Consider the following 265,510-nt stretch of genomic DNA (forward strand, 5'->3'; position numbering starts at 1 on the left):
AGCATAATATATCACAACCAAGTGAAGTTTATACCAGTGTAATGGATCGAATTGTGTCCCCCCAAAATATGTGTCAATTTAGCTAGGCCATGATTCCCAGTATTGTGCGATTGTCTACCATTTTGTCATCTGATGTGATTTTCCTATGTGTTGTAAATCCTACCTCTATGATGTTAATGAGGCAGGGTTAGAGGCAGTGATGTTAATGAGGCAGGATTCAGTCTACAAGATAAGGTTCTGTCTGAAATCAATCTCTTTTGAAATACAGAAGAGAGAAGCAAGCAGAGAGACAGGGGGACCTCATGCCACCAAGAATGCAGAACCAGGATGGGCATGCATCCTTTCGACCCAAGTTCCCTGCCCTGAGAAGCTCCTAGGACAGGGGAAGATTGATGACAAGCAGTTTCCCCTGGAGCCAACAGAGAGAGAAAGCCTTCCCCTGGAGGTGGTGCCCTGAATTTGGACTTCTAGCCTATTAGACTGTGAGAGAATAAATTTCCAGTTATTAAAGCCATCCACTTGTGGTACTTCTGTTATAGCAGCACTGGATAACTAAGACAACCAGGAATACAAGATTGATATAATATTTGAAAAATCAATGTATTTCACCATATTAATGAACTAAAAAAGAGAAACCGTGTGATCATCTTGATACAGAAGAAGCATTTGACAAAATCCAAGATTCACTCCTGATAGAAACTCTTGAAAAACTATGAATAGAAGGGAACTTCCTCAACTTGATAGAGGACTTTCATGAAAAACTACAGCTTACTTAATGATAAAAGATCGAATCCTTTTCCATTAGGATTAAAGACAAAGCAAGGATGACTGCTCTCATCACTTTTGTTCAGTATTGTACTGGAGGTTCTAGCCAGTGCAATAAGGAAAGAAAAAGAAATAAAAATTGTCAAAATTGGAAAGGAAGAAGTTAAACTGTTTTTATTCACAGACCATATGATCGTCTATGTAGAAAATTCAATGAAATACACAGGAAGATACTAGAACTAACAGGCAAGTTTTCAGGATATAAGATTAACATGCAGAAAAGCTGAAAAAAATAACAGTATTAGATTATAACCCAAAGTATAAAATAAATAATAAAGCTGATAAAAATTGTTCCTATTCTGTCATGATTTTAAAAAAATCTTACTGCAACTACAACACTTCTCTAGTTTGCTTGTTCTGGCTAGAGGTTTGTGTATTTTATTTGTGTTCTCAAATAACCAGATTTGATTTTATTACTTTTTGTTAGTATTATATTAGTTCTGTATTCATCTCTATTAATTCTATCCTTCATTTTTTTAGCTTTATAGTGTTTTTCTTTATGACCTCTGTTCATACACAAAGCTTGTATAGGTTGGCGATCTTTCCTAAAAGCTAGACTGCATACCTGCCCCAAGGAAAGGTAAGTAACATCTGTACATTCTTTGCTTGAGGTCTCTTTATGTGAAAATCCTGCAAGCTTGTCTGTTCTTTTTGATATTTATGTCTCAACAGACAAATTATGGAAATATTTGTCCTTCTATATCACAAGTACAGCAAAAGGAAATGGCAACTGGATTGCACCTTCAGCCTTTAGTTTCTGCCTTAGGAAAATCGTAAAAGGGACCATAACCACTTCACCTTGCCAAAAATGTAGCCCAGTAGTTCCCATAGCAGCTTGGCTGTAGTCAAGACCATTTTGTGGTATAACTCTAGGCAATAAGTGAACACCACCACTAAGTCTCATGACCAACCAGACAACAAAAAAGACTACTGTCAGGCAGAGAGCGGAGATAGGATGGGTAATTAATATTGGATACACTGCTTGACATTGCATTTGACAGAGAATAAATGGCATGGCAAACACTCTGACTGGTCTCCGACTCTTGGCGTCTCACTGTGGTAAGAAGAACCAAAGTACGGTCTAGCCTCACAAGGGGAGATATGAAGACTCTACAACTACTGAATCAGGGGCAGATTATCCCATAGGCAAGGTGAGCACAGTACTTACCTTGCTTACCAGATCACCTGTAGTGAACAATTTCACATTTTTTTCCACCACATCTAAGATTCTGCTTCTAGGTAAGGCTAGCATCTCTCTTTCCCAGCCCCACAGCACCTTCTTAGAGAATCAAAGCCTCTTTTCAAATGTACAATCCCCGACGGGGCAGAAGATCCAGAGAGAAAGTTAAGCACATCTTTAATGAAGGATGTGTGAAACCCATGTGAAAGTGTGCATTACAGACGATCTGGTAAGCAAGGAAAGCACCGTGATTATCTTCCCTATTGGATTATCTGCCTCTACGTTGAATATTCAGTGCTTGTATCTATCCTCTCTAATCAATTTTGTGTGTTCCTGTACCTCCCTCCCCTTAATTTGGGTGGTTTTATTTTTGCCACTCTCTTCAGGTTTTTCTGCTACATTTTTTCAGCTACTGATGCTTCTAATGTGACTTAAAGGAGGCCTGGTGTTACAGTGGTTAAGCGCTCAGCTGCTAACTGAAAGGTTGGCCGTTCAAACGTAATGGGAGAAAGATGCGGCAGTCTGCTTCTGTAAAGATTACAGCCTTCGAAGCTGTGTGAGGAAGTTCTACTCTATCCAGATTTGTTCGTTTGAGGTAATATTAGTGCAGGGTATGTCTTAAATCAATCTCTCTTGAGATACAAAAAAGCAGCTTAAACAAGCAAGCAAGCACCAGTGGAGTTCACATGATCACCAAGGAGCCTTGGAATAGAAGCTGAAAAGAGACAAGGACCTTCCCCCAGGGACAGAGCCTTTTCTTAGAGCCAGCACCCTGAATTCAGACTTTCAGCCTCCTAAACTGTGAGAAAATGAGTTTGGGTTTGTTAAAGCCACCCCCTTGTGCTTTTTCTGTTATAGCAGCACTGGATAAAGACGACACTCCCTCCCAATTTCTTTCTTTTGCTCTGCTAGCTGACTATTCACCTTTTCTTGCCTTACCTATTCTTTGATCACAGAACCTCTCTTTTTTACTATCTTGGAGTGTATACAGACATCTGCTTATTAAAAAAAAAAAAAAAAGAAGTATTTCCCTCCCATCACCCCCACCCAAAAATGTTCGTGTGATGTCTTTATCTACCATTGGTTTCTATTATTTTTCTTTGTGGGCAGGGGGTAATATCTAGGCACTAGTACTGCGTTGTCTGTTCTATTTCTCTTTGAGAGAGAACCATTCCATCTGTGCCTGTTAATTGTCCAAGAAATGTGTGCATGAGTCTCTTTGATAATCTGCTCTACTTAAAATGAAAACTACACCCTTATAACCTGAAATGGGGGGCTGGTACTGATGTTTGTCATCTGTGTTCAACCCTTTAGCTGCTTGGTGGGAGGGAGGATGTGTACTAATCTGGAGCAACATGTAGCTTCAATTTAAATATATCGTCTTTGGGCACTCTCTCATCAATCTTATGACTCCTAACCCAGTGCCATCGAGTCCTACTGACAGTGAAATGGGGCTTCATCCGTTGGATTTCAAATAATTGTCCTTTTATTTGGGTGAAGCAGCTGCACCTGTTGAATTCTAACCCCCACCGTTCCCAATTTAGAAGCAGCCTCAGAGAAATAAAATGGCTTTGCCTTTGGTGACCTCTTCAATCCCAGTCGATACCTGATATGGAAATAGGGCTCAACTGGGGTGCTTCTCGCTTCTCTCATGTCCATGTCTCTCCCATTTTAAAGTTGTTAAGGCTCTTGAAAGCCTTTCCCTTTAAAAAATTCACTTTGTTCAAATCAGAGGGTGTAGTCTCTGGGTCCTTCCTCCATGTGACATAAATTTTCTTCTCAGACAGATGATTTTTGAAGTCTGTGCTAAAGGTTGTGGCTGCTATAGAAGTTCATTTTGGGTTGTGTTTTCCATGTCTATTTTGGCTCTTTTTGTTCATTTAAGAGAGATTTAGGGGAGTTTTGTAAGCATGCATTCATACCATCTGCATTCCTAGATGTAATTCTATTTTGATCTGTATCTAGCAAAAACATCTACAGTATGAATGCTTAAGTACAGCTGTGATGAAAACACAAATTCATTGAAAAGTATCATAGAATATTAGTTCCTTTTTGTCAGTACCTACTCTCAATCACCACACAAAAGCGTGGGGCAGGCTTGTATCTTTTTGCCTTACTTATTCAATATTTGCTGAACAAATAATCCAAGAAGCTGGACTATATATAAAGAACATGGCATCAGGATTGCAGAAAGACTCATTAATCTGCACTATGCTGATGACATAATCTTACTTGCCAAAAATGAAGATGACTTGAAGCACTTACTCATGAAGGTCAAAGACTACAGCCTTCAGTACGGATTACACCTGAGAATGAAAATTCTCACAACTGGACTGATAAAAAACATGATAAATGAAGAAACAGAAGTTGTTAACGATTTCACCCTACTTGGATCAACAATCAATTGTCCACTGAAGTAGCAGTCAAGAAATCAAATGACATATTAGGCAAGTCTGTTGCAAAAGACCTAAAATTTAAAAAAGCAGAAGTGTCACTTTGATGATTAGGGTGCACCTGAATTTTTTTTTTTTTTTGACCAAGCCATGGTCTTTCCAGTCACCTCAAATGCATGTGAAAGCTGGACTATGAACAAGGAAGACAGAGGAATTGATGCATACAAAGTGTGGTGCTGGTGAAGAATATTGACTGTACCACGGACTGCCAGAAGAATGAACAAATCAGTCTTAGAGAGCTCTTTAGACTTTGGTTTGCTTACTTTGGATACATCATTAGGAAAGACTGAGTGCTTGAAAAGGGCATCATGTTTAGTAGAGGGTCAGGGGAAACACCCAATGAGATGGATTGACCCAGTAGCTGCAACAATGGATTCAAACATACCGACGATCGTGAAGAGGGTGCAAGACTGGATGTTTTGTTCCATTATACATAAGGTCACCATGAGTCAGAGCCAACCTGATGGCAACTACCAACAACAGGTTGTTTTGTAGCTGGTCTTTCCCTCCAGGATGTAAAGAAGCACTTGGCAACTAACAACTCTTAATCCATGACTACTGGAAGTTAAACTTCTATTACATGTTACCCCATTGCCGTCGAGTTGATTCCGACTCATAATGACCCTATAGGACAGAGTAGAACTGCCCCACAGAGTTTCCAAGGAGCGCCTGATGGATTTGAACTGCTGACCTTTTGGTTAGCAGGCATAGCGCTTAACCGCTATGCCACCAGGATTTCCATTATATGGTAGATGGTGACATTTTTGGCAGCAAGTAGGAAGTCTCATTAGGTGGCTAACTAGTTGGGGAAAAAAATGAGGTGGATCTTTATCTCATTCGTTACACACCCAGAAAAATTTTCAAGTTTTATAAAAGAATTAGATACAAAAATTAAGCCATTGAACTGGAAAAACAAAACCAACCAACCAAAAACAGGGCTTAAATGTTTTTTATAATCAGTGTGTGGCTAAAGGGCTTTTTAAATATATCATGAAAATAAAAATCTTAAATAAAAATGATGAGCTACAGAAAAACTAAGTTTCTGTATAGCAAAACAAACAAGAATTGGGTACCTGACAAACTAGGGAAAATATATACGACATATACTCCAATAGAAAAATGGGCAAAAGTCCTGACCAGGTAATTAAAAAAAAAAACCAAATAGTTAATATAGAAAAATGTTCAACTTCTCTATTTCTTAAATGCAAGAAAAACAAGGTATCTTTTTACCTCTCTGATCAGCAAAGATGCCCACTACAAGAACTCACCTTATGGAATCTCTCCTCTTCAAGGGAATCATTTCATCTTTGATGATAGTTAATACTTTCGCTTATTTTTAAAAGGTGCTTGCTTTTTGTTGCCATCAATTCCTACAATATCCTGGTAATCTTCAGCACGGATCCTACATTCCAGGTTTCTGGCTGCACTAGGATGCTGAATAGATTCCATTCTCAGCTGTCCCTTCTCAGATCCAATGACACTTTTCCTAGTCATTGCAGAGTGGTCTCAGAACTGTTTCCTTCAAAGATACATGGTTTCTTCTAACATCGCTACTAGTTTTTCTAGCTACAGGGTTGTTCTTAAACTCTACTGGTGGACCCTGGGTTTTTTATTTCCTTAAAAAACTTGCTTTTTATCTTCTCAGGTTGCTCAGAGAAGAAAACGCACATAAGTTCTATTCTCTATATACTTGGGGTTTCCTTTTTTCTTTTGATACACAACCTCCTTCTGGCTCATGCTGAGTTCGTAAACCCCCTTGAGTGTTGTCTGGAAAGATTAACACACTCTGGAGTACCTAACTTTAACCAGGGTCCAAGCACAGCTGTGCAACTAAGCACAAAGGAAGGGGCGACAAGTAGGCCTAAGTCATCCAGTATGGTGTTTGGTTTCACTGGAAAAGAAAAGGCACAGTCGCTAGAGTAAAACTGTATGCCTTTATTCAACATAAAGTGTGTCATTAAGATAAAATACAGTTTATCCATGTGCAGAAACATTATTATACATTCAATTCTGAAGAAGGTAGTTTTACAAGAACAATAAAAGGGACAGTCTAAAAGTGAGAACAGAGGATAGTGAGAAGGAGCTAAAAGGCAGAGTCTTATCTTTCAAAGTGCTAAGGCCCACGTGCACAAAGATTTTAAAGTAAGCCAGACCAACACGTGGTCATTTCTCCATTCTGATTTCTCCTGGTGCTGGTGGAAGTCTTAAGGTGCGACGCAGAGTCACAGAATTAAGAGGGGTTTTTAAAAAACAGGTCAAAGCACTTATGGCTAACTACTTTTTGTTCCGAAGGTTTCATTTGTCATATATTCTAGATCTTTCATGAATTCTAGACATTTTTTGATCCTTGAAAGACAAATCTGCTCTTCAATCAGTACCTTAATCAGAGACCCAATTGTCAGGTCCTTCCCCGTACAGAATTTATCTCTTTATCTAATAAAAAGGAACCAAATCTGAGACTCTGGAACAGTGTGTTTAAAGCTTGTGCAAAATGATTACATATATATGTTCAGCTGTGGTCATACTGAAGTAGCGGCTCTTGCCTGAAGACTTAAATGAAAAGAATTGCAGACTAAGGGTCAAAGTCCAACTTCATCATTTACAAGCACTGGGTAGTTGAAAACATTAAACTCTGCTTTTTTAAAGGATTCAAGATATGTAAAAGTTTATGTACTACAATTTCAAGAGGAAAATAGGCTGTAAAGTAGTTCTAAAATATTTTCAGACATTTTGATAATATTTAATAAGTTGCTATCTTATTTTACTGGTTATTAGATAGGCTAATCTGAATCTTAAGTACTTAAAAAGAGGGTCCCTGATTAAACCTAGGAAAAATTAAGTGTTGACTCATGTTGGCTTAATACAGTGTTTATGGAGCCAAGTTCCATTTCATTGCACAGACGCAAGATAAAACCCAAAAAACCAAACCTATTGTTGTCGAGTCGATTCCAACTCACGGCGGCCCTATAGGACAGAATAGAACTGCCCCATAGGGTTCCCAAGGAGTGGCTGGTGGATTAGAACTGCTGACCTTTTGGTTAGCAGCCATAGCTCCCAACCACTGCACCACCAGGGATCCTAGATGCAGGGTACACAACCCTAAATCCTGGGCAGCTGCAAAGCTGCCACTAGATGCTTTAATAGAAAACCGCTTATTTGCCCACAAAATGTCTCAAATCATATCCCACGTTCCACTAATAGCATTTTAGCATTATCTTGGTATGCGAACCCAAAGTGTTTAAAAAAATATTCTGAAAAAAGAATATACTATCTAAACTCAAAATTTACTTACATCTATTTTAAATCCACAAATCTTCCGTTTATCTTCTTTCCTCCCAGACATCCTCTACATTTTATAGTTTAGATGAAAATCAAGATATACTTTTTTTTCCTTTTAGCGTCAAAAAATGAACAAAACCAACTTTGAAGTTGTTCTTCAGGAGAACCCATTATCTAATGACAGCCTATCTCCACAACTGATCATCTCTGGCTCTCTCCCAGGTTCCATTTGTCCTTCAAGGGATTCTCTTCCTGTACCTTCAAGGGTTCCTTTTTTTTAGGTTAAGGCTGAAAGCTACACAGAGGTACGGAAGTATTCCTCAGTCTATATAGTAGTCTCTTTGAAAGAGACTCAATCATATGTTTAAGGTCACCAAGTATTAAGAAAATATAAAATCACCCATCCTCCTTGTTCCTGGACAGAGTTGAGACTATATTACAGTGGAATACCTAATACATCTTTGACTGAAAGGTGAATATTGATATTTTGGCATACAGAATTGAATTGCGAATCCAATAATGCAGGTTAAAGACAAGTGGTAAGGAAAACTCAAGAATAAGCACCAACAAAACACAATGATTCATCCTTTTAAAGCCTTTCTATTACAGTCCTTAAAGCAAGAATTAGGATTTTGGCCACTAAAATGAAAAAGGGTAGGGACCTGCTGAAGCCCTTTTAATTCAAATTCTATGATTTAGAGAGAAAAGCGACCAATTCCATAATGCTGGAATACAAAAGAACACTAAAGTAACTATTGTGGAGAAAAAAAAAACAGGGACACATCTCTTTAATAATTTGAAATGAACGAACACATTCCTTCTCACCAGTCTTTTAACTGTGACAAAAAAGCTGTTGTTGGGTGCTGTAGAGTTGATTTCCACTCATAGCGGCCCCATGTGACGGAGCAGAATTGCCCCACGGGGTTTTCTAGACTGTGATCTTTACAGGAGCAGATCATCAGGTCTTTCTCCTGTAGATCCACTGGATGGGTTCAAACTGCCAACCTTTCAGTTAGCAGCCGAGTGCCCGGGTTAGCCGAACATGAGATTAAGCATCTCGTGTTAATTCAGGCACACTGACCTGAATTAACCAAAAGGGATTTGCTTTTAGCCAGATTCTCTCTCTTCAGTTTACATGTTACTCAGAAGATTTCTTGAAATTTCTATTAATTCTAAAAAAAAAACCAAAAAACCAAACCCAGTGCTGTTGAGTGGATTCCAACTCACAGCGACCCTATAGGATAGAGTAGAACTGCCCTATAGAGTTTCCAAGGAGCACCTGGTGGATTCTAACTGCCGACCCTTTGGTTAGCAGCTGTAGCAGCTAACCACTACGCCACCAGGGTTTCCTGTTAACGCTACAGCTCTCCACAACTCTACAACGCTCTACAATTCTCAGAACAGGTACATTTTATTAACATGGCTACTCATGGTTAGTCACCTTCATATTGCCTGTTGTTTCATCTGGAGGCAAAGCCTTCTTCGCTGACTTCACGTTTTGCTAGTGTTTCACCCAGTACTTCAAATATTTCTATTTCTTTATCTGTAATAACTCATTTATATTAATAACTTTCAACATGCCCTGGGAGGTATGTAGCATTCTACATTACTCCTTGAGCCCTGAACTAGACACCTGCTGTATGGATACTACCTAACGAAGATCTTTTAACAGTTTGACTGTTTTGCTTATTCATATATACCCAGCACTTCAGCGTAGTGCTTAGCACACAGTTGGTGCTCAGTAACTATCTGAATCAGTAACATGATTTGTATCTAAAAAGAGCCAGAAACATTACGCTAAACGTGTTTTCTGAAGATCAGTTGTGGTCAAGTAGTATCAAGAGCAATGAACACAGATTTCTGAGACCCTGTGATGGAAATAAAGGGAAGTTGGGGGACCAAGTCCTGTGTTCTATCACTGTAACTCAACTGTAGACCAACTATATCTCTAGGCTTCCATGTCATTACCTGAATATGAATTATACTTCCTGTGAGGTAGCAGGCCCACTTAAATATGTTCTAGAGATGGGGGTTCTTAATCTTTGTAAATGGGTATTGTGAATTGGCTCTCACACATTTAAATATTTCTCCTTTATTCCTATTTAAGAATTGAGGATGCAGATGTTCCCTGAGACTTAATTCCTTTACAAATATGAGAAAGAGTGTTATTCTCTTGGATGGCTAAACAATCTTCAGTGTCTCTGGGCAACCCTGATATCTGAAGTTTCACTTTTTGAAAAGCAGTAAGTTTGTTAAAAAAAAAAAAAAAAAAAGCATACAATGAGTCCTTATTAATTTCCAAAATGTTATTTTTATCAGTAAAAATAACTACAGCTGAACAATTATGGGGAGAACTAGGAAACTACAATACAAACTCAGTTTCATGGGTCACTCGGATACATTCCTGAGAATGTGACCTTCTCAGCTTTTCTTTCAGGTCATGAATAAATCTATACATTATTTATTTTTAAAGAATGGGTTATATGCTTTAATTTCCGAAGACTATCTAGGTATCATCTCTTCTCCCTCAATCATACTCCAAAATCAAGTGTTTACAACCACAAAATGAGTTCTCTTGGACAGCTGGATTCCAGGTTATCTCTAGGTATGGACTGAGACTACTGTCCCTTCCTAACATTTGACTCAGCTGCCATTTTTATAAATGACACTAGGAAGTTCAAAATTTAAGTGTAATGCTGAAAGAGAATTTAAGCAAGCCACAGATGTTACTTGTACATGGTTTTCCCGGCTCTTTTACCTCTCCAGATCAGTCAGAAAGAAGAGGAAACTGGCCATAATACCACTTCTCAGAGAAGCATTGGCAACAGAAAAAAGTCTTCTAATATTCTCTGTGGTTATTTCTTTACACACTCCTAGGGGCTTGGAAGGTGGTGGCAGTGAATGTTTGCTGATGAATTACTGACCACTGTGGAGAAAGGAAAACCTATTCCCCCCCACCCGATACTTCCTTACCATTCTTTGTTTTGGAAGGAAACAATAGCCACATTAAAAAAGAGGCTGCACCTGGTTTTTTCACTTTTCCAGGAACCCAAGGATTAAGCAGTTAAGAGACAGAATAGATGAAACAAGGAGACAAACAGACTAAGAGACTTAATATTTTTACTAGGGCTCTGAAAGAAATACACTACCTTGATTTGTTTATCACCAAATGCCTCATTTTACTTTCTTCCCCCCATACAATCTGCGGTAACCTTCTGAAAGTAGTATAAGGCAACAACTGAGGGCCCTTACCCATACCACTCTCAGATATATGTTAGATCTCAAAAGTCACCAAAAACTCCAAGGTTTTTATTGTCACTTTTAATTATCTTTTACTTAATAATAAAATGAAAAATAAGAATATATGAATACATACAATCTATATACATATATTTATTGCAAATACTTAAAATTCTTATGTAAAATGATTTTTTCTATATTATTTGTGAAAAAATATGACTTTTTAAATGGTGTTGACACCAACTTCTCTGTACATACCCTCAATTCCAATGTTAACAATTCCTTTTAAAAGGCAAAAGACACAAAAGCTTAGCATTTACCAAACCAGTCTGTACAAACCTTGTAGCCAGAAGGGAAAAAAATAGCTTGTGGTAAACACGTCAATTTCCTTTAAAATAAAAAATAAACCCCAAAACTATCCCTCTTATTGCATTTTCCGGAAATAATCTGAGTGACTTTAGAGTAACCTCCTTGGAAAGAATTTGTGCCTTAACAGTGAGGTTCTACAGTTAACATACCATATAAGAGAAATTCAGAGTCTTCCACTGTCACTTTTTACATAGATATTAAAATATATATTACTCAAAATATATTACTGGAAAGCTATTTTTAAAATTGATCTTTAATAGTTGTATCAAATGTAAAGCATTAAAAAAAATAAAATAACCAAGAATCTCTGAAGCTATTACTTCAACTTTAGGAAATATCTTACCTATTGTTCTCTATCAACAGGCATATAGGTACTGAAACATGGTAGGAAAGGCCCCTGCCTACCATCATGTTTCCCAAAGTCTCTTTGGACTATTCTATATGTTGAGCTGAAAACTACCCTCGGACCAAGTGTTTTCCTTAGTACTTTGTGGTTACACAGTGGGGAGACTCTTCCCTCCTTGCTGCAACATGAAACCTCTAGGTCACAGAGAAAACAACCCTGGCACTACTCACTGACGGTGGGTACTAGCAATAAATACCCCTGTAATAATGAGAGAAGACCCTCTTCATTATAACAAATAATTTCACCAAAGAGTTCTTTAAGGGTCTCTGAGATGGAAAAGGCAATAAAAAGCAACTGAGATGGTTACTGTCAGGTGACTAGTATGTATGAATTTACACCTTCACCTGGAAGGCAATGGGGTCTTCCTTTGGCTATTTATTCAAATCTGATGTTTAAGTCTTAGAAATCTATCTCTGTGTGCCAGCCCAGCCCATGTAACTATGCTTCCCACCACCCCTCAAGATAAATTTCCTGTTGGCCAGCTCTTATACTTAAAAAATGTCACATGGATGCCACAGACAGCTTCAGTAATTTGAGTAAAAGAGTTAAGCAATACAAGTAGGGCTAACAGCTCCTGGTTATCTGTTTATTTGGCTTTATTTTCTCATTAAATAGGATGGAGAATTTTAATTAATCAAAAATGCGTTAAGATTCAGGGAGCCTTCTCTACTAGACAACTTAGACCATTGCTAAATAAGACTGAGATGATATATTGTTAATGCTATCTCCCCCAGGTGACCTGCAATGGAGGGTCTCTGAAGGCTAGAGAAGGGTACGCTGGAGGCGTCTGCATCAGGCATGCTGCCCGACTGGTCACTGAAGTAGTGCAACTTAACTCAATACCGTAAGAATAAGCTTAGCACTTACTATAAAACATTTCAGATTGAACTCTGAAAACCTAAGATAAACACTGCTTTAAAGGTATTAGAGTACCATACTCTAATAAGTTACTTAAAGATTTTTTTGTTCCTACTTCATTTTTCAAAAGGGCCAGACTACGATTTTTCTGTTTAACTCATGAGTGACTTTCTACTTGAAACCACTGTAATCCAATTTACAACAATCTATGGGAATCTAACTGTTCTCTCATTTGGTTAAGATTGAGGCAGTGTACCTATGGAAATTTCTGTCTCGGGGGTGTTCCTAGATGAAAATATTTTATTAGCTGAGTATTATTTACAAAGAGAATCTGGCGAATACTAACACTTAGGACCTATCTATGTTAGCCTGGGTCAAGACGAAGAGGCACAATATGGTTTGCTCTTCAAATGGTCTCAGAAATCCCTGACACCTTTTCTCCTTTCCTAGCTACAATCTGTCCATCCTCAGATTAAGGGAGCCATGGAAGAAAGCCTTTCTATGACAGGAAAGGAGCAAAGCAGAAAGGTCACTTTCATCAATCCAAATTGGTAATTTGCTATTTAGCCTGGGCTTAGTTCTGAAACACTCAACCGCCTCCACGTGCACACCAGCCCTCAGCCCTGCCACTGAAGTGATAAGTGAAGAGGCCGGCCATGGGGAGGAGTTTCACCCATCAAAAGGTCTTTTTAAACTCCCCTTGGACTATCCAGTGCACTCAAAGTTTGGCAGCAGAGCCATGGTGTTTGTTTCCTAATGGTTCTTGGCTCAAGAACTTACTCCTTTATCCCTGGATCATTGCAGCCTTCATATCTCTTTAGCTATGTGAGTGCTGAAGAAAAGCAAAAGATGGAAAGGCATCATATTATCTTGGCTGAAACTGGAACACAGATATTAATCCTATATTTGCCTTGAGTCATTAAAAAAAAAAAAAATGCCAGAAAAGAAAAATGAAAAGTAGAGTTTCTTATGAGGTTTCGAGCAGGGGCTGTGGGAAAGCATTAAGAGTGTGCAAAGCGGGCAGTGGTGGTGGCAGAAAGCTCCAGGCCCATTGCAGGCTCCAAAAGGGGAGCAAAACAAGAATTACTGCCTACTCTCTCGTATCGGGAATGTGACTTAATTTACAAGTTTAAACTGTTCTGTATTTTATAAATATCACATCTTGGATATTAAGTACAAATGCAACTGCACTAGGTTGCACTAATAATTTTACTTTATACGCTTGAAATTAGGAGACTTGAAATCAATACGCAAATGATGCAAACTGCCGATCCCCATTTAAAATCCAATTCTGGTAACTGCAGATTTATTATTTTAATGTTCTTTAACTGTGACCTAAATATTATGTACTCAAAAAATTTTCCATCACTAGAAACAAGATTAAAAAAAACAAAAAGCACAACAACAAAAACGGAAGCAAAAGATGAAAAAACAAACAATGAAACTTTGGGCCTAATTTCTTCTTCTTCTCTAGATATGTCCTTAGCCATTCACTGAAGCCCCTTTAGATTAAAAATTTCCAGTGCAGACAGCAGAAATCTAAAACAAGGGACACGTTTTCTAAAACAGGAAAAATTCCTGACTTTCACCGTGTGTGTGTTTTAAAGCAATATCTAATAAGATTACTCTGTCCTCCACGGGTGCCTGGGAGGTCAAAACAGGTTTAACAGAACGGGCAAATGTGGCATTAGCGAGATTTTCCATCTGCAACAGCAGTGACTATAGAACATTAGGTAACTGGTTGGGAGAGAAGAAGACAGACGGGCTACCTTGCTTCTAGTGTTAAAATTGCTTCCAAAGTTCTTTACGTTCACCTTAACAGTCTCTGCGCCTTCACTCCCTTTGCCCAAAAAAGCCCACAGCTCAAATCATGCCATCGCTAACACTTTTCCGTAAGCTTCAGACTAGGATTTATGAATGACTAAGTGCTTGGGCAGTACTGCTGAAGTGTTGTCCTGCACAGGCTACAGAAGCACAATGGGCCAGAGAGGCACAGCCTGCAAAGACCACACTTGCTGTCTCAGGGTGTGGGAGCGGGATTAGGAAACAGCAGGGATTCACAGATTGCAAGCGGAGTGCTTGGCGATAGCACTGGTTTATGGAAGCCAAGAACCAGGTCAGAGCTTTCAAAGTCTGAAACACTACCTGTGAAACCGATGCCTTATATAATTTGAACTTAAGGAGGTTCCACCTAAAGTAAAGGGACTGAGTAAACCCTGAATCCACACCTTGCCAAGTCTGAATCATCTATTTATAACCTGCAGCCAGACTGTCAAGACATACCTAATCAGCGTGGATGCTCATTTCCTTAGACCATTCCTTCACTCCTTCCTTTTCCTAGCCTCTTAGAAAAGGTCAGAAGGGAGACGGCTCTCCGTCACCATATATTGCATGAAACCTTTCTGAGAGTCGCATCAAGCAGAACATAAATCTGAATTCAAAGTAACACATTATTACCTAAACACTTGGAAAAACAATGTTAAAACAAAATGTGACATATTTACATGATTTTGTAAGTGCAAACTTGTCACAAATTTCACAAAGTCTTGCTTGACTTAGACTTACTAGACAAGGTGCTCTTCCTCTAAAATGTGAAAGATCTGTACTCTGTATTCCTGATTCAGCAACATTTGTCTCTGAAGACAACTGAAACCTATTTATTTCTGTGATTCCAAAAGGATGCAAAAAAACACATTTCATCAACTCTTCCCTTCCCCCTCCTTTACAGCGTGTTATTTCTAGTGTCATTACCGAACGACAAGGCAGGAGACACACAGTTTAGAGGGGCCAATGCAATCATCATGGCAAAAAGCGCCACACCCTTTGCACATGATCATGGCTTTCAATCGGCAGTAACATTTCGAAGGCGTGTCCTCTATGCTGTTCTCTTCGGGAAAGGCCTGAACAGGAATGGTTTGGCCATGGCTGCTGGGATTCATAGCTTGGCTAGCAGGGATGGTAGTGACGGTCACTGAAAAGGACATGACATCACCTACGTTGCTAGATACCTGGCTACAGTCAGGCATACCCGGCACAGCAGAGCTATGGTCCATGTCAGATGAGGTGGAGACGTTGATCATGCCTCTGTAGCTTGGCCCTATCTGTGTGGGGCTTCCGTACAGCTTTGGGGTTTGCAGTGGTGGAAGGAGTAGAGGCTTTCGGGTGGGGCTGTCTGCAGGTACAGGAAGAGCAGCAGAACTGAAAAGCTCAGGGCTGCTACACATCATCTTACCTCTCACTGCATGAGCCATTTGCTTCTGTGCTGCCTGAATAAAATCTCTGGCTAGGATCTTTTCATCGAATGTCTGGCCTCTAGTGAATAGGTAATTCTCCTTGCTTAAAGTGGTTTGCTCATTCACTACTGTCTCTGCCTTCACATTCCTGTTAGCTAAGCAGTCACTGCTGGATAGGGCGTCCCTACTGTGGAGTCCTGAACTTGTTTCACACTTGTCAGAACTCTGGGAAGCCTGAGGCTCCTTTTTCACGGCGAGAGATTCCTGCTCATCACCAGTACTCTCCTCGTCAGTATCGTCTTCTTTGCCGCTGCTACTATCTCCTGTTGCTTTTTTACAGTCTGCATATCCCATTTTCAAGGCCTCACTGGGGCTACTTAGGCAAAAACGGTCTTCAGGGTTTACTGAATGGGTCCTCCTAAAGCTCTCAGAAACCCTGCCATAGGTGGAAATATTAAGTAAGTAGTGGCCTGACATTGCAGGCTTGGATGTCCTTCTGCCAGCAAAACCCAGCATGAACCTCTGGCTTGTGGAGATGTCTTCTAATTGGAAACCTGAGTGAGCAAAGTTGAACTGGTTGGGCTGCAGGGCTGGGAGAACATTCTGCCTCTGAACCCTTTTGATGAGAGTCTGAAGGATCTGATCTTGGGTAGCCTTACTCAGTCCTTCTTGGTATGAGCGTGTGTCAATGCTAGAGTCCCTCAGATCCTTAGCTGAAAAGAGCTGAAGGGTCCTTGGAACCTGGGGTAGCTGCTTACTTTGCAACATTTTACCCAGCTGCTGTATAGCTGGGTGGGACTGCCGTTCATTGATTTCTTCTCTTGTGCTACCTTCTGTTATGTTGGTACCTGTGGGTGCGCCTATCTCCTTTTCTTCTTGACTCAGGGGAACAGTTTTCATTTCAACTTTGGTGAAAGGTTTAGGAAGGATTTGCTCCATGGGAACATCTTTGCCCTGGAGCAGCTGGGTGACCAAAGGATTATTAGCAGGGATACTAGAGCTTGGTCTTGAAATGGGTCCATTCATATTTGAAGAAGTTCCTGGGGTTTTAAGGCTAGAAACTGCTGGCAAAGTGCTCAAGGACGGAGCTGATCCAGTAGGCGCTATAGTTACACTGACCTGGGGTAAAGGAAACTTTTCTACAGTGGCTGCTGTCAGTAAAGATGGCAAAGGAGGAGTCATATCCACTGGAGCACTAGCATTTGTCTCTGCTGAGGCTGAAGGGTTTGGTGTATTCTTACTAGAACCTGCTTTGGGCTCAACTGTGCCATCAATTGCAAAATGAACAGGTGAGGCACCTGAGATTAGAGCAGGGCCTTTTGGAGTAGAAGGTGCTTTCTCCTGCCTGCAATTAGTGGACCCCTGCAGGTGGCTGAGGGAGGTCACTGTGGCTGTTGTCCTGGTGGGGTTCAGTTTTTCATTATTCAACTTCTCTAAAGCTGGTGGGGGTGGGTTAATACGGGCTGGTGACGGGACACTTGTGCATGCTCCACTGACGGCAGATGTGGGAGACACTGAGGAGGTTTGCTGTAGTTGTGCTCCAGAGACACTATGAGGCTGTGCCTGGCCTGGGTTCTTGGTCTCAGATTGGGGCTGAGTCTCTGGACCACAGGGTAAAAGCTCTCTCGTACCTCCCCTGCTTCCAGTTCCTGCCAGTTCCAGTGTGGGGCCCTTTCTAGTTTCACTGACTCTGTCTGAGCCTGGACTCCCTCCCCTAGCAGTTTTCCTTTCACCGCCCTCTCCTGGTCCTTGTCCACCCCCTGGGCCAGGTCCTGGAATGGTCCCTCCAACTGAGGCGGCTGCAGCGGCTGCAGCTGCGGCTGCAGCAGCTGCCCTCTGTGCTTTGACCAGTTGGGCTTTTGCTTTGATGTCTGCAAGGGTTCTGGCTCCTGTTCTGTTAGGACTAGTGACGGAGACTGGAAAACGAGCCCTGGGAGAGACCTGCGATGTAGGAAACGGCATGAGGGAGATTCTGGAGACCGGGATCTGAAAGAAGTAGGAAAAAAAACAGATCAGAGCTTAGTTTTCATTTATGAGAATAACAAAACTTCATTAACACTTAAATTTCTAGAGTAGGGTGAAGACTACAGTACCTGTGACAAAGAAGGGAGGTCTATAGCTGGCCTGGGATGAAACCATGGAGACAGAAACACAAATTTGTTTCAACTTTGGTACCTCCTCTATCGGTGCCAGAGACTTTCCTCCCTCCCCAGGAACCCCTCAACTTCCACTCCTGCTCCAAATTTCCACTCCTCTCCTAAACACAACTCCCTTCTAATACCAGCACTATTCTGAACTGGTAATTATTTAAGATATAAACCTTTCTATGGTATCTGCATTTTCAAATGTGTGTTTGTGTGTGTGACGTGAGTGGGAGAAGAGTAGCCTATCATCACTGTTTTCACTTCTTTGCTTCACTAGCAAGGCTGTGCCCTGTTCTACACACAGACACACTGTTAAGCATATAGGCTGGATCACTTAAAATTATATCAACTAGACAGCACTTGAATGCAGACCCAAAGGTGCACATACTATGCCCACCTACGTGAGGGAGTGTGTAGATATGTAGACATAACATTTCCTCTGGTGATTCTCATCCCTGGCTGGTATCACACTTGCCTGTGGAGCTTTTTAAGCTTCTTTCAGATGCCCTGAGTCCTACCTCAAAATTTATATATTAGAACCCCTAGAAAAAGCTTCTCATGAAGTTCTGATGCACCATCAGGTTTGAAACCACTGATTTTCACGTCATATCATATCCTATCGGAAAGGAATGTGACTCTTGCTCTAAACAATACTTTGAAAATTACTGGAGTTAACTAGGATCAGGATCTGCACACTTCTAGCAGCTGGCTGAATTGAAAGGAGTAGATAACTGTTGGATGCAACGCTGGAAGCGCTCACTCATCTATGCCAAGAAACTTGGAAGACAGCTACCTGGCAAACCCACTGTAAGAGATCCATGTTTTTGCCCTTTCCAAATAAAGGTGATCTAAGAGAACGCGGAAATTATCAAACAATATCTTTAATATCACATATAAGTAAAGATCAAAGACTACAGCCTTCAGTACAGATTACACCTCAACATCAAGAAAGCAAAAATCCTCACAACTGGACCAATAAGGAACATCATGATAAATGGAGAAAAGATGGAAGTTGTCAAGGATTTCATTTTATTTGGATTCACAATCAACATCCATGGAAGCAGCAGTCAAGAAATCAAATGATGTATTATTGCATTGTGCAAAATCTGCTGCAAGAGATCTTTTTAAAGTGTTGAAAAGCAATGATGTCACCTGAAGACTAAGGTGTGGCTGATGCAAGCCATGGTATTTTCAATCGCCTCATATGCATGCAAAAGCTGGAAGACAGCTACCTGGCAAACCCACTGTAATGAATGAGGAAGATCGAAGAAGGACTGACTGATGCCTTTGAATTATGGTGTCAGCAAAGAATACTGAATACATGGGCTGCCAGAGGAGCAAACAAATCTGTCTTGGGAGAAGTACAGCCAGAATGCTCCTGCGAAGTGAGGATGGCAAGACTTTGTCTTATGTACTTTGACATGTTATCAGGAGGGACCAGTCCCTAGAGAAGGAAATCACGCTTGGTAAAGTAGAGGGTCAGCAAAAGACAGGATGACCCTCTCAGTTAGATAGGTACCTAACAGCAACAACATACAGCTGTTACTGACAATCTAGAAAATTTGATTTAAAAAAATTAAACAATGGAACTCTAAATAAGAAAATACAGTCCATCTTTCTGGAAATCCTTAAATTAAGAATCATAAAATAACAATTTGTCATTATTTCCGCAACACCCATTTATCAAAAGGTCATCAGTCTTGAAAAATTGATTCTCTGTAATTCAGAAGTTAGGACTCTCTGGTTGTGTAACGGTTATCACTAAGTCCATGTATTTTACAACATGAGACGTAATTAATTCCTCTTTTAGAGTTGAATCTATTTTACCTCCAATTCTACGAGCCTAGGTAGCATATTTAGAAGCTGCTCACAGTAAGAAAGAAAAAATTGTTGCTCCTTGGTGACATCATCTAGAAGAGACCACTGATAAGGGAAAAACAGACAAATCTAGACAAGTTAAATGTAAGAAAAGCACCGTTGTTTATGAGAATTTTATACAGGGACAAACAACCTTACATAAGAATAATCTTGAGAGTAACACTTTACCTATCACAAAAAGTGATATCGTAATGACATGTTGAAATTAAATAATGGCGATCACGAAAAGTGGCTAAAATAAAATTTTATTACTTAGTAACCTTTAGTTATTTTTGTAAATAACCCTATTATCTAAGAATGCACAATAAATAAGATTTTATATCTTTTTAAGCACGAAACCACTAAACGTTTTCTAGGTATTGATAACGATTTACTTTACTGAGAAAACCAACCATGGTATGGCAAATAGATTAGATCCTGTTCTTTTTAACTATATACAGAATGGTAAAAACAAACAAACAAAATATATTCGTGTGTGTGTGTGTATGCTTCATTTTTGTATACATATACACATAGCTAAGTTAGGGCATTTGTAATAAAAATTCCATTTTTGTTTTGTATTTAAATTTTGTTTAAAAAGTTATATTGTTATAAATTACATCAAGCTTTGCCTAAGGAAGTGAGATTTGAGATAGGGGTTTAAGCTAAAGAGTTACTAATACAACTTCTGGTGAAAAGTCCTTTAGCAGGGAACGAGGAGAACAGAGGAAAAAAGTAAAATTATACTTAGTCATAGTAGATTTACATTGTCAGTGTTGAGTCTCTTGGGATTAGCAAAAAGTATACAGAACATGATGTTATCCATCTCTTTACAGATAAGGAAACAGATTTACGTGTTCTACCCAGTGCCATTCATTTATAGTAAAACCTAAACTACAACTCAGCTCTAGCATCTGGAGATAAGAACTGATTGGCATTCATTAAGGAAAGCTTTCTAATATTTTAATAAGAAGAATAGTAAAATTGATTATCATAAAAACCAGAATCTTTGGCAAAGCAAGGCAGTGTTTATTAATGGTAGAAAGTATTTAAAGAGTAAGAAAAAAAGATAGATTCCTAAAAGCTGAAGCCATAAATCTTAACACTGAGTAATGAAGAATGTCATACCATCAGTAGTAAGTACGATGAGAGAGAGGAGTCACATAGTATATGAAATGGATGAAGTAACAGCAATAAAATGTTTCCAAGGGATATTTCCTGATATACCTAACTTTGGTTCATCCAAGTTAAATGAAAAGGGGAAAAACGTATTTTTATTTGGTTTATTTTTCTATTTTTATTCTAATGTGAGTAGACACATTATACACAGTAGACACACAATACTATACATTACATGAATGCAACTACGAACTGATATTAAACAGAAGCTAAAGTATTAATAAAACTTTCAGGTCAGGGGTAAAAAACGTATTTGGGTTTTCAAGGGCTTAACCCTGTTAGATACAGACTTTATATACCAAGACAGTCAGAGACATTGCCTATAGGAATTAGAAAGATCTGATATGCAACAATATAGGTATAGACAGAAGTTAATGACATATGCTATACAGCAGAGCTTAGCAAGGCTATTCCATCTTACTAATATCCTTCAAGTAGCCAGTGGTGAGTCCTTTGATACAAAGGAGCCAAGAGTGTTATAAACCACAGAACATGAAATCATTTATGGCAGTAAGTAAAGGCCAAGGTGCACTTAAACATCACGGCTCTTGGAACAAATATCTTATTTTTTAATCAAACCAATGGCCTCCTCATCCTTGTTCTCATACTTATTTTATAAGATGGAATAATTTCCACAATTGTCTTAAGATAGCCAGCATGGGGAGTAGGAGAGGCAATAGACACCCAGTTTCCTTCCTTATTTAAATATCGGTAATGATCTGTAGGAATGCAGTTCTAACTATCTATCTCTTAAAAACCAATCTTTTTTTCCTTATAAGATCACAGCTACGTGCATATGCAGTGTATACAACTGCTTCTATATTAAGAGATACTACAGATTTTCTGAAATTTAGTAGGTATGACCAAAAACTTAAGAGTTCAGTCCATCTCTCCTTTTCAATCCTCCCTACTCTTACCTTGAGGGGTGGTACTCTTCGCACCTGGACCCTGTCCCCTCTGCTGAGAAAGGGCTGTGGCGAGCCTTGAAATGGCTGCTGGTGCTGGCGACTGTCAGCAACACGTGGCCTCTTCTCCCAGCTCACAGGGGGCTCCTCTTGGGTGAGAGAAGATTTCCTCTTGAGGCCTTCTGGGCTCTGATCAACAAGAGTTGACAGAGGCTCTTTCATAGTGGTCTCCTGTGGACCTGCTTCTACTATGGGCTTCATTATTGGTTTTTCCACCCCAGGACTATTGGTTTTGCTTAGGGATGTAACTAAAGCATCTTGGCTTTCACTTTTGTTACAATTAGAAGTTGTGTTGAGATGATTCTCTCTCTCAGATTCAGCAGAGGCAACTGGCTTCTGTTCCAAGATATCCTCATCCTTTCGGCATTTGATGGGAAGAATGCTGCTAAGTTCATTTGTATTGGTAGCTGAGGAAAGTAGGGGCTCTGCGGATTTGGAGAAGCTTGGCTGCACCTTATCTTGGCTCCCACGCTCTTCTTTTGTCACTGGTGATGGCATTTGTACTGCTTCTTCTTTAGACTCTGACTGGGGAACTACTGGGGCTATTCTGAGAGGAGAGGCCTCTGAAGGAAGCATGGATTTTGGTTGCTCAGCTGGGATTTTCTTTACTTTGGGATCACTGGTTGAAGCTATCAATTTCTTTGAATCCTCAAGGCTCAGACCAGAACTAAAAAGTGGAAGAAAGAAATATTCTAATTGAGAAATAGTCCATGTTACTGAAGGCATTATGAAATAATGGAATACGATAATACCTACAAGAATGCCCGACACATAATAGGTGTTCTTCATGTCATTATCTTCAGATTGAGTAATATTTTTATCGGTACAAGTTCTGGAGCCAGAGTACCTGGATTTGAATCCTGGCTCTGATATAAACTGTCCATGTGCTCTTAAGTTACTAGCCTTCTGTACCTCAGTTTCCTTAATTTTAAACTGAGGTACAGACTAATTGTAAAGATTAATTCATAGTGTTATGATGAAAAGCACTTAGAACAGTACCGAGCCACATAATAAAATCTCAATAATAGTTACTACTACGTCTCCTTATAAAGGGGCCACATGGTCTACAGGCATGCATCATAGATTATTCACAAGGGAACTGAAAGAAGACCCATTCACCCTGGGGTTCTGGGTTTGAATTACAACCAATATGATGCTCTATGGTACCTACAGGAAGGCTGGCCCAGGAAATCCAAAGGGATAGTAGGAGAGTTGGTTGTTAATGTTTTCCAGGGGTTGAGAATTACAACTCTAAAAGTTTTTAGAAAATCTGTTTAAACCCCACTTGGTATAGTTTTAAAATTCTGAGTTCCAGCGATTGTGAACTATCCTGGGTCTATAGGCCAATTGGGATTTCCATGATATGTCCTGACAAAGAGCTTGACTACTTCTTAAGGGTCACTAGATGCTCCTCCTAATGTTCTCCTAATGCTTTAGGATATTGTACAATACGTAAAAAAAAAAAAAAAAACAGTATAGCCTTCTTAGGTGACTTCAAATTATTAGGTCTGCATCTCTGAGATGGAATGGCTAAGGACAAAACCAGGCAGTATGCAAAAGGCAGGGAGGGAGACTTAACAAACAAATAGGACTTTGGGTATTTGATCTGATTTCAAATAAAACAGGCTGTTTATGTGTTCTCATTACTATTTCATTTGCATTTTTTGTTAGGAAAAAAAGATTTAGACTATAGCTCCTTGAGGACAGGGTTTGTATTTTGACTCAGCTATGTGTATCTCCCAGATTATCTTCCAGAGTACCTTTCGCAGAGATGAGCCTGTTTAATTACACTTTGGGTCTAATGGGTCCATATTACAGAATTCCAAAGATCCCTTAGTGATTCTGAATAAGCTGTCATATTTTGGTATTCTTAAACATTATAAAAATGTACAGAATCTTAGCATTCTTATATCTTATAAAGTTACTGGGGGGGGGGGCAGCCCTTTCAAAGAAAGAGATGCTTATTAATTCAAGATAATAAAATCTTTTTTTCTTTTTAATGAAACCATCCTGCTCATGATGATGGTGTGTTATGGGTTAAGAATTATGAGCAATACAATTCTGGGCACCTGAGATTCAGAAACAAAAAACAAAAAAAACCACAGTAAAAAAGAAAAGGTGAAATAAAAAATAGAAGGCAAAAAAAAAAAATGGGGACTTTTCTGGCAAGGTAATGAGATGAAGTACGACATGACAACTATGTAGGAATTAACATCTCATTTACAGAACTTGTCTTGGTATTACCTCTGACCATAGTAGCTTTCAAAGAATTGTTCTTTCCATAGCTCCACTTTTTTCTCCTTTTCAATCTCTTGTCGAATTCTCACCTGCATCTCAGGTGTAAACTCACCTGTAATGTAAAAAAAGAAGAAAAAGATATTCAACAGAAAAATGTTGTCTGCAACTTTTAGCTATCTGTAAGTCATGAAAGGTTCATGCAGAAATCAGAATACCATCACATGAACGTAACAGAAGCTTCCAAATCTCCTCACTGTAAGGTAGTGCCTATGTGCCATTAGTGGAATAAAAATACATGTGCACATCACCCCACAGTTTTCAGTACTTGGCTGAGGTCAACAGATCTCTTGGCTTCCCTGCAGCACCTCCCTCCTGCTCCAAACATCGTATGTTTCCAGATCTCCTATCTCTCTAACCTTTATTTCTAACTTCTTTTCCACTGTGGCACAACAGTGCTGTGCTTTCAGTAAATAATGCCACTGTGGTAAGTTTTAAAGTTCTGTTTCTCCAAGGCAACTTGTTTTGTAGCCCTTTTATCTCTAATCGCAGAATAAAAAGCTATGCCCCATTTACAAGCATTTAAGCTTCTAGTAACAAGATAGGGAATTAACCATATCACACAAGAAAATCAACTAAAAATGGAACGACCACCTAAATCTAAGAACTAAAACCATAAAACTCTTAGAACAAAACACATTGGTACCTAGTTTCTGACGATCCTTAGATCTGATCCAAAAGCACAAGCAACAAATGACATTTTAAAGTGTACAATTTAGTGGCATTTGTGCACTCCCAGTGTTGTGCAGCTACCACCTCTGTCTAGTTCCAGAACATTTCCATTGGTCCCCACTAAGCAGTCACTTCGTAATCTCTTCCCCAAGTCCCAGACCACCACCAGTCTGCTTTCTGACTCTACGGATTCACCTACTCAGGATATTTCATATAAATGGATTTTTTTCTTTTTTAAATTTCTATTGAGGTGAAATTCATAGAACATGAATTTCACCTCAACAGAAATTAAAAAAAGAAAAAGACAGCCAGTGGTTTTACTTACAGCTGCATATTAGCATCACTTGAGGAGGGAAAAAAACAAGCCAAAGTTCAGGCCCTGTTACGGGTTGAACTGTGTCCCCCACAAAAAGATACGCTGAATCCTAACCCCAGGTACCTGTGAATGTGACCTTACTGCAAATAGGATCTTTGCAGATGTAATTAGTTAACAGAGGTCACACTGGAGTACAGTGGGCTCTAATCCAATATGACTGGTGTCCTCATAAAAGAGAGGAGAGACACAGACACAGGAGCTGCACAGAGAAGGTGGCTGTTATGAACAGCAATTGTGTCGCCAAAAATACATGTTGTAAATCCTGACCCCTGTAGCTATGGATGCAACCCCATTTGGGAATAGGGTTTTCTTTGTTATGTTAATGAGAACATATCACATAGAGTGTGTCTCACGCCAATCACTTTTGAGATATAAAAGAGCAAATTAGGCATAAAAAAACCCCCAAACCAAACCCAGTGCTATCGAGTCCATTCTGACTCATGGTGAAACCCTGGTGGCATAGTGGTTAAGTGCTACAGCTGCTAACCAAAGGGTCAGCAGTTCGAATCCGCCAGGTGCTCCTTGGAAACTCTATGGGGCAGTTCTACTTTGTCCTATAGGGTCGCTATGAGTAAATTAGGCACAGAAACACTCAAACACAGATGGGAGAAGACAGATGCCATACCACATGAAGATCACCTAGGCACCAAAGAACAGAAGCTGAAAAGACACAAGGACCTTCCCCCAGAGCTGAGAGAGACAGAAAGCTTTCTCCAGGAGCTGGTGCCCTGAATTTGGACTTTTAGCCTCCTAAACTGTGAGAAAATAAATTTGTTTGTTAAAGCCCCTCACTTGTGGTATTCCTGTTATAGCGGCACAAAGAAACTAAGACAATTTGGTATTGAGAAGTGATGCTGCTAACAAACACCTAAAATGTGGAAGTGGTTGTGGAAGGCAGAGGCAGAGATTGGAATTATGCTGCCACAAACCAAGGAATGCTGGGGGCTACCAGCAGCTGGAAGAGAAGGAGGGGTCTTCTTCTAGAGCCTTCAGAGAGAACACGGCTTTGCCAACCATGAATTCATACTTCTAGCCTCCAGAACTGTAAGAGAATTAATTCCTGTTGTTTTAAGTCACCCACGTTTGTGGTACTTAGTTACGGCAGCCCCAAGAAACTAACAGAGCATCCTAGACCAGATAAACCACAATCATTGAGAGTGGGGCCTAGGCACCAGTATTTTTAAAAACATCACAGGTGATTATACAACGGGCAGCCAGGATTTGGACATCTGGGCTGTTTCCACTTTTGGCTATGAACATTCTTGTACAACTGCTAATACGGACAGATACTACATGCTGTGCTCACACACAAAAAATTACCTATTATCTTATAATTTACTCTTAGCAAATGAGTTAAATCAGAGTTATGAGCATGGCGTACACGGCAAACCAGTGACTATGGTCAGTAATTCTCATTCATTATCTGTAGTTATTAAAATGTTCTGATTGCCACTGAACTGTATACTTGAAGTGGGTGAATTTTAACAGCATGTGGAATATATCTCAATATTTTATATGATATTTATATTTTACATCTCAATGTATCTCAGTGTTTTAAAAAAACACTCTTTCACTGCTTCTTTTAACTCTTAGTTTCATGAAGGTTGGGCAAAAGTAAGGAAGTTATCTCCCTGTTTACCAAACAGTGACTAATAGCTCCATAAAATAACCCTAATTCTACACTCAGCTTGTTAGGGAGCTTATTAAAATTTCAATTTCTAGGCACTACCTAGACGTGCTAAATCAGAATTTCTAGGAATAGAGCTAAAACTCTGCCTTTATTTTAGCTTCTGAAGTGACTCTAAATCATTCAAGAAACACATTGCTGGACTCCACCTGGAGCCAACCCTGGTTACACTGGCTACAGATGAGACTCTAGCAATATATTTCACAGAGGATCACTGGTTCTACCTTATGGAAACATCCTGTCCTCTGCCTTCCTTAATTACGCAACTACCTATTGGCGCAGAGAGGTGCCAATATGCACTCAGAGTGGCTCCAGGTGCATATAAATATACTGGTTTCAAGTGCCATCTTGGGAGACACATGGGGTAGAACACTTACCTTCTGAGAGTCTTTCCTTCCAGCCTTGGGCTGCTGAAGTGAAGAATTCATTGTTAAGGGCTGAACCGTTTAACTTCATCAAACCATCTGGACCAACCTGGGTCAAAGAATAAGGAACTGTTACAAAGAAAGTTAAGGTATCACATGGTACTTTACTTTCCTTTCTTTACAGAAAATAATGTTAAGTACATTTAATTTATTGAAAGATGACCCTACCATGCAAATAATACCCTTAATACCATTATTATGGACACCTTTATTTTTTAATATATCACTTTTTCTAAAATATTTCCTCTCCTATTTATCTCTCCTCCCTTTCAACCCCATTCTCCAATGATTAAAATCCTGTTCGCAGAACCACCTGCATACAAACAGATAGGAAATATGCTTCTTGGGGGGAACAGTTCATTATTTGTTCTATAAAAATGGGACCAAGTTACACACACTGCTTTGCATCTTACTTTTCTCACTTAATACAGTGTAGAAATCTCTCCAGGTGAACAGGCATAGTTTTAGCTTCTCTGTAACAGCTACACATTGTTTCACTGTTTGAATGTACCCAATTCATTTACCCACTCCCTAGTGATAGTTATACACTTTGTTCCCAGTGTTTTCCCAAAACCAACAAAGCTGCAATAAGCATTCTGGTATAGATGAATAAATTCATGCCTTTATTTCTCTAGGATAGATTCCCAGATCAACGAATGTGTGTGTTTAACTAGATACTGACAGATTATTTTCCAAAAAGGCTAAAACAGTTCACGTATCAGCAATATGTGAGCATATACTTTCCCTGATAAAAGTAGATATTATTGTTCACTTTTGTCAATCTAATGGGTTTGAGATGGTAAAAGTTCCCATTTTCTTGACTACTAGAGTGTCTACGAAACTTTCTGCAGGTTTACTGAATATTTAGATTTGTTATCATGTGAATTGCCAATTCGTATCATTTGTCCATTTTTCTATGGGGTTGCTTATTTTCATGTATTATTAATTTGTAAGACCCAGTGCCGCTGAAGAGTCCTATGCATATTATACACAGTAAAACTTATTTTCACATATGTTGAAAATGTTTTTCCCAATTAATCTGTTTACTGACTTGATTTGTGACATCTTCTCAGAGGTTTTTAAATATTCTTTTTAATATCAGAGATTTTGAATTTCCTGTCTTGGTTAAAAACATAAAATCTTATTTAAGTAACACATAAGACCCAAGATATGAAAAGATGCTGATGGAAGGACTTAATAAATTAAAATATCACACAAAGCCACTGCAATCAAAACCCTAGTATTACATAAAAAACAAACAAAAAAAAAAACCCTATTATTACCGGCATTAAAGTGAAAAAAGAAACCAATGGAAGAGGAGAAAGCATCTAATAAATAGATACTGCATATATATGAATAGGATCTATGACAACGGTGGTATTTCAAACATAAAAATATAGTGCTGGATAAACTGACTATCCATCCAATAGAAAAGTAAGTTGAATCCCACTTTCACAGCATATACAAAAAAAAAAAAAAAAAAAAAATCCAGATGGATAAAAAAAATCTAAATGTAAATTTTAAGTCAATAATTTTAAAGGAAAATTTAGGTAACTATTTGGAAGACCTAAGAATTAGGTTTAACTTAACCCACTTTACCTACTAAACCTAATTGCGTAAACATTATTTTACCCTGATCTAGGGCAGGAGTTGGTAAACTTTTTGTATAAAGGGCTTCATTGCAAATATTTTGGGCTTTGCAGGCTATGTGGCCTCTGCTGCAACCACTCAGTTCTGATGCTGTAGTACAAAAGCAGTCACAGACAATATGTACACTAATAGAAGTTGCTGTGTGCCAAAAAACTATTGAAGAAAATAAGCAGTGGGCTGGAATTGGCCCACGGGCCGTAGTTTCTGAACCTTGCACTAGAATGTCAGTAGATGGGTAACAGGTTTCCCTGTGAGAACAGCTCATTTAACCCCTGCCTGAATACTCCACTGATGAGCAAGTACTCCATAATAAGGCAATCCATTCTACAGTTTTAACAGCTCTGTTATGTTGGCACAGTGGTTAAAGTGCTCAACTGCTAACCTAAAGCTCAGTGGTTTGTAAAGATTTACAGCCTTGGCAACTCTATGGGGTTGCTATGAGTTGGAATCGACTGGACAGCAGCGGTTTTTTTTTTTTTAACTGTTAAAAGGTTGTTACTTTTACCCTAAACCTCTTCCATATGATAGAGTCTCAAATATATCTGAAGATAGATGTGTTAATCCCCCTCATTCTTTGTCTGGTCTAAATATTTTTCTGTTTATTGTATGCACTGCAGTATGATTTCCAACATTTCATCTTAGTGCTAGCTAGCATTCTTTGTTGCTGTCATTCTCCCTTGCTGTCAGGTTGACTCGGATTCACGGTAACCTCACGTGTGCAGAGAACTGCTCCGCAGGGTGTTCAAGGCGGGGACCTTCCAGAGCGGATCGCCAGGACTTCCTTCCCAGGGGCCTCTGGCTGGGTGTGAACCGCCAACCTTTTGATTGCTAGTCCAGCACTTAACCATTTGTGCCACCCAGGTACTCTTAGAATTCTTTATAAACACTCCAAACTTCACGGAACAGTGGAGCTGCTATTTCACTCAGTTTGAACGTTATATACAGTCTCTGTATATACGGACAATTTTTTCTCAGATTATTTCTATGTGTACTCCTTCCATATTAGTAAGTGAGAAACACTGGCAAGGCAACCTCCTAATTAAAATATCTCATAGGCTTACTCTTTATGAAAAGCTGAACTAGATAACTTCTAAGAACCCTTTTAATTTTAAAATTGTATGTGGTAATCTTCTTTCTGAAAGGATAAAAGCCATCAGTCAAAAGACAGTTCTGAGGAATCTGCACTAGAGTTCCATAAACTGGTCCTCAGTTTGGTCCTGCAGTATTATACACACCCCAACAACCCTGAGTCTAAAAAAGAGATGAGAGAAATTGCTAATGAGGAGAAGTCCTCTAAAAGCTCTGTTGAAACTTCACTCTCCCAACCTGTTCTAACCAAGACCTGAGCATCCGAGAGCTGTAACTTCTCTAAGAAGTGTTAAAGCAGAGAAAGCAGTCACTGGGAAGGACCAGTTTCACCTCTTTATTCCTGCTGGCGGTAGTACACCTGGACTCCTAGACAATGAAATCTGACCTGACCTGTGCTGATTCATAGCTCTACAGAACAGATTGATATAGTTTAGTAGAATCATTTTCAGAATTAGATTTAGTTTTGAATCTCAACTAATTATACAGATTTGTATCATTAACTTACTCTCCGTTAATTTTTTTTTTAATAACTTTTATTACAGTATAACAAACAGAAATGCTGGAATCGTAAGTGTACACATTGATGAGTTATCACAAAATGAAAACATTACATGCATTATCAGCACTCAAATTAAAGAACAGAACATTAGTTGCACCCCAGAAGACCCTCTTGTGCCCTTTCCCTGTCATTACCCCCTTCAAGAAGTTGTCCTAACTTCTAACACCATAGTTTTTTCCTGTTCCTTTGTGCCTGACTGCTTTCTGATCTTGATTTTTTTTAATTAATTTTCATTGTGCTTTAAGTTAAAAAAAAATTTTTTTTAAGTCAAAGTTTATAAATCAAGTCAGTCTCTTCTACAAAAATTTATATACACCTTACTATATATTCCTAATTGTACTCCCTGCAATGAGACAGCACACTCCTTCCCTCCACTATCCATTTTCGAGTCCACCGGGTCAGCTTCTGGCCCCCTCTGCCCTCTCATCTCCCCTCCAGACAAGAGATGCCAACACAGTCTTATGTGTCTACTTGATCCAAGAAGCTCATTCTTCACCAGTATCATTTTCTGTCCCATAGTCCAGTCCAATACCTGTCTGAAGAGTTGGCTTTGGGCATGGTTCCTGTCTTGGGCTTACAGAAGATCTGGGGACTGTTACTTCCGGGATCCTTCTAGCCTCAGTCAGACCATTAAGTCTGGTCCTTTTAGGAGAATTTGGGGTCTGCATTCCACTGCTCCCCTGCTCCCTCAGGGGTTCTCTGTTGTGTTCCCTGTCAGGGCAGACATCGGTTGTAGCCGAGCACCATCTAGTTCTTCTGGTCCAAGACTTTTACAGTCTCTGGTTTATGTGGTCCTTTCTGTCTCTTGGGCTCATAATTAGCTTGGATGGACTTCTTTCTCCTTTGCTCCAGATGAGTTGAGACCAATTGATGCATCTTAGATGGCCGCTTACTAGCCTTTAAGACCCCAGAAGCCAATCTCCAAAGTGGGATGCAGAGTGTCTTCTTAATAGATTTTATTATGCCAGTTGACTTAGATAGTGCCCAAACCCCCACCCCTGTTATGCTGGCCTTTGAAGAGCTCTGTTTATTCAGGAAACTTCTTTGCCTTTGGTTCACTCCAGTTGTGCTTACCTCTCCTGTATTGTGTGTTGTCCTTCGCTTCACCTAAAATAATAATTATCTACTACCTAATTAGTGAAAACACCTCTCCCTCCCCTCCCCTCCCCCCCGTAACCATCAAAGGATATTTCCTTCTCTGTTTAAACTACTTCTCCAGTTCTTGAAACAGTGGTCTTAAACAGTATTTGTCCTTTTACAATTAATTTCACTCAGCATAATGCCTTCCAGATTCCTCCATATTATGAAATGCTTCATGGATTCGCCATAGTTCTTTGTTGATGCCTAGTATTCCATTGTGTGAATATACCATAATTTATCCATTCGTCCGTTGATGGGCACACTGGTTACTTCCATGTTTCTGCTATTGTAAACAGTGCTACAATAAACATGGGTGTGCATATATCTGTTCATGTAGAGGCTCTTATTTCTCTAGGATATATTCCAAGGAGCGGGCCTGCTGGATCGTATGGTAGTTCTATTTCCAATTTTTTAAGGAAACGCCAAGTCAATTTCCAAAATGGCCGTACCAATTTACATTTCCACCAGCAGTGTGTAAGTGTTCCAGTCTCTCTACAACTTCTCCAACATTTATTATTTTGTGTTTTTTGGATTAATGCCAGCCTTGTTGGAGTGAGATGGAATCTCATTGTAGTTTTGATTTGCATTTCTCTAATGGCTACTGATTGTGAGCGTTTCCTCATGTATCTGTTAGCTACCCGAATGTCTTTTTTAGTGAAGTGCTTGTTCATATCTTTTGCCCACTTTTTAATTGGGTTCTCTTTTATTATTTTTATTGTGCTTTAAGTGAAAGTTTACAAATCAAATCAGTCTCTCACACAAACACTTATATACACCTTGCTACATATTCCCAATTGCTCTCTCCCTAATGAGACATCCTCCTCTCTCCCTCCAATCTCTTTTCACGTCCATTTCACCAGCTTCTAACTCACTCTACCCTCTCATCTCCCCTCCAGGCAGGAGATGCCAACATAGTCTCAAGTGTCCACCTGATCCAAGAAGCTCACTCCTCACCAGCATCCCTCTCCAACCCATTGTCCAGTCCAATCCATGTCTGAAGAGTTGGCTTGGGGAATGGTTCCTGTCCTGGGGCAACAGAAGGTCTAGGGGCCATGACCACTGGGGTCCTTCTAGTCTCAGTTTAAGTCTGGTCTTTTTACAAGAATTTGGGGTCTGCATCCCACTGCTCTCCTGCTCCCTCAGGGGTTCTCTCTTGTGTTCCCTGTCAGGGTAGTCATTGGTTGTAGCCAGGCACCATCGACTTCTTCTGGTCTCAGGATGATGTACTCTCTGGTTTATGTGACCCTTTCTGTCTGTTGGGCTCGTAATTACCTAGGGTCCTCAGTGTTCTTCATTCTCCTTTGGTCCAGGTGGGTTGAGACAAATTGATGCATCTTAGATGGCCGCTTGCTAGCGTTTAAGACCCCAGACGCCACTCTCCAAGGTGGGATGCAGAATGTTTTCTTAATAGATTTTATTATGCCAATTGACTTAGATGTCCCCTGAAACCATGGTCCCCAAATCCCTGACCCTGCTACTCTGGCCTTCAAAGCATTCAGTTTATTCAGAAAACTTCTTTGCTTTTGGTTTAGTTCAGTTATGCTGACCTCTCCTGTACTGTGTGTTGTCTTTCCCATCACCTAAAGTAGTTTTTACCTACTATCTAATTAGTGAATACCCCTCTCCCACACTCCCTCCCTCCCCACTCTCGTAACCATCAAAGAATATTTTCTTCTCTGTTTTAACTATTTCTCGAGTTCTTGTAATAGTGGTCTCATACAATATTTGTCCTTTTGCAACTGACTGATTTCACTCAGCATAATGCCTTCCAGATTTCTTCATGTGATAAAATGTCTCACAGATTCATCACTGTTCTTTATCGATGTGTACTATTCCATTATGTAAATATGCAAAACCAAAAAACTCACTGCCATCGAATCGATTCCAGCTCATAGCGACCCTACAGGACAGAGTAGAACTGGCCCGTAGAGTTTCCAAGAGTGCCTGGCGGTTTCAAACTGTCAGCCTTTTGGTTAGCAGCCATAGCACTTAACCGCTATGCCACCAGGGTTTCCTATGTGAATATACCATAATTTATTTATCCATTCATCCATTGATGGGCACCTTGGCTGCTTCCGTGTTTTTGCTATTGTAAACAGTGCTGCAATTAACATGGGTGTATATATATCCATTCGTGTAAAGGCTCTTATTTCTCTAGGATATATTCCAAGGAGTGGGATTGCTGGTTCCTATGGTAGTTCCATTTCTAGCTTTTTAAGGAAGTGCCAAATCAATTTCCAAAGTGGTTGTACCATTTTACATTCCCACCAGCAGTGTATAAGTGTTCCAGTCTCTCCACAGCCTCTCCAACATTTATTATTTTGTGTTTTTTGGATTAATGCCAGCCTTGTTGGAGTGAGATGGAATCTCATTGTAGTTTTGATTTGCATTTCTCTAATGGCTAATGATCGTGAGCATTTCCTCATGTATCTGTTAAGTACCTGAATGTCTTCTTTAGTGAAGCGTCTGTTCATATCTTTTTCCCATTTTTTAACTGGGTTATTTGTATTTTTGTAGTTGAGTCTTTGCAGTATCATGTAGATTTGGGATCAGGTGCTGATCAGAAATGTCACAGGCCACTTTTTCCCTGTCAGTAGGTAATGTTTTTACTCTTTTGTTGACATTTCTGGCTGAGCATAGGTGTTGGATTTTTAGGATCTCCCAGTTACATAGTTTCTCTTCTGTATTGTTAGTAATATTTTGTATACTTTTTATGCCATGTATTAGGGATCCTAGCATTGTCCCTATTTTTTCTTCCACGATCTTTATCACTTTAGATTTTATATTTAGGTCTTGGATTCAGTTTCAGTTAGTTTTTGTGCACAGTGTGAGGTATGGGTCTTGTAACTTTTTGCAGATGGATATACAGTTATGCCAGAGCCATTTACCTGACTTTGGGCCTTTGTCAAATATCAGGTGCTGATAATGTGGATGGATTTATGTCTGGATTCTCAATTCTGTTCCATTGGTCTATGTGTCAGTTGTTGTACCAGTACTAGGCTGTTTTGAGTACTGTGGTGGCATAACAGGTTCTAAAATTAGGTAGAGTGAGGCTTCCTACTTCGTTCTTTATTGAATGTCTTTATGGGGTGTCTTTATTGAGCTTTTTTCTGGATGTCCTGTCCTTCACTGATAGTGGTGTGTTGTAGTCTCCTACTATAATTGTGGAGCTGTTTATTTCACTTTTTAATGGTGTTAGAGTTTGCTTTTTTTTTATCTTGAAGCCTTGTCACTGGGTGCATAAATATTTAATATGGTTATATCCTCCTGGTATATAGTCCCTTTAACCATTATATAGTGTCCTCCCTTATCCTTTGTGGTAGATTTAACTCTAAAGTCTATTTTGTCAGAAATTAATATTGCCATTTCTTCTCTTTTTCAATTGTTGTTTGCTTGATGTATTTTTTTCCCAGCCTTTGAGTTTTAGTTTGTGTCTCTAAGTCTAAGGTGTGTCTCTTGTAGGCAGCATATAGTCAGATCAAGTTTTTTTAATCTATTCTGCAACTCTATGTCTCTTTATTGGTATATGTAGTCCATTTATGTTCAGCATGATTATAAATAGGTATGAGTTTAGTGCCGTCATTTTGATGCCTATTTTTGTGTGTTGTTGACAGTTTCATTTTTCTACTTACTTTTTTGTGCTGAGTTTTTCTTTGTAAATTGTGTGTTCTTCTTTTTCATTACAGTTGAATTTGTTTTTGCTGAGTCTTTGTTTATCTTGTTTTTTATTTTGAAGTGAGGGATTGTTAGTCTTCTTTGTGGTTACCTTAATATTTACTCCTATTTTTGTATGTTTAAACCTAACTTGTATCTCCATATATCCACTTGATTTCCTCTCCATATGGAAGATCTATGCCTACTTTATTTAGTCCCTCTTTATTGATTACTGTCATGTTTTATATAATGACATCATTGATTCCGTTTTGAGCATTTTTCATTTTTTTTTTCATTTCCGTATCTGAGTTGATGTCTGGTTTTTCTGTTCTGTGTTCTAGTATTGTGTTGATATCTGATATTGTTGATTTTCTAACCAGAGAATTCCCTTTAGTATTTCTTGTAGTTTTGGCTTGGTTTTTGCAAATTCCCTAAGCTTGTGTTTACCTGTAAATGTCTTAATTTCGACTTCATATTTGAGAGACAGTTTTGCTGGATATATGATTCTTGGTTGGCAGTTTTTCTCCTTCAATGCTTTATATATGTCATCCAATTGTCTTCTTGCCTGAATGGTTTCTGCAGAGTAGTCCGAACTTACTCTTACTGATTCTCCTTTTTAGGTGACTTTTTACTTATCCCTGGCTACTCTTAAAATTTTCTCTTTATCTTTTGGCATCTACCTTGTATGGGGTTCGATGAGCATCCTCGATAGATATCCTTTCATATTTCACGATGTCAAGGAAGTTTTCTGCCAACAAATCTTCAACAATTCTCTCTGTATCTTCTGTTATCCCTCCCTGTTCCAGTATTCCAATCACTCGCAAGTTATTCTTTTTGATAGAGTCCCACATGATTCTTTAGGTTTTCTTCATTTTTTAAAATTCTTTTATCTGATTTTTCTTCAAATATATTGGTGCCAAGTGCCTTATCCTCCATCTCCCCAATTCTGTATTCCAGTTCCTCAATTCTGCTCCTCTGGCTCTCTATTGAGTTGTCTAACTCTGTCATTTTGTTAATCTTCTGAATTTATGAATGCTGTCCCTCTATGGATTCTTGCAGCTTATTAAATTTTTCATTATGTTCTTGAATAATCTTTTTAATTTCAACTGCTTTATCTGTGTATTTCTTGGCTTTTTCTGTGTATTGCCTGATCTTGTTCCTGATGTCTTGAAGAGTTTTTATATTAGTCTTTTGTATTCTACATCTGGAAATCCCAGGAATAGATCTTCATCCAGGAGAGTCTTTGATTCTCTCTTTTGAGAATTTGTTGAAGCAATCTTTATGTGATTTGATATTGACTGCTGTCTCTGAACCATGTATAAGTTATTGTAATAATTTTTTTTTTATGTTTGCTCACTGCGTCCTAGCGTTTTGCTTTGTTTTCTTTCAGGTTTTAGGCTACTAGAGTGAGCCAACTTAATTATTGGAGCCTTTGAAGCACTAATGTCCTGTTACCAGATGGCTAGGCCTGTTACCCAGTATATGAGCCTAGGGGTCCATTTAATATTGTACAGATTCAGTTCAGTACAGTGTCCTGATAGTCAGTCACCTAGTGTGTGGTGTAGGCTCTCACCTAGTATCTTAGAGGAGCAGTGGTGGTGGCTGTAAGCACTGGTTTCTGGTAGTGGCAGGGGGTCACACTCTGAGGAAGGCAGGGTGCTGACAGCCTTCCCCCATGTGTCAGGGAGGAAGGAGTGCCTCTGTTCTCTAGAGTGCTCTGGTGGGTGGGCTCTGCAGCTGTGCCATAGGCACCCAATGCTTATACCTGTAAAGACTGGTAGGCACCACAATCTTCGGACCCCTCTCGTGGGTGGCTAGGTGGCATGGATGGAGCCTTGAGCCCTCAGGTCCCTGCTGTGGGTAGGTAAGGGCCCTGTTTAATAGGCAAAGTGGTATCAGACTTCCAAAACTTGCCTCTCCACCACACAGATGGAACAATTAGAGTCAGACCTCTAACAGATTTGCCCTTGCAAAATAAAAGCCACCTGGATCCATGTAAGGGTGAAAGCCAAAGTCTGTGTATCGCTTATGCCTGGACTGGTGCCACTTTTGCTCTGAGCTTCCAGATTAGGGGAGTCAGGGAAGTATTCTTCCCCTGTTTGTTCATTTGTTCCTTCTGCCAGGCCAGGAGAATAGCTCAGAGAGAGCGCAGCAGTTTCTGTCTCAGGTCCAGGGAAATCAACTGTCAATGAAGCCTTCTGGGGCAGAGCGGGGAGGGATCAGATAGATAGGACAGAGGACTTTCAAAAGAAGGAGCTATTAGATGCCTGTGGTAAATTAGACAAAATCACTTATCCTGTGTCGAGAGCGGTGTTTTATCTCAGATTCCAGAGGCATGTGTAGTCTGTGTGCGCTGGCTGGGTCCCCACCGAGATTGCCCCGGGGGCCTAGGGTTGTGTCCTCTGCTTCTTTCTTTCACTGAAGCAGCTTTGTCCTAAACTCCACATCCCGTTCTGCAGCCATCATACCAGGGGATCGGGATGCTGGCACTTCGTTTGCCTTCTTTCGGTGAATCAGCCGCTTCCTAAATGCTGCGGTCAGCCCCACTGTTGACACGCCACAGGGTCAGGAGTGCGCCACTTTGCTTGCCTTCTTTCACTGAAGCTGCCATGTCTCAGGAAACTACAATCAGCCCTGCCGCCGTTGCACCAAGGAACGGTGCCAAGCAATCGGAGCTGAGGCGGTATGCGGGCCTGGCAACTCATCGCTGCTTCTGTACTGTCTCATCCTCCCCCATCGCTCAGACCGATTCCTTAACTCTGCATTTGATGCTCAGGGTTTGTAGGTCGTCATATATGTAATCGATTCACTTGTTTTTTTGGGTCTTTGTTGCAAGAGGGTTCAGAGGAAGCTTGTGACTAGCTCGCCATCTTGGCCCTGCCCTCCTACTCTCCATTAATCTTAATTATCTTGCTATAAATTAGGGAAAATATCTCCCTTTCATGGATTAGAAAACGCTACCATATTACTCAGAAGATAGTAAACTAAACTCATTGCCATCAAGTCAATTGTGACTCACAGCAACCCTACAGGGCAGAGCAGAACTGTCCCCAGAGTTTCCAAGGAGCAGCTGGTGGATTCAAACTGCTGATCTGTTGGTTAGCAGCCGAGCTCTTAACCACTAAGCCACCAGAACTCCAGAACATAAATAATACTTAAAAAAAAAAAGACAAATAACCCAATTAAAAAAATGGGCAAAGGATATGAACAAGGCACTTCACCAAAGAAGACATTCAGGTGGCTAACAGACACGTGAGGAAACGCTCACAGTCATTAGTCATTAGAGAAATGCAAATCAAAACTACAGTGAGAGACCATCTCACCCCAACAAGGCTGGCATTAATTAAAAAAACACAAAATAATAAATGTTGGCAAGGTTTGTGGAGAGACTGTAACACTTACTTATACACTACTGGTAGGAATGTAAAATGACACATCCACTCTGGAAATTGATTTAGCACTTCCTTAAAAAGCTAGAAATATAACTACCATATGATCCAGCAATCCCACTCCTTGGAATATATCCTAGAGAAATAAGAGCCCTCACACAAATAGATATATGCACATCCATGTTCACTGCAGCACTTTTCACAATGGCAAAAAAATGGAAACAACCTAGGTGCCCATCAACAAACGGATAAACAAATTATGCTATATTCATACAATGGAATACTATGCAATGATAAAGAACAACAATGAATTCATGAAACACCTCATAACATGGATGAATCTGGAAGGAATTATGCTGAGTGAAAGTAGTCAGTCACAAAAGGATAAATATTGTATAAGACTGCTATCATAAGAACTCAAGAAAACGTTTAAACACAGAAGAAAACATTCTTTGATGGTTACGTGGGGAGGGAGAGAGAGGGGTATTCACTAGCTAGATAGTAGACAAGAATTATCTTACATAAAGGGAAGGACAACACACAATACAGGGGAAGTCAACACAACTGGACTAAACAAAAGCTAAGAAGTTTCCTAAATACAACCAAACACTTCAAAGGACAGAGTAGCAGGGGCGGGGAGTCTGGGGACTATGGTTTCAGGGGACATCTAGGTTAACGGGCATAACAAAGTTTATTAAGAAAATGTTCTGCATCCCACTTTGGTGAGTGGCATCTGGGGTCTTAAAAGCTAGCTAGCGGCCATCTAAGATGTATCAATTGGTCCCAACCCACCTGGAGCGAAAGAGAATAAAGAACACCAAAGACCCAAGGAAAATATGAGCCCAAGAGACAGCAAGGGCCACATAAATCAGGGACTCCATTGGCCTAAGACCAGAAGACCTAGACGGTGCCTGGCTATCACCAATGGCCACCCTGACAGGGAATATAACAGACAGTCTGGTGGAGCAGAAAAGTGGGGTGCGGAACTGAAATTTTAGTAAAAAGACCAGACTTAATGGTCTGACTGAGTCTGGAGGAACCTCCAGAAGGCATGGCCCCCAGACTCTCTGTTAGCCTGAAAGTAAAACCATTCCTGAAGCCAGCTCTTCAGACAAGAGTAGACTGGACTATAAGACATAAAATGATACTGGTGAGAAGTATGCATCTTAGCTCAAGTAGATTAAAAAATGAGACTAAATAGGCAGCTCCTGTCTGGAGGCAAGATGAGAAGGCAGAAAGGAATAGGAGCTGGTTGAATGGACACGGGAAATACAGGGCAAAAGGGAGGACTGTGCTATCACATTATAGGGAGAGCAACTAGGGTCACATAACAATGTGTGTATAAATTTTTGTATGAAAAACTAACTGGAACTGTAAACTTTCACTTAAAACACAATAAAAAAACTTTTGGAAAAAAAACCCCAAATCTTAGAACTGAATAAACCTTAGAAGATAATATGGTCTTCTCTCTCCTTTTGCAGAGGAGGAAACAGAAGCTCAGAACGGCAGGGACTTGCTATTCACTCTTTCTTGATGAAAGCCTCAGTCTTAGATGTCTTATTCCTGACCAAGTTAGATCTCTGTGGTTTCTGCCTAGACTCTTCCCAAACCTTCAGTATTGCTTCTTGCTACTTTTGTTTAAAAGTATAATGTATATTATCTTAAGATGTACAGTATGAAAGCAACAAATGTTTTAGAGAAAAGTAACAAAAGAATAAAAATAATTCCATCAACTGTTAATTCCTTGTTCCAGATATATGTAATTGTCTGAATCCAGGTCTTTGGGCTTGAGGAGCTGGCCCACATGCTGCAGATGCTAGACCAAGACAATTCTCCAGCCCTCCCTAAACTGTATTCTATTGATGCTGACCTACATCTATAGATGACAACTAGACAAATTTATTCTTTAATCATGACATTCTGGTAACAGACTTCTGTTTTATAAGCCTTACAGGGCCCACTTATTAAGAATATTTACATAAAAATAGCCTTATTTCTTCTTTAATACCATTAATATCACTTTTCTACAGGTATACAGAAAGCAAAACAAACAAAAAAACCTAAAAATTCTTAAGGAATTCTAAAGGGAATTAGGGAAGCCTCAGAAGGGTTATAAAATTGTTTAGGCTTTAACTAACATACCTGTCGATCTACTTCTGGAAGCAGCAGAAGCAGTCGCTGCTGGCAATCTCCAGGTAGAACTGAAAAGGTGTGTTTGTTGATCAATGCTCGCAGATTTGTGTTAACCAGAATGGAGTCTGGTGTCTCAACGTCGATTTCAGCACATTTAGTCCTTTTCATTTGTCCTACAAAAAATGGAAAAGAGTAATTCTGGCCTCCTCACATTTTCGTTTTAAACTCTAGCCTGCTCAGCTATGCAGAAACCACAGCTGTAAATACTTAATCAAATATCATACTGCAAAGAAGTTAACACTTAAGGACTTAAAAAGTTTCTTCCTGGTACCAAGACTAAAAAGTCACATCCTTTTTCATTCATACAGGATAAAGAATATCATTTGTCTTCTCTGAATCAACAGAATAAGGTCTATAAAGTGGACCTTATGCCATACTAAAAGTGCATTTTATGTGTAAGACTTGATTATTTTCCAAAAGGAACTCAAGAAGATTATGATAGATGACACACACACAGAATGACTAATAGAATAGAAAAAACTCAATTTAAGAATCATTCTGAGGCCCTTTTTTCTTTTCCCTGAGAATTTTTCCCCCATTGACTTTAACTTGTATTAGTTAAAAATGTTATGAGAAGGTCGAACATATGCCTGATTAGACACCCTGAAGCAGAAAATAAATAAAATAGGGAAAAGGCAATATTTAAAGAGTTGATAGTTGTACATTTACCAGTCTGATGAAGACCTAGAGATCTAGAAGCACAGCATATCCAGCACAGGGTAAAAAGAAATTCATGTTTAGACCCAACTTGGTAAAATTTATAATAGTTCTTTAGAGAAAAGGAGAATAGCTTGAAAGCATTCAAAAGGCAGAGAAAAATCACATAAAAAAGGATTACATAGAAAACAATGACAGAGTAGCAAATTTCTTAACAGCAAAGGAATCCGTAACAAAGTGGGTAATATCTACAAATGCTGAGAGAAAATAACTGTCAAACTAGAATGGTATGTCCACCAAACTATCCTTCAAGAATGAACATGAAACAAAGATACCTATAAAGATAAACAAAAACTGAGAGCATTTACCACCAAAAGAACTGCTCTAAATAAACTTCTTTAAAAATTGTACTTCAAGAAGGCAAATCCTTGCAGAAGGATGGTCTGGGAGTACAGCAGAGAAAAGTAAACATGTAGATAACTTCCCATCAACATTGTTTGTATAAAATGATGGTATTCTAGTATCTGATTTGTGACACTAAAAATGAAGAACAGAGATGTTAGACGACAATATTATTTAAGTCCAGATAGAAAAGGTCAGTGCTAAACTGTAAAATACGTCCACTGTTCTGGAGAAAAATCAAGATGATTAACTTTAAGACTTAGTTAATTATGCATGGTAGCATTTCAAGGATTGGCACTAAAAGAATAAAAATAGTGTATATAAATGTCAAGCTTAGTAGAGAAAAGAATGACTATAAAGGGAATTAAAATGAGCAACATGCAAAAACAGCTTAGTCAAACCAAAACAACAACAACAAACAGGCAAGAAAGGGGAAAAAGAAAAATAGAAGTGAAACGAAGAACAATAAAAAGAGTGAAAACCAATTTCAAATACATTGTCAATAACAGTAAGTCTAAATGGATAACACTCACCAGGCAAAACAGATTGTCAGATTAAATTAAAAAAAATTCAGCTACCTCTATGTCATTTAAAAAAAGACATATCTAAAGTATAAGGATACAGAAATGTAGAAAGATACACCAGGTAAATACTAACCATAGGAAAGCTGGGATACCTCTATAAATTAAAAAAAAAAAAAAAGCAAAAGCACTTTAAAAAGCCTAATCAGTGATTAATAAAGTAACTAGATAATTATCAAGGGTTCAATCCATGAGGAAAACATCTAATAAAATAGCATCAAAAATAAACGAAGCAAAAACCGATACAATGACAAGGAGATTGTACAAATCTACCGTTATGGTAGATTTCTACACACCTCTCAATTAAGAAATAAGTGAAACAAGCTAAGAGCACCAGCCAAAAAAAAAAAAAAATTTTTAAATTAACAAGCTTGATCCAATGAACAAATAAAAAATTCTGTACTGAATAATTAGAAAGTATACATAAGAATTCAGTATTATTAGCCTAAAAAAGGTCTCGATAAATTTCAAATAATATTAATAGTAACAATAACAGAATTAATGATACCAGCAGCAAACACTTGCTGTGTTTCAGGCACTATTCTAAGCATTTACATGTATTAAGCCATTTAACTTCTGCACAACTTAATGGAGTTGTTAACTATTATTATTACCTCATCTCACAGATAAAGAAAGTGAGGCCACGGATAAAGAAAGTGAGTGGTAACTTGCCCAAGGTGACACTACTTAGTAATAGAGCAGGAATTTGAACTCAGATATGCAGGCTTTAGAGTCTGTTGTTTAAGCTATACTACATAGGTACAGATATCACACAGCTTAGTATTTAAAAATATATCTATATATTTGGAAATGTAAAAAACAAAAACTTCTAAAGTCCTGGGACAAAGGAGAAGTCACAATAAAATTAAAACTAAATAATAATAAAAACATGACTTGGCAGCTTAACACTAAATCACTATTTTGCCCAGCTCCTGATCAAACCAGAGGAGGGGGTAGTGCTTTCTTTATCACACTGGTAAAACGACTGATAGCCAGGAGTCAGGACACCTCTCCTGGGGTCTCATGTCCCTTGCTGGCAGCATGCTGTATGTGATGATCAATGGGAGAGCCTTTTATGGCCCTGTGAGTTTTTCCTGATAAATGATCCTGGCATGTCTGGTTTATGTACTACTTGGTCATTTGCCCTTGTTGGGATGACCTTACTAAAACTTGTGGGAGGCAGTGAGTGGGGAAACTGAGTAAAGCCATAAATGCTTATATTAGAAAATTACTGAAAAAAACTGAACAACTTAAGAAGTTAGAATCAAACAAAAAAGAACAAACCCTAATAAATATACAGAAGCATGATGATACCAAAAAAAAAAAAAATCCACACATTAATAAAACAACATACAATGTACTTGAGGATATCAATCCAGAATGACCAAGACCGTCTAGGAAAATTATTAGATTTCAACAACCTAGGAAGAATAGAAAATTCTATTATTGATTTTAACAAAAGAAAATGGAGTAATATATTTTAAGACACTCAAAGGAGACAAAATGTAGGCCAAACATTTAGTACCCAGGTAAACTGACTTTCATATATAAAGACCACAAACTGAATTTGCACGTAAGAACTGAGCGAGCGTCATTTCCATGAGCCTTTTCTGAGGAAATGAGTTTCAGACAATCAAAATGACTACAAAGCGAAATAAAGGCTGGCGGTATCCATTAGATAAGTAGCTTTCTAGGTCTAAGACTAAAAAGTACAGCATGTAACACCTATGGTATACTTTGAAAGTATAGACAGTGAGCAACTGCTTTCAAAAAATGGAGGGGAAAATAAGGAAAGCATAAGCACAAAATATTTAAAACTGTTTTAAAGTGATCATATTGGTAAACAGTATTGCTATTGTTCCTCTGCAACTGTTGTGTGTGTAATGAAGGTCAAAGCAAATGACTAAGTATGGGATCTTCTAATTTTATCATTCACTGTGTCCTTAAGAAACCCTACTGGGCAGTTCTGCTCTGTCCTATAGGGTCGCTTGTGTCGGAATTAACTTGGTGGTGACGGGTTTTTTTTTTTTTTTGTGTCCTCGAGAGCCACAATTCTTCCTGTCAAAGACAGCAGATAGAGATGTAATACCAAACCCAGTCTTAACTAATTGAAACTATAAATACAAATTTAGAAGATATTTTATCTTTAAATAAATGATGGTGTGCTAACTTAGACTACTTCCTACTAAAAGGAGCCAGGGCATATTGGAGAAATGGATGATTCCAAATCTGGAGCAAAAAATGTGTAAGACAAATCTGAATAGCACACCAGATAGCAAGGAATCTAACATTCTACTAGAAAAACCTCACTGCTATCAAGTAGATTCCGACTCATAGCGACCCCATAGAGTTTCCATGGCTGCAAATCTCTAAGGAAGCAGACTGCCATGACCTTCTTCCACTAAGCCACTGGTGGTTCCAAACTGCTGACCTGTTGGCTAGCAGTCGATCGCTTTAACCACTGCACCACCTGACTTCAGAAGCCAACACGAAGAGGCTCTCACTGACCAAAGATGAGGTAATGTACAATAAGTACAATAACTAAAATATATGGAAATACATAAAAAATAGTTAAACCCATGAATTCTTGAGTCTCAAAAAAAAACAAACTGTCACCTTTGGAGGGTGACAAAATAAAAACTTATTATGTTGAAAACTAGCATAGAAAGAGAAAGAAGCTAGCATTTCTGTCTTGCCTTTCCTATATAAGCTCTAATGCTTTTGTAATCACAAGTGTACCTTTAGAGAAGTGTTCTAGCTAATAAGAAGAAATGATAGAATTAGATCAACATTTGGAACTCTTAATAGTTCTACACATTAAGAATCAATGGCATATATTTGATATTTAATAACATAAAGACTAATAACCTAATCAAAAAACAGACTAAGGACATGAGTAGACATTTCATCAGTGAAGATATTCAAATGGCTAACAAACACATAAAGAGATGCTCAACATTTTTAGCCATCAAAGAGATGAAAACCAAAACCACAATGAAATACCACTTCACTCCCAGTAATATGGCTAAAAGGGGGGGAAAAACCAGAAAGTAACAAATGCTGGCAATGATGTGGGGATATTGGGGCCCTTATCTATTGCTAATGAGAATGCAAAATGGTACATCTGTTGTGGAAAACAGGATAGTGGTTCCTCGAGAAATTAAAAAACAGAACTACCATATGACCCAGAAATCCCACTCCTAGGTATATACCCAAGGGGCTTAATAGCAACACAAACGGACATATGTACACCAATGTTCACTGCAGCACTTACTCACAGAGCAAAAAGGTGGAAAAAATCTAAATGCTGTCAATAGACGAATCAATAAAATGTTGTTGTTGTTTTTAAGCGCTTTTGAGCCGATTCCAATTCATAGCGACCCTATGTACAACAGAACGAAACACTGCCTGGTCCTTAGCCGTTCTCACAATGTTTGCTATGTTTGATCCGAATGCTGTAGCCACCACATCCATCCATCTCGTTGCGGGTCTTCCACTTTTCTGCTGACCCTGTACTTTAGCAAGAATGATGTCCTTCTCCAGGGAACAGTCCCCCCTGATAATGTATCCAAAGTATGAAAGACAAAGTCTCACTATTCTCGCTTCTAAGGAGCATTCTGGCTGTACTTCTTCTAAGACACATTTGTTTGTTCTTCTGGCAGTCCATGGTATATTCAATATTCTTCACCAGTACAATTCAAAGGCATCAATTCTTCTTTGGTCTTCCCTATTCATTGTCCAGCTTTCACATGAATATGAAGTGATTGAAAATACCATGGCTTGGGTTAAGTGCACCTTAGTCCTCAAAGTCACAGCTTTGCTTTTTAACACTTTAAAGAGGTCTTTTGCAGCAGATTTGTCCAATGCAGTACGTTGTTTGATTTCTTGACTGCTGCTTCAAGGAGTGTTGATTTTGGATCCAAGTAAAATGAAATCCTGGACAACTTCGATCTTTTCTGTTTATCATAATGTTGCTTATTGGTACAGTTGCAAGGACTTTTGTTTTCTTTATGTTTAGGTGTAATTCATACTGAAGGCTGCAAGTCTTTGATCTTTATCAATAAGTGCGTCAAGTCCTCTTCATTTTCAGCAAGCAAGGTTGTGTCATCTGTGTATCGCAGGTTGTTAATGAGCCTTCCTCCAATCCTGATGCCACATTCTTCTTCATACAGTCCAGCTTCTCAGATTACGCACTCAGCATACAGACTGAATACGTATGGTGGAAGGATAGAACCCTGATGCACATCTTTCCTGATTTTAAACCACACAGTATCCCCTCCTTCTGTGTACAAGGGGATAACTACTTCTTGTTGTATGTACAGGTTCCTCATGAGCACAATTAAGTGTTCTGGAATTCCCATTCTTCAAACGTTACCCATAATTTGCTATGACCCACACCGTCGAATCCCTTTGCACAGTCAAATAAAACACAGGTAAACATCTTTCTGTTATTCTCTACTTCCAGCAGGATCCATCCTACATCAGCAATGATATCCCTCATTGCACATCCTCTTCTGAATCCAGTTTGAACTTCTGGCAGATCCCTGCTCGATATACTGCTGCAACTGTTTTTGAATTATCTTTAGCAAAATTTTGCTTGTGTGTGATATTATTAACGATATTTTTGACAATTTCTGCATTTTATTGGATCACTTTTCTTTGGAATAGGCACAAAGTTGGATCTCTTCCAGTTGGTTGGCCTGGTAGCTGTCTTCCAAATTTCTTGGCACAGATGAGTGAGTGCGTCCAGTATTGCATCCATGTGTTGAAACACCTCAATTAGTATGCTGTCAACTCCTGGAGCCTTGTTTTTCGCCAATGTCTTCAATGCAGCTTGGACTTCTTCCTTCAATATCATAGGTTCTTGACCATATGCTAACTCCTGAAATACCTGAAAGCTGACCAATTCTTTTTGGTACAGTGACTCTATATATCCCTTCCATCTTCTTTTGATGCTTCCTGCATCATTCAAATTTTTGCCACCAGAACACTTCAATATTGCAACTCAAGGCTTGAATTTTTTCTTCAGTTCTTTCAGCTTGAGAAATGCTAAACGTGTTCTTTCCTTTTGGTTTTCTAATTCCAGTGTCTGCACATATCACTACAATACCTTATTGTGTCTTCTCAAGCTGCCCTTTGCAATCTTCTCTTCAGCTCTTTTACTTTAGTACTTCTTCCATTTGCTTTAGCTACTCTATGTTCAGAAACCCTGGTGGCATACTGGTTAAGTACTACAGCTGCTAACCAAAAGGTCAGCAGTTCGAATCCAGCAGGTGCTGCTTGGAAACTCTATGGGGTAGTTCTACTCTGTCCTATTGGGTCACTATGAGTTGGAAATCAACTCGATGGCAACAGATTTTTTTTTTTTTTTTACTCTACATTCAAGAGCAAGTTTCAGAGTCTTTTCTGATATCCATTTTGGTCTTTTCTTTCCTGTCTTTTAAATGACCTTTTGTTTTCTTCATGTATGATGCCCTTGATGTCATCCCATAACTTGTCTGATCACTGAATTGTACATGTAGAAATTGTTGAACTGATGTATGTTTTGTTGTGTATAGTTCAACAACAAAACAAATTATTTTTTAAAAATCACAAAAATTAAACCAAAACTTAAAAAAAAAAAACAGTAACACACACAGCATTCCATGGTTGTAGAGAAACTCTTATTTCCTGTTGGTTGAGGAATAAACTAGCATAACATGCAAATTCCCTCTGAATAAATGATTACACTTCTAAGGGAAAAAAAAAATCAATGGCTGTTATCAATAGAAAAAAAGAGACAGACATGATGTGTATCTACCAGTGCTCTCCTGCCACCCCCCATGGCATCAGCAAAAATCAGACCTGAGTCTAATCAAGACCCTAGTCCCAATTAACACTTTAGAGGAAATACATTTGAAGAGAGGATACCGAATAGAGGAACACCATGATGCAATTTGCAAATTCCAGTCTGTGGGAAACACTACAGGTCAAACGACTTGTTCTTTAATATACATGTTGCAATAAAAAATAAAAGAGATGGAAGAGAATCTTAAGATTAAAGGAGACCTAAGAAAAAAATTAAAACTACATCAAAAGAAAAAAAAAAAGAGGACAAAACTAAATTATCTTGTGTGCTGTTGAATCAGTTCCAACTCACAGCAACCCTATGCACAACAGAATGAAACACTGCCTGGTCCTGCACCATAAATTAATAGGATTTAGGTAATAACATTTTTTGTGACTAAACTATAAAGAAATGCAAGGAAATTACAATAAAAGTGAGGTTATTGGTTACTTTAAGGATGGAGGAAAAGGGTTGCGACAGTAATGCAATCATGTAAAGGGGCTTCTGTGGTAACTGGCAATTTGTTAGTTTGGTTTATAACATGGTTTATAACAGTATCTACCTCATAATAATCCATTATGTTCTTGTTATAGGCAGTTTTCTCTGTGTGTTTTATTTCAAAATAAAATGTTTTAAATTTTTTTATCTTCTTATTGATAACTTTGTCAATAAATTTGAGAATTTAGATGAAATGGGAAAACTCCATAAAACTTTAATTTACCAAAATTGGCACAGTAAAATATAGAAAATAGTCTGTTATCTTTCAAAATTTTTGAATCTTTATTCCCCAAAATTTTTCTATACAGAGGAACGATTGTCAGAAATAGGAAGAGGAAATGGAATGTGTGGCTAATTGCCTCCATGAAAAACTACCTCTGTGGCCATGAGATCAGAACTGGATGGTGCCTGGCTGCCATTGCTGAACATTTTGATCAAAGATTCCCTAAAAGAATCCTGATCAAAAGGGGGAGAAGGCAGAACAGAGTTTCAAATTCTCATGAACTCCATTTCTGGAGTTATGGAGGGTGGACGAACCCCTGAAACTACTGCCCTGAGATAATCTGTGAACTTTAAACCAAAAATATTCCCTGAAGTATTCTGAAAACCAAACAATAGTTTAGCTTAACTAGTAAGAAATGTCTGCCTTGAACACTGGGCTCTTTTAAGATTTATCTATATGGGATCAAATTGACAATAGCAACTCAAAAGATCAGATAGGAAACTTAGGGAGTAGCAAGTTTACGTTAATGAGAAAGGTACAAACCAGAAAAGGAGGGTGACAATGGTTGTATAACTGAAAGAATGTAATCAATTTCACTGAGCTGTACATGTGGAAACTGTTGGCATCTGTTCTGCCATGTATATCCTCAACAACAACAACAAAAAACTTCCTGCATAGAAAAGTCCAGGCTGTGATGACATCACATTCCTCTAAATATTTAAGGAAGAAACAACATCACGGTTATACTAACTCTCCAAAAACATTGAAAATTTCCCAACTCATTGTATGAGGCTAACATATTCATAAATGTAAAGTATTTCATTTAATGATGCTACAACAACTCATTAATCTATTCTGCTATTGACAGACATGTGCCCCCACCCCATGGTTGTATTAGCCATTACAAGCAACGGTGCTATGAGCATTGTCACACGAGTATCCTAATGTATATATGCAAGAGTTTTTCTAGGTGAGAACTGCCTGTCGGTCAAGTGCACAGATATCTTCATTTTACTTGACGATGGCAAAATTTTCTCAGAGTGGTTGTACCAATTCACATTCCTGTGGACCGTAAATGAAATTTCCTGGTGCTCCACATGTCTCCAATATTGTGGGTTTGTTTTAATTTGCATTGCCGTGTTTACTAACAAGGTTTAGTTTTAGCATCTTTCCCCATTTACTGGCTAATGGGAGTTTCTGTTTTGTGAAGTGAAAAAGCATGCTAAAGACTACAAACTATATGTAACATTTTTATAAAGTTCACAGGCAGGAAAAATTAAATAATATATTTTTAAGTATACATTAAAAATGGTGATAAAAATGCACACACAGCCATACAAAGCAAGGGAATAATAAACACAAAATTTAGGACAAGAGTAACCTCTGGCAGGGAGGCTGGCGGGTAGGACAGGATAGCAACACAGAGGTAGACATAAATTATTGGTATTGTTCTGGTTCCTGGGTTGGCTAATATGTTCAAAGGTGTTCATTACAGTATTAAAATAAATGAATAAATAATATATTTTATTATTCATATGAAACAGATCAATGACATCAGAGGGCTATACACCAAGGATGGACTGAGGCCTATCCAATCCTGCACATCTTAGGTACATTAAAAAAAAGAAATTAGTAAAATAATTTATTCCATCAACATTCTATTGACATTAAAGTTCATGTGTACAGAAGCTGAAAACACATCCAGTATAATTAAGTAGCCAATCTTAAAAACTCAGGATTAAGAAAAAAAATTTATATGTAAAAAATTATCAAAATTCTACCACAAACATGATTCTAAACATTCTAACGAAAAAGCCAATTCTCTTAAAAGTAGAATAAGATCATGGTGCTCTGTGTTGCCACTATTAATCAACAGAGTTTTAGTAAATAATGGGGGAAAAGACATAAAATTATCATTTTTTGCTGATATGACTAAACCAAGAGAATCATGAAATCAAACTAGAATTAAAAGGAAAATTTAGTAAGACTAAATTGCCTATTTCATTGAACTCTTAGCAATATTAGGTTTTAGCAAATAAAATGTATTTTCTTATTTAATAGGAAAAAAGTAGAATCTTATTTTGCAATTCTTTGAACATTTTCCCATTTGTGTGGTTATGTTATTTCCTCTGCTGTATAATGACTACATATGTCCTTTTAGATGCTTACCTAATGGTAGTTTTCTTTTAATTTGTACGAACCCTTTGGATAATGTCAAAGTACCTGTTAAGTTTATATTTTCTGCAAATATTTTTGTTTACCCTTTTAATTTTCATATTTTTTCTGGGATATGCATCAAAACTATTTTTTCATTTATTTTAAAAGGAAACAAGTTTTAACCAAAAAAAATCCAAACAGTACCAAAAGATTAAAACATAAACGTTTCTACAGTCAAGCCCCATCCCTGCACAAATACACATTTTTGAATTTGAAGAAACGAAATCACACTATACATACTAATTCTATTTTGTTTTACTTCCACTGAATATGTTGGACACTTTCTAATGTATCATCTACAAAATTCACCATTTTGCTTCTTTTGTAAAAGCTGCATAGTATTCCAACATATGGATGCATCGCAAATAAATGAACTGGATCCTTAGTGATGGTCACTTAGGTGGTTACCAGTTTTTTGTTTGTATAATCAGTATTGCAATGGTTCTATGGATCAGAAAGCAACATACTAATTCTCTTTCCCCATAATTGATGGAATCAGCGTGTAAGCCTTCCTGTAATAATTTTTGTTATTTTTGTATTCATTGTGTGCCTTCATAGCTCAATCATACTTTAGGCAAAACTTTAACTTTTTACCCTAATCTATTATTGACCAAAGTGTACCCTGAAGATATTTTTATGTGTCTTAGACAAAGCAGTTCATTTTGAGAATTTCAAGTTCTCTAATTTGGTAAGTTTGACCTCACTGTTTTTCATTTTACATTGCCTTATTCTATGACATTGTACTTGAAATCTGGGCTCTTCTGACTGAACCTGAGATGTAAAAATATATGACATAATGTTGATTTTATTCAAGTTAATATAAATTATACCAATGTTAACTAAAAAATATTTCAAGTAAATAATCCAATTTATTTATGATTTACATAAAATAGACAGTTTCTTCCATGTGTTTTGAAAATTCTCATTGAAATCTATGTTCTCAATATTCTCATAGTATTTCCTTTAATTTAAGCTTATTTATTTGCATGAAAGAAGACAGACTTTCATTTACTTCTTGGTCATTAGGTCAAACTCAAAGATACCACACCTTCTTTATTATGATTAATTTTTCCTAGTCTTGCAGGAAAGTTAGAAATTTTTTTTCCATAATTTCTCCATTTTGTATAACTGCATTTCTATTGCAACTGAGTGAAGAAACTAAAACTGTGAGTTTAAGTAGAATATAGGCTTTCTAAGGAAGGAACTTTGTTCTATTCATCACCATAACCCTGGGGTCCTAAGCCTGTTCTTGGCATACTAGCATACCTTCTATGTGTTTAGTAAGTATTTTTAATTCGCAGAGGCAGAATCACTGATCAAAGGGCATCGTGTTTAAATATGAGAGATACTTTCAAATTGCCTCCCAGAAAAATACACAAATTTACAAATACACTTAGAATCAAACAGGTTTTCAAAAAGAATATGTCTGAAAATATATTAATTTTATTCTCATGCTTAATGGGTTTGGAAGGATCTTGGATACACAGGTAAGTATAGGATAAATATCTCGCAGAACTTTGTCAGCATTGCTGCACTGCCTTCCAAGCTAAAAGAACTGAATTGTCTGCCATCCCAATTCTCAACTCTTTGTATATGAAGTATTTTTCTCTCTGCAGGCTTCCTGGAATCTTCTCTTCATTTATCCTGGGTGTTTTGAAATTTCAAAAAGACTATGCCTTGGTGTAGGTTTGTTTTTGTTCATGTCTCTTGACACCTGCCATTATACTTCCAATCTCGAATTCTGTGGCTTTCAATTCTAAGAAATGTTCTTGTATTATTTCTCTCATAACTACTTCCCTTCCAATTTTTGTTCTTCCTGATAGTCCTATTTTTAAGGTATTGGACAGCCTGCATTGGTGCTCCAATCTTCTTACCTTTTCTCTGCTATTAAACATCTGTTAATTGCTTTGAACTATTTTCTGGGAAATTATTTCAACTTTACTTTTCAGTATTTCTATTACAATTTTTTAATTCCAGCTACCATATTATCTTGTATCCTGGAACCCTCTGTTTATGATTTTTAAAATAGTATTCTGTTTTTTCATGGATGCAACATTGTCTCATTTCTTATTAAACCAAAAAACACAAAACCCACTGTTGTTGAGTCAATTCTGACTAACAGCAACCCTACAGGACAGAGTAGAACTGCCCCTTGGGGTTTCCAAGGAGCAGCTGGTAGATTCGAACTGCCAGCCTTTTGGTTAGCAGTCAAGCTCTTTAGCCACTGCACTACCATGGCTCCCATTTCTTACCATGGTTTTAAAATTTTCTCCAGCTTCTTGAATTGTCTCACTTTCTTCTGAGTTCCTATATTTCAGATTCTCTCTCTCATGATGGAGGTTTTTCTCAAATGTCTGGTGATCTTTAGTAATCATAATTAAGAGGGAGGCACAAAAAGCAGACGGGAAACTTTGGGAGCATAGATGGGTCTTGTAGACTGGCGAGCTTCACAGAAGTGTGATCAAAATAATCTCTGTTTAGTTGCGAACCTACAAACTTGCCTGCAGGTATTTTTCTTAGGCTACTCAATTTCTCTAGGAACTAATCCACCAATCTCTTGCTTCAAGAACACGGTGAAGAGGAGAAAGGAAGCAGTTATGGTAGAAATATACCTCACTACTAGCATTCAGGGGAGCTGTAGTGGCTTAGTAGTTGATATCTTGCCTTCCATGTGGGAGATACAGGTTAGATTCCTGGCCAGTGCATCTCAAGTTCAGCTATCACCCATCTGTTAGTGAACGCTTGCATACTGCTATGGTGCTGAACAGGCTGCAGTGGAATTTCCACCCTAAGGCAGACTAAGAAAGGCCTGGTGATCTACTTCCAAATATCAGCCAATGAAAACCCCTTTAGTCACAACAGTCTGATCTACAACCTATCATGGGAAAGGCAAAGAACCAAGCAGCGTTTCATTCAGTTGTGCATGGGGTCGCCACGAGTCAGGGATCAACTCCATGGCAGATAGCAACAGCTAGCATTCTGGAAGTAAGCAGAAAGATCACTATCCAGTATTTATATTTTCACTTGCTTACCCTGACTTTAGTACAGTGTCTTATCTTCTACCCTCAGCCATGTGTGGTGTTCCTGAATTTGGAATCGCTTGCTTCCTGCTGGGGTGAGGTATTAAACTACTTCTTATTAATTTTCAACAAACATCCTTCTTTTCAACCCTATGTCTCACCCTTCTCTTCTGTGATGTATGATATCTCCCATTCTTGACCCTTTATGGTTTGCTTCTTACTGGCATTTGCTCCTCAGGTAGTCTCAGCTCTGTGAAAACCTCTATCGAGGTCCATCTTTCAAAATTTGTTCACATCACCTGCCCATCTGTTTTCTTGACCCTTACGGATTTAATCTTTTCTATTTCCATATTCTAGTTTTAGTGGAATTTCAGAGGAAGCAGAAAAAAGAAGATTTAGTTGGTTTGTCATGTTTAACTCTAAGCCCTTCTACCTTTCTGTACATAGAAATAAGGCTTAAAATGTAAATGATGATGGATAAGGTACTGGAGAAAAAGAAATAAACCACAAAAATGGCTGATTCAGATATTTCTCTGAAATAACGTTTGATAAAGGAAGGAGAAGGATAACATGAAGATAGCCAAGAGCTCCAAGGTGAAAAGGAAAGAACAAGAAGGGGAAAAAGACATGGTAGCTGAATTCCTTCCATGTTGCTTTTTGCTTCTTAGAAGTAACAATGTTAAAACCACAGAAATAATGTCTAATCTGCTATATACGCAAATCATGCCCTAAACCTAAGCAAAATAGCCAATGAATTTCAAACATATACAGTAGACAAATTAAGGCAGCTGAAGTCTTTGTACATTCACTTACTTGTGTGGAGCCTGTCAGACCTCTGGAATGACTTCTTCCCCAAGGCTAGCAAAGGATTTTCCACTTTAACTGAGGAACAAAAGCTGGAGTTTGAGTTCTGGGGGCTGCTTGACTGTCCATCAGACTGCTTTCCTTCCCATACTGCTAGGGGAAAAATATGTAATGACTACTGGCACTAAGGTTATAAGAGAGAAATCAACCAATAAATAATCATTCAATGTTAACTAAATGGAGTTATACAAGAGGCAATGTAACCCTTCTAATGTCTTTTGAATCTGAGAATAGGGGTCAAAATTAAAATATAAACCAAACAATAACACATGTGAAGGAACGTGCTCCTTAGATCCGTGAGATGAAATGGGCAACACCTGCCCGAAAACAAAGACAAGAAGGCGGGAGGGGACAGGAAAATTGGAAGAATGGAACCAGCGAACCTGGAGTGGAAACGGAAAGGGGGAGAGCGCTGACCAATGCCACAAAACAATGTGTGTGTAAATTTTTGAATGAGAAACTCATCTGCTCTGTAAACTTCCACCTAAAGCAATAAATAAATAAATATATAAAGCTCCTTCCTTCCTTCCAGTATACCATTTGGTTTTGAGTGTAAATTTCCTTCCTAAACATAGTCAAAGTTCTACTAGACACAGACTAAGTCTGGCAGACCCAAATAATCAGTCTATGGCATCAAACAGAATTTATTTTTACACAATTATATAATAAAATGCAAAATCTGCATCTAGAGTAGCTTAGATTAAAAAGACAACTAATACAACAACAACAACAAAAATCCAAAGGCTTTACGGACATGCCCAAAGGACATTCGAAGGTAGCATGTATTCTTAAGAAAGCTTCTTATTTTTAAAGGAGACAGGTGATAAAGAATTCAGTTTGAGCCCCTTGGAAACTTCAGCTTTATAAGGTTACTGAGTAGAGGCTTCCAAGTATTATTTGTTTAGATATCTTGGAATTTAGTCATTGATCTCATTCCTACATGCAAACTCCATTGATGCTTTTTATTAATAACTGCATGATTATTCTACATAAGCATTTCTCCTGGAAGGATTTATATTGATGATTGAGCAGTACAAAGATTATGTAAATAAATGATAATTTACAGATAAATAATGTGGTCTACAAATTTGGAAAACCAACACAAAAACACTGAGGAAAAGAAACTTTCATTGCAACAAACGCTCTATATGCCTACCCGGCTTGGCAGGCACCGAGTCACTCGTTGCTTTGACAGCTTTTAGAGAAAGATGCTGGTTGGAGGAGATGGACATGCTTGGCCTGCACTGCTGCTGGTGCTTCTTCTGCTGTTGCTGCTTTAGCGCCTATAATGAAAAAACTGACTATGAGAGACAGAACAATTCAGTTTTTAGTGATAATAAAAAGTGACTTCTTTTTAAGTGGTGACCAACCAATTCCTTTGAATTCCATCAAAGGAAACAAAAAATTAAATTAAACCATTAAATGCAATAATGCCTAAACAACTCTTAAAGGTTGGTGGGTTTTTTTTTGCCTTTATATTACATACATATGAGAGATAGTTATTAACATTTTTTAGAACTTAAAAATCACCAGTAACCAAGTACTTCTCCAGCTTAGAGAAATAGAAGTGGAATCTTAACAAAGACTTGTATGTTTTCAATCATTTCTGGATACAGAATTCTAAGCCCTGCACCAAGATGAGTCCCATTTCCATCACCTCTATGTAGAAATGCAAATACTTAGTTTATGTTATGTTTCAGATTATACATGCTATGAACAAAAGGTTAAAGTGGTTGTAAATGACTACTTGAATTAGATATTGGGTAAGAACAACAAGATTTGGCCCAATGACCTATGGCAATGCAGTAAACAGCAGAGAAGGAGGATTAGAAAATACTGGTTCTAATAATAGTGTGATCCCTCCCATCTAGTTCAGAATATTTTTATTTCTATTATGTTATTACATTATAGAATATAGTAGATAATACTACTGAACTGAAAAACTAGAACTTTCCATAATTTTAACCCTGAAGATAGATAAAGGCAACTTTCTAAACTCAAGGTTTAAAAAAAACAAGTAAAACTACATTTCAGAAAAAGTCTGGAAATTTTTTTATTTTGCTAATTGTCAGTTCAAGCTTTAACCTTTAAGACCATCATGCAGAAAAGGCAGATATATGGTTTAGACACCATTTATAACAGGTGAGGCTGAGGCTCTATCTGTTAGAAGTGGCGGTGTTATCTGACCATTAACTATGCTTTTTCATTCTTTGCAACCAGACCAGAAAATACCTAGGTTGTCTGATGCAAAATCCATCTATTTCTGCTGTGATCATGTAAATTCAGACACATGCTGGAAGCAGAATAACTTTCGATAATCAAGAACTGTACACAGTAGTTTACAAACCCTGTGCCTAATTATCCTGTTTCAAAATTTGAAAACAATAGAAAACCCTCATTTGTGGTGAAAGATAACTACCACTGAAGCAATTTTTCTCAGTTAATACTATTACATTGCCAGCAAGGACTTACTTTGCATACCAACAATCTAATTTATTTAATTTTCCATACTGATATTCCTAAATACAATATTTAACTCCTGGGATCACAGGAGCATAGTATAGGAATACAGGAGTACTACACATGTCATAGATCAGCTAATAAAGTTTAAGAAAATACTTGCCTTTTCTCTGTGGAAAGGAAGCAGCTTATACGTCTTACTTTTTTTTTTTTTTTTACAAAGAACTTACAAAAATACAAGTGCTGTAGAATATTGAGGCAGGCAGTAATTAATTTTATCAGATTTGGGGGTGTGTTTTAATAAAAGAACTTTTGGCTTAAACACTTTCAGACATACTTAATTTTAAAAAACTTTTATTAACTTTTAATAATACAGGTAATACATGAAAATATTTTTACCATTTAATTCAAACGTAAAGCTACATTCTCCAATGTCTGCCACTTCTAGTCTTGGCTCTCAATTCTCAGAGACAACCACAGCCATAAATTTAACTTTCCGTACTGAACCTGTTTTTATTTACGTATGTGTATATATCTATATTCACACATTTCTATAAAATATATATAGTATTGTTTTGCGGATATGTGTGCATTTTCACAAATGGTGTCATGTCTTACATGCTGCATCATAGCTTTATGATTCAACATTTTATCTTGGTAATTTTTCCATGTTTCTACATATAGATCAATCTCATTACAAAATAAAATCAACTTTTACTCATGTATAATTATTCAGCATATGGCTATGCCACCGTTTATTAAGGAATTTCCTAATTAATATAAAAAAATTAATATACATTAGGCTATTTCCAAGTTTTTGTGGATAAAGACTTAAATGCAATAAACCCTAACACGATAAAGATCATGGAAGAAAAAATAGGGATAAGGCTAGGGGCCCTAAGGCATGGCGTAAATACAACACAAACCATAACTAACAATGCACAAAGACCAGAAGATAAACTAGATGACTGGGTGCTCTTAAAAATTAAACACTTATGCTCATCAAAAAGCTTCACCAAAAGAGTAAAAAGAGAACTTACAAACTGGGAAAAACTTTTTGACTACAACATAGCCAACAAGGGTCTAATCCCTAAAATCTACAGAATACTTCAACACCTCAACAGCAAAAAGATGAACAATTCAATTTAAAAATGGGCAAAGGATATGAACAGACACTTCACCAAAGGAGACATTAAGGCAGCTAACAGACATATGAAGAAATGCTCGCAATCACTAGCTATTAGAGAAATGCAAATAGAAACACCAGGAGATATTATATCACCCTGGCATTACTGGCACTAATCAAAAAAACAGAAAAGAAAAAACACTGGAGAGCTGTAGGGAGATTGCAACTCTTATAAATTGCTGGTGGGAATGCAAAATGGTACAACCATTTTGGAAAACGACATGGCGCTTCCTTAAAAAGCTAGGAATAAAAATACCATCCAATCTAGCAATCCCACTCCTAGGAATATATCTTAGAGAAGTAAGAGCAGTCACAGGGATAGACATATCCATACCCATGTTCATTGCAGCATTATTCACGATAGCAAAAAGATGGAAAAAACCTAGGTGCCCATCAATAGATGAACAGATAAATTACGGTACACACACACAACGAATACAACATAATGATAAAGAACAACGATGAATCCATGAAACATCTCACAACATGGATTAATCTGGAGGGCATTATACTGAGTGAAATAAGTCATTCACAAAAGGACATATATTGTATGAGCCTACTATTATTAAAAACTCAAGAAAAGGTTTACACACAGAAAAAAAAAACTTTGATGGTTAACAAGGGACGGGAAGGATGGGAAGGGGAAATCACTAACTAGATAGTAGACAAGCGTCTACTTTGATGAAGGAAAAGGCAACACACCATGTAGTGGAAGTCAGCAAAATATGACCAAGACAAAGTCACAGAAGCCTCCTAGACACATCTAAACACCTCGAGAGATCAAGTTACTGGGCCTCAGGGTTGGGGACCATAGTCTTGAGAGACATATAGGTCAACTGGCATAACACAGTTCATAAAGAAAATGTACTACATCCTACTTTGGTGAGTAGGTCTGGGATCTTAAAAGCTTGCAAGCAGCTGTCTAAGATAATCTACTGGTCCCATCCCATGTGGAGCAAAGGAAATGAAGAAAATCAAAGACACAAGGAAAATATCAGCCCAAAGGACTAAAGGATCACATGAACCAAGTCGCCACTAGCTTGAGCCCAGAAGAACTATACAGTATTCAGCTACCACCACCAACCACTCTGACAGGGATCACAATAGAGAGTCCCAGACAGAGAGGGAGAAAATGTACAACAAAATTCAAATTCACAAAAAAACGACCAGGCTTACTGGTCTGACAGAAACTGCAGACTATGGCCCCTGGTCACCCTTCTAATTCAGAACTGAAGTCACTTCTGAAGCTCACTTATCAAAGATTAGACAAGTCTATAAAACAAACAATAACACAGGTGAGGAATGTGCTTCTTAATCAAATATACAAGACCAAACAAGCAACTTCTGCCCAAAAGCAAGATGAGAAGGCAGAAAGGAGCAGGAAAACTGGACGAACGGACATACAGAACCTGGTGTGGAAAGTGGGAGAGTGCTATCACACTGCAGGAATTGCAAACAATGTCACAAAACAATCTGCGTATAAATTTTTGAAAGAGAAACTAATTTGCGCTGTAAACTTTCACCTTAAAGCACAATTAAAAAAACATAAACGCAAATATCTTACTTTGTGTTTGTGTATTTATATATATGTATGTGTATATTTTTCTAACATAGATTCCAAAAGGTTCTTTCGGTTGTTTATGGGGTATGTGCATTTTAAACTTTAATAGGTATTACAAAATTTCTCTCCAAAGTGGCTGTAACAAATTACATTCCACCAGCAAATTACAAATAGCTGTTTCCCCACAAACTTGCCAATGCTTGATGTAATTAAGCTGTTTAACTTATACCAATCTGAGAATAAAAAAAAATCTGTTATTTTAATGAGTTTATATTTATTAGTCATTTGCATTTTCAGAAACATTCAGAGCTAGTTCTTTGGAAAGCTCCCCTAAATAGACAAACCGTTGTTTGACTTAAAAAAAAAAAAAGGCAAAACACCACTTAGGAAATTTTACAATGTGATAAAAACAGTAACTACCAAAAACCTACAACAGGTAACATACGAAGGTACAGAAATTATTCAGTGACCAAATCAGAGTACTGCATGAGATTTCCTCTTAGAAAAGCCTAACTGTGACGCTTTCAAGAAATTCTGAAGAACTGAGCAGACTGTGTTTCCGATAAACACAGACTAGCGTGATTACCTGCTTTAGGGCCTTCTTGCTGTGCTTCTGTGACGGAGAAATGACTTTACCTGCTGGAATGGAGGGCGATGGACAGCCTGACTGGGGGGAGGACGGCTGTGACAGTCTAGACGATACTAGGGGGAAAAATGACAATAAAAAATTATGTCATCAGAGTTGGCATCAAGCACCATTTCTTCCCCAATCACCTGCTGCTACCTGTGTTAAGAGCTATGATCAAACATTTTTGGGAAGGATCTTCTTTTTGGAGTTTTACTGCAAACAGCCCCCCCCCTTTTCAGTTTATTTCCTCAGAAAGCTCTATTGAAGGACGATAGGATGGGGAAGGGATGTTAGTATTCATTACTTTTCATTCTTTAATTTTTCAGTAGAATTGACTGAAGAAGCAGGCAGTAGAAAACAAACTGTGATTGAACAAATTAGATAAAATGCAGAAAAGATTGACAGCACCAACGTTCTAAAGGTAAATCCAATGTCAGCACAATACAGTGGAAGAGCCCTGAGTTAACAGAATGGGTCTCAGTTTTCCCATCTTTAAAATGAAAGCAATAAGGCCATTTCATTTCCAACACTCTACTATAGCTTTAATCCTTATATTCCTTCACCTCTTAAATCAATGGTTTTAGATTTAGTGTGAGAGGGTGTTTGAGGATTTCTCTATGGAAGCAATGTAGTTGTACAGGATGTAGCCACTATTTCCTTCATCATCAGTTGTTTCAGAATCTGCCAGAGTCTAGACAAACCTTACGTGAATGAGGGTTTGCCCTTCAAGAGCCTATCACTCTTATAATAAATTCCAAGTACATCTTCATTATGTTCTATTAAATTTCAACACTGTGTATTATACATAAGGAAGAACACAAAAATTACTGATTCAGACCCCTTAGTAATAAAAATACTGAAATTATAATCACTACTGCTAGTGATGAATCTCAAAGAGTGCATATTTACTATTGCCTTCCTCCTTTCACAGTTGTTGGACTGAAAAGGTCTGGGTGGCAAAACGACACTCAGTGGTAAGACCTATGAGGTTTAAGATACCACATAAAAGTATGCACCTGTCAGTAGCTACCTGACATGACAATGAGGAACCACAGTTCAATGAAGTACACAAGTTTTAGAATACAGCATTTCACTTTACTCTTAGATGTCTAGAGAAAAGAATGCACAGTATACAGATTTAAAGCCAACAATAGCAAGCAATGTTAAGAAGACTTACTAGCATACTTAGCTTTCACTTTGTGTCCCAACTGTATCATAAAGATTATATGTAAGGGAAAGAACTGACACAGTTTGACATAAAACTAAGGAAATAAAAGAACAAATCGTTCAAGGTATTGTATCACACAACAACGGAGTTCGATAATTGAGATGGTCAAGCAGCAAAAAGAAACCATATCCTTAGTGCACTTACACGTTGACCTTTTTTTTTGAACACCACATTTACTAGAATAATTTGCATACTATAAAATTCACCTATTTCAAGTGTAAAATTCAATAGCTTTTTTTTAATAATTTTTATTATGCTTTCAGTGAAAGTTTACAAATCAAGTCAGTCTCTCACACAAAAACCCATATACACCTTGCTACACACTCCCAAATACTCTCCCCCTAATGAGACAGCCTGCTCTCTCCCTCCACGCTCTCTTTTCGTGTCCTTTTCGCCAGCTTCTAACCCCCTCCACCCTCTCATCTCCCCTCCAGGCAGGAGATGCCAACATAGTCTCAAGTGTCCACCTGATCCAAGAAGCTCACTCCTCACCAGCATCCCTCTCCAACCCATTGTCCAGTCCAATCCATGTCTGAAGAGTTGGCTTCGAGAACGGTTCCTGTCCTGGGCCAACAGAAGGTCTGGGGGCCATGACCACCAGGGTCCTTCCAGTCTCAGTCAGACCATTGAGTCTGGTCTTATGAGAATTCAGGGTCTGCATCCCACTGCTCTCCTGCTCCCTCAGGGGTTCTCTCTTGTGTTCCCTGTCAGGGCAGTCATCGGTTGTAGCCAGGCATCATCTAGTTCTTCTGGTCTCAAGATGATGTAGTCTCTGGTTCATGTGGCCCTTTCTGTCTCTTGGGCTCGTAATCACCTTGTGTCCTTGGTGTTCTTCATTCTCCTTTGATCCAGGTGGGTAGAGACCAACTGGTGCATCTTAGATGGCTGCTTGCTAGCATTTAAGACCCCAGACGCCACTCTTCAAAGTGGGATGCAGAATGTTTTCTTAATAGATTTTATTATGCCAATTGACTTAGAAGTCCCCTGAAACCATGGTCCCCAGACCCCTGCCCCTGCTATGCTGGCCTTTGAAGCATTCAGTTTATTCAGGAAACTTCTTTGTTTTTGGTTTAGTCCAATTGTGCTGACCTCCCCTGTATTGTGTGCTGTCTTTCCCTTCACCTAAAGTAGTTCTTATCTACTGTCTAATTGGTGAATACCCTTCTCCCACCCTCCCTCCCTGCCCCTCCTCTTGGAACCACAAAAGAGTGTTTTCTTCTAATTTTAAACTATTTCTCAAGTTCTTATAATAGTGGTCTTATACAATATTTGTCCTTTTGCAACTGACTCATTTCACTCAGCATAATGCCTTCCAGGTTCCTCCATGTTATGAAATGTTTCACAGACTCCTCACTGTTCTTCATCGATGCGTAGTATTCCATTGTGTGAATGTACCATAATTTATTTATCCATTCATCCGTTGATGGGCACCTTGGTTGCTTCTATGTTTTTGCTATTGAATACATTGCTGCAATGAACATGGGTGTGCATATATCTGTTCGTGTAGAGGCTCTTATTTCTCTAGGATATATTCCAAGGAGTAGGATTGCTGGATCCTATGGTAGTTCTATTTCTAACTTTTCAAGGAAGTGCCAAATCGATTTCCAAAGTGGTTGTACCATTTTACATTCCCACCAGCAGTGTAGAAGTGTTCCAATCTCTCCACAGCCTCTCCAACATTTATTATTTTGTGTTTTTTGGATTAATGCCAGCCTTGTTGGAGTGAGACGAAATCTCATTGTAGTTTTGATCTGCATTTCTCTAATGGCTAATGATCGTGAGCACTTCCTCATATATCTGTTAGCTACCTGAATGTCTTCTTTAGTGAAGTGTCTATTCATATCTTCTGCCCATTTTTTAATTGGGTTATTTGTCTTTTTGCAGTTGAGTTTTTGCATCATCACGTAGATTTTAGAGATCAGGCGCTAATCAGAAATGTCATAGCTAAAAACTCTTTCCCAGTCTGTAGGTAGTCTTTTTACTCTTTTGGTGAAGTCTTTGGATGAACATAAGTGTTTCATTTTTAGGAGCTCCCAGTTACCTAGTTTTTCTTCTACATTCTTTATAATGTTTTGTATGCTGTTTAAGCCATGTATTAGGGCTCCTAATGTTGTCCCTATTTTTTCTTCCATGATCTTTATTGCTTTAGATTTTATATTTAGGTCTTTGATCCATTTTGAGTTAGTTTTTGTGCATGGAGTGAGGTATGGGTCTTGTTTCATTTTTTTGCAGATGGAAATCCAGTTATGCCAGCACCGTTTGTTAAAAAGACTGTCTTTTCCCCGTTTAACTGTTTTGAGGCCTTTGTCAAATATCAGCTGCTCATATGTGGATGGACTTATGTCTGGATTCTCCACTCTGTTCCATTGGTCCATCTATCTGTTGTTATACCAGTACAAGGCTGTTCTGACTACTGTGGCGGTAAAATACATTCTAAAATCAGGTAAAGTAAGGCCTCCCACTTTGTTCTTCTTTTTCAATAATGCCTTGTTTATCTGGGGCCTCCTTCCCTTCCATATGAAATTGGTGATTGGTTTCTCCATCTCATTAAAGAATGTCATTGGGATTTGGATCAGAATTGCATTAAATGTATAGATCGCTTTTGTTAGAAGAGACATTTGTATAATATTAAGTCTTCCTATCTACGAGCAAGGTATGTTTTTCCACTTATGTAAGTCTCTTTTGCTTTCTTGCAGCAGTGTATTGTAGTTTTCTTTGTTTCAGTCTTTTACATCTCTGGTAAGATTTATTCCTATTTTATCTTCTTGGGGGCTACCGTAAATGGCATTGATTTGGTGATTTCCTCTTCGATGTTCTTTTTGTTGGTGTAGGGGAATCCAACTGATTTTTGAATGTTTACCTTGTATCCCGATACTCTGCTGAACTCTTCTATTAGTTTCAGTAGTTTTCTAGAGGATTCCTTAGGGTTTTCTGTGTATAAGGTCATGTCATCTGCAAATAGAGATACTTTTACTTCTTCTTTGCCAATCTGGATGCCCTTTATTTCTTTATCTAGCCTAATTGCTCTGGCTAGGACTTCCAGCACAATGTTGAATAAGAGTGGTGATAAAGGGCATCCTTGTCTGGTTCCCAATCTCAATGGGAATGCTTTCAGGCTCTCTCCATTTAGGGTGATGTTGGCTGTTGGCTTTGTATAAATGCCCTTTATTATATTGAGTCTTCCTTCTATTCCTATTTTGCTGTGAGTTTTTATCATGAATGAGTGTTGAACTTTCTCAAATGCCTTTTCTGCACCAATTGATAAAAATCATGTGATTCTTGTCTTTTGTTTTATTTATGTTGTAGATTACATTAATTGTTTTTTTAATGTTGAACCATCCCTACATGCCTGGTATGAATCCCACTTGGTCATGGTAAATTATTTTTTTGATATGCTGTTGAATTCTATTGGCAAGAATTTTGTTGAGGATTTTTGCATCTACATTCATGAGGGATATAGGTCTATAATTTTCTTTTCTTGTGGTGTCTTTACCTGGTTTTGGTATCAGGGATATGGTGGCTTCATAGAATGAGTCTGGTAGTATTCCATCCTTTTCTATGCTCTGAAATACCTTTAGTAGTAGTGGTGTTAACTCTTCTCTGCAAGCTTGGTAGAACTCTGCAGTGAAGCCCTCTGGACCAGGGTTTTTTTTTTTTTTTGGGGAGTTTTCTGATTATCTTTTCAACCTCTTCTTTTGTTATGGGTCTATTTAGTTGTTTTACCTCTGTTTGTGTTAGTTTAGGTAGGTAGTGTGTTTCTAGGAATTCATCCATTTCTCAAAGGTTTTCAAATTTGTTTGAGTAAAGCTTTTCATAGTAATCGGATATGATTCTTTTAATTTCAGTTGGGTCTGTTGTGATATAGCCATCTCATTTCTTATTCGGGTTGTTTCCTTTCCTATATTTCTTTAGTCAGTCTGGCCAGTGGCTTATCAATTTTGTTGAGTTTTTCAAAAAAACTTTTGGGCTTGTAAATTCTCTCATTTTTTTTCTGTTTTCTATTTCATTTAGTTCAGCTCTAATTTTTATTATTTGTTTTCTTCTGGTGCCTGTGGGTTTCTTTTGTTGCTCTCTTTCTATTTGTTCAAGTTGTAGGGATAGTTCTTTGATTTTGGCCCTTTCTTCTTTTTGGATGTGTGCATTTATTGATATAAATTGGCCTCTGAGCACTGCTTTTGCTGTATCCCAAAGGTTCTGATAGGAAGTGTTTTCATTCTCATTGGATTCTATGAATTTCTTTATTCCATCCTTAACGTCTTCTATAATCCAGTCTTTCTTGAGCAGGGTATTTATTGTTCAGTTTCCAAGTGTTTGGTTTCTTTTCCCTGCTTTTCCTGTTATTGATTTCCACTTTTATGGCCTTATGGGCAGAGAAGATGCTTTGTAATATTTCGATGTTTTGGATTCTGCTAAGGCTTGCTTTATGACCTAATATGTGGTCTATTCTAGAGAATGTTCCATGTGCATTAGAAAAGAAAGTATACTTGGTTGTCGTTGGGTGGAGTGTTCTGTATATGTCTATGAGGTCAAGTTGGTTGATTGTGGCATTTAGGTATTCCATGTCTTTACTCAGCTTCTTTCTGGATGTCCTGTTCTCTACTGCAAGTGGTGTGTTGACGTCTCCTACTATTATTGTGGAGCTGTCTATCTCACTTTTCAATGCTGATAAAGAGTTTTTTTTATGTATCTTGCAGCCCTGTCATTGGGTGCATAAATATTGAATATGGTTATATCTTTTTAGTGTATTGTCCCTTTAATCATTATATAGTGTCCTTCCTTATCCTTTCTGATGGATTTAACTTTAAAGTCTATTTTGTCAGAAATTAATATTGCCACTCCTGCTCTTTTTTGATTGTTGCTTGCTTGATATATTTTTTTCCATCCTTTGAGTTTCAGGTTTTTTTTGTGTCTCTAAGTCTAAGATGTGATTCTTGTAGGCAGCATATAGACGAATGTTGTTTTTTAATCCATTCTGCCACTCTCTGTCTCTTTATTGACGCATTTAGTCCATTTACATTCAGGGTAATTATGGATAGGTACGAATTTAGTGCTAACATTTTGATGTCTTTTTTTTGTGTGTTGACAGTTTCTTTTTCCCACTTGATTTTATGTGGTGAGTAGATTATCTGTATATATTGTCCTTTCCTCATGTTTGTCGTTGTTGATTTTGTTTCTGCTGAGTCTGTATTTTTCCCTTGTATTTTATTTTGATGAGTAGGATAGTTTGTGTCCTTTATGGTTACATTATTTACCCCGATTTTTCTAAATTTAAAACTAACTTTTATTTCCTTGTATCGCCGTTATCTTCCTTTCCACATGGAAGGTGTATGATGACATTTCTTAGTCCTTTATTATTTTAATTTTGTCTTCTTTAATATAATAACATCGCCGTTACCCTGTGTTGGGCTTTTTTTTTTTTTTTAATCTTGCGTTGTGTTTTTGGATTTCCTTGTCTTGGTTGACTTCTGGTTGCTCTGCCCAGTGTTCTAGTCTTGGGTTGATACCTGATATTATTGATTTTCTAACCAAAGAACTCCCTTCAGTATTTCTTGTAGGTTTGGTTTGGTTTTTATGAATTCCCTCAACTTCTGTTTATCTGGAAATGTCTTAATTTCACCTTCATATTTAAGAGACAGTTTTGATGGCTATATGATTCTTGGCAGACAATTTTTTTCCTTCAATTTCTTAAATATGTCATCCCATTGCCTTCTTGCCTGCTTGGTTTCTGCCGAGTAATCCGAGCTTATTCTTATTGGCTCTCCTTTGTAGGTGACTTTTCGTTTATCCCTTGCTGCTCTTATAATTCTTTCTTTAACTTTGGTTTTGACAAGCTTGATTATAATATGTCTTGGTGATTTTCTTTTCACATCTACCTTATGTGGAGTTTGATGAGCATCTTGGATAGATATCTTCACATCTTTCACTATATTAGTGAAGTTTTCTGCCAACAAATCATCAACAATTCTCTCTGCATTTTCTGTTATCCCTCCCTGTTCTGGTACTCCAATCACTCGTAGGTTATTTCTCTTGATAAGAGTCCCACATGATTAAGGTTTCTTCATTTAAAAAAAAATTTCTTTTATCTGATTTTTCTTCAAAAATATTAATGCCAAGTGATTTATATTTGAGTTCAGAAATTGTAGCTTCTACTTGCTCAATTCTGCTCCTCTGACTTTCTATTAAGTCATCTAATTCTGTAATTTTATTGTTAATCTTCTGAATTTCTGACTGCTGTCTATGGATTTTTCCAGCTTATTAAACTTTTCATTATGTTCCTGAATAATCTAATTTCTTCAGTTGCTTTATCTGTGTGTTCCTTGGCTTGTTCTGCATATTGCCTCACTTCCTTCCTGATGTCTTGAAGGGTTCTGTATATTAAACTTTTGTATTCTGCATCTGGTAATTCCAGGAATGCACTTTCATGTAAAAGATCCCTGGATTCTTTGTTTTGAGAGCCTGTTGAGGTGATCATGGCCTGTTTCTTTATGTGACTTGATATTGACTGTTGTCTCCGAGCCATCTAGAAGTTATTGTATTAGTTTATACTTCCTTACTGTGTGGTAGTTTCTTGCTTTGTTTTGTTTTGGTATACTCCTATGGGTTGCTTGAGTGAGCTAGCTTGATTATTTTCACCTTTGGAGCTCTGGTGTCCTGTCTCCAGCTGGCTAGAGCTGTTATCAGGTATATCAGTCCAGGAGTCCATTCAATTTTCTTGTATGAATTCAGCTCAGGTTTCCAGGTAGCTGATATCAAGTGTGTGGTACCGGCTCTGTCCTACAGTCTTAGAGGGGCAGGGGTGATTGGCGTATATACCGGTATCTGATTGCATCAGGGGGTCACGCTCCGAACAAGGCAGGGGACTGAGAACTGACCCCCAAGTGTCTCTGAGGAAAATGCGTCTCTGTTCCCTAGAGCGTGCTGGTGGGTGGGTTCTGCAGAAGGACCATGGGCACCCAAAGTTTTTGTTGTAAGGACTGGGAGGCACCAGTTATCTATGGACCCCTGCTGCAGGTGGCTGGGTGACCGGAGTGGAGCTACCAGTCCTTAGGTCCCTGTTGTGGGTAGGTGAGGACTTTGTTTAATAGGCAAGGCAATGTCAAATGTCAAACACCCACCTCTCCACCACACAGCTAAAATGGCTGGAGTTTGCCAACAAGGGCCTATTCTCCCGAAATAGGTCCATACAAATCCATGCAGAAAAGAAAGGTGCGCAGGGTCCACGGACGGTTTGTGCCTGGACAGGAGCTGCTTCTGTCCTGAGCTCCCCCGGTTAATGGAGCTAGCAAATTATATTTTCCCCCCAGTTGCAAATTTTTTCCTTCCCCAAGGCCGGGAGGACGGCTCTAGGTGCTCACCAGGGTCTATCTCAGGCCTAGGGATTCAGCCGCTGAAGCCGGCTTGGGGGCGGGGTGGGGGGGGGCGGTAAAATATAGGCAAGTACTTAGCTTTTGCCGAGAACGCCATTCTCCTCAGGTTCCGGAGCTGTGAGTGGGCTGTGCGGTGGTGGCTGCTTCTCCCTGAGGAAACTGCAGCCAAACGCTTGTACCAGCCCACCACCGCCGCCGCTCAGGGAATGGTGTCTAAGGGCTCCCCACGGTTCAGGTCCGGTACCTCCTCTCCACTTCTGAACAGTCTCTTCCTCCCCCTGCCCCTCAGTTCGTTGTCTAAGCTTTCCTTTCATGCTCAAGGCTCCTAGCTTGTCACAAATATACTCGTTTCACTTATTTTTTGGGGTCTTTGTTGTAAAGAGGGCTCGACGGAAGCGTCTGTCTATTCTGCCATCTTTGCTCCATCTCTCAGTAGCTTTTTAGCATATTCAGAGTTATGCAACTACCACCATCATCAAATTTCAACATCCCCCAAAACATCGCCATACCTAGTAGCTGTCACTCCTCTTTCTCCACATCTCTGACCCAAACCTTGGCAACTCTCTAATCTTGATGAATTTGCCTACTCTTAGTATTTCCTATAAATGGAATGACATAGTATGTGGTCTTTATGATCGGCTTCTTTCACTTAGCATGTTTTGAGGTTCACCCATGTTGTAAATGTATCAGTACCTCATTTCTTCTTATTGCCAAATAATATTCCATTGTATGCATATACCGTGAAATCAGTGAGAGCCGGAACTCAATGGACGTGCCTTGTTTTTCCAGGTCTCCTAAGTTTTCTACCTTTGACGAGGTACACAGTCTTACCACCTCTCTATCACTCTCTATTAGTGGAAAATATTTGAGTTTTCCCCATCTGCCAGGTTTCCACCTTATAAAGGTTCCAGCTTTCACAGGTTTTACTGTATTACATTTTTTTATCCATTCATCAGTTGATGGACATTTGGGTTGTTCTACTTTTTGACTCTTATAAATAATGCTGTAAGGATCAATCACATACAGGATTTTGTGTGGACATATGTTTTCAATTTTCTTGAGTATAAACCAGGAGTGGAACTGCTGGGTCTTACAGTAAGTCTAAGGAGCCCTGGTGGCACCATGGTTAAACGCTCAGCTGCTAACTGAAAGGCTGGCGGTTTGAACACACCAGCCGCTCTGCAGAACAGTGTGGCAGTCTGCTTCTGTAAAGATTACATCCTTGGAAACCCCATGAGGCAGTTCCACTCTGTCCTCTGGAATCACTATGAGCTGGAATTGGCTCAACAGCAATGGGTTCTTTGGTTTTGATATTGTAACTCTATGTTTAACTTTTTGAGGAGCTACCAAACTGTTTTCAAAAGTGGTTGCAACTATTTTTCCAATCCCACCGGCAACATATTAGGGTTTTAATATCTCCACATCAACCATAACCAACACTTGCTATTGTCTGTCTTTATTTGACCACTGCTTTTAAAAGGACATAATAAAAACTATTAATATCTAATTGTCTATTTTCTTTTTAATGTCTTGCAGAAATCTGAGAATGTGTACTTTCTTACCTGCCCCAAACACTGCCTAATTATGAACAGAAAACCAACCAACCCCTCATTATACAAGTTCTACCTTGCGGCCTGGAAAAAGAGACAATAAGACTATCTGTAATTACCAGGGCAAACTGCTTGGAATGTTTCCCGTTAAGCAAAAAAAGACTTTTTAACAAATGAAACTACAGCATATCACAAAGCCAACTGAAATAAATCATAAAAACTCCAGCACCCACCAGTGAGGGAACTGATTTAATGCTTAATGCCAATTACCGATCTCACAACTTCTATGAAACTTAACAAGGTGCTGGACAGTGTTGACAGCACATGATTTTTTGTTCAAAGAAATGAGTAAAAGTATAAAAACCGTATATATGGTATGTTTTCACATACAAAAAGCAAAAATACAAATAAAAGAAAAATGGAAGAATAAGCAAAAAGAAAAAACTAATAAAAATGGTTTCCTACAGAGGAAGATAATCTATGAGGAGATGCAGAAAGGGAAAGGAGAAACACATATGTGAAAGTAACTTATTTTATAGCGTCGCAGTTTTTTTTTAAGCAAGTAAATTTTAAAAATGTGTTTTCTAGAAGTCTGAAATAAACTTCAAACAAACCCAAGTATCTATCAAATTGGTGGCACAAGGACATAGATAAGTAACCATGGGGTGTACCTTAGATGTGGAACATTCATGATAGCTCTGTAATACTCTTTTTCTCCTGTACTCTCTGGCCAAGCTTTGAAAATTTACTTCTAAATAGAATCTGAAAGATCTTTTTTCCTGCTCTGGAATAGTTTTAAAAACACGGGCTTGTTTTTAAATACATGGTTGAATTCTCCTGAAAAACCATCTGGGCACGACGTTCTTTTGAAGGGAAGCACTTCCCCAACTCTTTCTACTGCTATGGAAATTTATTGTTTGAAGTTTCTAATGCTACTAGATTCTTTTTTTTTTGGAATTGTGGTACAAATATACATTTCAAAACATTTGCCCATTCAATAATTTCTACATGTGTAATTCAGTGACACTGATTACATTCTTCATGTTGTGCAACCCCTCTTACCATCCTTTTCTGAATTATTATACCACCATTAATATAAACTCTGTGCCCCCTAAACCGTAGCTCTCCTTTTTTCCTCCCTCCCACCCCTGGTTGCTGCTGTTGTTGTTAGGTGCCATTGAGTTGGTTCCAACTCATAGCAACCCTATGCACAACAGAACGAAACACTGCCTGGTCTCACACCATCCTTACAATTGTTGTTATGCTTGAGCTCATTGTTGCAGCCACTGTGTCAATCCACCTTGCTGAGGGTCTTCCTCTTTTCCACTGACCCTGTACTCTGCCAAGCATGATGTCCTTCTCCAGGGACTGATCCCTCCTAACAACATGTCCAAAGTATGTAAGATGCAGTCTCGCCATCCTTGCTTCTAAGGTGCATTTTGGCCACGCTTCTTCCAAGACAGACTTGTTCGTTCTTTTGGCAGTCCGTGATATATTCAATATTCTTCGTCAACACCACAATTCAAAGGCGTCAACTCTTCTTCGGTCTTCCTTATTCATTGTCCAGTTTTCACATGCATATGATGTGACTGAAAATACCATGGCTTGGGTCAGGGACACCTTAGTCTTCAGGGTGACATCTTTGTTTTTCAACACTTTAAAGAGGTCCTTTGGAGCAGATTTGCCCAATGCAACGCGTCTTTTGATTTCTTGACTGCTGCTTCCATGGCTGTTGATTGTGGATCCAAGTAAAATGAAATCCTCGACAACTTCAATCTTTACTCTGTTTATCATGATGTTGCTCATTGGTCTAGTTGTGAGGATTTTTGTTTTCTTTATGTTGAGGTGTAATCCATATTGAAGGCTGTGGTCCTTGATCTTTATTAGTAAGTGCTTCAAGTCCTCTTCCCTTTCAGCAAGCAAGGTTGTGTCATCTGCATAATGCAGGTTGTTAATGAGTCTTCCTCTGATCCTGATGCCCTGTTCTTCTTCATATAGTCCAGCTTCTCGTATTATTTGTTCAGCATACAGATTGAATAGGTACGGTGAAAGGATACAGCCCTGATGCACACTTTTCCTGACTTATCCCCTTGTTCTGTCTGAACAACTGCCTCTTGATCTATAGAAAGGTTCCTCATGAGCACAATTAAGTGTTCTGGAATTCCCATTCTTCCCATTGCTATCCATAGTTTGTTATGATCCACACAGTCAAATGCCTTTGCATAGTCAATAAAACACAGGTAAACATCCTTCTGGTATTCTCCTTCAGCCAGGATCCATCTGACATCAGCAACGATATCCCTGGTTCCACGTCCTCTTCTGAAACCAGCCTGAATTTCTGGCAGTTCCCTGTCGATATACAGCCATTTTTGAATGATCTTCAGCAAAATTTTGCTTAAGTGTGATATTAATGATATTGTTCTATAATTTCCACATTCGGTTGGATCACCTTTCTTGGGAATAGGCATAAATATGGATCTCTTCCAGTCAGTTGGCCAGGAAGCTGTCTTCCATATTTCTTGGTATAGATGAGTGAGTACCTCTAGCGCTGCATCTGTTTGTTGAAACATCTCAATTGATATTCCATCAATTCCTGGAGCGTTGTTTTTCACCAATGCCTTCAAAGCGGCTTGGACTTCTCTTCCTTCAGTACCATCAGTTCCTGATCATATGCCACCTCTTGAAATGGTTGAATATCGACTAATTCTTTTTGGTATAATGACTCTGTGCATTCCTTCCATCTTCCTTTGATGTTTCCTGCATCGTTTAATATTTTCCCCCTACCAGGAAGAAGGACCTGGCAGTCTACTTCTGAAAAGCATTAGCCAGTGAAAACCACCCCTGGTAGCCACTAATAATCTTTAGTTTCTATATATTTGCATATTTCATATAAGTGAGATCATACAGCATTTGTTCTTTTGTGCCTGACATTTCGTTCAGCATAATGTTTTCAAGGTTTATCCGTATTATGGCATGCATTGGGACTTCATTTCTCTTCGTAGCTGAGTAAAATTCCATTGTATGTATGTATTACATTTTGTTTATCCATTATATGTTGTTGGACATTTAGGTTGTTTCTACCTTTTGGCTATAGTGAATAATGCTGCAAATGAACATTGGAGTACAGGTTTCTGTTCACATTCCTGCTTTCAAATCTTCTGGGTATACACCTAGGATTGAATTGCTGGATCATATGATAGCACTATGTTCAACTTTTTGAGGAGCGGGCAAACTGTTTTCCACAGCTGCTGTACCATTTTAACATTACCACCAGCAATGGAATAAAGGTTCCAACATCTGCACATCTTCACCAACACCTGCTGTTTTCCTTTTTTTTTTTTTTAAATCATAACCAGTCTAGTGTTGGTAAGGTGATATCTTCGTCGTCATTTTTGTCATTGGTTGCTACTGAGTTGATTCTGACTCATGGTGACCCCTATGTGGTTAGATTCGATTTTTGTGCACTCTGTTTTCTGAGAAAAGTATTCCATTTCATCTAAATTTTTATAGCATTGTGAAAAATAGTCTTGTTCTTTTAGATTTTGTTTTGATATTTATCTCAACCTTAATTTGTACACTTATGCTTTTTCCTATTTCAAAAAGAGTAGATTAGGGAAGTTTGTTGATTCATTTTAAAACCAACTTTCTAGTGATTTTCTTTCTAATTTCAGTTTTGTTTTTATTCATTTCTTAGCTTTCTATTGATTTTTATTATTCCTTTTTTTTTTTTCTCAGTTGTATGCTTATTTTATTTTCTTTTTATTGACAGTAGTATTCAATGCCGTAAATTATTTCCTGATAACTTCTTTGGTCACATCCCATAAATTCTGTTACAATATAGTTTCAATATATCCTAGAATTACGTTTTTCAAACCACCTTTGACCTAAGAGAAATTTAATAGAACGTTTTAAAATGTCTAAGAGACCTGGTGGCACAGTGGTTAAGCGCTCAGCTGCGAACCAAAATGTTGGCGGTTCAAACTCACTATCCACTCCACAGGAGAAAAACGTGGCAATCTGCTTTCATGAAGATTACAGCTTTGGAAATCCTACGGTGGTGTTCTACTCTGTTCCATAGGGTCACTATGAATCAGAATCGACTCAAAAGCATACAATAACACAGGTGAAAGAGGCTGTATGTTTTTTCCATCATGTTTTTTTTGGTACTTTTCCATATGCTGTATTTATTTTAATTATTTAGAATTTGATTTTTTTGCTTGTGGTTAAAATGTGAAGTTTTATAAATATTCTATTTGCATTTGAAAAGCTTTGCTCTCTATTACAGGGATCCAGAGTTTGATATATATCTAAAAAGCTATCTCACTGATTATGTCACTTAAGTGTTCTATATCCTTCTTTTTTGTCCATTTGATTTGTTTTGGTTATATAAAAGGATAAAACTTTCATTAAAACATACAAGCGCAGAGGAAACTATTTTTATGTCAGTGAGGTAGGCAATTTTCTTGAGAAAAAGAAATAAAGGTTTCCCCTGCTATCTAAAAATACAGCACGTCCTATGAAACCTTTTGTAAGCCGAAATGGTGTAAAGTGAAGTAGCAGTTACCATTAATTTACATGGGAAAAAATTTTAAGTATTCTAAGACTCAAAAAATAACCTACCAAATAACACATAAAACCCTTACAAGCTCTTTTAGGCTTTTCTGATACCTTAGTACACGTTTTGCTAATGGATGAACAAAATAAATTGAGCTAAAGCACAGATACTCACACAGTTCAAAGCTATAGCAGCTTGATACTGAGATGCTGAGTATAGTTCCCGGGGAAGAAGCTTGGCGATGCCACTCTCACTGCTTGGGGTGGGCAGTGCCTCTTTAAAGGCTCGCTGCAACACAAACACTGAATACTATTTCCGCGGTTAGCCTTTTTTCATAAAAGTGAGAGTTCTCTTTGGATTTCTTTTGGTTAGCGAAAACAGGTACTAATATAGATCTTTCATAAACGTGAAGTGGTGAAAGGCAATTTTTGAAAAGTAGGGGATATCTGTATTGCATTACATTAAAATTAAGAAATTCTAATAATCAAAAGATACCTTCAAGAGATTGCAAAGACATGCCCGAGAGGGAAGTTATTTGCAATACACTTACTCCTCGATTATCTCCTCATCCAACATTTCACATAACAATAGTAAAAAATCTATTATCCGACTATTTTGTAGTTAATGAGGCGGCAGCAATGGCTGTGGCGTGTCCCCTCCCTTGAGGAGGGTCTCCAGGGAGCCTCTGGGAAGCTGGGCTGCGCAGCCCACGCCCTCCTTTGTCTTCTTACTTATACCTTCATCTTCCTTCTTTCAAAGGATCGTTACAGTTATTTACTCATGGAGGTAGTTATTTTCTGTCTGAATAAAAAAGGGACACCATCTCATATTTTTTCTCCTTTAAATATAAGTATAATGTTTTTTTTTTAAAAAAAGAAAAACAGCATTTTCAATAGTTTATAAGGCTGACGAATCATCTAAGCTATCGCTATTCGAATGTGGTCCATCAAAACCATTGCTATTCAAATGAGGTTCACATACAAGGTTTTCTAGGGCTATACCTTAAAATGTGTAAACATATAAAAATAAAACCTTGTTTGAAAAATAGACATTGTGACCGCATCTTAACTACATTAAGGCTTCATTTATAATCTTTTCTTACTGGGTAAGTGGCGCTTACAAAAAATAATCACTCATGCTTCCTATTACTAGTTTTACTGTTCACTTTAAACACCATCCTGCACACCAAGGAGATATACTACGCACAGCATGATTTTCAACAGTGGAATGGAAATGAATTGTTTTAACCTATACACCAGTAACTAGGAATAAATTATATTAACCTAAACACTATTGAGTAGAAAAACAAAGAAGCCAGCATATTAACTCAGATACCAAATGGACAAGAGGATGAAACCAATGGAAAAGGTCTATAAACAATAATCATGTTCCTCTTGATACGCAGTTATGAAAATTGGTAGAGTCATCATTACCACTCTCTCCCTTCTCCAATCCATACTACACGCTCTAGTTTTCTTAAAACACTACTCTGTGCACACCAATAACCTATAAATAATGGTACTAGCACTAAAGATTAATAGTTTGATCTCAACCCCTTTCCTTCCACAAATTCTCTCTTCCAGCCAAGATGATCTTCCTTCAGCTTTCTGAAAATACTATACGTACTCCCACCTTCCTGGCTTTATATGTATCTTCTTCGCATGATACATCCCATCTTCCCTAGTGAAAACTCTTCAAGGAAAGGACCGTATCTTAGAATCTTCCGTAATTCATTCAATACTTAGCAAGTAAGGTAAAGTTCACTACTCCCCCAATACGCTTTCATAATATGATAAATATAAACACATGTGACTTATTAAGTAATTTGCTAATTATCTGCTTATCTTTCTATACCTCTAGATATGCTGAGAGAACTTTAAGGGTAGGATCTACACCTTATAAATTTGTTCCCCAAATAACTGACAAATCGTACATACTGGAGAAAGAATGAATGTGGCAAGTAGTTGAGTAAAGGCATTTTTTAAATAGACTCATAAATTTAAATATATAAGGCATATTTAAATAGACTCATGTTGGCGAAGAATACTGAATATACCACAAACTGCCAAAAGAATGAATAAATCTGTCTTGGAAGAAATACAGCCAGAATGCTCCTTAGAAGCAAGGAAAGGGAGACTATGTCTCACATACTTTGGATCAGTCCCTGGAGAAGGACGCCATGTTTGGCAAAGTAGAGGGTCAGCAAAAAAGAGGAAGACCCTCAACGAGACAGACGGACACAGTGGCTACAACAAGGGGCTCAAACATAGCAACTATTGTTTGAGTATGGTGCAGGACTGGGCAGTGTTTCGTTCTATTGTACAAAGGGTCACTATGAGTCAGAAGTGACTCAATGGCACCTAATGACAACGACAATATTACTTTGGTTATTGTAAATAAACTAATGGTCAAAATAATACTCCTCAAGGTTATATCATAATCAATTATATAATAATCCAATGGGGAATGGTCAACAGATTAAAAGCACTCTTATTTAGGAACATTTTTATTTGATTAGAAACAAAATGCTTGCTTTCAAACAGGCACATACAACAAACGATTAACAAATTCTGACCAAAAGATCAGTAAAAATAACAAATCCTGATCAAAAGATCAGTAGCTACTCATTATTTGAGTTAAAGAACCAAAGCCAACATCATAAAAAGAACATAGTAACCTAGTATATTTTTCAAAGCTTAAAATTAAGTGTTTTCAGGAAAAAGGAAAACAAATTTTAGAACTTGAAACTCATCAAAGCCAGTTTTACATAGTTGACAGAAGTATTTCCAGGTTGTTGGATATTTATGTACCATCCACTGAGTATCAGTCTAGAAGGAACTATTTTTCAGATATTTTATAACACTGAGAATTTTCCATTTCAACAGATGATTATTACATTGAATCAGCTCAAAAGGATGTGGACTATTAACATTTTAGATCCATTTCAGTTAAAACCTTTAGTAAATAATCTCTGACTTAAATTTTTATTTTCACCTGAAGACATTCAACGGGCCCCTCCGAAGTAGCAGAGAGACTATCAGAAACATTGGGGCAGTAATGTCAAATGGAAACTTAACTGTCAAAATATTGATAGTTGAAGGACTGATTAATTTTGGAAACCAGTTATAATCTCCAACAACAGTAATTCTTCTCTTAAGGGAGAGTTTTTATTCCAGCAATAGTCTTTCTTGACAGAAACTTCATTTCTAGAGGTAAGGGACCCTTTTTAGCTCCAAGTCCTTTCTTCCCATATCAAGTGCAGTCTACTCCAAACTGGGCAGGCTGCGGTTCCTAAATATGTTCAGACAGCCCCCTGCTCGAAGATGGAGAACCGGAACACCTTCCTTGCTTCTGGATATCTTGACTATCTAAGTCCAAATAGAATGGCGTCTTCTTCAATACCAAAGACAGAGCTAAAAATCTCCAACTCAGCCACCAACAACCAGCCCCAGAGAAAAAGAGAACATCTCCCAAAGGTCTCTCCCCACATGTTAATTTTTCCCCCTAGTATACTTTTTAAATGAGACATTACTATACATAACCATCCCTGTTCAGTACATTAACAAATATGCAATGATTTTAAAGGTAGGCAGGTCTCTGATACTTTAAATAACTTCAGATACAATATGCTTCAAATTCCTGATTTAAACTAGTTCTGAATAAGCAGTAAAATTTACATTGTTCATGCTCCAGGAAATAACTGGTAATTCCTTAGAGATGAAAAGGTATATTTCACTTAATTTTACTCCTTGAACACTTTAAAAGCAGACCAAAATCTAACAAAACTTTTCTATATCAGAAGATAAAAACAGTACTTCTGCAGTTGCTTCATGCTGCAATTATTTATATCTTATTTTGGGAAAAGGCAGAGCCTTCACCTAGCTCTGACTCTACAGGAAAGCAACAGAAATAGTTGATTTTAACAGTCATTTGTCTGGAGTTACTCCACCTTACCTTGGCTTGGAATTCCATAAAGCTCCCCTCTGAGCATTGTTTCCTGTCTGAAAATTAGGAACCAAAACCGCAAACTTCTAAGTTCTTTCACGTTACACAGAAATCAAGAAACTAGTTTTAATACTGGACCAAATTTCAAAGTCAGTTCGCTGTTCCTACTTGGCAGAAACATATAGCTATCAAGAAAGCTTCTATCGATTTTTAACTAGAAGTATCAGTTTTGCTGTCTGAGCTCTTTATTTTTGTACATAAAAGGAAGTGGGTTTTGATACTATCTCAATGTGCTTCCTGTCTTACAATGCATTTGAAATAAAGTGATGTCAGAATGAGAGGAAAGGAGGCCCTAAATAAGAAAAAGGAATAGGCACAATTAGTTCGCTTTACCTTTATTGATAACTACAACTGATTTAGAATTGCTCTGCAAACCAAACAGTGCATGCTACTACTATCAATGCTGACTACACATTTTCACTTTAAAATGTTTAAAGAAAATTCATAAATATGTAAATATATCTAGAAATTTACATGATATCTATCCATATACCATGCAAATGACACATGAATGAGAGATGCACATTCTACAAGAGACTAAATCATTCATTATTGGTAGCTGGGAATTTATCCATTTCTTAAGAATATCAGATCTGCTAAAGTGAACAAGGGAGCCCTGGTGCCACAGAGGTTCAGCACTTGGCTGCTAACCAAAAGGTCAATGGTTTGAACCTACCAGCCACTTCGCAAGAGAAAGATGAGGCAGTCTGCTTCCCTAAAGATTACAGCCTTGGACATCCTATGGGGCAGTTCTAGTCTGGCCTATGGGGTCGCTTTGAGTCAGAACTGACTTGACAGTAATGGGTTTGGTTTTGGTTTAAAGTAGTCATGTATTACATGAGACACCACGTGTACCTCTCATCCCACCTTCAAATTGCACATACACCCCATTTGCGAATGGTATTCACAGTTTATCTGGATATAGCCATAACCAGAAAAGAAGTTTACAGAACATCTCTTCTTAACATAAACTGGGGATAAATATTCAATATTGTAACCATTTCTAGAAGACGAATGACCCAAAGGCAGTTCAAAAACAATTTATTTGGACCACAATTTTGAATTTGCTATTAGCTTGCTTTAAATGTCTTCCATTATTATGCCAAGTGTAGGACAAGGTTATGTTATTAAATCTACCTACTAAGCTACTGACAATGGGGTTCTATTGACAGTTCTTCCTGTATCATAATACAGCCATTCAAATTCTTAGAGACAGCTATTAACCACTTAGTTCTGAGCAGAAGAAACACAGATATAACAGTCACTATTCAAAACAGCTAGAGCAGCATATGGTAACTCTTGAGAGGTGATGACCCCCAAGTATATCCCAAGACCATGACTTTGTGCCCAGTTAACCAGACCTACCTCCTTTAATATTGATTTCTAGAACATGATTCTTCCTAATCGCTTCCCTTGCCTGACGATTTGGCTTGGTTCCTAATCTTTGATCAACAAGTCCCAAACTTAAAAAGAAAAGTTTAAAATGGGGAGAAGTAGAGGAAAGACAGAGCCCTTCTCACTTTTGGCTCCATTCTTCCCCAAAAATGGTCCTTATTGAACCTGGTGGAATGCAAGACCCTGGATCACTCCTCCTTCCACTGCTGACAGCGATCCCTTCTAAAACATACATCAAGAATACTGGCCAGAGGCACCAGCTTTGTCTTGCCTTCACACCATATGTTCCTAACATCTGATGTCTGGGTTGCTCGCTAACTGGTTGTGATCTTGAAGTTAAAATCCTCTGGTTACAAGGTTTGCCCAAATTGCATGTGTAGTAGCTATAACTGACAGAGAACACAGATGATGTCATAAATTATTTCAATTCTCTCCAGGAATGGCATATATGTTAAAGTAGGGATTCTAATTCATTAGAACTATTTTTCTGACACAAGCATATTAACAGTTCTGAAGGCACTTAAAATTAATGAGTCAAGTATTCCAGTAAACATCACCCTAGCTCCTAGTTGCAAAGAGAGTTTGCCTGTAACTGAAAATTTAAGACAATATCCAAGCTAGAGAAAATCCTGGATGTCTATTTTGCTCTGGAATATCACTACACCAGTTCTAATGAAGTTACCACTATGAGTTGGCTTAAAACTTGCCTTGCTATGTATAGCTAAATCTATAAATTTTATGATAAAAAAGATTTGTCCTCTTCAAAAAAACTCTAACAAGAAGATACAGAATAATTAGCAGAAACAGGCAATAAAATGTATCCTTAACTGGAAAGACTATCCCCAGGGAGGTGTAAGAACAAGGACATTACTCCCTAAAGAAGTGTTCTGGGTGAGCTATGAAGCAAACCCCAAGAGGGATGACAGCAAAGACCAGCAGACTAAACATAGGTTTTGCTACTAGAAATGAAAAGCATTCTTTTCTCAGGAAAGAGAGAGCTGTTAGAGCAATAAGTGCTCAAATTTCAGAAGACAGGATTAGAAAGGCAAATAAAATAAAAGCATCCTAAAAAAGGACATGGATGGCCAAGAGCTAAGAATAAACCCAGGTAAAACCTAGAGTTGTGCTGTCCAATATGGCAGTCACTAGCCATATATGGCTATTTAAGTTTAAACAAAATTAGAAATTCAGTTCCTCAGTCACACTAGTATTTCAAGTGCTCAACAGACACATATAGCTAGTGGCTACCTTGGTACATTGGACAGCATAGAGATAGAACATTTCCATCACTGCAGGAAATACTGTTGGACTGTGCTGTTCTAGAGGGTAAGAAAAAAGAGACTGGCTGACCTGGAGTCTTGGAAAAGAGGAACTACTAACAAGGGCATTTGTCCTATAACATTCAGTACTTTAGTAAGGGATTCAGGTGGATTTACCTTTCCTTTTCCACCTGCTCTTTTTTCCCTCCTTGTTGCTGCCACCATCACTGCTGCTGCTGCTGTTCTCAGAACTCTGGGAATCTGACTGACCATCACTGCTTTCTTCTGAACCTTCTGATAGCTCTTTCACCCCATCCGGCACATCTTTCTGAAAATGTAGGCATCCAATTAGAATTAATCATTACCATTTCAGCAAATAGGAATTAAATTTCTGATTCTGTATCGTTGCAAGCTAACTGTGCTGATAATTTTTAGTACTGTACACCTCAGTAGCAGAATATCTTCTGAATTCCTGTCATTTCTCTTTCTGAGTCAAATTAGCTAATGTTTCCGTCCATACCCAAAGATAAAAATGATACATGACATTCATATGCAGGCACAAAAACACTGGCTAAAGTCAGACAAAAACTGGACAGATGTAAATTCCGCTAAATGATGAAATGTTCAGAATAAAAAACAGTATTTTGACAGTTTTGTAAAATGTATGTACATCCATGTATATTATACGTGTGTGTGTTATGTATATCTGCATTTGGTGTACGTAATTATCATTACGTGTTATGAATTCAGACAGTCTGAACAGCAAGAGACAGGCAACCATTAAAAAAAAATTCAGAAGAATTTACTTGGTTTCTGCATTTGCATAGTGGGAATGCTAATCAGAAAGGATATCTGTGTCAACCCAGTATGTAAGAGATACAATAGGGTAGTTACAAGACCAAGAACTGGGAAATCAAGCCTTCTTAGGTTTGAATTCCAGGTTTACCTTTTCCTAACTGTGCAGCCTTGGTCAAAGTGTTAACCTCTCATGCCTCAGCTTCCCTGTCTATAAAATCAGGGTGATAATAGTATCTACCTCAAAAGATTATTCTGAAATCAAATAAGTTAGTAAATGTAAAATGCTTAGAATAGTTCCTTGCATATGGCAAGAGCTCAACAAATATCAGTTATTATTTATGTGTTTAAGCAGTACACAAAAATATACAATTATACCAAACCAAAACCCAAACCCATTGTCGTCGAGTTAAACTGACTCACAGCGACCCTACAGGACAGAATAGAACTGCCTCATAGGGCTTCCAAGGAGAATGGTGGATATGAACTGCCGACCTTTTGGTCAGCAGCCATAGCACTTAACCACTATGCCTCTGGGCTCCAGAATATAATACCTGCCAAAAGTTGAACTGGCAAATGTTGTGTGATATATTTATAACAATGGCGACAAAAAAAAAAGTAGCTGTTGAAGCTACTTATGTACAATCAAACACCTAATGGAATGTGGTTCCTTGGTTTGGAGGTTTAGGGTCATGGTTTCATAGGACATCCCAGTTAATTGGCCTAATAACATGTCTAGTGCTTCTGTTCTACCTCCTAGTTCACTGCATAGTGCCTGGGGTCTTAAAAGCTTGCAAGTGGCCATCCAAGGCACAATGATTGGTCTCTATTCGCCTGAGAGGAAAAAGGAGAGTCAGAAATAGGAGGAGGACATAGAATGTGTGGTTAATTGCCTTCATGAAGCACTGCCTCCTCTGCTATGAGACCAGAAGAACTGGATGGTGCCTGGCTACCATTACTGAACATTTTGATCAAAGATTCCATAGAAGAATCCTGATCAAAAGGGGGATAATGCAGAACAGAACTGAAAATTCTCACGGACACCACACTTCCTGGAGCCTTGGAGGGTGGATAAACCCCTGAAACTACTGCCCTGAGAAAATCTTTAAACCTTAAACCAAAAATATCCCCTGAAGTCTTCTTAAAAGCCAACAATAGTTTAGCTTAACTAATTAAAAAAAAAAAAAAGGTCTGCTTTCAGCATTATGCTTTTTTAAGAACTATATACATATAAAATCAAATTGACAGCAGCAACTCAAAAGCTTAGATAGCAAACTGGGGGCAGTGAATTTATGTTAATGGAGGAGGAACAACTCAGAAAAGGAGGGTGAGAATGGTTGTACAACTCAAAGAATGTAATTAATGTCATTAAATTGTACATGTAGAAACTGAAAAAAAGAGAATGTTGACAGACTGTGATAAATGTAACTAACATCACTGAACAATTTTTGTGGAAATTGTTAAACGGGAACCTAACTTGCTGTGTAAACTTTTACCAAAAACTCAATAAATTAATATGTATATTAAAAAGTATATATACTATACATATAAACACACTGATGAATGTTGTTATCTCTATATACAACTATGGATGATTCTTTTTTTCTCTTTTCATACTGTATTTTCTCAAATAATTTATTTTTATAATCAGATCAAAAATAATTCTGACAGACAAAATGTAAGCCTACAACTGGCACCCATATGACATCATAGCCAAGATCATAATTCTGACTTGTAAGTAATATTTATTTTTCACTTAAGCTTATGTCCTGGTGCCATTTCTCCCTGAGCCATTGCTTATGTTAAAATACATACTCTATAGTTTTCTGTTCTTTCCTTCAAAATGCAGAACACCTTTTATAGTTAGTTGCCTGCCAGACATCCTGACCTATAGATTCAACTAGTACCTTAAAAGAAATATAATTATCTTCTTTTCCTAAACTTGTTATCCCTCCAGGATCAATGGCTCATGTCCCAAATCTTAGAATCATTTCGTCCTCTCTTTTATGCACTGTAAATGCCATATATTTTATTTCTCTAAAACCCCTTGCATCCCTCTCTTTTACCACTCCCTTAGCTTAAGCCCTGATTAATTTCTTCTGAACAACCATAACCACCTTTTTGGCAAGTTTCCTTGCTTCACACTCTTACATATATCCTACTTATCTTCCTAAACATGAATTTGATCGTGCTATTCCGAAAAACCTTCACCATCTCCTCAGCACACAAACACATGTATACACACACTCTAAAACTGCTCAGTCAGGTTTCCAAAGACCTCCCAAGTTTGATCTTTACCTAGTGTTTACCCCACTCCTGAGCTCCTCACCACACTAGCCCACAGAGAGATTACCTTCTCACCACTCCAATTTACTCGACCTTTAAATCCGTTCTGCAGATTTCTACCTGTGCTTTTCTTTAAGCTATTTACTCCCTTGCCCTGGAGACCAGATCAAATTTTACATTTAAAAAACAAAACAAAAATAAAAAAAAACTTTGTAAACCTCTTTAGTCAAAATTAATCTTTATTTCTCTATACTACCATAGTACTTTATAGTACAGTACTTTATAACAGTACACTTTGTCAGTATGCAATTTTTTCAGTAACTACCATAGTTTATTCCTCTTTAGAGCCTCTACAGGGTCTAGCATAGCGTAGGCATTTAACAGATGTTATTAATAATATGGAAGGACTAGAACAGTTAAAACCTAAAAGAAATGCAGAAAGCCCCATGTGGGAAAAGAGCCCTTAACTCCAGTAAGTTCAAAGAAGTATATAAAAAGGAGATATCACAGGCAGGTTAAATCTTTTTAACGTAAGTGAGCTATACGCAACTACTGGGTACAGCGGTGACTACAACTCAAAGCTAAAAAGGTAAGGGGAGTCAGAGTCCCACATATACATGGACACTGTCATTGCCTGTCAAGTACTCATTCTTCTTCTGCTGCTGGAAAAAAAAAAAACCCTAAATGTCCTTTGGGGTACAACCCCTCTCTCCTCAATTCACCTGGCTTAAGCAAGCTTAACCTCAGCCTCACATCAAGTGTGTTCATGAACCTAAGACCGTCCAGTCAAAAAGCCTCAGTGCATTTGACAACAGTGACCATTCAGGTATAGACACATGGGCCAAGCCAAATGAATTAAGTCAAATCAGAATTAATTGAAGGGCTCCTGCTTTAGTTCCTGGGACTCTTCTCACCAGACTTAGAACTCACAGAGTAGGGTTTGGGAGTAGAGTTACGAACGATGAGGACAGAGCCTGTCTGAGAATGAAGTCCGGGCAACACAGAGAACAAGCCCTGATGACATCATTTGAGCTCCTGTATCCAGTTGGGTTACCTTAGATTTCTGAGTTACATGAGGTAATAAATTGTTTTACTCACGGTTATTTGAGTTGGGTGTCCTGTCACTTGTGATTGAAGGGACACTGGTATGTACAAGTCCCTTCCCAGTGTAAGAATCATAAATTATTAAGTTTGTTATGGTGGAAAGAATACGGGATTGGGAGTTCATTCAGCTCTGGGGTCATACTCTGGTTCTGACATTATCTCGCCAACACTGGGCAAAAAAATTCAGTGTTCTGCACTGTGGCTTCCTCCACCATAAAAAAGGAATGAATAACCACAACTCCGAATGCAGTGAAGAATTACATGAGAAAGCATCTAGGCAGTATGCTCCACATAAGCACTCTACTTTCTAAATGTTGGAAGGCTCTTTAAAAAAAAATCAGTGGGAAGTCATTTCTATTTCATTCTTTCAAGATCATAAAGAATAAAAAAAATAATTATTTCTCTAACATACCTACAGATAGTTAACAGGTAGAAAATATACTGGCTACAAGGTTAAAAACACAGTGAAACCTGTGAACCGGAACTCGACAGGACTGCCGTGTCTGGCAAGTTTTCTGCCTTTGCAGGGTGTAGTCTTACCACTTTTCTATTGCTCGTTTTAGTGAAAAATATTTGACTTTTCCTTCTCTGACAGGTTTCTACCTTACACGGGTTCCGGCTTTCACAGGTTTCACTATATTACATCTTCTTGAAAGTAAGCACTTCAAGAACAATAGAATTCTGTCTCTTTGACTCAAATCTTATTTATATGTAGTCACTTGTTGTCTTTTTAAATGACTGCACAACAAAAATATTTACCTTCAATGTATACACTCCCATTCTACCTGGAACCTTATAGAAGATACCCTCTTCACCTCGGGAGTTTGTGTGTAGCATTGCATTCAGGCATGCAAGAGGGGAAGTCCCACTGTAAAACAAAACAAAGCAAAAAACATACACACACACAAAAAGATTAGTTTCGATCTCTGAACATCCTATGTAACATTGATAAATTAACAGCATTCATTTGACTTAAAACACTTTTTATAACATGTACAAAGACTATCTATCTACAGAGAGGCTGCCATGGAGAAAATGGATGTAAAAAATCATTAGTATATATATTAAAAAAGTCCTTAATTTTCTTAATCCTTATACAGTATTTAACGTTTAAGTCAAGGAAAATTTATCTCACAGAAGTATCACAAATATAATTTGTAAACATTCTATGTTATTTAGCACAAGTTTTAAATCTTTAGAATTAAAACAGAGGGAAAACACACATACACACACAAGTGCTAATAAACTTGGCCCCTTGCATATTGCTGCACCAGACTAAATGTAGTTGTGAAACTAACATGTTTCAGTAGTAGTCTCTTATATTTAAATCTGTCATGACATCACTTTGAAAGGTATACACATAGGCATCTGAATATTTATCTTGCATGCAGTAACTTGATTAAATGCTTATTAATTCTAATATACATTATCCGTAAAAAGTAGGTAAATACATTATTTTCCTTTCCAATTGTAATCAGATTTCATTCCATGTCTTTTTGTAAATATCTACCAGAAACAATAGCAATAAAAAATTATTAACGGGCATTTTTGGTTTGTTCCTGTATTTAGGGAGTGCCATTAATGTCTCACCACTGAGCATAATATTGGTTTTTTATTTAAAATAATTATTCACATATTAAGAAACAGCAAAGCAAATTGTAAGTCAGATGCATGTTTTTCAACATATACCAAATGGAAGCGACATGTATTTGAGTCCAGTATAAACTATCAAATTGTAGATTAACTAGCATAAAATTAAAACATTTTTTTCTCAGATTAATCATTAATCTTCAGCTTGTACATAAAAGGAATTACAAAAGTATCAAAAAATTAGATAATATTGAAATAAAAGCTTCTAGGTGAGAACAGTATTCAAATATAGAAAACAAAACTAGAAAAATATTTTTTAAAATCAAGTACTGTTAAAAAAAGGTATTTAAATATAGTGCTGTAGTATTTTAAGAACATGATCACTTTTCTAACGAAAACACCAAAAACATCATTAGAGAAAATATTAAGACATTTTAAGACACAAGAAAAACTATACGCAGCAAACAAACACTTGGAAAGTTCCTATGGTAGCAACCATACAAAAAGAATCAGTTAGTGGTCCGGAGTCTCTGGAGATGTACGGCATGCCTAAATTTGTTTTTAATTTTTTTTTCATAATACCCAAGGAATTGTTGTTAGCTGCTGTCAAATTGATTTCGAGTCATGGCAACCCCGTGTATGCAGAGCAGAACTGCTCCATAGGATTTTCAAGGCTGTGACCTTTCAAAAGCAGATCACCACACCTGTCTTCCAAAGTGCCTCTGCACAGGTTCGAACCACCAACCTTTTAGCTTAGTAGTTGAACACTTATTTCCACCACCCAAAACCAGCGCCGTGGAGTCGAATCCGACTCATAGCGACCCTATAGGACAGAGTAGAACAGCCCCATAGAGTTTCCAAGGAGCGCCTGGTGGATTTCAACTGCCAATCCTTTGGTTAGCAGCTGTGGGCACTTAACCACTACACCACCAGGGTTTCTTTCCACTACCCAGGGACTCCTAATAAGGCAGCCTAATGGCATATTTTTAAATCCCTCTTCCTCTCAGTTCTATGCTGGTGTTACCCAATAAAATAAGCTTACTAGAATAGGCTGCTAGATATTTTCAGTATACCTAAGGATTTTTTTTTTTTTTTTAAGATAAGAATTCTCTGTCAGGGAAAAGAAGGGCATGGGTCCACTGTCCTTTGCTACTGTGCAAGTGTTGAGGGTCATAAACTTGAGAGAAGGCTTGCCTCTCCCATAACGCTGACAGCAAACAACTAAGGAAATAAAATCTTTTGGGGGAAGAAAGTGTTGTATATATCCAGGTTGATTTTCATAGTTATATTTATCTCCAAATTACATAAATAAAAAATTTTCTTTTTTTATTTATCTAATTTGGAGACATATATATATATATATATATATATGGCAATTCCAATCAAAATCCCAAAGTTTACATTTAAAAAAAAAATGTCAAAAAATCTCTAGTGGAAAAAAATGATGAGAGGCTTGTCTAAGAAGATAATAAAATGTATGCTATTGAAGCAATACGCTACTGGGGCAGGAGGAGATAAATGGGCAAACGAGCACTCTCATAGACTGCTGGCAGAATAGGGTAGAAAAAACAAAAACAGATCATAATTAATGTAAAAGGCGCTATTTCCATTCAGTAGGAAGAAGATGGGGTCATGCCACGGATCATCTGCAGTTTTACTACCGGACATCGCTTCTCCCTTCTTCTGGAAATAGTACTTAAAATTTCCTGTGAAGTACTATCCCTTTCCCACTCTCAGACATGTGGTTTATAGGAACTTAATCTCATGCTCATCACGGGGGTAAACCCAAACTGATTTAAACCAATCAACATATTCCATTCCCCCAGTTAGTGAGATTCAGGAACAGATACATGAATTAATCAGGACCAATGTTTTTTTTTTAATGATCTAAGGATCTATTTCCTTTGACATTTTGGGAAAAGAAATTTGCTTTCCAGGGAAGCTTCTGAGAGACACCCTCTTTCTTCCCCTGAAACGAGTGATATGAGGAAATAAGACCTAAAATTTTCATAGTTATGTTGTGATCATTAGGAAAGGATTTAAAATGGGGGTGGAAAACACACAAGACAGGGAAAAGATAAGGTAATGAGAATGAAGTGAAATGTGACACCAAAAAGAGCAGAACTGAGAAAAGGGGAAAAAGGGCCCTTTAGCAATATTCCTTGTGTCACTGTATGAAGTCTTCCCTTAAGCCAATCCTACCTTTGGAATTTTGTTGAGGTTTTAAGTTACAAGCAACTGAAAAAAATTCCAAATAAAATATTTAATAAATGGTGCTGGCATATCTTGCTGTACACTGGGGGTGGGGGGAGTGGTTCTCACAGTATATACAAAAACGTATTCCAAATGGATAAAAAAAACTTAAATGTAAAAAATGGAAGAAAAAAATTGGCTAAATAAAAATTTCTATACAGGAAAAAATACAATGAACAAAACCACAGAAAATATATGCTGCTGAAATAAATGTCTGCAAAACATATGGACAAAGGATTAATAGTCCTAGTGGTTACCAAGGAAGGAGTCCTGGTGGCACAGTGGTTAAACGCTTGGCTGTTAACCAAAAGGTGGACTGTTCAAACCCACTTGCCATTCTGTGGGAGAAGGAAGTGGCAGTCTGTTTTTGTAAAGATTTAGAGCTTCAGAAATCATATGGGGGCAGTTCTACTCTGCCCTAGTGTCACTATGAGTCAGAGCTGACTCCATGGTAATGGGTTTGGTTACCAGGGGTAAGAGGGAAGGGGAAAGTTGGAGCTCTTGCTTAGAGAGCATTGAGCTTATGTTAATGTGGTAGAGTAATTTGGAAAAAAGTTGCAAAAATGGTTGCACAATTTGAAGAATGTAATCAATGCCACTGAATTATACATGTAGAAACTGTTGAATTGGCACTTTTTGTTGTGTATATTTTTACCCAATCAAAAAAGAATTGGTAAAAAAAAAAATAATAGACCTAAAATAAGAACTTCTTTTAGGAAAATACAAATAGCCCATTAGAAAAAATGGATAAAAGATATGGAAGATTCATAAAAAATGCAATGTAAGCGGTCAATAAATCACATGAAAAGAAATTCACACCAACAGCAGTCAAACCAAAGCAAATTAAATCGAGATGCCATTGGTCAGACTGGGAGAAATAAAGTAGAGTCTTAGTTCACAGTATTGTGCCAATGTCAATATCCTGGTTTTGATATTATACTACAGTTATATAAGATGGTACCATGGAGCTAATTAAATCAGGTGGACACTGGAGAGTGTGTTGGCAGCTCTTGACTGGAGGGGGGATGGGAAGATAGAGAGAGAGGGAAGATGGCAAAATTGGCACGAAACGAGAGACTGTAAGGGCTGACTCAATAGAGGTAGAGCAAGTGGGAGAAAGGAGTAAGATGTATGTAAACCTACATGTGACAGACTGATTGGAATGGTAAATGTTCACTTGAAGCTTAATAAAAATTAATTAAAAAAAAAAAAAAAAGATGGTACCATGGAAAGAAGCTGGATTTAGTGTACATGGGACTCTATGTATTATTTTTGCAATTTCTTTTCAGTCTATATTTCAAAATAAAAAGAAAGAGAAAAGTATATTGATAAGATCCACTGCTGGTAAAGTTATAGGCAGATGAGCACTCTTGTGGACTACTGACGAGACTGAAAATTGCTACCGTTTCCCCATTTCTCAATTCTGCCTTAGGAAAATAATATGGTAGTATCCATTACAAGTGAAAATATATGGGATCATGGACCCAACAACGCCACTTGAATCTATCCTATAAAAATAAAGCCACAAGGACTTAGGGACATATGTACAAGGATTTACTCCAGTATTGTTAGAAGTGACAAAACAAAGAAACTTACTTTAAGGTGCACTAATAAGGGAATGGCTGATCATATGTTAATAAAGTAACCAACAGGATATGAAGCAATAAAAGCTACACCGACAGCTAAAGAAGTGTTAAATAAGTTCCAGAAAGCATTCTGTTTAGCCCTTATAATAATCTCATGAGTCAGGCAAAATTACTACACAATTTTACAAATAATGAAACTAATGAATAGAAGTGCTAAGTAAGTTGCTCAAGATCACAGAGTTAGTAAATGGTGAAGCCAAGATTCCAGTAAGAAGAAAGAAAACAGAAGCAGAGCAGTAAAGAGACAGCTTTAAAAGAGGACATATAACTAAGGAAAAAAATATTATAACCTGTAGTTCAATAACCTATCTGGTAAAAGTCTGCCCTGATTAATGGTATTCAATTTCAATATTAAGTATTGGCTCTGCTTAGGGCAATAAATTAAGGTGTGTAGATCCAAAGAGGAAAGCTTTCTTGGCTCAGTCTGATTAGGAACACAGACAAGGAAATGTGCTATTAATATAGGTATAGGTCCACAATCCCTGATACAAAACACCTAAGGCCAAATACATTTCAGGCATAAGCATTTTTTGGACTTTAGAAAGATAACATGATATGCCACGTCTTATGTAACACCTCCAGGCGCATTAAAGGCAGCATCCCATAACCAAACGCTGTGAAACCAAACGCTGTGAAACATATGAAGGTTCACACTAAGTGGGATAAACACAGATTATGTATGGTCTTCTGTTGGTTCAAGAAAAGTGTTGCTAAATGGGTTTTGGTGCTAAACATATAAAAAAATTTGATTTTTTGAGCATTTTAGATTTTGGAATTATGGATAAGTTGTGGACCTATATATATGAAGTACTTTATAAATCAGAGAGAAAGGAAAAAATGATTTGGTCTAGGCCTTAGCACTTAGGACCAAAAGCGGGGAGGGGTGGAGTACTTCTTAAAGTGAAACGTATAAAATGAAAGGAAACGGCACACACATCTGGTGAAAAGATGTGGTAAAGAATAACTATATAGTCGCTGTCATAATATTTTCCTTGCAAATCTGGGTATAATTTTCCTTTGAAGAAAACAAAGTTTTGGAAAACCCATAGGACATACAAAACACTGTGCCATCTAAAACAAAATTTAGATTTGATCTTAGGAAAATATAAAGAGTCAACAGCTACCTCAGAATCCTAGCAGGGTTTATTTTTATGAACAATGAAGCACTGGCAAAGACATGAAATAGTGCTATATTGCCCATGATGGCAGGAATGTATCTTCAAGGGAAGTAACTCCAGAATTACATAATTTAATAAAAATAACGGAAATAGTTAAATGCATCATCTGCATGGGGAATAAAACCATACTAATGAGGAGATCAATACTAATGTAAAATCAAGTAAATATAATAGAAGCTAAGAATTGACACTAGAAGCAGCAAAGATAACATAAGAACACTTCAAAGATTACACAACTATCAAGTAAGAGGGTTTCTAATTTTTCTTCTCCATGCTCAAGAAATCAGAGTTGAAGAGGTGGGGGTTCTTTTAATGACCCCCATGCTATAAATTTATGCTGAATCTGCCTCATGTAAGAAAACGTACTAAGATGTTTTATACGCAAAGCCAAAAGTATGAACTGACTTATTTAGCTCTCTCTGCAGTAAAAGTGGTTCCTTAACTGTAGCTAGCAGGGCTGAGAGGCCTGAGGTCTATTATTGCACTGCTCAGATGAAGTAAATATACAAACTCATGAAAGGAAGCATCAGTGTGGCAGAGAGTCAACTTTGGGTATTCATACAGATGTGAATTCAGATCTCTGTGAGGCCATGGGCAAGTCACTTCAAACACCCTGACTCTTAATTTTCTCATCTGTAAAATAGAAGTAATACCAGTACCTTGTAAAATGATTGTGTAGATTACAGATAATATATATAAAGGGTATGTCACAGAGTAGAAACTCAGTAAATGTGGTAGTTACTTTAATACCTTGCTCCCACCCCAGTCTGGTGATGTCCCAGTGTCTCAGTCTCAACCGATGTAATTTCACCCTCAACCTCATCTATTTTTCCATGCTGAAGCCAACGTGGCCTTTAAAAAACAAATATGATCGTTCCATCCCCTGTCCAGCTTAAAATTAATCTATGATATCATAATGTTCTTACAATAAAGTCCAAAATTCTCAACAGATCCCTACATGATCCGACCTTGACCATTCTCGCTCACCCTCTCTGCTCCAGCCTACTCTAGCCTTCTTTTCATTTTGTACATTAAAATTCTTCTGATTTCTTGGTCTTTGCACAAGTTAACACTTCTGCTTGCAATAACCCTCGCCTTTTCTCCTAGCAAGCTCCAGTTCACCCTTCAGATTTCAGCCTTAACGTGTCTTGCTTAAGAAAGCCAACCCTATGTTCTGCAGAATCCTATATGTCTCCTAAATACATATTGATTATAACTACGTAAATCGTAATTATAACATTTTAGTGTAACATCTGACTTCATTTTGGGTCGGCCAGATTCAACAGTGTGTGATTTCATTTAAGCTCTCTGGGAAGCAGATTCTCTCTTCCCCTCTATATTTGAGCCCAAAAGCACACAGCTCCAGGAGCTGCAAGCAGTCATCTTATAATTATGATGGATGAGCTTGCTGAGAATGGGACCAAAATGAAGGAAGCAGAGCTGAGAAACTGATCATGCTGCTGGAGCACCTGGGTCAAGTTTTGCCTGGGTTTTTCACTTCTATTAGATGATGAATTTCCTTCAATGTTTAAGCCAGTTTGCATTATGTTTTCTATTATTTGCAACTGAAAACATCTTAAAGGATACAAAGCACCTAAGTAAAAGCATTCAAATTTACAGAGAGACAAAAGGCAGTAGAATAAACAAACAAACAAAAATCAAACCCATAGGACAGAGCTGGACTGCCCCAGAGGGCTTCCAAGGAGAGGCTGGTGGATTCAAACTGCGGACCTTTTGGTTAGCAGCTGAGCTCTTAACCACTGCACCACCAGAGCTCAAAACCAAAGAAAGGTATAGGAAAATACTGAAAGGTAAAAAACTCTCTGCTATAAAGGAAAAAAATATTATCTTTATGACTCAATAATATATATTAAACGATAATGTATGCAGAAGCAAGGTGTTACGAACTTGTTCAGAGAAACCCAATTACTGAAATATTCAGAAACATTTAAGTTTTTTCTACATCTAGAACTTCAAAGATTAAGAAAGGATCAAATTGGCAGCCAAGCAGGAAAGCAAGAGTGGCAGGTTGACTTGCTGTTTTAAATACATCATTCACTCACTCTATCAAGCGACTCTGCAGTAAAGTGGGTGAGATACATTTCCCTACCCCACTGACACTGAACTGGCCACAAAACTTGGTCAACAAAATGATAGCATACAAAAAGGAAACAGAAGCTATAAATGTGTTTGCATTGTTTGGCTTAGTCCTATGATCCCCACGAGAAGAGCTACTGGTTTCAGGAGGAGAGAACAACCCATAGCCTAGAGCCAAGCAAGGCAACAATCACCGAACCCCAGCTAGCCTAAAGACATAAAGAAGAAAACAGAAATACAGGTATGCGTTGCTTAATGCCCACCATACAGTTCTGTGAAATAGGATGTTATATGATTTGGACTTTGAGCCATGGGTCCATGACTCGGGGCGGTCGCACCGGCCAGGGGGCTGCTGTGCAGCAGGGCCGCTCCCGCTGCGGATGCCTCAGGTGAGCACTCTGAGACCTTCCCAGCATGCAGCCCACAGCCACCATGGGGACACTCCTGCGAGGGCTTGGCATCAGGAGAGTGGCCTCCACCACCTGGCAGTACCACCCTGGCCAGGCCCCTTGATGCCTGCCAACCTTGGGTGTCCACTCCTCCCAGTGGCTGCGGCCTGTTTCCCTGGCAGGAGGGCTGTGGGGAAGTCGGGCCGTGGCATTCCCCAGAGAAAGAAAGGCAGTTTGTTTTTCCCCCTTCTCTTTTTGGGAACCTCAGTTATTCATTGTGGGGGGTGGGGGTGGAGTTAGGGAAAAAGCTCCTTTATAAAAGGAAACCAAAGGCTGCACTAGGCTGCACCTGGAGCCCGGCAGGAGCCCCAGGGCAGCATCTTTTGGCCCCAATCTGGGCCATTCAGTCAGCCTTGCTGGAACTCAGGCCCAGGCCTGTCTTAGGCAGCCGTGCTTCAGCCCTGCACATGGCCCCGGGCAGCCCCTCTGGGCCCCAGCTTGGCCTAGACTCCGATGAACCTGGCCTTGGGCTTTGGAGACCTCCCGTCACCGCCTCGGTCTGGCTTCTGACCCTTTACCTGCTGCTTCTTGGGTGGATGCCTGGTGGAAATACTCAGCTTCATCCTCTTCCTCAGGTGGGCTAGCTCCTCGGCCTCCAGAAGGGCCCCAGGGTCCTTGGTATCACTGTCCCAATCAGCCTCTGCCCCGTGCCCTCTTCATGCCTGCCAGGCTCTTCTCGTGGGCCTCTCGCTGCTCCAGCTTGCGCTGCATGTTCTGGGCCTGCTGGTCCTGCCTCTGGGCCTTTAGCTGTAGCCTCTGCTCTAGCTGCCAGGATGGCCTGCAACTCCTCCTCTGTCTTGTGCACGAAACTACAGAACAGCACGTTCCCTTTCCCGGCAATCTCCTGGATCCTGCTCTCTGTCTGGCTCCAACTTGCTCTCTGAAAGCCCTGCGCCTGGCCAGCAGCTTGCTAATGTCCTACAGGTGGCTCATGTTGGGAAGTTTCTCCTAGGGAAGCTTCTTCATCCACAACTTGCCCCCAAAGGAACGACTCTGATGCTATAATGGCAGAAATCCAACTCCTGGGAATTGGATGATGAGGAGGCAGCAATTAATGGTGTTCAGGTTTACTTTGTGCACACTGATGGAGGAGAAAAGGTTTTGGGAGCATAGCGGCCATGAGCTTCACCAGTGCATGCCATGGGGGTCTAAGCTGTTGAGCACTCCCTGGTGCACTCCCCAGAGTGCACGGGCTGGACCATGGATGTATATGCAGTACGACATTGCCCAATCAGACGTTGTTGTTGTTGTTGGGTGCCCTAGAGTCAGTTCCCACTCATAGCGACCCTATGTACGAAAGAACCAAACAGTGCCCAGTCCTGCGCCATCCTCACAATTGTTGCAGCCGCCGTGTCAATCCATCTTGCCGAGGGTCTTCCTCTTATTCACTGACCCTCTACGTTACCAAGCATGATGTCCCTCCTGATAACATGTCCAAAGTCTGTGAGACAGTCTTGCCATCTTCATTTCTAAGGAGTATTCTGGCTGTACTTCTTCTAAGACAGATGGGTTCATTCCAAACCATTTTTGGCATTTTGATAATAACTTGAAAATTTGTTATGTCAAAGTATATTTTCAAACAGACTTACAGAGGCTTTGAAAATCTACGATAGAACACCTTACATGTTAAAATTTACCTTTAATTTAAAGTACATCTGACAAATGATTCATTATATCTCATATCTGTTTAGATGCCCATTCTAAAGGCTTCTCTTAGCGCTGTTATTGGAGGGATTAAACAGCTACTATCCTCAAGCAACAAAATACATTAGTATAGTAGCAAATAATAACTCATAAAATAAGAATCCATCAATCCATACTGATATAAATAAATCAATGAATGGAGAATTCCTTACAGTAAAATTCCAACTAATAGATATAGAAGGGGGAAAAAAAAAAATCACCAAATGTGGCAATCACCATAGTCATAACTGTTTCAGGCAAAAATTATCAATTGATGCTGTGGTGGACAAACTCTAAGACAATCCCTAATTATCCCTGCTTCCTGGTACTCATGCCTTTATGTAATCTTCTTCCCTTGAATGTGGGTGGGACCTGTGAATTGTTTCTAATGAAAATGCACCAAAGGTGAAGGGATGTCACTTCTGTGACTACGCTACATAAGAGAGCAGTGTACTTGCTAGGTGACTCTCAATATTGCTGCTTTGAGAAATCACATGGCTGTGTTGGGGAGACCTATGTGGCAAGGAACTCCAGGTGGCCTCTGACCAAAAGCCAGCTTGGAACTGAGGCCCTCAGAATGATGACCTATAAAGATATGATTCCTGCCAACAACCATGTGAGCTTGAAGTGGACTCTTCCACAGTGGAATCTTCATATAAGAATGCAACCCTGTACGACACCTTGACTACAGCTTTGCTGGGCACCCTTTAAACCCGTGCCAGACTCATAACCCACAGAAACTGAGATAATAAATGTGTGTTGTTTTACGCTGCTAAATTTACAGTAATATTGTTAAGCAGCAATAGACAGTACAGATGCTGAAACTCGTAGGCAAAGGTACAATGAAAAACAAACTATTTACATAGTCTCGAAGTACCTCCTCCTAAGACACTCACTAACTACAAATGGGAAAAATGTACATTGGAGAAACTTGGCAGGCATCACCTAACACGTTTACAGTGGGTAACTTGGTAGACATTACCTAAATCAAGTGGTGAACATTATCACAATAAGGGGATAAACTGAAATCATATGCCTCCTGATACAATAAATCAAAGATCACTTCCGTGATATTCCTGACAAAAATGTACAACCTGAATCTAATCGTGAAGAAATATCATACATACTCAAATTGAGAGACACTCTACAAAATTGCTGGCCTACACTTCACAAACATCAAGGTCACGAAAGACAAAGACTATAGTTCCAGATTATTGTTCTTAGGTGCTGTTGTGTAGGCTCTGACTCATAGTGACCTTATAAATAACAGAATGAAATGTTACCTGGTCTTGTGCCATCTTCATTATTGTTGGTATGTTTGAGTCCACTGCTTTGGCTATTGGGTCAAACCATTTTATTGAAGGTTTCCCTTATCTTTGCTAACCCTCTGTGGTACAATGGATCGCTTTCGCGTGGCCTTTCTTACCATGGTCTTGTAACTTGGGTGGGACTGTGCAAATAGGGTAATTGTGGCCCAGCAAGGGGACTGGTTAGTTTTGCCATCCCACTGGGCTTGCAATGAGCCACCCCAGAGGTGGGAAAGAGAAGATCACACCACTACCAAGGAAGAAGAGCCAGCATGTCTTTTGGACCCGGGATGCCTGCACTGAGAAGTTCCCCGAACCAGGAGATCCAGAGACAGATAGCTGTAACGTGGAAGACAGCGAGAAGCAGTGGTAGAGAAATGACAGTGGCAGAGATAGGTAGGAGACACATGAAGAGACAGCTCAGTGGGGTTCCCTGCCCACGACGCAAGAAAACTGAGTGCCTTTGGGCAAGAGGCTTGCTGAAGGAGTAGGGTGCTTCCAGGCACTTGGTGGAGCTAAGTTTGCTGAAACATGGAGCAAGAAAGTTGAGTGCCTTTGGGCTGAGGCCTACTGGTGGAGTGGGCTGCCTCTGGGCACTTACCAGCAGAGCTAAAAGAGCTTTGTAACACTTGCTTGAGCAGGGATGAGGGCCAGAGAGAGGCATGCCTACAAGCACAGCTGGGAAAAGGCTGCCGTGATGGAAGAACTGTGCATTCCTGAACCCGAATTTTAATCTGTTACTTCCCTAATAAGCCTCATAATTGTGAGTATTGTCTGTGAGTTCTATGTGGCCACTGCAATGAATTACTGAACCCAGAAAGAGACCCAGAAGCAGACAGTGCCGTGGGAGGGACAGTCACAGTCAACGTCAGAATTAGTAAAGAGGGTGGAAAGAGGAAGCACATGCCTGACCTTTGCCTCACAGGAATCAGCCTTGGACTGCTGATCTTGATTCTCCTTCCCCCTTGTGAAGTAAGAGGTCAGACGCCATCCCCACACCTTTTTTACACCCTCTAAATTACAAACATAAATCCTTTTCTAGCAATTGGTCTTTCCTTATGATGGTCCTAAGGAGGCAAGCTGAAGTCCCGCCATCCTTACTTCTAAGGACATTCTAGTTGTATTTCTTCTAAGACTGATTTGTTTGTTCTTCTGGTAGTCCATAGTATATTCAATATTCTTAGGCAACACCACAGTTCAAATGCATCAATTCTTTTTGTATCTTCCTTTACCATTACCCAGCTTTTGCATGCATATGAGGTAACCGAAAAGACCATAGCTTGAGTCAGAACCACCGTAGTTTAATATTGAAGTGACATCTTTGCTTCTGAATGTAATAAGTACGTCATTTGATTTCTTCACTGCTGCTTCCATGGACGTTGACTGTTGATCCACGCAGAATTAAATTGTTAACTTCAATTTCCTCCTCATTTATCATGATGTTGTTTACTGATCCTGCTGTGACGATTTTCATTTTCTTCAGGTTCAGGTATAATCCATATTGAAGGCTATAGTCTTTAACCTTCATCAGTACATGTTTCAAGTCATCTTCATTTTTAGTAAGGAAGGTTGTGTCATTGCACATCTCACGTTGTTTTAGTTTCTTTCTGGGGCTCGGAGATACAAATTAAAAATCCAAATGAAGTCTGGTGTAGCGTTCAGAAATACACAGGGCCCACTGACTTTCAGTAAAAATCAAAGTCAGTTCCTCAGCTTTAGCTTGTCTACAGCTCTCCTCGTTCTAAATGCCTTTGTAAGCATTTTTAAAGAGTTTACTCAGCTCTTTTACCATCATATCGTAGGCACAAGTTAATAAAAATTCAAACTCTCATCCTTTACTTCTGCAACCTACCATCATTACCTGGGTTTTAAGATTAAAAGAGCAAAATAAACATTTGCTACTTTCTCCAAAAAGTTAATGAAATACCTCTGCTCATCCACTCTAACTTAGGTAAACGGTCTTTTCCTACCAATACAACACCTTCGCTGTTCTTCCCACGTTAGGTTAAAATGTGCCCTACTTAAGTAACTACAAAATCCTACAACTTTTAATTACCCTTTACCTTATTCTCGTTTTACAAAATATTCTCTGACCCACAGACCAGTGCAACAGAATTTGAGAGTCCAGAAATAAACCCAAACATCTAAACTCAACTGATTTTTTGACAAGTGTGCTAAGTCCATTCAATGGGGGAAAGAAGAGTCTCTTCGATAAATGGTATTGGGAAAACTGGATTGCCACATGCAGAAAAATGAAACAGGACTCAGGCTTCACACCATATACAAAAACAAACTCAGAATGGATTAAGGACATAAATGTGCAAGCTAAAACCATAAAAATTTTAGAAGAAAATGAAGGGGCAACGCTGTAGGGCCTAGCTTTTAAAGATGGATTATCTAATATAATAACGAAAGCACAAACAGCAAAAGACAAAATAAATAAATAGGACCTGTTTAAAATTAAAAATGTTCCTTCATCAAAAGACTTCACCAACTCTATAGGCTTTCTGGAGGAGCCACGGAGGGTAGATAAACCCTCGAAACTATTGCCCTGAGATAAACTTTAAACCTTAAACTAAAAATATTCCCTGAAGTCATCTTAAAACCAAACAGTAATTTAGCTTAACTAGTAAAAAAGATCTGCCTTGAATATTATGCCTTTTTAAGAACTACCTATATGGGATCAAAGGACTATAGCAACTGGAAAGATTAGATAGGACCCTGGGGGCAATGAGTTTATGTAATGAGGGAGGAACAACTCAGAAAAGGAGAGTGAGAATGGTTACAAAGTTCAAAAAATGTAATCACTGTCACTAAACTGTTGAATTGGTATGTTTTGCTGTGTATATTCTCAACAATAATAAAATAAATAAGATTTAGAAAAAAATAAAAGAATAGGAGGAAGAAATGGGATGTGTGGCTAACTGCCTCCATGAACAACTGTCTCCTTTGCCAAGAGACCAAAGAACTGGATAGTACCTGGCTGCTATTACTGAACATTTTGATCAATGATTCTATACAAGAATCCTGATCAAAGGGGGAAAAATGTAGAACAGAATTGAAAATTCTCATGGACTCCATACTTTCTGGAGCCATGGAGACTGGATAAACCCCTGAAAACAACACCCTGAGATAATCTTTAAAACTTAAACCAAAAACATTCCCTGAAGTCTTCCTAAAACCAAATAACAGTTTAGCTTAAATAGTAAAGAATGTCTGCCCTGACCACTGTGCTCTTTTTAGATCTATCTATAGGGGATCATTTTTTTTTTTTTTTAATTTATTGTGCTTTAAGTGAAAGTTTATAAATCAAGTCAGTCTCTCATACAAAAAGTTACACACACCTTGCTATATACTCCTAGCTGCTCTCCCTCTAACGAGACAGCACATTCCTCCTCTCCATCCTATATTCCCCGTGTCCGTTCACCCAGCCCCTGTCCCCCTCTTCCTTCTCATCTCGCCTCCAGACAGGGGTTGCCCACATAGTTTAATGTGTCTACTTGAGCCAAGAAGCTCACTTCTCACCACTATCATTATCTATCTTTTAGTCCAGCCCAATCCCTGTCTGAAGAGTTGGCTTTGGGAATGGTTTCAGTCTTGGGCTAACAAAGGGTTCAGGGACCATGGTCTCTACGGTCCCTCTAGTGTCAGTCAGACCATTAAGTCTAGCCCTTTTACGAGAATTTGAGATCTGCATCCCACTGTTCTCCTGCTCCATCAGGGATTCTCTGTTGTGCTTTATATGGGATCAATTTGACAACAGCACCTCAAAGATTAGATAGGAACCCTACAGGGCAATGTTTATGTTAATGGGGGAGGAACAACTCAGAAAAGGAGGGTGAGAATGGTTGCACAACCATTCTCAACATAATCAATGTCACTGAATCGTACATGTAGAAATGGTTGAACTAATGTACATTCTGCAGTGCATATTCTCAACAACAAAAATAAATTATTTAAAAGATAAATACAACCATCTCTCTGGTCTCAGCATCTTCAGACAAGAATCAGATGATCCACAGGTTGACAAGGAGGCTCCGTAAGTCATCTAATCCATTCACCTACAGGTGCTGTATCCCCTCTAAAATACTAAATCTTAAATAGGTAATCATCCACTTTGTTTTTCAGGAGATGTAATGGAGAGCTATATTTCCTCAAACATTCTTCCTTCAACTAAGCCAAATATATCTTTCTGAAACTCTATCTACTAGTCCTGATTTATGTTGGAAATCGATGGTTATCATGGTAGAAAAATCTTGGGGGATCTTTGCTTTCCCCTGTGATTTTTTGGACAGTGTGGATTTTATAAAATGACTTTGCAACAAATTATCTTACAAAGTTAAAAAAAAAAGTTCAATATTATTTCATTATTCCATATGACAGCCCTTCAAGTATTTTAAGACTTTCATGAAATCCTAAGGTCTATTCCTTTCCAGGTTATTTTCAGTCTACTCACTGGTATTCCCTGCTCAACCAATCTAAAGAATCTTAATAAACATTTATTGCCCATTCTAAAAACTTACCTATGTCCCACAAAATTTATTATCCCCATTTCAAACCTTTGATATAGAGCTTTAACTCATTTAATCCTATAAATATTCTCCTTTGCAGCAGATTATCATGCCTAATCCCTGCTTTAACCCCCAATCTCTTGTTCATTTTTCCATACTCCCTCTTTCAGGACAGAAACCCTGGTGACATAGTGGTTAAGTGCTACAGCTGCTAACCAATAGGCTGGCAGTTCAAATCCACCAGGCATTCCTTGGAAACTCTGTGGGGCAGTTCTACTCTGTCTACAGGGTCACTATGAGTCAGAATCAACTTGACAGCACCAGGTTTGGTTTGGTTTTTTCCTACAGGATAGCCTTGTCAATACTAGGCCTTAATCAGCTTCCTTCTCCCTGGTTGAACTATCATAGGCTTTATATTTTATGTTTATCTTTCAAAGATCAATCCCTTGAATTTCAATAGCAAAACACCCACTGCTGTTGTGTCAATTCCAACTCATAGTGACCCTACAGAACAGAGTAGAACTACCCCACAGTTTCCAAGGAGCACCTGGTGGATTCCAACTGCTGTCCTTTTGGTTAGCAAGCCGTAGGTCTTAACCACTACGTCACCAGGGTTTCCTGAATTTCAATAGGATTAAATAATAGACTTAAGACTCTCAAGGTTAAAAGAAATGTGGAAGTCATCTAGTTCAATTCCCAAAAAGAAGGTTCAATGCCTCCATTTCAAGTCAATTTTAAATGTAAAGAGAAAATAAACTTACACATGGTTAATGTAATCTCTATGCTTTCATTCACATAATATTCACATCTACATACATCTATAGACAGAAAGACAGACACACACCTATACCCCATAATCATTATATGTATACAAACTCCCAAAATTCAGCACCAAATAACTTTAAAACCAAGAACAGATTTCCATGGTCTTTGATGGATGCGTACTTACCTGCCTTTTAAATAGAACATACAAAAGAAACTGAACTCGACACAATCATATTATATTGGAAAACAAGAGTTTAGAAATCACCAAATTATTAAGTAGTCTTGGTAGGTTTTAAATTCACTGAAAATTTTTGTACTCTTACCAGCTGTTTCTGTAAAACCTTTTTTTCCCCCTTGGTCCCATTACCTACAATTCTACCAGTAATAAATCCATTTGGGTTAACCATTAATCTGCTTTTAAGAAAGAATATAATGTAATGTTTCATTTTAAAAGTTTCATTTAAAAATCATGACTCATCCATGCTTTCGTGAATCACTTTCCTCAAACTGCTTCCCTCACAAAGCATACCATCAAATGTCCTGGGACTGAATCCATTGGAAAGTGGGGAAAGGAAGGCATGTAGGACAAATTTTAAACAGGGAATTTTGGGAAAATAGGCCCAGTTGGGCCGCCAAAATGAAAGATTCTGGACTAAAAGAATAACAGAAGGACACAGAATAAGTAGAGCAATTCAGGGATAGACCGAAGAGGAAGTCATGGAAACAAACAAAAAGATTCCTTAGAAGTTTTGCTTACTTATTCTCTCTATACTCTTGATATTTGGAGATACATTTTCACTCTCTTTATCTTCCCATTATTGTCATTTTTCCCACTGTTACCTTTTAAAGAACATGGTACATGCACTGTCAGTAAAACCTGAACAAAACCTTTAAATGAGAAAAAAAGAGTCCAACGATTCTATGCTCTAAGTCGATATATAAAACAAGAAGGTTCAATTTTATTTAAATTAGATAATTACAAACTCTTGATATAGAAGGATCATGGAAAACACCATAACTTTTCACCTAAGAAGAAATACAAAACAGTTAATTAAGATCCTTGCCCAGTCTCTTGGTTCCTATTCAAAAGTGAAGTAGGAGAAGCAACACTTATGGTTTGGAGTCAGACAGACACAGGTTCAACTTCTATCACTAGCTATGTACTTTCTCAATCTCTTTATGAAATAAAGATTAAATAAATCATATGCATAAAGTGCCTGACTCCATTCTTAGTCCATGACCATATTCACTATTGGTTTATTACAGCATCCCGCTTTTCAAACTTACCAGGTAAAGAAAAAGTAGACTTTAAGAGAAACAGAATGCTTCTCCGATATTTTAAGGAAGGTCACTCTATATCTATTATATATAAAGAACTCTCAACTGCCTTTATTTCAGATGATCAGGGTGATAACATTTATTAACTGGCTGGGCCAAGTTCCTAATACAGCATATGTTTCTAACCGAAGAGGTGTAGAGGGTTGCTTATGAAGGAATACTATTTGGGGTAAAAGGAGTAATAGTAAGGAAAACAAACTAAAAAAAAAAAAAGAATGCTTGTAAATATAAGCTATGGACAGAGTTATGAGAGAACTGAGCTAGAGGGAGAAAATTTAATAGGTTTGATTAAGAACATCAAAAGAAAGGAATTTGTTGTAATTTTGTATCTTTGTCCTTTTTGATATTTTTGTTGATTGAACAGTATAATTTATATATCAAAACAGTTAAAGCTACTTATATAATTGTTTTCCACTTCTACCAACAAGAGCTATTAGTCTTGATGTGACTACTTACATTAAAATTCTGAAGTAGTTAATTAATACGTTAATTTTACCAATGCCTGGCATTTTCCAACTCACAGCAGTAATTTACAGTCATGGTAAATCTTCGGAGACTATTCAATCATTTGGCTTCAAGCTATCTTCCCTCAATCCTCAAAAAATAAAGACAAAAATAGGGGAAGCCAGGTGGCACCATCAAGTGTGATCAAACCACAAGAAGTACGCAGCCCAGGAAGCCTCTTTGTCCCCTCAGGTCTTAGACTACCCTCCCCCACACATAATTGCTGGGCAGCTGCCAGCACAGACAAGGCGATTCTACCACAAGCACCTGGCCTAGGAAACCTCTTTGTCCCCACAGACTCTTTTTTTCCTCACCTAGAGGTATCAGGCAGCCCACCCTGAGGAAATTCCTTCCAACTCTCAGGCAGAGGCTGCAGATATCAATGAAAGCCTCTGTGACACCAGACAGAAAAATGCAGACCAAAATAGCACCACACAGCTCTGAAAATTAAATTGCTACTAGAACCACAGCCCACCAAAGTAGCCTAGGACTTGTATGCTAAACCTAAGAGAGGTGACTGACTGCTTAAATAAAAGAATTAAATTAAACAGGACTCAATGTATCCTAACATAATAGCCAAAATGTCCAGGCTTCAATCAAATATTATATGTCACACCAAGAACCAGGAAATTCACCACCTCAGTGAAGAAAGATAATTTGTACCAACACTGGAAAAAAACAGGTGTTAGAACTGAAAGACAAAAATTTTAAAGTTCTCATCATAAAAATGCTTCAACAAGCATATACAATTCTCTTGAAACAAATAAAAAACAGAAAACCTCAGGAAATATATATATATAAACTATAAAAAGAATCAAATAAATATTATAAAACTGGAAAACACAATCGTAGGTAAAAAAAAAAACAAAAAAAAAACCTCACTGGATGGGCTCAATCGTAGAGATGGCAGAGGATACAATCAGTGACCTTGAGAACCAACAGAGAGAAGATATACCAAAAAAAAAAAAAAAATTAACAGACCCTTAGGGACCTATGGGGAAATAACAAATGATTCAACATTCATATCATGAAGTCCCAAAAGGAGAGGGGAAAGAGTACAGCAGAAAGGGTATTTGAAGAATTAATGGCTGAAAACATCTTATTTGGTGAAATCTGCAGACTGAAGAAATTGCGTGAACCCAAAGAGAGCAAGCTCAAAGAAATCAAAATTCTAAAAACAAAACAAAACAAAATCCTGAAAGTAGTCAGGAAATCAACACGTCACATATAGGGGAAATGACGGCAGATTTCCTATCTGAAACAATGGAGGCCACCAGGAAGTGGCACATTTTATAAGTGCCAAAAGAAAAATCACCATGAATTCTTTAATGAAACTATCCTTCAGGAATGGAGGATAAATAAAGACATTCTCAAAACAAGGAAAACTAAAAGAATATGTTGCTAGCCGACCTACTCTTAAAGAATAACTAAAAGACGTTCTTCAAACAGGAAGAAACTTGTAAGAGGAAGAATCTTAAGGCATTAAGAAGGAAGAAAGGACAACATAAAGAGCTGGGATATGGGTGCAAACAATAGATTCTTCTCCTCTTGAGTTTTATAAATCATATTTTATGACTGAAACAAAAATTGTAACACCACCTGATTCAAGGAAGTTAAATGGAAGTAAAGTTTCTACACTTCATTCTAAGTGGTAAAATGTTGATACCAACAGACTGTGATAAATCACATAAATATACTGTAACACCCAGAGCAAACACTAAGAAAACTACACAAAGGGATACATACAAACACACTATTCAAAAAAAAAAAAATCAAGATGGAATCCTAAAAAAAATCCAAAAAATAGGGAAACAAGAGAGGAAACAAATAGGAACATGGCAAACTTAAGCTCTAACATGTCAATAACTATCTTAAATGTACATGGTGTAAAAATTCAAATTAAAAAGAAAAGACTGGAAGAGTGGGTAACAACAACAACAAAAAAACACAGCCCAACCAGATGCTGCTTACAATACGTTAATTTCAAATTCAGATAAACGAGAACACACATATTGCTGATTGGGAATATAAAGTGGTAAAACTGAAGAAAATTCAGGTGTTCTTCGATAAGCAAATGGTTAAACAAAGTATGGTATATTCATGCCAGAAAATACTACTCAGCAATAAAAAGAAACAAACTCTTGACACACAAAATAACTTAGATGGATCTCTAAGGAATTACACTAAGTGGAAAAAAGCCAAATGCTTAATTACCATATGATTTCACTAATAAACATTCTTGAAATGACAAAATTACAGAAATGTAGAACAGATTAGTGGTTGCCAAGGGTTAGGAACAGGAGTGAAAGGGCAAGAGGAAGGTGGTTGTGGCTATAAAAAGGCAAAACAAGGGATCCCTGTGTGTACGAAATTATTCTGTATCTTAACTGAGTGGCAGACACATGAGCCTATACGTGTGATAAAATTGCATAGAACTAAATACACATACAAATGCATGCACACACACATACAAATGAGTACAAGCAAAACTGAGTGGATTGTTTTGAAGTCAATACTCTGGTTGTGGTATTATTCTACGGTTTTGCATAAAGCTAACATCAGGGGAATCTGTATAAAGTGTTCTTTCTTTCAACTGCTTGTGATTTCACCAAAGCAGACAAACCTGTTGCCGTCAAGTCGATTCTGACTCATAGCGACCCTACAGGTCAGAGTAGAACTGCTCCATAGGGTTTCCAAGGACTGCCTGGTGGATTCGAACTACCGACCTTTTTGGTTAGCAACCAAGCTCTTAACCAGTGCACCACCAGGGCTCACACGTATGGCAAAATAAAAAGTTTCACTAAAAAAATGAAATGACAAAAAAAAAAAAAAACTGTACAAAAAGAAACAAAACACATGGTAGAGAATTATCACAAGAACAATGCTGTACTGTTTGAAAACCTTCACTAGTTATTTTTTATTTTACGTTTTTCTTTTGTACTTTAATTTTCTATGGTGAACAACGTAGCGGGCATCTGTTGTTATTGTCTGACCAGTATCCATTCCCTCTTCCTCTGAAAACAACACCCAGTTTTGCTGTGGAGAACTTTGCCCTAACCCACCGGAAACAGTCTTGGTAGGAATGCCCATCAAGATGTCTCACCATACCTAGGTACTGGGCCAACTAATTCCTTGAATTTTAGCCTGAAGCAGAGTAGCACAAAGACTAATTCATTCCAGCTGGAGTACCCCGATGAGACCAGCAGTTAGTTCTGGCTACCTAAATCTCTGAGCTGCACTGTTTCTTAATTTCAGAGCCTGTTCTTTCCTTTGGGCCTATGAGCTATCAAATAGTCTTCAAATAAATCCCATTTTCCTTCAGTTGTTCAAATACGTTGTTGTGTGCCTGTGAGTCTATTCCAACTCGTAGCGACCCTATAGGACAGAGTAGAACTACCCCACAGGATTTCCTAGGCTGTAATCTTTATGGGAGAAGATCACCAGGTATTTTCTTCCGTGGAGCTGCTGGTGGGTTTGATGTGCCTACCTTTCAGTTAGCAACCAAGTGCTTAAGCACTGAAGCACCAGGGCTCATTTGTTCAAATATAGTTCCTATTATTGCACCTAAAGTACCCAATCAAATAAAAGCACCCTTAAAACAAAATTATCACCCAAAAGCTTATTTAACTATCTTTTCATTTTTTTAATTTAAATTATCTGTAAGACCTGAATCAAGCTTTCCTCCCTGAACTTGTTCAAAAATGAATGGTTACAATAGCACATATAAGAATAAAACATGTAGGAATAAATTAACCAAGGAGGTGAAAGACTTCACGAAAAACTACAAAACATCGATGAAAAAAATTAAACAAGACCTAAATAATGGAAAGATATTCCCTGCTCCCGGACTGGAAGACAACAATGTTAAGTTGTCAACATTACCCAAATTTCCAGATTCAACACAATCCTGGTCAAAATTAAAACAGCCTTTTTGCAAAAATGGAAAAGCCAACTCCCAAATTCATATGGAATTCGAAGAGCCAGAACAATTTTGAAAAAGTACAAAAGTAGGGGACTCACACTTCCCCAGTATCAAAGCTCACTACATGAAGCTACAGTAATCAAAAAAGTGTGGTATTTGGCATAAGGTAGACATATAGGTCAATGGAATAAAAATGAGATTCCGAAAATAAATTCATATATCAATGTTGATGGTAGTTGCCATTGAGTTGATTCTGACTCAAAGCAACCCCATGTGTAAGAGAACGAAACACTGCCTGGTCCTGCTCCATCCTCACAACTGTTGGTAGGTTTGAGCCCATTGTTGCTGCCACCAACCGTCAATTCATCTCCTTGAGGGTCTTTCTCTCTTTCACTCACTCTCTACCCAGGCATGATGTCCTTCTTCAGGGGCTGGTCCGTCCTGATAACATGTCCAAAGTATGTAAGATGAAGTCTCACTATCCTCACTTAAAGGAGCACTCTGGTTGTACTTCTTCCAAGACCGACCTGTTTGTTCTTCTGGCAATCCACGCTATATTCAATATTCTTCACCAACACCATAACTGAAAGGCATCAATTCTTCTTTGGCCTTCCTTATTCATTGTCCAGCTTTCACATGCATATGACCAAAAAACCCAAACCCAGTGCCGCTGAGTCAATTCCGACTCATAGCGCAGGACAGAGTAGAACTGTCCCATAGAGTTTCCAAGGAGCCCCTGGGGGATTTGAACTGCCGACCCTTTGGTTAGCAACCATAGCACTTAACCACTACGCCAGCAGGGTTTCTGCATGCAGATGAGGTGACTGAAAATACCATGGTTTGCGTCAAGTGCACATTAGTCCTCAAAGTGAAATCTTTGCTTTTTAACACTTTACAGAGGTCCTTTACAGCAGATTTGCCCAGTGTAATATGTCATTTAATTTCTTGACTGATGCTTCCATGTGTGTTGACTGTGGATCCAAGTAAAATGAAATCCTTGACAACTTCAATATTTTCTCCTTTCATCATGATGTTGCTTATTGGTCTAGTTGTGAGGATTCTTGTTTTCTTTATGTTGAGATGTAATCCATACTGAAGGCTATGGTCTTTGTCTTCACCAGTAAGTGCTTCAAGTCCTCTTCACTTTCAGCAAGCAAGGTTGTGTAATCTGCATAATGCAGGTTGTTAATGAGTCTTCCTCCAATCCTGATGCCACATTCTTCTTTATACAGTCTAGCTTCTAGGATTATTTGTACAGCATACAGACTAAGTATGGTGAAAGGATACAACCCTGATGCACACCTTTCTTGATTTTAAACCATGCAGTATCCCCTTGTTCTCTTCAAATAACTGCCTCTTGGTCTACACATCAATAGACAATTGGTTTTCAATAAGGGTGCCATGTCCATTCAATGGGAGAAGAATAATAGTCTCTTCAACAAGTGGTGCTGGGACAATTGGATTTCAACATGCAAAAGAATGAGGTTGGACACCTTCCTCACACCATATTAAAAAAAATCTCAAAATGGACCAATAACTTAAACATAAGTGCTAAAACCATAAAACTCTTAGAAGAAAACATAGGGGTAAAGCTTCAAAAACTGTTTCTGACAATGAATTTTTACATACAACACCAAAAGCATGAGCAACAAGAACAAAAAAAGATAACTTGAATTTCAAAAAAAGATAACTTGAATTTCATAAAATTAAAAACCTTTGTGCATCAAAGGACATTATCAAGATCTTGAAAAGATAACCTACATAATGGAAGATAATATTTGCAAAGCATATATGCAATTAGGGTTTAATATCTAGAATATATAAAGAGCTCCTGTAACTCAACAGAAAGACAACTCAATTAAAAAATGGGCAAAAGATTTGAATAGACATTACTCCAAAGAAGATATACATAATGGCCAGCAGGCACACCCACTAGGATGACTATTATTAAAAACTATGAAAATAACAGGTGTTGGCGAAAATGGAGCCCTGTGCATTGCTGGTGGGAATGTAAAATGGTGTAGTGTAGCAGTTCCTCAAAAAGTTAAACATAGAATTGTCATAATTCCACTCCTAGGTATATTCCCAAGAGAATATATTCCCAATGTTCCTAGAAGCTTTAATCACAATAGCCAAAAGATGAAAACATCAAAAGTTTCCATCAACAGATGAATGGATAAACAAAATGTGGTATATATCAGGGCTTCAAACCTGTCTGTTTGGGTTTGAACCCTTGCTGAGAATTTGCATTTCTAACAAGTTCCAAGAGCCCCAGCGGTGCAGTGGTTGAGTGTTGGGCTGGTAACCAAAAGGTCAGAAGTTTGAATCCGCCACATGCTTGTTGGAAACCTATGTGGCAGTTTTACTCTGTCCCATAGTATTGCTAGGAGTCGAAATCAACTCGATGGCAATGGGTGAACAAGTTCCCAGGAAGTCATACTTAAGAATCACCTGAGGGTCTTGTTAAAATATAGATTCTGATTCAGTATATCTGTGGTAGAAATGGAAATTATCAGCAGGGAACTTGTTAGAAATGCAAATTCTCAGCAGAGGCTCCAAGTGGAACAAACCCATTCGAAGCACTGGTATATATACACAATAAAATGTTATTCCTCCATAAAAATGAATGAAATTCTGATACATGCTACCTACAACCTGGATGAACCTTGAAAACATACTAAGTGAAATAAGCTAGACAAATATGATTCCACCTATATGAGATACCAAGAATGGTCAAATTCAGACAGACAGAAAATCAGAGGTTACCAGGAGCTGGGGAATGGGGAGCAAAAACTACAGAGTTATTGCTTAATGGGTACACAGTTTCTGTTTGGGATGATGAAAAAGTTTTGGGAATACAGAGTGATGAAAGTTACACAACATAGTGAATGTAATTACTGCCACTGTTGTGTACGGGTAGTTCCCTGGTTATGAACATCCAATTTACGGACAGCCCGTACTTGCCATTTAATGCTATGTAAATTTGCCCTCACTTTGATACAACTGAACCAACCCCTACTCCCAACAATTTCTTCATCACCATCACCTTCACTTGGTACATGTGCAGCTTTTAAATCATGGAAAAGCTCTGTGCCTTTTCTTGCACGGAAGTAAGGCTAAATAAGAACTGTATGCACCTGGCTAGCAACTTAAAATTTGACTTAAAGGCACAGTTAGGAACAGATCTCGTTTGTAAACTGGGGAGTGCCTGTACAGTTAAAAATGGTTAAAATAGCAAATTTTATGTTACATATATTTTACCACAATAAAATTTTAAAAAGCAGAGCAGAAATCAAAACAAAAGAATGGGATCCTGTAAATGAACTGAAAGTAATGCAAATTTAACTACAGTTAAAAAGACGTATGAAGCTCTAACTATAAGCCAAGGATACCATATGTGATATGAAAATACATGGATATGGTTACTGCTCTGAATTCTCACAGACAAGTCAGACAACTAGAATAAATAGCTATTATATAATATGGGAATTGCTATAAAAAGAGGTATGTTTAAAATGCTTATGCCAACTCAGATGACAAGCAAATTCAATAAAGAATCCAGACTGCATTTTCACCTGTTGTCACCTGGTTTTAAGTATCATTCCCTTAGAGAATTTACCAATATTCCCCCTAAATAGGTCAGATAATAAACACATATTTTCAATTTTACAGCCACAAGGCAAATGTTAACTTACACATTTCCAATCTCTGAAATATTTTCATTATTAATCTGCAGAATACTAGGCATCCCAATGCTAGTAAGTCAAATAGTGATTTTTATAAACCTAAATATAGACTGGTTTCTAAAATTACAACCAATGATTTTTACAAACTGCAAGTACAAATAAAGCATATTTAATAATCTTTACATACTAATATCACTATTACTTAGTTTCTAGATTATCTGGTTTATAAAGTAAAAATCATACATGTAAAGGTTAAGTTCATTTAAGCTCATACAATTGTGCTTTATAATTGCATAATACTGCTTAAGAATAAAGTAATACTTCTTACCTTCTGGAGTTGGAATGCAACCCAAGAAAATGAAAGAAGAAAAAAAAAAGCTTTTAATATTTCTTTACAAAGCAACAATAAAGCCAAAACATAAACTCTCCCTTTCCCGCCCAGCAATATTCACCATTCCTCAAATTAGCACCCCCATCATTTGTTTTCAGAAAACATTACTTCTTTAAAATTTACCAGTCCTAAGTATAACTGCATCTAAAACTGCACAATTAAGTTCCACTAAATAGTCTAAACCACTTTCGAAAACAGTTGCAATACCTTAATTACGTGGTGAAGTAAAACTATTTGAGTTTACAGTTAAATGTGGAGTATTCCCATGCACTTCCATTTCAAGGAGCCATCATAAAGCCATCAGCTATGAACCCTAGGGTTTATTAGCTTCCCTTTGATCCATAATGAAATCCATAATGAAACTGTGAATTTGAATTAATTTTTTAAGTATGATCTTTTCTGTAAATATCTAAACACTGTGTTTATTTTTTCATTTTAATCCTTTCTGACATTCCTACCCAGGTTTGAGGGCTTAAGGTAGACGGCAATTAGTAGATAAAGATGATACAGGCCTAGCTGCTAAGGTATCAGTCAGCTTTAAATTAATATAATATCAATTGACTAATAATGTTCTTCGTTCTTAATCACCTCAAGGAAATTCAGCTTAGCAAACAGCCAAAGAAAACACCCTGCAGGGATAACAATTTCTGCTGAGAAGTGGTAGACAATGTTGATTTTATTTTCCTGCTATATACTTCTGAATGAGGAGAGGTGAAAAAACATGTGCTCTAAGTAGTTTTTGGTAAGAAATGAGATAAAACATTATAACCTTAAATATAACCTTAAATGCCATGTGAGAGAGATTATTTTGTGATGAACTATATTAGTACTAATCAGATGTGACTGGGACTCCCAAAAAGGTAAAACTTCAATCTTGGCAAATGTTTACTGAGTATGATCTTTGCTAGAGGGTTCTCAATGTCCTTTACAATTCTAACTCTAAAGGAGCTTAATATGTTGCTTGGGATACAAAACTGGTATGTAAGAAAAACTCCTCGCTAGGTAACAATTTTGAGCTCTGCAAAACAACACATAAAAGGTTTAAATGTACAGTTAGGATAAGTCTATAAAAAAGGTACTGCCCTTTCAGAAGTCGTTATTATAATGACTGAGGTTTTTATTTCAATATCTTCCAGAAAGCAATTTATGATTAAAAAACCCAAAACCCATTGCTGCCAATTCCAACTCGTAGTGACCTTATAGGACACAGTAGAAGTGTCCCATAGGGTTTCCAAGGCTGTAATCTTTACGGACACAGACTGCCACATCATTCTCCCCCGGAGTGGCTGTTGGGTTCGAACTGTCGACCTTTCAGTTAGCAGCCAAACACGTAACCACTGCACCACCACGACTCCCTAATTTATAATTAGACAGCAATTAACCTAATGTTGTTGTTATATGTTAGCATAAAGTATGAGTTTGAATTGAAAAATAATAGAGCAAGTATAGTAATCAGAAAGGTAAGGATACAGATACAGAGGCAGTAAAATATACTGAAAAGAACAAAAACCAGTAAGACTGGGTTTCTAGTTTCACTGTGCTAGTTGTATGACCTTGGCCAAATCTCAATCTCCATGGGCCTTCATCTCCTCAACAATAAAATGAGATTTAACTATAGTATCTCAACTATCTTTTCCAGCTATAATGTTCTGATTGAAGTAATGCAATTGATAAGGAAAAGGGGTATGGGGAGAGAGAATGAGGAATGCAATAGAGATTACACATTTTGAGGTAATATTAGTCAGGGGTGTATGTAATATAACTAGATAAACTTCATTTGCAAGGGATATATGTCCAAGTCATCTGTTTGTCCCTAAACTAGCCAATACTACTGTATAACTAGCACTTTCCAGGTGTTTTCCATAAAGACCCAATGCTTTCACGCATTCCCTGGCTTCTTGCAGAGGCGGCAGATAAATAACCTATATTCAGAGGTTAGGCAGTTGGCTAGGCTCATTCGTTAGCTACATAATTTATTCCTCCACACCAAATCTATGGTATAAAAGTTTCAAATTCATTAAAAAACAAAAAACCAACAAATTCATGCCTCACCAATATCACACACCTTTGAGATCACTTGAGAATAGTTTAAACCAGAAAACGTTGAATCTGTGGATGCTAAATTCATGAACACCAAGAATCTTCCTAATTTTTTTTTTCCTTTTCTACTCATGAATGGAAAGACAAGAAAAACTAGTGAGAGAAGAAGGTCTCAGGAAATGCTTTACTCACTTGTTTATCACTTCCTTACTAAAATCTATTAGCTGATATAAGAAGAGTCCAGATAACACAGTTAATATACAGTTAATCAGATGAACAAACTAGGTTAAGAAAACTCCAGTGGTGGAAAGTGTCCTAAAGGTAACGGCTACATTAGAAGGAAGGCTTGAAGTCCTTCCACACTTAATAATGCTGTAAAAGCACATTTGAATGGCAGCCACAGCTGACTTGAGGGGGAAATTTGTTGTACATCCAGCCTAAGAATAGAAGAAGTACTGAGTAACAGTAAAAGGTTAGCGAGAATGGTCTCAAAAGTTTATCAAAGAACTTGTTTTATGTGCTATTCTGTGTATGTGTTTTGTCAATAGTGTGTACATTTAAGTGCCTGTTTAGTTGTTCTATTTCTTATAAGCCAGATTACCTCAAATGCACATAAACAAAATGGTCTTGAGTTCTCATCTACTAGATACATATTGGAATGTTGAAGTGGTAAAATATCTGAGATACTCTTCAAAACAGGCTGGAGTGGGAGAACTACTTATAATTTAAGTTGGGTGATATATACTTTTGTTTTTGTTTGGAATTTTTCAAAATCAAAATGAATATTTAAAAACATCTCTTCATTACCTAACTTGTAAATCAAAATTTGTAACTGAAAGTATATTATCAAAAAAGGAAATAGATATATTTCTAGATTCTAACACATCAGGAAGTATTTACTCATCAACATCCAAAACAAGTATTAGGTATTAACCTTTGAAAATAAATACTTAACTTTCAGTCCCAGACTGTTGCTCCCTTTTAACTGCTGCCTTGACATTTATAACAAAACCACTTCTCTACACTTGTCCCTCATGAGGTTCACATTTTATTTTCTTTGTCCATAACATACTCTCCGTGAACCCTTAATTAATCACCCCCCTCACTTTACCAGTTTATCCCTCAGTTCTTCTACAGTAAATGGCAGCTGCTCCACCAGGAGCCTAGAAATCTTTTTTGTTTTTCTCCTTATTTTCTTTCACCTCCCACATCCAATCCATTAGCAAGTCTTGTCCGGTCTACCTGAAACTTATACCTCAAATCCATCTAATCTCTCCAGCTCCAATTACCTTCACCCTAATACAAACCACCATAGTATCTCACGTAATCTATTACAATAGCCTCCTTATTACTCTCGTGATACCTTCAACTCCTGACTGCTCTAGTCCATTCTTCATAAAGGAACCCATAATGTTTTCTGGCTGCCAACCAAAAAGTTGGCAGTCCAAATCCACCAGCCACTCCTTGGAAACCCTATGTGGCAGTTTTACTGTGTCCTGTAAGGTCACTATGAGTTGGAACGGACTCGACAACAACGGGTTTAGTTTTGGGTTTAATGTTTTATCTAAAATGTAAGTTTAGCTACACATCATTTTGTTATTGTCAAATGCAAAAATCTGAGGTAGGCGTATTATTTCCCTCCGAGGACAGACTACCCATTTGGACAGGGCAAGACATGAACATTTAACCATGGCAATGAATTCACAATGGTTTCTTGTGTTCTATGTGCATCCACTTATATCTCAATTTTTAAAAGCAACTACCTAAGACACTGAAAATTAACAAAAGCTGGTACACTGGAGAGTGGAGTCAAAACTTGATTCATATGAACATGTAGTTAAGAATTTACCCCTACCATTGGGATGGAAAAAACACTAACAGACAACAGATAAGTGGTAACTTTGGTGAAGGGTAAGACAGTACGTGATACTGGGAAAGCCAGTACAACTTGTACAAGGCAAGGTCATGGTTGCTCCACAGACATATCCAAACTCCCTGAAGGACCAAATACTGGGGTGAAGGCTGTAGGGACCATGGTCTTGGGGAATATAAAGCTCAAGTGGGATAACAGAGTTTATAAAGAAAATGTTCTACATTCTACTCTGATGAGTAGCGTCTGAGGTCTTAAAAGCTTGTGAGCAGGCATCTAAGATACTCCACTGGTCTCACCCCACTGGGAGCAAAGGAGAATGAAGAAAACTAAAAATGCAAGGGAAAGATTAGTACAAAGGACTAATGGACCAAACTACCACAGCCTCCACCAGACTGAGTCCAGTATAACTAGATGATGCCCAGTTACCACCACTGAGTACTCCACAATAAAGGGTCCTGGACAGAGCTGGAGAAAAACGTAGAACAAAATTCTAACTCACAAAAAAAGACCATACTTACTGGCCTGACAAAGACTAGTGAAACACTGAGAGTATGGCCCCTGGACACCTTTTCGGCTCAGTAATGAAGTCACTCCTGAGGTTTACCCTTCAACCAAAAATTAGACAGTCCTGTAAAACAAAATGAGACTAAAAGGGCACACCAGCCCAAGGACTAAAAGGCAGGAGGGAACATGAAAGCTGGTAATAGGGAACCCAAGGTCAAGAAGGAAGAGTGCTGACATGTCATGAGGTCTATACCCAATGTCACAATATGTGTACTGTTTAATGAGATGCTAGTTTGTTCTGTAAACCTTCATCTAAAGTAAAATAATAAATTTTTTTTTAAGTTAAAAAAAAAAAAACAAACAAGAACTTAACCCTACCAAAGAGATCTCTGGCCTTTGCCCTCAGCTTCTGGAAGATAATCTCATGATTTTGTTTACCTGGAGGCCTTGAAGCTCTAAATGTGATTTAGAATGGGAGCTTTGAGCCACGCCAACAATGTGGTTGAGGGTGAGGGCTTTCAGTCACGCAATGGCTGGAGACTGAGACGATGTCTACATGATGGAGCCTCAATAAAAACTCTGAACAACAAGGCTCGGGTGAGCTTCCCTAGTTGACAATACTCCATGCATATTGTCACACACTGATTCCAGGAAAGTAACACTGCCCTGACTCCACAGAGATAAAACAACTATAAACTCTGCATTTGGTACTCTTCCTGGACTCTGCCCCACGCATCTCTTGAGTAATTTTAATCTGCATCCTTTCATGTAATACACTGTAACCATGAGTATAACAACTTTCATTCAGTTACACTAGTCCTTCCTGGCAAGTTATTAAACCTTGAGAGAGTGGTCCTGGAGATTCCCAAACAACACAGTTTGTGTCAAAAGTGACGGTGGTCATGTGGACTGCTTCCTCTACCTTCACAGTTGACTAAACTCTCATAGGAAATAAATTTCCTGAGTTTCTGTCTTGCTACAGTGACACGGGCAGCCCTATTTGAGGGGAGCTGCTGCAGGGGAAAGGCAAACTCTGAAAGAAGCCCTGTCTTTCTGGCTGGAGACAGGAAAATAAGGTCCTGACGGACAGAGAGTGTGAGGGGATTCCCAAAAGAGAGAGTACTGGAGAAGGGAATTCTCTAATTGTAGGTATGGTTCTGCACAAGTCCTGGTCTCATCCCTGAGCTGCACGTACTTGGGACACGCCCAATCAACACAACAAAGGCTTTGAGACCTGAATCACCACTCAAGTCTCAGACAAACTCTTGAATGGTGCGTGCATGGCACAGACCCAAAATGGCAGAGCAAAGTCTTTGAAAATTGAATCAATATTGAGCCAACACCCATAGAAGGTAAGAGAGACCATGTAGTCTGAGACCAAGAAATAAAAACTTCAACAAAAACACAGAGCCTAAACAACATAATATTCAAAATGTCCAGAATACAATTTTAAGTTTCCTGATATACTTTGACAAACTCTCAAAAGACAACCAACTGATGTTAACCCTAAGAATCACACAGATGTTGGAATTACCATATAAACACTTTAAAGCATCCATTATAACTATAGGTACACCTATAAAATAAACACACATGAAATTAATAGAAACAGCGATTTTAGGTAGAAAAACAGAATCTATAAGAAAAGAACCAAATGGGAATTTTAGAATTAAAAGATACAACATCAGTAATAGAAATGTCATTAAATAGGCTCAATAGCTCAATGGAGATGAAACAGAAGTGAGCTGGAAAATGTGAGGACAGAACAGAAATTACCCAATCTGAATCAGAGAGAGAAGAAGGGAATAAATGAGGAGAGACTCAGAGACCTGCAGTAAAATACAAAAAGATATTCATGTCACTGGAGTTCCAGAAGATAAAGAGCAGGGTGAAGAAAAAAATTTTTGAAACTTGCCAAATTTGGTGAAAAACATAACATTACAGATTCAAGAAGCTCAGTGTATCCCAAACAGATTAACCACAAAAAACTCACACACAGAAACATTAAAATCAAATTACAGAAAACTAAAGGTAAAGAAATCATCTTTAAATCAACCAGGAAAAGTAATGTGTTATGTATAGCAGGAAAATAATTCGAATACTCATGGACTTCTCATCACAAACCACAGAGGTCAGAAGACAGTGAAACACCTTTAAAGTACTGAAAGAACTGTCAATGGAGAATTCTATATCCAGTAAATAACATCATTCAAAATAAAGGCAAAAAAAAAAAAAAAAAAGACATTTTTTGGCGAAGGAACAGTAAAGAATTCATAACTAGCATGCCTGCTCTAAATGCTAAAAGGCAATTCTTCAGGCTGAAGGGAAATGACACTAGAGGAAAATGTAGAACTTAAGGAATGAAGACAAGAGCAGAAGAAAAGGTTAACATTTGCATGAACTTAGTCAATGAACTATCTAGGACTGTGGAATGCAAAATTAATAACTGTCTAGTGGGGTTTTCCATATATGCAGATGTAATACATACAACAACTATACTGTAAAGGACATGGGTAAAGGGACCTATATATTTTTATCAGACTTCTATGTTTTGAAGTGGTAAAATATTAACTCCAAGAAAGCTGTCAAAGGTTCAGTGTGTTTATTATAATCTCAAGAGCTACCACTAAAAAAACAATATAAAGAGATATAGCAAAAAAGCCAATAAAAGTGGAATACTACAAAATAATTCAAAAGAAGGCAGCAGAGAGGGGACAGAGAAACAAACAAAAATGAAGGAAAAATAAAAATAAATGGTAGACTAAATCTAAGCATGTCAATAATTATCATATTGGATTAAAAAAATTACTCCACTATATGTTGTCTACAAAACCTCACTTTAAATATTAAAAAACAAAGATAAATTTAAAAATGGAAATATATATATACCACAAAAACACTAATCAAAAGAAAGCAAGAGCAGCTGTATTAATATCAGAAAAAAAAAATTTTCAGGACAAAAAATATTACCAGAGATAAAGAAGGCCATTACATAACGATCCATAATCGCTAAGAAAACCTAACGCCTTTAGTGGATGTGCACACCAATGACAAACATTCGAAATACATGAGGCAAAAACTGAAAGAAGTAAAAGGAGAAAAAGACAAATACAGAACTATATCTCGAGACTGCAACATCCTCTTTCAATAATCAACAGAAGTAAACAGAAAATCAATAAATATATAGAAGACCTGAACAACACCGCTATCAACCAACTTGACCTAACTGACATTTAGAGAAGACTCTATCCAGCAACAGCAAAATACACACACACATTCTTTTCAAGCAGATATGAAACATTCACATGTACCAGGACTGCCGTGGGCCATAAAGCAAATGATAAAAACATAATGACAAAAATAAAGAAAAGTAATGTAACAAAATTCTGATTTCATTTAAAAATATCAATAAAATTGATAAGTCTAGCAAGACGAAAGAATAGAAGACACAAATCACCAATATCAGGAAAAAAGCAAGGTGTCACTAAAGATTTTGCAGGCATTAAAACGATAATAAGGAGATACTATGAATAGCTTTGGAAGCCCTGGTGGTGTAATGGTTAAGTGCTATAGCTGCTAACCAAAAGGTTGGCAGTTTGAATCCAGCAGGTGCTCCCTGGAAACCCTACAGGGCAGTTCTACTCTGTCCTATAGGGTTGCTATGACTCAGAATTGACTTGAAGGCAATGGGTTTGGTTTGATTTTTTTGGTTATGAATAACTTTACACTCATTAATTCAACAATTTAGAATGGACAAATTCCTTGAAATCCACAAACTACCAAAACTCAACCAAGATGAAACAGATAATCTGAATGTTGTATAACCACTAAATAAATTGAACTTGTCATTAAAAAGTACCCGGCGGGAGCGGGGGGAGGAAGGGGAGAAGCTCCAGAAAAAGAAACCTCCAGGACCAGGTGGTTTCACTTGAGAATTCCATCAAACATCTGAAGCACACCAATTTTACACAATCTCTTCCAGAGAACAGAAGAGTGAACACTTTCCAATTCATTTTATTACAAAATCCTGATGGCGTAGTGGTTAAGAGCTACTGCTGCTAACCAAAAGTTTGGCAGTTTGAATCCCCCAGGAGCTCCTTGGAAACTCTATGGGGCAGTTCTATTCTGTCCTATAGGGTAGCTATGAGTCAGAATCAATTTGATGGCAATGGGTATTACAAAATCGAGACAACAGCAGTACAATAAAAGAAAACTACACACCATTACACAAAAATCCTCAAGAAAGTATGAGCAAATCAAATCCAAACCTAAAAAACAAACTCATATACATTGAGTAGATTCCAACATGTATTACAGAGTAGAACTGCTCTATAGGGTTTTCTCAGCTACAATCTTTATAAAAGCACATCGCCAGGTCTTTTTTCCATGGCGCCACTGGGTGAATTCAAACAGCCAACCTTTAGGTTAGTAGTCAAGAGCAAACTTTTCGTACCCCCTAAAACCCGTTGCCATCGAACTGATTCTGATTCATAGAGACCCTATGGGACAGGGCAGAACTGGCCATCAGGGTTTCCGAAGGAGCAGCTGGTGGATTCAAACTGCTGACCTTTTGTTTAGCAGCCAAGCTCTTAACTACTTCACCACCTGCACAACCTAGGGATCTTAAATCAAATAAAGCATTATATAAAGATAATTATACACCACAAACAAGTGGGATTTACCACAGGCATGCAAGACTAAGCATTCAAAAATCAATTGATGTAATACATCTTACCAACAACGTAAAGAAGAAAAATCGTATATCAACTGACAAAGGGAAGCATTAGACAAAATCCAACCCCCACTCATGATAAAAATTACCATTTATGATAAAAGCTAACTTGGAATGGAGGGTGTTATGGGTTGAACTATTACTGCTGTTAGTTGCCATCAAGTCTCTTCCAACTCACAGTGACCCTACATACAACAGAACAAAACACTGCCCAGTCTGGACAATGGTTGCTATGTTTTGGCCCACTGTTGCAGCCACTGTGTCAATGTATCTCCTTGAAGGTCTTCTTTTTTTCTGCTGACCCTCTACTTTACCAAGTGTGATATCCTTCCCAGGAACTGATCTCTCCTGATAACATGTCCAAAGTAAATGAAACAAAGTCTCACCATCCTTGCTTCCAAAGAGCACTCTGGCTGTACTTCTTCCAAGACAGACTTGCTGGTTCTTCTGGCAGTCGTGATATATTCAATATTCTTCGCCAACACCATAATTCAAAGGCATCAATTCTTCTTTGGTTGTCCTTATTCACTGTCCAGCTTTCTCATGCATATGAGGCAACTGAAAATATCACGGCTTGAGTCAGGCATACCTTAGTCCTCAAAGGGACATCTTTGCTTTTTAACGTTTAAAGAGGTCCTTTGAAGCAGATTTGCCCAATGCAATACGTCCTTTGATGTCTTTACAGCTGCTTCCATGGTCACCGATTGTGGATCCAAGTGAAATGAAATCCTTGACAACTTCGATCTTTTCTCCATTTATCATGATGTTGCTTACTGGTCCAATTATGAGCATTTTTGTTTTAAGTTGAGGTGTAATCCATACTGAAGCTTGTAGTGTTTGATCTTCATCAGTAAGTGCTTCAAGCACTCTTCATTTTCAGCAAGCAAGGTTGTGTCATCTGCACATTGCAGGCTGTCAGTGAGTCTTCCTCCAATCCTGATGCTGCATTCTTCTTCAGTTAATCCAGCTTCAAGGATTATCTGCTCAGCATACAGACTGAGTAAGTATGGTAAAAGGATACAACCCTGACACATACCCTTCCTGGTTTTAAACCAGGCAGCATCCCCTGGCTCTATTCAAATGACTGCCTCTTGGTATATGTATAGGTTCCGCATGAGCACACTCAAGTGTTTTGGAAGTCCCTTTTTTTTTTTGCAACGTTATCTCTAATTTGTTATGATCCACACAGTCGAATGTCTTTGCATTTTTTCTTCAGTTCTTTCAGCTTGAGAAATGCTGAGCGTGCTCTTTCCTTTTGGTTTTCTAATTCCAGGTCTTTGTACATTTCATTACAATACTTTACTTTGTGTTCTCAAGCTGCCCTTTGAAATATTCTTTTCAGCCCTTTTACTTCTTCAGTTCTTCCATTCGCTTTAGCTACTTTAAGTGCAAGACCAAGTTTCAGAGTTTCTTCTGACGTTCATTTTGGTCTTTTCTTTCTTTCCTGCCTTTTTAATAACCTTTTGCTTTCTTTGTGTATGTTCTTGATTTCATCCATTAACTCATCTGGTCTTTGGTCCTTAGTGTTCAATGCATCAAATCTATCCTTCAGACAATCTCTAAATTCATGTGGGATATACCAAGGTTGTACTTTGGCTCTCGTGGACGTGTTTTAATTTTCTTCAGCTTCAACTTGAACTTGCATATGAGCAATTGATGGTCTGCTCTGCAGCTGGCCCCTGGCCTTATTCTGACTGATGATATTGAGCTTCTCCATCACCTCTTTCCACAGATGTAGGTGACTTCATTACTGTGTGTTCCATCTGGTGAGGACCATGTGTATAGTTGCCAATTATTTTGTCGGAAAAAGGTATTTCCAATGAATAAGTCATTGGTCTTGCAAAATTCTATCATGCAATACCTGGTGTCATTTCTATCATCAACGCCATATTTTCGAACAACAAATTCTTCTTCTTTGTTTCCAACTTTCACATTCCAATCACTAGTAATTATCAATGCATCTTGATCACATGTCTGATCAATTTCAGACTGCCGAAGTTGGTAAAACTCCTTAATTTCTTCATCTTTGACATTAGTGGTTAGTGTGTAAATTTGAATAATAGTCATATTAACTGGTCTTCCTTGTAGGCATATGGATATTAACCTATTACTGACAGCATTGTGCTTCAGGATAGAACTTGAAAAGTTCTTTTTAACAATGAATACACCATTCCTCTTCAATTTATCATTCCCAGTATAGTAGACCATATGACTATCTGATTCAAAATGGCCAAAAGCAGTCCATGTTAGCTCACTAATGCCTAGGGTTGCTTTGAGTCGGAATCGACTTGACAGCACCGGGTTTGATTTTGGTTTTTTAATACCTAGGATATTGATCTTCAAGCATTCCATTTTATGTTCCCCAAAAAGATATGTTCAAGTCCTAACCCCTGGTACCTTCGAATGTGGCCTTATTTGAAAACAGGGTCTTTGCAGATGTGATCAAGTTAAGATGAGGTCATACTGGATTAGGGTGGGCCCTAATCCAACGACTGGTACCCTTAAGAAAAGAGGGAAATTTGGACACAGACACACAGAAGAATACCACATGAAGATGGAGGAAGACTGGAGTGATGCAACTGTAGGCAAAGAAATGTCAAAGGTTGCTGGCAACCACCACAAGCTAAGAGAGAGGCATGCCACAGATTTTCCCTCAGAACCTCCAGAAGGAACCAGCCCTGCCGACACCTTGATTTCAGCCCCTAGAACTATGACAGAATAAATTTCTGTTGTGGTACTTTGTTACATCAGCCCTAGGAAAGTAACAGAGAAGAAAACTTCCCCCACCTTGATAAAAAGCATCTACAAAACACCTACAGCAAGTATCATACTTAATGCTGGAAGACTGGACGCTTTCCCCCTAAGACCAGGAGCAAAGCAAAATCATATGTTCTCACCACTCTCATTCAGCATAGCACTAACCGGCACAATAAGGCAGATGAATGAGATAGTAGAGCAGCACAGAAACACCGCCATTGGTGCTACTGGTGATGGGGCATTTCACAAGTATCCTTGTAGTTGTTTCATAATTTATATATTTCTTACATGTATTCTAAAGTTAAAATAATTTCTTAATAAAATCTTAACCTCTCCTAGAGGGTTTCAAGAAAAAAAACAAAAAACAATGAATTCTGATTTAGAGATACTGATTTTATGGGGAAGGGCAGAGGGCAATGGTTCTCATTCCGTCCAAAATTATAATCAGATAATCTCTAAAATCATCTCCATTCTAAAATTTTCTTATTTTATCTTCCATATAAAAATTGATCATTTCTAATTTTTTAAGTACATTTCTAATTTTTTTAAGTACTTAGTGTCAAGAATTTGAATTTTCCATTTAAAAGTATAGCTATGATATCCCTTACCTGCTTTCTCTGAAATTCAATGAATAAATAATTCAAGTAGTAAAGTCCCATTTGTCTTTGGTATTGATTTTCTATTCTGAAGAAAACTGATCATAAATCTTAATTTAAAAAATCAATCTAGTAAAGTGAAAACATGCTACGAAGTATAATACAAATTCCAGTTGCTATCAGGTCGATCCCAAATTATGGCAACCCCTATGTGCATCAGAGTAGAACCGTGCTCCATGGGGTTTTCAGTGGCTGGTTTTTCAGAAGTACATCACCAGGACTTTCCTTTGGGGGAAATCAAATCTCCGACCGTTCAGTTAGCAGCTGAGCGTGTTAACTGTCTGCACCACTCAATGACTCCATAATATAAAATAAAACTAAAAAACCAAACCCATTGCCATCGAGTCAATTCTGATTCATAGCAACCCTATAGGACAGAGGAGAACTGCCCCATGGCGTTTCCATGGAGCAGCTGGTAGATATGAACTGCCAACCTTTTGGTCAGCAACTGTCATGGATTGAGTTGTGTCCCCAAAAATATCTGTCAACTTGGCTAGGTCATGATTCCCTTGTATGACTGTATAATTGTCTGACATTTTATCATCTGATGTGATTTCCCCACGTGCTGTAAATCCTATCACTATGATGTAGTAAGATGGATTAGTGGCAATTATGCTGATTAGGTACAAGATTAGGTAATGTATTAAGCCACTCTTTTTTGAGATATAAAAGAGAGAAGCAAGCAGAGAGACATGGGAACCTCAGACCACCAAGAAAGCAGCGCCAGGAGCAGAGCTCATCCTTTGGGCCTGAGGTTCCTGTGCTGAGATGTTCCCAGACCAAGGGAAGACTGATATATCACATGCACCTTCCTCCAGAGCTGACAGAGAAAGCCTTCCCCTGGAGCCAGCACCCTGAATTCGGCCTTCTAGCCTACTAGACTGTGAAAGAAAAAACTTCTCTTTGTTAAAGCCACCCACCTGTGGTGTTTCTGTTATAGCAGCACTAGATGACCAAGACAGCAACCACAGCACTTCACCACTGCACCACAAGGACTCCATAATATAAAATAGAAGGTCCTAATTCTCCTTGCTGAACAAATAATCCGAGAAGCTGGACTATATGAAGAAGAACTCAGCATCAAGATTGGAGGAAGACTCATTAACAACCTGCAATATACAGATGACACAACCTTGCTTGCTGAAAATGAAGAGGCCTTGAAGCACTTATTGATGAAGATCAAAGGCTACAGCCTCCAGTATGGATTACACCTCAACATAAAGAAAACAAAAATCCTCACAACTGGACCAATAAGCAACATCATGATGAACGGAGAAAGGATTAAAGTTGTCATGGACTTCATTTTAATTGGATCCACAATCAACACCCACGGAAGCACCAGTCAAAAAACCAAAGAATGCATTGCACTGGGCAAATTTGCTGCAAGAGATCTCTTTAAAGTGTTAAAAAGCAAAGATGTCACCTTTTAGACAAAGGTGTGCCTGACCCAAGCCATGGTGTTTTCAATCACCTCATATGCATGCAAAAGCTGGGCAATAAATAAGGAAGATCAAAGAGGAATTGACACTTTTGAATTACGGTGTTGGCAAAGAATAAATGAATATATCATGGACTGCCAAGAGAATGAACAAATTTGTCTTGGAAGAAACACAGAATGCTCCTTGGAAGCGAGGATGGTGAGACTTCATCTCACATACTCGAGGATGGCAAGACTTCATCTCACATACTTTGGATATGTTATCAGCAAGCATCAGTCCCTGGAGAAGGACATCATGCTTGGTAAAGTAGAGAGTCAGTGAAAAAGAGGAAGACCCTCAACGAGAGGGATTGACACGGTGGCCACAATAATAGGCTCAAGCATAACAACAACTGTGAAGATGGTGCAGGACTGATGAGTGTTTCGTTCTGTTGTGCATAGGGTCACAATGAGTCGGAATGGACTCAAGGGCACCTAACAACATAACAACAACAATTCTCCTTAAAAAAAGAAAAGATTCAGAAATGGAAATATTACAACGAGCTGAAGAGAAAAGAGTCAACTTTGTAGAAGTTAACATCTGAGTTGATTTTGAAAGAGTGTCAAGTTTTGTTCAAGAAGTGATGAAGATAATATAATAAAGGAAGTCATAATTCTCTTTTAAAGAAGAATAAAAAGATTCAGAAAGGGGAAGATTACAATGAGCTGAAAGGGAAAGGGCCAACTTTGTGGAAGTTAACATCTGAGTTGATTTTGAGTGTCAGGTTTTGTTCATAAAGTGATGAAGATAAAAAAACTGCTTAAAGTCCAGATTAGTTGAGAAATTTTAGATCTTGTACTGGGAACAGTAGTGTGTCAGTTTAGCTGGTGTACAGGTGGAAGGGAATCATGCAAACAAAACTGGTATGTGGGACCAGTCAATGGAGAATCATTATCCTACGGAAAAATTACTAAAGGCTTCTATGCCAGTTATCAATTTATTGACTTTCAGCTCCAAATCTGCCCTTCTTTGCCATTCTCTGTGATAGCGGAGCTGAGCCCTGTAAACATTTCTCCTTTGCCAGTTGGCATAATATTAAATTTCTATCACAGAGTGGTGGAGGAACACTGCAGGAGGAGCTTTTCTTCCCAGTGGCAACGTTCTCTGGCCTGCTTGCTCCTGTGGCAAGTGGCAACCAGCAGCATGAGGGGTACCCAATGGTACACATTCTTCAGTAAGGTTTAGCAGAATGCCTGTGGTTCTCTGAGCTTCCCAGAAAACTCTGCAGGTGCCTCAGCTGGCTCCCTAGCAAGTTCAATAGCACTCCAGCAGGTGGTTTTCCTAGTTCTTCTAAGCACCAGTAGGCAGTTTCCTATGTGCCATCCAGGTCTATCACACCTCTCTGAGCTTCTGTGTCATCCAGTGGGCCAAAGCCCCATCCTCTCCAAAGAGCTCTAAAGCACAGCCTGGAGCACCCAGAGGGACCTCCTCAAAAGTTGTTCCTTCCTAAGGTACACTCCTCTGCCCTAGGGGTAGTGCCTGCTTCCTATATTTGCTCTTACTGTATTCTTTTGTGTTGTTTTTACCTTTTAGTAACTGATTCCTGGTAAGCCAATTAGTAAATCCTTATGTTACACTTCCCTGTTCAAATTACTGTGTAGTTTCTGTCTCCTGGCTGGACTCTGAGAACTACAGAATTATACAGCTAAAAGACTGCAGACATGGAAGCTCCACAGACACATCCAAACTCTCTGAGGGACCGAATTACTGGGCTGAGGGCTATGGGGACCATGGTCTCCGGGAATATATAGCTCAATTGGCATAACAGAGTTTATAAAGAAAATGTTCTACATTCTACTTTGGTAAGTAGCGTCTGGGGTCTTGAAAGCTTATGAGCGGCCATCTAAGATACTCCACTGGTCTCACCTGGTCAGCAGCAAGGGAGAATGAAGAAAACCAAAGACACAAGGAGATTAGTCCAAAGGACTAATGGATCACAAGTACCACAGCCTTCACCAGACTGAGTCCGGTACAACTAGATGGTACCCAGCTACCACCACTGACTGCTCTGACAGGGATCACAGTACAGGGTCCCAGGCAGAGCTGGAATAAAATAAAGAACAAAATTGCAACTCACAGAAGCAGACTTACTGGCCTGACAGAGACAGGAGAAACCTTGGGAGTATGGCCCCCAGACACTCTTTTAGCTCAGTAATGAAGTCACTTCTAAGGCTCACCCTTCAGCCAAAGAATAGACAGGCCCATAAAACAAAACAAGACCAAAGGGGCACACCAGCCCAGGTACAAGGACTAGGAGGCAGGAGGAGACAGGAAAGCTGGTAAGGGGGAACCTGAGGTTGAGAAGGGGAGTGTGTTGACATGTCATGGGGTTGATAACCAGTGAAACAAAACAATATGTGTAGTAATTGTTCAACGAGAATCTAGTTTGTTCTGTAAACCTTCATCTAAAATAAAATTTAAAAAACAAATGAAAAGACTACACAGAGCATCCAAATCAAACTCTTAATTTTAAAAGATAAAAAAAATGATTGCCCAAAAGTCCAGAAACAGCTACGTGAAGCTGTGGGGTAGTGACTTAATGTGAGTGTGTTTGAGAGGCACGGTTTGAATCTCTCTTGATGCTTCATAACCAAAGGCATAGTCTGTAATCACAGAAAGAAGTACGGACTCAGGTCAAGAGTGCTCTGAGTTAGTTTCCCTACAAACTGTAAAATCTGTATCCTCGGACAAAAAGAAAATATCTTAAGTTTTTGAAAGACTATTTTAAAAATTTATGTCTATCTACCATATGGCGTAGTAATCCCAATCCTAGGTATATACCCAGAAGATCTCAAAGCAGGAACACAAACAGAAACTTGTACAACAGGGTCCACTGCAGTACTTTCCACAACAGCCAAGATGTAAAAAAAAAAAAAAAAATGTCCATCAACCGATGAATGGATAAACAAAACGTGAGCCTTACTATGTCAGAGGTGAATGACATTGCAATTGACATTTAGATTTAATGAGATTGATGGAATCTGATTTCTATAAGCCAGATTTCCTAGTCTTATATACCTAGAGTGTATAAAAGTCTAAATAACAAGAAAAATGAAAATCTCTTGCTCATTCTTATCCTATAAGATCCGAAAGTGTTATAAAAGAACATTAGACTACCTTAGCAGAACTTGTTCTTCAGCGTCACAAAATCACTATCCTTCTCTCCTATAGCTTTGTACAAATGGATCTGTGATTAAATGGGTACTTTGCTTTAATTAATCTTAACCTATTAAATCTAATGTAATTCAAATAAATATTCAGAATTATATCATCAATAAATTAGGGGTGATTCATTTTTTTAAAAATTTACCAATGATACTTTTAAAGCTAGTTTTTCAAATACATTTTGATGTTTTAATCTACAAATGTTTATATACAATTTTTCAGGACATATGCTATACAAAGTGAGACCTACTAATTTATAACTTGTATTTAACTGTTCCATAGTAATAAACCAAACCTAATGTATTCACAGCCTACTAAAGTTAGGTCGCAAATTTAAAAAAAAAAAAATTTTTTTTAATTGCTTTAGAAAAGAAGGGCCAACAAAAAAATCTCACATTGAATTTCGTATCAAAAAAAGAAATTGAGAATTTAAACCTAGAATTTACAATGGCTACTTATCAAGAAATACGTTGCGGAACATTTTTAAGTATTTGAGTGTAACTCCTTTTTTCTCGATACACTATTGGCATCGGAGCTGAACAATTCTTCAATGTGAAGGATTGTCCGAAAGACTTTAACATGCCTGTTACCTGTCTGTTACATAACACAGTGCTCCCCTCTCCCTAGTCACTGTGACAATCAAAAACACCTCCCCCTAAAATTCTGAACTCTCCCCCAGGGGTGTTACCCAATACCATCGTCAGCTGAGAACCACTAGTACCAGTTTTAAAGCACCACAACCTTTTTCTATCTTAATGAAAATCTCTCTAGACTCACAGATTTCTGTCTTAATAAACAAAGTAGACTTAACATAATTTTACTAGTCCTTGATGACAAAAGGTACTGATTATGAACATGACTATTATTATAATGGAAACCCTGTTGGTGTAGTGGTTAAGTGCTACTGCTGCTAACCAACAGGTTGGCAGTTTGAATCCACCAGGCACTCCTTGGAAACTCTATGGGGCAGTTATACTCTGCCCTATAGGGTCACTGTGAATCGGAATCAACTCCATGGCAATGGGCTTGGTTTTTTTTTTTTTTCTTTTGTATTATTATAACATAGTAATGCTGTTAGAAGTTAAAGTACACGGTATGTTCAGTCCTATATTACTTGATCCCAGAATATTTTAAACATTATCTGCTTTATATCCCTTTTCCAAGGTCATTCCTTCCTTGACTCTTTGTCTACCTCTAGCAGCCTTCCTGCACTAGAGTACTTTTTATCTGCTAATAACCATGCTTATTAAATCAAAAGCCTGAACTGATAGATGAAGGCTTGAAGATGGCTCCAGGCCTTCCTAAGAATTTAAAGTGCATGGGGTTGGATATAGCTACCTTCTCTCTCACTAAGAACTATTTTTTATTTTAACTTACTTTTAGTTTTATAACTGTGATATGATTGAGAACTTCAAAGATCTGACAGCTGAATAAGTCAGAATTGAACAAAGCACTTCTTACTAACTAATCAATTTTGAAGACTAAAGTATCCTGCTATGTACTACCAAACACTTCAATCAAGTATTATAATTATTACTGATAATATTCAAATAACTCACCTGATTTCTTTTAGTCCTTCTCTCTGGATAACTTGAAGAATTTCTTTATGACTCATGGGTGTATTAGGGTATTTTTCTAAGACCTGAGAAACAAGTATATAATAATAAATTATGTATTGTAAGTTCTTATTCTTATCATCTGTATACATAATGACATTTCTTATTCTTCTAATTGTTATAATTATGTCTTAATAATTAAACCCAGCACAAACATATTCAAAGACCTTTCATCTCTTTTATTTTAGGGTAATGAAAAAAGTGTAAAGTTAACCAAATATAAGTAGGGTCTTCTTTCTCTCAGTAACAAGTAATAAGCCAAATCCCAAAACAGAAATTGATCAAAAAGACTGAGATTAATGACTCAGTTATTCGTTATCAATGCATGGTGTTAAATTATTTACTGTCTGCTGTCACCCCCACATCTCATCCCCACCTGTGACCTACTATAAGTACCTTAAAAATAATCCATCTTTGCATCTCCAGTAGAGCCTAGTACAGAATAGATACTCAATAAATTAACCAAAACAAATGAACAATAAGGTTATAATGAAATTAAAATGATATGTCTCTCCCACTAAATGTAACAAAAAGCCTGGACAGAATGCACAGACTCTGAAAATGGTAGCAGATGGCTTGTGGGAAGGAAACCACAGCTGAAGTACCACTAAACTGCAAAGAGTTTCCTGGTTTTGTTTTCTCTGGCACCTCCTGGCCTGGACTCAAAGGCAGCCCAAAACCCAAAACTGCACACTTAATACAGACAGAATGTTCCAAGATAAGCCTTCTCCTTACTAGTCTGAGGAGCAGAAAAGGAGGCCCATAAAGGGAAGGCAAGAAACCCTTGGAGGTTTTTTCCTCTCCATTCTCTCTACTATGGGTCTTAAGCAATCCCATGGCAGCAGCTGTGGCAGTGACAGTACCAGCAGCGGTTAGACAGGCACCTACAACTTCAAGGAAGGGGAACCCTTCTCCAGAGCACCCGATACTGTGGTCCAACGAGTAAGGGGAGAATCCTCATGGCTTTTATTCTCTGTCCATCATCCTGCTGCTTGGCATCAAGGGCAGATGGTGTCACAGGAAATGTATGGCAAAGCAGAGAAACTAAAACCAGAGAATAAGGAAGAGGAGCCTCTGGGAGTCAAAGTGTCAGGGAAATTGCAAAGATAAGGAAGCATGAGAAAGTGATACCATGCAGTAATGGAGTTCTGTAAGAACTCCTGGACTCACACCTGAGCTGCACATATGTGGATCGGACCCTTAACAACATACTAGCGGGGAGACCAATGCTCAGCTCCCAAATTAGCCACTGCGTGGCACAAACGTAAAACGGATCCAAATAGCTTTGCAAAGGCTTTGAAAAAGGAACTGACATTGGAATTTGGTGCACAGAAGGAGGCAGGAACTTGCAGAGTGAATTCAATGAAGCCAAATATCTGCTAAAACAACCTCTGCCTGCCACACACACACACAAAAGATCTACATTCTCCATAGGATATAAATGAGACACAGAATATCACGACATAGTATCAAAATGGCCATACAATCCAAAATCACTCAACACGTGAAGAACCAGGAAAATCTCAGTAACTCACAAAGGAAAAGACAATCAATAGACAACAAACTCGAGACAATGCAATGTTTGAATTATTACACAAAGATGTTAAAGCACCTATTATAACTATACTCCAAGAAGTAAGGGTGAATATTCTTAAATCAAATAAGAAGATAAGGTCTCAGAAGAAAAACAGATTATATAAAAAAGAACCAAATAAAAATTTTAGAACTGAAAAATTCAATAACCAAAATTTTTCTAAAAATTTCCTGAAAGGGCTTAGTAGCAGAATGAAAATAACAGAGGAAAGAGTCAATGAACTTGAAGATAGACGAATCCAATCTGCCAAACAGAGAAAAACAACTGAAAAACAAATGAACAGAGCCAATGGGACAATATCAAAAAGTCTTAACATTCATGTCATCAGAGTCCCGGAAGGAAAGGAGAAACAGCAGGAGAAGAAAAAATATCTCAAGATATAACAGCAGAAAACTTCCCAAATTTAGTTAAAGATACACACTTGCAATTTCACTAAGATCAGCAAACCCTAAATAAGATAAATTCAAAGAAATCCACACCCAGATACATCACAGTCAAACTACTACAAACTAAAAACAACTGAAAAACCATTTAAAGCAGCCAGGGAAAAACAACACATTCCATTTAGAGGAACAATAATTCAAATGACTGTTGATTTCTCATCAGAAATCATGGAGGCCAGAAGCAGTAGAAGAACATGTTAAGTGCTGTCAATCTGAAATTCTTTATCTACTAAAAATATTCTTCAGAAATGAAGGAAAAATCAAGACATTCTCCGATGAAGAAAAACTAATAGAATATACCACCAGCAGAGTTGCTCTAAAAGGACATCTTTTAAGTCAATTCTGGTTTCCTTTTTTTAGGCCCAAATTTTAGGCCGAAACTCTCTTACACGTAAACTATTTTCAATTCTTACCCTTTAAAGAATAAAGAATGCTGGGCTGTTAAAAGATGCCAATAAAGCTAACATAGAACCCATTTTCAAGAATCATGCTATTAAAAGAATATGAATTAGCAATTACTCTAAAACAAAGATGAGAAGATAAGGGGGCAGGGGAACTATAGCACTAAAAACAGGACAACCAGACTGCAATTAAAGAAAATGTTGACACATTGTGAAAAATGTAACTAATGTCACTGAACAACTTGTGTAAAAATTGTTAAACAAGAACCCAATTTGCTATGTAAACTTTCACCAAAGACACAATTAAAAAAATTTTTTAATGTAAAAAAAAAAAATTTAATTAGTATAACCAAAAACCAAACCCACTGCCATCAAGTCGATTAAGACTCATAGTGACCCAAAAGGACAGAGTAGAACTGCCCAACAGGGTTTCCAAGGAATGGCTGGTGGATTCAAGCCACTGATCACCAAAAACCCAAACCCAATGCCGTCAAGTCGATTCCAACTCATAGTGACCCTATAGGACAGAGTAGAACTGCTAGGGTTTCCAAGGAGTAGCTGGTGGATTCGAACTGCTGGCCTTTTGGTTAGCAGCGATAGCTTGCCAAGCTCTTAACCACTGCACCACCAGGGCTCCAAGTCAAATCATTTGGGAATAGACAGTGGTGATAGTTGAATTAGATGGTGAACATATAATTAATGTCTTTGAATTATAAGCTTTAAAATGGTTAAAATGGCAAATGTTTTGCACAATAAAATTTTCTTCAATTTTCTAATACTGGCTGAAGCAGCAAGTTTGTTGTGATATATATTTTGCCACAATAAAAACAGAGAAAGACAGAAAATCCCAAAAGACCTTAAAGCAGAGGAATACGAACAAACCAGAGGAACTCTAAGAATGAAAATCAGTTTGATGGTAGGCCTCACATCAGCAACAGTAGTTATATAAAACAGCAACTTCTTTAGACTTATAAAGGAGAAAATATTTTAAATTTGCAAACACTAAAGAACTTAGAATAATTACTACTAACAGATCCTCTCTAAATGAATTAGAAAATAAAATCTAACAAGAATTCAAGAAGTGAAAAATAAGAATAAAATAAAATTAAGTCTAAGTAAGTATTGTTAATAATATTGAAATGACCTTGGATGAAAATATTAATCTCTCGGAGCATCAGTTTCCACATCTATGAAATGGGAAGAACTAATACTGTCCTAGAAACTTTGTTATGAGAAGTAAGTTGGGTAGGTACTTACATGGGGGTGATATTAATATACTTAAAAAACAAAAAACCAACTGGGGAAGTATTTGATACTTAGTACAAAAACAACCTGTAGCATAAAAAGAGCTTTGAATACATAGTTATATATAAAATATGGTCAAAAAAGAATACAAAACGTCAATATATGTATTTTTTAAAAAATAAGCTCACAAAAAATATTAATGATATGTCTTCCTATAATCAAACCAAAAACCCAAACCCATTGCTGTCAAGTTGATGCTGACTCATAGTGACCCTGTAGCACAGAGAACTGCCTCATTGGGTTTCCAAAGAACAGCTGGTAGATTTGAACTGCTGACCTTTTGGTTAGCAGCCGAGCTCCTAACTACTGCACCACCAGGGTTGCCCAAGTAATACGTACAAGAACTGTATTCTCTCCCTTAAGCTCTACATATATTACAGTTTCTAAACATCACTCAGCCATCTTATTTCATTTGATCCTCACAACAATCCAAGAAAGAGCAGAGCAGGTTTAGTTATGTCACCTTACCACGAAGAAAACTAAGACCTAGAGAAGTTATGTAGTACAGACTGAGCAGAACTATTATTTCCCCAAGTCAAAGACAAAAGTAATAAATCTTTATATAAAGCAAAGACTTCAATGAGGGAAAAAAAAATGTTTTAACTAAAATACACATTGGAATGATTAAAGACATGCCTCTGCTCAATGATGGGTTAGTGAGTCCTTGTTGAGGCAGAAAAACTAACAGGATTGCAGAAATGTCACTTGCCTATTTCAACTGAGATGAGGTGGGATGGACCATCAAGTATAAAGGTCAGATCATCATACAAAATCACACAGAAACCAAAAAGCTGTTTCAACACTAGAAATAAACTACTTTTATTCTATTTCAGAAAGTAGTACCTTCAATGATTTGCCAAATAAAATCACAACTCTCCCTAACCAAGGGAATCCCTGGGGGATGCAAACAGTTAAGCACTCAACTACTAGCCGAAAGGCTGGCAGTTCAAACCTACCCAGAGGCACCTCGGAAGACAAGCCTGGCGATCTGCTTCTGAAAGGTCACAGCCTTGCAAACCTCATGCAGCAGCTCTACTCTGCACACATGGGGTCACCATGAGTCAGAACTGACTTGATGGCAACTTACAACCACCTCCTAAACAAAAGCTATTTCTCCTTAAGAGCTAAAAGAGTGAAAATGTACAGCTTCTTAGCCAAAAGCAGCTAACTGTATGAAAAGCATTGTAGTATTTGGCATGGGTATATGAACAATGCTCTGTGCTTAGCTGCTGCTCCAGGCAGAAACAGCAGACTCCCTAACTGCCAGCAAGTAGGAAACATCCAGCATAGAACTTCCCTCAAACAACCCCATCTGAATTGGTTGTTGGAAAATAACCTGTTGCCAGTAAGATATGAAAAGAACTCTGTTGCGTACAACTAATTCCTGCCTGAGTCAAAGCGAGAAAATACAGTAGGGTGTATCATACTGAAAAACGCTGCAGTTGACATAAGGAGAATACTGTGCAATAGGTATTATGCTTGACCCTGTCAAAAATCGGAAAGGATTTGTTGGGAAATCAGCTGATATAATCATCCACCTGGCAATTAAATTTCCCTCTGTTACTATCATTAGGAAATCCCAAGCACTAAAATGTTTATGACACTATTTATGAGGAATTTGCTTGAAGCTTGATTTTGTTACATAGCATTAAGTACTTAAAACAAATATTCCACTCCATACCAACAAACAACAGTTTCTGGTGCTCTCTATAAAGGCTATTAATATAATGGATTGGAAAAACATTCCTTACTTTAGGTAGAATATGAAAGTAAGTGCTTCAGAACGTAGATGTGGAGGTCACACAGCCTTCATCTAAAAGCTGTGGGGCATATTTTGTTGTTAGGTGCTGTCGAGTTGACTGGGATTCATAGCAACGCAATGCGACACAGTAGAAGTGCCCCATAGGGTTTCCTAGGCTGTAATATTTATTTATTTATTTTTAATCTTTATGGAAGCAGATCTCCAGGTCTTTCTCCCGTGGAGTTGCTCGGTGGGTTCAAACCATCAAACTTTCGGTTAGCAGCCAAGCTCTTAACCACTGTGCCACTAGGGCTTCTTGTGAGATACACGTATAGGTGACTTAAAAGCTCTAAAACCCAACCCCTCATCTGTAATAAATGATGAGGTTTATACATAAAAACATAAGTAAAACATTTTGCAATATTCTGTGACAGCACTAGTTTTCATTATTATTAATCAACTGTATGACAAATATCTTTGCCAGCTCACATTTCTGATATCACCCTTATCTAAAACTCCACCATGTCCCTAAGAGGGAAGAGAGAGAGAAAAAAAAAAAAAAAAAAAGGTGTGCTTCTCAGGCTACCCGCCCTTTGATTTTTCCACTATTTTCATCAAAAATAGCTAACAACACTTTATAGTAATTCCTACCAATAATACGAAAACATAAAGAACCAAAATCTGATTTTGACTGAAAGTTCACAGTTGTGCTGTCATATTTTTGCTCTTTTAAGCTTGTTTACATTACAGGTAATGTCTTCAGGGTGACATCTTTACTTTTCAACACTTTAAAGAGGTCCTTTGCAGCAGATTTGCCCAATGCAATGCATCTTTTGATTTCTTGACTGCTGCTTCCATGGCTGTTGATTGTGGATCCAAGTAAAATGAAATCTTTCAATCTTTTCCCTGCTTATCATGACGTTGCTTATTGGTCCAGTTGTGAGGATTTTTGCTTTATGTTGAGGTGTAATCCATACTGAAGGCTGTGGTCTTTAATCTTCATCAGTAAGTGCTTCAAGTCCTCTTCGCTTTCAGCAAGCAAGGTTGTGTCATCTTCTTAAGGCAGGCTGTTAATGAGTCTTTCTCTAATCCTGATGCCCTGTTCATCTTCACATAGTCCAGCTTCTCGGATTATTTGCTCAGCCAAACACAGACTGAATAGGAATGGTGGGAGGATACAACTCTGATACACACCTTCCCTGACTTTAAACCTCACAGTATCTGCTTGCTCTGTCCGAACAACTGCCTCTTGACCTATGTACAGGTTCCTCATGAGCACAATTAAATATACGGGGATTCCCATTCTTCACAATGTTATCCATAATTAGTTATGATCCCCACAGTCGAATGCCTTTGCATAGTCAGTCAGGCATCAGCAATGATATCTTTGGTTCCACGTCCTCTTCTGAATCTGGCCTGAATTGCCAGAGAGTGGTGATGAGTAAATCTGGGGAATGGGCTTGCCCTAATGTTTGTTTGTAACTACAAACATTATTCAAGGAACCAGAAAATAGAAATTAGTAAAAGTTTTCTAGATTGTCATTTCTCTGGCATATGAAATCCTAATTGAAAGGTGACTATTAAACCACTATCAGAATGAACCATATTCAGAATTTAAAACAGTTATATTATCGATGGTAGTGGTAAGGAGCCCTGGTGGTAAAATGGTAAGCACACGGCTGCTAACCTAAAGGTCACCAGTCTGAACCCACCTATCGGCTCCGTAGGAGAAAGACCTGGTGATCTGCTTCTGTAAAGACTGCAGCCTAGAAAACCATATGGGGCAGTTCTACTCTGCCACTATGAGGTGAAATCAACTAACACCTAACAACAACAATGGTAATGATAAAAATTAATATTTTCTAATTTATTATCTAGAGCAAGGAATTACTTGATTTTAGTATGGTTGAATTTTGCTATTTATATAGAAATACTTAAGTGTGCATTATAAGACATTAAGCTCTTAGGAATGGTTGGAGACCCCAACTTTTTGTTTGCCTTTTTAGTGAGGATTTCACTGGTTTTCCAGGTTTTGTGTTCTTTAATAGAGAAAACCAATTAGTAAAAGCTACTTACGGGACAGTAGTTTTCCTATGAAAATGGTTTATCACTGGTTCTTTTAAATATCAGGCATTTAGAATTTGTTTTAATTTAGAAAATTATTTACCCTAAATTTTCTCAGAATATTTAGAACTAAAAATCTCTTAATTTGAGGAAGAAAAAGAAATCTTTCATTTAGAGACTTAAACACAGCATTTTTTACTTTATTATGGAAGTTTTAAAACATTTATAAAAGCAGTGAAAACACTACAATGAGCTGTCATGTTCTCATTGTCCATCTTCAACAATTATCAACACATGGCCTAAATTGTTTCATCTCTATCCCCAGCAACTCCCCATTCACAAACTGGGTTATTTTGAAGCGAAGCTCAGACATTATTTCATCCATAAATACTTTAGTATGTACCTGTATAAAAACAAAGAGTCTAAAAAAAAAAAAAAACTGTTAAAACAAAAAATTCTGACAAAGTAAAATTTTAGAAAAGACTCATGAATCGGCAGCACAGGCTCACTGAGATTTGTTCCACCAGATAGAGAAAAGCTAGGAGTTTTTATTAGAGATTAAAGGTAGAGAAAGAGAAAAAAAAAACATCTTTCACATATTCTGACATACCATTAGGTCACATAAGAGCAGAATGGTCAGAAGGCCCAAACATTTAAATGTGCCTATTCAAAAAGCGTTTGTTTAGTGTCTGAACTAAAACTTCTGAGCAAGCAGGCAAAAATGTTTGTGCATACCAAATGAGGTCAAAGGAGACAGAAATTTCAAAAGGGGAGGTGGAATCATTCAAGCCTCTGTAATTCTTTTAAAGAGCCCCCCCCTTTTTTTAACTCTTAAACTCCAGCAAATACAGAGAATAAAATACAAATTCAACAATACCACTTTATGTCTCACAAAATAACTATAATTTCTTAATACAAAAATTTTTAGTCAATGTCCCCAATTTTCATGAAAAAAATCTAACAACTGGTTTGTTCAAATCAGTATCCAAAAGGCCCATATATACTGCATTTGGTTGACACGTGTCCTAAAGTTTCTTTCAATCTACAGATTCTCCCACCCTTTTTCTTCCAATTTATTTATAAAGGAAACCAAGCAGATCATATCATAATTTCCCACTTTCTGTATTTTGCTAACTGCATGTTCCTCCATCCCCTGCATTTCCTGAAAACCAGAATTGACACCTAGGTATATGCCCAGATTGATTTTGTTTTAGCAAAAAAACTTCATAGGCAGTGTCGCACATTTCCTAGCACACCACAACAGAGTACACAAAATATCTGGTGGTCTCTGTTTCTGAGGGGGCAGTGGCGGTTCAGTGGTAGAAGTCTCACTTTCCATGCAGAAGGCCCAGGATGGATTCCTCGTCAACTCACCTCAGACGCAGCCACTGCCACCTTGTCAGTGGAGGCATGTGTGGTGCTATGATGCTGAACAGGGTTCGGTGGAGCTTCCAGACTAAAACAGAGCAGGAAAAAAGGCCTGGAAATCTACTTCCAAAAATCAGCCAGTGAAAACCCTATGGATCACAATGGTCCAAACCCTTTGTATATAAGATTGCCATGAACTGGGAACTGACTTGATGGCAGCAAACAACAGGAGAGGCCCAAGAACAATCGGTGGGTTCAGATGCTATCCTCTTGACCCATCTGTTATAAAGCTTGTCACCAACTTTCCACCTAATTGTTTAGCAGCCACTGATGATCACTATACAGACATCTTACTTAGGGGTTGAAAAGTGGCAACAGTTTACCACTCCTTCTTCATTTCTAAGCTAAAATTCTTTTCAATAGAAATATTTTCCTCCATGAACTATTTGGTTACCTGAGGTACAGTTCATAGAGAAAATGCAAGGTAAGTGCCTGATTCTGTCCTTGTGTTTACCAGTTCTCAGAATAATTAGCTGGTTTTCTAGCATGCTCCAAAAGTGACCAGTGAGGTTGGTTTGTTTGTTTGAAGTACCGTTACAAATATTATGGATTTCACTGTATAGAGCACCATTCTGGATCATATTTTTTGTGCTTTAACAACTGTATTTTTTCATTTGTGAACTGCTTATTCATGACCATTGTCCACACTTACTTATATACCATTTGTATGGGCTCTACTTTTTATATTAAATATATTAAAGCTTTTACTCTCACATTTACACCAAACACTCTTTCCAATTTATTCATCTTTTCATTACTGCTGTTTTTGTTAGAGGTTTTTATTAATGTTATATATTGTAACTGATTAGTCTTTTATTTCTTTTAGCACTTCTATGCTATGTGTTTTATGCTATATGTAGCTCTCCTTCCTTCCATAGTTTAATAGAAATTTTCCACCTTTTCATTTACATTTAGCTCTTTTGAGTCATGTGAGAATATATACATAGAGAAAAATGTGCACAGACATACTAAAGAAACACAGGAGGGAGAGGAGAGAAAAGCAAAATGGCCACATGTACTCCTCAGTAAAAATACTGTTATTAAACTGTTCTTTCAACCGCAAGTTCATGTAAGTGGAAAGACTATACAATAGATTTGTAAAACATTAGCTTACTTTAACCACACGAGGGCAGTGTTTATCAAACAAAACCTCATTCCATTGGAATTGTTCACAGAAATACAATTTTTAGGAAGTACTTCATGACAATATGAATAACTGCTGGGAAGCATTAAAATCAACACTACACACAATTAAAGTACAAAATAAATTAGATTTTAATGCGTGCTTAACATCTACTTTTAGCTTGTGGATTCTCAATTCAGCTATTAAAATTTTTTTTAATATTGTATTTTCTGAGTACTCAAGAATAATCTAGGTAGCCATAAGACTCAAGTTTGAGCCTAACCTAAATAACAGCACTATTTCAATTACTGCTGCATTTATGAGTTCATTCGAGATACACAATGTATAGTCTTGAATTTTGTATATAACTTTTACATATGCAAAATATCCAACTTAATAATATGGTAGTCTTTATAGATTTATATCAGTGTTGGCTGGCTTATTTACTGTCCAAAAGCATTAATTAGGGTAATTAATGCCATAGTAGGAGCCCTGCTGGTGTAGTGGTTAAGAACTCAGGCTGCTAACCAAAAGGTTGGCAGTTTGAATCCACCAGCTGCTCCTTGGAAACCCTATGGGGGCAGTTTTACTCTCTGTCCTATAGGGTCATTATGAATGAGCTGCAATCGACTCAATGGCAACAGATTAATGCCACAGTAGTGAATGAGATCACCCAGAAAATATGCAGTGTGAGAAGAGATGAGGGCATATACTACAGAACCCTGAAATATACTGATAAATTAAGTCAGAAAAAAAACTAGCAAACTAAGGAGTGGCCAGAGCAGTAAGAAGAAAACCAGGAAAATATGGTTCCTCAGAAAAGACAAAATCAATAGGGGACACCATTACAGAGACCTCCTAGACATATCCAAACACCTCACAGGATTGGTTTACTGGGTTAAAAGGCTTAGAACCACAGTCTCATGGGACGATTCAGTTAACTGGCACAACGTAGTTCACAAAGATACTTGTTCTACACCCTAGTTTGGTGAATAGTGGCTGGGGTCTTAAAAGCCTGCGAACAGCCATCTAAGATACAACTGCACCCTCTTCTCACTTATCGACATGGTTAGGTTCCAAAGACCAAGTCTTTATGTGAAGTCAGTGTTACACAAAAATAGGGAATGACTACATTAGACCATAAAATGCAGGATGACTACATCATTACACCAATGCCAAATTACATCATTACATAACTGCCAAACCACTGAGATCACAGCCAAGTTGACATATAACCTGAACCATCAAAGCCAGCACCTCGGCGTTTGTTACTGACAGACATATGTCATTAATAACCAAAACAGTGGATGTTTTTACTATTGTCGTAAATGCAAAACGTCAGGTAACGAGATAATAAGTGAGGAGAAGGTGTATTGGTCTCTACTCATCTGGAACAAAAGATAATGAAGGAAACAAAAGACTCAAAGAAGAAAGTATTCCATAGGACTAACAGCCCACATGAACCACAGCCTTATCTTATCTAGCCTGAGACCAGAAGAACTAGGCGGTGCACACTATCATTACCAACTGTTCTGACCAGGGACACAACAGAAGGTCCCTGGACAGAATGGGAGAAAAATGCACAACAAAACTCAAATTCCTAAAGAAGGTCAGACCTACCGGACCAACAGAGACTAGAGGAGCTCCCAAGACTACTGCCCTAAAATAACCCTTGAACTTTGAAATTGAAGCTATTTTTGCAGGTCATCTTTCAGCCAAATAATAGATTGGCTTATAAAATAAACAGTATCACCCATGAGTCATGTGCTCTCTTAAACAATTGACTATACGAGTCCAAACGGTCAACACTTACCCTGCAGCAAAAATGAAAAGGTAATGAGTAACAGGGACGCTAGATTAATGGACACAAAACAAACAGAATAGAAGTAATGAGAATGCTGATACACTGTGAAAACTGTAACCAATGTCATGGAACAATCTGTATAATTGTTAAATGGGAACCTAATTTGCTGTGTAACCTTTCATCTAAAACAAAATAAAATACTATTTACAAAAAAAAAAAAGCATCCTAAGAAGGATAAAGTGGTGAACGGTGTCAAAAGCTGCCTAGAAGTTTAGGTAATAACAGAAAAGTATCCACTCTAGCAATAAGGAGATCTTTAATTAGCTCTACAAGTTCAGGTGCATTTAATCGGGGGGAGGGGGGCGCTCAGACTTGAGTGGGTTTAGCACTGAATCGAAGTCTACAAGTGGGGAAATGAAGTAAAAACAACTCTTCCCAAAACAGTGAAGTCAAGGAACAAGTGTTTTGTCAAATGGACATCAACCTGTTTCAACGAACCTGCAGAAAAGCAGACAGAAGAGTCCCTGGCTATTCTAACTCAACCTTCAATCCCAAAACAAGAGGTCATTAGTCTAGTGGTTAGGATTCGAGGCTCACAAGAGGTAAAGAGATTCAGATACAGTTTTTAACAAATCCATCATTATCCAGACTTGTGCTACTTACAATTTGACACTCAGGAACAAAATGAATTCTGAAGACACAATATTCCTTACCTAACAAACTCATTATACACACACTCACTATGTAAGTTCAGGAATTGAACAGATGAGAACAACAAGGAATACATGTCATTTAGAGAGAAGGAATAACTAGTAGTAGACCCTAATATCTTAAGAGGAAAGAAAGACCTTATTACACCTTATTGCTTAGTAGTATCTGTTGATCACTACTTGTGTCCTGAAATACAATCTTCTGCTTGGATTATGGGTTGAACTGTGTCCCCCAAATATGTGCGTCAACTTGGCTAGGCTATGATTCCCAGTATTGTGTGACTGTCCTCCATTTTGTGATCTGATGCAATTATCCTATGTGTTGTAAACCCTAGCCTCTACGACGTTAGTGAAGCAGGATTAGAGGCAGTTATGGTAAAGAGGCAGGGCACAATCTATAAGATCAGATTGTATCTTGAGTCAATCTCTTTTGAGATATAAAAGAGAAAATCAATCACAGAGAAGTGGGACCTCATGACACCAAGAAAGAAGTGCAGAGAGTGGAGTGCATCCTTTGGACCCGAGGTCCCTGCACTGAGAAGTTCCTAGATCAGGGGAAGACTGATGACAAGGACCTTCCCTGAGAACCAACAGAGAGAAAAAGCCTTCCCCAGGAGCTGGCACCCTGAATTCAGACTTCTGGCCTCCTAAACTGTGAGAGAATAAACTTCTGTTTGTTAAAGCCATCCACTGTGGTATTTCTGTTGCAGCAACACTAGATAACTAAAACAGCTTGGCTTCTGTGACACCAGGCTCTCTCCTTGTTTCCCTCCGACCTCTTTACCACCAACTTGAACTTGCATATGAGCAACTGATGGACTGTTCTGCAGTCGGCCCCTGGCCTTGTTCTGACTGATGACACTGAGCTTCTCCATTGTCTCTTTCCACAGATGTAGTTGTTTTGATTCCTGTGTAATTCTATCCAGCAAGGTCCATGTGTATAGTCACTGCACGTGTACAGTCACCATTAATTTTGTAGAAAAAAGGTATTTGTAATGAAGAAGTCGTTGGTATTATAAATTCTGTCATGCAATCTCCAGCATTGTTTCTATCACCAAGGCCATGTTTTCCAACTACCAATCCTTCTTCGTTGCCAACTTTCACATTCCAATCACTAATAATTATCAACACATCCTGATCGCATGTTTGATTGATTTCAGACTGCAGAAGTTAGTAAAAATCTTCAATTTCTTCATCTTTGGCCTTAGTGGTTGGTGCATAAATTTGAGTAACAGTTGTATTAACTGGTCCTTCTTGCAGGTGTATGGATATTATGCTATCACTGACAGCACTGTACTTCAGGATAGATCTCATAATGTTCTTTTTGACTATGTAATGCGAAGCTGTTCCTCTTCCATTTGTCATTATTGGCATAGTTCCAAATAGCCAATACCAGTCCATTTCAGCTCACTAATGCCTAGAATATTGATCTTTATATGTTCCTGTTCATTTTTGATGACTTCCAATTTCCTACAGTCATACTTTGTACATACCATATTCCGATTATTAATGGATGTCTGCAGCTGTTTCTTCTCACGTTGAGACGTGCCACATCAGCAAATGAAGGTTCCAAAATCTTGACTTCATCCGCATCCTTACGGTCGGCTCTCCTTTGAGGTGGCAGCTAGCTATTCCCCAGTTGTATTCTGAACGCCTTTCCGTCTGAGGGGCTCATCTTCTGGCACTATACCAGATGATGTTTTGCTGCTATTCGTAAGGTTTTCACTGGCCAATTTTTTCAGAAGTAGACAGCCAGGTCCTTCTTCCTAGTCTGTCTTAGTCTGGAAGTGCCACTGAAACTTGTTCACCATGGGTGACTGACTCTGTTGGTATTTGAAATACTGTTGACATAGCTTTCAGCATCACAGCAACATGCAAGCCACCACAGTGTGACAAACTGACAGGTAAGTAGTGGTTACGTAGTAATATGGAAAATAAAATTTTAATCCAATAACAAATATCTTATCAGGGTGGTTTTAAAAAAATAAACAGGTAATATATTAAAAGAAAACAAAATAAAGGTATAAAGGGAAAGGTCTCCTTCTACCTTATCTTCCATCCCCCATTCCTAGCCATCCCTTCCTCAAACACTTACTCATAAGCAAATATGAATATTTTTTACTTTCTCACTTTTGTACACAAAAGGGTACACACCATATACAATATTCAATACCTGGCTTTTCTCACTTTATATGGAGTTCTTTCCTTGTATATACAGAGAATGCACTCATGCCTTTTTACAGCTATATAATAGTCATTATGTGGATACACTACAATTTATTCAACCAATCTCCTAATAATGGTTTTTAGGGCTGTTTCCCATCTTTTGCATGGTTTATAGTGGAAACAAGTGGAGCCTTGCATCATATTCCCTCAGCCCGGTTGCTGTGATGAATTCAGACACAGTTGCCATGGGCAGTTCCCACTTACACTGACGGTATCCCATCTCATGCTGACAGTAACTCACTGTCATGGATTGAATTGTGTCCCCCAAAAATATGTGTATCAGTTTGGCTAGGCCATGATTCCCAGTAGCGGCACTAGATGATTAAGACAGAATTTAGTACTGAGAGTGGGGTGCTGCTTTTACAGATACCTAAAATGTGGAAGTAGTTTTGAAGCTGTGAATGGATAGAGGACTCAGAAGGAAGTGAGGAGAACCATTAACGCCAGAGATGGCACAGATGCTGAGAAGCAGCAGCAAAGGACCAGCAGCAGGAGAAAACTGGCAGTGGCAGCAGAGAACTGGCAGCAGTAGAACCAGGAAACCAGTGCCGGGCAGCACTGGAGCCAACCCACAGAGTGAGCTGAGTGCCTTTGTGCAGGAGGCTTCCTGGCAGACTGGGGTGCCTTTGGGCACTTATCAATAGAGCTAGGCTTGCCAACCCACAGAGCAAGAGAGCTGAGTGCCTTCTGGCCGAAGTTTACTTGTAGAGTGGGGTGCCTCCAGGCACTTACAGGTGGAGCTACAGAGCTTTCGAACACGTGCCCCAGATACAGGCAGAGTGGCCCAAGGGACCAAGAATCCAAGGAACCAGGAAGCAGAAGCTGAAGACAAGGAACACAGGAAGCCGACCTGTCTCAGTCTCAAAGGGTACAGCCACAAACTCTGGGATTTCAAAGGGTGGAGCCATGGCCTCTGGTGTTTCTAAGGGTGGAATCACCACTCAGGTGGACTAGGAAAATGGTGCGCCTAAAGCCGAGGGAACAGAGTCACCGTTCCAAGGGACCTAGAAGGCAGAGCTGAAGCCCAGAGCTGAGGGGCCTCCACTCAGAATCTGGACGGTGTGGCCAATACTAGAGTTTGGAGGGCAGGGCCATTGTGTAAATGATCTCAAAGAACAAAGGATTATTTTCAAGACTGGAGGGCTAATGTAATGTGTTCTGCTGACCTGTTTGTGCCTGTTATCCCTTCTTTCCCTCCAATTTCTCCAATTTGTAACGGAAATACCTAGCTTGTGCCTGTTCCACCATTGTACTTTGGAAGCAGGTAACTTGTATTCTAGATTTCACAGATGAAGGAGAAGTTTTGGATTTCGGACTTGGGGTTGATTTAAGACTTTTGCTATGACATGATGGGGTAAATATGCCTTACATGTGGCAAGGACATGAGTTTTGGGGGGGCCAAAGCGTAGGATATCACGGATTGAATTGTGTCCCCCAAAAACATGTGTATCAATTTGGCTAGGCCATGATTTTGAGTATTGTGTGACTGTCCACCACTTTGTCACCTGATGTGGTTTTCCTATGTATTGTAAATCTTACCTCTGTGGTGTGTTTTTTTTTCCCTATGGTGTTAATGAGGTGGAATAGGTGGCAGTTATGTCAGTGAGGCAGGACTCAATCTACAAGGTTGTATTGTGTCTGGAGCCAATCTTTTTTGAGATATAGAAGACAGAAACAAGCAGAGAGACAAGGGACCTCACAGAACCAAGAAAGCAGCACCAGAAGCAGAATGAATCCTTTGGACTTGGGGTTCCTGCACAGAGAAGCTCCTAGTCCAAGAGAAGATTGATGAGAAAGACCTTCCTCCAGAGCTGACAGGGAAAGAAAGCCTTCCACTGTAGCTGACGTCTTGAATTTGGACTTCTAGCCTACCACACTGTGAGAGAATAAGCTTCTCTGTGTTAAAGCCATCCACTTGTGGTATTTCTGTTACAGCAGCACTATATGACTGACTAAGACACCCATCAAAGTTCCTTAAGTCTCTCCATTTTTCTGCAAAGGGAGTGCAAGCACAAGTAAGGCAACCCAGAAGAACAAGGAAGTTAGTACCCTTACAGGCAAACTTCGACCAATGTGGGGGTAGAAACTGGTAGATAAATGCTCCAGACTTGGTCTTAAACCACCTCGTGACCACACAATAGTCCCACTAATAAAGAAGCCATAGTGACAGAGATGAAGGCTATGCATAGGCTGAACAGCATGGCCTTCCTCTCACCAAAACTGACATAGCATAGTTACTGCTGGTGCTGAGTTCCCAACATGTCACCAGCAAACACCAACTCTGAGCCCCCTATATGTTACCATTCCTCAAGGAGGCCAGTCAGCCATTTGTATGACAAGTTGATTACATTGGACCTCTTCCACTCTGAAGGAGGCAGCAATTTGTCCCTACTGGCATTGATAACCATTCCAAATGAGTTTGCCCTTTCCTGCCTTCAGTGCTCAGCCAGCAACACTATCCAACAGTGTCTAATTTATGATCACATCACCTGAGACCAAGGGATTCTTTCTGCAGAGAACACCACTGATCTCGTTATACACTATATCATCAAGAAATAATAAGCATGATAGCGCATTAGAATGGCCTCCGAGATGCAGTAAATGCACTGATAAATGCATTTACAATAAAAAGATATAAGTGGAAGCAGGATTGGCTCCTGGGATCCTAGTAACCAAATTAAAAAACAACAACAAAACTTATTTCCTAGTTTTAGGCTCTGGTAGGATTACAGATCCTTACTCCTAGGGGTAAACATTTTTAGCAGGGTATCATTAACCTGAATGTGACGTGACAACTGGAAAATCAGCAGGCAAAAGAGCGAGTTATTATAATGGTTCACTAGCCCTGGTAGCTAAGTTGCTGCTATATATGAGAGCAGAAAGGAGGAAGTCTGAAACTCTTGAGATTCCGAGGATACAGACAACTGCAGGAGTCATGGGCCAATAAGGCATGGGTCATTCTAAACCTGCTGAAGGTTGGCAAAGGGTGAGCAAGATCTAGAATGGTGGTGGTGAAGGGAGATGATGAACATCCCTATAGCCTTCAAACCAGCTGCCACAGTGGAGACTATGACTTGTTCCATTAAGTCATTTTAAGAAACTGCTGCCAGCCACCATCCTTAAGAGCTACAGTGAAGGTTGGGCTTAAAGAAGAGCATAAGCTGTATAAGGTGTAGACCATAACAGACGTTTTCAGCGTCCTGCAACACATCCCTTACACTTCCCCTCCCCTCTGATTTCCACTGAAGCTCTGGTAGACAGTCAAAAGACTGCCAGCATCTCATCTTTGCTCATGCTGCTCTCTCTATTTGACATACCTTTCCCACTCCTTTCAATGCCTGCCATCTAACAAAATACTACAGATTTTTTTAAATGGTAATATTTAATTCAATGGTTGAAAAAGACAGGCACTTATACATTACACAGCTGGGAAGATAAACAGATACACCTTTCTGGAAAGTAATTTGGTAATATGTAACTTAAGAGCCTTTCAAAGATTGACATCCTTTTACCCATTAACTTTTCTTCTAGCAATCTATAAAAGCAAGGTAACAGAAATATATTAAGAGATCTAAACACAAATGTGTTCACTAAATTATTACCTGTAGTACTGGAAAAAAAATCTAAATACCCAATATTGAGGTAATAATATAAATCAATTTTACTTCCCTCCCAAAGATATCCTTAGTTCAAGAGCAGAGCAGAGACCATTAACCTCTGTATCTGTGTGTCCCCCCAATTAGCACAATACCTGGAATATACGAGTAACCCAATAAATTATTTCTAAATTGAAAACGATGCATATTATGCTGTCATTAATTTAAGCGGTTTTCAATGATGAGGAAATGCTTATGATATACACTATTAAACAACAGCAAAAGCCACACACAAAACTGAATATATGATTTCAATTAAAAAAAATTAGAAATAAATGTCAAAATGTTGATAGTATTACCTTAGATCAGTGTTATTAACTTATAGTCTAGGCCCAAAGGATACACAGATAAGACTTCAGGATTCCACGAACCTCTCTGCAATTATGTACAGTATTTAAAGTTTGTATCTTTTTCTGGGGAGAAGGTCCACAGTTTTCCCACAATTCCAAAAGGGAAACTGGACACCAAAGTGATTAAGAATCCTCTATGTGGGAGAATTAAGACTTTTTTTTCCTTGTTTCTTCACAATCTTCTGTACTTAAACTTCCCCAAAACATGTTATTAGCCAAATAATCTGGGGGGTAAACTAGGTAAAACAGTGTCCAAAGTTCACAAAAGTAAGTAATTAATCACTAACAGAAAAGTTAAAGGATCTACATATTTGGACACTTCCTTAAATTTTCTATCATCTCAAAACATATAATTTTATTCTGTCTTAAATATTTCCACTTTCCTCAACTCTTGTCCATACTGGAGGGCCAAGATTTCATATACTTACTTATTACACTCCAGATCAAAGTCTAGTACAAATTAGGTCCAGTCAATGACAGAAAGAACAGAAGAAAAACAATGTCGGTAGTACCGCTTTACAAATATAATGTGCTACTACCACAAAAGGATTTCAGTAAAAAGATTCTATGTATAAGTTAAAAAACGGGCTCCACATTCCATGGCTGTGAGGCCATCCCTGAGGTAACTTTCCAATTAAAACGAAGTAGGCTGAACCATACTTTGGAAAAAAGAAAAAAAAAAAACCCCGCTGTCATCTAGTCGATTCTGACTCATAACGACCACACAGGGTTTCAAAGGCTGTAAATTTTTACAGAAGCAGACTACCAAAGCTTTCTCCCACAGAGCCACTGGGGGTTTCAAACTACTGACCTTTAGGTTAGCAGTTGACCACTTTTATCCATTGTGCCACCAACTTATACAGCAATTATAGATCCTAATTAAATTGGCATCTCTCATGCCATCCTTCTCTCTTCTACAACTATTACCCGTAACTACAAAACAGAAATAAGAATATACACATAATAAAACCACCATGATTGATTTCAAAGATCAAACTTTGAGCTCTTCAGAAATATTCTAATTTTTCTCCAAATCATTTATGGAATGGTAGAGAAATCATTTATGAAAAAGCCTCAATAATTACAAAAACCATAAAGTGTTCAAATTATACTTCCAGATTGTAATGCAATAAAAACATAAATTAACAAAAAGTAAAATAAATTCTGGGAGATTCAAGATGGTGGCCTAGTCAGACACGCCGTGCCATCCCTCTACAGCAAAGACCCAAGAAACAAAGTGAAACAGATAGACAACCCTGGAATCCTGAGCATCATATGAAGGGATACAGAATTAGATCAAACACCAACTGGAAAAAGAAACTGAACAACAGCAGTGAAAGGGGAGAGATACAAAGCAGAGGTGCCCTGCCAGATAGCCCAGCGTAGCAGGGCCATTTTGAGACAAAACCAGAAGGTGACCCTGGGTGAGGAGCACAATAAGACATCATAGAACTCCCATTAGGAGTCAGAGAAACTGTGTCAACATACCCATAGTGAAGCAAGGTGACCAGGACATGAACAGAAGTAAAGAAGGGAAACTACAGGAAGGAGGACAAGAGCTTCATGGATACTGGTAAACACAAACCAGAAGGGAGCCAGGACCCAGAGAGAGGGTGGCTCCCAGCAGGGGTATCTGACCAGCAGAACGGGTGACAAGCGCAGAGCAATAGATGAACCACCCCTTTTTCCTTTTTCTCTCTGCCCTGCTCCTGGCCACCTGCCTCGCCACCCACCCCCGCCCCCCGGCCAGAGAATGCCTGCGTGCCCCACAGTCTCCCACCCACCCTACCCCTCCTTCACAGGAAAGATTGCCTGTGTGACCCCCAGCCAACTACCCCGCCCCCTGACAGAGGGAGCGCCTCAGCGCCCCTAGACGCCCGCCTCACTCCTTGCCTATTGCCTGCTCAGCTGATACGCAACTGTGAGCATTTCTATACTGCCAGACAGTGCTCATCTAGTACACCCTCAGCTGTCTCACACACGCAGTTAACAGCGACAAGGGCTCACCCTACCTGCTGTTGCATTGAACTAGGGGCAGGAAGTGAACACCCTAAATGAGCATCACCCAAGCATACCTGACCTGTGCCGCACTGATAAATCAAAACAAAAAAATCATAACAACAACAATATCAAGTCACATAAAGAAGACATCTCAACCAAACGACCAAAATAAAGGGGTAAGAAATCTTCCTGAGGAAGAGATGGCAATGGAACTGCCTGATATGGAATTCATAAGGTTTATATATAGGGTCTTCAAAGAGATCAAGGAAAACACAGGTAAAACCCTAGAAGAATTCAGGAAAATGATACAAAAACAAAATGACAAATAGACAATTAGAAATCATACAAAAACAGCAACTAGAAATCCAGAAGATTAACAATATCAAAAATAGATAACTCAATGGAAGGACAGAGAAGCAGAATTGAAACAAGAGAAGAAAGAACTGATACCAATTTGTTTGAGGGACAATCAGAAAAAAAGAATGAAAAACATGAAGAAAACCTAAGAGTTATGTGGGACACTATGAAGAGAATAATTTATGCATGATGGTAATCTCAGAACAGGAGACCAAAAACAGAACAACACAGAGAATTTCTGAAGATTTGCTGGAAGAAAACTGCCCAAATATCATGAAAGACAGAAAGATTTCCATCCAAGAAGCTCAATGAAGCCCATACCGGATAGACCCCAAGACATATCATAATCCTTCCAAGTTCAAAGGTAAAGAATGAATTCTGAGTAGCTCAGGAAAAATGAAATTATCACCTTCAAAGGGACTCTAATAAGACTAAGCTCTGATTTCTCAGCACAGACCACATAGGCAAGAAGGCAATGAGATCACATACATAAACCAACCAAGAATTATATATGCAGCAAAATTATCTCTCAAATAAAAAGAAGAAATTAGGATGTTCCCTGACCAACAAAAATTAAGGGAATTTGTAAAATCCAGACCATCCTCACAAGAAATATTAAAGAAAAGTCCTTTGGATAGAGAACCAACGAAAGCAGACAACCTGAGAGCAGGCCAACAATGGCACTACCAAGATGCCAACCCAGATAGAGAAATCTCAAAAGCATAATAAAACTACAAAACCAAAATCAGGGAACCAGAGGTATCAATCTGAAATGGACGACAACTTCTAACAAAAACGGGGAATGAATGGAATAGTTACAGAACTGCCATATGGAGAGGAAGCCAAGGTGGTATCTAAAAATAACAGTTTCAAACACAGAATGATAAGTAAACCTCACAGTAATCACAACGAAAGTTAATAAACCCACCCACAAAAATAAAGAAGCACATCAGAAGACCCAGTAATCATAAAATCAATGGCAACAATGGAAATGGACACTCCATGAAAAGAACTCAGCACAGAAAATTAAGTGGAACAAAGAAACTGTCAACACCACACATACAAAAAAAAGCCTAACAAAATGACAGTAGTAAATTCATATCTATCGATAATCACACTGAATGAAAATGGGTTAAATGCACCAGTCAGAGACAAAGAGTGGCAAGCTGGGGGAAAAAAAAAAATGACCCATCAATATGTTGCCTAGAAGAGACACACTTAGACACAAAGACATAAAGAGGTTAAAAAGGATGGAAAAAAAATATATCAAGCAAACAGTAACCAAAAAACAGCAGGAGTAGCAATATTAGTCTTTGATAAAATAGACTTTAAATCATAAGAGACAAGGAAGAACATTACATAATGACTAAAAGGTCAATCCACAAAGAAGACATAACCTAATAAATTTCTACACATCCAATGACAGAACTCCAAAATACATAAAACGAACCCTAACAGAAATGAAAAGAGAAACAGACAGTTCTAAAACAACAATAGGAGGCTTCAACGCACCACTTTCAAAGATGGACAGAACAACTAAAAATAAACTCAACAAAGATACAGAAGATCTAAATAACACAATCAACACTTCTTGACCTCATAGACACATACAGAGCACTCCATCCAACAGGAGCGCACTACACATTCTTCTCCAGCGCATGATCATTCTCTAGAAAGACCATAACCCTAGGCCACAAAGTAAGCCTCAAAAAATTCAAAAATATCAAAGTAATATAAAACATCTTCTCAGGTCACAATGCTATAAAATTAGAAATCAATAACAGGAAGAACAAGGAAAAATATCAAATGTTTGTAAACTAAACAATGCTATGCTTAAAAACAACTGGGTAACAGAAGAAATTGAAAATGAAATCAACCCAAAGAGATCTGCAGATATAATGCAATCCCAATCCAAATCCCAAAAGCATTCTTTAACAAGATGGAAAAGCTAATAACCAACCTTATACGGAAAGGAAAGAGGCCCCAGATAAGCAAAGCATTACTGAAGAAAAGGAACAAAGTAGGAGGTCTCACCCTACCTGATCTCAGAACCTACCATACAGCCACAGTAGCAAAACAGCCTGGTATTAGTACAAGAACAGGCACACAGACCAATGGAAAAGAATCGAGAAACCAGAAGTAAATCTATCCACCTATGGTCAGTTGATCTTTAACAAAGGAGCAAAGATGGGGAAAAGACAGTCTTTTTAACAAATGGTGCTGGCAAAACTGGATGTCCAGCAGTAAAAAAATGAAACAGGACCCATACCTCACATCACACACAAAAACTAACTCAAAATGGACAAAAGACCTAAATATAAAACCTAAAACAATAAGATTAGGGAAGAAAATATAGGGACAATACTAGGGGCCCTAATACATGGCATAAATATAACACAAACCATAACTAACAATGCACAAACACCAGAAAATAAACCAGATAAATGGCACTCCTAAAAATTAAACACTTATGCTCAACAAGGCTTCACCAAAAGAGTAAAAAGAGAACCTACAGACTAGGAAAAAAAATATTTGGCAATGATATATCTGATAAAGGTTTAATCTCTAAAATATACAGAAGACTTTCAACAAAAAATAGACAAGCAACCTAATCACAAAATGGGCAAGGGACATGAACAGACACTTCACCAAAAAGGACACTTAGGCAGCCAACAAACACGTGAAACAATGTTTGTGATCATTAGCCATCCCAAAACCCAAACCAAACCCGCTGCCATCAAGTTGATTCCGACTCATAGCAACCCAACAGGACAGAGCAGAACTGCCCCATAGGGTTTCCAAGGAGTAGCTGGTAGATTCAAACTGCCAACCTTCTGGTTAGCAGCTGAGCTCTTAACCACTGTACCACCAGGTCTCCCATTAGCAATTAACCCACTGTCACAGAGTAGATTCCAACTCATAACAACACTATAGGACAACACACAACTGCCCCATAGGGTTTCTAAGGTTTCCAAGCAGCTGGTAGATTTCAACTGCCAACCTTTTGGTTAGTAGCATAATGCCTAACTACTATGTCACCAGAGCTCCTCATCAGCCATTAAAAAACCCACCAAACACACTCCCATGAAGTCGATTCCGACTCATAACAACCCCAAAGGATCGGGTAAAGCTGCCCCACAGAGTTTCTGAGGAATGGCTGGTGAATTTGAACTGCCAATGTGTTGGCAACAGAGCTCTTAACCACTGCACCACCAGGGCTCCAATTAGAGACATGCAAATCAAAACCATGATGAGATACTATCTCACACTTGCAAGAATGGCACTGATCAAAAATTCAGAGAACAAATGCTGGCGAGGTTGTAGGGAGACTGGAACTCTCATACACTCTGGTGGGAATGTAAAATGGTACAACCACTATGGAAAACGAAATGGTGCTTCCTTAAAATGCTAGACATAGAAATACCATCTGATCCAGCAATCTCACTCCTAGGAATATATCCTAGACAAATAAGAGATGTCAAACTAATAGACATATGCACACCCATGTTCACTGCAGCACTATTCACAATAGCAAAAAGAAAAAAAAACCTCAGTGCCCATCAAGAGATGAATGGATAAACAAATTATGGTACATGCACACAATGGAATACTACAAAACGATAAAAAGAACAATGATGAATTCTGAAATATCTCACAACATGGATGTATCTGGAGGGCATTAGGCTGAGTGAAATAAGTCAGTCACAAAAGGACACTGTATGAGGCCACTATTATAAAAACTCCAGGAAAGAAACCATCTTTGATGGTTACGAGAGAAGGAGGGTGGGAAGAAGAAATCACTAACTAGATAGTAGCCAAATGTTAACTTTGTTGAAAGGAAAGACAATACACAATATAGGAGAAGTCAGCGCAACTTGACCAAGGCAAAGGAACACAGTAAAAAAAAAAAAAAAAAAGGCAACCACAGTAAATACTATAGCATATACAACCCTACAACAACAGTAAAACGTAACTTACAAGCAGGTACATATGCTGAATAGGGGGAAGAGGGTGCATAGAAGTATACTCATATACATATATGAGTTAGAATAAGGATAATTTTATATACATATTTGTATGCACTGCATGCATATCATATACATAATAAAACACAAAGGGGGCACAGTCATAGAAGCTTTCTAGACACATCCAAACACCTTTAGGGACTGAGTTACTGGGGCTGAGGGCTGGGGCCAAGGTCTTGGGGGACGTTTAGGGCAACTGGCATAACAGAGTTCATAAAGAAAATGTTCTACATCCTTCTCTGGTGAGTAGCATCTGTGGTCTTAAAAGTTTGCAAGCAGCCATCTAAGACACATCTACTGGCCCCATCCCATCAGGAGCAAAGGAAAAAGAAAAAAACCAAAGACACAAGGAAAATATTAGTTCAAAGGATTAACAGATCACATGAACCACAGACACTACCAGCCTGAGCCCAGAAGAACTAGATGGTGCCCGGCTACTACCACCGACCACTCTGACAGGGATCACAATAGAGGGTCCCAAGTAGAGCAGGAGAAAAATGTAAAACAAAATGCAAATTAACAACAAATTAACAGACTTACTGGTCTGACAGAGCATGGAGGAATACCCGAAACTATGGCCCCTAGGCACCCTTCTAACTCAGAACTGAAACCACTCCCCAAGTTCTCCTTTCAGCCAAAGATCAGAAAGGCCTATAAAATGAACAATAACACATGTATGAATGTGCTTCTTAGATCAATCAAGTATACAAGACCAAATGGGCAACACCTGCTCAAAAGCAAAGACAAGAAAGCAGGAAGAGACAGCAAAACTGGACGAATGGACACAGGGAACCCAGGGTGTAAAGAGGGAGAGTGCTGACATACTGGGGGTACTGCAATCAACGTCAATCAACAATCTGTGTATAAATTTTCGAATAAGAAACTAATTTGCACTGCAACTTTCACCTAAAGCACAGGGGGAAAAAAAAAAAAGGTAAAATTCCCTAGCACTGTTTCAAATCTCTAACCAGCCCCCGGCCCATCTCCCCAAAAATAATCTTGGACCAAGAAGGAAATCACAACTTTAATACCTAGACAAGAAAATTAAATGAAAGGTATACTGGAAAAGAAAGCAATTTATTATTTGTGGGTGTCTTTTATTCTCTTAAACTATTAATTATGGACAATGAATAAGGAAGACCAAAAACGAATTGATGCCTTTGAATTGTGGTGTTGGTGAAGAATACTGAATATACCATGGACTGCCAGAACGAACAAATCTGTCTTCAAAGTACAGCCGGAACGCTCCTTAGAGGCAAGGATGGCAAGAGACTTCATCTCACATACTCTGGACATGTTATCAAAAGGGACCAGTGCCTGAAGAAGGATATCATGCTTTGTAAAACAGAGGGTCAGCAAAAAAGAGGAAGACCTTCAATGAGATGGATTGATACAGTGGCTCCAGCAATGGGCTCAAACATAGCAGTGACTTTAAGGATGGCTCAGAACTGGTAGTTCTGTCGTACATACAGTCGCTATGAGTCAGAACCCACTCGATGGCACCTAACAAAAATAACATTTTTTTTAACATATTTATCTTATTTTAACGCAAATAATGAGGACGTTATACGTTTTTTTGCATACCACACAACCCCCTCCCCGAGGAGTTATTTTCATAGGTGCACTATACCAATATTTTTTTAACATGTTGTTGATTTCAATTTCAATTTCTGCCCAATGGATTTAATGTTAAGTCTTCCTCTTGGTACCTGTCGACGTGGAGGTTTGGTTTCCCACAGCAAACCTTTACCAGCCTACCCCTGAGTTTCTAAAACAACTCCTTTCCCAGCATGATTCCTTCGCTGTTCTGCAGACCACTTTCTCTGGAAGTCACTTTCTCTGCCCCCAGAAACAGCCCTCGCCAGGGCAGCTGGCCCCAGTCTAGGAGGTACCCAGGTTTGTGCACCTCAGGCCAGAGAGGCCACTGAGGCTGGAGGGCCGCAGCCATGCACATTCCATCCTGTCATCCAGCTGGCCAGCCACCGTGCAAGTCATTTGACTCTCCTGCCCGCACAGATGCCTCAGAGCCGCACGCACAGAGGGGTCACGGTCCCTCACTCGGACAAGACGGGTCCAACTGGCCACCGAGGGGCCCAAGCAGTGTGGGCCTGCACCCACATCATCCTGCCACCCAGCTTCACACGGGCCCAGCACCACGGGGAAACGCCCACCACCCGCCTTGGCAGCCCCGCATGCAGCACTCCACCAGACCCTCCATCTACCTCCGGTGCGAGATACCTGGGTGCAGATCTGCTACAAGGAGCCCCACCACTCTCAGGCCCGGCCACAAACTGCCCCAGAGCAAAAGCAGAGTTTCAACTGTTTACTTTCCAATTACTGGGGTACTACCAAACTCGATCTGTGACTTCTTGACCGCAGCTTATTACAAATTACCAATGTGATCAAAATCAACATTTTCAGACTACTGAGTAAGGAAGAATGAGGCAGAAATTCACTTCTGGAAATGTCACCAGATGCACGGTATATGCATGGACACGCTATGCCAGAAATTTTTTTTTTACATAATTCTGTCATTTCTACGTTATGTGTGTGCATTATTTACGTGGGTGCAGTATTTGCCAAAAAAAAATACAATAATTGATTTTAGCAAGTATCTGGGCATCTATTACAGTTCCATTGCCTAGTAGGCCCTCCAAAACATGGCTGTACCTTGACTGTCCAAATTTACACTATCCTCACCTGGGTGGCAGAAATGGTTAAACCCTCAGCTACTAACCAATAGATTGGTGGTTTGAATCTATCCAGAGGCACCTCGGAAGAAAGATCTGGTGATCTACTTCTGAAACATCTGCCACTGAAAACCCTACGAAGCAAAGTTCTACTTTAAAACAAACGGGGTCGCCAGGAGTCGGAACAGACTCTATGGCAACCGGTTAGCCTCACCATATTACCTTCACTGTATTAATTTAATCCAATTCTACTGTCTCAAAATTCTCACCTATGCCTTTAGTAGTATACCAATCCTCAGCTAAAATGCCTTTTTCTCCCCAGATTTGTATCAATACTTAAACTTCTATGAGTGCAGAGTCTCTCTCTTTCAGAGTCTGATGACAGCTACGAAGACTCTTCTCACAAATAAGCATAATTTTTATGGTTAGTTTCTGTGAGCCCACAGACCCCATGAAACCTAAAGCAAATTTGTGCTTTTAGCAACCCACCTTCAACATTCTCCAGGTAAAAAAGCTGATTTTCTTTTGAGGATCCACCTTTCTTTCGTTTTTATCCATATATGGTACGAACCAATGCTAGCACTAGAGCACAAGGCCTAAGCCTAAACCAGTTAGCACTTTCCATTTGGTAATGGAAACCCCAATGGTGTAAAGCTAAAGCTGCTAATAGCTTTCTTGTACCACAGAGACTGAGAAGCAAACCAACACCTCAAGACCAACCAAAAAAACAGAAAGAAATAAAATCGTGATAATGTCTTTAAAACACCGAATTCAATCATACCTGAAGCTCTATCTCCAGATATTTCAGGGACACAAATCAGTAAATTCCCTTTTCTTCCTTCTACCATTTTGGGATAGGTTTTCTATTACTTTCAACCAAAACAGTCCTGATATAAAGTCCGTCCCTAAAACAGGCTTAGGAATTCCTGGAGTAGATGGCAAATCTATATTCTGAATCCATCCATATGGACAGTAAAAGTAATTATGGTGAAAAGGCTGGCAATAATCAGAGCCTACTAGTCACAAAAAAACTTTTAACCATACAGCAGAAAATTTTTTACTTAAGCTTTGTAAATTCCACAAACCAGTCAAAGCAATGTCTTGAAGCTACCAAGACAAGGCACTTGTCTTCAGGACTGCAATTTCCCAGATGTCAAACCAAATCTGTGCTTCTACATCCCTGTTAAAAACAGTCAAGCTCAGACAAAATCTCACCTCTTCCCATGAAGTCAGCTCTCATCCTCAATGACACTCTCCCTTCTGAACTACCTTAGGTACTTCAAACCAAACTCATTGCTATCGAGTGGATTCTGACTCACAGCAAACCTACAGGACAGCGTAGAGCTGCCCCATAGGGTTTCCAAGGTTGTAATCTTTACAGAAACAGACCGCCACATCTTTCTCCCGTAGAGTCACTGGTGGGTGCAAATCTGAGGCCTTTAAGTTAGCCAAGCGCTTAACCACTGCACCTTCAGGGCTCCTTTCCTTAGGTACTTAGGGTGTGCAATTTCAGCAGTTACTCATATATTATTTTTTATTGTTCCTAATTATTTTAGTCTCTTATTCTTGTCTCCACATAGTGGAATGCCCTTATTTGCTGAGGCAGAAATAGCCATGGTTTTAATCGAGAAAGAACTAGAAAGAAGCCTCCTAAAGCAGAGGACAGTTAACCAAGTAATCCCAACTTAGATTTCCTGAATTTTATCTTCCTTTCAGGAGAAATCTCAGTTTTCTCGCTGTGCATAATACTGCCACCACCATAACGGCCCCACAGAGGGGCAATGAGTTCTTTTAAAGCTCCAGCACAAATATGGAATAAAATAGCCTTTTTCTTTGGCTATCCCCCCTTTTTTTTTTTTTATCCATGACATAGTTTAAAAGCAAAAAGTAGGCATCATAAAAAGAAAACTTTACTAAATAGTGAAGGAAAGCTACACAACAGAAGGAAGAGGCAAGAAAATCCAAGTTTCAGTCATGTTTATATGGGCAAGTTTCTGCATCTCATCATGATGACTTTCTAATACTAATACTCCCTTCCCTAGCTTCTGTACTTCCTGTTCTAGTGACAGGCGGTCTGGTGAACTGCATTAGGAGTTCACACAAGAGACATCCATTCCTCCACAACCAACAGGTAGAGTGTTATCTCCTCAAGATTAGTGAACATGTTACACACCAATGACTATTCACAAACTAAAACAAGTCTAAGTGTGGGGGGGTGTGCTGGGGGGGAAACTAGGAAAAAAATCGTACTAATATATAAACAGTAGCTTCCATTGGGTAGTAGGACAATGGGAAATTTTTCCTCTTTTTCCCTCCCTTCATTTTCTATCATGTGTATTACTTTCACCTAGAAAAGTTTTTCATTTTTATGTAGTCAAATCTTATCCTTTATGGATTTTGCCTTTTTTACGCAAACTTTCCAAAGAATGACACAAAACTCAAAGCCATATGAGGAAAAGGAAAAATAGCAAATGTGACTACATAAAAATGGAAAACTTGGTGTATGTGTTTGTGCACACACACAAGAGCACACACGTACAAATCCATAAACAAATTCTAAAAAGAAACTGGGGAAAACAAATAGTTGGAAAACATCATACACAGAGTTGTTATGAATCAATGAGAAAAACAATTCAAAAACAGAACAAACGAAGAGTATAGACAGTTCAGAGAAACAGAAATACAAACGGCCAATACACATCCAAAAAAATGTTCAACCACAACCATAAACACTAAAATTAAAATAAAAACTAGATATTTTTCACCTACTGAATTTTCAACAGTTAAAAGGACTGAACGCCCAGTATTAGGATGTGGGAACAGGTATCGCCACAGGTATCGCCATCCACTGTTGTAAAATGGTATAACCTACGAGAGCGCGATTTGGTATTCTCCAGTCCTGGCTGAATATACCTTTGACTCGGCAATTCCAATATAAAAATTCTATGGCTATATCCCACAAGTATACGCTAATAAACATGTACAATACTTCCTGATGCCATGTTTGTAATATCATGAAACTGGAAATTATCTAAATTCCAACAAGGAATTAATAAAACAGATCAACGAACTGCCAAACAATAAAAGAATATACCCCCAAAAAAACCCGTCGCTGTTGATCCCGACTCATAGCCACCTACAGGACAAGAGTACAACTGCCCCACAGGGTACCCAAGGAGTGGCTGGTGGATTCGAACTGCTGACCTTCTGATTAGTAGCTGAATGCTTAACCACTGTGCCACCAGGGCTCCATAAAAAAAGATAATACCATCAAAAAGAGCAATGTGAATATAATTAAAGTCACTGAATAGATAGTAAAATGCTAGTGACAGAATCTAAGTAGTGGGTATATGAGTATTCACTGTAAAATTCTTTCAAATTTGCTGCATGTTTAAGTTTTTCATAATAAAATGTTATGGAGGGAAAACAATGTAGTGCTTTATATGCAGACATGCAAAGATAGTTACACTTAATTAAGTAAAAAATGCGAGCTGCAGAAAAGTATAATATTCTATTCCTTATATAGAATATACGCGGAAGGAGTCAGCTATAAAGAAAAACAAAGTCCTGATGCATGCTACCACATGGATGAACCTTGCAAACATTATGCTGAGTGAAGTCTGTCAGACACAAAAGTACAAATATTGTATGAGTGCACTTACATGAAATATCTAGAATAAGCAAACGTATAGAGTCAAAAGTTTATTAGTTGTTACCAGGGGCTGGGGGAGAGGGAAGTGGTAAGTTATTGCTTAATGGGTATGAGTTTCTGTTTGGGGTGATGAAAAACATTTGGAAATAGTGACAGTTACACATTATGGTGAATATATAATTAAAGTCACTGAATTGTACACTTAAAAATGGTTAAAGTGGCCAATATTTTGTTATATACAATTTGCCATAATAAAATTTATGAAGTAGGGGGAGGAGTTATATATGTGCAAAGAAAATTTCTGGACGTATAACCTGGAAACCATGATCAGTATTTAGCTCTGGAAAGAGGGAGCTGATGACCAAACAGTCTTTACATTCTTAAATATTTGAGATTTTTCCCATGAGCATGTATTATTTTATTGTAAATAAATACATATATTCAGTCATACTCTTACCATCCATCCCCACCTGCCCTCACTGCAAAGCAAATATTCACCTTACTGACATCTAGTTCTACAGCTTCATCTTTTTTTACATTCAAAATTACAATCTTTCTGTAATTTATTTTGGTATATAGTACGAAGCAAAGATATAACTTTTTTTTCTTAAAATGATAAGCTCTTTCAACACCACTCATATAATCCAACGTTTCTTTACTGCATTAAAATAGAAATTTAATCAGGTACTGAATTGTTGGGTGCACTGGACTGTCTCTGGGTTTTCAAGTCTACACTATTCACCATGTTGTCTATTTCCACATCAGTGTAATGCTGCTTTAATCATTATATTTTTGCAGTAATTATAATATCAAATCATACAAGTTATGCTGCATTGCTCTTTTTTAAAAGAAATAATTTTTATTCTAATCCAGATAAACTTTTGATTTCTTTTGTCAAAGTGGAATTGCTCTAAATTTATAAATTTACTTGATGAGAACCGAAACCTTTCTCGTATTGATTCTTCCGATCCAGATACAAATTTGCACTCAAACTGACTTCAATTTTTCCAGTCTTGCCCCCAGTTCTTTCCTGAATTTTGATTTTCTTCATCTACATCCTACCATTTCTTATTCAATTTATTTCTAGATATTTCTATTTTCTCCGTTGTATTTTCTGTTAATTACTGGTGTACCTGCAAACCCGTTGCTGTCAAGTCAATTCCGAATCATAGCAACCCCATAGGGTTTCCAAGGAGCGCCTGGTAGATTCAAATTGCCAACCTATTGGTTGGCAGCCAAGCTCTTAACCACCGAGCCACCAGGGCTCCAATTACTGGTATACAGGAAAGCTATTGACTTCTACATATTTACTGTAACAATCACTTTTCTTACGGAAATCTCTAACAGGTTTTCAGTTGATTCTTTTGAGATTTCTAAGAAAGCGATCATAATAGCTGTAAATACCACTTTGGGTCTCTTCTTCTAATGTTCATACCTCATTTATTTTTCATGCCTAACTACACTGGCAACAACTTCTAGAAAACACTAAATAACAGTAGCAATAGCAAGTTTCCTTGTCATATTTCTAATTTTTTCATAGATTTGTCTCTAGTGTTTCATCATCACCACCTTGTTTGCTGCTAATTTGAAATATTCTTTATGTTATATAAGTATCATACTGTTTAAACTCAGAAGAAAACAAAAGCGGCCACAATGGAACTTTTGTTGTACTGTATTATAAAAACGAGTAATATGCTGAGGGTTATTTCCACTATTCCTAAGATGGCTGTTTTAGGCATAAAATAAAAGTAAGAAAAACACGCAGTCAACTATATCTAAATCTCCCAGACAAGGAAAAAAATTCTATGTAAGTTTATCTGCTTGGGTATATATGTGTGTAATGCTTTCTTTAAAAGATTTAAACAGATTTTCAGTTTTAATAATTGCCTTTCTTGATATGTTTTGAGATAATCTTAGGGCTTATATTTGTTAGGGTAATGCTAGGTACTGTAATCAAATCCCAAAATTTCATTTGCTTAACACACTAAAGGCTATTTCTTATCCACATAACAGTTCAATGCAAGTGATTCCTGGTCAGTGGGCAGCTTTTCTCAATGAAGCAAATTCAGGATCTTAACAACATGTAGTGTGCCATGCTCTAGGCCATAGAGTTCTGGGCATCCAACCAGAGAAAAGAGCACATGGAGAAAGCACAGCCTGGTGCTGGCATTATGAATTCATACAACCCTTAAGTAAAGCAATGTATCAAGAAGCAAATTACAAGTAACCATATTTCTAATCTTTCCAGCGGAAATAGTCCAAAATATAAAGATCAGCCCCAGATAAGATGGGATAAACACAGTCCACCCTGTCACTCCCACTAAAAACACAGCTATAAAACCTGGGCAGAACGCATGGAGCAGCTACCAAACCAGCACTGAGTTTACCATTTTTTTCCCTCCAATATCTCTCAATCTGAACCCCATACAGCCTGAAACCTGGCAACAGGCATTAGCATCGACAAAGAAGCTCCAGAAGAAACATTCAAGTTCCGGCTCAGGATTGGGAGGAGGAATCTCCTAATGCTCAGAGACAGAGTGGAATCCTCCCCCACCCACCCCACCCCCACCTTTCTTTTTTTAATTTTTCCTCTTCTCACCACGCCAACTTCCAAACAATCCTGTGGCAACAAGGACAACGGGACATGCAGGTGCCTAAAACTCTAAAAGGAAGGAAACCTTCCCCCTCAATTGGAGGAACTATAGTCCAAAGAGAGTACGACAAAACCCCACTCATTTTTTTCCCTTTCCCTCTTGCCACTTGGCCCAAGGGAGGCACAGTTACAGGAAGTGCACATCAGAGTGGGATCAAGAATGCCCCAGATCTTTGTCAAAGAACTGAAAAGGGGAACCCCAAGGAATCAGAAAGTACTGGAGAGATTCCAGAGAGGAAAGAACTCAGGAAAGCAACCTCTTAAAGTTGCTTATGAACTCCTAGGCTACTCCCTGAATCGCACATACATGGATCAGAACCTAAACAGCATATACAGACTTTTGAGAACTGAACAAAGGGATAGACCTTTTCTACAAACGACCAGATAGTACATGTTTTAGGTTTTGTGGGTGGGTCATACAGTATCCATTGCAATTGCTCAACTTATGACCATTAGAACATGAAAATAGCCACAGACAATTCGTAAGACAAATGGACATGGCTGTGTTCCAATAAAACTTTACTGACAAAAATAAACACTGGGCTGCATTTAGCCCACAGGCCATAGTTTTACAGCCCTTGAGGAAGACCACGGCCCAAGTCCCAGAGGGGCCAATGGATCGTGCACAAAAGGGAAATACCCAAATAGCACTAAAAAGGCTTTGAAAACATAACTGACATTGAAACCACAACCCACAGAAAGCTGGTCAGAATTTGAGGCCTGAACCCAACCCAGTAAACTGCCTGCTAAAATAAAACTATTAATATTCTCCATTGAACTTAAACAAGGCCCAGAGTCTCATAATATAATATTAAAAATGGACAAAAAGCAAACTAAATTCACTTGTTACACAAAACCTACGAAAATCTCAACTTGCTTGGGAAAAGAAAATAAAGAAGACAAATGTCAAGATGACGACTAGTTAACACTCTAAAACAGCTATTATAAAAATGCTCCAAGTAAGGGTAAACACTCTTGAAGCAAATGGAAAGATACAAAGTCTCAGCAAAGTAGAAGAAAAAAGAGCCAAATAGAAATTTTAGAACTGAAAAATACAATAATCCAAATTTTCTAAAAAATCATTGGGTAGAATCAACAGCAGACACTGTCAGAGAGTACAAAAACTGAGATGCAGAAATCACCTAATGAAATGAATAAAAAAATAGACGCTTCAGCAAAATTAAAAACTTTTGTACAACAAATGACATATCAAGAAAGTGAAAGTACAATCCACAGAAAGGGAGAACACATTTACAAATCATCTACCTGATAACGGACTTGTATGTGGAATATAAATGAACTCTAAAAAGTCAACAAACAACAAATAACCCAATTTTAAAATAAGGAAAGGATCTGAATAGACATTTCTCGAAAAAATACATAAATGGCAGAGAAGGGGAGAAGAAGAGAGAGAAAGAAAGTGTTGGTGAGGATATGCAGAAATTGAAGCCCTCATGCATTGCTGGTGGGAATGCATACGGCATTGCCACTGTAGAAAAGAGTTTGGTAGTTCCCAAAAAGTAAACACAGAGTTAACACATAGCCCAGCAATTTCACTCCTAGATACACATCCACGAAAATCAAAAACACGTATTCATACAAAAACCTGTACACAAATGTTCATAGCAGCATTATTCATAAAAGTCAAAAAGAACAAACCCAAATATCCAACAACTGATCAATAATAAAAAAAATGTAGTATTATATCCATACAATGCAATATTTTTCAGCCATATAAAGGATGCATGCTACAACATGGATGAACTTGGAAAACATTATGCTAAGAGAAAGTCAGACACACAAGGCTACATATTGTATGATTCCATATATATAAAGTGTCCAGAATAGGCAAATTCATAGAGACAAAAAGTAGATTCATGGTTGCCAGGGTCTCAGGGTGAGGAGAAGGAGAAGTGACTGCTAATGGGTATGGGGTTTCTTTGGGGGGGGTGATGAAAATATTCTGGATGGTGGTGATGGCTACACAACCTTGTGAATATATTACAACCCACTGAATTATGTATGTTAAAATAGTGAATTCTATGGTATGTAAATTAATATCGATAAAAATAAATAGAGCCTCAGGATTTACAAAACAATACCAAAAGGTCTAACATTCCTGTCATCAGAGTCCTAGACAGAGATGAGAAAGACAGCAGAAAAGAAGAAATATTTGAAGAAAATTCATCCAGATTTGGTAAAAGACAAGGGTACAGATTCAATAATCTCAGCAAATCCTAAACAGGATAAACACAAAGAAACCCATGTACAGACACATCGTAATCAAACTGCTGAAAACTAAAAATAAACAAAAAAATCTTGAAAGCAACATGGGGTAGGGGGGAACACATGTCTTTTATGGAAACAATGATTCAAATGACCACATGCTTCACTGGAAATCATGGAGGTCAGAAGGCAACGAAGCAATTATTTCTAAAGTGTTAAAAGAACCGTCAGGCCAGAATTCTATGAAGAGCAAAAATATCCTTTAGGAATGAAGGCAAAGATATTCTTATATGAAGGATGCAAGGAAAGGATTAATGCAGCAGGCCTGTTACTGCTACCTTAGAAAGGTCTGATTGCAAGGTTGTTCCTTGGTTGACGTCTAGGAAGTTGGATGTTGAGAAGTTCCCACCATTCCCAGAACTGGTAAAGCAGCTCACCGTGCCTAAACTGTGCAAACAATGTGGTTTATGGTAAACACCTGCTTTCCTTCTGGGAGTCTGGAACTTTGGTACATGCCAGGCAAAAGATGACCAGTCCCTGATAAAAACCCTGGGCATTAAAAAAAACTGTGAACACTAAGTCTCTAACGAACCACAGTACGCTGCTGGAGAAATTAAGTGCATCCCACATAACTCTACTGAGAGAGAACTCTTAAAAGCTTGCATCTAGTTTTCCTCCAGACTTCACCCCAAGTGTCTTTCCCTTCGCTGATTTTGCTCCGCATCCTCTCCTAGTAAACTGCCAAACCTGGAGGTGGTCTTAGGACAGGAAACTAAGACTTTGTTGCTAGGAGACTTACCCTAAAAGAAGTTCTTCAGGCAGAAAGGAAATGACAGAACGGAATTCTGAACACCAAAAGCAGAAAACTAATAAAATGGCAGATCTAAATACAAACAACAATAATTATATTAAATGTTAATAGTCTAAACACACTAAGAGATTATCAAAATGGATTAAAAAAAAAAACACAAACCAACTATATGCTGTCTATAAGAAATTTACTTCAAATGTAATGATATAGGTAGGTTAAAAGTACAAGGATGGAAAAAGATACACAGTGCCAACTTTCAAACGTGTATATATATTAACATTAGAAAAAGTGGACTTCAAAGCAAATAAAATTACCAGGGATAAAGAGGAACACTGCAAAATAATAAAAGGGTCAATTCATTAAGAAGACATAATAATCCCAAGTGTATATGTACCTAACAACAGAGCTTCAAAATACATGAAGCAGTAAGTATATATAATTTTGAAACAACCAGAAAATACAGGTACAGGAATATGTGTATGTATGTAGGCATATATGTGTATAGGTATGTACATATGTATATGTCCATTAAAAAACCCAGTCGTCAGGTCAATTCCAACTCATACAGGTGTACGCATATGTATATTTATATGCATCTACGTGACTATATGCACATATATTCACATATATAATAAAGCACATAGAAGACACAGTTATGGGTGCTTCTTAGACATAACCAAACACCTCGAGGGATTAGATTTCTGGGTTTGAAAGATTAGGACCATAGTCTTGTGAGACAACTTGGTCAATTGGCATAATACAGTTCATAAAGTTATGTTCTACATACTAGTTTAGTGAGTTGTGTCTGGGATCCTGAAAGCTTCTGAGTGGCCACCTAAGATACAACTAGTGGTCCCTACTCATTCGGAGCAAAAGAGAAAGAAGGAAACCAAAGACTCAAAGAAGAAACAAATACAGGACAAACAGTCTACATGAACCATGGCCTCATTTACCCTCAAACCAGAACTATTTGGGGCCCAGCTACCACTACTGACCATTCTTATCAGGGCCACAAGGGGTAGGCCCTGATAGCATGGGAGAAAAATGTGGAACAGAACCTCAAATTCCAGTAGGTCTGGTTGAGACTGAAGGACTCCCCGAGACTACTGCCCTGAGATACTCTTCAAACCTTGAACAAAAACTAACCTCTGAGGTCACCTTGTAGCTGAATAACAAATTGGCTAACAAAATAATGAATATCACCCATAAGTACTGTACTCCTATAAAAGATCACCTACATGAGACCAAACAGTCAACAATTACTTTAAAACAAAGATAGGAATGTAAGGGAGCAGGGAAACTAGATTAATGGAAACGGAACAACCAGAATGGAATAAAAACATTCACACACTATAAAATATATAACCAATGTCACTGAACAATTTGTGTGGAAATTGTCAAATGGGCACCTAAATTGGTGTGTAAACCTTCACCGAAAACATAATGCTATTTAAAAAAAAAAAAATTCATGAAGCAAAACCTAAGAGAACTAAAGAAGCAGCAAATATATCCACTATCGGAGACGTCAAGTCTCCTCTCAGTAATTGATTCAGTAACTGATAGAATCAGCGAGGATACAGAGGAACTGAACACCATTAACCAATTAGATCTAGTTGATATTTACATAACATGCCACTAAACAACAGCATAATGCACATTCTTTTAAAGTGTATAAAGAATATTCACCATATTCTCAGTCATAAAAAAAGTTTGACAAATATAAAAGTATTAAAATCATACAAAGTAATATTCTCTGACCATAATGGAATTAGACTAGAAATCAATAGAGAGATTACAGGAAAATCTCCAAACACTTGGAATTTAAACAACATACTTCTAAACAGCCCATGGCTCAAAGGGTAATTAGGAGACATTCTGAATTGATCAAAAATGAGAATATAACATCAAAATCAGTGGGCTAAATCTAATGCAGTGCTTAGAGATAAATTAAAAAAAAAAGTTTTGTTTTTTTTTTTAATACACACCTTTAAATGTCTAAAACAGAAAAGAAAGGTATCAAATCAAAAACCTAAGCTCTCCGTATCTCAAAGTTAGAGAATTGCCATAGGACCCAGGAATTCTGATCCTAGGTATATACCCAAAAGAACTGAAAACAGGTATTCAAACAAACAGGTATATACAAATGTTCACAGCAGCACTATTCACAAAAGCCAAAAGGCGGAAACAATCTGAATGTTCATCAACAGATAAATGAACAAACAAAATGTGGTACACACATACAATGGATTATTCAGCCATCAAAAGAAATAATGATATATACAACATGAATGAGGCTTCAAACCTGATGCTAAATGAAAAAAGTCAGACACAAAAGGCCACATAATGTATGATTTCATTTATATAAAATGTCCCGAACAGGGATATCCAGAGAAACAGAAGGTAGATTGGTGGTGGCCAGGGAGAGGGGGGAAAGAGTGAGAAAATACAGGGTTTTCTTTTCGGGTACTGAAAACAATGTGAATTAGACAGACAGTTGTTGCAGGAGGATCCTTGGTAGTTTTAATACTTAAGCTCTCGGCTGCTAACCAACAGGTCGGTGTTCAAACTCATCCAGCAGGAAAAAAGATCTGACGATTTGCTTCTGCAAAGATTGTTGTTGCCAGGTGCCATTCAATTGGTTCCAACTCATAGCAACCATATGTACAACAGAAGGAAACACTGCTTGGTCCTGCACCATCCTCATGATTGTTGTTTGTTAGAGGCCATTGTTGCAGCCACTGTGTCAATCCATCTCGTTGATGGTTTTCCTCTTTTTCGCTGACCCTCTACCTTACCGAGCATGATGTCCTTCTCAAGGGACTAGTCCAAAGTGAGTAAGACAAAGTCTCGTCATCCTCGCTTCTCAGGAGCATTCTAAATGTACTTCCTCCAAGACGAATGTATTCACTCTTCTGGAAGTTCATGGTATATTCAATATTCTTCACCAATACCTTAATTCAAAGGCATCAATTCTTCTTCAGTCTTCCTTGTTCATTGTCCAGCTTTCACATGTAAATGAGGTGGCTGACAGACAATACCATAGTCAGACTCACCTTAGTCGTCAAGGTAACATCTTTGCTTTTTAACACTTTAAAGAGGTCTTTTGCAGCAGATTTGCCCGATGCAATGCCTTGTTTGATTTCTTAACTGCTGCTTCCATGGATGTTGACTGTGGATCCAAGTAAAATGAAATCCTTGACAACAATAATCTTTTCTCCATTTATCATGATGTTAATTATTGGTCCAGGATATTTTTTTGAAGATTACAGCCAATAAAACCATAAGGGGCAATTCTACTCTGTCACATGGGGTCACTATGAGACAGAATCGACTCCACGGCACCTAACAACAGTCGTTACACAACAATGTGAATGTACTAACTGCCACTGTATTATACACTTAATAATCCCTGGTGGTGCAATGGTTAAGTGTCCAACTACGAACCAAAAGGGTGGCAGTTCGAACCCATCCATTGGCTTCTCGGGAGAAAGACCTAGAGATCCACTCGTGTAAATATTATAGTCTAGAAAACCCTATGGGGCAGCTCTAGCCTGTCACATGGGGTCATTATAAGTTGAAAATTGTACATTTAAAATGGTTAATTTTACGTTACATGAATTTCACCTCAAAAAGAAAAAAAAATTAAGCTTTCACCTTAAGAAACTAGAAAATGTAAGTGGCAACTTTGGTGAAGGGCAAAACAGTACACAATACTGGGAAAGCCAGCACAACTTGTACAAGGCAAGGTCATGGAAGCTCCCTAGACACTTCCAAACTCCCTGAGGGGCCAAATTGCTGGGCTGAGGACTATGGGGGCCATGGTCTCATGGAACATCTAGCTCAAATGGCATAACATAGTTAATAAAGAAAATGTTCTACATTCTACTTTGGTGAGTAGCGTCTGGGGTCTTAAAAGCCTGTGGGTGGCCATCCAAGATACTCCACTGGTCTCACCCCGTTGGGAGCAAGGGAGAATGAAGAAAACTAAAGATACAAGGGAAAGATTAGTTCAAAGGACTAATGGACCACAAATTCCATGGCCTCCACCAGACTGAGTCCAGTACAACGTAGATGGTGCCCAGCTACCATCACTGGCTGCTCTGACAGGGATCACAATAGAGGGTCCCAGACAGAGTTGGAGGAAAATGTAGAACAAAATCGTAACTCACAAAAAAAGACTAGACTTACTGGCCTGACAGAGACTGCAGAAACACCGAGAACATGGCCTCCAGACACCCTTTAAGCTCAGTAATGAAGTCACTCCTGAGGTTTACCCTTCAGCCAAAGACTGGACAGGCCCATAAAACAAAACAAGACTAAACGGGCGCACCAGCCCAGAGGCAAGGACTAGAAGGCATGAGGGGACAGAAAAGCTGGTAACAGGGAACCCAAGGTCAAAAAGGGAGAGTGTTGACATGTCGTGGGGTTGTTAACCAATGTCATAAAACAATATGTGTACTAACTGTTTCATGAGAAACTAGTTTGTTCTGTAAACCTTCATCTAAAGTACAATAAAAAAAAAAACTATAGAAAATGAAAACCAAAATAAACCTAAAGTAAATAAGAGTAGATATTGAGATTAAAAATAGAAAAATAATGAAACGAAAAGCTGGTTCTTTCAATGGATCAAAGAGAAGAAACGAATTATCAATATCAGGAATAAAGACAAGATATCACTACAGACCCTGCAGAAAACAAAAGAATAAGGGAATACCACAAACAATTTACAAACATAAATTTAACAATTTATACCGAATGAACCAATTCCTAGAAAACCACAAACTACTAAAACTCACCCAAGAGCGCATAGATAATCCAAATATTCTATCAGTTCTGTAACTATAAAAGAAACTAAACTCATAGTTAAAAACTGTCAAGGGAAAGAAATCTCCTGGTCCAGATGGTTTCACTGATGAATTCTATCAAACATTTAAAGAAACACCGCCAGTTCTACATGCTCTCTTGCGGAAAGAGAAGAGGAGGGAAGACTTTCCAATTCATTTTTGAGAGGACAGCATTATCCCGATACCAAAACCAAATACAGTACAAGAAAACTACAGACCAATGTATCTACAAACATAAGCACAACAGTCCTCAACAAAATATTAGCAAATCAAATCTAGCAATATATAAAAAGCATAATAAACCACAACCAAATGAGATTTCCCAAGGAATGCAAAGCTGATTCAAAGTTGAAAAATCAATGCCATCAACGATACTAACGGTCTAAAAAAGAAATGCCATGTGATCACATCAGCTGATTCAGGAAAAAAAGTGACAAAATTCAACATCCATTCGTGATAAAAATTCTGAGCAAACAAATAAAAGGGGACTTCTTCAACCTGATGATGGACATTTACAAAAAACTCTACGACTAATATACTTCGCGATAAAAGACTCAACGTTTTCCTCTCTAATGCAGAACGAGGCAAAGAATATCCACTCTTACCACACCTATTCAGCATCATACTGAAAGTTCTAGCCAATAAGGCAAGGAAAATAAATAAAAGGCACGCAGATCAGAAAGGAAGAAGCACAACTGTCCCTACTCACAGACAACATAATATTGTCTATAGAAAACCCCAAGAAATCCACACACACACAAAAAAAAAAAAACTCCACGAATTAGTGAGCTTAGAAAAGTCATAGGATACAAGATCAATGCACAAATATATATATATATATATATTTCCACTATGATTCCTGTTAGCAATAAACAGCTAAAACAAAAGGTTTTTGTTTTTCACATATCATTTACAATAGCTCCCCCAAGATAAAATATTTAGGTATAAATCTAAATCTGAATGCTGAAAACTACAGAAACCACTGATAAAAAAAACTGAAGGCCTAAATAGCTGGAGATACACACCATAATCTTGGATTGGAAGACTCAACACAGTAAAAATGTCAACACTTCCTGAACTAGTCTATAGATATACTGTTATTCTGCTCAAAACTCCAGCTGGTTTTGTTGATACAGGCAATCTTATTCTAAAATTTATATGGACAGATAAAGGAACTACAACAGCCAAAACAATTTTGGAAAAATAATCAAGTTGAAGGAATCACACTACCCATTCTAAGATTTACCACAAAGCAACAGTAATCCAATGATACTGGCAAAGGGATAGACACAGAAATCAACGGAACAGAACAAAACTCCAAGAAATTCCATACAAACACAGTCAAGTGATCTTTTACAAAGGTCCAAAAGCAATTCAATGTAGAAAGAATAATCTTATCAACAAATGGTGCTGAAGAAGTTGGACATCTATATGTAGAAAAACAAGTTTAAACCTAATCCTCTCAACTTATATAAAAATTAACTCAAAATTATAAAATTTTAGAGAGAAAATCTTCCTGACTTGGGGTTACACAGTCTTAGACTGACACCAAAAGCATGACCTATAAAAGTAAAAACTGATAAATTGGACTGTAGCAAAATTAAGTATTTCTGCCCTGAAAAAGACCCTGTTAAAGAGAATGAAAAGCTACAGACTGGGAGAAAATAACTACAAATCACATATTCCACAAAGGACCTGTATCCAGAATATATTAAGAACTCTCAAACCTCAAAAGCAAGAAAACCGCCCAATTAAACAATGGGCAAAAACCTGAAAAGACATTTCACCAAAGTGGATACAAGGATGGCAAATAGGCACATGAAAAGATGCTTAACAGCATGACCCTTTAAGAAATGCAAATTAAAACCACAGTGATACAACTGCACACCTTTAGAAGGACTAAAATAAAAAGTACTGACAATACCAAGTGCTACCAAGAAGGTGGAACAACTGGATTTCACATATGGTGGGAATTTCACTTCTGGTGAGAAAGCAAAATGATAACAGCCACTCTGAAAATAGAGTTTGGCAGTTTCTTATAAAGTTATAAACATGTACTCACCATATTACCCAGAAATCTTATGCTACAGAAAAGAAAACTTACATTCAAAGAAAAACCTGCCCAAAAATGTTTACTGCCATTTCATCGTTTAACAGCCAAAAATGGAAACAACCCAAATGTCCTTCAACTAGTGAATGGCTAACTATTGCACATTTATATAACATACTATTACTCAGCATTAAAAAGGAATGAACTATTCATATATGCAGTGCAATGAATTATTTAACATGGCCCTCCTAGACATATAAGGAAACCCTGGTGGCGTAGTGGTTTAGTACGGCTGCTAACCAAAAGGCCACAAGGCACTCCTTGGAAACTCTATGGGGCGGTTCTACTCTGTCGTATAGGGTAGCTGAGTTGGAATCGACTCAATGGCAGTGGGTTAGCCGTAGTCTTTGTGATTCCCACAAGACAATTGGGTAGAGCAATGCAAATAAGGTGCTTGTGGCCCACCAAGAGGATTGGACAGCTTGCTACTAATGCAAATAAGCTGTATGGAACCCTAATGAGGGGACTGGTCAGTTTTGCCATTCGGCTAGGCTTAAAGGGAGACATATAGAGAGGGAAGATCTGTAACATGGTAGAAAACGAGAGGGGTGCACAGCAGTAGCAAGAGCAATAATGGCGCAAGACGCCAGGAACCAGGAGACTGCACAGTGGTCTTCTGGCTCACAGGAGAGAAAGCTCAGCACCTTTAGGTAGGACGTTTGCTGGCGGAGTGGGGTGCCTCTGGGCACCTGTCAGGCAGAGCCAGGCTTGCCAATCCACAGAGCTAGAGAGCTGAGCACCTTCTGGCCAAGGCTTACCGGCAGAGTACGGTGCCTCTGGGTACCAATCAGTGAAGCTAGAGCTTTGTAATAAAATACAGTTGAACTCACACCTAAACACCATTACTAAACACAAACAAAGGAGGAATCTAAGAATTATTTGTGTAAATCTGGGGTAGAGATCTAGGGTAGGAATGTCTGCAAATGAGATGTTAAGTCAAGAGAGTGGGATTTTGTGCAAAAATCTTCTGTGGGCAGGAGAGAGACCTTTCAGTCACATGACAGGGATGAGTGAGTTCCCAAATCTGTTCACAACTAGTTTAAGTCTGTGATTCCACACTGACCTTAGGAAACAGACAGCAAATGGGATCCCTGAAGTTAAAAAGTTTTTCATTTGAACTGCCTCAAACTCCTGCATTTATTTGCTAACATGTGCATACCTCACAGAGATTGTGGGTTCCAGTCCAGTGCAATAAAGCGAATATCATAATAAAGGGACTCACACAAATTTTTTGGTTTCCCAGTACATATAAAATTATGTTTACACTGTACTGTAGTGTATTAAGTATGCAATTGCATCATGTCTGAAAAAAAAAGTACCTACCTTAATTTAAAAATACTTTATTGCCAAAAAATGCTAACCATCATCTGGGTCTTCAGCAAGTTGTAATCTTTTTGCTGATGGAGGGTCTTGCCTCAATGTTGACAGCTGCTGACTGACCAGGACAGTGGTTGCTGAAGGTTGGGGTGACTGTGGCAATTTCTTAAAATAAGACAATAACGGAGCTTGCCACATCGGTTGACTCTTCCCTTTCACAAAAGATTTCTCTACAGCATGCTGTTCGACAGCATTTTACCCACATAGAACTTCTTTCAAAAATGGAGTCAATGCTCTCAAACTATGTCACTGCTTTGTAAGTTCATGTAAATATTCTAAATCCTCTGTCATTTCAACAATGTTCACAGCATCTTCACCAGGAATAGATTCCAACTCAAGTAACCACTTTCTTTGCTCACGCATAAGAAGCAACTTCTCATTCGTTAAAGTTTTATCATGAGATTGCAGCAATTCAGTCACATCTTCAGGCTCCACTTCTAATTCTAGGTCTCCCATTATTTCCACCACATCTGCAGTTATTTCCTCCACTGATGTCTTGAACCCCTCAAAGACATCCACAAGGTTTAGAATCAACTTCTTTCAAACTTCTGTTAATGTTGATATTTTGTCTTCCTCCCACGAATCACGAATGTTCTTAATGGCATCTAGAATGGTGACTCCTTTCCAGAAGGTTTTCAACTTACTTTGCCCAGATCCATCAGAGGAATCATTATGGAAGCTACTATGAAATATATTTCTTAAATAATAAGACTTGAAAGTCAAAATTACTCCTTGATCCATGGGCTGCAGAATGGAGGTTGTGTTAGCAGGAATGAAAACAAAATTAATCTTCTACATCCCCACCAGAGGTTTTGGGTGACCCGGTGCATTGTCAATGAGCTGTAATATTTTGAAAGGAATCTCTCTGAGCAGTAGGTCTCAACAGCAGGCTTAGAAATTTCAGTAAGCCATGCTGTAAACAGATGTGCTGTCATCCAGGCTTTGTTGTTCCATTTATAGAGCACAGGCAGAGTAGATTTAGCATAATTCTTAAGGGCCCTACAATTTTCATAATGGTGAATGAGCACTGGCTTCAACTTAAAGTCACCAACTGCCATCAGCCCCTAACAAGAAAATCACCCTGTTCGTTGAAGCTCTGAAGTCAGGAATTGATTTCTCCTCTCTAACTATGAAAGTCCTAGATGGCATCTTCTTCCAGTACAAGGCTGTTGCATCTACACTGAAAATTGGTTGCTTAGTGTAGCCCCCTTCATCAACTACCTTAGCTAGAACTTCTGGATAACTTGCTGCAGCTTCTACAACAGCACCTGCCGCTTCCCCTTGCACTTTTATGTTATGGAGACAGCATCTTTCCTTAAACCTCATGAACCAACCTCTGCTAGCTTCAAACATTTCTTCAACTTCCTCACCTCTCTCAGCCTTCATAGAATTGAAGAGAGTTAGGGCCTTGCTCTGAATTAGGCTTTGGCTTAAGGGAACGTTGTTGCTGGTTCGATCTTCTATTCAGGCCACTAAAACTTTCCCCGTATCAGCAATAAAACTGTTTTGCTTTCTTATCATTCGTGTGTTCACCGGAGTAGCATTTTTAATTTCCTTCAAGAACTTTTTCTTTGCATTCACAACTTGGCTGTTTGGCGCCAGAGGCCTAACTTTCAGCCCATCTCAGCTTTCGTCATGCCTTCCTCACTAAGCTTAATCATTTCTAGATTTTGATTTAAAGTGAGGAATGTGCGACTCTTCCTTCATTTGGACACTCAGAGCCCACTGCTAGGTTATTAATTGGCCTAATTTCAATACTGTCATGTCTCAGGGAATGGGGAGGCCCGAGAGGGATAGAAACAGAGGAACAGCCAGTCCATGGAGCAGTCAGAACACACATATTTATCAATTCAGTTCGCCATCATATATGGGTACAGTTTGTAGCACCCCAAAAAACAATCACAATAGTAACATCAAAGATCAATGATCGGAGGCGGGGCCAAGATGGCGGACTAGGTGGACACTACCGCGGATCCCTCTTGCAACAAAGACTCGGAAAAACAAGTGAATCGATCACATACATAACAATCTAGGAACCCTGAACAACAAACACAGATTTAGAGACGGAGAACAAACAAATACGGAGAGGCAGCGATTGTTTTCAGAGCCTGGAGCCAGCATACCAATCAGCGGATTTTCTGGAAAAACTAGTTTCCCAGTGATGGCTCGGAGACAGCAGTCCATATCAAACCACATAAAGAAACAGACCATGACAGCTTCTCCAACCCCCCAAACAAAAGAATCAAAATCTTTCCCAAATGAAGATACAATCCTGGAATTATCAGATACAGAATATAAAAAACTAATTTACAGAATGCTTCAAGACATCACAAACGAAATAAGGCAAACTGCAGAAAAAGCCAAGGAACACACTGATAAAACTGTTGAAGAACTCAAAAAGATTATTCAAGAACATAGTGCAAAAATTAATAAGTTGCAAGAATCCATAGAGAAACAGCATGTAGAAATCCAAAAGATTAACAATAAAATTACAGAATTAGACAACGCAATAGGAAGTTAGAGGAGCAGACTCGAGCAATTAGAATGCAGACTGGGACATCTGGAGGACCAGGGAATCAACACCAACATAGCTGATAAAAGAATTTAAAAAAATGAAGAAACCCTAAGAATCATGTGGGACTCTATCAAGAAGGATAACTTGCGGGTGATTGGAGTCCCAGAACAGGCGGGGGGACAGAAAACACAGAGAAAATAGTTGAAGAACTCCTGACACAAAACTTCCCTGACATCATGAAAGACGAAAGGATATCTATACAAGATGCTCATCGAACCCCATTTAAGACTGATCCAAAAAGAAAAACACCAAGACATATTATCATCAAACTCACCAAAACCAAAGATAAACAGAAAATTTTAAAAGCAGCCAGGGAGAAAAGAAAGGTCTCCTTCAAAGGAGAATCAATAAGAGTAAGTTCAGACTACTCAGCAGAAGCCATGCAGGCAAGAGGGGAATGGGACGACATGTACAGAGCACTGAAGGAGAAAAACTGCCAGCCAAGGATCATATATCCAGCAAAACTCTCTCTGAAATATGAAGGTGAAATTAAGATATTTACAGATAAACACAAGTTTAGAGAATTTGCAAAAACCAAACCAAAGCTACAAGAAATACTAAAGGATATTGTTTGGTCAGAAAACCAATAGTATCAGATACCAGCACAATACAAGGTCACAAAACAGAATGTCCTGGTATCAACTCAAATAGGGAAATTACAAAAACAAACAAATTAAGATTAATTAAAAAAATAATAATAACAATACACATAACAGGGAATCATGGAAGTCAATAGGTAAAAGATCACAATAATCAAAAAGAGGGACTAAATACAGGAGGCATTGAACTGCCAGATGGAGAGTGATACAAGGCGATATAGAACGATACAAGTTAGGTTTTTACTTAGAAAAATAGGGGTAAATAATAAGGTAACCGCAAAAAGGTATAACAACTCCATAACTCAAGAAAAACGTAACGACTCAACTAACATAAAGTTAAACACAATGAAAATGAGGATCTCACAATTTACTAAGAAAAACTTCTCAGCACAAAAAAAATATGTGGAAAACTGAAATTGCCAACAACACACATGAAAAGGCATCAAAATGACAACACTAAAAACTTACTTATCTATAATTACGCTGAATGTAAATGGACTAAATGCACCAATAAAGAGGCAGAGAGTCACAGACTGGATAAAGAAACACGATCCATCTATATGCTGCCTACAAGAGACACACCTTAGACTTAGAGACACAAACAAACTAAAACTCAAAGGATGGAAAAAAATATATCAAGCAAACAATAAGCAAAAAAGAAGAGGAGTAGCAATATTAATTTCTGACAAAATAGACTTTAGACTTAAATCCACCACAAAGGATAAAGAAGGACACTATATAATGATAAAAGGGACAATTGATCAGGAAGACATAACCATATTAAATATTTATGCACCCAATGACAGGGCTGCAAGATACATAAATCAAATTTTAACAGAATTGAAAAGTGAGATAGACACCTCCACAATTATAGTAGGAGACTTCAACACACCACTATCGGAGAAGGACAGGACATCCAGTAAGAAGCTCAATAGAGACACGGAAGACCTACTTACAACAATCAACCAACTTGACCTCATTGACTTACACAGAACTCTCCACCCAACTGCTGCAAAGTATACTTTTTTTTCTAGCACACATGGAACATTCTCTAGAATAGACCACATATTAGGTCATAAAACAAACCTTTGCAGAGTCCAAAACATCAAAATATTACAAAGCATCTTCTCAGACCACAAGGCAATAAAACTAGAAATCAATAACAGAAAAACTAGGGAAAAGAAATCAAACACTTGGAAACTGAACAATACCCTCCTGAAAAAAGACTGGGTTATATAGAAGACATCAAGGAGGGAAATAAGGAAATCCATAGAATGCAAAGAGAATGAAAATACTTCCTATCAAAACCTCTGGGACACAGCAAAAGCAGTGCTCAGAGGCCAATTTATATCGATAAATGCACACATACAAAAAGAAGAAAGAGCCAAAACCAGAGAACTGTCCCTACAACTTGAACAAATAGAAAGTGAGCAACAAAAGAACCCATCAGGCACCAGAAGAAAACAAATAATAAAAATTAGAGCTGAACTAAATGAATTAGAGAACAGAAAAACAATTGAAAGAATTAACAAAGCCAAAAGCTGGTTCTTTGAAAAAATTAACAAAACTGATAAACCATTGGCTAGACTGACTAAAGAAATACAGGAAAGGAAACAAATAACCCGAATAAGAAACGAGAAGGACCACATCACTACAGAACCAAATGAAATTAAAAGAATCATTTCAGATTACTACGAAAAATTGTAGTCTAACAAATTTGAAAACCTAGAAAAAATGGATGAATTCTTGGAAAAACACTACCTACCTAAACTAACACATTCAGAAGTAGAACAACTAAATAGACCCATAACAAAAGAAGAGATTGAAACGGTAATCAAAAAACTTCCAACAAAAAAAAGCCCTGGCCCTGACGGCTTCACTGCAGAGTTCTACGAAACTTTCAGAGAAGAGTTAACACCACTACTACTGAAGGTATTTCAAAGCAGAGAAAAGGACGGAATACCACCCAACTCATTCTATGAAGCCATCATCTCCCTGATACCAAAACCAGGTAAAGACATTACAAAAAAAGAAAATTATAGACCTATATCCCTCATGAACATAGATGCAAAAATCCTCAACAAAATTCTAGCCAATAGAATCCAACAATACATCAAAAAAATAATTCACCATGATCAAGTGGGATTTATACCAGGTATGCAAGGCTGGTTTAATATCAGAAAAACCATTAATGTAATCCATCACATAAATAAAACAAAAGACAAAAACCACATGATCTTATCAATTGATGCAGAAAAGGCATTTGACAAAGTACAACACCCATTTATGATAAAAACTCTTACCAAAATAGGAATTGAAGGAAAATTCCTCAACATAATAAAGGGCATCTATGCAAAGCCAACAGCCAATATCACTCTAAATGGAGAGAACCTGAAAGCATTTCCCTTGAGAACGGGAACCAGACAAGGATGCCCTTTATCACCACTCTTATTCAACATCGTACTTTAAGTCCTAGTCAGGGCAATTAGGCTAGACAAAGAAATAAAGGGTATCCGGATTGGCAAGGAGGAAGTAAAGTTATCACTATTTGCAGATGACGTGATCTTATACACAGAAAACCCTAAGGAATCCTCCAGAAAACTACTGAAACTAATAGAAGAGTTTGGCAGAGTCTCAGGTTATAAAATAAACATACAAAAATCACTTGGATTCCTCTATATCAACAAAAAGAACACCGAAGAGGAAATAACCAAATGAATACCATTCACAGTAGCCCCCAAGAAGATAAAATACTTAGGAATAAATCTTACCAAGGATGTAAAAGACCTATACAAAGAAAACTACAAAGCTCTACTACAAGAAATTCAAAAGGACATACTTAAGTGGAAAAACATACCTTGCTCATGGATAGGAAGACTTAACATAGTAAAAATGTCTATTCTACCAAAAGCCATCTATACATATAACACACTTCTGATCCAAATTCCAATGTCATATTTTAAGGGGATAGAGAAACAAATCACCAACTTCATATGAAAGGGAAAGAAGCCCCGGATAAGCAAAGCATTACTGAAAAAGAAGAAGAAAGTGGGAGGCCTCACACTACCTGATTTCAGAACCTATTATACAGCCACAGTAGTCAAAACAGCCTGGTACTGGTACAACAACAGGCACATAGACCAATGGAACAGAATTGAGAATCCAGATATAAATCCATCCATGTATGAGCAGCTGATATTTGACAAAGGACCAGTGTCAGTCAATTGGGGAAATGATAGTCTTTTTAACAAATGGTGCTGGCATAACTGGATATCCATTTGCAAAAGAATGAAACAGGACCCATACCTCACACCATGCACAAAAACTAACTCCAAGTGGATCAAAGACCTAAACATAAAGACTAAAACGATAAAGATCATGGAAGAAAAAATAGGCACAACCCTAGGAGCCCTAATACAAAGCATAAACAGAATACAAAACATTACCAAAAATGATGAAGAGAAACCCGATAACTGGGAGCTCCTAAAAATCAAACATCTATGCTCATCTAAAGACTTCACCAAAAGAGTAAAAAGACCACCTACAGACTGGGAAAGAATTTTCAGCTATGACATCTCAGACCAGCGCCTGATCTCTAAAATCTACATGATTCTGTCAAAACTCAACCACAAAAAGACAAACAACCCAATCAAGAAGTGGGCAAAGGATATGAACACACATTTCACTAAAGAAGATATTCAGGCAGCCAACAGATACATGAGAAAATGCTCTCGATCATTAGCCATTAGAGAAATGCAAATTAAAACTACGATGAGATTCCATCTCACACCAACAAGGCTGGCATTAATCCAAAAAACACAAAATAATAAATGTTGGAGAGGCTGCGGAGAGACTGGAACTCTTATACACTGCTGGTAGGAATGTAAAATGGTACAACCACTTTGGAAATCTATCTGGCGTTATCTTAAACAGTTAGAAATAGAACTACCATACAACCCAGAAATCCCACTCCTCGGAATATACCCTAGAGATACAAGAGCCTTCACACAAACAGATATATGCACACCCATGTTTATTGCAGCTCTGCTTACAATACCAAAAAGCTGGAAGCAACCAAGGTGTCCATCAACGGAAGAATGGGTAAATAAATTGTGGTATATTCACACAATGGAATACTACGCATCGATAAAGAACAGTGACGAATCTCTGAAACATTTCATAACATGGAGGAAACTGGAAGGCATTATGCTGAGCGAAATTAGTCAGAGGCAAAAGGACAAATATTGTATAAGACCACTATTATAAGATCTTGAGAAATAGGAAAAACTGAGAAGAACACATACTTTTGTGGTTACGAAGGGGGGAGGGAGGGAGGGAGGGAGAGGGTTTTTTATTGATTAATCAGTAGATAAGAACTGCTTTGGGTGAAGGGAAAGACAACACTCAATACATGGAAGGTCAGCTCAATTGGACGGGACCAAAAGCAAAGAAGTTTCCGGGATAAAATGAATGCTTCAAAGGTCAGCGGAGCAGGGGCAGGGGTCTGGGGAAAATGGTTTGAGGGGACTTCTATGTCAATTGGCAAAATAATTCTATTATGAAAACATTCTGCATTCCACTTTGAAATGTGGCGTCTGGGGTCTTAAAGGCTAACAAGCGGCCATCTAAGATGCATCAGTTGGTCTCAACCCACCTGGAGCAAAGGAGAATGAAGAACACCAAGGTCACACGAGAACTAGGAGCCCAAGAGACAGAAAGGGCCACATGAACCAGAGACCTACATCATCCTGAGACCAGAAGAACTAGTTGGTGCCCGGCCACAATCGATGACTGCCCTGACAGGGAGCACAAGAGAGAACTCCTGAGGGAACAGGAGATCAGTGGGATGCAGACCCCAAATTCTCATAAAAAGACCATACTTAATGGTCTGACTGAGACTAGAGGAATCCCGGCGGCCATGCTCCCCAGACCTTCTGTCGGCACAGGACAGGAACCATCCCCGAAGACAACTCATCAGACATGAAAGGGACTGGTCAGCGGGTGGGAGAGAGATGCTGATGAAGAGTGAGCTAATTATATCAGGTGGACACCTGAGAGTGTGTTGGCAGCTCTTGTCTGGAGGGGGGATGGGAGGAGAGAGAGAGAGGGAAGCTGGCAAAATTGTCACGAAAGGAGAGACTGAAAGGGCTGACTCAATAGGGGAAGAGCAGGTGGGAGTACGGCGTAAGATGTGACAGACTGATTGGATTTGTAAACGTTCACTTGAAGCTTAATAAAAGTTAATAAAAAAAAAAAGATCAATGATTATAGATCACCATAACATATAGCAATGAAAAAGTCTGAAATATTGTGAGAATTACCAAAACGTGACAGAGACACAAAGTGAGCACCTACATTTGGAAAAATGGTGCCAACGGACTTGCTCAAAGCAGGGTTGTAAAAAACACAGTACCTGGGAAGCACAATAAAACGAGGTATGCCTGTAACATATTTACAATATTTAGTCTGATTCAGAAATGTTTTTGATCCGCATTTGTTTTTCAGTAACGTTAACACTGCTTACAATATACCAGGCATTGTACAAAGAACATATATTATCACCTCATCACCAAACACCCCAAATGGTAGGTTCTATTATCATCCTCATCTTAAAGATGGGAAAATTGAGAAAGCTTGGATAGTGCAAATCTTTACAACTTCAAATGTGGCCCATGGGCCAGCAGGATCGGCAATTTCCAGGAACTTGTTAGAAATGCAGAATCTCTGGCCACAGTACAGACTTACTGATCAAAATCTGCATTATAACATGATCCCCCCAGTTGATTCACATGCACGTTAACGTTTGAGCACTGGCTGAAATAATCTGTCCGCGTTAACGTATTAAATAGTAGGGCCGAGACTAAATCCAAATTTGTGTGATTCAAGGTCTATACTTGTTTTTTTCTAACTTTATATTTGGTGAAATTATACACAGCAAAACATACACCTATTCCACAATTTCTGCACATACAATTCAGTGATATTGGTTCCGTTCTTCACGTTCTATCTCCATTCTATCTTTCCCCAAATTATTTCATCACCTCTAACTTAAACTCACTGCCCTCTAAACGTCTCATCTAGCTTTAGAGTTATGGTTGTCAATTTGGTCTCATACAAATTCTTTAAGAGTACACAATGCTCAAGGCAAACAGTCTTTAATAACAGAGCTAAACTGTTATTTGGTTTAAAGATGACTTCAGGAAATAGTTTTGGTTCAAGGTTTAAATAGAATAGGACAATAGATTCAGGGGTCTTCCAGTCTCAATGAGTCCAGTAAGTCTGGACTGCATAAATATTTGAAATTCTGTTCTACATTTTCCCCCTTTTTGATCAAGATCCAGCAATTGAGTCCTTAATTGAAACGTTCAATAATGGTAGCTGGGCACCATGCAGTACTTCTGGTCTCACCGCAAAGGAGGCAGCAGCTCACAGAGGCAATTAGACCTGTAGTCCCAGTTCCTCCTCCAATTCCAGGGTCTCCTCCTTCAGCTGCTCATGCAAATAAACACCAATTGTTTTAGCTTGGATGGCCACCTGCAAGCATTTAAGGTACCAGGAACTACTCAGCAAACTAGGAGGCAGAACAGAAACTCTAAAAACAATATTAAGCCAACTGACTGGACTGTCCCAGGAAACCATGACCCTAAACCTTCAAACCAAGAAAACTAATCTCACGAGATGTTTGGTTATACCTGAGTTGTGTCAGCAGCTGCTCCTTTTTTCTTTATGAGTTTTGTTTTGTTCTGTTATTGTAAAATTTTATATATTTGCCAGTTCACCCTTTTTCTGGGGGTACAGCTTAGTGGTGTCAGTTACTTTAGTCAAGCAGTATAACAATTACACTTAATGTCACTTTTCCCATCACCATAGACATAAACTCACTACTTCCCAGAGGATGGCTCCCTCTTCTCCCAGCCCCTCTTCCCCTGGTAAACACTACGTTCCCTATTCTTGTCATTTAAGTGAGGTCATACAGTATTTAACGTTTTGTGATTGACTTAATTCACTCAGCATGTCTTCGAGATTCATCCATGTTGCAGCACATATAAGGACTTCAATTCTCTTTATGGGTAAGTAGTACTCCATTATATGTATATACCACATTTTGTTTACCCATTCATCTGTTGATGGGAACTTAGGTTGTTTCCAACTTTTTGCTGTTGTGAATATTGGGCTGCAGTGAACATAGTAGGTCTGTCCACAGCACTTTTATGTCCCTAGGATATATACCTAGAAAGAGGAATTGCTGGGTCATATGATAGTTCCATTTTGAATTTTTTGAGGAATTGTCATTCTGTTTTCATAATGGCTGTACCATTTTACATTCCCACCAACAATGGATAAGGGTTCCAATCTCCCCACATCCTTGTCAACATTTATTTTCTGTTTTTTTGATCACTGCCACTCAATGAATGGTTACCACAATGAGTGGTATTTCATTGTAGTTTTGATTTTCATTTAATGTCTAATGACGCTGAACATCTTTTCATGTACTGGCTGGCTGCTTGAATATCCCCTCTGGTGAAATATCTGTTCAAGTCTTTTGCCCATTTTTTTATTGGATTATTTGTCTTTTTGTTGTTAAGTTGTAAAAGTTCATATGTTTTCAGTATTAGACCCTTATTGGATGTATGGTTCCCAAAGATTTTTTTCCCAATCTGTAGACTGTCTTTTTACCCTTCTGATAAAAAGTCTGTCCTTAACTACCAACTAATAATTATATAGTTTTCCTAAATAGGGCCCATGAATTTATTATTAAGGTTATTTCCAAATTGCTATTAAATATTAATAAAATATAAGTAAAAATTAATAAAATATTAAATTTTTCTGTTATGTCTTTCATAGGCGATTACTAGTATGTATAAAAACTTTTTTAAATATCTTTATGTATTAATTCATCCCTTCATTACATCTTCACACACAAACACATACACTATACAAAAGAAAACCTTTCACAACACATTAATACATTTCATGGGTACCATCCATTGCAAACTTACAAAATTTCCCAATCAGAACCTCTCAAACCAGAGAAGAAACTAGCCACTATAATACAATGGCAATGCATTAAAAACTGTCATTAACACCACTGAACACTTTATTTGAAATTCAATGTGGCTAAACCAGCTGAGTAATTCAGACTTCAGAGGGTTAAAGATCCATGATGATTTAGGCCATCCCAAGCTGTGATCTCCAATTCAAAAAAAAAAAAAAAGTCCATTCTAAATGTAGTGCCAACTGTTAAATGTCAATAGATAAAGGATTTTCAAATGAAAAGTCTTTCACAAGAAAATTTTTACCAAAACACAGATCAAATTACTCAAATGACACCATAATTACATGGTTTCATGTCCTGGACCAAGTACATGTGTATCTACCATTAACCAATTTTTAGTTTCGTCAAGCAAGGTCAGAAGTAAGAATTATTACAGACATTTCCGAATGTTTTTTTTTTTTTCCCCCAATGTCCAAATGTAACTGAAAAGGGTCTTTGAAGGCAAATATCCTGTATATATTAGAATAATTTTCTTTCACAAATAAGGGAGAAATTCAACGAATATTCCTGCCAAAGAACAGTTTATATAGTTGACTAACTTTATTCAAGTTGTACCCTCTTGAAAGTAAAAAGTGTCTTCTCCTTTATTTCCAATTTAAAAAAAAAAAAGAAATTTAGTAATTCTGTGCAAGATATTGGAGGCCTGGTGGCACAATGGTTAAGAACTCAGCCGCTAACTAAAAGGTCAGCAGTTCAAATCCACCAGCTGCTCCTTGGAAACCCTATGGGACAGTTCTACTGTGTCCCACAGGGTTGTTATGAGTCAGAATTGACTCGACAGCAACAGGGTTTTTTTCCCCTCTTTCGTGCAAGATGCTGAGTTAGATAGAAACATTTTAATAGAAACTCTTCTTGGAGCACAAAAAACTGGTGTATAAATCAAATTTTCTCCTATTTGTCCACAATAAAATATGTATGTTATTTAGGGAATAAATACCCTCAGGGAGAAAACATTTAAAAGTATTTAATTTATAATCTTTGAGAAAGGAAAGCCTTTATTAATAGGATCCAAAATCTAGAAAGTATAAAAGGTAAAGTCTGATAAATTTGTTCACATGAACATTAAAAAATGTCTGGGCATAGTGGTGATAACTGAACAACATGAACTCAATTAATGCCACTGAATTACATGTAAAAAATGTTGAAATGTCAAATGTTTTATTATATATTTACCACAATTTTTTTTTTTAAATGCTTTACAGGAAAAAAAAAATGTCTGGGGAACAAAATAACTGCATAAATCAGACCAAAAGACAAAACTGGGAAAATATATCTGTAACAAAGGGCTAGCTTCCTTAATATACAAAACACTCAGAAATTATTATAAAAAAGACCAGAAAACAATTTAAAAGAGGGCAAAAAATCTGAACAGACGAGTTTACTGAAAAAAATACAAATAAGTCAATAAACATAGCAAGTCACCTTACATCTTCACTGTCTAAAATGGACATTATCAAAACGTGTCTATTTAAATTTTAAGCTAAAAAAAATAGATAAAATTTAAAATTCAGTCACACTACAGCCACACTTAAAGTGCTTAATGGCCATATACGACTAGTGACTACCGCATTGGACAGCACAGATACAGAACACTTCCATCAAGTTCTACCAAACAATACGGCAAAAAATGCACATCAAATTACAGTAGTCCCTCAGTATCCACAAGGGCCCTCCGCAGATTTCCCCTACATAAAATAAATGCTCAAGTCTCTTACATAAAATCATGTAGTATTTGCATATATAACCTATGCAATCCTCCTGTATACTTTCAATCATCTATAGATTACTTCTAATACCTCGTACGATATAAATGCTATGTGAAGAGTTGTTGTACTGTATTGTTTAAGGGATAATAATAAGACGCTAGACAAACAATGCTTAACGAGTACCAGAGAGAGACTGAGGATCTGTGAAATGGTAGGAGGCTGCAGCAAGGTACGCCTACACATCCTTTCATTCACGTGGATTCTGCGTGGTGCTCGGCACGCAGCACATTCAAGTTTTGCTTTTTGGAATCTTTTCCCCTGACTATTTTCTACCCATGGCTGATTGAATCTGCAGATGTGGAACCCACAGATACAGAGGGCCAATTGTATACAACTTTCAATAATACATCATAATGACACAGTAAGACTGATATATTCCTCAGATTACAGAGAAATATGAAAAAAAGGAACCTTCCAAATTTGAGGGAAATATAAATTGGCACAAAGTTTTAAAAATTTGTAAAGATACATTAAGAAGTTCAAGTTTATATCTTATTATCCTAAGAATTCCATCACATAAACACACACCAACAATGTATATGCATAGACACACACCCAGCTATATGTACTGAAGCAAATGTTACAATAGGAAAAAAACTGTAAATGTCCTATACGCCAAATAAGCAGGGACTGATTTTTAAAATGATGGTATATCTAGAAAAAAGGGGAGGATACTAACCATTTTAAAAAATGAGGCAGATACGTTAGTAAGGGTATGAAAAGATATCCATAACATTCATAAAGTGAGGAAAGCAAATAGGAGAGCTGTGTATAAAATATACATAGGCATGCAAGTTTATACATAATTGAATATACAGGATAAAAACTCCAGGGGGCTACATTAAATTATCGGAATCAACTAACAGCACCCAACAACATAGCTAATTTCAGTGTGGTAACTAAATATTCTCAGTATTTCAGTAATGTAGACTTTCATTTAATCCCTGTTTTCAGTACCAGGACTTACCTAGGATTAACTCTTTACGTACTTCTGTTATACTTACTTTAATTAACGAGCCTGTGTCACTTCAAGAGAAACTCTATTTTAAGTAATACTATTTGTTTTTAAGTCATATTTAAAGATTTTTGAAATTCAGTTGTCTAAAACACTAAACATAATTAATCACACTGTACAGAAACAATAAAACCTGCGAAAGCCAGAACCTGTCAGAAAGGAAAACTCAACTATTTCCCCCTAAAATGAGCAATACAGAAGTGTTAAGAATGTACCCTGTCAAAGCTGAAAAACTCACAAGACCCGGAACAACAAGGCAGTCCTGTTGAGTTCCCATTCTCACAGGTTTCACTGTAGTACAATATTAAATTGTACAATACCATAAATAATGAAAAGGCTTCTGTGAGATGTGGGAAGAAAGAATACAAGACTAAAGGGGCTTTCAGAGCACTTCTGAAAAAAGGACAAAAAAACCCAGGTTTTAACAAACCTTCTTATTGATCAGTTCCCTGTAGTTACATATTCCACACTCTGGCCTCTTTCCAGACAGCTTTTGTACAGAAAACATAACGCCCTTTCACCAAAATTTCCGCAAAATTGCACAGCTTTTAAGAGTAGATAGAATCTGTGGATGAGGAAGCAGCAAGGACTTCTGCAAATCCGAGGTTATTTTCTCAGGTCCTGTCAAAATTCTAGGAGAGATGCAAACAGCAATAGCACATTTCATAGAAATTTTTAACGTTACGTGTTCAAAAAAGGTTTTGATTTTTTTTCGTTTGACCATCTAGGAGGTTTGTGGGCTTTCAGGACAGGAACGTAAAAACGGGATAGAAGGAAGGATGAACATAAAAATAACACAAATTTTGAGAAACAAAATGCAGAAAAATTTCACTTCTATAGCGAAAAAAATGATCACTCAAGCAACATGGTAACCCAGAAGTGTTGCACCAAATCATCTAGTGAAAATAGGTTCACAGACAGCAACGTAATAAATGTAAATATGCGGTTATTGTTTTGAAAATTATCCATCGGAGCTGTTTTTCCATTTTTAACCCACGTCCTTTCTTATACTTTGTATTTTTTATGTACTCCACAAGTCAAGAAGATTTTGCCCGGTTTTACTTTCTATGGTTTGTATTATAAAAACTATAGGTTTAATGAATGTTTTTTCAAGTTACCATTCTCCTCTGGAGATTCTAATACAACTATAAATACAAACGCATACTTAACAGGACTCTGGCTCTATCAATACATATCCAAGGAGATATAACCAAGCTTGTTCAAATAAACACTTTTTAAGAAAAAAAGTATTCATGGTAAAGACTGTTGTTTGCCGATGAGTCGATTCCAATTCTTAGTGACCTTATGTGACAGAGTAGAACTGCCACATAGGATTTTCTTGGCTGTAGTCTTTATGGAAGCAGATCACCAGGTCTTTCTCCTATGGAGATATTGGGTGGGTTCAAACCACCAACCTATCAGTTAGCAGCCAAGAGCTTACAATCATTGTGCCACCAGCGTTCTTTCTGGTAAAGACTAAGAGATAAAAAATTTCTAAGCTAACAATACTCTGTTTTCCCAAAATGTTTTCTGTTAGGATGCTTTTCTAAACATCTTTCTAATCATATTTTTTTAAGTAACTATTTCCCATTTTCTACACTTCTTACACCACAGTCTACCAGTTTATTATTCCTTTAATGGAAATTTTCTATCTTCTACCTTCTTAAGTTAAATGACTTAAGGTAGATGATGAATAAAAATCTCGTGTGCATTCAAAATATTAACCACTGGGAGAACAGAGTCTATAGATAGAATTAAAAATAAAAAAAAACATGTCCTTCCATCTTGAAATCAAATGCTGAAGATTTATACTACTGTACTCCTCACCTCTAACACCTGTACTTCACTTCTCACCCTTTCACCACTTTACTACCAAAAGATACCTCTAAAGTACAATCTCCAAGGTCTGCCTCTCTGACCCTTCCCCTTACAAACACATGCATACACGCACTGGCATGCAATTGTCCTTTTAGGACACTTTTCCTTTTAACACTTTCCTAGTTGTCGTTGGTAAGGATAGAAAAGTCAAAAAGAAAACATAACAAACAAGATTGTGTTACTTCAAAGTTTCTGTTTTGTAAAGAGAGCAGCTAAAATCCTCACAGGTGCTGTCTTAGGCTGGGTTCTCTACAGAAGCAAAACCTATGAAGTGTACATACATACAGACATAGAGAGATTTATCTCAAGGAAATGGCTCAGACAGTTGTAGACGTTGACGAGTTCCAAGCCCATGGGTCAGACGTCAGGCTGGAGGCTTCTCCTGACTCATGTTAACTGCAGGGACTGACGAACCCAAGATTTGCTGGTCAGATGGCAGGCTGCTGGCTCATGGGCTGCAGAGGCTGACAAATCCATGATTGGCAGGTAAGGTAGCAGGCTGCTGATTCTTGGGCTGTAGAGGCTGATAAATCCAAGATCGGCAGGCAATACAGCAGGACACTAGCTCAAGTCACAAGAACCAGAGGTCAGATGGTGATGAGCTGGATGTAGGACCCAGAGCAAGCAAAAGCCAGCGAGCTTTGCCAGAACGTCCATATATATTGGATGAAGGCCACACCCCCAAAGAAACTTCCCTTACGACTTATTGGCTGATCACATCAGATCACACCATGGAGATAATTACATTACACCACAAAATGGAGGATAACTACACCATTACATTACTGCCAAACTATATCATAATGTAACTGCCAAACCACTAAGAATCATGGCTCAGCCAAGTTGACACCATCACAGAGGCCATTAAATATTTAGACGATGCCTCACCTGAGTGGGGGGGAAAATTAGGTGATACAATGTCTTTTTTTTTTTTCTTTAAAAGAATGAGCCTATCTTTGAACATAGTTTTAAAGTCAATGTAATGGTTCTGAATTATCTCTGGCTTACTATAAATTTTTTAATGTAAAATGCACTAAACACCTACACTACAGATTTCTCATCCAAATTATTTCAACACCACCATCACTAAGCCAATTGCCATCCAGTCAGTTCCGACTCATGGCAACCCCAAGTGTCTCAGGAGAAATGTGAACCACAGGGTTTTCAATAGCTGATTTTTCGGAAGTAGATCACAGGCCTTTCTTCCAAGGTGCCTCTGGGTGGACTCAAACTCCCAATCTTCCTGTCAGCAGCCAAGAACATTACAAATCTGCATCACCCAAGGATCATCCCCCACCATCATTATTGCCCTTAAAATTTAACATATGTGAAACTGATTAACTAAATACTTGAAAAATTATTTTTATAACTACAGGTAGTCCCCAATCTATGACATATTCAAGTTATGACGAACCACACTTACGATCATCAGTGTATCTAAAACACTGCATCTTCCTGGAAGTAATGGGAAAATGCATGCAGGGGATATGGAAAAAATTGCTGAGTTATGTAAATATGCTCCAAGCGATTGATCAGGATAATATGATGGAAGAGATGGGTGAAAAAATCGTCCATATGGCAAGAACACTGAATTTACAAGTAGGTATCACCGATATGGAACAGCTCATAGGTAGCAAGGAAGGAGAACTGACACATCAGGACTTAATCGATTTTGAAGGGGAAAGAAATGCTGAAGAGGGAAAATAATGAGGAAGAAGAAGGAGCAAAGTCAAAAAATTTCACAGTGAAAGGATTAGCTGGCGTTTTTTCTAAACTAAATCGGGGCTTCAGTTGCTTGAAAATATAGACTCAAACGCTGATCGCTTTACTAAAGTCGACAGGAAAATTCAGGAAGCAGTGAGATGTTATCATGAAATACGTGAAGAAAAAAAATAAAGGACCATACAGACAACACTCACTAATTCTCTGACTAGAAATGCCATACCCAGGGATAATCCAGATGATCCAGAATCCTCCACAAGTGGAGTTATTACCGCAAATGACAAAACGCCATTGTCCAACTCTTCTTCATCATCAGAGTAAATTTTCATGATTGTGTGTATTTTACATATGGATCAAAATATATCTGTAAGTTTATATGTAATGTTTCTAATTCCCAAAGACAAATAAAGGTCAGATTTACAAAGATACTAATAAAAGGCAATAATAACGGAAAAAAAAAATATTCGACTTATGTCAGGACCAACTTACGACGGAGTTGTCAGAACAGAATCCCGTCATAAGTCAGGGACTAACTGTAGCGTATTTAGATGGGACAAAATTTAAATGTGTAAGCAGACAGTCCAATGCACTGAACGTGCATTGAAGTTCGGTTAAATCTCAGTTCCGTTACCCCTCTCTCTCTAGTTTACCAGTCTACAGTCTATATTTAAGTTCAATTTATCAGTCTTTTTTGGCATAATTTTGCTATAATTATTATATAAGTCCAATTAATTTCCCTTTTTAGATTGTTGTTTATAAGAATCTTACATAAATCTATGTAGCTCTCCCATATACCCACCTGCACTCAGCATTTCATTTATACATATGTATATGCATACATATATACAAAAGCTTATTGATTAAATTTATTTGTTGCTACATTAGTGGTCAGAAATACAACCCCACTTTAGTAATGTTCTCTCTAAAACAGGATAGCTCTATAATGCAATAAGCAGCAGTTATTGCTTGTATTCATAAATCATTTTATTACTTCCTTGTCAAAACTCTGTTCCTAGAATACTTGACCTTAACGCCATGAAATAAGTTTATGCCTTAAAACCTCTTCTCCTCATCCTTCTGATCTTCTAAATATATGCACTATATCTTAATTTAGGTCAAGTTATTTTCATTTCTCAAATCACTAATTTTCTGATTTCATTATTCTGCAGTAAAGATTTACTTTTGTCTATCCTCCTAAATTTATTTCTCTGTATTCCTCCTGCAAACAGGAATCTTTTGAACCCTGAGGTTTAGTTCAATTCCCTCATTTTATAGATGATGAAAACAACCCAAAGAGAAAGGGTGTTTTCTGGATATTTGACTACTAGGAAAAGAAAGTTTTGGTGTCACCATCCTCTTTCCAAAATTCACTTTAGCTTATATCGAGGATTTACATATTTGTCAGAATCAAATAATACCAAGCCACAAATATACTGGTCTCACTCAGAACTCTATTGCTCAAACTAGCCTTTCCATCTTTTAAACAGTATTTCTCACATAGCTAGCTAGGGCATGAAATGTTGATTATAAACATACAAAATTACTAATTTATGTAGGAAATTCGAATGAGTATATGCAGACTCCCAGAACCCAGTGCCGTCGAGTCAATTTCGACTCATAGCGACCCTATAGGACAGAGTGGAACTGCCCCATAGTTTCCAAGGAGCGTCTGGGGGATTCGAACTGCCGACCTTTTGGTTAGCAGCCGTATCACTTAACCACTACACCACCTAATTTTTCCTATTTGCCACAATCTTCGAATGTTTAGATTATTTTACCCAAAGACACAATTCAAAAAGTATTCTTAAATTCTAGAAAACTAACAGTAATTAGCATAATTAGGAGGTGAAGTCTGCTTACCTATAATTATTTACCATGCTTCTTTTAATAACAGAAAGACTTCTTGTAAAACAAAGTAAAATAATCTTTTCTGGAAAAGCAACCTCCTTAGTACCAAAAAAAAATTATTTCTAGAGTTTTATATCTTAGAGGGAAACTACCAGCATAATCGCAATTGCGAAGATAAGTGAAAACACTCATAAAAAAGTGCTATTACTTTTTCGCACTTCTAACTAAAACAAATGCAAATTTATGACTTATCAACCGCTTACAAGACAAATGCACAAAATTCAATCAACAATATAACCCAAATTTGGGGAAATAAATTTAAAAGATTAGATGGTAATATACCAAAATATTAACAGATACAGCTTAGGGATAAAATAAATGACTTTTTATTTTCTTTTTTATATTTTCTATAATTTTCCAAACTTCCCACAGTGAACATTGGTTACTTTTATAATCAGAAAAAAAAAATCTATTTTAAAAATACTGACCATGTAAAATATAATAAAGGATCATTTAGAAGGACTTTCATGTTGTCCAAGTATTACTGACATGATTCACCATTAAAGACAATGTCCACACCTTCTCACGTCCCGACACTGAAATGGTCCTGTTTAACGTCCTATTTTCTGCTGTACGCTCAATGTTGGAATGAACTTTACTTTCTCCTAATGTTTCATTTGTACACACATCTAAGCTTTTAATTTTGCTTGAAGCAGCAAAACTTCTTGCTAATTCTCAATATTCCATTTTTTTAAACCTATCTCTAAATTTCGCTGCAACAGAATTTCTAAAGAAGTATTTTACCCATTAATTACAACTTCGTTAGGCCACCAACATTGAGCTACGGAAAAGTAAAGGCCGGGTAAACTACACGTCCCACCATGCATTGCTGCTGGTTCAGAGTAGGTCTCTACGGAAACAGAAAAAAAAAAAAAAAAATCCTACAAGTCCCACCTGTTACTTCGTTTCTAAACACCTCCCGCACTTTCAGGTCCAACAGCAAACAAAAACAAAAGCCTCGTGATTTCTCGCTGGATCTGAGCGCCCAGATAAGCAGAGGGGCCGGGGGACCGCAGCATGTCTGCTTTAGCGGGTAAATTCTATCAAGCTCCAGAGCTCCCCTCTTTCCGGGGCTGGATGCACGCACAAGCCGTCTCCTATCTGCATCCAATGGGGGCTCTTCAGCCGCACAAGGGAGAAGAACGGGTCACTATGCAAGCACAACAGACTTCCCCGTGCCGGGGCGGAGGCTACCACAGCGTGGGGGTGAGAGTGACTTGAAGCCGAGAGACAGCCTCAAAACACCAAGAGGATTCGTCGCCGATGCTGAGAAAAGCCACAGCCCCGCGGCGACCCCTTTCCGCGGGTGCCTCCATTCCCACAGGGATCACAACCCCGACACTAACCGTCGCCCTCTCAGCGCGGTTTTGTGCCCCCTCAGATGGGTCGCTGAGCCAGTGACCCCCCTTTCCCCTGCGACTGGCGGGTGGCATGGGGACGAAATCCTCCCGGCCTTCCCCTTTGCTCCCTCCCCCTTACCGTCTTGGCGGCCTCCGCCCAGGTCCTGCCCTTCTTCCTACGTCCCTTTTCCCTCATGTCGGGTCTTGAACTGACTGGGAGGCTCCCGTGTCCCGGCTCCGGCCGCCCTCCCTGCCTGCTCTGCCCTGCGCTGCTTTTCCCGCGGTGCCGGGAAAGATAGGAGAAAGGGGAAGTCAGGCCGGAGAAGCACCCAAACAGAGGAAGCGGCGAGGGTGGTGCGCGGGGGGGTCTATGGGGCGGCCGGTCCTCTTGCTGCCGTTGCCACTGCTACCGCCGCTGCCATATTGGGTTCTTACTGTACAGGCAGCCGCTACGGTCATGTGACCGCTCCCGCGCGACCGTCACTACTGTACGCAGCCAGTCGCGCGAACGAGCGCGCGCGCGCCCCCGCCTCCTGCGCCGGGTTGCAGCTAGAGAGCCGGCCGGCAGCAGCCCGTCGCCACTCCCCCGCCCTTCCGGTCTCCGCCTCTCTTCAGGAGCATGCGCGTGAAGGGAGGGGCTGACGCCACTTTGCGTCGGGCGTCCAGGGCTCACGCCTACCGCGAAAATCTGCCTGCGGAAGCGGAACTTGATCCGTCCGGGAAGGTTTATTGAGCGGATCCCGACCGCGTGCGAGACGCCGCCGTGGATTTAGAAACATGGGCGCTCTATGCCTTTCCCTCAGAGACTGGCATTCCCAATTATCACTTTTAATAAGCCCCATACTTCTGCTTTAACGTTTCCTAATTAACGTCTTTCAGTGCAGTTTTTACAAAGCTTATCTATTTGAAGATCTGTAATATAACCACATTCGACAGAAGTAATTGAGATTGAGTTTGACTTGCCAAGCTCGTGAATCTAGAATATGGAGAAGCCAAAAATCAGGTTGCAAGCTCAGAGCCCTTTACATCTCCCAAGAATGTCTCTCAAACTTAAATGACTTTTAAGACCACCAGTAACTACATTCATGTTTCGTCTCATCAAGGACAGAAATGGTGTTTTTATTTCTCTCTAAGCTCAGTCCCTGGCAGAGTGCCTGTACATATGAGGCACACAGTAAATATTTGCTGAATGATCCAACTATGTCTGTGGTCATAAACCATAGTTTGTAGTGTCCATGGCAGCCTCCGGGAAGATCCAGAATGCGGCATCTCTCATCACATTAGCCATGTCTCTATACTTTGAAAACTAAAAAGAATGGGTAGAATCTCTACTGATCTACTTCGAGAAGTTGCCTCCAAATTTCTTGATGTTGGGTGCCATCGAGTCTGTAGGACCCATAGCGACCACATGTATGTACGACAGAGCCAAACACTGTCTCTGGTGCTGGGCCATTCTCACAGTTGTTGTTATGCTTGAGCACGTTGTTGCTGCCACTGTGTCTGTCCATCTTGTTGAGGTCTTCTTCTTTTTCATTCATGGTCTATTTTACTAAGCATGATGTCCTCCAGGGAGTGGTCGCTCCTGATAACATGTCCCAATTACGTGACATGAAGTCTCTCCAACCGCTTTCCTAAGGAGTTTGCTGGCTGTACTTCTTCCAAGACAGATTTGTTCATTCCTTTGGCCAAATCAAAAAAAAAAAAAAAGTAGAACTGCCCCATAGGGGCTGGTGGATTCAAACTGCCTACCTTCTGGTTAGGAGCCATAGGTCTTAACTACTGTGCCACCGGTGCTCCAGTTCTTCTGGAAGTTCATGGTATATTCAGTATTCTTTGCCGACACCATAATTCAAGGACATCAATTCTTTGGTCTTCCTTACCCATTGCCTCCAAGCTTACCTATATTCTAAAATAGGGCTGAAGGTTGGGCTGCCTCTTGGGAGAAATGACAACTTAGAGCAATACTTAACTTGGAGTCTATGGATGAGTTCCAAAGTTCATGAACCCCTAAAATCATGGACAATATTTTGTGTATGTTAATACGCATTTTTTGAAAACAGGACTCATAAATTTTCCTCAATTTTTCAAAACGGGTATGTTAGACACACCAAAAAAAAATGTTTAAAAGGGTGTTTGAGACGTCAGGTAGACACTCCCTTATATTCCTTCTGCAGTCATTGATCAATCAGCTCCATTTCAGCAATTGCCATGGATATATTTTTACAAGCTCCTTTGGTAACTCAGCACTATCCATAACACTCACAATATGTACCACCTCTCTCTGAATCCTGTCTATAGTCAGTTCAAGAAGCCCTTCTGTGTCCCCAGATACAGAACAGCCCTGTTGGCTTGGGCCTGGGAACCCTACCCCAATTTGTTTTCAGACCCTAAACCCATTGCTGTCCAGTTGATTCTGACTCGTGGCAACCTTGTGTGTTTCAGCATAGAACTGTGCTCCAGAGGGTTTTCAATGACTGTAATATTACAGAAGTAGATCACCAGGCGTTTCTTCTGCAGTGTCACTGGGTGAGTTTCGGTTAGTAGCTAAGAGCAAACCTCGTCACGCCACTGTTTTTGTTATGTGCCATTGAGTTGGTTCCAACTCATAGCAATTCTTTAAGACAGAGTAGAATTGCTTCTAGGGTTTCCTAGGCTGTAATCTTTACAGGAGCAGATTCCCAAGCCTTTTCTCTCAGGAAACAATGGTGGGTTTGAACCACCAACCTTTCGGTTAGCAGCCATGCACTTAACCATTGCATCACCAGGGCTCTTTATCACAGCACCATCACCTCTGAATTCTTTCATTTTTAGGGATGGAACTAGTATCCGCCATTCCCTCTGGGTTGAGATACTGTTTTGATTTACCACCTTGGCTGCTGTGGGGAAAATGGGTAGAGTTTCAGAGACTTCTGTCTGGCCTTTCCCACTCTGATAGTTCTTACACCACAGGCCAATGAACCAATGGGAGGGTTGTGCCAACTACTAAGTATGTCAATTCTAGTTATTTGGGGACCAAAGAAATGGTCATCAGGTGGACAAACAGTGGAGTGGTAGTCCTCACCATGGAGTCCCTGGGTAGTGTAAATGGTTAAGGCACTTGGCTGCTAATCAAAAAGTTGGAGGTTTGAGTCTACCCAGAGGCACTGTACCAGCATGGACTTGTAACGTGAAACTTGCCTCCAAAAATGGAGGACACCAAGTGACCGAAGAAAGAGGCAGACACCTCCAGGGTGGCAGCAAAGGAGTTTATTAGAAAGACTTGCATACAAAGCAGACACTGGGCAGCAGCAGGACCACGCAGTGGGAGGGCAGAGGTTTTATAAAGGCAGTGAACAATAGTGGCTATATGTCAGGGACTTACTTAGCAAACAGCAGTAACCTAGTGGAACACATTAGGGCACTCATTTTCAGCCTTGCAAAGCCTGTTTCCCCTTCACTCCACCCCTCAAATCGGGCTCTTACAATCTGGCACATTCCCCCTCTTCTGCAAGATCTCTGCAAGGGCCCTAGAGGAGGTATTATACCTTTGCAGGTAGGGAGAGACAGCACTGATGTAGTTGGAAGCACAGACCACACCAGCAATATAGACAAACACAATAGAAAATCTCTATAACCTGGAAAAGACCAAGACCCAACAAAAAACCTCACCAGCCAGAGGGAAAAAAGGAAAATCAGTTGGCCACAGCAGACCAGCCATCAGGTGTGTCCAAGGCTTCTGTTTCTTCATGTGGCCTAACAAATCAGTTAAGTTCTCTTGGTAGTCTGGTACATAGGTACAACATTCAGTTTTTACTATGGCACATGTCCCACCTTGAGCAGCTGTTAGAATGTCTAGAGCCATTCGGTTCTGAAGAATTACCTTCCTCATTTGGGTGGTTTCAGCAGTTAATAGCCACAAACTTTCTCTGCTGTCATTCAGGGCGTGTTTAGTAAAAATTAGTCAGAGCTTCAATTTGTCCCATTGTTTCTAAGGAGCTAGTGGCAGGGGAGGGGAGGTGCAAAACAGTTAAAAGGAAATCATACCAGTAGAAAAGACTATGCATGGTCCACCTGGATTTTACCATGGGGTAATTCAAAGGTTTTGGCATAGTTTTTCTAATGGTTCCTGCAGCATAGGGTAACCCCCCAAAGTGCAGCACCCTATCCAATCATACGGTGACCAGGGACACAAGTAGTGGCCACACAGCCACCAAGTGCCATTAGGAGCAAGGTACACTCCGCTGTCCTGTTGGACATTCTGCAACCATTTCATACTGCAACCATTAAGTGGTGTTAGGTGTTATCACCTGTCGGCAGTGTGACACAGGAGTCCAGCCCTTATGAGGGAGGAGGGATTGGAGGGAGACAAGGGAATCCATGGGGTTTTACTTGGTTCAAAACACACAGAAGTGGGTTTCCCTAACACACCCTGTTTGGGTACCAACCAACCTAAACTATCCCAGAGGTGGCAAACAGTCTCCTCGTGGCCGCAACTGAGAGGCGGTCTCTAACCAAGGTGTGGTTGTCCTTTACAGTCTGAGTCCAGGAAAAGGTGATGTTGTGCCCCCTTCCCCCCTAAATGTTGTGCCCTTCTCCAACTAATTTATAACTAAATGTTATACCCCAATTAGTTAAAGAGGCTTCCATCCTGCCCCTAATGTCTCTCACAGCTGCCCAATCGGTTCTCGTCAGGGACTCCACGCTTCAAGGCATGCCTTCGGTCCTTTAGAAGGGTGTTGTCCACAGACGCAGCAGCTCCTTTTGTTGTGGACTACGGTGAAGCTGTGAACCCACTCTAAGAAGATGTTGGGAGCTCCAAAGAGAAAAAAGCAGAGTAGGCCATATCTACCGTTGGAAAGACAGGTGTTTAGTAGGTACCAAGAAGGGTAAATTTTCTCCTTCTTTTAGAATCACACTAGTGACTTCCCTTCAGGTGACGAAATGGTAGCTGCTTTAGGCATTTTTCTTGGCTGAGTGTACCATACCCGCTGCTCTGGGGAGGTCACTTGAGGGGTTGTGAGTAAAGTCACCCATTTTGCTGTATGCCAGAAAAAGAGACCCACTTCTGTCCCTCATGATGTAACTGTCATTCTTTTCCATGTGAAGCATGACTGTAGAGGCCCTACATGCAGTAAGATGGTGGACTTCCACATTAGATTAATCAGTTCCTCCACCTCCAGTAACCAATCCACCCTGGTAGGTAACCCACGACAAGTGCCAGTAGATGGTTTCACTTCCTGGCTCCAGGTCCTGAGGTGTATGGAGGACCATGCTGTTTTGTTCTTGTAACAATCTTGGTGGATACACTTTCCAAGCCTGTGACATCACTTGTATCATTGTTGGAGGGTCATTCAGAGCTCCTAGTCTGGTATATGGGGCTAAACCCCAGTGGGAGCCAAATTTATTAATCTTAAAGCCTCAGGCAACACCTTGATCCACCCCGCCTAAGGGTTCATATTTGTTGTACCTCATTCTTGGCTGCCCATTCACACACATTGTGACCTCAAAGTGTGTACCTTGGTCACTATCAGTCCTTCGGGATATTCCGTACCTATTGTTCAATTTTTGTAATCCTTTTATTGTAGCAGCATGGTTCAGTGGGAACACATATGTCAAGCTGTAAACAGTGTCCACACAACTGAGAGTACATTTTGCTCCTTCACTGGGGTTAAGGGTCCCTATGTAATTTACCTGCCGGTCTGTCACTGGCTGGGTTCCTGTCTTAGTTATCTAGTGCTGGTATAACAGAAATACTACAAATGGATGGCTTTAACAAACAGAAATCCATTCTCTCACAGTCTAGGAGGTTAGAAATCCAAACTCAGGGTGCCAGTTCCAGGGGAAGGCTTTCTCTCTTTGTCAGCTTTGGGGCAATGTCCTTGTCATCAATTTTCCCCTGGTCTAAGAGCTTCTCAGCACAGAGACCCCAGGCCCAAAGGAGGAGCTCCACTCCCAGCTATTCTTTCTTGGTGGTATGAGGTCTGTCTCTCTCTGCTGGCTTCTCTCTTTCATATCTCAAAAGAGACTGACTCAAGATACAACCTAATCCTGTAGATTGTGTCCTAACTCATTAACATAACTGCCTCTAATCCTGCCTCATTAACACCATAGAGGCAGGATTTACAACACATAGGATAATTATATCAGATCGTAAAATGGAGAACAACCACACAATCCTGGGAATCATGGCCTAGCCAAGTTGAAACACATGTTTTGGGGGACACAATTCAATCCATAACAATTTCCTTATGTATCTTCCCAGGATCGTGGGGCAGATGCCTTGGGCATTGACGTGAGCACACAGGACAGTTTTATACCCAAAAAACCCCCAACCCATTGCTGTCAAGTCGATTCAGACTCATAGGAACCCCACAGGACAGAGTAGAACTACCCCATAGGGTTTCCAAGGAGTAGATGGTGGATTCAAACTGCTGACCTTTTGGTTAGCACCAAAGCCCTTAACTACTGTGCCACCAGGGCTCCCAATTCTGTACAGCAATCACTAAATCACTAAACTTCACTGCTATGCCTACCTCTTAAGCTATTTTCAACTAACATGGGCACTATGGTGTCTGCTTTTCTGGTGAATCCAGTGGGCAGGTTCCCCTTTGAGATGCACCATTCTAACTGTTGCCAATGTGTCCACTTCTTGGTTTTCCAGTGGGGAAAGAGGTGAGTGTGCTGCTACATGAAAGACAGGTTAGCATTTGAGGTTTGGAGGCAATCCCAGATGTCCTGCCACAAGGCTTTCCCCCACAGGACTTTACCCATTATGGTCCACTGCTCCTTATGCCATTGGCCTATCTATAGTTAACTCACAGGCTACCTACCACTCAACTGTCCATACACAGGGTTAAGGGCCAGGGTTGGTGGGTGATGATCATCCATGCAACCCTTACTTTGGCCAAATGACTGCTTTGCCCTGAGCCAGTTTCAAACCACATGGTTTCAGTGGAGGCTTGCACAGGCACCACCATCCACAGTGGTGGCACACTTGGCTAGAGCCATCTGTGTACCAGGTATCTACCAGTAACAGGCCTTCCCCTTTCTTATGAGAGAGGGGAGACAGCTCCAGTGGCACACTAGCCTGTGCTGGGGGGGGTCATCTTTATATGTCACTGGCCCAAGTACAGCCTGTAACTCTTGGAACAATGGACTGGCAGAAAGGGCACTAGCTATTGCAGGTGTGTATGCCATTTGGTCAGCACAGCTGTCTGGGCAATAGCTAATAATGGCTTAGAAAATAGCCCATAGACCCACCCATTTATCAGCAGAGCTGTGCAAAGGGTTACACCTCCCACCGTTGTTAACAACTCTACCTGTTTCTCCATGGGACTGTATCAGTCTTCTGCCCTCCTCCACAGTTGGGACCAAACACCTAAAGGGACCTTAGTTCCATCCTGATCTTGCCACAAAGCCCAGCCAAAGATGTTCTCGGTGCTGGCTACGTCTAACTGGGAGGGTAACCTTTTCACCTGTGCAACTGACACCTTTGCCTTCTTGAAAGCTTGCTGCTGTTCATTACCCCAGTCACAAGAGGTGCCCTTTTTTATTAGTAAATAGAGTGGTCTCAAGCACTGGGCCAAGTGCGGAATAAACACTTTCCAATATTCCAAAAGTCCTGTGAAGGTCTGCACTTCTTTTGGCATCCTAGGTGTGGGGTAAGCTTGTATCTTATCTACTATGGCTTCAGGCAACACATGTATCTTATCCAACCACATGACCTTTAGTAATTTTATCAATGTTCCTGGCCCCTACACATTTTGAGGATTATGGCCCATCCTTTCCCTGTAGGTAGATGATTAGGGCACCTAGACACTCCTGTAATGGAGAAACATCTTCAGCAGTGAACATGATATCATCAATGTAATGAAACCAACTGATAGTAGCAGGCAAGGGGAAAAGAGTCAGATCCCTAGCAACCATTCCATGAAAAATGGTGGAACTATGAAGATACCCTTGAGGTAGCACCTGAACGTACACTGCTGTCCCTCCCAGGTAAAGGTAAAATGGTCCTGGCTAGAGAGGTGCTGAAGAATGCATTGGCCAGGTCTAACACAGCATGATATGTGCCCAGGTCTCTACTAAGGGTTTCTAACAAGGAAGTTATGTTCTGAACTGCAGCATGTATAGTTACACCTTGTTAAGTTCCCTATACTCCACAGTCATATACCAGGACCCATCTGGTTTCTTCACAGGTCACACAGGGCTATTGAAAGCACTGTGGGCTTCCTGGAGGATGCCTACCCTTTTCAATTCCAAAATGATTTCACTGATTTATGTCCTCTGGGGAATTTATATAGCCTGATGTCTACTACTCTTCGAGGTGGGGTGGGATCACTGGTTCCCATGCCATGTTTCTCTCAAGACAGCCTTTACCACCCTCGTCCACAGCCAGAATTATTCCACAAGACATGGTCAGAGTCAGTCCCACGAGGACATCGACCCCTAGAATGTATTTTGGTATTGGGGGAATATAAACTTGATACAGTTTAGGAGGAGTATGTTCTATTTGTAGGGTCTGGAATACCTGATGTACACACATGGACTTCCCACCACACCCATCAATTGCAAAGGGGGATCCTCAAAATGATTCAGGGTTTCCAAAGGTAAGGGTACACTCTACCACTGTATCAGCCAGAGCTAGCACCTGCTGCTTATTTGTTCTTAAACAATGTATTGTGACCTTTACATGGGGCCTCTAGTCCCCCTGCAGGGCTCTGACCTGTGGGTGGCCTTGACCCCACCCCTAGTCCCTAGGGATTGGCAGGGTCCACCTGGTGTCAACGGGCACTTCCTCACAGGAGGGAGTGGGACCCACAGGGCAATATTGTTGCTTCAGCTTCAGATTCTTCCAAAGGCTAGCCAAAACCACATTTGGTTGCTTACCTATCTTTTGCACTGCAGTTCTGGCAGCCACTAAGTCCATCCACATCTGCTTTCAGGTTACTTTCAAGGGGCCTTTGGATGGTCGTCTTATAGGGTTTTTCAACCTTTTTTTTTTCTCTCTTCCCACAGCTCGCACCCATTTCTCTCTAGCCCTCTCAGTTTCGCCCATCTGGTAGACTGTCTAGCCCACTAGGAGACTAACTATAGTCACCAGGGTACTGTACCAGGATGGCAGGGCTGCCTGTAGGATCTTTGCTTTCATTCCTGCAGTAAAAAGTTAATTATCTGGTTCCCAGAAGTGCTTGGTATAAACGGTGTGGCACATAACTAGCTCCCATATTATCTGCTGTAACTCCTCTACAGAAGAACAATTCCCAAATGTACCAGGAAGATCCCCCTCATTTGGCCACACTTGTCTATAACACAAGATGATCCAATTCGTGAGGGCATGTATGCCATCTGTTCCAAGCTGCATATAAATACTGCCAGAGGGCAGGGTAGGTAATTATGCTAAACTCATTTTTTCTGTCTCGGCTCCATTTAAAGAGACACCATCTTCCCCAATATCCCACAGATGCAATAACCAAGCTGCAATGGTTCCCTTTCCTTTCTGCTGGAATTTCCCACACAAATCAATCAACTCAGTGGGGGTGTATTTCTACACCGTCACAGAACTAGTGACAGAATTTCTTGTCTATAGTCATCTGGCTGACAGGTGGCTCTCATCTTATGGAAAAATGAATGGCCATGCTCAGAGGGGCCGTTCTGCAAGGCCTGGCTCCTCCTTGACTTCCATATCTGAGTCACTACTAGATTTGTTCTCCCCCAGGATTCCAGGTTTTTGCATCCCAGATACCTTTCATCAGCCCTGATCTTCACTTTTGGTACTTTTCTTCCCCCCATCTTTACAAACCTGTAGACAAGCATTTCTAGATGCTTATCCTGTTTGTGTACACAGTTCCATAATACATCAGTTGTGGTCACACACAACTGCCACACATCTCTTTCCAACTGTAAATATTCCTTCAAAGCTCTTATGCATGCTTCAGCAACTATCTGGGTGTCGGTGGCCAGCTGAATGGCCCAGAGCAGCAGCCACCCTATGTCCACTACTGCTTGCCTAGCTTCTTTTCCACACTTATGAAGGTGCACATTTTCCCATAACCGTGCTATGCCATTTGGCATCATCAAGCATACGGACAGAACTTCCCACATGGAGGTCACTGGCCAACTTGGAATTTCCCCTGCAGAGGCCTCACTCCCACTCACCATTTTCTCAGTCTCCTGGCTGACTCACCAACGGTCCACCCATGTAATGTGAAACTTGCCTACAAAAATGGACGGTGCTGAGAGATCAAAGAAAGAGGCAGACAACTCCAGGGTGGCAGCAAAGGAGTTTATTAGGGAGACTTACACAAGAGGCGGGCCCTGGGTGGCAGCAGGACCAAACAGATCTCCATGCTCTGCAGTGGGAAGGCAGAGGTTTTATAGTGGCAGTGAACAATAGTGGCTACATGCCAAGGCCTTACATAAGAATGACTTAGCAAACAGTAGTGAACTAGCAGAACACATGAAACTGTTCGTATTCGGCCTCGCAGACCCTGTTTCCCCTTCAGGTACCTTGAAAGAAAGGACTCTCAATCCACTCCTGAAAAAATCGAGCACTGAAAACCCTACTCTGAAAGTTCTACTCTGACACATATGGGGTCACTAAGTGTCAGGATCAACCAGATGGCAACTGGAAAAAAAATTTCTCATCATATTCCCATTTAATTTACTAATCTTGCCCCTACAAAAGCCAGACAGATGCAGGAGGATGAGAGTAGAATATCAAAAGTTCAGTCAATTAGCAGCCTTAACTGCCAATTGAAGAAACATACATCTCTTGAAAAAATAGCTACTGCCACGATATTTATCCCTGGTAGAATTGGAGCACCTGATCGTGCAGCCAGAAGTAAGTGTAATAAGCTAGATTCCGTCAGTCAGCTCCACCGAGTCATAAGGTCAGATGGGTCCAGCAGCAATCCATTGTGAGAAGGAAGTTGTATATCTGGGATGGGGCACAAGCCAATGAGAAAGACAGGTAACCCTCATTAACAGGCGGTCCAAATTCCCATGTCATGCACCACTGTGGTACTGATACCTCTCCTTCAGCTCACATTACAGCTACAGGGTGGAGGGGTGAGAGGTCAGGCACTTCATTGTGACCAGCTGATGGAGGAGGAGAAAATCCAGCTTTATTGATGGATGGGTCAGCTTAGTATGTAGGTGTGTGGTGAAATATGTTCCTTTATGTTGCCTTTTGCCTTGGTTCTTTGGGAAAACAGCTTGTAAGATTTTTCCCAAGCCCTGAGGACTTACTTTACCCTAGTTTTCTACCCCAAAGGGTTTGTTACTTTTGTCCAGTTTGACATTTCCTGGGCAAGCTCTAAATAACTTGACTTTTTGTCTGGCCTGGGCAGCAGCCTGCCCTGTAATTGATATGCATCTTGCAGGGATTGGTCAATATACTGTGCAAATGAGGTGACTACAGCCTGCTATGCAAATAAAGTGAAGTGACCTATCAAGAGGGGATTGGTCAGTTCACAGCCCTGGTGGGAGGGCCATGCCTTGACATTGATGGAGAGCTTGCTTATATATGCAGCCAAGCCCACAGATGTTGGCAGACAGAAGCAGAAGGAAGAGAGAAGAAGCAGAGAGACAGGAGGCAAGGAACCTCCTAAAAGAGCTGTAACACAGGTCAAGGGCTATAACACTGGAAGGCAGGGCCAGTGGCAACAGGCCGAGAAGGAGCCCTGCAACAGGACCAGCGATAACAGGCCTAGAAGGGGCCCTGTGGTAGTGTCAGCAGTGATGGCAGAGAGGCCAAAAGCAGAAAGTCCTGTCCTCAGGGGGCCTAGAGAAGGCCTGTCTGAGGGGGCTGAGAGAAGCCTGTCCTGAGGGTGCCAAGAAGAAGCTTGTCCTCAGGGGGGTGAGATAAGGCCTGTCCTGAGTTGCAGCCTGTTGATCTTGATCCCGAATTGTACCCTGTTATTTCCTTAATAAACCACTTAACACTAAGTGCAGTTTCTGAGTTCTAGGAGATGTTGTAGTGAATTGCCAAACCTAAATGAGGGAGGTAGAGTGCTGACAGGGGGGAGAGTGGCCAGTGTCAGAGATAGAGTGGTACAGCAGCTTGGAGAATGTAGAAATCTGGTATATAATTGACCTCCACCTCATAGGAATTGGCTTTGTGCTGCTTCTTATATCTGAAGTTATTCATGCAAGATGAAAATGGACCTCAGTATCATGGAAGCTTCATAGAGACATCCAGACTCCCTAAGGGACAGAACTACTGGGCTGAGGGCTGGGAACCATGGCCTTAGGGGACATCTAGCTCAATTGGCATAACATAGTTTATATAGAAAATGCTCTACATCCTACTTTGGTGAGTAGCACCTGGGGTTTAAAAGCTTGTGCGTGGCCATCTAAGATACTCCATTGGTCCCACCCCAAGCTGGAGCAAGGGAGAATGAAGAACACCAAGGACACAAGGGAAAGATTAATCCAAAGGACTAATGGACCACAACTACTACAGCCTCCAAAAGACTGAGTCAAGCACAACTGGATGGTGCCCAGCTACCACCACTGACTGCTCTGATAGGGATCACAGTAGAGAGTCCGGACAGAGCTGGAGAAAAATGTAGAACAAAATTGTAACTCACGAAAAAAAAAAACCAGACTCACTGGTCTGACAGAGACTGGAAAAATCCCAAGCCCTGAGAGTATGGCCCCCAGACACCCTTTTAACTCAGTACTGAAGTCACTTCTGAGGTTCACCCTTCAGCCAAAGATTAGACAGGCCCATAAAACAAAATGAGACTAAATGGGCACATCAGCCCAGGGGCAAGGACAAGAAGGCAGGAGGGGACAGGAAAGCTGGTAATGGGGAGCCCAAGATCGAGAAGGGGAGAGTGTTGACACATTGTGGGGTTGGCAACCAATGTTGCAAAACAATACATGTATTAATTATTTAATGAGAAACTGATTTGCTCTGTAAACCTTCATCTAAAGCACAATTTTTTTTTAAGTCTATATATATTTAAAAAAAAAGAAAGAAAGAAAAGTGGACCTCAAATACATTACAGTCCCACTCATGAATGGCCTTGAAAGACAGCAGTAAAGGAAAATCTTCCCAGTGGGCAGGGTCCTAGGCAGTATACTAGATTGTCTACTTTGTGTGAAAAGAGAAATGGTCCAAGGCCGGAATATAAACAGATTTATGGTCGGTGGAGAATGGCTTGGCTGAGTGCTTAGGGACCTGGAAAGAAAAAGACTGTAAAATCATAAATAAAGAGGCTAAGATACAGGAGTACAGATGGAAATATGAGCATAAATTGTGAGGATCTTTATATCACATGTCAGTATTCACTGGAAGATCCATTGCCTCCAAGTCAATTCCAACACATAGCCACCATGTAGAACAGAACAGAACTGCCCCAAAAGGTTCCCAAGGAGCATTTGGTGGATTCAAACTGCCGACTTCTGGTTAGCAGCCGTAGCTCACCATAGCTCTTAACCACTGTGCCGCCAGGGCTCCAACACTAGAAGAAGCATTAAGCAAACCAGTAGACAGAATGTCTCAGCCAGTTGACATCAACCAGCCTCTGTCATTGGCCACTCCAGTGCTTGCACAGTTCACCCAAGAACATAGAAGCCAAGATGGCAGGGATGGAGGCTACAAATGGGCACAACAGCATGGCTCCCACTCAACTAGACTGATCTACCTACTGCTACTTCTGAATGTCTAACCTGCCAACAAAAAGACAAAAACTGAACCCCTCATTTGACACCATCCCTCAAGGAGACCAATCAGACACTTGGTGGCAAATTAACTGGGTGCCCTCTAACTTAGAAGGGCCAGCAATTTATTTTGACTTGAATAGACATGCATATCAGATAAGAGTTTGCCTTTCCTGCCCATAGGGCTTCTCCTGGCACCACTTTCAAGGGCCTACAGAGTGATCCACCTACGTGAGACCCCACGTAACAGTGCATCAAAACAAAAGACCCATTTTACAACAAAGGAGATGTGGCAGTGGACTCATGACAATAGGGTCCTCTGGTCACAGGAGCTATTTCTTCTCTTGCACATAGCAATTGGGACTTCTAATTAATTCTATCTGTGATACTCTAAAAAACTGTTGGCCTGATTAGGCAATGGAATGGCCTGTTGAAGGCACAACTGAGGTGTCACCTCAGAGATGATACTATAAGGATGGGGCACCATCCTCGAGAACACATTTGTATACTCTAAATCAATGTCCAATATATGGTACTTGGTCTTCAATTGGAGCCCTGGTGGTGCACTGGTTAAGTGTTGGGCTGCTAACTGAAAGGTTGGCAGTTCAAATACACCACTGCTCCTTAGGAGAAAGATGTGGCAGCCTGCTTCCATAAATATTACAGCCTTGGAAACCCTATAGGGGCAGTTCTACTTTGTCCTATAGTATTGCTATGAGTCAGAATCAACTTGATGGCAGTGGGTGTTGTTTTGTTTTTGTCCTCAATAGGTGGAATATATAAATCGGGAAACAAAGGGGTAAAAGTAAGAATGGCCCCACTTTGTACATTCCATCCCCTCAACTCTGGGCTCTGTGAGTTTAGAAAGCCTGGTTCCCAACAGGGAACACGTCTACCAAGAGTCACAGCAAGGGCCCCATTGAATTTAAGCTACACTTGCTGCCTACTCACTTTGGGCTGCATGTATCAAGGGATGAGCAGGGGTGAAAAGAAGCTGCCATCCTGGCAGGAGTAAGTGACTATGATCACTGGGAGGAAGTTAGAATTCTGTTACACAATGGTAGCAAGAAGGACTATGTTTGACCTGGATCACTTGGTGGATCACCTGGGTGTCCCTTGGTACTTCCTTACCCAATTTTGTTAGTCAATGGATAAGTACATTAGCCACAGACTATAAAGGACATTAGTACAGGGCGCAGATACCTCAGGCATGACAGTCTGGGTCACATCACCAGGTAAGCCACCTAGACCAGGAGAGGCACCAACAGAGGACAAGAGGAATCTAGAATGGAGAGTAGAGGAAGGAGACAATGAGTATAGTTGCAGCTTCAAGATCAGCTGCAGTGATGGAGGCTATAGTTCCTCCCACTACTCTTGCCTTATAAGCATCCCTCAGGAAAATAACCCACGAGAATGCTAGAGGAGTTGCCCCATGAATTTATACAAATTAGAAGTGACTATAGTGGATGCTATGATTTGCTTCCCATATCTCCTTCAGGACTGAAGGACTTATTCCCCCATTTATTGGGAGTTCTCTTGGAGAATTCTTCTCAGCTGAGGAGAGTCACTTTGTCCAAGGACACTTCTCAGTGCAGCTTGTATCCAATGACTGGTTGATGTTGGGGTATAAAGGCCTAGGCCCCTCACCCCAACTCAGGACAACCCTGAAGCACTATTCCAATCTTAGATTTCCCCGTGGAGCTGGCTGAGGCATTTGCTGAGACAGTATCAAAGCTCAACTTTTCCCCTCTGCCCAATCTTCCCTTCTCCCACAAGTGTTTCTCCTGAGGGCACTCTCTAATGGACCTCCCGCACACTAACCTCCATCTCATGGCCTGCTTCCTGGGAATTCCACTCCAGAAGGCTACACAAGAAATGGTTAACAGTGATTAACTCAGGGTAGTGGGGCTTGTGGTTGAGGATTATGGGAAGAAGACATTTTGTTTCTTTTTTAACAAAACAAAAGATATATTACTTATAATTGCTGCTGAGAGCTAACTAGTATTTTTTTAAAGGGGGGGAGGATTTTACTCCTCCTTTTCTTCCTGGGTTTTCTCTGGGAAACAATCTAGTATTCATTGAATTAAATTGTTTTTGTCCCATGGAAGAATGAACAGTACAATGCCCCTACTAAAATGACACATTAGCCCCTAAAAGGAAAATGGGCAAATATGACCAGAAAATTCACAAAACAGAAAATTTAATTAGGCAATAAACATATAAGAACAATTAATATTTCATGAGTACCAGTAACATCCAAATTAAAAATAATGATTAATAAAAGAGTTCATTTAAGGGAGGCAGGGCCAAGATGGTGGAGTTGTCAGGCTCTTTTGGTGGTCCCTCTTACAACAAAGACCTGAAAAAACAAGTGAATTGATTATATACATGGCAAGCTAGGAGACCTGAACATCAAAGGAAAAGTTAAGAAATTGGACTGAGTGGCAGGGGGAGGGAGAGACAGCTCAGAAACAGCAAGGAGCTTCCAGGCCTGACTTGGCAGGAACTGGTGCCCCTCAGCTCTGATCCCCTGGTGCAACCACAGTGGGGCTGATGGTAGCATTCAGGATGCGGCTTCCTTAGCCACAGAGAGCCAGCAGCACAGAGTCTACTCATGCCTCCAGAATCAGCAAAGAACAGTGCTCTTGGAATAAGATAAATGTTTGCACCTAATTTACCACATGGATATAAAAGCATCCCTTTCAAAAGACCTCTGTCCCATTTGTCTGATCCCTCCTCCCTTTGCCCTGGGCCCTGAGCCAGCTTCAGTGACAGTCGATTTTACTGGGCCTGAGGTAGGTCTTACTGTGCACCCTGAGCCATTCTTCTAGCCTTGGAGAAGAACAAATTAACACACAAGGAAAAATACTCTCCTGGCTCCCCTTGGCTGGGAACTTAGGGCAGAAGTGGCTCCTGTCCAGGCACAAGCAGTCCATGGACTTTGAACTCCTTTCACCCCACACAGACCCATGTGGGCCCATTTCAGCAGCTAGGCGCTTGTTGTCACAGTGCAAGGGTGTATGTGCTTGAGGTCTGACTTTAACTGTTTCAGCTGTGTGGTGGAGAGGTGGGTTTTCGTGTTTGACACTGCTCTGTCTATTAAGCAGGATCTCTACCTACCCACATCAGGGGCCTGAGGACTAGTGGCTCTGGCCACGCCACATAGCCACCCATGACAGGAGTCCAGGATGAGTGACGCCTCCCAGTCCTTACAGTTAAAAGCATTGGGAGCCTATGGTACGGCTGCAGAGCCCACCCACCTATGTGCTCTAGAGAACAGGGGCACGCCTCCTCACAGACACGTGGGGGAAGATTGTCAGCCTCCTGCCTTGCTCAGAGTGTGACCCCCTGCTGCAACCAGAAACCTGTGCATACGCCAATCACCACCACTCCTCTAAGACCATAGGTGAGAGCCTGCACCATACACTCAGTGACCAACTACCTGAACACCTGCGCTGAATCCCTACAAGAATACTGAATGGACTCCTAGGCTCATGCACCTGGTGACAGCTCTAGCCATCTGGTCACAGGACATCAGTGCTTCAGAGGCTCCAATAATCAAGCTAACTCACTTGAGCAGCCTATTTGGGCATATCAAAACAAAACAAAGCAAGAAGCTATGGCACAGTAAGCAAACATAAAATAAATTAATACGATGACTTATAGACAGCTCAGAGACAACAGCCAATATCAAATTACTTAAAGAAGCAGACCATGATTTCTTCAACAAACTCCCAAAACAGAGTCAAGGAATCCTCCAGATGAAGGTATTTTCCTGGAATTACCAGAAGTAGAATACAAAAGATTAATATACAGAGCTCTTCAAGAGATCAGCAAGGAGATAGGCAAAATGCAGAACAAACCAAGGAACGCACAGATAAAGCAGTTGAAGAAACTAAGAAGCTTATTCAAGAGCATAATGAAAAATTTAACAGGCTGCAAGAATCCATAGACAGCAATCAGAAATTCAAAATATTAGCAATAAAATTACAGAATTAGACAACTCAATAGAAAGTCAGAAGAAGGAGAATTGAGGAAATGGAAGTCAGCATTAATGAGATTGAAGATAAAACACTTGGTACCAATATATTCGAAGAAAAATCAGTTAAAAGAATTTTATAAATAAAGAAACCCTAAGAATCATGTGGGACTTTATCAAGAGAAATAACCTACAAGTGCTTGGAGTACCAGAACAGGGAGGGATAACAGAAAATACAGAGAGAATTGCTGAAGATTTGTTGGCAGAAAACTTCCCTGATAACATGAAAGAACAAAACACATCTATCCAAGATGCTCATCAAACCCCACACAAGGTAGACCTCAAAAAAAGCCACCAAAACATATTATAATCAAACTTGCCAAAACCAAAGATAAAGAGAGAAGTTTGAGAGCAGCTAGGGATAAACCAAAAGTCACCTACAAAGGAGAATTAAAACGAATAATGTCGGACTACTCAGCAGAAACCATGCAGGCAAGAAGGCAGTGGGATGACATGTATAGAGCCTTGAAGGAAAAAGATTACCAGCCAGGAATCATATATCCAGCAAAAATGTCTCTCAAATATGAAGGTGAAGTTAAGACATTTCCAGACAAACAGAAGTTTAGAGGATTTGCAAAAACCAAACCAAAACTACAAGAAATGCTAAAGGAAGTCCTCCAGTTAGAAAATCAATAATATCAGATAACAACACAAGAACACAGGACAGAGAAACCAGATATCAACCCAGACAGGGAAATCAGAAAAATAAATCAAGATTCAAAAAACCTCAAAACAGGGAAACAGAGACATCATTATGTAAAAGATGACAACATTAAATCAATAAATAGGGATGAAAAAATGTAGTCATAGATCTTTCAGATGGAGAGGAAGTCAAGGCAATATAGACAGATAAAAGTTTGGTTTAAACTTAGAAAAATAAGGGTAAATAATAAGGTAACCACAAAGGAGATTAACAATCCTACACATCAAAATAAAATACAAGAAAAACATACAGACACAGCAAAAACAAAATCAACAACAATGAAAAAGAGGAAAACACAATTTATAAAGAAAAACTACTCAGCACAAAAAATTCAGTGGAAAAAAGGAACTGTCAACAACACACAAAATGACAGCACTGAACTCATAAACTATCCATAATTACACCAAATGTAAAAGGACTAAATGCACCAATGAAGAGACAGAGTGGCAGAATGGATAAAAAGCCATGATCTGTCTATATGCTGTCTACAAGAGACACCCCTCAGACTTAAAGACACAAATAAAGTAAAACTCAAAGGATGGAAAAAAATATATCAAGCAAACAACAATCAAAAAAAGACCAGGAATGGCAATACTAATTTCTGACAAAATAGACTTTAAAGTTAAACCCACCACAAACGATAAGGAAGGGCATTATATAATGATTAAAAGGACAATATACCAGCAGGATATCATCATATTAAATATTTACACACCCAACAACAGGGCTGCAAGATACATAAAACAAACTCTAACAGCATCGAAAAGTGAGATAGACAGCTCCACGATAATAGTAGGAGGCTTCAACACACCACTTTTGGTGAAGGACAGAACATCTAGAAAGAAACTCAATAAAGACACGGAAGATCTAAATGCCACAATCAACCAACTTGTTCTCATAGACACATACAGAACATTCCACCCAAGAGCAGATAAGTATATTTTCTTTTCCAATGCACATGGAACATTCTCTAGAATAGAGGAATCAAAAAACCTGAATAAGAAATGAAATGGGTGATATCACAACAGAACCAACTGAAATCAGATTACTATGAAAAATTGTACTCTAACAAATTAAAAAACCTAGAAGAAATGGATGAATCTCTAGAAAGACACTACCTACCTAAACTAACACAAACAGAGATAGAACAACTAAATAAACCTATAACAAAAGAAGACATTGAAAATGTAATTAAAAAACTCCCAACAACAACAACAAAAACAAAAAGCCCTGGCCCTGGCAGCTCCACTGGAGAATTTTACCACACTTTCAGAGAAGAGTTAACACCAATACTAGTAAAGATATTTCAGAGCATAGAAAAGGATGGAATACTCCCAGACTCTTTCTATGAAGTCAAAATAACCCTGATACCAAAACCAGGTAAAGAAACCACAAAAAAAGAAAATTACAGGCCTATATTCCTCATGAACTTAGATGCAAAAATCCTCAACAAAATTCTAGCCAATAGAATTCAACGACATATAAAAAAAAAAAAAATTCACCATGACCAAGTGGGATTTATACCAGGTATGCAGCGATGGTTCAACATTAGAAAAACAATCAATATAATCCATAATATAAATTAAACAAAAGACGAGAACCACATGATCTTATCAACATTAGAAAAACAATCAATATAATCCATAATATAAATTAAACAAAAGACGAGAACCACATGATCTTATCAATTGATGCAGAAAAGGCATTTCACAAAGTCCAGCAACAATTCATGATAAAACTCTCAGCAAAATAGGTACAGAAGGAAAATTCCTCCATATAATAAAGGGCATTTACACAAAGCCAACAGCCAACATCATCCTAAATGGAGAGATAGCATTCCACTTGAGAATAAGAACCAGACAAGGATGTCCTTTATCACCACTCTCATTCAACATTGTTCTGGAGGTCCTAGCCAGAGCAATGAGGCTAGATAAAGAAATAAAGGGCAACCAAATTGGCAAAGAAGAAGTAAAAGTATCTCTATTTGCAGATGACATGATCTTATACACAGAAAACCCTAAGGAATCCTCAAGAAAACTACTGAAACTAATAGAACAGTTCAGCAGAGATATCAGAATACAAGATAAACAGAAAAATCAGTTGGATTCATCTACTCAAACAAATAAAAATTCTAAAAGGAAATCACTAAATCAATACTATTTACAGTAGCCCCTAAGAAGATATAAACTAAAAAAAAAAAAAAAAAGATAAACTACTTAGGAATAAATCTAACCAGAGACGTAAAAGACCTATACAAAGAAAACTACAAGGCACTCCTGCAAGAAACCAAAAGAGACCTACATAAGTGAAAAAACATACCGTGTTCATGGATAGGAAGACTCAATATTGTAAAAAAAGTCTATTCTATCCAAAGTGATCTATACATGCAACGCAATCCCGATCGAAATACCAATGACAACTTCTAGCCAACATGGCACTGTAGGCAGAAGCACCATGCTGTCCCTCTATAGGAAAGCCCTGAAAAAATAAGTAAAACAGAGACAAACATCATTCCTGGAACCTGAAGTGTCAAATGAAGGGATAAAGGACTCAGCCAAGCACAGAATGGAATAAGAAACTGACAGAGGACAGAGAGAGGAGAGATACCTGCAGAGAGCCCCACCACTAAAGCAACACAGATCTGCCATCTTGGACTCCAGTCGGGGATCGGCAGACAGGCAGCATGGTAAAGCAGCTTCACGGAACTCCCAGCAGGAGAGAGTGCACCCTGTAACCAGCGATACACGCTTTCCCAACCCCCAATCTCTCCCTGCTGCTCTACCTCCAAACTTGCTGGCTGGCTGCAGTGGCTCAGCCAACCAGGAAGTGCGGCATCCGTGCTGCTTGGATTCACCCACCCATGTTGGAAATCAGCAAACAGGGAGTACGGGAAGACCGCTTCACGAAGTTCCCAGCAGGAGACAGAGCACCTGCTGGGCCTGCCCTGCTGCACCGTAGGTGAAAGACTGGCCCTGCCCAATGGACAAGGAGGTGAAAAGTATTGTGACTACAGATGAGCAAACAACAAAGAATGCACAGCCCGCCTGCTCAGACATAACCAAATAAAACAAAAACACAGGATGAAACGAACAAATCTACAATCAAGAAATGAAGAAAATAAATACTGAATGTCCTGAAGACAGCAGACAAAATCAAAAGATAAAAAAAAAAAAGACAGGATGGCTCCAGTAGGCGTCCAAAATAAAACAGTAGATGATTTACCAGTAGAAGAAAATGCACTGGAACTGCCTCACAGGGAATTCAAATCTCTAATATTCAGAGCAATCCAAGAGTTGAAGCAAGACGCCAACAAAAACGAGGAAAAATAAACAAATTTATGGAAAAGGCAGACAAATTCATGGAAAATACAGGCAAAAAATGCGAAAATTCAGGAAACTAAAACAGGAACAAAATGCCAAAAATAAACTCACAACTAGAAATCATACAAAAACAACAGTTAGAAATCAAAAAGATAAACAACGAGAGTTCAGAAATGGACAGTGTCATAGAAGGCCTGGGGAGTAGGTTTGAAACGATGGAAGACAGAATCAGTGAAACTGAAGATAAACACTTGGATACAACTCTGTTTGAGGAAAAATCAGAAAAATGAAGAAACCCTGAGAATTATGTGGGATACAATCAAAAGCAAGTGATCAGAGTTCCAGAACAGGGAGAGAAAACAGAAAACACAGAGAAGATAATTGAAGAATTGCTGGCAGGAAACTTCCCTAATATCATGAATGATGAAAAGCTGACCATCCAAGAAGCTCAAAGAACCCCATGTAGGATAGGCCCCAGAAGAAAAACACCAAGGCATACCATAATCACACTCGCTAAAACCAAAGATAAAGAAAATATCCTGTGAGTTGCCTGAGAAAAGCAAAAAGTCACATACAGAGGAGAAACAATAAGACTAAACTGATTATTTGGCAGAAACCATGCAGGCAAGAAGGCAATGGGATGACATATATAAAAGCTTGAAAGAAAAAAGTTGCCAACCAAGAATAATATACCCTGCAAACCTTTTGTTCAAATATGATGGTGAAATTAGGACATTTCCAGATAAACAGAAATGAAGAGAATATGTAAAAACCAAACCAAACTTACAAGAATTACTAAAGGGAGTCCTTCAGTCTGAGAACAAACAACATCAGACCTGAGGCTGAACCTAGGAGGCAAGATCGTACCAACCAGATACCGACTTAGAAATGAACTCTCGAGGACCATACAGAATTAAAACAATTGCAGCAGGGAACCAGAAAGGTTAATCGGTAAATGACAACAACATCAGAATAATAAAAGAGGGAATGAACAGTATAGGTATAGAACTTTCTAATGGAGAGGAAGTCAAGGAGATACCAAGTAATAATAGACTGGTTCAAACCTAGAAAGATACGGGTAAATTTCAAGGTAACCACAAAGAAAGTCAACAAGCGTACACATCAAAATAAAGAAGAAAAACGTAAAGTCTCAACAAAAACAAAAGAGATGAAAAAGAAATCCACAAACAAAAGGAACTCAGCACAGGATAATAAGACGAGCAAAGAAAATGTTAGCGCCACAATAAAAAGCACTACAAAATGACAGCAATACATTCACACCTATTAATAATAACACTAAATGTAAATGGCCTAAATGCACCCATAAAGAGACACAGAGTGACAGACTGGATAAAAAAAACAGGATCCATCAAGATGCTGTCTACAAGAGACACACTTTAGAAGCAAAGATGTAAATTTATTAAAAATCAAAGGATGGAAAAAATATATCAAGCAAATAACTACCAAAAAAGAGCAGGAGTGCCAATACTAATCTCAGATAAGACAGACTTTAAAACAAAATCCGCCATAAAAGACAAAGAAGGGCACTATATAATGATTAAAGGGACAATCCATCACGAGGACTTAACCATAATAAACATCTATGCACCCAATGACTGAACAGGCCCATGGAACAAAACAAGACTAAAGGGTCACAACAGCCTTGGAGAGGTGACTAGAAAGTGGGAGCAAACAGGAAATCTGAAGATAGGGAACCCAGAGTTGAGAAGGGAGAGTGTTGACATGTCGTGGGGTTGTTAACCAATGTCATACAACAATGTGTACTAACTGTTTGAAGACAAACTAGTTTTTTCTGTAAACCTTCATCTAAAGTTCAATAAAATAAATAAATACCAATGACATTTGTTAATGAGGTGGAAAACAAATCACCAATTTCATATGGAAGGGAAAGAGGCCCTGGATAAGTAAAGCATTACCGAAAAAGAAGAACAAAGTGAGAGGCCTCATTCTACCTGATTTTAGAACATATTATATCGCCACAGTAGTCAAAACAGCCTGGTCCTAGGACAACAACAGACACATAGACCAATGGAACAGAATTGAGAATCCACTCATAAATTCATCCACATATGAGCAGCTGATATTTGACAAATGCCCAAAGTCTGTTAAATAGGGAAACGACAAACTCTTTAACAAATGGTGCTGGCATTATTGGATCCTCTGCAAAAAAATGAAACAAGACCCATACCTCATGCTGTGCACAAAGACTAACTCAAAATAGATCAAAGACCTAAATATAAAATCTAAAATGATAAAAAATCATGGAAGATGTCTGGAGGGGGGATGGGAGGATAGAGAGAGAGGGAAGCCGGCAAAATTGTCAAGAAAGGAGAGACTGAAAGGGCTGACTCAAGAGGGGGAGAACAAGTGGGAGTAGGGAGTGAGATGTATGTAAACTTATATGTGACAGACTGATTAGATTTGTAAATGTTCACTTGAAGCTTAATAAAAGTTATAAAAAAAAAAATCATGGAAGAAAAAATAGAGACAATGCTAGGAGCCCTAGTACATGGCATAAACGATATACAAAAAAACATTACTAACAATGCACAAACACCAGAAGAGAAACTAGATAACTGGGAGCTCCTAAAAATCAAACACCTATGCTCATCCAAAGACTTCACCTGAAGAGTAAAAAGATTACCTACGGACTGGGAAAAAGTTTTTTGCTACGACATTTCTGATCAGCACCTGATCTCTAAAATCTACATGATACTGCAAACGCTCAACTACAAAAAGACAAATACCCAGTTAAAAAACGGGCAAAGAATATAGACAGGCACTTCACCAAAGAAGACATCCAGGCAGCTAACAGGCACATGAGGAAATGCTCACAATCATTAGCATTAAAAAAAAAAAAGCCATTAGAGAAATGCAAATCAAAACTGCAATGAGATCCCATCTCACCCCAACAAGGCTGGCATTAATCCAAAAAAAACACAAAATAATAAATGTTGGTGAAGTGGTGGAGAGATGGAACTCTTATACACTGCTGCTGGGAATGTAAAATGGTACAACCACTTTGGAAATCAACTTGGTGCTTCCTTAAGAAGCTAGGAATAGAACTACCATAGGATCCAGCAATTCTACTCCTTGGAATATATCCTAGAGAAATAAGAGCCTTCACACGAACAGATATATGCACACCCATGTTCACTGCAGCACTGTTTACAATAACAAAAAGATGGAAGCAACCAAGGTGCCTGTCAACAGATGAATGGATAAACAAGTTATGGTATATTCACATAATGGAATACCACACAATGATTAAGAACAATGATGAATCCATGAAACATTTCATAACATGAAGGAATCTGGAAGGCATTATGCTGAGTGAAATTAGTCAGTTGCAAAAAGAAAAATATTGTATGAGACCACTATTACAAGAACTCAAGGAAACGTTTGAACAGGGAAGAAAATATTCTTTGATGGTTATGAGGGTAGGGAGGGATGGAAGAGGTATTCACTAATTAGATAGTAGACAAGAACTATTTTAGGTGAAGGGAAAGACAACACACAACACAGGAGAGGTCAGCACAACTGGATTAAACCAAAAGCAAAGAAGTTCCCTGAATACAAATGAATGCTTTGAAGGCCAGAGTAGCAGGAACGGGGGTTTGGGGACCATGGTTTCAGGGGACATTTAGGTCAATGGCACAAAAAAATGTATTAAGGAAACATTCTACATTCCACTTTGGTGAGTGGCATCTGGGGTCTTAAATGCTAGCAAGCAGCAATCTACAATGCATCAATTGGTCTCAGCCCACGTAGAGCAAAGAAGAATGAAGAACACCAAAGACATAAGGTAAAGATGAGCCCAAGAGCCAGAAAGGGTCATATAAACCAGAGACTCCATCAGCATGAGACCAGAAGAACATGGTGCCCGGCTACCACTGATGACTGCCCTGACAGGGAACACGACAGCAGATCCCTGATGAAGCAGGAGAACAGTGGGATACAGATCTCAAAACCTCATAAAAAGACCAGACTTAATGGTCTAACTGAGACTAGAGGGACCCTGGAGGTCATGGTCCCCGGACCCTTTGTTCGCCCAAGAGTTTAACCATTCCTGAAGCCAACTCTTCAGACAGGGATTGGACTGGACTATAAGATAGAAAATGATATTGGTGAGGAGGGAGCTTCTTGGCTCAAGTGCACACATGAGACTATGTGGGCAACTCCTGTTTGGAGGCAAGATGAGAAGGCAGATGGGGACAGGAGCTGGTTGAATTGACACGGGGAATACAGGGTGGAAAGCAGGAGTGCGCTGTCTCATTAGGGGGAGAGCAGCTAGGAGTACATAGCAAGGTGTGTATAAGTTTTTGCATGAGAGACTAACTTGATTTGTAAACTTTCACTTATAGCGCAATGAATACAAAATAACCCCCCAAAAGAGTTCAATTAAGAATCCTTATTAAAAATATTTCTGTAAAATTTAACAGGTATTCTGTAAGCCTGTAATAATTGATTAGAAATTAGATTTTAAAAAGCTTCCATTCCCAGTAGCTACATAAGAACATGCATAGCTAAAACAATGTTGAAAGAGAAGAACAAAGTGGGAGAGCTCATACCTCCTGATTTTAAAACATCCAATACAGGTACAATAATCAAAACAGTCTGACAGTGGTATAACAATAGACACATAGACCAATGGAATAGAATTGAGAAACCAGAAATAAACACATCTACCATCACCTGAATTTTGACAAAGATTCTAAGTCCATTCAATGCAGAAAGAAGAGTCTTTTCAATAAATGCTGCTGGGAAAATTGGATTTTGACATGCAGAAAAATGAAACAGGATCCATGCCTTACACCATACACAAAAACAAATTCAAAATGGATTAAGGGCCTAAATGTGAAAACTAAAACCATAAAATTCTTAGAACGATAATCAAGGACAATGCTGTCAGGCTTAGCTTTCAACAATGGATTATCTAATATAATAACAAAAGCACAAAAAACAAAAGACAAAATAAATAAATGAGACCTTATAGAAATTAAAAGCTTGTTCATCAAAAGACTTTACAAAAAAAGTGAAAACACAAGCTACTGACTGGGAGAAGATCTTTGGAAATCATATATCCTACAAGAAACTAATAACCAATATATATATAGAACTTTAACAATTTAACAACAAAGAGACAAATAACCCAATCATAAAACGGTTAAAGAACTTGAACAGACATTTCACCAAAGAGGATATTTGAATGCCCACCAAACACATGAAAAGATATTCAGTGTCATTAGCCGTCAGAGAGATGCAAATCAAAACCACAATGAAATACCATTTCACTCAATCTAGGATAGCTAAAATAAAACAGAAAATAACAAATGTTGATGACTATGTGGGGAAATTGGGACCCTTATCCATTGCTGGAGGGAATGCAAAATGGCACAGCTATTGTGGAAAACAGTGTGAACGGTTCCTAAAAAAACTAAAAATAGATGATTCACAGTGACCCTATGAGTCAGAATCGACCTGGCAGCAACGGGTTTGGTTTTTTGGTTTTTGGTTTTATTGTTGTTAGGTGCCATCAGGTCAGTTCCAACTCATAGTAACCCTATGTACAACAGAACCAAACACTGCTCGGTCCTGCGCCATCCTCACAATAATTGTTATGCTTGAGCCCATTGTTACAGCCACAGTGTCAATCCATCTCACTGAGGGTCTTCCTCTTTTTCGATGGCCCTCTACTTTACCAAGCATGAAGTCCTTCTCCTTGGACTGATTTCCTCAAGACAACATGTTCAACGTATGTGAGAAGTTTCTCCATCCTTGCTTCTAAGGCGTATTCTGGCTGTACTTCTTCCAAGACAGACTTACTCGTTTTTCTGGTAGTCCATGGTATATTTAATATTCTTCTCCACCACTGCAATTCAAAGGCGTCAATTCCTTTTGGTCTTCCTTATTCATTGTCCAGCTTACACATGTTTATGAGGTGATTGAAAATACCACGGCTTGGATCAGGAGCACCTGAGTCCTCAAAGTGATATCTTTGCTTTTAACACTTAAAAGATGTCTTCCGCAGCAGATTCGCCTGATGGGTCTTTTGATTTCTTGACTGCTGCTTCCATGGCTGTTGATTGTGAATCCAAGTAAAATGAAATTCTCTACAACTTCGATATTTTCTCCATTTAGCATGATGTTGCTTATTGGTCTAGTTGTGAGGATTTTTATTTTCTTTATGTTGAGGCACTGGGTTTTGGGTTATGTTGAGGTGCAATCCATACTGAACGTTGTAGTCTTTGATCTTCATCAGTAAGTGCTTCAAGTCCTCTTTGCTTTCAGCAAGCAAGGTTGTGTCATCTTCATATTGCAGGTTGTTAATGAAACTCACTGCAATCCTGATGTCTCATTCTTCTTAATATACTCCAGCTTCTTCGATTATTTGCTCAGCATACAGATTGAATAAGTACGGTGGCAGGATACAACCTGATGCACAACTTTCCTGATTTTAAACCTCACAATATGCCTTTGTTCTGTTCAAACAACCGCCTCTTGGTCTATGGACAGTTTCCTCATGAGCATAGTTAAGTGTTCCCAATGTTATCCATAATTTGTTATGATCCACACAGTTGAATGCCTTTGCATAGGCAATAAAACACAGGTAAACACCTTACTGGTATTCTCTGCTCTCAGCCAAGACATCTGACATCAGCAGTGATACCCTCATTTCACGTCCTTTCTAAATCTGACTTGAATTTCTGGCAGTTTCCTGTCAATGTACCGCTATAGCTGCTTTTGAATGGTCTTCAGCAAAATTTTACTTGAGTGTAATATTAATGATATTGCTTGATAATTTCCAGATTCTGTTGAATCATCTTTCCTTGGAATGGGCACAAATATGGATCTCATCCAGTGGGTTGGCCAGGTAGCTGTCTTCCAAATTTCTTGGCATAGATGAGTGAGCACCTCCAGCACTACATCTGTTTATTGAAATATCTCAAGTGGTATTCCGGCAATTTCTGGAGCCTTGTTTTTCGCCAATGCCTTCAGTGCAGCTTGGATTTCTTTCTTCAGTACCATCTATGCTACCTCTGAAATGGTCAATCGTCGACCAATTCTTTTTGGTAGAGTGACTCTGTGTATTCCTTCTATTTTTTGACGCTTCCTGTGTCATCGAATATTTTTCTTGTAAGATTCTTCAATATTGAATTTTTTCTTCTGTTCTTTTAGCTCAGGAAATGCCAAGCGTGTTTTTCCCTTTTGTTTTTCTAACTACATGTCTTTGTACATTTGATTATAGTACTTTACTTTGTTTTCTCAAGCCACCCTTTGAAATCCTCTGTTTGGGTTGTCTACATGATTATTCTTCCATTTGCTTTAGTTACTCTAAGTTCAAGAACAAGTTTAAGAGTCTGTTCTGACATCTATCTTGGTCTTTTCTTGATATCATTTCATAACTCATCTGGTCTTCAGTCATTAGTGTTCAATGTGTCAAATCTGTTCTTGAGATGGTCTCTAAATTCAGGAGGGATATACTCAAGGTGGTATTTTGGATCTCACGGGCTTGTCCTAATTTTCTTCAGCTTCAACTGGAACTTGCATATGAGCAATTGATAGTCTGTTCTGCAATCAGCCCCTGGCCTTGTTCTGACTGATGAGATTGAGCTTCTCCATTGTATCTTTCCACAGATGCAGTCAATTTGAATCCTGTGTATTCCAACTGGTAAGGTCCATGCTATAGTCACCATTTATGTTGTTGAAAAACGGTATTTGCAATGAAGAAGTCATTGGCCTCGCAGTGTTCTATCATCCAATCTCTGGCATCATTTCTATCACCAAGACAATATTTTCCAACTACCAATTCTTCTTCTTTGTTTCCAACTTCTGCATTACAATCACCAGTAATTATCAATGAATCTTGATTGCATGTTTGATCAATTTCAGACTGCAACAGCTTATAAAAACCTTCTATTTCTTCATCTCTGGCATTAGTGGTTGGTGTGTAAATTTGAATAATATTAACTGGTCTTCCTTGTAGGTGTATGGATATTATCCTATCACTGACAACGCTGTACTTCAGGATAGATCTTGAAATGTTCTTTTTAACAATGAATGCAACACCATTCCTCTTCAAGTTCTCATTCCTGGCATAGTAGAGTATATGATTGTCTGATTCAAAATGGCCAATACCAGTCCATTTCAGCTCACTAATGCATAAGATATCAATGTTTATGCATTCCATTTCATTTTTGATGATTTCCAATTTTCCTAGATTCATACTTCGTACATTCCAGGTTCCATCTATTAATGGATGATTGCAGCTGTTTTTTCTAATTTTGAGTCATGCCACATCAGCAAATGAAGGTCCTGAGAGCTTTACTCCATCCATGTCATTAAGACCGACTCTACTTTGAGGAGGCAGCTCTTCCCCAGTCACCTTTTGAGTGCCTTCCAACCTGGGGGGCTCATCTTCCAGCACTATATCAGACAATGTTCCGCTGCTATTCATAGGTTTTCAGAAGTAGACTGCTGGGTGCTTCTTCCTAGTATTAGCCTGGAAGCTCAGCTGAAACCTGTCCTCCATGGGTGGCCCTGCTGGTATCTGAATATCGGTGGCATAGCTTCCAGCACCATAGCAACTCGCAAGCCCCCACAGTACAGCAAACTGATAGACATGTGGGGGCAAAACGTGGTACATACATACAATGGAACACTACTCAGCCAGTAGGAGAAATGAAGTCTTGACACATGTTACAGTATGGGTGTAGCTTGAAGACATTATGCTGAGCAAAATAAGCCAATCATAAAAGGACAAATATTGTATGACCTCACTTATGTAAAAAGATAAGAAAAGGGAAATGTATAGAGGCCAAAGTTTATTAACAGTTACCAGGGGCAGAAGGGAGGAAGAGAAGGAAGGTTAACGATGATAGAAAAATCACATTGATTAAGGGTATTGCACAGGTGATTATTATAATTGTTGCCAGTAAGTTGTACACCTGTAAAAAGTTGAATTGACAAAAGTTGTTAGATAGATACATTTATAATGACAAAAAATTTTTTTTTAAAAGTAGTTAGTGAGGCTGCTTACGTACAACCAAACACCTCATGGAATTTGATTCCTTGGTTTGGAGGTTTGGGGTCATGGTTTCATGAGGCATCCCAGTTAATTGGCCTAATAACACGTTTAGCACTTCTGTCCTACATACTAGTTCATTGTTTAGTGCCTGGAATCTTGAAAGCTCTCAGATGGCCATCCAAGGCACAACAATTTGTCTCTATTCACCTGGAGCAACAGAGGAAGATGGATAGTCAGGAATAGGAGGAGGAAAAAGGAGAGTCAGGAGTAGGAGGAGGGCATAGAATGTGCGGCTAATTGCCTCCATGAAAAACTGCCTCCTTGGGCAAGGGAGAATGAAGAAAACCAAAGACACAAGGGAAAGATTAGGTCAAAGGACTGATGAACCACAACTACTGCAGCCCCACGAGACTGAGTCCAACAGAACTAGATGGTTCCTAGCTACCACCACCAACTGCTCTGGCAGGGATCACAATAGAGGGTCCCAGACAAAGCTGGAGAAAAATATAGAACACAATTCTAACTCAAGAAAAAAAAAAGACCAGACTTATTGGTCTGACGGAGACTGGAGAAACCCCAAGAGTAGTCCCCTGGGCACCCTTACAGCCCAGTACTGAAGTCACTTCTGAGGTTTACCCTTCAGCCAAAGATTGGACAGGCCCATAAAACAAAATAAGACTAAAGGGGCACACCAGCCCAGGGGCAAGGACAAGGAGGCAAGAAGGGGACAGGGAAGCTGGTAATGGGAAACCCAAGGTCGAAAAGGGGAGAGTGTTGACATGTCATGGGGTTAGCAAACAATGTCACAAAACAATACCTGTATTAATTGTTCAGTGAGAAACTAGTTTGCTCTGTAAATCATCTAAAGTACAAAAAATTTTAAAAAGTCTAACTCACAAAAAAGGACCAAACTTACTGATCTGACAGAAACTGGAGAAACCCCAAGAGTATGGCCCCCAGACACCCTTTTAACTCAGTACTGAAGTCACTCCTGAGATTCACCATTCAGCCAAAGATTTGACAGGCCCATAAAACAAAAACAAACTAAGTGGGCACACCAGTCCAGGGGCAAGGACAAGAAGGGAGGAGGGCCAAGAAAGCTGGTAACAGTGAACCCAAGGTCGAGAAGCAGAGGGTGTTGACATGTCGTGGGGTTGGTATGCAGTGTCACAAAACAATATGTGTATTAATTGTTTAATGAGAAACTAATTTGCTCTGTAAACCTTCATCTAAATTACAATAAAAGAAAAAAAAATCTCGTAACCAAAAAATATATATAAAACTTCGACAATGTAACAAAAGGACAAATCGCCCAATCCAAACAAAAAAAAAAATCACCAGCAATCCTACTAACTAGAGGTATCAACTTTTAACATTTGGATGTATTTCTTTCCAGACTGATTTTTAAAAAAAAAGAAGAAACTTTTATAATTATGTTGTAAGCATTTCCTGTCATTAAATATTCTTTGGAAGCATTAAAAAAAAAAAAAAGCTGCCTCCTTGGTCATGACACCAGAAGAACTGGATAATGCCCAGTTACCGTTACTAAACATTTTGATCAGAGTTTCCATAGAAGAATCCCGATTAAAAGGAGGAAAATGCAGGACAGGATTTCAAATTCTCATGGACTCTAGACTTTCTGGGGCCATGGAGGATAGGTGAATCCCTGAAACTATTGCCCTTAGATAAAACAAAAATATCCCCTGAAGTCTTCTTAAAACCGAACAGTAGTTTAGCTTAACTAGTAAAAAAGTTCCGCCTTAAGCATTATGCTCTTTTAAGAACTATCTATATGGGATCAAACTGGCAACAGCAACTTGAAAGATTGGATAGAAACCTTAGGGGCAGTGAAGTTATGTCAAAGAGGGAGGGACAACTCAGAAAAGGTGGATGAGTATGGTCGCACAACTCAAAGAATTTAATCAGTGTCACTAAATTGTACGTGTAGAAACTTGAATTGGTGTATGTTTTGCTATGTATATTCTCAAGAACAACAAAATAAAAACAATTTAGAAGGCGTGACCAAGATGATGGAAAAGCCAGACACTTCCTGAGAACCCTCTTACAACAAAGACCAGAAAAAACAAGTGAAATAATTATATTTATGACAACCTAGGAGCCCTGAACATCAAAGGCAAAGTTAGAAAAAGGGCTGAGTGGCAGGGGGAGAGATGGTTCAGAAGCAGAGAGGAGTTGCCAGACCTGAATCGCCGGGATCCCCCAGACACTACTCCAGGGAGCGGCTGCAGTGGGCTGGTAGTAACGTTCGGCCACAGTTCCACAGGGAGAGGCAGCCAGCTTCACAGCCTACTCACACCTCCGGAACCAGAGAAGAATGGCACTCTATGCAAAAGCTAAGTACTTGCATATATTTTAATGCACCCCTCTTCCACTCCCTAGCCGGCTTCAGTGGCTTTTGATTTCCCTGGGCCTGAGATAGGCTCTATTGAGCACCTGGAGCCATCCTCCCGGCCTTGGAGAAGGAATAAATTCATTATTGGGGGAAAAGATAATTTGCCAGCTCCACTAAGCTGGGGAGCTCAGGACAGAAGTGGCTCCTGTTCAGGCATAAACAGTCTGCAGACTTTGAATAGCTTTCCCCACTGCATGTACCTGTGTGGGCCTATTGCAGCAGAATAGGCCCTTGTTGGCAGACTGCAACTGTTTCAGCTGTGCAGTGGAGAGGTGGGTGTTTGATGTTTGACACCACTTTGCCTATTAAACACAGTCCTCACCTGCACACAGCGGGGGCCTAAGGACTGATGGCTCCACTCAGGTCACCCAGGCACCTGCGACAGAGGTCCAAGGATAACTGGTACCTCCCAGACCTCACAACGAAAAACACTGGGTGCCCATGGTCTGTCTGCAGAACCCACCCACCTGTATGCTTCAGGGAAGAGGGGTGCTCTTTCCTCAAAGACACTTGGGGGTGATTCTCTGCTCCTTTCCTTGTTGAGAGCGTGACCCCCTGCTGCAACCAGATACTGGCACCTACACCAATCACTCCTGCTTCTCTAAGACTGTAGGACAGAGCCTGTACCACACACTTGATGATCAGTTACCTGGACACCCGAGCTGAATTCGTATAAGAAAAGTGAACAGACTCCTAGACTGATATACCTGAAAACAGCACTAGCCATCTGGTGACAGGATGTCAGAGCTCCATACGTGAAAATAATCAAGCTAGCTCACTCAAGCAACCCATATGGGCATATCAAAACAAAACAAAGCAAGAAGCTATTTAGGATACAGTAAGCAAACATAAAATAAATTAATATAATAGCTTATAGATGGCCCAGAGACAAGAGTCAATATCAAGTCACATAAAGAAACAGGCCATGATCACCTCAGCAAGCTCTCAAAACAAAGAATCAATGGATCTTCTGAATGAAGGTGCCTTCCTGGAATTACCGGATGCAGAATTCAAAAGATTAATACACAGAACCCTTCAAGACATCAGGAACGAAATTAGGAAGGAGATCAGGCAATACACAGAACAAGCCAAGGAACACACAGATAAAGTAGCTGAAGAAATTAAAAAGGTTCTTCAAGAACATAATGAAAAATTTAATAAGTTGCAAGAATCCATAGAGACAGCAATCAGAAACTGAGAAGATTAACAATGAAATTACAGAATTAGACAACTCAATAGAAAGTCAGAGGGGAAGAATTGAGCAAGTGGAAGGCAGAAATTGGTGAACTTGAAGATAAAGCACTTGGCACCAATATATTTGAAGAAAAATCAGATAAAAGAATTAAAAAAAATGAAGAGACCTTAAGAATCATATGGAGCTCTATCAAAAGAAATAACCTATGAGTGATTGAGTACCAGAACAGGGAGGGATAACAGAAAACACACAGAGAATTTTTGAAGATTTGTTGGCAGAAAATTTCCCTGATATCATGAAAGATGAGAAGATTTCTATCCAAGATGCTCATTGAACTCCACAAGAGGTAGATTTTAAAAGAAAGTCACCAAGACATATTATAATCAAAACTGCCAAAACCAAAGATAAAGAGAGAATTTGAAAAGCAGCTAGGGATAAACAAAAAGTCACCTACAAAGGAGAGTCAATAAAAATAAGCTCCGACTACTCGGCAGAAACCATGCAGGGAAGAAGGCAATGGGATGACTTATATAAACTATCGAAGGAAAAAAAATTGCCAACCAAGAATCATATATCCAGTAGAACTGTCTCTAAAATATGAAGGTGAAGTTAGGACATTTCCAGATAAACAGAAGTTTAGGGAATTTGTAAAAACCAAAACAAAACTACAAGAAATACTAAGGGGAGTTCTTTGGTTAGAAAATCAATAATATCAGGTATCAACCCAAGACTAGAACACTGGACAGAGCAATCAGATGTCAACCCAGACAGGGAAATAACAAAAATAAATCAAGATAAAAAAAAGAATGCTGAAAACAGGGAAACAGAGATGTTGTTATGTAAAATAAGGCAACATTAAAACAATAAAGAGGGACTAAGAAGTGTAGTCATAGGTTTTTCATATGGAGAGGAAAACAAGGTGATACAAAGAAATAAAAGTTAGGCTTAAACTTAGAAAAATAGGGGTAAATATTAAGGTAACCACAAAGGAGATAAACTATCCTACACATCAAAAGGAAAAAAATAGAGTCTCAGTAGAAACAAAATCAACAATGAATATGAGGAAAAGACAGCATATAAACTACTTAGCACAAAAAATTAAGTGGGAAAAAGAAACTGTCAACAACACACAAAAAAAAGACATCAAAATGACAGCACTAAATTCATACCTATCCATAATTATGCTGAATATAAATGGACTAAATGCACCAATGAAGAGACAGAGAGTGGAAGAATGGATTAAAAAACAAGAACCAAACTAGAGACTACATCATCCTGAGACCAGAAGAACTAGATGGTGCCCGGCCACAAACGATGACTGCCCTGACAGGAAGCACAACAGAGAACCCCTGAGGGAGCAGGAGAACAGTGGGATGCAGACCCCAAATTCTCATAAAAAGACAGATTAATGGTCTAAGACTAGAAGAATCCCACCAGTCATGGTCCCCAAACCTTCTGTTGGCCCAGGTCAGGAACCATTCCCGAAGCCAACTCAGCAGACACGGATTGGACTGGACAGTGGTTTGGAGAGAGATGCTGATGAGGAGTGAGCTACTTGCATCAGGTGGACACTTAAGACTATGTTGGCATCTCCTGTCTGGAGGGGAGATGAGAGGGTAGAGGGGGTTAGAAACTGGCAAAATGGTGGAGAAAGGAGAGACTGGAAGGAGGAAGCAGGCTGACTCATTAGGGGGAGAGTAAGCAGGAGTATGTAGTAAGGTGTATATAAGTTTATATGTTGATTTGTAAACTTTCACTTAAAGCACAATTGAAAAAAAAAAAAACAAGAACGGTCTATATGCTGCCTACAAGAGACACACCTTAGACTTAGAGACGCAAACAAACTAAAACTCAAAGGATGGAAAAAAATATATCAAACAAACACCAATCAAAAAAGAGTATGAGTGGCAATATTAATTTCTGACAAAATAGACTTTAAAGTTAAATCCACCACAAAGGATAAGGAAGGACACTATACAATGATTAAAGGGACAATATACCAGGAGGATATAACCATATTAAATATTTATGCACCCAATGACAGGGCTGCAAGATACATAAAACAAACTCTATCAGCATTGAAAAGTGAGATAGACAGCTCCACAATAATAGTAGGAGACTTCAACGCACCACTTTTGGTGAAGGACAGAACATCCAGAAAGAAGCTCAATAAAGACACGGAAGATCTAAATGCCACAATCAACCAACATGACCTTATGTACATATACAGGACACTCCACCCAACAGCAACTAAGTATACTTTCTTTTCTAGTGCACATGAAACATTCTCTAGAATAGGCAACATATTAGGTCATAAAGCAAGCCTTGACAGAATTCAAAACACTGAAATATTACAAAGCGTCGTCTCTGACCATAAGGCCATAAGAGTAGAAATCAATAACAGAAAAAGCAGGGAAAAGAAATCAAACACGTGGAAACTGAACAATACCCTCCTCGAAAAAGACTGGGTTATAGAAGACATTAAGAATAGAATAAAGAAATTTCATAGACTTCAATGAGAATGAAAACACTTCCTATCAGAACCTTTGGGACACAGCGAAAGCAGGGCTCAAAGATCAATTTATATCAATAAATGCACACGCACAAAAAGAAGAAATGGCCAAAATCAAAGAATTATCCTTACAACTTGGACGAATAGAAACAGCAAAAAAAGAAGCCCCAGGCACAAGAAGAAAGCAAATAATAAAAATTAGAGCAGAATTAAATGAAATAGAAAACGGAAAAACAATTGAAAAAGTTAACAAGGTCAAAAGCTGGTTCTTTGAAAAAATCAACAAAATTGATAAACCATTGGCCAAACTGACAAAACAAAAACAGGAGAGAAAGCAAATAACCCAAATAAGAAATGCGATGGGCGATATCACAACAGACCCAACTGAAATTAAAAGAATCATATCAGATTACCATGAAAAATTGTACTCTAACAAATTTGAAAACCTAGAAGAAACGGATGAATTCCTAGAAACACACTACCTACCTAAACTAACACAAACAGAACAACTAAATAGACCCATAACAAAAGAAGAGATTGAAAAGGTGATGAAGAAACTCCCAACAAAAAAAAAGCCCTGGCCCGGACAGCTTCACTGCAGAGCTCTACCAAAATTTCAGAGAAGAGTTAACACCGCTACTACCAAAGGTATTTCACAGCATAGAAAAGGATGGAATACTCCCAAACTCATTCTATGAAGCCACCATCTCCCTGATACCAAAACCAGGTAAAGGCACCCAAAAAAAGAAAATTATAGACCTATATCCCTCATGAACGTAGATGCAAAAATCCTCAAAAAACTTCTAGTCAATAGAATTCAACCACGTATCAAAAAAATAATTCACCATGACCAAGTGGGATTCATACCAGTTATGCAGGGATGGTTCAACATTGGAAAAACAATCAATGTAATCCATCATATAAATAAAACAAAAGACAAGAATCACATGATTTTATCAGTTGATGCAGAAAAGGCATTTGACAAAGTCCAACAAGAATTCATGATAAAAACTCTCAGCAAAATAGGAATAGAAGGAAAATTTCTCAACATAATAAAGGGCTTTTATACAAAGCCAATACCAACATCATCCTAAATGGAGAGAGTCTGAAAGCATTTCCCCTGAGATCGGGAACCAGAAAAGGATGCCCGTTATCACCACTCTTATTCAACGTTGTGCCGGAGGTCCTAGCCAGAGCAATTAGGCTAGATAAAGAAATAAAGGGCACCCAGATTAGCAAGGAAGAAGTAAAAGGATCTCTATTTGCAGATGACATGATCTTATACACAGAAAACCCTAAGGAATCCTCAAGAAAACTACTGAAACTAATAAATGAGTTCATCAGAGTATCAGGATACTAGATAAACATACAAAAATCAGTTGGATTCCTCTACACCAACAAAAAGAACATCAAAGAGGAAATCAGGAAATCAATGCCATTCACAGTAGCCCCCAAGAAGATAATACTTAGGAATAAATCTTACCAGAGATGTAAAAGACTTATACAAAGAAAACTACAAAACACTTCTGCAAGAAACCAAAAGAGACCTACATATAAGTGGAAAAACATACCTTGCTCATGGATAGGAAGACTTAACATTGTAAAAATGTCTATTCTACCTAAAGCGATCTATAGATACAATGCAATTCCAATCCAAATTCCAACGACATTTTTTAATGAGATGGAGAAACAAATCACCAACTTCATATGGAAGGGAACAAGGCCCCGGATGAGTAAAGCATTACTGAAAAAGAAGAACAAAATGGGAGGCCTCACTCTACCTGATTTTAGAACCATTTATACTGCCACAGTAGTCAAAACAGCCTGGTACTGGTACAACAACAGATACATAGACCAATGGAACAGAATTGAGAATCCAGACATAAATCCACCCACATATGAGCAACTGATATTTGACAAAGGCCCCAAAACAGTTAAATGGGGAAAAGACAGTCTTTTTTAACAAATAGTGCTGGTGTAACTGGATATCCATCTGCAAAAAAATGAAACAAGACCCATACCTCACACCATGCACAAAAACTAACTCAAAATGGACCAAAGATGTAAATATGAAATCTAAAACGATAAAGATCACGGAAGAAAAAATAGGGACAATGTTAGGAACCCTAATACATGGCATAAACAGTATACAAAACATTACTAACAATGCAGAAGAGAAACTAGATAACTGGGAGCTCCTAAAAATCAAACACCTATGCTCATCCAAAGACTTCACCAGAAAAGTAAAAAGATTACCTACAGACTGGGAACAAGTTTTTAGCTATGACATTTCTGATCAGTGCCTGATCTCTAAAATCTACATGATACTGCAAAAACTCAACTGCAAAAAGATAAATAACCCAATTAAAAAATGGGCAAAAGATATGAACAGACACTTCACTAAAGAAGACATTCAGGTAGCTAACAGACACATGAGGAAATGCTCACGATCAATAGCCGTTAGAGAAATGCAAATCAAAACTACAATGAGATTTCATCTCACTCCAACAAGGCTGGCATTAATCCAAAGAACACAAAACAAGAAATGTTGGAGAGGCTGTGGAGAGATTGGAACACTTATACACTGCTGGTGGGAATGTAAAATGGTACAACCACTTTGGAAATAGATTTGGCGCTTCCTTAAAAAGCTAGAAATAGAACTACCATAGGATCCAGCAATCCTACTCCTTGGAATATATCCTAGAGAAATAAGAGCGTTTACACGAACAGATATATGCACACCCATGTTCATCGCAGCACTGTTTACAATAGCAAAAAGATGAAAGCAACCAAGGTGCCCATCAACGGATGAATGGATAAATAAATTATGGTATATCCACACAATGGAATACTACGCAATAGTTCAAACAGAGAGGAGTATATTCTTTGATGGTTACAAGACAGGGGAGGTAGGGAGGGAGGGAGGGCGGGGGGAGATGGGTATTCACTAATTAGTATACAGAACTACTCTAGGTGAAGGGAAAGACAACAGACAATACAGGAGAGGTCAGCACAACTGGGCTAAACCAAAAGCAAAGGAGTTTCCTGAATAAACTGAATGCTTTGAAGGCCAGCATAGCAGGGACAGGGGTTTGGGGACCATGGTTTCAGGGGACATCTAAGCCAATTGGCATAATAAAATCTATTAAGAAAACATTCTGCATCTCACTTTGGAGAATGGGATCTGGGGGCTTAAATGCTAGCAAGAGGCCATCTAGGATGCATAAATTGGTCTCAACCCATCTGGATCAAAGGAGAATGAAGAACACCAAAGACACAAGGTAATTATGAGCCCAAGAGACAGAATGGGCCATATAAACCAGACACTACATCAGCCTGAGACCAGAAGAACTAGATGGTGCCTGGCTACAACTGATGACTTCCCTGACAGGGAACGCAACAGAGAACCCCTGAGGGAGCAGGAGAGCAGTGGGATGCAGACCCCAAATTCTTGTAAAAAGACCAGACTTCATGGTCTGACTGAGACTAGAAGGACCCTGGTGTTCATGGACCCCAGATCTTCTGTTAGCCCAAGACAGAAACCATTCCCAAAGCCAACTCTTCTTCAGACAGGGATTGGACTGGACATTGGGATAGAAAATGATGCTGGTGAAGAATGAGCTTCTTGGATCAAGAAGACACACGAGACTATGTTGGCATCTCCTATCTGGAGGGGAGATGAAGGGCAGAGGGGCTCAGAAGCTGGTGGAATGGACACAAAAAGAGAGAGTGGAGGGAAGGAGTGTGCTGTCTCATTGGGGGAAAGCAATTAGGAGTATATAGCAAGGTGTATAAATTTTTGTATGAGAGACTGATTTGATTTGTAAACTTTCACTTAAAGCACAATAAAAATTAAAAGAAAATAATTTAGAAGAAAAAAGAACACGTATGTATATATGTGATTGTACTCATATTTACATATTTACAATATGGATTTAAGACTGATGGTGCAAATTGTTAGCTTGGCTCCTAAATGAAAGGTCAGCTTTTCCAACCCACCAACCGCTCCTCCAGAGAAAGATATGGCAGTCCACTTGGAAACTTTATGTGGCCGTTCTACTCTGCCCTATAGGGTTGTTATAAGTTGGAATGGGTTCAATGACAACGGGTTTGATTTGGTTTTTTTATGTATATACTTCTGCCTTGGTCATCTAGTACTGCTGTAATAGAAATACCACAAGTGGGTGGCTTTAACAAAGAGAAGTTTATTGTCTCACAGTCCAGTAGGCTACAAGTCTGAATTCAGGAAGCCAGCTCCAGAAGGCTTTCTCTCTTTGTTGGCTGTGGAGGAAGGTCCTTGTCATCAGTCTTCCCTTGGTCTGGGAGCATCTCAGTTCAGGAACCTCAGGTCCAAAGGATGTGCTTTGCTCCCAGCACAGTTTTCTTGGTGTTATGAGGTCTCCATGTCTCTCTACTTGCTTCTTTCGTCTATATCTCAAGAGGGACTGGCTTAAGACACTATCTAATCTTGTAGATCTCTTCAATATAACTGTCACTAATCCATCTCATTACATCATAGTGATAGGATTTACAACACACAGGGAAATCACATCAGATGGCAAAATAGTACACAATCATATAATACTGGGACTCATGACCTAGCTAATTTGACAGATATTTTGGGGGGACACAATTCAATCCATGACAATATGGTACGTATTTATACATTCATACCTAAAATTAGAAATAACTTCAAGAAAAAAATTTTTGGTAAACAATTAAATTCTATGGAAGGAACTAAAATGAGACTCTTAATGAATATACAAACCATGTTCTTAGGTAAGACTTACTATTTTAAATGTTTTTAATTCCAATTCATACTTAGTAGAATTTATTTGTGTGGAATTTAACAAAATAATGTTAAAATTCATGTCAAAAAGTAAACAACTTAGAATTAATCAATACATTTTTGAAAAAAGAAGAGTAATGCAGGGAGATTTGCCCCACCAATATTAAAACATACTTTAAAGAATTAATAATCAAAACTTTGGAAAATGATTCTAAACTGAGAGAAAAGTCATTGAACAGAATACTATAGATAATTCAGAAAAAGACTTAGCGTACCCATTGCCATCAAGTCAGTTCCAACTCACAGCAAACCCATGTGTGCTGAGTAAAACTGCTCCATAGAGTTTTCAAGGCTGTGACATTTCAGAAGCAGATGACCAGGCCTGCCTCTGGAGGTGCCTCTGGGTGAATTCAAACAGCCAACCTTTCAATTAGTTGTCAAGCACTTAACTTTAGTATAATGGTATTTATGATAAAAGCAATATCAGTGGGGAAATGAAATTTTATTCAATGAATGATGCTTATATAATTTGTCCACAACTCATTAGAAAAAAATAGAGCAGATTTCTCCTCTATTCTTGGTTTGTCAATGTCTTAGTTATCTTAGCACTGCTGTAACAGAAGTACCACAAATGGATCGCTTTAACAAAGGGAAATTCATTCTCTCACAATTTAGGAAGCTAGAAGTTCAAATTCAGGGCGCCAGCTCCAGGGGAAGGTTTTCTTTCTCTGTTGGACCCCGGGGGAAGGTCCTTGTCATCAATCTTCCCCTGGTCTAGGAGCTTCTCAACACAAGGACCCTGGGTCCAAAGGATGAGCTCCTCTCCTGGCTATTCTTTCTTGGTGGTATGAGGTCCTTCTCTGTCTCTGCTTGCTTCTCTCTTTTACATCTCAAGAGATTGACTCAAGACACAACCTAATCCTGTAGATTGAGTCCTGCCTCATTAACATAACTACTTCTAATCCTGCCTCACTAACATCATAGAGGTTAGAATTTAGAACACATGGGATAATTATATCAGATCACAAAATGGAGGACAATCACACAATCCTGGGAATCATAACCTAGCCAAGTTGACACACATTTTCGGGGGACACAATTCAATCCATAACAGTCACGAAAGGTCAACCAGAGCCTAGGTGCTTGCACCTGCTGCCTTTGCCTCCTTGCATGCGTGTTAAGCATATGTCTCCTTGTTGGTCAGACCAGAGTCCAAATGGGGAATATCTACTGGGAGCTTCATTGCCTGGAACATGGCAACCATCCTGATGGCCAGAGCCAAGTGGCAGGCCCATCAGAGGTAGAGATAAAGTTTCCAGCATCTTCTTTTGTGAGGAATTGGCAAAAAATGTCCCTAGAGCAGCGTCTGTAACTTGAAACTAATGGCTTTTCATGAAGTTCTAACTGGAATCTTATCATTGTTGAGAAAGAGGCAGTAGTTTTGCTACAGCTATAGGGACTCATCATTGGCTGGGAAATCAGTTTTCTGGCTTTGGCGGGGGGGCGGTAAAAGGAGGGGAAACTGTGGTTTCACCCCTGTGCTGACAAGATGATCAATTAAAACAAGGAGCAGGAAAAAAAAAAAAGAACGGAAAGGGGAAGGGAAAAAATGATAAAGGGATGATTCAGGGATAGAATGAGAAATTATTTTGGCAATTTTGGTAGATCGGAAACCCTGGTGGCATAGTGGTTAAGTGCTACGGCTGCTAACCAAGAGGGTGGCAGTTCAAGTCCACCAGGCGCTCCTTGGAAAATCTATGGGGCAGTTCTACTCTGTACCATAGGGTCACTATGAGTCGGAATCGACTCGACGGCAGTGGATATGGGTTTGGTAGATACCAAACAAAAACCTGTTGCCATCGAGTGGATTCCAGGTCATAGCAGCCCTGTAAGATAGAGTAGAACCGTCTCATAGGGTTTCCAAGGCTGTAAATCTTTACAGAAGCAGACTGCTACATCTTTTTCCAAGGAGCAGCTGGAGGGTTTGAACTGCTGATCTTTCCTTCGGTTAGCAGCCAAGCAATTAAACACTGCACCACTAGGGCTCCTTTTGGTAGATACAGGTATATCTATCTATCTATCTATATATTATATATTTGTGTATGTGTGTGTGTGTGTTAGGTGAAAGTTTACAGCTCAAGTTAGTTTCTCATACAAAAATTTATACACACATTGTTACGTGACCCTAGTTGTTATCCCTATAATGCGACAGCACACTCCCCCTTTCCACCCCAGATTTCCCATGTCCATTCAACCAGCTCCTATCCGTTTCTGCCTTCTCATCTTGCCTCTGGACAGGAGCTGCCAACAAAGTCTCCTGTGTCTGCTTGAACTAAGAGGCACACTCTTCACCAGTATGATTTTATGTCTTATAGTCCAGTCTAATCTTTGTCTCAAAGAGTTGGCTTCAGGAATGATTTTAGTTTTGGGTTAACAGAGTCTGGAGGCCACATCTTCCGCGGTATCTCCAGTCTCAGTCAGACCATTAAGTCTGGTCTTTTTACTAGAATTTGAATTCTGCACCTAACTTTTCTCCTGCTCTGTCAGGGACTCTCTGTGTTTTTCCTTGTCAGGGCAGTCACTGATGGTAGCCAAGCACGATCTAGTTCTTCTGGTCTCAGGCTGATGGAGTCTCTGGTTTATGTAGCCCTTTTTGTCTCTTGGGCTAATATTTTCCTTGTGTCTTTGGTGTTCTTCATTCTCCTTTGCTCCAGGTGGTTTGGGACCAATTGGTGCATCTTAGATGGCCACTCGCTAGCTCTTAAGACGCCAAACACCACTCACCAAAGTAGGATGCAGAACATTTTCTTAATAAACTTTGTTAGCCAATTGACCTAGATGTCCCCTGAAACCATGGTCCACAGATCCCCCACCCCTCCTACTCTGTTCCTCAAAGTGTTTGGTTGTGTTCAGGAAACTTCTTAACTTTTGCTTTAGTCCAGTTGTGCTGACTTTCCCTATATTGTGTGTTGTCCTTCCCTTCACCTATGATAATTCTTGTCTACTATCTAGTTAGTGAATTCCTCTCTCCCTCCCACCCCACCCTAGTGACTATCACAGAATGTTTTCTTCTGCATTTAAACCTTTTCTAGAGTTCTTATAATAGTAGTCTTCTATAGTATTTGCCCTTTTGCGACTAATTTCACTCAGCATAATGCCTTCCAGGTTCATCCATGTTATGAGATACTTTTTGGATTTATCATTGCACTTTATCGTTGTGTAGTATTCCATTGTGTGACTATAACAGATATATATTTAGATTAGTATTTGTAACTTCATACTTAAAGCTATTTGGATGAAAATATATACATCAAGGTTAGTCATTAAATTCAAAGAAAATCGTCTCTGGTATTTGTGCTTTTACATTTCCTGGAACCAGAGTAAACAGGTACAGTATATTAATAACTAATATGTAGATCTGATTTACAATTTCTGTGATCCTTGATATTAAATATTTTGTAGCTATGCCTCAAAGCCATAAATTGACTTCTGACAAAAAATAAAGTAAAAAGTAGACACCAAAGCTAGCACTTTACACGAGCCCATTCCTCAGGTTTTCATAGCTGTAATTAATCCCTACTCTCCCATCCTCTCCTCCCACACCACCTGAATCTCTGATTGTCCCTTCAGGGTAGATCCCAAAACCAAACCCACTGCTGTCAAGTCGATTCCGACTCATAGTGACCCTATAGGACAGAGTAGAACTTCCCCATAGGGTTTCCAAGGCTATAATCTTTACAGAAGCAGACTGTCACATCTTTCTCCTACAGAGTAGCTGTGGTTTTTGAACCACCAATCTTTTGGTTAACAGCTGAGTGCTTTAACCAGGGTGCCTCTGGGGCTCCTTCAAGGTAGATAATGATGTTATTATTATACCTTGGACACAATCCTGGATATTGAGCCCCCAGTTCACATCATCCTTATCGAACTCAACAATCTGTTTGTGTTTTCCATCAAAACTTTCAGACCTGATGGTGTTTTCAATGTTGATCTAATATAATTCTATTAATGATTTCTAATTTTATAGCATTGTGATCAGAGAAGATGCTCTGTGTTATTTTGATTTTTTTAATTTATCGAGGCTTGCTTTGGAAACCCTGGTGGCGTAGTAATTAAGTACTATGGCTGATAACCAAAAGGTCAGCAGTTCGAATGCACCATGCGCTCCTTGGAAACCCTATGAGGCAGTTCTATTGTGTCCTATAGGGTAGCTATATGTTGGAATCAACTCGACCGCAACGGTTTTGGTTTGGGGTTTTTTGTGGCCTAATATACGGTCGATTCTAGAGAATGATCCATGTGTATTGGAAAAGAACATGTACTGTGCTGCTGTTGGGTGGAGTCTTTTGTATATGCCTGTGAGGTCAAGTTGGCTGATTGTGTTATTTAGATCTTCTGTATCTTTGCTGGAAACCCTGCTGGCATAGTGGTTAAGTGCTACAGCTGCTACCCAAGAGGTCAGCAGTTCAAATTCTCCAGGCACTCCTTGGAAACTCTATGGGTCAGTTCTACTCTGTCCTGTAGGGTCGCCATGAGTAGGAATTGACTCAACAGCAGCGGGTTTAGTTTTGATATCTTTGCTGAGTTTCTTTCTAGTTGTTCTGTCCTTCATCAAAAGTGGTGTGTTAAAGTATCCTATTATTGTGGAGCTCTCTACTTCTCTTTTCAATGTTTTTAGAGTTTATTTTATGTATTTTGGAGCTCTATCACTGGACGTGTAAATATTTATTATGGTTATGTCCTCTTGGTGAATTGACCCTTTAATCTTTGTCTAATGCCTTTCCTTGTCTTTTGTGGTAGATTTTGCCTTAAAGTATATTTTATCAGAGGTTAATAATATTGCCACTCCTGTTCTTTTTTGGTTACTGTTTGCTTGATATATTTTTTCCATCCTTTGATTTTTAGCTTATTTATATCTTTGTGTCTAAGATGTGTCTCTTGTAGACAGCGTATTGATGGACCATGTTTTTTATCCATCCTACCACTTTCTTTCTCTTGACTGGTGCATTTAAACCATTAACATTCACTGTGATTATTGATAGGTATGGATTTGCTGTTGTCATTTTATTTTATTTTGTTTTTTTTGTGGTGTTGATGCCTTGTTCCACTTAATTTTCTGTGCTGAGTTCTTTTTGTTTGTGGGTTTTCTTTTCATTTCTTTGTTGTTGTTGATTTTGTGTTTACTGAGTCTTTATGATTTTCTTTTTTATTTTGATGAATAGGCTTGTTAATTTTCTTTAGTCTGAGATAATTCTGAACTAGTCAATGTTCTTATTCCTATATCTAGTTCCCTCTGACTACAGAAAACGTGAGCACTTTTTTGTATCGGTGATTACTAATACTTACCTGGGACCTTGCAAAGCATAGAGCCTATTTTATTATCTCCCATAGATGTCAGTTTTATCATATTCATAATCAATATAAGGCATAGCATCCATTTTGTAGCCTGGTTTCCCTTTAGAGTCAAGACTGATGGTGCAAGTGGTTAAGCACTCAACTAAGCTCAAACCCACCTAAAGGTGCCTCAGAAGTAAGGCCTGGCGATCAACTTCTAAAAGATCACAGCCTTGAAAACCCTGTGGAGCAGTTCCACTCTCACGCTCAGGGTCCCCATGAGTCAGAGTCAACTTAATAGCAACTAACAACACATCCGTTGACGACATTCAGGACTAGGATCCTGTATTACTTGCCGTTGTATCTTCAGCTCTTACAACGATACCTGACACAGTGGTTTACAAACTTTTAGATTTTGTGGACAAGCAAAACAATGTTTAGATGGGAGGAACTGACATAAGATTTTCAATATTTTATTCTTATAAACAAATACATTTTTATAAAAATAAACCTCCATCTACTAGCTCCGTAATGTCAGGAAAGAAAGGACATTCTAACAGCAATAAGTTGAAGGAAAAATTGGAAGAACGTAATTTCAGGTCAAAAAATCTTTTGTTGTTACTTCTGTGTGTGTGTGTGCGTGCATGTGTGTGTAAGGTTGTTCACTGTTCTTTCTTGAAAAAGACTATTTTTTATTTTTGGATTTTATTTTACTCACATTTACTAAGCATTAACACTACCACCCCGTTAAAAAATGTCAAAAGCCATGAAAAGACAATTCACAAAGACAATTTACATGGTTAATAAGCAATAAAAAAAAAAAAAATTTAGCCTCAATAGCTCTTAAATAAATCGTACATGATTTCCCCCCACATGTATCACAATCAGGGAAAACTATATTTTAAAATTATTTCTGTCCCTATGTTAAAAAGATATTCAAGGGCTCCATATATTTATGTGTTTGTTTGAGCCTAGACCAGGTAAATAAGCAGAATGCATTACAATTAATTTAAATCAGCACCCCAAGAACTAAGTTGGTAGGATTTATCCAATTCTGTCTAATGGCAGTTCAGACAACGATGATCTCCTTTTTAAGAAAATTCCAGTAGCCTCACAAATAGAACCCACATCAAGTCTAGGGAGAAACAGGTTGATATTTGTTTTAAAATACAATGTTAAGTAAACAGTGTAGTATGAGTACCCCAGAGCAAAAGCCTGCTGAGGCCTTCGTTAGCTCTGCCCCAGCCACAGACTTCAGCCTTGACCAGCTTGTCATCTCAAACACACCTGCCTCAAGTTAGGTTGTGACAAAGAGACAGGCTGTGGGTGGATCCCATTTAAAGTCCATGCCTCTAACTGTATGTAGGTCAACAGAAGTGCCTGCACAGAGCAAGAGGTGCTGGAATCAGATTGCCTGGGCTGGAATTCCCCAACTTGAGTATTTTTTACTGTGGTAACTTGGGCAAGTCACTTAACCTCTTTAAGCCTCAGTTTCTTCTACCCCGTTTATTGTGAGGTCTGAATGAGTTGGTACACGGAAAGTGCTTAGAACAGTGCCTAGTATATTGTAAGCCATGTTAGTTCTTGTATCTTACCTGGCCAGAGAAGAGGGCAAAAGTAGACCCTCTCAACTCTTCTTGAATACCTAGCTATTACCATTTCTATACTAATTTAGCTTACTTGGTGATCAAGTGCAGTCCTAGTGGCTCAGTGGTTAAGAGCTCGGCTGCCAACCAAAAGGTTGGCAGTTCAAATCCATCGGCTGCTCCTTAGAAACCCTGTGAGGGCAGTTCCACTCTGTCCTAGAGGGCCACTGTGAGTCAAAATCAACTCGACAGCAACAGGTTGGGTATTTTTGTTGGTGACCAGGCAAGAAGCCCTGGTGGAGTAGTGTTTAAGCTGCTAACCAAAACCCCATCTGCTTCCATAAAGATTACAGCCTTGGAAACCCTGCGGGGCAGTTCTACTCTTACCTATCGGGTTGCTAAGAGTCGGAACTGACTCAGTGGCACCTGACAACAAGAAGTTAACAGGCTCCTTCCTTGGACCCTAGTTTAAGAACCCTGATCTAGAACTTGAGGATGTAATGCTCCCTGAAGTGTTGTAAAGCCCTCCTAATTGGTCTCCCTAGTTCATTCTTAACACTGGCTGTCATTCTGAATCACAATCTAAAAGGCTTCTCCGTGGAGGATTTCTGGACACTCTCCCCATCCCTAATCCCTATAGAGTTTATCACTCTTTCCTGTATGTCACTTTAACCAGTTGCCTTCGAGTCAATTCTGACTCGTAGCAACCCAGTGTGTGTCTGAGTAGAAATGGCTGATTTTTCAGAAGTAGATTGCAAAGCCTTTCTTCTGAGGTGCCTCTGGGTGGACTGGAACTGGAGTCAGAATTGACTTGAAGGCAACTGGTTAAAGTGACATAGAGGAAAGAGTGATAAACTCTATAGAGATTAGGGATGGGAAGAACGTCCAGCAACGCTCCATGGAGGAGCCTTTTAGATTGTGATTCGGAATGACAGCCAGTATTAAGAATGAGCTAGGGAGGGAGCATTAACAAGACTAGAAGCAGGGAGACCAGTTAGGAGGGCTTTACAACACTTCAGAGAACACTATGTCCTCAAGTTCTAGATCAGGGTTCTTCAACTAGGGTCCAGGGAAGGGATCTGTTAACTCCTTGTTGTTAGGTGCTCCTGAGTCAGCTCCAACTCATAGCAAACTTGTGTACAACAGAATGAAACTCTGCCCAGTCCTGCGCCACCTTCAAAATTGTTTGATGTTTGAGCCCATTGTTGCAGCTACCATGTCAATCCACCTAGTTAAGCGTTTTCCTCGCCATTAATTTGGATAGGGAAAAATTACAACTTTATTTTCACTAACTTCAAACTGATTTGTCACCTATGACTTTCTTACCAGCACAAATCGCGGGTATTTCCACATCATATTACAGTTACTGTAGATGCCTAGAAATATTTTTATTTTTATCATCGCTTTGAAATTTCAAAATTATTAGACCTGCCACTAGATTTTGTTATGTGATGCATTAGTAATGAAGCACATATATCACTGTATCATAAATTTGTTGTTTAATAAGTTATCACTGTATTTTAGTATAATTGGTTTTCTTCATAATTCTGTGCATTTTATTTACACATTTATAAAGATTTGGGAAGGGGTTCATAGGCTTCACCAAAGTGCCAAAGGAATCCATGGGGGGTAAAAAAAAAAAAAAACAGAGGTTGGGGTAGTTAAGAACCCCTACTCCAGAGTCAGATCAAGTGGGTGAAATCCTGGTTCCACCACATAACAGTGTATAATTTTAGGCAAATTTAAAAAATCTCCCTGAGTCTCAGTTTTCTCACATGGAAAATGGATGTAATATTGACAGCACCTACTTCATAAGGTGGTAAAAATAAAGTAAATATAGATAAAGAGCCAGGCATACAGTAAATGTTCAACAGATGAAAACATTGTAACCTGTCTGGATCTTGGTTTCTGAAGAAAATGCACCAAATGACCCCTAAGGTCTCTGAGTCTCTGAGACCATAGGCTATCGTGAAGATTTAAAGCAACACCTAAAAGGGTCCTCATTTTCTATCCTTCCCCTTTTATTTTATTAGTCAATTTGAGGATCAACGAAACATCAACACAAGGTTCCCATTTTCTGCAGACAACTAAAGCTGCAACTCCTTGAGAATTAAGGCTGATGTAGAAACTCGGATTTAGAGCGGATAGATCGGTTTGGAAAGTATCCTATTCCAGGTTTTCTAAAGCACAGATCTGAACACTATTGACAGGGTACAAAGTAGCCCACCTCAGGGGCATGAAGGAGAAACCAGCACCCCAACTTAAACTGTGCTGTACTGATCAAAAGCTCAGAAACTGTAGGGAGCAGGAAGGAAGGCGGAAGAATTGGAGGCTGGCCAGGAGCAAGCTGGGAATAGCCAGGGCCTCTTTAGTTACTAGAGGCTTTTGTCCAGCCAGATGTCTCAGCATCTCCTTGGTTTTCTGCCTGAGGAATTCGACTCTTCTTTCTGAAGTTGTCTTAAATGCTCTCCACATTCACAAATACCCCTCAGAGGCCACATACATTTTTACATGCTCATCCTAACAAGAGATTGCTGCATAGATGGGGAGACAGCCTAGGCCTACATAGATTTAAGGTCAAATCCAAACTTTGCCGTTTACTAGCTAAGTGAATTTAAGCAATTTATTTAGAGTCTCTGATCTTCAGTTTCCTTGTCCATCAAAAACTGCAATAATTCATTCAATAAGTATTCATTTTTGAGTATCCATTAAGTGACAGGCTCAAATTTGGTGCTGAGGATATAGAAGTAAACCAGGCATATAAGGTCATGTTTGTCATAGAGCTTTATTCAAGTGGAGATAGGGGAGAAATAAATAGTCAAGGCAATAGCAGATATGGATAAATGCTAGGAAGTCAATAAAACAAGTTGATGTGAAAGAGAGTGACTGGGTGGGATCATCTTTAGATTACTAGTAAAGCCTCTCCGAGAAACTGACATTTGAGCTTAGACAAGAAGAAACTTGCCCAGTGAGATCTGGGTGTGGAGTATTCCAGTGAGAGAGGGAAGGGAAATTTCAAAGGCTCTAAGGCAGAGGATAGAGTTTGGTTTGTCAGAGGAACATACAGAAAATCTAGAATGGAGTGAGGTAGAGAGGGATCAGGGACAATGATGGAAATATAGGCAAGAGTAAGGAAGTGGGAGATTTGGGGAGAGCTGAGAACGTGTGAAATAGTTGTTTTGGAAAATGGGGGAGAAAACATACTGGGGAAGTGTAGTAGGGTTGCTTGGCAGCATTGAGACTTCTTTTGAGCTTCATGGTCATGAATGTAAACTAGAACTAGTTGGCATGGTGGATGTTGCTCTGAGGACTGGAAGTTCTTGATACATAGTAGACACTCAAAAATGTCAACCAGCTGCCATAAAAGGTAGAAAATATTAGGATGAGGAAAACTAAACCAACTCCTTTATTTTTGCTACCATTTGCAACTTGCAGGAGAGGAACTAAATAAACTATGTATTCTGATCTTTGGTTTAAGGCTAAGGTTTTCTTGTAGAGTGAGTTGTTTGCATCTGGATATTTTTAACCTGACTGTTTTTTGTATACCTAATGTAAAAACCTGTGATTTTTAAAAACCTGTGATTTTTGTTCTTCTGGTCTTAATAAACTGGAACTACGTTTCTTTCGTCAGTCCCTTGTAGAACCACTTCCAAATACAGGAACTCTGCTCATCTTAGTGTACACACCAAGTTTGCTCCTCTTCATCTTTTTGAGTGCTCAGATAAAAGAAATATTTCTCCTGGTAGTCTTCCAAGATGTTTGAAATGTTAATTCACAGTATTTGGTACCTGAGAACAACTTCGCAACCTAGAATATCATACCTATTGCAATTTTAAATATAATTTCCCTTGCATGGCAGAAATGGAGAAAATCGGACCTCAGATTTCTTGTAATTTCATCTCACTGATGAGATCTGTTCAGACAAACCCCTTTTTAAACGTCTTTAAGGTTTATTGTTGTTGGGTGCCATCAAGTCAATTCTGACTCACAGTGACCCCATGTGACAGAGTAAAACCGCCCCATAGTGTTTTCTTGACTATATTCTCTACGGAACCAGATTGCCAGGCCTTTCTCCCAAAGAGCCGCTGAGTGGGTTCAAACTGCCAACCTTTTGGTTAGCAGCCAAGCGCTTAATTGTTGTACCACCAGGACTCCTTTTTTTTTTTTTAAGTTTGGAAGTCCTGATATCGGAAAGGCACTAGATTTGAACAGGACAGAACCTGGAGACAGGCTTGAGGATGGGGCACCTCATAGGTGGGATCCTCTCCTACAGAAGATTGGGAGGCAGGTAGCTGCTGGGAGGTAAGAAAGACAACTGGAGGGGTCTATTGAAGAGTCCAGCGGGGATAAGTGGGTGCTCCTACCAGAGGGCTGAGAGCAGTGGCGAGGAATATGAGAGCAAGCAGTATGTGGGATTCTAGGCATGGAGTCTGACAGCAGGCCACAGACTATGAGAACTCCAGTTCTTATGCAGTTGTTGTTGTTAGTTGTCCTGGAATCACCCCCGACTCATGGTGACTCCATGCACAAGGGAACTTAACACTGCCTGGTCATGTACCATACCCATGATTGGGTGGGGATTAGACCGTTGTGATCCATAGAAGTTTTATCGGCTGTTTTTTGGTAGTAGATCTCCAGGCCTTTCTTCCTTGTCCACATTAGTCTGGAAGCTCCACTAAAACCTGTTCAGCATCATAACAACAATACACAAGACTCCACTGACAGACGGGTAGTGGCTGTGCATGAGATGCACTGGCTGGGAATCGAAACTGGGTTTACCACATGGAAGGCAAGGATTCTACAACTGAACCACCAAGGTCCCTGCTCTTGCACAGTTGGAGAGACTAAAAAGAATGAAGTGGGTCCCCGCCTCAGAGCAAGTTAAGTGTCCTTGGTAGCCCCACCTCCATTTTCTGCAAACTCTTTCTCACTCTAGGTAGTGGTGTCTCCCAGAGGCATCATAGCCACTCCAATGTTCTTGGTTCCTCACATTCCTCACAGAAACCCCTCCTCTCCACCCCTGCCACACCACCATTCCCACACCACATAATCTTTACAAGTTGAAGAAAAAGAGGTTACGAGTTTGCAGCAAATGCTGTCAGTTCCCATCATATTCACCCAGCACTCACTATTCCTGACAACTTCCTGCAAGCATCTGGGACTCTCTGCCTAAGTGTTTTCTCTGGTCCCTGGAGATGTTTGACTCTTGAACAGAGCAGACCAGAAAAGCCACAGTGTTAACGCCCCATGAGCAACCATCAAGAAATGATTGACTGGCATGGGTATATAAATATGTATTTTGGTTACTTATTGCTATGTAACAAACCACTCCAAAACTTAGTGGCTTAAAACAATAATGATTTCCTATTTTTCATGATACTGTGGGTGTGCTGGAAACCCTGGTGGCGTAGTGGTTAAATGCTACGGCTGCTAACCAAAAATGTCAGCAGTTCAAATCCACCGGGCGCTCCTTGGAAACCCTATGGGGCAGTTCTACTCTGTCCTTTAGGATCGCTATGAGTCAGAATCGACTTGATGGCACTGGGCTTTTGGTTTGGTGGGTGTGCTGAGTGGTTCCTCTTCTGGTTTTACCTAGACTCACTCATGTAGCTGCATTCAACTAGAGGGTTGGCTGGGCTGAAAGATCGAAGATGGCCTCACTCACATGCCTCATAATTGGTTCTGAGTGTTGGCTTGGGACACTTTGGTTCTCCCCAACAAGGCCTCTCTTTTCTACTAGGCTAGACCAGCTTCCTCACATGAGATCTCAGCATTTCAAGAGGGCAAAGGCAGAAACTGGAGAGTCTCAAGGTCTGGCCTCTGAAACTTGCTTAATGTCATTTCTACCATTTCTTCTGGCCAGAGTAAGTCACAAGATCAGCCCAGATTCAAGGAGCAGCAGTTAACAGACCATGGTGTTCCTACCTGCAAAATAGATGGGCAGACAACAAGGGTATTGCTTAATTTTTACAAGCAAAAAAGATCAAGACAGAGTATAGAAGGCATACGGACATACCCCAAAGGCCCTCCTCCCCTCCCCGCTCCACCATATCTGTACAACCCCTTCCTTTGAGAATCAGAGCCTTGCTTCTAGCCAATACAGTGTGGCAAAAGTGAAGAGATCGTCAATCCCCTAATTAGGTTACATTATATAAGACTGCATCTTAGCAGACTGGGGTGAGGGAGTCTCTTGTTGACCTTAAAGAAGCAAGCTGCTAAAATATGAACTGCCTGTGAGTGGGCCACACTGGGAAAATCAAATCCCACTTCTCTGACACCAAATATATGTTGACCAATACAAATCAAAGTGTTACCAATTTTATTGTACTTTAGATGAAGGTTTATAGAACAAACTAGTTTCTCATTAAACAGTTAGTGTACATATTGTTTTATGACATTGGTTAACAACCCCACAACATGTCAACACTCACCCTTCTCAACTTGGCATTCCCTATCACCAGCTTTCCTGTCCCCTTCTGCCTTCTAGTCCTTGCCCCAGGGCTGGTGTGCCCCTTTAGTCTCATTTTGTTTTATGGGCCTGTACAATCTTTGGCTGAAGGGCGAACCCCAGAGTCTGCTTTTGAGAGCCCCAACCTAGTACAGCAGTCAAAAGTTTGAGAAATACCTCCCTGAGGGACTGATTTACTGGGCTGAGGTCTGTGGGGACCATGGTCTTCGGGAACACCTAGCTCAATTGGCATAATATACTTTATAAAGAAAATGTTCTACGTTCTACTTTGGTGAGTAGCTTCTGGGGTGTTAAAAGCCTGTGAACAGCCATCTGGGATACTCCACTGGTCTCACCCTTTCGGGAGCAAGAAAGAATGAATAAAACTAAAGATATAAGGGAAAGATCAGTCCAAAGGACTAATGGACCACGTCTACCACGGCCTCCACCACACTGAGTCCAATACAACCAGATGGTGCCCAGCTACCACCACTAACTACTCTGACAGGGACCACAATAGAGGGTCCCAGACAGAGCTGGAGAAAATGTAGAATAAAATTCTTGCTCAAAAAGAAAGACCAGGCTTGCTGGCCTGACAGAGACTGGAGAAACCCGGAAAGCATGGCCCCGGACACCCTTTCAGGTCAGTAATGCAGTCACTCCTGAGGTTCACCATTCAGCCGAAGATTGGACAGGGTCGTAAAACAAAATGAGACTAAAGGGGCACACCAGCCCAGGGACAAGGACAAGAAGGCAGGAGAGGACAGAAAACCTGGTAATAGGGTACCCAAGGTTGAGAAGGGAGAGTGTTGACATATTGTGGGGTTGTTAACCAATGCCACAAAACAATGTATACTGTTTGATGAGAAACTAGCTTGTTCTGTAAACCTTCGTCTAAAGTACAATAAAAAAAAAGTTTGAGAAATACTTCATTTGAGAACGTTGGGGCAAGGATGCCTAAGGTTTTCATATGTTTCTCTCCAACCCCCCACTAAGTTAAAAAAATCTACACAGTGAGAATGGCTGATCTAAAATAAAGCATTACAACATGGACGAATCTTACATACTCAATTTTAAATGAAAGAAGCCAGACACAAAAGAGTACATACTGTATAATTTCATTTATATAAAGTATATAAACAGGCAAAATGAATCTGTGTTATTAGAAGTCAGGAGAGTGGTTGCCTTGGGGTTAGTGACTGGAAGAGAATATGAGGGGGTGTTTCTAGGGCGCTGAAATCATCTTTCTTCATCGAGATGCTGATTACGTGGGTGTGCTCTGTGAAAAATCATCAAGCTGTGTGCTTGAGGCTTGTACAGTTTTCTCTATGTATGTTATATATTAAAAGCCCTGGTGGTACAGTGGTCAAGCGCTCAGCTGATAACTGAAAAGTTGGTGGTTCGAATCCACCAGTTGCTCCACAGGAGAAAAATATGGCAGTCTGCTTCTGTAAAGATTACAGCCTTGGAAACCTTATGGGACAGTTCTACTCTGGATCGACTTGATGCAACAGGTTTTAAGTTACACATTTTTAAAAGTTAAAAAAAAAAATCTGTTTCATTTCTATAGTGCAGTGCAGTAGACTATTAAAAATGGCTCCCTAAGCAGGAGAGCAGTGGGATGCAGACCCCAAATTCTCGTAAAAAGACCAGACTTAATGGTCTGACTGAGACTAGAAGGACCCTGGTGGTCATGGTCCCCAGGCCTTCTGTTGGCCCAGGACAGAACCATTCCCAAAGCCAACTCTTCAGACAGGGATTGGACTGGACAATGGGTTGGAGAGGGATGCTGGTGAGGAGTGAGCATCTTGGATCAGGTGGACACTTGAGACTATGTTGGCATCTCCTGTCTGGAGGGGAGATGAGAGGGTAGAGGGGGTTAGAAGCTGGAGAAGTGGACACGAAAAGAGGGAGTAGAGGGAGGGAGTGGGCTGTCTCATTAGGGGGAGAGCAATTGGGAGTATGTAGCAAGGTATATATAAGTTTTTGTGTGAGAGACTGACTTGATCTGTAAACTTTCATTTAAAGCACAACAAAAATTAAAAGAAAAAAAATGGCTCCCTATAATGTGAGCAACAAAATAAAGTAAGTAGTATTAGACTATAACCCAAAGTATATATAAAAAAAAAATTCTTGAGCAGGTACTGCTTAAATAAATGATTGAATTAGTAAATAAATGGAGGAGAAGAGACAAATGTCCTGTGCAGAGTCCCAAAAAACTGGAATTTCACCCTCCAGGAGATAGAGTATAACTTCCCACCCCTTACTGTGGCAGCGCACAGTGACTTCCATCCAAAGAGTACAGTATGAAAAGCGAGGAGGAAGAGTCCCTTACACTGCAGAAACCTGACTACCCCAGCCGCATGATCAAGATCAACTTCAACACTGTTAAGTCGTGGTGATCATAGGTACTCTTGATATGAGGAGATGAGAATGGCATTTTACTTCTATGGTCTTCCTCCCCAAAAGCCATGACCCCAGTCTAATCATGAGAAAAACATCAGACAAATCCCAGTAGAGACATTCTACAAAATACCTGGCCAGTACTCCTCAAAACTGTCAAGGTTATGAAGAAAAAGGGAAGTCTGAGCAACTGTCACAGCCAAAAGGAACCTAAGAAGACATGATGACTAATGCAATGTGTATCCCGGGTGGTATCCTGGCTGGGATCCTGGAACAGAAAAAGGACGTTAGGTAAAATCTAAGGAAATCTGAATAAAGTATGGACTTTAGTTAATAGTAATATATCAACATTGGCTCATTAATTATAACAATTTACTTTTGGGTTTTTTTTTACCATACTAATGTAAGATGTTAAGAATAGGGAAACTGGGTGTGGGGTATATGGGAACTCTCTGCACTATCTGCACAATTTTTGTGTTAACCTCAAACTGTACTAAAAAATAGAGTTATTTTAAAAAGAGAGAGAGAAATGGCCTCCAATGAATACCAGCTCCCTATGTCCATACCCCTTTATATCTTGCCACTTCTCTCGTCAAAATCTATTTCCTCTCTCCTTGAACTTGGACTGGCCTTGTGACTTGGTTTGACCAATAAAATGTGGTGGAAGTGATGTTCTGACACTTCTGAATCCAGGCCTTAAGAAGCCTTGTAGCTTCTACTTATTCATGGAAGCCTGCTGCCATATAAAAAATCCAACTAAACTAAGACTACCATGCCGTGAAGAAGTCCAAGCTAGCCACAGAGAGACGTCAGGGGAAAGCAAAGCATCCCAGCAAGTGGCTCTAGTTCGGTCACTAGCTGGATGCAGTTGTATGAGTGACTCCAGGCAAGACTAGTACAAGAACTGTCTAGGCAACCCAGAGAAGTATGAGAATTAATAAAGATTTGGGGTAGTTTGTTACACAGCAATAGTTAACTAAAACATTTAGGGAAGAGCTTAATCCTGGGAGTTAAAAAAAAAAAAAAACATACTCAAGTGCCCATAGCTATAAGACCGGGGTAGGGTGGGGAAGGGGGAGGAAGGACAATGAAAAGAAGGTACCTGTTGCCATCAAGTCAATTCCACCTCATAGCTACCCTATAGGACAGAGTAGAACAGTTCTATAGGGTTTCTAAGGCTGAAATCTTCACGAAAGCGTGGGTTTGAACTACCAACCTTTAGGTTAGCAGCCAAGAGCTTAACTACTGCACCACCAGTGCTCCTTGATGAGAAGAATACTACCTGCTAATCTAGAAGTCCTCCTATGAGGACTGAATGAAATACAGCAAATGAAAATACTTTGTAAACTTAAAGTATCGCACAAATTTAAGACATTATTAATGGTAAAATTACTCATTAATAGCAACTGCTCAATGCACAATGTGTTTTTCCACCCGTGAACTTTTTTTTTTTATTAACTTTTATTGAGCTTCAAGTGAACGTTTACAAATCAAGTCAGACTGTCACATATAAGTTTATATACATCTTACTCCGTACTCCCACTTGCTCTCCCCCTAATGAGTCAGCCCTTCCAGTCTCTCCTTTCGTGACAATTTTGCCAGCTTCCAACTCTCTCTATCCTCCCACCACCCCTCCAGACAGGAGATGCCAACACACTCTCAAGTGTCCACCTGATATAATTAGCTCACTCTTCATCAGCATCTCTCTCCTACCCACTGTCCAGTCCCTTTCATGTCTGATGAGTTGTCTTTGGGGATGGTTCCTGTCCTGTGCCAACAGAAGGTTTGGGGACCAGGACCACCGGGATTCCTCTAGTCTCAGTCAGACCATTAAGTATGGTCTTTTTATGAGAATTTGGAGTCTGCATCCCACTGATCTCCTGCTCCCTCAGGGGTTCTCCGTTGTGCTCCCTGTCAGGGCAGTCATCGATTGTGGCCAGGCACCAACTAGTTCTTCTGGTCTCAGGATGATGTAGGTCTCTGGTTCATGTGGCTCTTTCTGTCTCTTGGGCTCTTAGTTGTCGTGTGACCTTGGTGTTCTTCATTCTCCTTTGATCCAGGTGGGTTGAGACCAATTGATGCATCTTAGATGGCCGCTTGTTAGCATTTAAGACCCCAGACGCCACATTTCAAAGTGGGATGCAGAATGTTTTCATAATAGAATTATTTTGCCAATTGACTTAGAAGTCCCCTTAAACCATGGTCCCCAAACCCCCGCCCTTGCTCCGCTGACCTTTGAAGCATTCATTTTATCCCGGAAACTTCTTTGCTTTTGGTCCAGTCCAATTGAGCTGACCTTCCATGTATTGAGTGTTGTCCTTCCCTTCACCTAAAGCAGTTCTTATCTACTAATTAATCAGTAAAAAACCCTCTCCCTCCCTCCCTCCCCCCCTCGTAACCACAAAAGTATGTGTTCTTAGTTTATACTATTTCTCAAGATCTTATAATAGTGGTCTTATACAATATTTGTCCTTTTGCCTCTGACTAATTTCACTCAGCACAATGCCTTCCAGGTTCCTCCATGTTATGAAATGTTTCACAGATTTGTCACTGTTCTTTATCGATGTGTAGTATTCCATTGTGTGAATATACCACAATTTATTTACCCATTCATCCGTTGATGGACACCTTGGTTGCTTCCAGGTTTTTGCTGTTGTAACCAGAGCTGCAATAAACATGTCCACCGTGAACTTTTAAGGTTAAAGAAATACTCTCTAATAGTGATATTTCCAGTTTCAGTGCTGGTGTTTAAGGAAGCTATTTTAAGAGAGAGGGTTCATTCTGAGGCCCTTCAAATCAGCCAAGAGAGGGGCATCTACTCTACCTATAAGTAAGTTCAACCATGCCTGGATGTTTCAATTTTCCATTGAGACTTCTTTTGGAGGAAAGCAGTGGTTGTATTCTATATCTACCTCACACACAATGCTTTTTAGTTGTGCCTAAACGATGCCTGCTAGGATCAAGAGTCAAGGGTAAGGAGCTCCACCAGAAGTTCCCTGAGGATTCTTTCCTCAGTTGGAGCCTGTGTTCCAGCTTTACCTATGCACAGAAGATTCCTGAGGGATGCTGCTTGCTTGTCTCCTGAGCTCAGTTCTGGTAAAAGTGAAAGACAGACCCTGAGGCATTATACCAATCACAAAAGGACAAATACTGTAGGAGACCACTATTATAAAAACTCATGAAAAGTTTTACACACAGAAGGAAATAATCTTTGATGGTTACCAGGGAGGGGATGGGTGGGAAGGGAAAAACACCAACTACACAATAGATAAGTGGTAACTTTTGTGAAGGTTAAGACAATACACAATACTGGGGAAGTCAGCACAACTTGACCAAGACAAGGTCATGGAAGCTTAATAGACACAACCAAACTCCCTGAGGGACAGAATTACTGGGCTGAGGGATGGGCAGGGGGATATCTAGCTCAACTGGCATAACAGTTGTAAAGAAAATGTTCTACGTCCTACTTTGGTGAGCAGTGTCTGGGATCTTAAAGCTTGTGAGCAACCATCTAAGATACTCCACTGGTCCCACCCCATCTGGCACAAAGGAGAATGAAGAAAACCAAAGACATAAAGGAAAGATTTGTCCAAAGGACTAGTGGATCACAACTACCACAGCCTCCACCAGACTAGGCCCAGCACAACTAGATGCTACCCAGCTACTACTACTGACTGTTCTGACAAGGATCACAATAGAGAGTCCCGGACAGAGCTGGAGATAAATGTAGAACAAAATTTTAATTCACAAAAAAAGACCAGACCCACTGGTCTGACAGAGGCTGGAGAAACCCTGAGAGTATGGCCCCTGGACACACTTTTAACTCAGTACTGAAGTCACTCCTGAGGTTCACCTTTCAGCTGAAGATTAGACAGGCCCATAAAACAAACAATAATACATGTAGCTGAACCACGTACACAAGACTAAATGGGCACACCAACCCAGGGGCAAGAACGAGAAGGCAGGAGGGGACAGGAAAGCTGGACAAATAGAAATGGGGAACCCAAGGTCGAGAAGGGGAGAGTGTTGACGCATTGCATGGTTGGCAACAAATGTCACAAGGCAATATGTGTATTAGTTGTTTTATGAGAAACTAATTTGCATACACACACACAAAAGAAAGGCAGACCCTGAAGAAGCTGACCTTTTCTCTTCTCTGCGAGCCCAGGAGCCAGAGCCCCAGAGGGGTCCTAATCAAGTGTGTCTCATCTCTCGGGCTGGCCTTCGGCAGGATTCCAGGAAAATAAGCCTGCACACACTTCGGGGGCAAACAACCTCTCATGTGCCTAACTAAGGGCAACTCTTGTGGTACTTGCTTCAAACAGTGGGTAAAAAAGCAACTACAGGGTAGCCGGGCTCAGGCTAGGAAAAACATCAGAGTGGCTGGCTCAGCTTTTCCCAATAGCTTGTTCCAAATGTATACGAAAGTACAAAACATTGTGTAAGGAACCCATCACTCAGTGTCAGCAATTTTTTAACTCATGGTCAACCTTGATTCATCTTTACCCCTACCTATTCCTGCCCTGCCCCGTATTATTCTGAAGCCAATTCCAGATATCTTATTTCATCCAGAAATAATATTTCAGTATGTATTTTCAAAAGATAAGAACTCTTTTACAACATAACCACATATCATTAACATACCTTTAAAAATTAATAATTTCTTGATATAATCAAATAGCCAGTGTTCAAATTTCTCTAATTGTATTATATATGTAGTTACAGTTATATAATTATATCAATAGTTCCATGCTGTTGTTGTTAGGCGCCATCAAGTTGGTTCTGACTCATAGTGACCCCATGTACCACAGAACAAAACACTGGCCGGTTCTGTGCCATCTTTACAATCGTTATTATGCTTGAGTCCATTGAGCCTGGCAACCTGCTTCCATGATGATTACAGCCAAGAAAACCCTATAAAGCACAGTGCTACTCTGCCTAGATTGGCCTTCATTTCTTGCCTGCGTAATAAAACACAGCCTTCTAAAAAAAAATCTACTCAAATATCACTTCTTCCAGGAAGCCTTTCCTGGCAGAATTAAAAAGCACTAACATTGTGTTCTAAATATTTGCATACATTTCTTTCTCTCCTCCAGACTGTGAGTTCCTTGAAGACATTAACTACATTCTCTTGGTCTTTGTAACCCCAGTACCCAGCATGGTGCCTAGCCCATAGTATTTACTTAAAGTCAGCATATTATTTCTAAAGAGGGTTTCTCAAGGCCTCTTCCATTGTTCTCAGTGTTGATCTAACCTTTTCTAAAGTTCAATGTCTTTTTCAAAGATAGTGTCTTCCCCTCCCCAACCTGGTCTGGGAGTTGAGTTGGTGTTTAAAATCTGAAAGCTTTTAGAAACCACTGGAGGCAGGATTAATTGGTTTAGAGCTTTTATTTAAGATATCAGCATAGATGTAAAGCAGAAAGACTGAGGGAAGAGAAAGCCACTTTGTCAATCAGCAGGCTGCTCTAGGATTGGTGCAGTAAGCGCTGTAGAGAATGTAAAAGAAAAGGACATTATCCTTGCCCTCTAATTAGATACAATCCACAAAACTTCTGGTTCTCTGATGAAGACCTTGGAACAGGCTTCCAAGCAAGTTTCCAAACCCTAATACATAATAGTTTGAACAATAGTTTTCAAGCATTTCTTTAACCTCAGAATCCCTTCTTCAGGTTTATGTAAGCTGAAAGATCACATGTTAGACAGATAAAAGCTCTGGCAAAAAGGTGGCAGACAGGCCTCCGGGGCCCTGCTCCACTGGGCTACCTTCTAGGTCTCCCCCACATGGCCCCTGAGACACAGAACCTAGGGCACTAGATCATTCATTCATCATTCATTCATTCAGTCTGTCAGCATTCAACGACTATCTATGGAGTGCCTACTATGTGTCCAGTGCTGGGGGTACTGTGCTGAACAAGACAGATGGACTTTCATTTTCTTGGAGTTTACGTTCTAGGGGGGAGGAGGGAAAGAAGCAATAATCATGCAAACTGGTGGTACTCAAACTTTAGTTTTCATCAGAATCCCCTGAAGGGTTTGTTAAAATACAGATTGCTGGGACCCACCCCCAAACTTTCTGATTCAGTAGATCTAAGGTGGAGCCCATAGGAGCCTAGTGGCATGGTGGTTAAGTGCTTGGCTACTAACAGAAAGGTAAGCAGTTTGAACCCACCAGGTGCTCCTCAGGAGAAAGATGTGACAGTCTGCTTCCACAAAGATTACAGTCTTAGAAATGCTGTGGGGCAGTCCTAGTCTGTCCCATAGGGTCTCTATGAGTTGGAATGACACCATGGCAATGGGCATGGGTAAGATGGAGCCCAAGAGTATGCAGTTCTAACAAGTTTCCAGGTCTTGCTAATGCTGCTGGTCAGGGATCACTTGTGCAGAACGACTGCGGTTGTTGTTGTTATGTGCCATCGATTTGGTCCCCACTCATAGTAACCCTATGTACCACAGAACGAAATACTGCCTGGTCCTGTGCCATCCTTAACAATCATGCTTGAGCCCATTGTTGCAGCCACTGTGTCAATCCACCTTGTTGAGGGTCTTCCTCTTTTCCGCTGACCCTGTACTTTACCAACCATGATGTCCTTCTCCAGTGACCGATCCCTCCTGACAACATGTCCAAAGTACATATGATGCAGTTCTGCCATCCTTGCTTCTAAGGAGCATTCTAGTTGTACTTCTTCCAAGACAGATTTGTTGGTTCTTTTAGCAGTCCGTGGTATCTTCAATATACTTTGCCAACATGGCAATTCAAAGGCGTCAATTCTTCTTTGGTCTTCCTTATTCATTGTCCAGCTTTCACGTGCATATGATGCGATTGAAAATACCATGGCTTGGTCAGGCACGCCTTAGTCTTCAAGGTGACATCTTTGCTTTTCAACACTTTAAAGAGGTCCTTTGCAGCAGATTTGCCCAATGCAATGAGTCTTTTGATTTCTTGACTGCTGCTTCCATGGGTGTTGATGGTGGATCCAAGTAAAATGAAATCCTTGACAACTTCAATCTTTTCTCCATTTATCATGATATTGCTCATTGGTCCAGTTGTGATGATTTTTATTTTCTTTATGTTGAGGCGTAATTCATACTGCTGTGGTCTTTGATCTTCATCAGGAAATGCTTCAAGTCCTCTTCGCTTGTGTCATCTGCATAAAGCAGGTTGTTAATGAGTCTTCTTTCAATCCTGATGTCCAGCTTCTTGGGTTATTTGCTCAGCAGACAGATTGAATAGGCATGGTGAAAGGATACAACGCTGACGCACACCTTTCCTGACTTTAAACCACTCAGTATCCCCTTGTTTCGTCCAAACAACTGCCTCTTGGTCTGTGTACAGGTTCCTCATGAGCACAATTAAGTGTTCTGGCATTCCCAGTCTTCACAACGTTATCCATAATTTGTTATGATCCACACAGTCAAATGCCTTTGCATAGTCAATAAAACACAGGTAAATATCCTTTTGGTATTCTCTGCTTTCAGCCAGGATCCATCTGACATCAGCAATGATATCCCTGGTTCCACGTCAGCTACCTAGCCAACCGACTCAAAGAGATCCATATTTATGCCTATTCCCAAGAAAGATGATCCAACCAAATATGGAAATTATCAAACAATATCATTAATATTACACACAAGCAAAATTTTGCTGAAGATCATTCAAAAGAGGCTGCAGCAATATATCAACAGGGAACTGCCAGAAATTCAGGCCGGATTTAGAAGAGAATGCAGAGAACAACTAGCGAACAAGCAAACAAAATACCTCCAGATAATGATGAGTCATGTGCTTTTAAAAAATACAAAGGGATAATGGAGTACAAAGTTATTTGGGTGGGTGACTACTTAAGGTTGGGCGACCAGGGAAAGCCTCATTAAGAAGGTGACATTTGATTTGAGCCCTGAATGATGAAAAGGAGCCAGCCATCTAAAAATTTGGGGGAAAGACATTCCAAGAAAAGGAAATAGCAAGTGCAAAGGCCCTGAGCAGGGAGCAAGCATAGCATGTGTTATGGATTGAATCATGTTCCCCACAAACATGTGTTAACTTGGCTGGGTGATAATTCCCAGTGTAGTGTGGTAGCCCACCATTTTGTCATCTGATGTGATTTTCCTACGTGTGGTAAATCCTACCTCTATGATGTTAATGAGGCAGGATCAGAGGCAGTTATGTTAATGAGGCAGGACTCAATCTACAGGATTAGGTTGTATTTTGAGTCAATCTTTTTTGAGATATTAAGAAAAGAAGCCAGCAGAGAGAGAGAAGAGGGACCTCATGCCACCAAGAAAGAAGATCTGGGAGTAGATCGTGTCCTTTGGACCTTGGGGTCCCTGTGCCGAGATGCTCCTAGACTAGGGAAAGATTGATGACAAGGACCTTCCCCCAGAATGGATAGAGAGAGAAAGGCTTCCCTGGGAGCTGGCACCCTGAATTCGAACTTCTAGCCTCCTAGACTGTGAAAGAATAAATTTCTGTTTGTTAAAACCATCTACTTGTGTTACTTGTATAGCAGCACTGGATAACTAAGATAGCATGTTTGAGGAACAAAAGAGGACAATAAAAATCCCAGTTAAGTGTGAAGTAGTTTGACAATCTTGACACAAGATTATCAGAAATAGACAGGAATCCGACTAAGTAAAAATTCTAGTTTTTAAAATGCAACATAAAGCCATTAGAGGGCTTTAAGCAGAGGGCCCATTTG

General features: G+C 39.1%; 1 protein-coding gene across 3 annotated transcripts; it reads right to left on the minus strand.

Annotated features, from left to right (window-relative positions):
- Positions 1-6,373: 6,373 nt before the first annotated feature.
- Positions 6,374-199,850, minus strand: ASXL2 (ASXL transcriptional regulator 2). 3 transcript variants are annotated; one of them, XM_049904929.1, is made up of 12 exons: positions 199,516-199,850; positions 132,870-132,952; positions 87,545-87,653; positions 82,778-82,928; positions 61,200-61,315; positions 56,563-56,689; positions 55,356-55,496; positions 41,067-41,230; positions 27,396-27,492; positions 24,233-24,338; positions 21,941-22,655; positions 6,374-17,829 (listed from the first exon to the last, which is right to left on the minus strand). In XM_049904929.1, the coding sequence occupies exons 1-12, from the start codon at positions 199,570-199,572 to the stop codon at positions 15,358-15,360; spliced, it is 4,338 nt and encodes a 1,445-aa protein (XP_049760886.1). In that variant the 5' UTR covers positions 199,573-199,850; the 3' UTR covers positions 6,374-15,357. The 3 variants fall into 3 exon arrangements, with proteins under 3 accessions (XP_049760886.1, XP_049760885.1, XP_049760887.1); XM_049904928.1 differs by having other exon boundaries at positions 55,356-55,499; XM_049904930.1 differs by lacking the exons at positions 82,778-82,928; positions 87,545-87,653; positions 132,870-132,952; positions 199,516-199,850 and adding an exon at positions 79,896-82,767 and having other exon boundaries at positions 55,356-55,499.
- Positions 199,851-265,510: the final 65,660 nt, after the last annotated feature.

Source organism: Elephas maximus, chromosome 12 (assembly GCF_024166365.1).
Source record: "Elephas maximus indicus isolate mEleMax1 chromosome 12, mEleMax1 primary haplotype, whole genome shotgun sequence".
Classification (NCBI taxonomy): Eukaryota; Metazoa; Chordata; class Mammalia; order Proboscidea; family Elephantidae; genus Elephas; species Elephas maximus.

What these genes read in the sequence shown, in the direction of transcription:
- ASXL2 (XM_049904928.1), bottom strand. Translation starts at nt 199,572, where the DNA reads ATGAGGGAAAAGGGACGTAGGAAGAAGGGCAGGACCTGGGCGGAGGCC. An exon ending in TGGGAGTGTATACATTGAAG is followed by an intron (nt 82,929 to 87,544) that starts GTAAATATTTTT and finishes CTACATTTTCAG; the next exon opens with AAAGATGTGCCGGATGGGGT. An exon ending in TTCCAGAAGTAGATCGACAG is followed by an intron (nt 27,493 to 41,066) that starts GTATGTTAGTTA and finishes TCTTTGACCCAG; the next exon opens with GTTGGTCCAGATGGTTTGAT.